Here is a 282097-nt window from a genome sequence, read left to right on the forward strand (position 1 = left end):
GGTGATGTAACACAGTGGTAAACATACCACTGTCGCAGCTTTTTTGAAACGTGTTGCAGGCGTCCATTTCAAAATGAGCAAATATTTGCACAAAACAATAAAGTTTATCAGTTTGAACATCAAATATCTTGTCTTTGTGGTTGTAATCCACGATCCAAAAATACAGCTAAGTCTAACTTCACGATGTGAACCTGAACATGGTGCAGAATTTGTCAAGGTTTGTCCCGTAAAGGATGAAACATCCTTACTCAAAACATTCTGACTCAAATTCCTGATCCACAGTCAGATGCACCCCATAGTTTGATAAAAACCTTACAATTTGTGACCCAAACTGAATGAATTTTGCCGTTTTCTAAGCAGCCTAGCTTTCTTGGAGGCAGAATGTGAAGCTGGGGATGCACATCTCCGACACACGGTCCATCAGCACCAGATCCCGCAAGGCTGCATTCTTTCTCTTCTTCTCTGCTCCCTGTACACCAACAGTTGCACCTCCAGTCACCAGTCTATGAAGCTCCTGAAGATCACGGACGATACAACCCTCATTGGACTCATCTCTGATGGACACATGTCTGCCTACAGACGGGAGATCAATCATCTGGTGTCCTGGTGCAGACAGAACAGTTTGGAGTTTAACACCCTCAAAACAGTGGAGATGGTTCTTGACTTCAGAAAGAACCCAGTCCTGGCTGTCCCATCACCCTGTGTGACTCCCTAGTCACCATTGTGGAGTCCTTCTGCTACCTGGGGATCACCATCACCCAGGACCTCAAGTGGGAGCTGAATGCTAGCTCTATCATCAAGAGATCACAACAGAGGATGTACTTCCTGTGGGCAGCTGAGGAAGTTCAACCTGCCAAAATGATGATGAACTTCTACAGCTGCATCTTATCCTCTTCCATCACCATCTGATATTCTGCTGCCGCTGCTAAGGACAGGCGCAGACTTCAGCGTATCATCCATGCTTCAGAGAAGATGATCGACTGCAGTCTACTATCCCTACAGGACCTGTATGCCTCCAGGGCCCTGAGGTGAGCAAGGAAGATTGTGGCCAATCCCTCCAAACCCAGGACACAAACATTTTGTCACCCTCTCCAGGCAGGAGGCTGAGGTCCATCAGGACTAAAACGTCAAGAGACATAAACAGCTTCTTTCCATCCACAGCTGGACTCATAAACAACACCAGAGACCCCCAGTTACTCTGCCTCCCTCCTACACTACCATAAAGCACAGACTGGTCATCCCTGCACTGAAAGGTACTGTACAGCTGTACTCCAATCACCTGTTTTGCACTGTCCCATTGCATCACATTTTATTAGATTAGATTAGCATTAGATTAGATAAACCATCATTTATTTATACACTCACATTGGCACAGACACTATACATACTGATTTCCACACATACCCATACATACTTACACATATTAAGTACACATACAGAGAAAGATTAATAGGTTAGTTAGTGGATAAGTGTAAAGTGAGAAGAGTGTCTGTGTGATAGTCTGTAGTGAGTGTTAGTGTGAGGAAAGGAGAGATAGGGAGGATGGAGGCAGCTGTTTATCCAACCTTTACAAACTGGACCAAATCTACAGTGAGGAAAATAAGTATTTGAACACCCTGCGATTTTGCAAGTTCTCCCACTTAGAAATCATGGAGGGGTCTGAAATTTTCATCTTAGGTGCATGTCCACTGTGAGAGACATAATCTAAAACAAACAAACAAACAAACAAAAAAAAAAAAACGGAAACCACAATGTATGATTTTTTTTTTTCTATGTTACTGCTGCAAATAAGTATTTGAACACCTGGGAAAATCAATGTTAATATTTGGTGCAGTAGCCTTTGTTTGCAATTACAGAGGTCAAATGTTTCCTGTCGTTCTTCACCAGGTTTGCACACACTTGCAGCAGGGATTTTCGTCTACTCCTCCATATAGATCTTCTCTAGATCTTTCAGGTTTGGGGTTTCAGCTTCCTCCAAAGATTTTCTATTGTGTTCAGGTCTGGAGACTGGCCAGGCCACTCCAGGACCTTGAAATGCTTCTTATGGAGCCCCTCCTTAGTTGCCCTGGCTGTGTGTTTGGGGTCACTGTCATGCTGGAAGACCCAGACATGACCCATCTTCAATGCTCTTACTGAGGGAAGGAGGTTGTTTGCCAAAATCTCGCAATACATGACCCCATCCATCCTCCCTTCAATACGGTGCAGTCGTCCTGTCCCCTTTGCAGAAGAGCACCCCCAGAGTATGATGTTTCCACCCCCATGCTTCACGGTTGGGATGGTTTTCTTGAGGTTGTTCTCATCCTCTAAACATTGTAAGATGAGTTGATTCCAAAAAGCTCTATTCTGGTCTCATTTGACCACATGACCTTCTCCCATGCCTCCTCAGGATCATCTAGATGGTCACTGGTGAACTTCAAACAGGCCTGGACATGTGCTGGCTTGAGCAGGGGGACCTTGCTGCCCTGCAGGATTTTAAACCATGACAGCATCATGTGTTGCTAATGTAATCTTTGTGACTGTGGTCACAGCTCTCTTCAGGTCATTGACCAGGTCCTCCTGTGTAGTTCTGAGCTTTCTCAGAATCATCCTTACCCTACAAAGTGAGATCTTGCATGGAATCCCAGAATGGGGGAGATTGACAGTCATCTTGTGTTTCTTCCACTTTCTAATAAATAATCATAACAGTTGTCTTCTACCAAGCTGCTTGCCTGTTGCCCTGCAGTCCATCCCAGCCTTGTGCAGGTCTACAGTTTTGTCCCTGGTGTCCTTAGACAGCTCTTTGGTCTTGGCTATGGTGGACAGGTTGGAGTGTGACAGACTGAGTGTGCGAACAGGTGTCTTTTATACAGGTAACAAGTTCAAACAGGTGCAGTTAATACATGTAAAGAGTGCAGAATAAGAGGGCTTCTTAAAGAAAAATTAACAGGTCTGTGGGAGCCAGAATTATTGTTGATTGGCAGGTGTTCAAATACTTATTTGCAGCAGCAACATACAAATAAATTATTAAAAAAATCATACATTGTGATTTCCGGATTTTTTTTTTTTTTTTAGATCATGTCTCTCACAGTGGACATGCACGTAAGATGAAAATTTCAGACCCCTCCATGATTTCTAAGTGGGAGAACTTGCAAAATTGCAGGGTGTTCAAATTCTTATTTTCCTCACTGTATCTTCATATGCCACTAATTTCTATGCCATGTGAGTGAATCTTCTGGAGAGGTAGTAACAAAGAAGAGGAACAGACACAAGCTGAACACCACTGAAATTATCTTGTGTTTAAATAAAAACCACTGAAGTCCCCAAATCCCCTTCATTTTGTACAGCTATTTTTATAACAGTCCCTAGTTGCACAAGCATTTCTCAATTTATGTCTCTATTACATACAGTATTTTATGGTGACAATGACATTATAACAAGTATATTATTAATGTCTTACTTTAAATTAAAATATAGTCAAAACTTTCAAGATGCACATAGAAGGGTGATTCTTAGACTACGGGCACTTATTATGTCCTTTGATCATATTTTATGAAAAACAGAAAAAAGGGGACATTTCACACATTTATAGTTATCGTTACAATGAAAGTGTGTTAAGAAATTTGTTCTACTAGTCTATGATGACTTTTTCACCTTTTTCTTCATCATTATATGCAAATATTGCCGTTTTGTACTTGTCCCACACCCAGACTTTTGATCTTCAATGATAAAAATGAATGGTAAAGAAACTTTTTTTCTAATGTTTTAAAATATCTCTGAATAAAATATCAGTAAAATAATCAAAACATAACTGGGGTATTCAATGTCATACAACTGTTGTGATTTTTTTTAAACAAAATGTAGTTGTCCCACACTATTGCCGGAATTTCCACCACAACACTAATGTCCCTTTAAACAGTTTGTATGAAAGATTGTTTGGATAGTTTCTATGGAGATAAACAGTGACATCAGAGCACATGTATATTGTAAGGCAGTGGTGTGGTGGAAATTACATTTACAAGGCCAATAGTGCCCGTAGTTAAAGAATCACCAAGAACCTTTATTATTAACATTACAGTGCTTTTCTGTTTCATGACATCTTGCCTTTTGTTCCATGCAAGTGCTATGCTGAAGATTGGCCAGCAGATGTCATATTTAATTGTATCAAATGCTTCGAAACACTGAACCATTTCAACACAATTGCTTCATATTTATTCAATGTTAAAAAACTTCGGTTTCTCCATCTCTAGGGGCCAGCGCTCCACCATCGTGGATTTTCAGGGGTTTTTTAGAACTGTAGGCTGTAACTGTCAAAATTGAAATTAAAAAATGGACTGAAACGTCTTAGTTTCTATGTAGTGGGGAGGTGATGGCCTTGTGGTTAAGCATTAGGTTTCAGACCAGAGAGTCCTTGGTTCAAAACCCAGCCAGACCAGAAAATGTATGTATGTTTATTGCCTCTGAAAACTCGTAAAAATGTACTTTTTAAAGAATCAATCTTCTCACTTCTTATGTGCTGCTAAATGTTTCAAGCAAGCCAATATCCCTTTACAAGCAAACTGATAATGGAACTTATACTCACAGACTGACCCCTCAGATATCTGTTATGTGTCGGACGCAGGACGGAGAACGGACCAGCGTTTGAAGGACCCAGTATGAAATAAGCAGAGCACGGTACAAAGGATAACTGAATTTAATAACATAACAGTGATGTGCTAATTACAAACAAATGAGTGCGCGGTCTGCGAGGTGGAGATACGGTGCACTCCTAGCAGCACAAACGGTCCGGAGCCAGAAACAGTTCGGACCCAAGGACCCCACCGACACCCCCCAGGTGGCCGCGATAAACCGAGTCTGTGAAAGAAGAAACCATCATGTGAGTCCACACTCCACACACAGAGAGACCACTCAAAGGTGTACATAAACAGCAAACACTTCCTGGCTTATGTTGTGTGGGCCACTGAAGAGGAGGTACTGCTGGCCCACCACCACCAGAGGGCGCCCTGCTTGGAGTGCGGGCTCCAAGCACGAGAGGGCGCCAGACCTAGAAGAAGTGACAGCTGTCATTCATCCCCTGCACCAGCTGTCACTTGTTCATCATCATCACCACCATAAAAGCCGGACTGCAACTCCACCTCCTTGCCGAGAAATCGACTACCATTACCAAGGTAATTTCTCTGTGAACTTAAGACTGTGTATCTGACTAAACTCTTCTTTGCAGCCGTTTTCCTGTCGGTGAGACTCGTCTGTGGAGGTGGCGTTTGAGGTGTTCAGCGACGGCTTCGCAACACCTCCCACCCAGATAAGTGCTCAAACAGGAGCTGCACGAGTGTGTGATTGGAGGTGGAGGTGCTTCCTCCCTCTCTGACTGTGGATTTACTGAGTGTGCGGACTCACACTCACTCATCATATTTCTGCTTTCTGCCAGCAGTACCAGGGTCGACAGCCGAAGACAGAGGCCACCTGGGGACTCGGGACTTGGCGGCTCCGGTGTTCTTCAGACCGTTGGTGGTGGAAGCCGTGTGGGACGCGGCTTCTCTCTCGTCGGGGGTCTTCTATCTTCGAGCCTGCCCACACGTCACCTGGTGTTAAATTGACTGTGCAGATTACAGTACGTTTCGTTGTGTATTATCACAACATTAAATTGTTACCTTTTTGGCTTATTCATTGTCCGTTCATTTGCGCCCCCTGTTGTGGGTCCGTGCTATGACACCTTCCCAACAGCTTAATCACTAATCAGCTTCCCACCCTGCAGGCATGGAACACCCAGTTCACATTCTCAACTGCAGTGGAAGCTGATTAAACGACTAACATAACAGCTCAATATAATAAGGTGTGAGGGACACCACATTTACTGACTGTACTAATGTTAGTCACAAAACCTAACGTACCTCAGGAAGTGTGCTGACGAGCGTGAGACCTCACCCCCTCCTCTTTCACAGACCATGGCATCAAAACCTGGTACGGTCTCTGCATCCATGATGATGAGATGGCTCTCGAGACGACGATCTCACCCGTCTGGTCACAAGGTCGAGTCTCTGGCCAATACACACTGTGTACTCCAGACTTCAATGCAACCATGCTCCAATCCATATAGATGCACCACAGCTGTGAGTCCTGACGAGCTGCACATGACCAGCCTCAGGTGATCAGGGTGAGGTCCTGATTGCTCAGCCACACAGCCACTCAGTCCTGAACGCAAGCCACCTGGAAGGAAAAACAACAGACAGAAAACAGAAGACAGAAACAAAAGGCAGCCAGGCCCCCCAGCCATACAACAGCACCCCACCCTCACGGGAAGCCTCCCGGCGACCACACAAACCTGGCCCAGGAGAAACACCCCCCTCCAGGGACCATGGCTGGAAACCGTATCTGCATTCATCTTCCAACAGAATCTTCATCTAACAGAACGGTTGACGTCTTCTCCTCTGACTGCATCTTTGCCCTTGTTTCTGTCAGTCAATTTGCACAGGTGTATCAGGAGTTCTTGAACCTGTGCGGTCAGCCTTTGTCCAACCATGTTTAAAGTCTGTATAGTCATAAAACAAAAAAGACAAACACAAACAACCAAACCACCCCCCCCCCTCCCCAGAGGACCGTCCCATCAAACCCCGGGAAGAGGAGAAAAGAAAAACAACCCAAACTTAAGCTTGCAAACAAAAAACACTAACAACCCCCCCCCCCCCCCCCCCGACGACATGTAGGGACCAACACCCCCCAGAGGATATCCCGCCAGCTCCAGGAGTAATAACCACAGCCGAGGTCCCTCTGGGAGCCAAAGTCACCCACGGGGACTCCCAGCGCCTCCCAGAGGACCGTTCCATCAAACCCCAGGAGACGCCCCTCCTCATGACCAACGGACCCAGCCCCGGCCGTCTATGGCTAGATGGACCCACAGCCCTTTCCCCCCCAGAGGACACCACAGTCACACCCTGAGGGCGGAAACTGGGGGGAAAAACAAAAGGAAAAAAAAAACATACAAACAAAACAACCCCAACCCCACCCCCTCGGCGCAGTGGAAACTGGAAGCACGTCCAGCGTCACCAACCATGACTATACCCCAGAAGTCAACCGGGAGGAGTGGAACAGAAGTAATGGCAGACGGCACAAAACGGCGCCACCCCTCTGACTTCCAAACCAGCCACCAGCTGCGGGTATAATCCACTGCCCCAAACCTCAGCCACGCCGATGGCAGACGGCTCAAAGGCGCACTGAATCCGGAGGTGGAACAGGGAATCAACAAAAAAAAACAACACCCCGAACCCCCCCCCCCCCCCCCCCCCCACTCCCAGGTGCAGAGGTTACTTGGGAAATGCCCAGCATAACCAAACTGCATCACTCCAGCAACGCCGACAGCCTACGGCTCACACGGCTGGAGCCAGAGGAGAAGAGAGGGCATAACAAAAACAAAAAAAAGAAAAAAGAAAAAACAACCCAATTACCCCCCCATCACCCCCCAGAGGACCGTCCCATCAAACCCTGGGAGGTGAAACCAAAAGAAATAAAAAGAAGGACTAACAGACTAACATAAAGTTAACTGGGTCCTTTTAATGCTCCAGACAGCCTGCAAGGGCACGACCCCAGAACACTAATAGTGTACAAAATCTCACCCAAAAACCAACTCAAAAAACACCCACAAAAAATGAACCAACACAAAACTAATAAGTGACGTATACCGTTAAGCTCAAACAAATGGAACACACCTGTTCCACCTTAAGAGCATTAACGGTAATGTGACTCAGTCACCAACAGGGGGAGCCAAAGTGCTAAAAATAAAAAACCCCTTTGGTAACAGAGAAAACAACTCATGCTGCTTTTCCTGCGCGCAGCTGCGTGTAACACACAACTGAAATGTGCTTCAACTAAATTACGCCGGAGCTGACACAACAGACGCAGTAGCTATCTTTACCCGGGGAAACAGGGCTACAACTGTAACAACAGGAAGCACAGCGACCCGTGCCACAGAGCTCCGCCGTGCGCGTTCACCCATTACAGACACACTCATGCAGCTCCCGTTTAACCTCTTATCCGGTCGGAGTGTGACATGAAGCCGTCGCTATTCACACTCCACAACAACCCACGGATAAGGCACAACACAGGAACACGGCTGCAAGAGAGCTCAAATCAGTATTCGATAATGGGTTCTCCAACGCGCACCATCCGGGCGGAGAGCACCCACAACTGATCCGGATAACTTCTGAACGTCTGCTGCCGCCTTCCCGGCGCGGTACCGTCTCTGCTACCGCTGGGTCCGTGATGTTTGGCCAGAGACTACTGTTATGTGTCGGATGCAGGACGGAGAACCAACCAGCGTTTGAAGGACCCAGTATGAAATAAGCAGAGCACGGTACAAAGGATAACTGAATTTAATAACATAACAGTGATGTGCTAATTACAAACAAATGAGTGCGCGGTCTGTGAGGTGGAGATACGGTGCGCTCCTAGCAGCACAAACGGTCCGGAGCCAGAAACAGTTTGGACCCAAGGACCCCGCCAACACCCCCCAGGTGGCCGCAACAAACCGAGTCTGTGAAAGAAGAAACCATCATGTGAGTCCACACTCCACACACAGAGAGACCACTCAAAGGTGTACATAAACAGCAAACACTTCCTGGCTTAATCACTAATCAGCTTCCCACCCTGCAGGCATGGAACACCCAGTTCACATTCTCAACTGCAGTGGAAGCTGATTAAACGACTAACATAACAGCTCAATATAATAAGGTGTGAGGGACACCACATTTACTGACTGTACTAATGTTAGTCACAAAACCTAACGTACCTCAGGAAGTGTGCTGACGAGCGTGAGACCTCACCCCCTCCTCTTTCACAGACCATGGCATCAAAACCTGGTACGGTCTCTGCATCCATGATGATGAGATGGCTCTCGAGACGACGATCTCACCCGTCTGGTCACAAGGTCGAGTCTCTGGCCAATACACACTGTGTACTCCAGACTTAAATGCAACCATGCTCCAATCCATATAGATGCACCACAGCTGTGAGTCCTGACGAGCTGCACATGACCAGCCTCAGGTGATCAGGGTGAGGTCCTGATTGCTCAGCCACACAGCCACTCAGTCCTGAACGCAAGCCACCTGGAAGGAAAAACAACAGACAGAAAACAGAAGACAGAAACAAAAGGCAGCCAGGCCCCCCAGCCATACAACAGATATCCATGTCATGAATGAAGGGCTAATGTTAATTATAACTCTTATGTTTGTTAGCCTTCTTGCTATGATGCTTGTTATTACTGCCTCATAATTTTCATTGAAAATACATGTCTTTTTTCCTATCTGAATGATATGTCAATGGTCTCATCATGCACTCTTCAACCTGTCTTAAAGTCTGCTGCAGAAAACACTGTGCTTTGCTTGAGGGCACTATCGCAGACACAAAACTTATGAAAAAAGCTTGTTTGTTTTTTTCCTTTTTCACATCAGTTTTGAACTCTTGGAGACTCACACTGAACAGTTCACCCCCCCCCCCACCCCCCATGTTAAACCTGCCTCAACATAATTTTTTATTGAAAATAAATATCTTTTTGTCCAATTTGAATGATCAGTCAGATTGTATACAACCCCAATTCCAATGAAGTTGGGACATTGTGTAAAATGTAAACAGAATACAATGATTTGGAAATCCTCTTCAACCTATATTCAACTGAATACACCACAAAGACAAGATATTTAATGTTCAAACTGATACTTTTTTGTTTTTGTGCAAATATTTGCTCATTTTGAAATGGATTCCTGCAACACGTTTCAAAAAAGTTGGGACAGGGCAACAAAAGACTGGTAAAGTTGATGAATGCTCAAAGAACACCTGTTCAAAACAGGTGAGTGTCATCATGACTGGGTATGAAACGTGCATCCCCAAAAGCTCAGCCATTCACAAACGAAGATGGGACGAGGATCACCACTTTGTGAACAACTGCGTGAAAAAATAGTCCAACAGTTTAAGAACAGTGTTTCTCAATGTTCAGTTGCAAGAAATTTAGGGATTCCATCATCTACAGTCCATAATATAATCAGAAGATTCAGAGAATCTGGAGAACTTTTTACATGTAAGCAGCGAGGCCAAAAACAACATTGAATGCCCGTGACCTTCGATCCCTCAGGTGGTACTGCATTAAAACCAACATCATTGTGTAAAGCAGGGGTGCTCAAGTTCGGTCCTCGAGCGCTACCTTCCTGATGCTCTTAGTTGTCTCCCTGCTCCAACACACCTGAATCCAATGAAAGGCTCATTAAAAGCCTGCTAATGAGTCTTTCATTGGATTCCCCCCCCCCCCCCTCCCCATTTTTCAATGTCATTTGATAGTTCTTCTTTGTGAATCTACATGGAGGTTTCTCATCATTTTGTGGGTGATTCTTTAACTACGGGCAGTATTGGCCTTGTAAATGTAATTTCCACCACACCATTGCCTTACAATATAAAGCGCCTTGGGGCAACTGTTTGTTGTGATTTGGCGCTATATACATGTGCTCTGATGTCACTGTTTATCTCCATAGAAACTACCCAAACAATCTTTCATACAAACTGTTTTTTAAAGGGACATTACAGTATTATGTTAGAAATTACGGCAATAGTGTGGGACAACTACATTTTGTTTAAAAAAATCACAACAGTTGTATGACATTGAATACCCCAATTATGTTTTGATTATTTTACTGATATTTTATTCAGAGATATTTTAAAACATTAGAAAAAAAAGTTTCTTTACCATTCATTTTTATCATTGAAGATCAAAAGTCTGGGTGTGAGACAAGCACAAAACGGCAATATTTGCATATAATGATGCTGAAAAAGGTGAAAAAGTCATCATAGACTACTAGAACAAATTTCTTAACACACTTTCATTGTAAAGATAACTATAAAAGTGTGAAATTTCCCCTTTTTTCTGTTTTTCATACAACATGATCAAAGGACATAAGTGCCCGTAGTCTAAGAATCACCCTTGTGTGAAAACTATATCTTTCACCTGAACTGGTCCTTTTGTTACAAGTGAACACTTTTCACTATCACTTGCTATGTCTGGCCATTGTGCAGGGTCATCTGATATCAAATCTCTTGTAGTTGTAGATCTGGTGAGGCTTCTTGAGGAGATGATGGTTTGTCCATGGACGTTGTCTGAGGTAAAATACACACAAAAGAAATGTGCACCGCTGTTAACAGAGAATGCTTATGCAGCGGCACTGCACTGTCGAACCCAGATAACTGAATACTAGCACCGGTAAAAGAAATTCCCGGAGGTCACTCTGCTGCTGTTCACGGCAGACTCACAACTGCAATCAGCACACACCCACACAGACACAAACCAATAAACAACATTCAATAACTGGGAGCCCACTCAACAACCCCATTTGCTCTCACATTATTGCAGGAAATCAAAAACAGAAATATATCTTTTTCACTTACCTCCAAATATAAACTTGACAAAATTATTCAACTTGAATTAAGTTGCAGATTTGGTCATCAAATTGGCAACCATCTGGTCAGTAGGACAATACTCTAGCAATATTCTCCCATCATTCAGAATGGAGTGCATAAAGTGGTACTCGATGTTCACATTGTCTACTGACAGGAGTTTTGGCCAAGGCAACAGTGCCTTGGTTGTCCTCATACACTTTAGGTAAGGCACATATAATCAAAGCCCTTTAAAAGTTGTGTGAGGTAGAGATATTGTGATAGACTCACAAGTAGTTAGTGCTACAGTTGGCTGATTTTTTGTTTTCCATGACACTAAGGCGCCGCCTTTGGTTAGACTTATACAATAGCCGGATGTGCTTCATCTGTCATTGACATCATCAGCCCGATCAGCATCACTATAAGCCTGTGCACCCAGGTTCTCTTCACTTTTCATCTAACACAACTTTTTGTTGCTTGTGCCTTTGCAATACCTCAGTACATGCTTAACTGTACTCATTGCTGTTCAGTAAAGTACTGTGACAAGTTGTTTACTACAAAGCTTAAATCAGGTCTAGTACAGACAGTCAAATAGATGAGGCTTCCCTCTGCCTCTCTGTATCTTCTGACATCACTCATCGGTGTTGCATCATCTGTGTAATTCAGTTTTTGTTCACACAGTGTGGATCTGGGCTTGCAATTTTCCATATTGAACCTCTCCAGGATTTTTTCCATGTACTTCTCTTGTGACATTGTTGCAGTTGTCACTCTGTTCAAAATGAATGCAGAGAAAATGTCCAATTTTGCCCGAGTCTCTCATTTTGAACCATGCTGTAAGCATGTTTTCACATACTTCATTGCATCTTGGTCACTTGCTGCAGTGATTAAGTCATCAAGCCAAATAACCACGGTCACATTATCATATTCTGTTTCCTTTGTGTCTACACAGTGGTCAGCTTGGTTCTGTACAAACGTGTTTGGGGTTAAAGAAAAATCATGTAAAACCTTGTTCCAATTCCTGCCTCATTGTTTTAATCCATATGGTGACCGCTGTAGCGTGCACACCAACTTTTCACGAGTGGGAGATTTCACCTTGTACCCCTCTGGCTGGTCCATGTAGACCTCACAGTCTATTGGTGCATTCAAGTAGGCTGTTTTTACAACATCAAATTTTCCTGTGCTGTTATTTGCATTAGCACTCTGATACTCATCAGGTTTGTTGTAGGAGAGAAAGTCTCCTCATAATCTACACCCAACGTTTGTATCCCTTGGCTACATATTGAGCCTTGTATTTCTTAGATCCATCAATATTACTTTTTCTCTGGCAAACTGGTTAGGGTGAATGTATTGTTCTCTGAAGTGAATGCATTTCCTCATCCATTGCATGGACCTGTTTCATTCACAGCTGAAACAGGAATGACACACGACTCGATAACAGTAGTCTATGTCTCTGTGTAGGCTCTCAGTTGTCCACGTGGTTTCCATAGTAGAGAAGCTCGACTGGACTGGGTTGCTTGACGCGAGGACGTTGCATGACGCGAGGACCCTCCTAATAGGAGGGTGCCAACTAGAGCACAATAGGTGGTAATTAAAGCAATTGTTTAATCACTAGCCAATAGCAGTCTGTCTCTCGGCAGGAGGCATCTGGTTAGGTTTAAAACTCCAGCTTTTGTGGCTTCTGTTTGTTCTTCTCGACAAAGGTCAGACAGAAGTCAGACTACCAGCGCAAGAATTTTAGCTGAGGAAGCTTCTGCGATTTGAAGCAAAATGTCCCCGCGTCAAGCAACCCAGTCCAGTCGAAGATTCAAGCTTCTCTACTATAGTAGTCTATGTTACTCTGGATTTGATCAGTCTCATCATCAGACACATACGAGGTCTGTGAGAAAAGTATCAGACCTTTTTATTTTTTTCAAAAACCATATGAATTTGAATCATGTGTGATTGCATCAGCCAAGCTTGAACCTTCGTGCGCATGCGTGTTTTTTCACGCCTGTCGGTTGCGTCATTCGCCTGTGAGCAGGCTTTGTGTGAGCACTGGTCCACCCCTCTTGTCGTTTTTTTTATTGCGAATAAATGTCTGAACGATTTGGAGCTTTGCTACATCAATTTTTTTCCAGAAACTGTGAGAGCCTTCATGTTGGAAATGATCTGGTTGTTTCAGCGGGGTGTGAGCCTGTCGATCAGCGCTCGGAGCGCGGCGCGGATTCAGGCTCACACTTAATCTCTATTGGCTGTGGTTGGTCAGGGCTCACTTCAGGCTTGGGGCCTATTGGGACATGATGATCTGGACGCCTGGATTTGTACTGCACAAAGTCATGTGGTGCAAAAATGGTCTGCATCTGCTGTTCTACACCAGTTTTAGCCACAAATTTTATGACTCTGTGCTTCTGCACTTTCTTGGTGTATGTATGCAGGACCATTTTTGTCATACCCAATGAAAACACACTTCTCACACCTTGGATGTAGGTTTTGTTTATTTTGTTTGCAAGCAAAATACTCGGTGTGAAGCTCACTCATGGTACAGGGAGTCCCAAACAGGAAGTGCCAAATTTTGAGTCCACAGTGAAACAGGAAATGTCAAATGTCAAACACTTCCTCGATTGACAGACGAGATCTCATGAAATCCCGTGGGAAATCAGTGGCAAGTTCACACTAAAACAGGAAGCGCCAAATTTTGAGTCCACAGTGAAACAGGAAATGTCAAATGTTGAACACTTCCTGGCATGGGCGGAGCTAGAGCAGAGTCCAGGGTTGCACTGGACTCCCCCAAAATCTGATTGGACACAGATGATTGACATGTCACAGCACCGCATGCCTGGTTGAAAAGAGCTGCATTTTTAAATCGGTGAGTCACATTGACTGCTAGGTTCCTCCAATCCAGTAGCTGGTACTGTGTACCACAAAAGTTCTAATCCACCTTCGTAGAAGAAGAAAAATGATTGCCTCAGATTTGAACTGAACACGTTTGAACTCATCCTCATCTCACTCATCTTCAACCGCTTTTCCGGGTTCGGGTCAAGGGGGCAACAGCTCCAGCAGGGGACCCCAGACTTCCCTTTCCCGTGCCACATTGACTACCTCTGACTGTGGGGATCCCGAGGCGTTCCCAGGCCAGTGTGGAGATATAATCTCTCCACCTAGTCCTGGGTCTTCCCCGGGGTCTCCTCCCAGATGGACGTGCCTGGAACACCTCCCTAGGGAGGCACCCAGGAGGCATCCTTACCAGATGCCCGAACCACCTCAGCTGGCTCCTTTCAACACAAAGGAGCAGCGACTCTACTCCAAGCTCCCCACGGATGACTGAACTTCTCACCTTATCTCTAAGGGAGACACCAGCCACCCTCCTGAGGAAGCCCATTTTGGCCGCTTGTACCCGCGATCTAGTTCTTTCGGTCATGACCCAACCCCCATGACCATAGGTGAGAGTAGGAACAAAGATTGACCAGTAGATTGAGAGCTTTGCCTTTTGGGTCAGCTCCCTTTTCGTCACAACAGTATGGTAGAGCGAATGCAACACCGCCCCTGCTGCGCCGATTCTCCGGCTGATCTCATGCTCCATCGTCCCCCCACTCATGAATAAGACATAGAGGTACTTGAACTCATTCACTTGGGGCAAGGCCGTATTCCCTACCCGGAGTAGGCAATCTATCGGTTTCCTGCTGAGAACCATGGCCTCAGATTTAGAGGTGCTGATCCTCATCCCAGCCGCTTCACACTCGGCTGTGAACCAATCCAGTGTGAGTGTTGGAGATCACCGGTCAATGAAGCCAACAGGACCACATCATCTGCAAAAAGCAGTGATGAGACCCTGAACCTACCAAACTGGAAACCCTCCTCCCCCGACTACGCTTCGATATCCTGTCCATGAATATCACAAACAGGATTGGTGACAAGGCGCAGCCCTGGCGTAGGCCAACCTCCACCGGAAATGAGGCTGGCTTACTGCCGAGCACCCGAATACAGCTCTCGCTTTGCAAGTACAGAGATTGGATGGCCCTGAGAAGGGACCCCTCACTCCATACTCCCGCAGCACCTCCCACAGTATCTCCCAGGGTACCCGATCATACGCCTTCCCCAAGTCCACAAAACACATGTAGACTGGGTGGGCATACTCCCAGGCACCCTCCAGGATCCTTGTGAGAGTAAAGAGCATTGTTTGAACCATGGATTAATAATGACACCAAAGTTATATTGGTGAGTAAACGACCATATTTTATGCTAGAAATGAGGTCCAGGTTGTTAAAAGCGGCATTTCTCCTTTAATTCAGGTTGCCTTATATATATGCATTTGTTTCCAGTAATTTTTAAACGAGCAGGCAGCTGTTGATTAAATAACTTCTTAATTTTGCTGTCTGAAGGACTTACTTGTAAATAACCTCTTAATTTTGTTCTGAGTGACACCAGGATTATGCATTTCACTTAAAAATACACATGCCACGGAGTGTTTCTTAATTGTACTCAAAAGTATTGGAACATTATTTCACACATTTTATTTTGTTTATACCATTTCAAATACAAATAAATCTAAAGTTATCTTCCTTATGCTGCGTTTACACATAATGACGACAAGTCACGGATGCCACGATGTACACATTCTTGGCTGTTGATCTCGAATGTGATGATTCGGGGCAGAGGCCTCAGGAGTCCTCCGGAACTGTTGCAAGTTATTACCACGCATTACGATTAATGGCACATTTTGCTGGCAAATTATGAGGAACCATAACGCACAGTCAAGAATAATGTTGTGTGCTGTTGCACGTAACAGCGCAGTTGCATTCTGTCATGTCGTGAATCAGGCAAATTGTCTCCACCCCCCCATATTCGTGCAACCATCAGCTGCTGAGTTGTGCAGAAAGCAGGAGGCGAAGGAGATGAAGAGAGCCAGATGTCTGGCTGCACACGGCTCTCCTCTGGCTCAGACTCGTTTTCCCGAACATTAGGCACAACAGTGGGTGAAACACCTGTAGGAGCGTGCCGAGGAGCATTGGAACGAGACTTAGCTGAGTTGGCGTCACTGTCCTTCTTCGGCATACTGCAGCAATGAAACTGAATGCGGTGCAGCAAGTTTGTGCGCACATGAAAGAAGTGATTTGTAGTGGCGCCCAGTAAAATGTGACACCACATTGCAATTCATGTCAAAACCTAACAGTTTTTGTGACAATTCATAATGATGCACAACAGTATGGGCTCCAAGAACCATCACAGGAACCATTATGAACACTGTCACGCTCTATTAAGGACCACCACTAATCAAGATGGATCAACACGCTCAGTTGCGAACTCCACGACAAAGGAGAAATGAGGGTGGTGTGTGACATTTGTGGAAGTTTTTTTGGCAGCCAAAAACATGCTGCAGGAATATCACGCACCTACACGCATTAAGAAACCTATTCAGATGCATTAAGTCACGTTAAGAATGTCAGGAATGCGACACGAATGACAGAAAAATGACATTTGTAACGCGTCCTGCCTATGTTTAAACACAGCATTAAACTCAAACGGAAAGCAAATGTCTACAACTTGATATAAATTAATTATAAATATAAAATCCAGCTTCCTGATGAAGTGGTGTAGAGGAGGATTTTCTTAAAAAGACCAGAAAATTCAGCTACAATTTGCCAGAAAGTACATCTGAGATGCAAGCCTAGATTTGATATTTTGGTGAAAGAAACTTTTGTATTCCTTCGTAATTGATGTACAGTTGTAAGCAAACGTTTGGGCACTCCTGATGATTTCCATGAGTTTCCTTTATAAATCACTGGTTGTTTGGATCAGCAATTTCAGTTAAATATATCATACAGCAGACAAACACGGTGATATTTGAGAAGTGAAATGAAGTTTATAGGATTTATAGGAAGTGTGCAATGATTCTTTAAACAAAATAAGGCAGGTGCATAAATTTGGGCACCCCAACAGGAAAAAAAAACCCATCAATATTTAGTAGATCCTCCTTTTGCAGAAATATGACCATAGAACCTTTGTGGCCAGGACGGCGGTGGGATCAAACCCCCAACTGCTCGCACTAAAGACCATTCCTCTACCAGGTCAGCCAAAGGGAAATTCCCTGTTAGCCAAGCTAGCAGGAACGTCTTTTCAATCCGGACTTCATCTTGCTACAGAAATAACAGCCTCTAAATGCTTCCTATAGCTTCCAATGAGAATCTGGATTCTGATTGAAGGTATTTTGGACCATTCTTCTTTACAAAACATCTCAGGTTTCTTGGTTTCCAAGCATGGACAGCCTGCTTAAAATCACACCACAGATTTTCAATAATATTCAGGTTTGGGGAATGAGATGGCCATTCCAGAATGTTGTACTTGTTCCTCTGCATGAATACCTTAGTAGAGTTTGAGCAGTGTTTAGGGTTGTTGTCTTGTTGAAATATCCAGCCCCGGCGCAACTTCAACTTTGTCACTAATTCATGAATGCATAAATGGAAGACGTTCAGATCCACCAGGACTCTTCCTAGAGCTGGCCGCCCGTCTAAACTGCGGATCTGTGGAGAAGGGCCTTAGTCAGGCAGATGGCCAACAACCTGATGGTCACTCTGGCAGAGCTCCAGCATTCCCCTGCCAGTAGGACAACCATCTCTGCAACAACCCACAAATCAGACCTGTATGGTAGAATGGTCAGATGGAAGCCACTCCATAGTAAAAGGCACATGGCAGCCCACCTGGAGTTTGCCAAGACACCTGAAAGACTCTGACCATGAGAAACAAAATTCTCTGGTTTAATGAGACAAAGATTGAACTCCTTGGTGTGAATGCAGACGCCATGTTTGGAGGAAACCAGGCACCATCCATACAGTGAAGCATAGTGGTGGCAGAATCATGCTGTGGGGATATTTTTCAGCGGCAGGAACTGGGAGACCAGACAGGATTGAGGGAAAGATGTATGTACAGAGACATCCTGGATGAAAACCTGTTCTAGAGCACTCTTAACCTCAGACTGGAGTGATGGTTCGTCTTTCAGCAGGACAATGAGCCTAAGCACACAGCCACAATATCAAAGGAGTGGGTTCAGGACAACTCTGTAAATGTCCTTGAGTGGCCCAGCCAGAGCTGAATCTGATTGAACATTGCTGGAGAGATCTGAAAATGACTGTGCACTGACGCTCCCCATCCAACCCGATGGAGCTTGAGAGGTGCTGCAAAGAGAAATGGGCAAAACTGCCCAAAGATAGCTGCACCAAGCTTGTGGCATCATATCCAAGATGACTTGTGGCTGTAATTGCTGCCAAAGGTGCATCAACAAAGTATTGAGGAAAGGGCGTGAATAGTTATGCACACAATTTTAGTTAATACATTTGCAAAATTAAAAAAAAAAAAAAAAAAAAATCATATCATTATGGGGTGTTGTGAGTAGAATTTTGAGGGGAAAAATGAATTTATTCCATTTTTGAATAAGGCTATAAAAAATGTGGAAAAAGTGAAGTGCTGTGAATACTTTCCAGCTGCACCGTACGGGGAAATGACACATGGTGTTATGGAATACATAAATAAAAATGTATGTTTTTGATTTTTGACATAATGTACACATAAGAAAATACAGCACAAGTTACAGTTTAAAGTAATTTAGTTCCAACTAATCTAAATCAAATTCAACTTTGGTGATCCCCCCCCCACCCAAATATCTGAATCTGTGGACTGGGACAGTGAGTGACAAACATACAGACACCGGCTGTGATGAAGATGTTATTTTATACATTAAACAGTCTACTTTAAACAATTATCAGGGATTACAAGCATATACAATAGTATCAACTTTCAAATTAGACCATTGTAAAACTGCATTGTGGCTTTATTAATTTCAACAATTTGTGATATTAAGTGGTTAACATGCTCACATGAATACCTGAAAAAAGTAATAATAATAATAATAAAAACAAAACCCCTTTGCATGCAAACACACAGAGGTGTAGATCTGCAGTGTAATAGCATACTAACTGTTCGATACTAACCCATCTGCCCCCAGCACTTGGAATAACATATTCATAATGGTAGTGGCCTCGGCGTGAAGTGTGAGAATACGAAGCTCAGAAGCAAAGCAGCCTCAAAGACAACAAAAACAGTTACAACATAAACCATCCTTACAAGCTAAAGTCAAATCTGACATCAGTTTTAAAGCATTAAGAATACATTAAGTCCATCCTCGTCCAAACTGTGAAACAACAGCTTAAGAAAGATTCTGCGCACATATATATATATACATACATACATACATATATATATATATTTTTTTAATTATTAATATATACACACAAATCATAGCCTTAAAATAAAAAATCCCAGGTGGATGCTCCATCACATCCTTTATACAGCAGAATAAAAAAAAAAGTTTTCCCGAGCTAAGGCTCAAAAGTTTACGCATTCACCTATTTTAGCAATTAGCAAACTAGTACTTACACCCTTTTGTAATTATTGGACAACATCATACAAACAAAGCTGAACTGTAAATTAATATAAATGAATAAAATTATGTCCTGTGGCAAAAACAAGCAAAACTGTCAAAAATACATTCAGTGTACGACGCCCACCTAGCTCATGTTGGATGGTTAATTTGAATATTTTCCTGGTAGGATCATAAGTGAGATTGCACGATTAAGAAAAGCAGTCAGCAGTAATTTACAAATGGTGTCACGACGACTCCGCAAAGGTCAGCCACAGCCAGCTGCTCTGTACCAGCAACATTAAATACACAGATTGAACGTTATCGCAGATTACTGGCTGTACTGTTACTCAGAGAGCGAAAAACCAATATTGTAGCTGCTATCAATGCACACATAATGGCACATTGATAGCGCATTATGGCAACTCATGTTGCTGTAACATGAAGGATTAAATTTTACTAAAGTACTGATCAGCATATTTAAATGACAAAAAACACCTTCAACATTAAACACTTAAAATAAACCCTGTGAAGTGCTCGACTCCTCTTGACAACTGTGTCATAACTGTTTCCAAAAATTGCTGATAACATGGGAATCAGCAGGGCATGCACAGTCCAGCTCTAAATTAACTCAAATTGTTTTTCTGAACTCTAAAAGTTCCACAGTGTAGTTATGAATGCATTCTTGAATTTTGCAATAACTTACAACATATGTTGTTGGTTGTCTCTAGAGACGATTGACCATGCACAATGTCAGTGGTAAAGTTGACAGAAGATAACATCTAAGACTGGTGCAGGGCTGATACCTTACCCCCCCCCCCCCCAAAAGATCAAATTTATCAGACTATGTTGTGCCACTGACGTGGATTGCTAGTGTTACACTATCTAGTTAATAATGTAAAATTCATTTCACTGTTGGAAGACAATTTTGAGAGCTTTCTCTCTCTCTCACACACACACACACACACACACACACACACACACACACACACACACACACACACACACACACACACACACACACACACACACAGCATCAAAGGTGATCACAGCACTCAGGTTTTATTACAATCCATGTTTTAATATGATGAAGACTGTAAATAAAGTAACCTATCCTTTAATCTGATATATTAAAATAAAATATTCAAATCAGGATTGGGAGGACTAGCTGTAATAGCCTACTACAACTAGCTAGCAACCAGTCAACTAATTTTCTATTCGATCAGCTATGTAATTCACATAACGTGACTTTCCTACAATTTAAGAGTTAATCATCCACCTCAATTCTATCAGAGGGACTATTTTCTGTTGCTGGCAACACTGTTGCCACGGATGGGGCACATCTGGGCCGAGATATAGTGGATGAACTTCTTTTCCTGCTTAACTATCACAAACAGAGACAGGATAACCCACAGAGATTGCTTCACCAATGACAGAGATCAAACAGGAACCAACACAGACCGACATCCACCAGCTGCCAGCAGTTACCTCACCCACGGGCTTTGAATTAATATCTTATATATAGTCAGAGCACAAACAATGTTTCCATGTAGTCCACTGTTAAGGTTATGTTTTCAACTTGTTCTATGGGGGTTTTTATTTAAAATGTGAGTCAATTAGGAGTTTCACTAATTATATTAGACCTTACTAATTTATTTTGTAGTACATGACTCACTGCTTTATGATTTTCTTCAGTCATCTCTAGTTCAAAAACACCTTGCAGTACAGTGGGAGGTATATTTGATTAAATGATAAATATCTCCACTTCTTGTTATGCCATGTTTGTTGTCACTCTCCTTCAATAAAGTCACTTTCCAAATATTTCAGTTCTGTATATTCCACAAAGTGACATTGTTGATATTCTCCAGGTCAATATAAAGAAAGAATATGGGAGGCGTGATAATGAATGCAATGACAATCTCACAAATCAATAAAATGCTATCAATAATGAAACAAATTTATGTGGGAATAGTCAGAAATTTTTACATTTTAAACCAACATAGTACACAATATACACTCCCAATTATTAAACATTGAACTTGGCCATTTTCCAGTATTACGGACACATAAATTAAATGGTGCACCATCATTCTAACAGGCACATTTGCTCTTGTTTGACTCTTCTGAGATGTCTGAGTTGTGGGGTCCGTTAGATCGGAAGGTCCCGTCAGGGATCCACGACTTGTCTCCACACCGTTCCATCCTCTTCATGATGAGGTCCAGCAAGATGTCCACAGCCTGGCTGACATTCTGTCCATTTGCAGCACTTGTCTCAAAGTAAGGAATTCTGCATGGATAGGAATGCTAGTTACATGAATACAATGAAACTCAACAATATGGTGTTGGGGAAAAAAGAGGCAATTTTAATACAAAACATGAGCATCAAAATTCTAAAATGCAAAGTGAATGCTAAATTCTGCATTCCATATTAAAACAAAATCATTCTTAATGTAATGAATCTCTGGGAGCGTGAGTTCTGCAGACAAACATTCAGCACAACAACTTAATTTATCATTTTCTCGATTGCACTTGTAATTTAAACTGAGGTGGGCCCAGTGCAGCCTAGATCAGGATATTTCTTCAATTCATGCAAATATTTACTTTTCAAGGAGAACCTCTGTGGTTGGATAGAGTCTTGTGCAAACAACTCAGCCACTGCCTTCTTGACAAATCTTTCAGGGAGAGGTTAGTGTACAGACAGATGAAAAGTGACACATACCCGTACTTCTCTGCCAGCTCACGAGCTGCTTCTTCAGTCACAGCCCTTTGATCCGACAGGTCACATTTGTTGCCACACAGAACAATATCTGGGCTTTCACAGTAAGCATGAATCTGTAACTGACCTGTGAGACACAATAAGCAATCCATCCCATATTTAGCTCACATTTATGCAAAGCGCAGCACATGATTTAAATGAAAGTGATTCTGCTGCTGTTAATAAAATGGGATTATCTAATTAAGAGACTATTTGTTGCCACAAACAAGTATTAGTCAGTGCATGGGTGTGTGTGCACCAGCGAATCCAGGAATGACGCAATTTCCAAAAGGGAAACAATCATGAGACCTAGTGGATTTTGCAAAAGAATTCACTATGTTCTTACCAAATAAAAAGAAACTTAGTTGCTGCATGTTTTTTTTTGTGTTGCAACACTGAACCATCATTAACCACACAATGTTAACAATGAAGAGAATTTTATCATGAATTAATATGTGACATTAATAACATTAATAACACATTTTAGTCTAATGGTAGCAAGAGGACAATTTTATATAAAGGCATGTCCTTATAAATTTAAGAACTCGCATATTGTTCTGAGGCATTTTTAGCAGTGTAGAGGAGTTGAAATCTGTCAGATGTCCTGTGCATTTTTACCTCTACAACAGCCAGTTTGTCTGTGATTCTTAACTGTGAGTTTAATGACTTAAACTGTACATGTACGAGTAGTGTGAAAAATTGGAGGACATACTCATCCAATGTCTGACATTAAGGAAGCTTTGTTCATTTGTGAGGTCAAACAGGAGGAGAAAACCCATTGCATCTCTGAAGAAGGCTGTTGTCAAACTCCGAAACCTGACATCAATTAGAACAGCAAGAAAAAGGAGAAGGACAAGTAGATTAAACAATTTGATTTATCGGCCAGAAAGCTACACTTTGAATTAACAAATTTTAGGTTTTGCCAGTTTCTACAAATGTAGATAGAAATTCAGAGTTAAGTTGTCACCCCATCGGCCAAGTTCGCCTGGTTAAAAATCCAGATCGACAACCACAGGAGTAGTACCATGAAGTGGTGGCATCATTAGTTTGTGGGCCGAATAGCATAGTTTGGATGCTGGGAATAAAACAAAAAAAAACAAACAAACAAAAACAAAACAAAAAAAGAGTCAGACTGGTCTAGTAAGAACCCTTGGAGGAGTAGCGACTGGGAGACTTTACCGCAGGTACCAACAGGTCATGATGGAAAAAGCTGAAATGGCCCGAAGAAAAGTTTATAAAATAAGAGGTTCTCCGAGCAAATCTGGGCATATCTGAGGCAAAATTCCAGAGCAAGAATGAAATTTTTAGGACTTTAGTGATTTTTTTTTTTATAACTGGATTATAACAATATAGGTAACTTGTTTTATTCTAATATGCCGTATCAGAATATACATACATACATATACATACAGTGCATCCAGAAAGTATTCACAGCGCTGCACTTTCTCCGCAATTTTTTATGTTACAGCCTTATTCCAAAATGGATGAAATTCTACACACACTACCCCATAATGACAATAACAAAATGTTTTGAGATTTTTGCAAGTTTACTCGTATACTTATAACCCTAAGAAATCACATACACATAAGTATGCACAGCCTTTGCCATGAAGCTCAAAATTGAGCTCAGGTGCATCCTGTTTCTACTGATCACCCTTGACATATTTCTACAGCTTAAGTGGAGTCTACCTTGGATAAATTCAGTTGACTGGACATGATATGGAAAGGCACACATCTGTCTACCTATCGACAGTGCATGTCAAACCACAAACCAAGCATGAAGTCAAAGGAATTGTCTGTAGATCTCTGAGACAGGATTGTCTCAAGGCAAAAATTTGGGGAAGGGTACAGAAACATTTCTGCTGCTTTGAAGGTTCCAATGAGCACAGTGGCCTCCATCATCCATAAATGATTGAAGTTTGTGGCATTATGGCAATGATAATACCAAAATGATCATGAACATTGTTTAAATATCATTGTTCTGTTACAGAATTGCTATTATTTAATCACAGATGGCTAACAGACATTGAATTAGGCAGTTTTTTATTTAATTACAGCTCACGTTCTCAGCGTTCATGTTTTTTAATAAATGTGCATACGTTGCTTGATCGCTCAACCAATCAGTGCTTTGGTCCGCAGTGAGAAGGAGAAACTCATGAAAAAGGTTCAATCATCTACAAGCTGTGACGAGTGGAGCTGGAGTTGGCCCCGAGACCAACCCCCCCAGAATTTTAAACCGGATTTACACTGAGCTCAAAAATGTTCCCTGGCAAGACAAAAAAAACAAAAACAAAAAAAACAAACAAACTAACAAAAAAACACGCAGGAAACTGCAGATCTGTGGGAAACTGACACTTCAGTTACCAGATTTCCACCCTGCCTACTTCCTGCCAAAATTGTACATGTAAAATTCCAGGTCTGACTGATCCAATGAGGAGCACCAACTAGAAGAAGGTGGAAATTTGGTCAAATTTCCACCTTGCCTACTTTCGGCGGAAATTGTACATGGTAGTGAGTTGAAGTTTTGACTTAATTTCCACTATTTGCACTTCCTGTGGAAAACTGTAGATAGAAATTTACAATTGCAACTCGTAAATGCGGACAGATGGACAATAACAAAGAATCAGTAATAGCATAAATTCTGCTGATCTTTGACTGGTGGAGTTAAAATAAAATGCCTTAGAAAACAAGTCAGGATTACTCACACAGATATGGCAAAATGCTATAAGACCTTATGTCACAAACCTCTCCTGTCCTGCAGTGTCCCACAGCTGCATGTGAATTTTGTGTCCTTCAGATGAAGTCCCGTCTGGATTTTTTGATACATATACCTGTTTGAGAACACAAACTAAGAGTCATCCTAAAGAAAATATGTGGATGTTCTATGCATTTGAAAGATTTTAAAGTAATTATAAACCTCTTTAAATAATTAAATAAAAGCAATCAGTATTAGGGCTGACATGAGTAAAATGGTATTTTTAACTGGCAGTTTAAGAAATTTTGGCAAATAAGTCAAGGCAGTGTAATTGTGTTGCTGTATCCTCACAACATTTGTCACCAATTTGTCAGGATAAAAAGAAAGTAAAACTTGAAAGCTGAAAACTGTAGCTTTAACGCCTTTATTTAGTTATTTTGTTGTGAAAGTGACGTGACACGGACCCACAACAGGGGGCGTTAATGAACGGACAATGGATAAGCCAAAAAGTAACAATTTAATGTTGTGAATCGCACAACAACGTACAGACAATAACAATATGGTGACTGTTAATCATACACCAGGTGACGTGTGGGCAGGCTCGACGATAGAAGACGCCTGGAGAGAGAAGAGCTGGATCCCCACACAGCTGAAGAACACCGGAGCCGCCAAGCCCTGCGCCCCAGGTGGCCGCTGTCTTCAGCAGTCAGACCCGGTACTGCTGGCAGAGAACAAAGACAGTCCAGATGAGTGTGAGTTCGCACACTCAATAATCCACAGTCTGTCTTAAGTAAAGGAGGGAAAACCTCCACCTCCAATCACACACACTCGTGCAGCTCCTGGTCAACCACTTATCCGAGTTGGGGTGTGAGGCGAAGCCGTCGCTGTCACACCAAACGCCAATCCTCCAGATAAGGAAACACTCCAGGAAAACGGCTGCAAATAGAAGTTCAGGTTAAACACACACAGTGTCAGGCAGCAGAGAAATTACCTGAATGGTAGTTGATTTCTCGGCGAGGAGGTGGAGTTGCAGTCCGGTCTTTGTAGTGGTGATGATGGGTGACAGCTTGTGTTGATTGTTGACAGCTGTCACCTCCAGCAAAGCCGACGCCCTCTCGTGCTTGAAGCCCGCACTTCAAGCAGGGCGCCATCTTGTGGTGGTGGGCCAGCAGTACCTCCTCTTCAGCGGCCCACACAACAGGACCCCCCCCTCAATGGGCGCCTCCTGGCGCCCGACCAGGCTTGTCCGGGTGCTGCCGGTAGAAGTCGGCCAGGAGGGCCGGGTCCAGGATGAAGCTCCTCTTCACCCAGGAGCGTTCTTTGGGTCCATACCCCTCCCAGTCCACCAAATACTGGAACCCCCGGCCCTTCCGACGGACATCCAGGAGCCGGCGCACGGTCCAAGCCGGCTCCCCGTCGATGATCCGGGCAGGAGGCGGCGCCGGTCCGGGGGTACAGAGGGGTGACACGTGGTGAGGTTTGATGTGGGACACATGGAAAACCGGGTGGATCCGCAGTGAAGCTGGCAGCTTCAGCTTCACTGCGGCTGGACTGAGGACCTTGAGGATGGGGAAAGGTCCGATGTATCTGTCCTTCAACTTTTGGGATTCCACTTGCAGGGGAATGTCCTTTGTGGAAAGCCAAACCTCCTGCCCAGGCTGGTACGCAGGGGCCGGGGCACGCCGGCGGTCTGCATGGTTCTTGGCCCTCGTCCGGGCTTTGAGCAGGGCAGAGCGGGCGGTACGCCACACCCGACGGCACCTTCTCAGATGGGCCTGGACCGAGGGCACCCCGACCTCTCCCTCCACTAGCGGGAACAATGGGGGCTGGTACCCCAAACACACTTCAAATGGGGAGAGGCCGGTGGCAGACGAGACTTGGCTGTTATGAGCGTACTCGATCCAGGCCAGATGGTCACTCCAGGCCGTCGGGTGCATGGAGGTCACGCAACGGAGGGCCTGCTCCAGTTCCTGGTTTGTCCGCTCTGCCTGCCCGTTCGTCTGGGGGTGGTACCCATACGAGAGACTGACGGTGGCCCCCAGTTCCCTACAGAAACTCCGCCAGACCTGGGAGGAGAACTGAGGACCACGATCCGAGACAATGTCTGATGGAATCCCATGCAGACGCACGACGTGGTGGACCAGGAGGTCTGCAGTCTCCTGGGCCGTCGGGAGCTTCGGGAGGGCCACGAAGTGGTCCGTCTTGGAGAATCGGTCCACTATCGTTAGGATGGTGGTGTTTCCCTGGGACAGCGGGAGGCCCGTGACAAAGTCCAGGCCGATATGAGACCAGGGGCGACGAGGCACTGGCAGAGGCTGGAGGAGGCCTTGGGCCTTGTGATGGTCAGCTTTGCCCCTGGCGCAGGTGGTGCAGGCCTGGACATACTCCCGGACGTCGGCTTCCATAGACGCCCACCAGAAGCGCTGCCGGACCACTGCCATGGTTCTTCGCACCCCTGGGTGACAGGAGAGCTTGGAACCGTGACAGAAGTCAAGGACCGCAGCCCTGGCCTCTGGTGGGACGTACAGTTTGTTCTTCGGACCGGTCCCCGGGTCCGGGCTCCGTGTCAGGGCCTCCCGGACGGTCTTTTCCACGTCCCAGGTAAGGGCGGTCACGACAGTGGACTCGGGGATGATGGTTTCAGGGGGGTCTGACAGCTCGGTCTTGACCTCCTCTTCGTGCACCCGGGACAGGGCATCAGATCGTTGGTTCTTTGTCCCGGGGCGGTAGGTGATCCGGAAGTCAAACCGCCGAAGAACAGCGACCAGCGGGCTTGCCTGGGGTTCAGACGCTTCGCGGTCCGGATGTACTCCAGGTTCCGATGGTCCGTGAAAACTGTAAATGGTACCGATGCTCCCTCCAACAGGTGTCTCCACTCCTCAAGAGCCTCCTTCACCGCAAGAAGTTCCCGATTGCCGACGTCATAGTTCCGTTCAGCTGGGGTCAACCTGCGGGAAAAGTAGGCACATGGATGGAAAACCTTGTCAGACTCCCCGCTCTGGGATAGCACGGCTCCTATCCCTGAGTCAGAGGCATCCACTTCAACAACAAACTGGCGCTTGGGATCGGGCTGCACCAGAACCGGTGCAGTCGAGAACCGGCGTTTCAACTCCCTAAACGCGGCTTCGCACCGATCCGACCAGGTGAAGGGGACTTTTGTGGAGGTCAGGGCTGTCAGGGGGCTAACTACCTGACTGTAGCCCTTGATGAACCTCCGGTAGAAATTTGCAAAACCGAGGAACTGTTGTAGTTTCCTACGGTTCGTTGGTTGGGGCCAATCTCTCACCGCCGCAACCTTGGCCGGATCAGGGGCGACGGAGTTGGAGGAGATTATGAACCCCAAGAAGGACAAAGAAGTGCGGTGGAACTCACACTTCTCGCCCTTCACAAACAGCCGGTTCTCCAACAACCGCTGTAGGACCTGACGTACATGCTTAACATGGGTCTCAGGATCCGGAGAAAAAAATGAGTATATCGTCTAGATATACGAAGACAAACCGATGCAGGAAGTCCCGCAAGACGTCATTAACCAATGCTTGGAACGTCGCGGGCGCATTGGTGAGGCCAAATGGCATGACCAGGTACTCAAAGTGACCTAACGGGGTGTTAAATGCCGTCTTCCACTCGTCTCCCTCCCGGATCCGAACCAGGTGATAAGCATTCCTAAGATCCAATTTTGTGAAAATTTGGGCTCCATGCAGGGGCGTGAACACTGAATCCAACAGAGGTAACGGGTATCGGTTGCAAACCGTGATCTCGTTCAGCCCTCTGTAATCAATGCATGGACGGAGTCCGCCGTCCTTCTTGCCCACAAAAAAGAATCCAGCACCCATCGGGGAGGTGGAGTTCCGGATCAACCCAGCAGCTAACGAGTCCCGGATGTAGGTCTCCATTGATTCGCGTTCCGGACATGAGAGGTTGTAGAGCCTGCTGGACGGGTACTCAGCGCCCGGTATCAAATCAATGGCACAATCGTACGGACGGTGCGGGGGCAGCGTGAGTGCCAGATCCTTGCTGAAGACGTCAGCAAGGTCGTGGTACTCGGCTGGCACCGCCGCCAGATTGGGGGGGATTAAAACCTCCTCCTTAGCTGTCACACCGGGTGGAACCGAGGATCCTAAACACTCCCGGTGGCAGGTTTCGCTCCACTGAACCACAACCCCAGACGGCCAATCAATCCGGGGATTGTGTTTTAGCACCCATGGAAAACCCAAAATCACTCGGGAGGTAGAAGGTGTTACATAAAACACAATCTCCTCCCTGTGATTCCCAGACACCACCAATGTCACTGGCTGAGTCTGGTGTGTGATTAGTGGAAGAAGGGTGCCATCTAGTGCCCGCACCGACAATGGTGACGGTAAGGCCACTAGAGGGAGCCCAACCTCCTTTGCCCATCTGCTATCCAGCAGATTTCCCTCCGACCCCGTGTCCACCAGTGCTGGGGCGTGAAGGGTTAAATCCTCACTCAGGATCGTGACTGGGATTCGTGCAGATTTACGGGGTCTCCCTGCGTGGGTATTGTGACCCACCCTTAGCCCAGTCTCTAAGGACGAGTGCTGCTGTTTTGATCGTTTGGGGCATTCTCTCTGTGTGTGCTCAGTAGAGCTGCAGAGAAAACACTCTCCACGGATCAGCCTCCTTTGTCTCTGATCTGATCGTTTTTTGGCGCTGCTCGTTTCCATAGCAACATCAGCAGGGGGAGCTGTTGTCACGTGGAGAGCCCTGGCAGTGGAGCGTGGGGAAGTCGGCTCCCTTTCAGACCCGGGAGGAAGAGGGACGGCTTGTGCCTGACCACGCCCTTCGTCTCGCTCCCGTCGGTGTTCTGTTAATCGGTTGTCTAACCATATAACCAGGTCGATAAGCCCGTCTAAATCCCGCGGCTCGTCCTTCGCCACCAGGTGCTCCTTAAGCACCAGAGACAGTCCGTTTACAAAGGCGGCGCGGAGCGCAACAGCATTCCAGCCGGCTCGCGCTGCCGCGATGCGGAAGTCGACTGCATACTTAGCTGCGCTCCGACGCCCCTGCCGTATCGACAGCAGCACACTTGAAGCGGTCTCGCCTCTATGAGGGTGATCGAACACCTGTCTGAACTCCCTCACAAAATCAGTATAAACCGTTAGGAGCCGTGAATTCTGCTCCCAAAGCGCCGTAGCCCTGGCGCGTGCCTCTCCTCGAAGCAAATTTATAACGTAAGCCACCCGGCTGGCGTCTGCCGCGTACATGACGGGACGCTGTGAAAAGACGAGCGAGCACTGCATCAAGAAGTCCGCGCACGTCTCCACACAGCCTCCGTACGGCTCCGGAGGGCTTATGTATGCTTCAGGGGAAGGTGGGGGGGTTCGTTGAACGACCAGCGGAATGTCTGTTTCTGGCACACGGTCAGTAGGAGGAGGTGCTGCAGCAGCGCCCTGAGCACGCGCTTCCACCTGGGCGGTGAGAGCCTCCATCCTGCGATTGAGAACACTGCTCTGCTCGGTAACTAAGTCCAACCGAGCGGCGAAGGCGGTTAAGATGTGCTGCAGCTCACCCAACACGCCTCCTGCCTGTGCACCTCGCTCTCCCATTGGCTGTTCAAGCGATGGTTGATGCCCCTCGGGATCCATGACGCTGGCCGAGAAATCCTGTTGTGAAAGTGACGTGACACGGACCCACAACAGGGGGCGTTAATGAACGGACAATGGATAAGCCAAAAAGTAACTATTTAATGTTGTGAATCGCACAACAACGTACAGACAATAACAATATGGTGACTGTTAATCATACACCAGGTGACGTGTGGGCAGGCTCGACGATAGAAGACGCCTGGAGAGAGAAGAGCTGGATCCCCACACAGCTTCCACCACCAACGGAGCTGAAGAACACCGGAGCCGCCAAGCCCTGCGCCCCAGGTGGCCGCTGTCTTCAGCAGTCAGACCCAGTACTGCTGGCAGAGAACAAAGACAGTCCAGATGAGTGTGAGTTCGCACACTCAGTAATCCACAGTCTGTCTTAAGTAAAGGAGGGAAAACCTCCACCTCCAATCACACACACTCGTGCAGCTCCTGGTCAACCACTTATCTGAGTTGGGGTGTGAGGCGAAGCCGTCGCTGTCACACCAAACGCCAATCCTCCAGATAAGGAAACACTCCAGGAAAACGGCTGCAAATAGAAGTTCAGGTTAAACACACACAGTGTCAGGCAGCAGAGAAATTACCTGAATGGTAGTTGATTTCTCGGCGAGGAGGTGGAGTTGCAGTCCGGTCTTTGTAGTGGTGATGATGGGTGACAGCTTGTGTTGATTGTTGACAGCTGTCACCTCCAGCAAAGCCGACGCCCTCTCGTGCTTGAAGCCCGCACTTCAAGCAGGGCGCCATCTTGTGGTGGTGGGCCAGCAGTACCTCCTCTTCAGCGGCCCACACAACATATTTATTTATTTATTTAGTTTCACATTTACCTGGAATGGCTTCAGGCAGTCTTAAGACAAAACCAAACAAGACACCAACTCAGTAGCTCAAATGAATTTGCTTGTGTGGAAGTTGACACAGTTTATTATTTAAAAAAAAAAATTTTCATATCATATCTGAGGAATTTGCACAAAATAAAGGGCACCTGCATTGCCAAATGCCTATCGCCTTTATAAACACTCTAAAAATTATAAGATAAAAAAATGTATTGCTTGCATGTGATCACCCTAATTAGATTATACATACACGTCAGCATATTTTGGCTAAGAGTAGATAGGCTATCAAAATCCCATCAAATGCTTTGTTTTGTATATCTACCATTTGTTAAAAAAAAAAAAAAAAAATTAATTAAATATTAATTAATTAAAATATGCAACTCAATGCTGGTTAATAAAGTAACGTCATGCATACTAATTTGTTTTGGGGTCTTCCCTTTTGCTCAGAATCAAATAAGTATTATTGATTTTATTTTCAAAACATCATCAATCCTCAATCAATCAACATCAGTTAAAAATTTTTTAAACCATGTGAATTGCATGTTGTTTTGTGACACCTTACCTTGGATGGTGGGTTTTTAATTTTACCTTTATTTAACCTGGTAAGTCCCACTGAGATCAAGCCCTCCTTTGCAACGGAGACCTGGACAATTATAACGCTTCCAGTTCACTGAACCTGCATGTCTTTAAATGTGGGAGGAAGCGGGAGCACCCGGAGGAAACCCACGCAAACACGGGGAGAACATGCACACTCTTTCATTGCTATGCTGATGATATACATGCTGATAACTGCTGGTAATCTCATCCACATAAAATCCTTAGAAGATTGTTTTGCATCACTGAAAAGCTGGATGTCTAGCAATTTCCTACTGTTAAACTCTGATAAGACTGAAATTATGGCTCTTGGTCCAGTGAGACATTTGCATCAATTTGAACAGCTAATGCTTAGCCCAGGCTCATGTGTCATACATCACACTGACAATGTGAGGAACCTTGGGGTAATTTTTGATCTTACGTTGTCCTTTGACCTCCACATTAGAAATATTATAAGGACTGCTTTCTTCCACCTGCAAAATATAGCAAATATTCGTCCCATCCTGTCTATGGCTGATGCTGAGACCCTGATTCATGCATCTGTCTCTTCCAAATTGGACTACTGCAATGTTCTCTTTTCTGGTTTACCACAGTCCAGCATTAGGGGTCTCCAATCGGTTATAAATGCTGCTGCCAGACCTTTTACACGAAGCATAAAGTTTGACCATATTACATCCATTTTGGCATTTCTTCACTGGCTTCCTGTCCCTGTGAGATCAGATTTTAAGATTCTGCTACTAACCTATAAAATTGTTCACGGACTGACACTTCCCTACTTAGCTGACCTAATTAAACCCTACGTACTGGCCCGGGCTCTGCGTTCTTAGGGTGTAGCACTACTTTGTATCCCTAGGGTGGGTTAAAAAGTCTGTGGGTCACAGAGCTTTCTCTTATTGTGCCCCTGTTCTGTAGAATGATCTCCCTGCATCAATAAAACAGTCAGATTCTGTACAGACTTTCAAGTCCAGACTTAAGACGCACTTATTTTCCCTTTTGTATGGCTGGCATACTGGCATAGTATGTTACTATGCTTTTTACTCTTTTAAATTAATTTTATTAGGAAACGGAGCGTGCCGCTGCCTCAACTTTATCTAAATTCTGGGTCTTTTAGTGAAGCTTAGGGCTAGTGGCCGGCGATCACCTTAGTATTTCTTCTGTTTTTCTTGTTGCTTAATGCTGACAAATTATACTTTATTTGTTGTCTTCCCGATGCCTGATTCTGTTTTTTCTCTCTGTTTGAGGTGCGGCTCCATCCAGAGATGGGTGTGGTGTCTACTTCTGCATCCTGTGCACTGGAAAAATTTCCTGTTTATTCCTTTTGTAAATTGTGTCGGTAGCGTGGCCCAAGCAGAGGGTCACCCCTTTGAGTCTGGTCTGCTTGAGGTTTCTTCCTCAAATCATCAGAGGGAGTTTTTCCTTACCACTGTCACCTGTGTGCTTGCTCTGGGGGTTGGTAAGGTTAGATCTTACTTGTGTGAAGCACCTTGTGGCAACTCTGTTGTGATATGGCGCTATATAAATGAAATAAATTGAATTGAATGGGCATTGATAATTGCATTCTGGACTCACATGCCATTCCAGCAGGGGGCGGTAAATCATCTATAGATTAAAAGCATGCATGTGTGGGATTTTATATAGTAAGTTCAGTGTAAGTACATAATGTAACTGTAAATATGGTCAAATACATGGATGACACAAGAAAGTGAAAACGGTTATTTACATTACTGTGGTTCATTTAAAAATCTAATTACAAAATAGAATAATGAAATAAAAATGATAATAGTGTGCATATGATAAGAACCTGAACAATTTCCAAATACATTAAGATGGTAAATTAACATTTAAAAAATTACATAATTAACAGGAAATAAAAGGCTTGAGTTCCTCTTCTAAAAACATTCTGAACTCCCACGCCATTCCAACTCATTATAGAAACTTTTAATTTATTGCCACCCCTGAAAAGCATCAGCTACCTATTTTATAAACACTACCCAATCTAGAGCCTGTTGATTCCCACGGGCAATGCCTTAGTTTCACTATATATGAATGCATTTTTACTTTGGCATATTCTGAGCATATAAATTGGTTCACATGTAGTTATTTCTGAACATATGATAAATATTGTACTTAAAAGCTCAGGGGTGCATGTACTGTACATTTTTCTTTTTGAAAGCCTTTCAGAGTTTTTTTTTTTTTTTTGATGATACCACAAATTTTACTATATTTAAAGTTGTGGAAACTGTAGGGGTGTACTTATAGTTTCCATGTAACAATTCTATAAACACCAAATCAGAAAAAATTGGGCTGTATGGAAAATGGGACACCCAGCAGTGATTCTTACATTCACTTTGAGTTCTACGTTATTGCAGACAGAGTGAACTCAAGGATGCTTCATGTGTAGTGTGGTCAACATTGTTTCCTTTGTTAATATCCATCCATTCCTACATTTAAGGCCTAAAACACACACACACACACACACACACACACACACACACACACACACACACACACACACACACACACACACACACACACACACACACACACACACACACACACACACACACACACTTGTGATTCTAAAGCATTTACCACTTTATAATGCAGCTATTCCTTCTCATAACACTTAAGACATTTTGGCAATGATGATCCCATGTCATGAAATGATTCAGGTGTTATTTTGTCCCATTCTGCTTGCAAACATGTCTTAAGGTGTGCAACAGTATAGGATCATCATGAGTGCATTTTTTGTTTTAAAATTCTCTACTGGTGACAGGTCAGAAATGCTAAAAGCCAAATCCAGTACCTGTATTTTCTTCTTCCTTAGCCATGCCTTTGTAACATGTGCAAAATGTGACTTTATTGTTTTGTTAAAAAATCCATAGATGTCCCGTAAAAGATGTCATCTTAAAGGCAACATATGTTGCTCTGAAATCTCAATGCACTTTTCCGCAAACAGTTTTAAAACCACAACTAACTCAGTCAGTCAGCACCAGATTCTATTCTGAGAGCTGGAGGTCAGCAGTGTTATAAAGTGAATACTGAGTAAACCTCAAGTACTGCTCAACTGTTTGCCAATGATATCAAGTGTTTATTCTTAAGGAGGGAGCTGTCTGCCACTGAATAATGATATTCGTCATTCCTTAAACTTCTGTAGTATTCATCTGCTGTCTCTTGGTGTATAAATCTTAATGGAGTGGGAAAGTAGTTAAGCTCTTAATGAGAATCCCAGAAAAAACTTTTTCAGCTCATGTAGACACAAAGGTAATGCTACAACGTAAGTGCAGAGTGGAAAATGCATGAGCACTTTTAAAAACACCACACTGTAGTTTAGCTTTAACAGCATGGGTGGGGCTGAGATATGGTGGCAGAGGGAGGCCACAACACTACCAAATGTAGAAATTACAGAAAAATATAAAAACTACATGCACCAATTCAACCAAAAGTAAGTTGCATAAAACAAATCTTGCAAATTGTGAAAATGTCTTCAAAGAGAACACACACAAGCTACAGCACATGCAAGAATTTAATATTTTTACTGGCTTCTACCATTGAATCATTGCACATATTGTGAAACTATAGGTAATTATCTTTAATAAAGTAAGTAAACTAACTTATTCAATTCTGCCAACCAGGTAGATAAAGATAATCGTGCACCACACTGCACCAAATGTTCTGTCAGTAAAAGTCCTCCGGGCAGACCTCTTTGTGCTGCTCGTATTTCCATTGTGTTATAGGCAGTTACAGCAGGTCTGTTTTTTTTTTTTTGTTTGTTTGTTTTTTTACACAGTAGACACATTACCAAATAAAAACCTAATTACTATGAAATGATCAAATTACTGCATGTGCTATGGGTTCTACTCATTTGTGTTTTGTGCTTTCAAGTGTTTTTCCAATATGTTTTTGATGCAACTACCCATTGTAGAACTGATGTAGGTGTCTGTATTTAATTTGTGTTTTCTGCATTTGCTTGTGCTGTTTTATCTTACTTTAGAAGTGTTGTGGCCTTGATTGGCTACCGTACTGAAATACCTTTTAAACATCCGCCAACATTTAAGAAGCAGCATTTTTACAAAGCATCCATCAGTGCAATATTTCCAGCAGTATAAAATTTAGAAAAGCCCAATAATTCAAATGCATAAACTCAAGAGAAATTAATTGAAACAGATGAAAACTCACCACTCTTTTTTCTCTGAAGTCTATTCCAACTGTTGTGATGAACTTGGAGTTGAATTTTCCATCTGTGTACTGATACAGGAAGCTGGTTTTTCCCACGCCAGAGTCACCGAGAGCCAAAAATTTGATGAGGTAATCGTAGTCCCCATCAGACATAGTGAGTGCTTAGTTTCTGAAACACACACACAAACCAAAGCTGTAAGGCAACAGATGATACTTCTGGAGTGTGTCATAGTGGCACAAAGCCTGCACCTTGTGCAGAGAGCAGACCGAGCCGGATGTCTGATAGGATACATACATCGCTTATCTAGTGAAGGGTTAGTGTTGGCTGCGTGTGAGCCATTAACCACAAACACAGTCATGTCGGCTATTTTAAAATCGGTTGCTTAAGTTCATCTTATTTGCCATTTTAATATAAGCTACAACTTCTAATGCACAAAAGAAATGTGTAAATCTTTGTTGAGTGATGTTGAATCACTTTATTCACATCACAAATAACACAATCTGCATTTAATTTGAATTCAAAAGAAGGGGAAGCTCTCACAGCGGTGCTGTCACACTCAGACACTGTACACTGTAGCGTAAATCTACAGTGTGTCTGCTTTAAAGACAGCGTGTACATGCAAATCTTTACTTTTTTTAAGTGAAAAGACACTTATTGCTGTATTTTTATGTAAAAACAAAACTTACATGGGTTTTCTTCAGTGGGGAAGCTCAATGTGACGGATGAGGTGTAGAATTTACCAGTCGCACTGAACACAGGTGAGCCGTTCCTGTGTTTATACAGAGATAAACTGTGACTCTTAATACTGTGATTTACTGCTTTTTATAAAGACGATGACCGTGTTTGGGATTTAGTTTTTATTTATTTATTTTTCGTGCATTTGTTTTGTGTTTGTGAATACAGCTCCGTTAATGGTTTCTAAATATTGTAGCGATCACTGGGCCAGTCGCTAAGACTGTGAATTGTTGTGCTGCAATGCATTATGAGAGTTCGGGTTTGGGTTTTTTTTTATTATTGTGGTTCATGTTGGTTTAGCAGTGTTGTTAGTGTAACAGATTTGTTGTGTTTTTGTAGTTCAAGTAGTCAGTTTTTTGAAGAGTTATGTTGTCCCCATGAGTGAAAAGTGCCTTGTGCTTGATGTCTTCTGCCAAAGTCTATATTGTTGTGTGTGAAAAGTAAATAACACCTCTTTGAGGCAGCCGTCAGGCTGCATAAAGACAAAAGCTCTGGCTTGTTCTTCCACACAACTTGCCACAATATATAATATAAACTGACTTCTTTTGATAAAGATGATGACACTGTTTGGGGTTTTATTATTTATTTTATTTATTTATTTTTCGTTTGTTCGTTTTGGGTTTGTGATTGCCTTTGAATTTACTCAGAAGTCCCTGCAGTGCTTAAACTCAAAACTGGCTTATCAGTAGCCGACAGTGTACAGAGCCAAGTTAGCGGTTAGCTGTAACTTCCGCAAATTTTTTTTTTTTTTTTTTAGAGGTTTATCGGTTTAGCATTATAAAAGTTAACTTTTCAGTTAGCGGATTGGTGGCTATCGAAGCTATCTTTTCAGTTAGCTGTGCCCACCACTGGTTATACAGAATGAAAATAGCAAAATGTCAATGCTTTTGAGCTACCTCTAAAAATTAAGTTAGACAAACAAAATTTTACACACCATGTTTTCTCATCAACTGGAACCTATTCAAGGGGTCAGAGTATTAAATTTCAAAACAAAGACCACCCTAAGTCTTACGATAATTCTGAACTTTAAAAATTTTCGCGATTGGTTGCAACTTTCTACAATGAGAACCAGTTGCACAGTTGCGTAATTCTGATGCCATTCTGCGTGACTCCAGCTATGTGTGATGGGGGTATTAATGTAAGAGGACTCCAGGAAACTTTTATTGCTTGTTTAATGAAAGTCTTAACATTGGTTAACAACAGCCTATAGTGTATCGTTAAACTCTGCTCAAAGATCATTGGAGTCAGGCAGAGAGACTTGTGTTCCCTCTGGTCTGTATTTTTCAACATAGGTATACTTCAACTGTGAGAGACAAAATGAGAAAAAAAAAATCCAGGAAATCACATTGTAGGATTTTTAAAGAATTTATTTGTAAATTATGGTGGGAAATAAGTATTTGGTCAATAACAAAAGTTCAATTCAATACTTTGTAACATAATCTTTGTTGACAGTGACAGAGGTCAAACGTCTTCACCAGGTCTGCACACACTGCAGCAGGTATTTTGGCCCATTCCTCCATGCAGATCTCCTCTAGAGCAGTGATGTTTTGGGGCTGTCACTGGGCAACATGGACTTTCAACTCCCTCAACAAATTTTCTATGGGGTTGAGTTCTGGAGACTGGCTTGGCCACTCCAGGACCTTGAAATGCTTTTTACGGAGCCACTCCTTTGTTGCCTGAGCGGTGTGTTTGGGATCATTGTCATGCTGGAAGACCCAGCCACGTTGCATCTTCAATGCTCTCACTGATGGAAGAAGGTTTTGGCTTAAAATCTCACGATACATGGCCCCGTTCATTCTTCCCTTAACACGGATTAGTTGTCCTGTCCCCTTTGCAGAAAAACAGCCCCAAAGCATGATGTTTCCACCCCCATGCTTCACAGTAGATATGGTGTTCTTGGATGCAACTCAGCATTCTTCTTCCTCCAAACACGACGAGTTGAGTTTTTACCAAAATGTTCTATTTTGGTTTCATCTGACCACATGATATTCTCCCAGTCCTCTTCTGGATCATCCATATGCTCTCTGGCAAACTTCAGACGGGCCTGGACACATACTGACTTAAGCAGGGGGACACGCCTGGCACTGCAGGATTTGAGTCCCTCTCTGCATAGTGTGTAGCCTTTGTTACTTTGGTCCCAGCTCTCTGCAGGTCATTGATCAGGTCCCTCTGTTTAGATCTGGGATTTTTGCTCACTGTTTTCATGATCATTTTGACCCCACGGGATGACATCTTGCATGGAGCCCCAGATCAAGGGAGATTATCAATGGTCTTGTATGTCTTCCATTTTCTTACAGTTGCTCCCACAGTTGAATTATTCACACCAACCTGCTTGTCTATTGTAGATTCACTCTTCCCAGCCTGGTGCAGGTCTACAAGTTTCTTCCTGGTGTCCTTCGACAGCTCTTTGCTCTTGGCCATGGTTGAGTTTGGATTCTGACTGTTTGAGGCTGTGGACAGATGTCTTTTATACAGATAACGAGTTCCAACAGATGCCATTAATACAGGTAACAGGTGGAGGACAGAAGAGCTTCTTAAAGAAGTTACAGGTTTGCGAGTGCCAGAACTCGTGGTTTGTGGGTGACCAAATACTTATTTTCCACCATAAGTTACAAATAAATTCTTTAAAAATCCTACAATGTGATTTTCTGGATTTTTTTCTCATTTTGTCTCTCATAATTGAAGTGTACCTATGTTGAAAATTACAGACCTCTCTCACCTGATCTCATCTGCCAGTGAAGCGCACACAGACAACTGTGGGCACAGAGCACACAAAGCTGTTTATTCTGCTGGCGTGCCACCACTGTGCACAGCTACACAGTAACACCGTGGATGGAAGAATAATTAAAACTCAAACAGGAGATTGCTTTTTCTTTTTAAGCAGCAGAGGTTGTGCGTAACAAAGTGCAGAGCTACAAGTGAATGTACTCCTAATCTACATTCATCAGAAGGGTCACAACAAGAAATTATTTACTAGATGACTAAATCTGACAGTGAATGAATTAAGTCAATTTCAAATCTTCATGGTGAAACTCAAATGTGACATTTATTTTAACAAATATAAGCACAAAATCACAAACACAAAAAACAGCCTTAGCATGAAGACAATACCTGCATTCATTTACTAGGCATAGACTACCCGTTTGAGCTGACTAATTCACCTGCCAAGGTTCACACTCTTTCTTCACTGAGTGAAGTGAGTGGTGGCAGCTCCAGTAGGTCCATTCTTTTAACTCTCAAGCGATCAAGCTATTTTAGCGACTAATATGGCCGAGTGGGAGTTATTTATGACCTCACTGACTTTCTATTTGAATACTTCTATATAAATGATTGTTTTAGGGTTCTTCACATTGATTACACTCTCTAATATATTTGTCCATCATCCTTTTCATTCTCACTCTGGGCATCAAGAATCAGTCTCAATGCTTGTGCAGCTGTAAATCTTGCTATTCTAGGTCTGCGTGCTTCCTTACAAAACAGTCAAACATAATGATTACAGTTGGCAAATTACAATACCATCTGAAGCTATAATGTCTAAAATCGAAATCTTCCCGGGGTCATAAGTGACGTAGCACAAGTTTGAATTATACAACCCCTGGCAAAAATTATGGAATCACCGGCCTCAGAGGATGTTCATTCAGTTGTTTAATTTTGTAGAAAAAAAGCAGATCACAGGCATGACACAAAACTAAAGTCATTTCAAATGGCAACTTTCTGGCTTTAACAAACACTATAAGAAATCAGGAAAAAAAATTGTGACAGTCAGTAACGGTTACTTTTTTAGACCAAACAGAGGGAAAAAAATATGGAATCACTCAATTCTGAGGAAAAAATTATGGAATCGTGAAAAACAAAAGAACGCCCCAACACATCACTAGTATTTTGTTGCACCACCTCTGGCTTTTATAACAGCTTGCAGTCTCTGAGGCATGGACTTAATGAGTGACAAACAGTACTCTTCATCAATCTGGCTCCAACTTTCTCTGATTGCTGTTGCCAGATCAGCTTTGCAGTTTGGAGCCTTGTCATGGACCATTTTCTTCAACTTCCACCAAAGATTTTCAATTGGATTAAGATCCGGACTATTTGCAGGCCATGACATTGACCCTATGTGTCTTTTTGCAAGGAATGTTCTCACAGTTTTTGCTCTATGGCAAGATGCATTATCATCTTGAAAAATGATTTCATCATCCCCAAACATCCTTTCAATTGATGGGGTAAGAAAAGTGTCCAAAATATCAACGTAAACTTGTGCATTTATTGATGATGTAATGACAGCCATCTCCCCAGTGCCTTTACCTGACATGCAGCCCCATATCATCAATGACTGTGGAAATTTACATGTTCTCTTCAGGCAGTCATCTTTATAAATCTCATTGGAACGGCACCAAACAAAAGTTCCAGCATCATCACCTTGCCCAATGCAGATTCGAGATTCATCACTGAATATGACTTTCATCCAGTCATCCACAGTCCACGATTGCTTTTCCTTAGCCCATTGTAACCTTGTTTTTTTCTGTTTAGGTGTTAATGATGGCTTTCGTTTAGCTTTTCTGTATGTAAATCCCATTTCCTTTAGGCGGTTTCTTACAGTGCGGTCACAGACGTTGACTCCAGTTTCCTCCCATTCGTTCCTCAGTTGTTTTGTTGTGCATTTTCGATTTTTGAGACATATTGCTTTAAGTTTTCTGTCTTGACGCTTTGATGTCTTCCTTGGTCTACCAGTATGTTTGCCTTTAACAACCTTCCCATGTTGTTTGTATTTGGTCCAGAGTTTAGACACAGCTGGCTGTGAACAACCAACATCTTTTACACCATTGCGTAATGATTTACCCTCTTAAGGGTTTGATAATCCTCTCCTTTGTTTCAATTGACATCTCTCGTGTTGGAGCCATGATTCATGTCAGTCCACTTGGTGCAACAGCTCTCCAAGGTGTGACCACTCCTTTTTAGATGCAGACTAATGAGCAGATCTGATTTGATGCAGGTGTTAGTTTTGGGGATGAAAATTTAATCAATCAATCAATTTTATTTATTTATATAGCGCCAAATCACAACAAACAGTTGCCCCAAGGCGCTTTATATTGTAAGGCAAGGCCATACAATAATTACGTAAAAACCCCAATGGTCAAAACGACCCCCTGTGAGCAAGCACTTGGCGACAGTGGGAAGGAAAAACTCCCTTTTAACAGGAAGAAACCTCCAGCAGAACCAGGCTCAGGGAGGGGCAGTCTTCTGCTGGGACTGGTTGGGGCTGAGGGAGAGAACCAGGAAAAAGACATGCTGTGGAGGGGAGCAGAGATCAATCACTAATGATTAAATGCAGAGTGGTGCATACAGAGCAAAAAGAGAAAGAAACACTCAGTGCATTATGGGAACCCCCCAGCAGTCTAAGTCTATAGCAGCATAACTAAGGGATGGTTCAGGGTCACCTGATCCAGCCCTAACTATAAGCTTTAGCAAAAAGGAAAGTTTTAAGCCTAATCTTAAAAGTAGAGAGGGTGTCTGTCTCCCTGATCCGAATTGGGAGCTGGTTCCACAGGAGAGGAGCCTGAAAGCTGAAGGCTCTGCCTCCCATTCTACTCTTACAAACCCTAGGAACTACAAGTAAGCCTGCAGTCTGAGAGCGAAGTGCTCTATTGGGGTGATATGGTACTATGAGGTCCCTAAGATAAGAAGGGACCTGATTATTCAAAACCTTATAAGTAAGAAGAAGAATTTTAAATTCTATTCTAGAATTAACAGGAAGCCAATGAAGAGAGGCCAATATGGGTGAGATATGCTCTCTCCTTCTAGTCCCCATCAGTACTCTAGCTGCAGCATTTTGAATTAACTGAAGGCTTTTCAGGGAACTTTTAGGACAACCTGATAATAATGAATTACAATAGTCCAGCCTAGAGGAAATAAATGCATGAATTAGTTTTACAGCATCACTCTGAGACAAGACCTTTCTAATTTTAGAGATATTGCGTAAATGCAAAAAAAACTGTCTTACATATTTGTTTAATATGCGCTTTGAATGACATATCCTGATCAAAAATGACTCCAAGATTTCTCACAGTATTACTAGAGGTCAGGGTAATGCCATCCAGAGTAAGGATCTGGTTAGACACCATGTTTCTAAGATTTGTGGGGCCAAGTACAATAACTTCAGTTTTATCTGAGTTTAAAAGCAGGAAATTAGAGGTCATCCATGTCCTTATGTCTGTAAGACAATCCTGCAGTTTAGCTAATTGGTGTGTGTCCTCTGGCTTCATGGATAGATAAAGCTGGGTATCATCTGCGTAACAATGAAAATTTAAGCAATGCCGTCTAATAATACTGCCTAAGGGAAGCATGTATAAAGTGAATAAAATTGGTCCTAGCACAGAACCTTATGGAACTCCATAATTAACCTTAGTCTGTGAAGAAGAGTCCCCATTTACATGAACAAATTGTAATCTATTAGATAAATATGATTCAAACCACCGCAGCACAGTGCCTTTAATACCTATGGCATGCTCTAATCTCTGTAATAACATTTTATGGTCAACAGTATCAAAAGCAGCACTGAGGTCTAACAGAACAAGCACAGAGATGAGTCCACTGTCTGAGGCCATAAGAAGATCATTTGTAACCTTCACTAATGCTGTTTCTGTACTATGATGAATTCTAAAACCTGACTGAAACTCTTCAAATAGACCATTCCTCTGCAGATGATCAGTTAGCTGTTTTACAACTACCCTTTCAAGAATTTTTGAGAGAAAAGGAAGGTTGGAGATTGGCCTATAATTAGCTAAGATAGCTGGGTCAAGTGATGGCTTTTTAAGTAATGGTTTAATTACTGCGTCCTTAAAAGCCTGTGGTACATAGCCAACTAATAAAGATAGATTGATCATATTTAAGATCGAAGCATTAAATAATGGTAGGGCTTCCTTGAGCAGCCTGGTAGGAATGGGGTCTAATAGACATGTTGATGGTTTGGATGAAGTAACTAATGAAAATAACTCAGACAGAACAATCGGAGAGAAAGAGTCTAACCAAATACCGGCGTCACTGAAAGCAGCCAAAGATAACGATACGTCTTTGGGATGGTTATGAGTAATTTTTTCTCTAATAGTTAAAATTTTATTAGCAAAAAAAGTCATGAAGTCATTACTAGTTAAAGTTAAAGGAATACTCAGCTCAATAGAGCTCTGACTCTGTCAGCCTGGCTACAGTGCTGAAAAGAAACCTGGGGTTGTTCTTATTTTCTTCAATTAGTGATGAGTAGTAAGATGTCCTAGCTTTACGGAGGGCTTTTTTATAGAGCAACAGACTCTTTTTCCAGGCTAAGTGAAGATCTTCTAAATCAGTGAGACGCCATTTCCTCTCCAACTTACGGAGCTTTAAGCTGCGAGTTTGTGAGTTATACCACGGAGTCAGGCACTTCTGATTTAAAGCTCTCTTTTTCAGAGGAGCTACAGCATCCAAAGTTGTCTTCAATGAGGATGTAAAACTATTGACGAAATACTCTATCTCACTTACAGAGTTTAGGTAGCTACTCTGCACTGTGTTGGTATATGGCATTAGGGAACATAAAGAAGGAAACATATCCTTAAACCTAGTTACAGCGCTTTCTGAAAGACTTCTAGTGTAATGAAACTTATTCCCCACTGCTGGGTAGTCCATCAGAGTAAATGTAAATGTTATTAAGAAATGATCAGACAGAAGGGAGTTTTCAGGGAATACTGTTAAGTCTTCAATTTCCATACCATAAGTCAGAACAAGATCTAAGATATGATTAAAGTGGTGGGTAGACTCATTTACATTTTGAGCAAAGCCAATTGAGTCTAATAATAGATTAAATGCAGTGTTGAGGCTGTCATTCTCAGCATCTGTGTGGATGTTAAAATCGCCCACTATAATTATCTTATCTGAGCTAAGCATTAAGTCAGACAAAAGTTCTGAAAATTCACAGAGAAATTCACAGTCACAACCAGGAGGATGATAGATAACAACAAATAAAACTGGTTTTTGGGACTTCCAATTTGGATGGACAAGACTAAGAGTCAAGCTTTCAAATGAATTAAAGCTCTGTCTGGGTTTTTGATTAATTAATAAGCTGGAATGGAAGATTGCTGCTAATCCTCCACCTCGGCCCATGCTACGAGCGTTCTGGCAGTTAGTGTGACTCGGGGGTGTTGACTCATTTAAACTAACATATTCATACTGCTGTAACCAGGTTTCTGTAAGGCAGAATAAATCAATATGTTGATCAATTATTATATCATTTACTAACAGGGACTTAGAAGAGAGAGACATAATGTTTAATAGACCACATTTAACTGTTTTAGTCTGTGGTGCAGTTGAAGGTGCTATATTATTTTTTCTTTTTGAATTTTTATGCTTAAATAGATTTTTGCTGGTTATTGGTAGTCTGGGAGCAGGCACCATCTCTACGGGGATGGGGTAATGAGGGGATGGCAGGGGGAGAGAAGCTGCAGAGAGGTGTGTAAGACTACAACTCTGCTTCCTGGTCCCAACCCTGGATAGTCACGGTTTGGAGGATTTAAGAAAATTGGCCAGATTTCTAGAAATGAGAGCTGCTCCATCCAAAGTGGGATGGATGCCGTCTCTCCTAACAAGACCAGGTTTTCCCCAGAAGCTTTGCCAATTATCTATGAAGCCCACCTCATTTTTTGGACACCACTCAGACAGCCAGCAATTCAAGGAGAACATGCGGCTAAACATGTCACTCCCAGTCCGATTGGGGAGGGGCCCAGAGAAAACTACAGAGTCCGACATTGTTTTTGCAAAGTTACACACCGATTCAATGTTAATTTTAGTGACCTCCGATTGGCGTAACCGGGTGTCATTACTGCCGACGTGAATTACAGTCTTACCAAATTTACGCTTAGCCTTAGCCAGCAGTTTCAAATTTCCCTCAATGTCGCCTGCTCTGGCCCCCGGAAGACAATTGACTATGGTTGCTGGTGTCGCTAACTTCACATTTCTCAAAACAGAGTCGCCAATAACCAGAGTTTGTTCCTTGGCGGGTGTGTCGCTGAGTGGAGAAAAACGGTTAGAAATGTGAACGGGTTGGCGGTGTACAGGGGGCTTCTGTTTAGAACTACGCTTCCTCCTCACAGTCACCCAGTCGGCCTGGTTTCCCGGCTGCTCGGGATCTGCCAGAGGGAAACTAACGGCGGCTAAGCTACCTTGGTCCGCACCGACTACAGGGGCCTGGCTAGCTGTAGAATTTTCCATGGTGCGGAGCCGAGTCTCCAATTCGCCCAGCCTGGCCTCCAAAGCTACGAATAAGCTACACTTATTACAAGTACCATTACTGCTAAAGGAGGCCGAGGAATAACTAAACATTTCACACCCAGAGCAGAAAAGTGCGGGAGAGACAGGAGAAGCCGCCATGCTAAACCGGCTAAGAGCTAGTAGCTGCGCTAAGCTAGCGGATTCCTAAAAACACGCAAAGTGAATAACGTGTAAATAATTTAGAGGTGATTCAGCAGAGGGAGTGCTTTAGTTAAGGCACGTGAAGATAACACTGTGAAACAAATCGTTATCTAGGTAACTAGATCAATCTAACTGCGCAGATTAAACAGCTAACAGATACAGCAAAACACCGCTGTGCTCCGGAACAGGAAGTGATACAATACCGCAGTGAGAGCCAACCAATTTACAGGGTGATTCCATAATTTTTTCCTTAGAATTGAGTGAGTCCATATTTTTTTTCCCTCTGCTTGGTCTAAAAAAGTAACCGTTACTGACTGCCACAATTTTTTTTCTTGATTTCTTATAGTGTTTCTTAAAGCCAGAAAGTTGCCATTTGAAATGACTTCAGTTTTGTGTCATGTCTGTGATCTGCTTTTTTTTCTACAAAATTAAACAACTGAATGAACATCCTCCGAGGCCGGTGATTCCATAATTTTTGCCAGGGGTTGTACTTGCCACATGGATTGGTTGATCCTTGCAAAATTCTATGAAGCAATGCAAGACAAATAAATTGAGAAATTCATAGTAGGAAGCTATGTTCTGATTAAAATTAGAAAAATGGTGCACAAAAATATGCGTGCACCATTTGGGTCGCTTGAGCGTTAAGGGTTAAATGAACTTAATAAATGGATTTTGGGTAGTCGACTTAAAAAAAAAAAAAAGTTGACTAGTCGGATGTGAGCTAGTCGTAGTCGATTGATATATAAGAAATTAACGGCACTACGAACACATAAGTGTCAAACAGTTGCTAAATATTCACCTGGAACATTAAACCCAGAATACACTACAATATCCATCATCATAGGTTAAACAGCAGGTTATCAGTAGTTTAGGAATGCGACTACCTCACCGGGACAATTCCCTACCCTTTACGACAAATGAAGCAGGTCCGTTAGCGAATAAAAGGTGTGTCTCCCCCTACACGGGCCTGATGGCTAAAGGTCTCCTCCAAAAAACTAGGCAACTGGAATAAAATCCCTTGCCCAAAGATAACTGGTGTGAATGGTAACAGAAAATTGTCCAACTTAAAACCTAATAAAAAGATAAATCTCTTTAAGAAAACTTACAATGCGTGATCGTGAAACATCTCTAAATAACGTCTTAAGATTAGGAACGTCATAAAAATTCACACGAATATGAGCAAAACCAACACATTCAAGCAGGACATGTTTCACTGTAAGTACGCAATTACACGGTATACAAAAAGGTGGGTCATCTGCTGCAAGTAAATATGCATGTGTCAAGTGTGAATGACCTATGTTTTTGACCTATGACAATGTTTTTCCACCACTTAGCTAGTGGTAAACGAGTAAACGAGTCAATGACTGGTTGATGTTGATGAAGTTTATTATTGGGATGTAGATCCCATAATGTTTGCCATACGTTACTAAAATAATTGTTAATCTTTGGCTTTACATCCATGTAGGGTATGTGTATTTCTGTTACATCCATAGCAAGAGCTTCTTTTGCCAACTTATCAGCTTTTTCATTTCCCTTAATGGCCGTATGACTAGGTATCCAGGCAAATATTACATGCTTACCTAATGTACCGATTGTATACAAAGTTTCCAAAAGCTGAACAATATACAGATGTGTACAAATTTTGCCCTGCATTGCCGACAAACTAGACAGAGAGTCTGTATAAACAACAAAACGTCTTTGGTGAGTGACTCGGCTGTATATATAGAAGAACTGTCTGGCAATCTAATTTGCCTTTGAAGAGGGCCACTTACACAAGCTGCACCTTGTCCTTGTCCTTTGACGCATCTGTATAGATCTCGCAATAATACCTGTATTTACGAGGTCTATTAGAAAAGTATCCTACCTTTTTATTTAAAAAAAAAAAACTATATGGATTTGATTAATATGTTTTTACGTCAACCAAGCTTGAACCTTCGTGCGCATGCATGAGTTTTTCCATGCCTGTCCGTGATGTCATTCGCCTGTGAGCATGCCTTGTGGGATGAGTGGTCCAGCCCCCTCGTCGGATTTTCATTGTCTGAGAACTTGCTGAGAGACTGGCGCTGTGCTTCATCAAAAGTTTTTCCAAAACTGTGAGGCACATCCGAGTGGATACCATTCGGCAAATTAAGCTGGTTTTTGGTGAAAATTTTAACGGCTGATGAGAGATTTTGGATTGTTTCTATCGCTGTAAGGACTTCCCACGGAGCAGGACGTCGCGTAGCGCTCCCAGGCGATGTCGTCATCCTGTTTCAAGCTGAAAACCTCCAAATGTAAGCCTCTGTTGACCCAGGACGTCGTGAGAGTACAGAGAACTTTCAGAAGAGGTTGGGATCAGCAGTTTATCCGGACATTCCACTGTTAAAGGAGATTTTTTTTAATGAAAGACGTGTGGACGGATTGGCGCGTCGGCTCGCAGCTGGCGCAGCGCGCCCGCCACAGGAAAAACATCTCCGTGTTGATAACCATTTCAGTTGAGTTGAGTGAGTATCTGAGAAATTGTTTAACAGCAGGGCATGTTCCAACTTGTCCTTAAGGCTTCCAACGGAGGTGTTTTTCCTGTGGCGGGCGTGCTGCGCCGGCTGCGAGCCGACGCGCCAATCCGTCCGCACGTCTTTCATTAAAAAAAAATCTCCTTTAACAGTGGAATGTCCGGATAAACTGCTGATCCCGACCTCTTCTGAAAGTTCTCTGTTCTCTCACGACGTCCTGGGTCAACAGAGGCTTAAATTTGGAGGTTTTCAGCTTGAAACAGGATGACGACGTCGCCTCGGAGCGCTGCACAACGTCCCGCTCCGTGGGAAGTCCTTACAGCGATAGAAACAATCCAAAATCTCTCATCAGTCGTTAAAATTTTCACCGAAAAACATCTTAATTTGTCAAATGGTGTCCACTCGGATGTGCCTCACAGTTTTGGAAAAAATTTTGATGAAGCACAGTGCCAGTCTCTCAGCAACTTCTCAGACAAAGGGATTCCGACGAGGGGGCTGGACCACTCCTCCCACAAGGCGTGCTCACAGGCGAATGACATCACCGACAGGCGTGAAAAAACTCTCGCATGCCCACGAGGGTTCAAGCTTGGCTGATGTAATCACGTGATTCAAATCCATATGGTTTTAAAAAAAAAAAAAAATAAGGTCGGATACTTTTCTAATAGACCTCGTATACCTCATTTCTCCAAATTTGTTCAAAAAGATTAAAGTACAACTCTTTTTAAATGTTCTTAGTGATAAATCAATTACTGGGTCAACGAGCTTCCAAGGGGGAATATTAGGCATGCGGAAAGAAGCTATATTAGTAGTACTGAGTATGCATAATAGAGTGTCCTTATTACGTAAACCAAAAGGTTTAATAGCTGACGGCCTACAAGTATAGAAAGTAGAATATTGTGGCATAAAGGTAAAATCATACGTCGGATTACGACAGTTATTTTGTAATTTAATTGTGTAGTGAAGAGATAACTTTTCAAATCTTAAATGTAACAGTAGTTCATTTGCCTCCACATAGACAAATTCGGAGACCTTGATTCTGAATTGGCTTCAACCTGCCAAGGTTAGACTTATGGGCAGAGCCATAAACTGCACAACCATAATCCAGTTAGGTCTAACTAGAGATCTATAGAGGCGGAGGAGTACAATGCGATCAGCACCCCAATCCATTTTTGACACAACCCTTAGCAGGGTTAAGGCTTTAAGGCATTTCTGCCTTACGTAATCAATATGTGCTTTAAAAGTAAGTTTATTATCAAAGATTAGGCCAAGATATTTAGTCTGACGAACCACAGGAATAATAGTGCCATGTAGTTTAACTTCTGAATCAGGGTGCACTGACCGTTTAGCACAAAAATTAACACACACAGTCTTGGTTTTAGAGAAGCGAAAACTATTTTCATCAGCCCAACTTCCAATTCTATTTAAATAATTTTGCAACACCGTTTCCATAAATAACATATTTGGTGACGAACAACAAATACAAAACTCATCCACAAACAAAAATCTATCAAACCCAGGATTTACAACATCAACAATGCTATTTATCTTCAATAGGAACAGGGTAACGGATAGGATGCTGCAATGCGGCACACCCATTTCCTGATCATGTAAATGGGAAAACGTTGACCCGAGACGAACTTGAAACACACAATTGGAAACAAAATTCTAAATGAAAATGGGCAGTCTGCCCCTCAACCCCAGATTGTAGAGGTCTCTCATAATACCATACTTCCATGTAGTATCATAAGCCTTTTCAAGATCAAAAAAAAAAAAAAAAAATCCACACAACATGATGACCACAAACAATACCATCATGAATGAAAGACTCAAGACGAATGAGGTGATCAAGTGTGCTTCGATTTCGACGAAAGCCACTTTGGAATTTGGATATCAATCCATTCTTCTCCAAGAACCAAACCAATCTGACATTAATCATTCTTTCTATAGTTTTACAAAGGCAATGTTGGGGAAGTGTCGTGACACGGACCCACAACAGGGGGCGTTAATGAAGGGACAATGGAACAGCCAAAAAGTAACAATTTAATGTTGTGAAGGTGCACAACGTAATACAGACAGATACAAATATGTGTATCAATCCGACAAAAAGGTGACGTGTGGCAGGCTCGAAGATAGGAGACGTCCGGTGAGAGAAAAGCCGGAACCCACACAAGCCTCACCACCAACGGACCTGAAGAACACCGGAGTCGCCAAGCCCTGCGCCCCAGGTGGCCACTGTCTTCAGCAGTCAGACCCGGTACTGCTGGCAGAAAACAGAAACAGTTCTGGATGAGTGTGAGTCCGCACACTCAGTAATCCCACAGTCTGTGTTCAGTTAAGGAGGGAGAACCTCCACCTCCAATCACACACTCGTGCAGCTCCTGAGATAACCACTTATCTGGGTGGGGTGTGAGGCGAAGCCGTCGCAGTCCACACCAAACGCCAACTCCGCAGACAGGGTATCCGTCCCAGGAAAACGGCTGCAAAAAGAGATCAGACTAATACTCGAAGTTTAAGTCAGCAGAGAAAATTACCTGTATGGTAGAAGATTTCTCGGCGAGGAGGTGGAGTTGCAGTCCGGTCTTTATAGTGGTGGTGATGGGTGACAGCTGGTGTTGATAGATGACAGCTGTCACCTCCAGCGGCTCCGACGCCCTCTCGTGCTTGGAGCCCGCACTCCAAGCAGGGCGCCATCTGGTGGTGGTGGGCCAGCAGTACCTCCTCTTCAGCAGCCCACACAACAGGCAACTTGTCAAAGAAATAGGATGATAATTCGTTGGATCAGTTGTATACTTGCCAGGTTTCGCAATAGGAATAAAGGTGGCTTCACGCCACACATCCAGAAAATCACCAGTTCTCCAGAGTTTATTCAAAATATCTACACTCAACAAAAATATAAACGCAACACTTTTGGTTTTGTTCCCATTTTGTATGAGATGAACTCAAAGATCTAAAACTTTTTCCACATACACAATATCACCATTTCCCTCAAACATTGTTCACAAACCAATCTAAATCTGTGATAGTGAGCACTTCTCCTTTGCTGAGATAATCCATCCCACCTCACAGGTGTGCCATATCAAGATGCTGATTAGACACCATGATTAGTGCACAGGTGTGCCTTAGACTGCCCACAATAAAAGGCCACGCTGAAAGGTGCAGTTTTATCACACAGCACAATGCCACAGATGTTGCAAGATTTGAGGGAGTGTGCAATTGGCATGCTGACAGCAGGAATGTCAACCAGAGCTGTTGCTCGTGTATTGAATGTTCATTTCTCTACCATAAGCTGTCTCCAAAGGCGTTTCAGAGAATTTGGCAGTACATCCAACCAGCCTCACAACCGCAGACCACGTGTAACCACACCAGCCCAGGATCTCCACATCCAGCATGTTCAACTCCAAGATCGTCTGAGACCAGCCACTCGGACAGCTGCTGAAACAATCGGTTTGCATAACCAAAGAATTTCTGCACAAACTGTCAGAAACTGTCTCAGGGAAGTAGAGAAGCTTGAATCTTCGACTGGACTGGGTTGCTTGACGTGAGGACGTTTCGCTTCAAATCACAGAAGCTTCTTCAGCTAAAATTCTTGCTCTGGTAGTCTGACTTCTGTCTTGACTCTTGTAGAGAAGAATAAACCAGAAGCCAACAAAAGCTGGAGTTTTTAACCTAACCAGACCCCTCCTACCGAGAGGCCGATTGCTATAGGCTAGTGACTAAACAATAGCTCTAATTAGCACCTATTGTGCACTCTCCTAATGATGGGATGGAAGCCTCCCCTGATGGCTTCCTTGATGACTCTCCTGATGACATGAATGACTCATTACCATGAACAAAAGACTGAAACTGCTTAGACCTGAGTACCCCATTGTAAACAGGGACAAAGCGTGTCTGAGACCCGCAACCCGGTTAAGGCTGGGTTTCAACTGTTTTACAAAGAATGCTTCCTTGACACCTCTCTCAAACCATTTCTTCTCTCTGGTTAAGATTCTAACTTCCTTGTCCTCAAACGTGTGGTTAGTGTCTTTCAGGTGGAGATGAACTGCAGACTGAGGTCCACTGGCGACCTCTCTGTGGTGCTGGTATAGCCTCTTGTTTAAAGGTTGCTTAGTCTCACCTATGTAGTCTTCATTACAGTTTTCCTGACATCTGATATAATACACTACATTGCTCTGTTTGTAACTAGGGATCCTGTCCTTAGGGTGAACTAATTTCTGTCTCAAGGTGTTAACCGGTTTAAGGTAAACTGGGATTTTGTGCTGTCTGAAGATCCTCTGTAGTTTTTCCCCTACTCCTGCTAAATAAGGGAGAGACACTCCTCTTCTTCTTGTCTCCGTCTCCTGTCTATCTGGTCTCTTTGTTTTCTGGGACTTCTGCACTTTGTCCAGGGACCATCGTGGGTACCCACATACTGTGAGAGCTTTCCGTACAAGTTGTTGTTCTTTAGTCCTTCCCTCTGCAGTTGTGGGCACCTGTAGGGCTCTGTGTTGAAGAGTCCTGATCACCCCGAGCTTGTGTTCAAGGGGGTGGTTTGAGCCAAAGAGCAGATATTGGTCAGTGTGAGTGGGTTTTCTGTAAACCTCTGTCTGGAGCTGCCTGTTCTCTCCAATCATAACATCACAGTCCAAGAAGGCTAAATGGCTGTTTCTGGCATCCTCATGTGTGAACTTGATATTGGAATCCACCGAATTGATGTGTTCTGTAAAGTCCTCGACCTCCTGTTGCTTGATTTTAACCCATGTGTCATCGACATATCTGAACCAGTGACTGGGAGAGATGCCCGTGAATGACGTCAAGGCTGTCTTCTCCACTCGCTCCATGTACAGATTGGCCACAATGGGGGATACCGGGGCACCATAGTTTCATGAAACTATGGTGTCATTTGATGTGACTTCGTTGTTCACCTGCACCCCCACCACTGAGACCATCTCAGCTGTGAGGCAGAGACTGCTGGAGGATGTGTCTCTACCTGAAAGGACCAAACTCACACCAGACCACATCTGCCAACTCTTGGAGATCTGTCTTAACACCACGTATTTCCTGTTTAGGGGGAATTACTACAGGCAGATCCATGGTTGTGCGATGGGGTCCCCGGTATCCCCCATTGTGGCCAATCTGTACATGGAGCAAGTGGAGAAGACAGCCTTGACGTCATTCACGGGCATCTCTCCCAGTCACTGGTTCAGATATGTCTGACACATGGGTTAAAATCAAGCAACAGGTCGTCGAGGACTTTACAGAACACATCAATTCGGTGGATTCCAATATCAAGTTCACACGTGAGGATGCCAGAAACAACCATTTAGCCTTCTTGGACTGTGATGTTACGATTTGAGAGAACAGGCAGCTCCAGACAGAGGTTTACAGAAAACCCACTCACACTGACCAATATCTGCTCTTTGGCTCAAACCACCCCCTTGAACACAAGCTCGGGGTGATCAGAACTCTTCAACACAGAGCCCTACAGGTGCCCACAACTGCAGAGGGAAGGGCTAAAGAACAACAACTTGTACGGAAAGCCCTCACAGTATGTGGGTACCCACGATGGTCCCTGGACAAAGTGCAGAAGTCCCAGAAAACAAAGAGACCAGATAGACAGGAGACGGAGACAAGAAGAAGAGGAGTGTCTCTCCCTTATTTAGCAGGAGTAGGGGAAAAACTACAGAGGATCTTCAGACAGCACAAAATCCCAGTTTACTTTAAACCGGTTAACACCTTGAGACAGAAATTAGTTCACCCTAAGGACAGGATCCCTAGTTACAAACAGAGCAATGTAGTGTATTATATCAGATGTCAGGAAAACTGTAATGAACACTACATAGGTGAGACTAAGCAACCTTTAAATAAGAGGCTATACCAGCACCGCAGAGAGGTCGCCAGTGGATCTCAGTCTGCAGTTCATCTCCACCTGAAAGACACTAACCACACGTTTGAGGACAAGGAAATTAAAATCTTAGTCAGAGAGAAGAAATGGTTTGAGAGAGGTGTCAAGGAAGCATTCTTTGTAAAACAGTTGAAACCCAGCCTTAACCGGGGGGGCGGGTCTCAGACACGCTTTGTCCCCTGTTTACAATGGGGTACTCAGGTCTAAGCAGTTTCAGTCTTTTGTTCATGGTAATGAGTCATTCACGTCATCAGGAGAGTCGTCAAGGGAGCCATCAGGGGAGGCTTCCATCCCATCATTAGGAGAGTGCACAACAGGTGCTAATTAGAGCTATTGTTTAGTCACTAGCCTATAGCAATCGGCCTCTCGGTAGGAGGGGTCTGGTTAGGTTAAAAACTCCAGCTTTTGTTGGCTTCTGGTTTATTCTTTTCTACAAGAGTCAAGACAGAAGTCAGACTACCAGAGCAAGAATTTTAGCTGAGGAAGCTTCTGTGATTTGAAGCGAAACGTTCTCACGTCAAGCAACCCAGTCCAGTCGAAGATTCAAGCTTCTCTACTATGGAAACCACCTGGACAACTGAGAGCCTACACAGAAACATGTCTCAGGGAAGCTCATCTGCATGCTCGTTGTTCTCATCGGGGTCTCGACCTGACTCCAGTTCGTCGTCGTAACCGACTTGAGTGGGCAAATGCTCACATTAGCTGGCGTTTGGCACGTTGGAGAGGTGTTCTCTTCACGGATGAATCCCGGTTCACACTGTTCAGGGCAGATGGCAGACAGCATGTGTGGCGTTGTGTGGGTGAGCGGTTTTCTGATGTAAATGTTGTGGATCGAGTGGCCCATGGTGGCGGTGGGGTTATGGTATGGGCAGGCGTCTGTTATGGACGAAGAACACAGGTGCATTGATGGCATTTTGAATGCACAGTGATACCGTGACGAGATCCTGAGGCCCATTGTTGTGCCATACATCCAAGAACATCACCTCATGTTGCAGCAGGATAATGCACGGCCCCATGTTGCCAGGATCTGTACACAATTCTTGGAAGCTGAAAATGTCCCAGTTCTTGCATGGCCGGCATACTCACCGGACATGTCACCCATTGAGCATGTTTGGGATGCTCTGGACCGGCGTATACGACAGCGTGTACCAGTTCCTGCCAATATCCAGCAACTTTGCACAGCCATTGAAGAGGAGTGGACCAACATTCCACAGGCCACAATTGACAACCTGATCAACTCTATGCGAAGGAGATGTGTTGCACTACATGAGGCAAATGGTGGTCACACCAGATACTGACTGGTATCCCCCCCCAATAAAACAAAACTGCACCTTTCAGAGTGGCCTTTTATTGTGGACAGTCTAAGGCAAACCTGTGCACTAATCATGGTGTCTAATCAGCATCTTGATATGGCACACCTATGAGGTGGGATGGATTATCTCAGCAAAGGAGAAGTGCTCACTATCACAGATTTAGAATGGTTTGTGAACAATATTTGAGGGAAATGGTGATACTGTGTATGTGGAAAAAGTTTTAGATCTTTGAGTTCATCTCATACAAAATGGGAGCAAAACCAAAAGTGTTGCGTTTATATTTTTGTTGAGTGTAATAAAACTAAGAGGGATGTCTCAGTTAGATGTTTCAAGAATTGATAATGGATGTCATCTGGACCAACTGCCATATCATGGCATTTACTGAGAGAAGTATTCAATTCAGTAATAGTAAATGGAATATTATAATCTTCCGCATTGGTCGATAAAAAGCTGAGTGCCACGTTCTCAACATGGGTTTTATAAATCTGAAATGTAGGAGAGTAATGATTGGATGACGAATTATGCCCAAATTCCTCAGCCAATAAATTCACAATGTCCTGTCCAGTGATGTTGGTAACGCGTTACTTAGTACGCATTAAGCTTGGTCCGTGGGCAGGGGGTCGGGGTTCGACTGCACTGCCCACTTTAAGCGAGCTGTGAGCTTTTCATCCGCAGTTTTCTGCAGCTACGACTCGTCTTCACCTCTTAAAGCGCAGTGACAACAGCACACCTGCACTGAGCTTTACAAAGACATTTTTATGCTTTTTTTCTCCTTTATTTAGAATTCTGAGCTGAGCCACTCCGTATCTGCTCGTTAAAAACAGCTGATCCTCTGCGACGCGTCAACAACTAACACTATTTTCCACTCAAATGCAGCAAAACTCTCTGAGGACCACATGAAGTGAAAACGCAATAAAACTTTCTTACCTGTAAATCTGGTCATGTTTTCTGCATAAATAAATGTTATCCATTCTTTGTGCTCAAACACCAAAGCAGGGGCGAATCCAGATGGAATGGGGGCGTGGGGGAAGGCTGTGCCCCCCCCAACAACACCCCTAGATTAAAGGTCCAGTTTTGAAGCCTTTTTTACTACAACTACTAATACTACTTATAATAATTTCGACAAGTAAAACGTTTAGAGAGAATTTAAATGTTAGAAAAATGTTTAATAGTTAATAGTTACATTTATAAACAATGTAGGTTAGAAACAGCACATTTTACTGTTACAGTGCTGTCAAGTAGTTAAATATGAGGTCAAGAAAGAGGTCTTTATTTTACTTTTTATAAAACAAGTATTTATTTTCATTGAAGTCAAGAATGGGTGACTATAAAGTGAGTTTTGGCAAAACAAGTATCATTGTCATGTTGAGGTGGCAGAGGGTTGTTGTCAACAGCTGGGGAAAGTAACTAAAAAAGTAACTAGTAATCTAACTTAGTTACTTTTACAATTGAGTAATCAGTAAAGTAACTAAGTTACTTTTTCAAGGAGTAATCAGTAATTGGATTATTTTTTCAAAGTAACTGTGGCAACACTGGTCCTGTCTTGACATACACTTAAGACCGTTTGGTTTAATTAAATATGTTACAGAAGAGCATGCATATTTCCCGCTTATTTTTCTCACCATCTCACACACTTTGGTCATGGGAGTATTAACAGTAAGCTTAGAAACATAAGTCCTCCAAGACAGTTGTTTATTTTTCTTAATTACATCCGGGCTTTTGCCCGCATCTCGCGATATAGTCGTAAATTATCCTGTGTTGGGTACTTTTTCAACTGTCAACTTGACAGCTTCATTACAGTCTGCATTAAACCAAGGATTATGTTTACGACATTCCGTACCTGATTTTGGTACCGTATTTGTAGCTATATCAAGTAATGTGCGAGTAAATAAAATCAAAGGATCCTCTGCATCCTGAAAATGTTCAACAGAAATATCGTGTGTACACTGAAGTACAAAAGCATCCCAATTTGCTTTGTGAAGTTGCCATTTTGGGACTCTCTCCTCTGGCAAAGGTTGGACAATGTCAATAAAAATAGGGAAGTGGTCACTGCCACAGTGGTCACCATGAATACTCCATTGAAAATCCAGAAAAATATTTGGAGAACAAATAGATAAATCGATAGCCATCATGGAACCAGAGGCTGGATGGAGATATGTTGGAGAGTCATCATTTAAAAGACATAAATCAAAATGAGCAAGTGTCAATTCGACAATGTTACCTAATCTATTTGAGTTTCGACAGCCCCAAAGAGAGCTGTGGGCATTAAAATCCCCTACTAACAAAAAATGGCAGCAGAAGCTGACTGACCAGTCCGCCTAATTCAACTTGTGTAAGGCCATAACGCGGCGGAATATACACCGAACAAATAGTAAATGTGCGATGAAGAGTTATCTTAACTGCGACAGCCTGGAGATTCATACGAAGGTCAAGAGCTTCACGGGGAATACCGTTCCTAATCAATATAGAGCAGGGGTGCTCATTACGTCGATTGCGATCTACTGGTCAATCACGGAGGTAGTACCGGTTGATCGTGGCGTGACATTAAAAAAATAGATGTCAGCCTATTATCCATCCTGTCACTTGACTGACATACAGGGCAACCAGTCAGATGAACTGAACTGAACTTTGACCTTTAGGTCGCCGCACATGCGTAAATAATGGTGTGAAGTGCAGCAAAACCTACAAGCTAGTCAGCAAATTACCTCCAATAAGCCCTTGCTAAAGCTCATCAAAATGAGTGAGAAAGCTGGACCAAATAAGAAGGCAAAAACATATCACTTTCATACGGAATGGGAGGTGGACTTTTTTTTCACAATGTCATTTTCGAAGTGCGTTTGCCTCATCTGCCAGTCTACCATCGCAATACCAAAGAAGGGAAATGTGGAGCGGCATTTTCGGACCCTTCATGGAAAATACGACACCGACTTCCCGCCGAAAAGCCAGCTGAGAAAGAGAAAGGTGGAGGAACTAAAATCCCAGTTGTCTGGACAGCAGTCATTTTTCACTCAACAAACTTCAAAAGCGAAAGCCGCCACCGAAGCATCGTTCCGGGTGAGTCACGTCATCGTTAAAAACAGTAAGTCCTTCCAAGACGGAGAGATGGTAAGAGGCATTCGTTGAAGCAGCTGATTCATTGTTCCGAGACTTTAAAAATAAGGCAGAGATATTATCTTCAGTCAAAGCTCTGCAGCTGTCAAGACATAGAGTTACACGGCGCTGTGAAGCCATGGCTGAGGATTTAAGACGGCAAATGTGGAAGGGCATCAGAGATTGAGTGTTTCTCACTGCAGTTGGACGAATCTACAGATTGAGTGACACAGCCCAAATGTGCATTTTCATTCGTATGGTGTTTAGTGATCTCACTGCAAAAGAGGAGCTATTAACAGTACTTCCCATGAAAGAACAGACGTGAGGAGAGGACATATTTCAGACGTTTTCTTGGCATTTTTAACCGATCTGACAAACTGGTTGAATGACCTTAATCTTGAGCTGCAAGGAAAAGACAAAAAAGTCACCGATACGATCAGCTCAGTTAACGCTTTCAAACGAAAGATGCAACATTTCTCCTCAAAGCTGCAGCGCCATGATTTGGCAAATTTCCAGAACCTGGCGTCAGAGCTGGAGACGCAAGGGAAGGCCCGTGAGCAACTTGACAGTGCACGCTACATGGAGCAGATCGACGATTGTCTGTCAGAGTTTGACAAATGCTTTCAAGACTTTTCTTTGCTTGAGCCAGTCGCTACATTCATGTGCTATCCTTTTCAGGAAGATGTTGAGGTTGATTCACTCGCATCAAAACATTGCAGCACTGTTTCATGTGAACTCTTCTGGAGTGGAAAATGAGATTTTGACTCTACAAACCGACATTGAGCTGAAGTCGAAAGCTCATGGACAGTTCTGGAACTTAATCACAGAGGAAAAGTACCCCAACATGAGGAAATGTGCTACCTCCTTGACTGCATTATTCGGCTCCACTTATTTATGTGAGTCAGCCTTTTCCTACATGAAGATCATTAAGTCCAAATACCGTTCCACCATGACTGATGAACATTTGGAAGTGTGCTTGAGGCTGGCTTGTCAGCAGCTACTGTCCGGACTACGCATCCCTGGCTGATTCAATTCAGTGCAAGTCATCAAAGTAAACTCAGGTAATTACAAAAAAATGTTAATAGTTTTATGTGTGTTGTGCAATATTGGCTCATTTGGTTATGCAAGGTACATCAACATACACTGTACATACAAAGAATCCTCAATACATTTGAAAATAATTATATGTTTTGCATTTTTGTAGTGGGGTAGATCATTTTGACTTGGTCATTTTATAAGTAGCTCGCATGCTGAAAAAGTGTGAGCACCCCTGATATAGAGGAACCCCCAATAGGTCTGCCGTCTGCCAAAGAAGCACTCGTTTTATTAAACATATCATAACCTCTAAACGAAACCTTATCTGAATCACTCAAAAAGGTTTCTTGTAAACAAATGGCATATGGATTATGATCAAGTAAAAGACAATTTCTTCAAAATTAGGCTTAAGCCCTCGACAGTTCCATTGTATAATGGCGTTTTCTTTACATTTAGGTACCATCTGATCTTGGGACAACTGGAACTTTTGAGGGAGGACGAGGAACAGGGGAAATATCCATGTCTACATCACCCTCAACTTGTAAAATATCAAATTTATTCTTGGCCAACGGTGATTCCGAAGATGCAAATTTTGATGCATGGGGTTGAGCGTTGCTGTTACCTGTAACCGACTTTTTGGTCAGGTGACTACTACCAGAAGAATACTGAACAGGCTCCTGTGTTAAACTTCGACTGCGGCGGTCATCCTTAGTCGTAGTTTTCTGTTGGGCCTGTTTCTTAGGCAGACGTTTTGGCCTATCAGTAGTAGTTGATTTAATAGTCTCATTCAATGCCGTAGCATCGCCTTTCATCCAAGTCAAATCCGTTTGGATACCCACTGTCCTTTTTGGTTGTTTCAAAGTAGATTGTTGGTTAGCTACTTTTGGGTTAGTCATGTCGGTCGCCTTAGTTGCATACGAAGTACTTTGTACATATTGGGCATCAAACAGTTTATGTGCTTCTGGGAAAGGCAAGTTACCCAAAACTTTAAGTTCTTGAATTTGTTTTTCCTCAATCCATTTTGGGCACGTTCAGGAACTGGCAGCGTGATTGCCAGATCAATTTACACATCGCACAGGACCCTGACAGTTGGTAGAATTATGGTCACACTTGCCATACTTTTCACAATGCTCAGTGCTTTGACAAGAAGATCTGAAATGGCCAAACTTCTGACAATTGAAACAACGGACAGGGTTAGGTATGAATGGACTAACCCTGACACGCAAGTATCCAACATCAATAAATTGCGGGAGGCTAGATCTGTGAAATGTTACAAACAAGGTATTCACATCGGTTTTTCAACACCATCCTGTTTGACTGTGATGAAGTATACATCAGTAACACCCTGGTCGGCCAACTCCTCGAGGATGGTTTTCTTGTGGTTGTTCTCATCCTCTAAACATGGTAAGTGGAGTTGATTCCTAATGTAATCTTTGTGACTGTGGTCCCAGCTCTCTTCAGGTCATTGACCAGGTCCTCCCTGTGTAGTTCTGAGCTCTCTCAGAATCATCCTTACCCCACAAAGTGAGATCTTGCATGGAATCCCAGACCGAGGGAGATTGACAGTCATCTTGTGTTTCTTCCACTTTCTAATAAATAATCATAAAAGTTGTTGTCTTCTACCAAGCTGCTTGCCTGTTGTCCTGAAGTCCATCCCAGCCTTGTGCAGGTCTACAGTTTTGTCTCTGGTGTCCTTAGACAGCTCTTTGGTCTTGGCTATGGTGGACAGGTTGGAGTGTGATTAATTGAGTGTGTGAACAGGTGTCTTTTATACAGGTAACAAGTTCAAACAGGTGCAATTAATACAGGTAAAGAGTACAGAATAAGAGGGCTTCTTAAAGAAAAATTAACATCTGTGAGAGCCAGAATTCTTGCTGGTTGGTAGGAGGTCAAATACTTATTTTATGCAATAAAATGCAAATTAATTATTTAAAAATCATACAATGTGATTTTCTGGATTTTTTTTTTTTTTTTTAAGATTCTGTCTCTCACAGTTGAAGTGTAACCAACGATAAAAATTACAGACCTCTCCATTCTTTGTAGGTGGGAAAACCTGCAAAACTGGCAAGGGGTCAATACTTATTTTCCCCACTGTGTACACACACACACACACACACACACACACACACACACACACACACACACACACACACACACACACACACACACACACACACACACACACACACACACACACACACACACACACACACACACACATGTCCATCATTTACCTGTATTTTGGCATGCTTGGCACCAGAAAGTTATGTTGGATCCAAAAGGATCCAAAAAGGGTAGGACCAAAAGTTATATTGGATTGGTTCCCACTGACCAATAGCGTTAGAGCTTACTGCCAACAGCTAACAATTATTTGTATAATATACAACCCCTGGCAAAAATTATGGAATCACCGGCCTCGGAGGATGTTCATTCAGTTGTTTAATTTTGTAGAAAAAAAGCGGATCACAGACATGACACAAAACTAAAGTCATTTCAAATGGCAACTTTCTGGCTTTAAGAAACACTATAAGAAAACAGGGAAAAAAAAATTGTGTCAGTCAGTAATGGTTACTTTTTTAGACCAAGCAGAGGGAAAAAAAATGGACTCACTCAATTCTGAGGAAAAAATTATGGAATCATGAAAAACAAAAGAACGCTCCAACACATCACTAGTATTTTGTTGCACCACCTCTGGCTTTTATAACAGCTTGCAGTCTCTGAGGCATGGACTTAATGAGTGACAAACAGTACTCTTCATCAATCTGGCTCCAACTTTCTCTGATTGCTGTTGCCAGATCAATCAATCAATCAATTTTTTTTTATATAGCACCAAATCACAACAAACAGTTGCCCCAAGGCGCCTTATATTGTAAGGCAAGGCCATACAATAATTATGTAAAACCCCAACGGTCAAAACGACCCCCTGTGAGCAAGCACTTGGCTACAGTGGGAAGGAAAAACTCCCTTTTAACAGGAAGAAACCTCCAGATCAGCTTTGCAGGTTGTAACCTTGTCATGGACCATTTTCTTCAACTTCCCATGTTGTTTGTATTTGGTCCAGAGTTTAGACACAGCTGACTGTGAACAACCAACATCTTTTGCAACATTGCGTGATGATTTAGCCTCTTAAGAGTTTGATAATCCTCTCCTTTGTTTCAATTGACATTTCTCGTGTTGGAGCCATGATTCATGTCAGTCCACTTGGTGCAACAGCTCTCCAAGGTGTGATCACTCCTTTTTAGATGCAGACTAACGAGCAGATCTGATTTGATGCAGGTGTTAGTTTTGGGGATGAAAATTTACACGGTGATTCCATAATTTATTCCTCAGAATTGAGTGAGTCCATATTTTTTTCCCTCTGCTTGATCTAAAAAAGTAACCGTTACTGACTGCCACAATTATTTTTCCTGATTTCTTATAGTGTTTCTTAAAGCCACAAAGTTGCCATTTGAAATGACTTTAGTTTTGTGTCATGTCTGTGATCTGCTTTTTTTCTACAAAATTAAACAATTGAATGAACATCCTCCGAGGCCGGTGATTCCATAATTATTGCCAGGGGTTGTATATATTATACAAAAAATGGATGGTAAGGAGTTCAACATAGAGAAATATTGGATGAAGAAAAGTTATATTGGACGAGGCGTAACCTTGTGGATGACTATGTTGGACGACTTGCCATCCATCAGTTGTTATGTTCTCCGCCCCCCTCCCAAATTAAGCAAACAACAGAGTCAAGTAAATTAGATCAATTTATTTTGTTGTGAACAGCATATGAATGCTTCTAAATTATCAGTAGTGTGCTTGTCTACCTTCTTAGTGTTTTTGGCATCCTTGGAGTTCAATATTTCCACCAGTTTCTCCTCTGTGAACTCAGCAAACCTCGCTGGCAGACGATTTCTGCTGTTGTTGACATGTTTGTTGCCATTTTTTCAACCAGCGTCTGTTAGCTAGTTCCTGACCTTCGTATGCCGCACTCTGATTGGCTAGCTGTTGGTAGTAAGCTCTAATGCTATTGGTCAGTGGGAACTGATCCAATATAACTTTTGGTCCTAGCCTTTTTGGATCCAACATAACCTTCTGGCATATATATAATATACGAGGTGTATTAGATAAGAAACCAACACTTTTTTTTTTAAACTACGAGGTCTATTAGACAATAAACCGACCCTTTTATCATTTTTTTTAACTATATGGATTTGAATGAAGTGCAATTTCACCAATCATGCTTGAACCCTCGTGCGCATGCGTGAGTTTTTTCACGCGTGTCGGTGACGTCATTTCCCTGTGGGCAGGCCTTGAGTGAGATGTGGTCCCGCCCTCTCGGCTGAATTCCTTTGTTTCACACGCTGCTCGAGACGGCGCGCGTTGCTTTATCAAAATTTTTTCTGGACCTGTGAGGAATATCCGAGTGGACACTATTCGAGAAATTAAGCTGGTTTTCGGTGAAAAGTTTAACGGCTGATGAGAGATTATGGGGTGTTTCTGTTGCTGTAAGGACTTCCCATGGAGCGGGACGTCGCGCAGCGCTTCCAGGCGCCGTCGTCGGCCTGTTTCGAGCTGAAAACATCCTAATTTAAGGCTTAATTCACCCAGGACGTCGTGAGAGAACAGAGAAGATTCAGAAGAGGCCGGCATGAGGACTTTATGCGGACATTCCACTGTTTAAGGACATTTTGTAATGAAAGACATGCGCGCAAATTCGCCGAGTCGTTTCCGTGACGACTCGGCAAATCTGTGTGCGCCGCGACAGGAAAAACACCTCCGTGTTGAAAACCATTTGTAAAATTCAGGCGGCTTTTGATGGCTTTCAACAAGTGAGCGACTGAGAAATTGTTTAACAGCTTGGGCATGTTCCAACTTGCCCGTTAAGGTTTCCAACGGAGGTGTTTTTCCTGTCGCGACCCCCCGCAGTCGGGTCCGGCCCGACATGTGACTCTGCCCGCACGTTCTTTCATTACAAAATGTCCGTTGACAATGGAATGTCCGAATAAACTCCTCATGCCGACTTCTTCTGAAAGTTCTCTGTTCTCTGATGACTTACTGGGTCAACAGAGCCTGAAATGTGGAAATTTTCAACTTGAAACAGCGAGATGCTGCCGCCTCGAAGCGCAGATCGCCGTCAGGCGCCGTGGGCCGTCCTTAAAGCGACACTTACACACCAAAATCTCTCATCAGCCGTTAAAATTTTTACCGAAAACCAGCTGAATTTATCGAATGGTGTCCACTCAGTTGTGCCTTACAGTTTTGAAAAAAATGTGATCAAACAAAGCAGCAGTCTGAGCCATTCCTAAACTATGAAAAAAATCGACGAGAGGGTGGGCCACTCCTCACTCAAAGACTGCCCACAGGCGAATGACGTAACCGACAGGCGTGAAAAAAACTCTCGCATGCCCACGAGGGTTCAAGCATGTCTGATGTAATCACACGTGATTCAAATCCATATGGTTTTTGAAAAAATAATAAGGTCGGATACTTTTCTAATAGACCTCATATATATATATATATATATATATATATATATATATATATATATATATATATATATTGTGTGTGGAAAAATAAACTAAGAAATCACATGTACTTAAGTATTCGCACCCTTTGCTTGTTACGTTTGGCCACTCTACCCTAGCAGTGGGCTGCAATTTGCAAAAATCTCAAACATTTTTCACATTGTCATTATGGGGTGTTGTGTGTAGAATCTTGATGAAAAAATGAATTTAATCCATTTTGGAACAAGGCTGTAACATAAAATGTGAAAAAGTGAAGTGCTGTGAATACTTTCTGGATGCACCGTAAGTGTCTTGTCTGACACATACCATGACAAACATACCATGAAGCACACAACTAGAAACAAACCACATTCTACATATTGGTAGTCCAACCCCTATCCCATGGGGCTACCTGCCCATTAATGACCTCCTTCCTCACTCAACATGGCTCCTCATTTCTAGCAGAAGCATAAACACACACACACACACACACACACACACACACACACACACACACACACACACACACACACACACACACACACACACACACACACACACACACACACACACACACACACACACACACACACACATCAACATCATGAGACCACAGTATCAAAAAGAATTCAGGCAAGTCTTACATTCCTTCACTGGACTTTTAATCTGCAGTCATAAGCAGCTTACAGATTTGTATAAAAATCAAAGACCATGAGAAATGCACTGCGTTTCCTGGAGGAGCCAGTGTGACAGAAGATCGAGCAATGACCATGAAGCAGATTACTGCTTGGTTTCACTGAATCAAAGGTAGATTTTTACCATTGCACTTCTATAGGATTTGTTCTCCACCCCGTGACTAATGATCTAATACTTTGAAGTTGGAATGCCCCTTGCAACCACTTTAAATACATACTATGACTCACACATACAAATTTTTATGACTTTCTACATAGCGACAATGAGCTACATATTTACTGTAAATTGTACTGAATTTGCATTAGGATGTAAAATCCAGCTGTTGTTGATTCTTAATAGTCTAAAAATGTTTAACTATCTTTAAAAAAGAAACATATTTAATGATCTAATAACATAACAAAATGTGATATTTGGGTGGGCGCTATTCACACTGCCATCCAGTAGATGGCAGTGTTCTATGCATTTTGACCCATATCACCCGTTGTTGAGCTGAATCACAACTAAAACAGAATTTTCATTTTTGCAAATGGCTTTTTTTTTAAACAAATTTTAAAAAATGACATTTTACAAATACACATTCATTTGTAAAAACCAACAGACACGTTACAGTAACTTGTCTGTTGATTTTTACATATAATTAATCAACAATCATTGATGAGTGGAGGCTCATTTTTCCCATAATGCCTTTTCGTATCTGTGTGTGTTCATGTTCAAACCTTCAAAATTAGTGCATTATTTTAAAATTAAAAGATGCGTTATATTTTCACTTTCACTAGTTAAACTATCTGGATTAATTTGGTTTATAAATCAAAACCATAACTCAAACCTGTTTTCCTTTTCAGGACTTCTGCCTCACATCTGGACCACTGTATGGGGTGAATGTAAATGATTCTTCAGACAGAAGCGCTGACTCATTGGTTGTGTTGGGTTTGTGATCATCTTTGATTCTAATCAGAAGTGTCGGGGGTGCTTAAACTCAAAACTGACTTGTCAGTAGCTGACAGCGTACCGAAGACAATACTGAAAGTTAGCGTTTTGCAGTTAGCTGTAGCTTCCGCTAAATTTTTTTAGTGGTTTAGCAGTTTAGTTTTATAAAAGTTAACTTTTCAGTTCGTGGATTAGCAGTTATTGAAGCTAACATTTTGGTTAGCTGTGCCCACCACTGCTCACAGGTAACTTTAGACCTTTGATCACCTTGGAGCTGATCACTGGCTGAGTCTTTGCCATTCTGGCTATTCTTTGATCCATTTGAATGGTGGTTTTCAGTTTTCTTTCATGTCCTTCTGGTCTTTGTTGCCATTTTCAAGTATTTGAGATCATTTTAGCTGAACAGTTGATCATTTTCTGCACTTCTTTATGTTTTCCCCTCTCCAATCAACTTTTTAAGCAAAGTACACCGTTATTCTGCACAATATCTAGAATGACCCATATTACTCTGATTTTCAGAAAGAAATGTACGAGGTCTATTAGAAAAGAAACTGATCATTTTATTTTTTAAAAAACTATATGAATTTGATTCATATGTTTTTACGTCAGCCAAGCTTGAACCTTCGTGCGCATGCGTGAGTTTTTCCACGCCTGTCGGTGACGTCATTCGCCTGTGAGCACGCCTTGCGGAAGGAGTGGTCCAGCCCCCTCGTGGGATTTTCATTGTCTGAGACGTTGCTGAGAGACTGGCGCTATGCTTCATCAAAATTTTTTCGAAAACTGTGAGGCACATCCGAGTGGATACCATTCGAGAAATTAAGCTGGTTTTCGGTGAAAATTTTAACGGCTGATGAGAGATTTTGGATTGTTTCTATCGCTGTAAGGACTTCCCACGGAGCGGGACATCGCGCAGCGCTCCCAGGCGATGTCGTCATCCTGTTTCAAGCTGAAAACCTCCAAATTTAAGCTTCTGTTGACCCAGGACGTCGTGAGAGAACAGAGAACTTTCAGAAGAGGTCGGAATCAGCAGTTTATCCAGACATTCCACTGTTAAAGGAGATTTTTTTTAATGAAAGACGTGCGGACGGATTGGCGCGGCGCGCCCGCCATAGGAATTACACCTCCGTGTTGATAACCATTTGTAAAATCCAGGCGGCTTTTGGTGGCTTTCAGTTGAGTGAGTATCTGAGGAATTGTTTAACAGCAGAGCATGTTCCAACTTGTCCTTAAGGCTTCCAACGGAGGTGTCTCAAAATCTCTCATCAGCCGTTAAAATTTTCACAGAAAACCAGCTTAATTTGTCGAATGGTGTCCACTCGGATGTGCCTCACAGTTTTCGAAAAAATTTTGATGAAGCACAGCGCCAGTCTCTCAGCAACTTCTCAGACAAAGGAATTCCGACGAGAGGGCTGGACCACTCCTCCCACAAGGCGTGCTCACAGGCGAATGACGTCACCGACAGGCGTGAAAAAAAACTCTCGCATGCCCACGAGAGTTCAAGCTTGGCTGATGTAATCACACGTGATTCAAATCCATATGGTTTTTAAAAAAATAATAAGGTCGGATACTTTTCTAATAGACCTCGTATGACAACCAGCATGTACAACATTTGCTGCCTTCATCCTTAAATAAGGGTCAGCTGGTATAGGTACTGCAGTGTCTGCATTTTTCTTTCTGTGACCCTAGGGTGACAGATGGCCTAATATCTTTTTTTGTTTCCATCCTATAAAAGTTATTAAATTTGATACGTGTTTCTTAATGTTTTGAATTGAAATAGAATGTGCAGTGTTTCCAGTGCATTTGCGTGTATAGAAATAAAAGCTATTTTAAGGATTGTGAGCTTTACTCATTTTTTTGAAAAAACACACTATTATCTTGAACACAAATGTATTTTTAAACCCAAACTTGCCTGCATAAAAAGTGTGTGTGTGTACACATGCGCGGGGTGGGGGTGGGGTGTCATCATATCTGCCATGGCGTATCTTGCAGGGAAGTCTTGCTGCTATGTTGATTTTTTTTCCTCCATACTTGAAGTAAAAACTTAATGCTGTGTTATGACTCCACCACCCCAGCGGGCAGCAATTCAACCTGAATTCTATCAATTTTGGACCAAAAAAAAAAAATTCACATATTTCAGTTCAGAAGGCTCCGGGTTCAAATCCCACCCCTGCCACATTTCTCCATGTAATGTGGAGTTGCGTCAGGAAGGGCATCCAGCGTAAAACCTGTGCCAATTCAACATGCAGATCCACCTTGGATTTGCTGTGGCGACCCCGAGTGCAAACAAGGGAGCAGCCGAAGGGACCTACTAGGTATCGATATTCCTCCCACCCCTACCATCTTCCACAGCCAGGTGAAACGTTTGTGTCCCCTTGGCCTTCTCAAGCCACTGTGGGCTTCAACCCTAAGCAAAAACAGAAATGCTCTCTGGTTTTTGCTTTTCTAGTAAAATTAATACTTTTATGTTTTGGAGTTAGCTCCCTCCATTATGCCAATTTCTACCACTATGTTTCAGTCGAAACCAATATAGTCCCCAGTTCATCTATATCAACTTCAGACATCTTCACCTCACTGGGTTGAAAAATAATCACACACTTTACTGACAAACTACTGATGAAAGCTTTTTTGGTTCAGAGTTTCATCTTCAGTGTAACTGGGTTTTTGCAGTGACACAGCTGATCAAAACCACAATGCGGATTATGTCAGCAAATTTCTGCAGATCATCATCAAGGTAATGAGAGATGAGCATCCTGTGCCAAGCTTGAAGAAAAATATTAAATTCTGGTGTTAAAAGTAAAGGAGTTATGTAACGGAACAAAAGCATGTCAGAGAACTGAGTGAATATTAAAAATATTTCCTTCCTTTCATCATGATGACAAGATCAGTGTATATTTGTTTTCAACAAATGTAACATTATGTCTATCTGTGTATATATGTATATATATATATATATATATATATATATATATGTATGGTTCAAATCCCACCCCTGCCACATTTCTCCATGTAATGTGGAGTTGTGTCAGGAAGGGCATCCGGCGTAAAACCTGTGCCAATTCAACATGCAGATCCACCTTGGATTTGCTGTGGTGACCTTGAGTGCAAACAAGGGAGTGCCACTGTTTTTTTGTTTAATGCCATAAAAGAATTTTTTCTTTGGCACCACTTTTAATATTATTCCTTAGCATTTAGGCTAGATAAGGGATTCATAATAGGATATTGCCAATATGATCAAAATTCATGCTGTCTAGAAACAATTTAGAATTTCAACCCCTGAGGGGGAGAAATTCAAGGAATCGGATGCTATGACCAACATCTGGTAGATTTTGAAGTGATTTACAAGAAATCTTAGGGCCCCTTCACACATAACACGATTGAAGCTGACTAGCATATGAAGGAGGAACTGCATGTCATTCGTGAAAAATCGGAGCCGCCTCTAACGCTTCATACACCTGTTGCTACAACCATTGACACACACAGAAGTGGCAGAAAGACAGCAAATGCCCTGTGAGTACCCATTTGATCCCTCCCTCGGCAGGTGTGGGCCAAATTCTAGGTGTCACACACAAACATCCAATACCACTCGCACTCTTAGGAATGTGGTGCCATTCACACAGTCAGCAAGAAAACAGAGAGCAGGTGACTACTTTTGAGCTAGCTGTCTGCTCAATAGGAGGGATTCAATAAATTGCGGTGTTTTTTTTTTTGTTTTTTTAAATGGTGTGTGGTTTTTATTTTTTCCCCCACAGCAGTAACGTTCACGGACAAAGAAGGTCACCAGTGGATCATTGCGCGCTTGACGCGCCATGCCAGCTGATGCGTTCATTACGCGAGAGCTGGCTCTTCATGAGAGGAGAGCCGGCTCATGCCATTGTGAGAGGAGTGCATCAGGCAACTCATGAAAAACATAAAAGTGAGATCAGTAATCAACGTCATTTCATTACTTCCTGTTGTACATCTATGCGGAGGCTAAATCTGCTCTTTATAACAGGAAATAAGTATTATAAATTGTGGTGTTTTATTCATTTGTGCTCCACTGCTGTGTACGTGACTTTAGTGAGCACGAACACGAGCGTGCACGAAACAGTCGCCGCGGTATCATGCATGCCTGTCTGAATGCGTGTCCCTTCCAAGAGAAGGTAGAATGTTTCATGGTTCCCCATTTCATGTTTGGTTCATAGAATTTCTTGCGGTGTCTGCGTCTTTCGTGTTATGTGCAGTGGTGGGCACAGCTAACCAAAAAGTTAGCTTCGATAACTGGTAATCAGCTAATTGAAAAGTTATCTTTTTTAACGCTAAACTGCCTAAAAACTTATCGGAAGCTACAGATAACTTGCACTTGCACTTGACAAGAAAGAATGCTGAAATTGGCAGGCATGCACGCATTATGAGAAAACAGCAAGATACAAGCAACGTGGATGAGAAATTGCAAAGTAATGATCCGTTTGAATGGTACACCTGAAGAAGTAAAAGTTGTGATGATAAGAGAACTCAGAGACTTAGAACAATATAAATAAAACTGAAATGATCACAGCTGTTTACATCATGAGTTTGCATTTTTTGGTGGAAATGTGCAAAGACTGGAGATTATGGATAAATTGTGGACAAATGTTTGGCCTTACGGCTTTAACAGACAATGAAAACGACAAATGACAAGTATGGATATGGATTATACTTTACCATTTATAAATACTGAACATGAAGATCTTTTGGTAGTTGGTAGTATGACCAACAAAAATCAGATCAAACATGGAAACAGATGATAAAACATATGACATAGATACTAATACTGATGAAAGTATATTTGATTTGACTACAATTGGTTGTGAGTATTATATGGAAAAACAGTTAAATAGTGAAAAAAAAATCACTGTAGATACTCTGTCACTTATACATATAAACATCCGAAGCTTGTACTGTAAAATGTCAAAAATAAAAGATTATTTAAACCAGTTTAAAAATAGATTTAGCATTGTTGCAATCACAGAATCTTGGCTTAAAAATGACCTTATGGCTGATGTTCAAATGGAGGGATATGAGTTATATTTTGTAAATAGAAGAGAAAAAAAGGCGGAGGCATTGCTTTGTACATAAAAACAGATCTGACATGCAAAATTGTAGAAGAAATGACAGTTATAGATGATGTTATAGAAATTTTAACAGTGGAAATGGTACAGGAAACATCTAAAAATATTCTAATCAGCTGTGTATACAGAGCACCAGATTCTTGTGTTGTGATATTTACAGATAAAATAATAGCATTATTCCATCAAATCAAAAATAAAACACTCTTTATGTGTGGAGACTTTAATGTTAATGTGGAAAGTTCCACTTGCCAAAGAGTAAGTGATTTTGTGAATTCAATGAACAGCTTGGGCTTATTCCCTTTGATAACAAAACCAACCAGAATTACATCACAAAGTGCAACTGTAATTGATAATATATTCACAAATAGAACAGATGAAATTATTAAGAATGGGATATTGATGACAGATCTCAGTGATCATTTACCAGTTTTTTCAATATTTAAATATAAAAATAGGCATAAAAAACTGATATAAACTTTAAAAGAGATAAGTCATTAAAAGCCTTAGAGGCATTAAATTATGACCTTAATAATCAAAATTGGGAAGAAGTTTATGTCGGTGATGTTAATGTAGCATATAGTTCATTTATGAAAATATTGATGAAATCATATAATAAAAATTGTAAATTAATAAAAACTAGTAAGAAAAGAGTAGATAAACCATGGCTGACCAAGGGAATAAAAAAACGCTTGTGTAAAGAAAAACTATTTATACAGGTGCTTTTTAAAAATGCAAACAAAGGAAACAGAATACAGATACAAAAAATATAAAAATAAACTATTGACAATAATTAGGAAACAAAAAAAAGATTATTATAGTGAACAATTGAATAAGAGTAAAGATAATATGGGGGCAACATGGGGAATTATAACAAGGGTGATGGAAAGTGATGGAGTGAAATCAACTTTTCCGAACTACCTTGTCAAGGAAAATAAAGAGATATATGACATAAAAGAAGTTGTAAATGAGTTTAATGATTATTTTTCGAAGCTAGGATCAAATCTGGTGGGAAATAAACCAATAGTAGAAGATAAATTAAATACTATTGTAAATACGGTCAATAGTATTTTCCTTGACAATGTGGAAAAAGATGAAATAAGGAATATTGTAAAAAACTATGTAAGCAAAAGATCAACTGACTATGAAGATTTAGACATGATGACTGTAAAAAGTATAATAGAAACTGTTATTGAATCATTCACTTACATTTGTAATCTGTCTCTGTCAACAGGAATTTTTCCAGAAGAAATGAAAATTGCCAATGTAGTCCTATTATATAAAAATATATATATAAAAGACAAACATAACGTTTCAAATTACAGGCCAGTGTCATTGCTTCCACAGTTTTCTAAAATTATGGAAAAGGTTTTTGTGACAAGGTTGGATTAATTCATTGAGAAACATCATATTTTAAAGAATTCTCAGTATGGATTTAGAACAAAATATTCGACAGCTATGGCAATTATGGAATTAACAGAGAAAATATCAATAGCAATAGATAATAAGGATTATTTTGTGTTTTTATTGATTTGAAAAAAGCTTTTGATGTTATCGATCATTCAAGATTGCTTCACAAGTTACAACAATATGGAATAAGAGGGATTGCACATCAGTGGGTAAAAAGCTACTTAGAAAATAGAGAACAGTTTGTTCAGATAAATGATACTAAATCAGAATTGTGTACTATTACACTCAACAAAAATATAAACGCAACACTTTTGGTTTTGCTCCCATTTTGTATGAGATGAACTCAACGATCTAAAACTTTTTCCACATACACAATATCACCATTTCCCTCAAATATTGTTCACAAACCAGTCTAAATCTGTGATAGTGAGCACTTCTCCTTTGCTGAGATAATCCATCCCACCTCACAGGTGTGCCATATCAAGATGCTGATTAGACACCATGATTAGTGCACAGGTGTTCCTTAGACTGTCCACAATAAAAGGCCACTCTGAAAGGTGCAGTTTTATCACACAGCACAATGCCACAGATGTTGAAAGATTTGAGGGAGCGTGCAATTGGCATGCTGACAGCAGGAATGTCAACCAGAGCTGTTGCTCATGTATTGAATGTTCATTTCTCTACCATAAGCCGTCTCCAAAGGCGTTTCAGAGAATTTGGCAGTACATCCAACCAGCCTCACAACCGCAGACCACGTGTAACCACACCAGCCCAGGACCTCCACATCCAGCATGTTCACCTCCAAGATCGTCTGAGACCAGCCACTCGGACAGCTGCTGAAACAATCAGTTTGCATAACCAAAGAATTTCTGCACAAACTGTCAGAAACCGTCTCAGGGAAGCTCATCTGCATGCTCGTCGTCCTCATTGGGTTCTCGACCTGACTCCAGTTCATCGTCGTAACCGACTTGAGTGGGCAAATGCTCACATTTGGCACATTGGAGAGGTGTTCTCTTCACAGATGAATCCCGGTTCACACTGTTCAGGGCAGATGGCAGACAGCGTGTGTGGCATTGTGTGGGTGAGCGGTTTTCTGATGTCAGTGTTGTGGATCAAGTGGCCCATGGTGGCGGTGGGGTTATGGTATGGGCAGGCGTCTGTTATGGATGAAGAACGCAGGTGCATTTTATTGATGGCATTTTGAATGCACAGAGATACCGTGACAAGATCCTGAGGCCCACTGTTGTGCCATACATCCAAGAACATCACCTCATGTTGCAGCAGGATAATGCACGGCCCCATGTTGCAAGGATCTGTACACAATTCTTGGAAGCTGAAAATGTCCCAGTTCTTGCATGGCCGGCATACTCACCGGACATGTCACCCATTGAGCATGTTTGGGATGCTCTGGACCGGCGTATACGACATCGTGTACCAGTTCCTGCCAATATCCAGCAACTTCGCACAGCCACTGAAGAGGAGTGGACCAACATTCCACAGGCCACAATTGACAACCTGATCAACTCTATGCGAAGGAGATGTGTTGCACTGCATGAGGCAAATGGTGGTCACACCAGATACTGACTGGTATCCCCCCCAATAAAACAATACTGCACCTTTCAGAGTGGCCTTTTATTGTGGACAGTCTAAGGCACACCTGTGCACTAATCATGGTGTCTAATCAGCATCTTGATATGGCACACCTGTGAGGTGGGATGGATTATCTCAGCAAAGGAGAAGTGCTCACTATCACAGATTTAGACTGGTTTGTCAACAATATTTGAGGGAAATGGTGATATTGTGTATGTGGAAAAAGTTTTAGATCTTTGAGTTCATCTCATACAAAATGGGAGCAAAACCAAAAGTGTTGCGTTTATATTTTTGTTGAGTGTATGTGTGGAGTACCACAAGGATCAGTACTTGGACCTAAACTGTTCATTTTGTATACTAATGATTTTGTGAATGTGTCAAAGGTACTTGGTAGCATTTCATTTGCTGACGATACAACATTTTACTCTGGATCAGATATACAGGAAGTAGTACAGGGGATAAATACAAAGTTGGAAAAAGTTAAATATTGGTTTGATACAAACAGATTGTCACTTAATCTTAATAAAACAAACTTCATATTGTTTAATGACAGAGTAAAAAAAATGAGGTGTCAATAAAAATAGATGGAATGGACATTCAAAGGGTAAAAGAAACGAAATTTCTAGGAGTTATGATTGATGACGATTTTGCATGGAAGTCACATATAAACTACATAAAAGGAAAGATAGCGAAAGCCATTGCTGTTCTGCATAAAGTTAAATATTCATTAAATAATTATGGATTATTAACATTGTACAATTCATTGATTGTTCCATATTTGACTTATTGTGTAGAAATCTGGGGATCAACATGTATAACTTATACACAACCTTTATTTATTTAGCAGAAAAGAGCTTTAAAAGTGATTAGCAACAGTCGATTCAGAGATCCATCTAATCCATTGTTCATTAAGTATAGGGTACTTAAATTTCATGATTTAGTTGATTTGAAATTATTACAAAAAATGTACAAAGCGAATAACAATACCTTACCAATAAACATTCAAAATATGTTTGAAAAAGAGTAAGTAGTTATAATTTGAAGGGCATAGAAGTGTTTAAGAAACCAAGATACAGAAACAAGATAAAGGAACGGAGTATTGCAGTCAATGGTGTAAAATTATGGAACAACCTCAGCAAAGAAATCAAAGAATCAAGGTCGCTTAAATTATTTTAAAAACGTATTAAACTTGATGTATTTCAAAAGTATGAAACTATGAAATAGGTCAGTGGACTGTGACAAAGCTAAAATGTAAGCTGTTAATAATGTTTAGAATGTTTGAAGTTTAAAATGTAATCTGTTAGGGGTGTAATCTTATAAATAATGGTTGAAATTAGGAAATAAGTTGGTGGCATGTGACAAAATCATAGAAATGTAATTATTCGTGCGTCGATTGATGATGCTTTGTAAGACTGTATTGTAAAAAAGGGGGCAGAGTATATAAGACTTGTTCTTCTAAACTGCTCCTTTTCATTCAGTGGTTTGTGGTGTTTTGTTGCTTCTGCTTTTCTGTTTTTTATTTTCTTTTAAATGAATGAAATAAATAACCGATAACTTTAAATTTTGCCTCCCATACGCTCTCAGCTACCAAGAAGCTGATTTTGAGTTTAAACACCACCAAAGCTTCTGATAGAACCAATGGCGATCACAAACCCAAACAGCCAATGAGCCAGCACTTGCCTTTGTGCACTCTGCCCCCTGCTGTAGGAGAACGTCATTTACCCTGACAGGATAAAGTGGTCCCGCGATGAGGCAGTCTTGAAATGGAAAGCAGGTTTGAATTATGGTTTTGCTTTAAAAATAAAATTATTCCGGATAGAATAACTACATTAATTTAAACTCTTAAAATGTACAAAGTGATATATAACAAATATCTGTTCATTTTAAAATAATGCACTAATTCTGAAGATTTGAACATTAACACACAGATCCCCAAAGGGGATTATGGGTAACTAAGCCTCCGCTTGGTTGATTAATTCATTCTATGTAAAAACCAACACAAGTGAATCAGTGTAACGCGTAGGTGTTGTGCTTTTGTAAAATATGTCATTTTTTCATTTGTATAAAAAAACAAAGAAATTTTCAAGATCCCGCTAGACAGCGCCTAAGCACACACACATCACAACTCTAGGGAGACAAGGTTTCTTTCAATAAGAACAGTCAAAAAACTTTCTTGTGTGTTGGAATTGTGTGGCAGCAGGAATCGCCTTTTGAATGCTTGAATAATGATGTCAGTCATACAACAAAATCAAATAATAGTGAAAACATGTTTGGTGGGGTGTCATAATGCATCAATCAGTCGCGCCGTGAGATGCCATAACATCAAGCCTGGTTCACATGGCAGGATAATTAGGCCGATATCGGACCCGATCTTCTCCTTCCAACAATCTTAAGGACGCCCCGACAATTGTGATGATGCTAAATTTAATCTTATCAGATATTCCTGCCATGTGTGGTTTGTAAAAATGCTCTGATCTGCTCAGAAGGACGTGAGGAGCTAAATGTGACATGCAGCCAATCAGAAAGCGAGGTGTCTGACCTGGGAATGTACGTGTGTGAGATCTGTTTGTGTGTTGTTTTTACCGTGTGGCTGACACCACACACTGTACAACTAAACCTGTCAGATCTACGATTTGTTTTTATCTCCACGTGTGGGGTCTCAGGTTTTGGAAACCTACAGATAATTTTAAAATCCTGCAGTCGACAACACTGTGATATAACCAGTCGCCAGTTGTTTTGTTTTTTGGCACTGTTGTCGTGTGTTACCTGTGCTGCTCCACAGCCTGTCCAGTGGATTTTTATTTTATTTTTTAGCACTGTTGTCGTGTGTTACCTGTGCTGCTCCACAGCCTGTTCAGTGGATTTTTACCTGTGCTGCTCCACAGCCTGTCCAGTGGATTTTGATTTTTATTTTATTTTTTTTAGCACTGTTGTCGTGTGTTACCTGTGCTGCTCCACAGCCTGTCTAGTGGATTTTTCTTTTATTTTTTACCACTGTTGTCGTGTGTTACCTGTGCTGTTCCACAGCCTGTCCAGTGGATTTTTATTTTATTTTTTACCACTGTTGTCGTGTGTTACCTGTGCTGCTCCACAGCCTGTCCAGTGGATTTTTATTTTATTTTTTAGCACTGTTGTCGTGTGTTATCTGTGCTGCTCCACAGCCTGTCCAGTGGATTTCTATTTTATTTTTTACCACTGTTGTCGTGTGTTACCTGTGCTGCTCCACAGCCTGTCCAGTGGATTTTTATTTTATTTTTTTTAGCACTGTTGTCGTGCGTTACCTGTGCTGCTCCACAGCCTGTCTAGTGGTTTTTTGTTTTGTTTTGGCACCGTTGTCGTGCGTTACCTGTGCTGCTCCACAGCCTGTCCAGTGGATTTTTATTTTATTTTTTACCACTGTTGTCGTGCGTTACCTGTGCTGCTCCACAGACTGTCTAGTGGTTTTTTGTTTTGTTTTGGCACCGTTGTCGTGCGTTACCTGTGCTGCTCCACAGCCTGTCCAGTGGATTTTGATTTTTATTTTATTTTTTTTTTTAGCACTGTTGTCGTGCGTTACCTGTGCTGCTCCACAGCCTGTCCAGTGGATTTTTATTTTTATTTTATTTTTTAGCACTGTTGTTGTGCGTTACCTGTGCTGCTCCACAGCCTGTCCAGTGGATTTTTATTTTTATTTTATTTTATTTTTTAGCACTGTTGTTGTGCGTTACCTGTGCTGCTCCACAGCCTGTCTAGTGGATTTTTATTTTATTTTAGCACTGTTGTCGTGCGTTACCTGTGCTGCTCCACAGCCTGTCTAGTGTCGGATTCCCTGTTTGGGAATCCGCTAGCTTAGCGTAGCTACTAGCTCTTAGCCGTTTTAGCATGGCGGCTTCTCCTGTCTCTCCCGTACTTTTCTGCTCTGGGTGTGAAATGTTTAGTTATTCCTCGGCCTCTTTTAGCAGTAACGGTACTTGTAATAAGTGCAGCTTATTTGTAGCTTTGGAGGCCAGGCTGGGCGAATTGGAGGCTCGGCTCCGCACCGTGGAAAATTCTACAGCTAGCCAGGCCCCTGTAGTCGGTGCGGACCAAGGTAGCTTAGCCGCCGTTAGTTCCCCCCTGGCAGACCCCGTGCAGTCGGGAAGGCAGGCTGACTGGGTGACTGTGAGGAGGAAGCGTAGCCCTAAACAGAAGCCCCGTGTACACCGTCAACCCGTTCACATCTCTAACCGTTTTTCCCCACTCGACGATACACTCGCCGAGGATCAAACTCTGGTTATTGGCGACTCTGTTTTGAGAAATGTGAAGTTACCGACACCAGCAACCATTGTCAATTGTCTTCCGGGGGCCAGAGCAGGCGACATCGAAGGACATTTGAAATTGCTGGCTAAGGCTAAGCGTAAATTTGGTAAGATTGTAATTCACGTCGGCAGTAATGACACTCGGTTACGCCAATCGGAGGTCACTAAAATTAACATTGAATCGGTGTGTAACTTTGCAAAAACAATGTCGGACTCTGTTGTTTTCTCTGGGCCCCTCCCCAATCAGACCGGGAGTGACATGTTTAGCCGCATGTTCTCCTTGAATTGCTGGCTGTCTGAGTGGTGTCCAAAAAATGAGGTGGGCTTCATTGATAATTGGCAAAGCTTCTGGGGAAAACCTGGTCTTGTTAGGAGAGACGGCATCCATCCCACTTTAGAGGGAGCAGCTCTCATTTCTAGAAATCTGGCCAATTTTTTGGGATCCTCCAAACTGTGACTGTCTAGCGTTGGGACCAGGAGGCAGAGCTGTGGTCTTATACACCTCTCTGCAGCTTCTCTCCCCCTGCCATCCCCTTATTACCCCATCCCCGTAGAGACGGTGCCTGCTCCCAGACCACCAATAACTAGCAAAAATCTATTTAAGCATAAAAATTCAAAAAGAAAAAATAATATAGCACCTTCAATTGCACCACAGACTAAAACAGTTAAATGTGGTCTATTAAACATTAGGTCTCTTTCTTCTAAGTCCCTGTTGGTAAATGATATAATAATTGATCAACGTATTGATTTATTCTGCCTAACAGAAACTTGGTTACAGCAGGATGAATATGTTAGTTTAAATGAGTCAACACCCCCGAGTCACACTAACTGTCAGAATGCTCGTAGCACGGGCCGGGGCGGAGGATTAGCAGCAATCTTCCATTCCAGCTTATTAATTAATCAAAAACCTAGACAGAGCTTTAATTCATTTGAAAGCTTGTCTCTTAGTCTTGTCCATCCAAATTGGAAGTCCCAAAAACCAGTTTTATTTGTTATTATCTATCGTCCACCTGGTCGTTACTGTGAGTTTCTCTGTGAATTTTCAGACCTTTTGTCTGACTTAGTGCTTAGCTCAGATAAGATAATTATAGTGGGCGATTTTAACATCCACACAGATGCTGAGAATGACAGCCTCAACACTGCATTTAATCTATTATTAGACTCTATCGGCTTTGCTCAAAAAGTAAATGAGTCCACCCACCACTTTAATCATATTTTAGATCTTGTTCTGACTTATGGTATGGAAATAGAAGACTTAACAGTATTCCCTGAAAACTCCCTTTTGTCTGATCATTTTTTAATAACATTTACATTTACCCTGATGGACTACCCTGCAGTGGGGAATAAGTTTCATTACACTAGAAGTCTTTCAGAAAGCGCTGTAACTAGGTTTAAGGATATGATTCCTTCTTTATGTTCTCTAATGTCATATACCAACACAGAGCAGAGTAGCTACCTAAACTCTGTAAGGGAGTTAGAGTATCTTGTCAATAGTTTTACATCCTCATTGAAGACAACTTTGGATGCTGTAGCTCCTCTGAAAAAGAGAGCTTTAAATCAGAAGTGTCTGACTCCGTGGTATAACTCACAAACTCGTAGCTTAAAGCAGATAACCCGTAAGTTGGAGAGGAAATGGCGTCTCACTAATTTAGAAGATCTTCACTTAGCCTGGAAAAAGAGTTTGTTGCTCTATAAGAAAGCCCTTCGTGAAGCTAGGACATCTTTCTACTCATCACTAATTGAAGAAAATAAGAACAACCCCAGGTTTCTTTTCAGCACTGTAGCCAGGCTGACAAAGAGTCAGAGCTCTATTGAGCTGAGTATTCCATTAACTTTAACTAGTAATGACTTCATGACTTTCTTTGCTAACAAAATTTTGACTATTAGAGAAAAAATTACTCATAACCATCCCAAAGATGTATCGTTATCTTTGGCTGCTTTCAGTGATGCCGGTATTTGGTTAGACTCTTTCTCTCCGATTGTTCTGTCTGAGTTATTTTCATTAGTTACTTCATCCAAACCATCAACATGCTTATTAGACCCCATTCCTGCCAGGCTGCTCAAGGAAGTCCTACCATTATTTAATGCTTCAATCTTAAATATGATCAATCTATCTTTGTTAGTTGGTTATGTACCACAGGCCTTTAAGGTGGCAGTAATTAAACCATTACTTAAAAAGCCATCACTTGACCCAGCTATCTAATTATAGGCCAATCTCCAACCTTCCTTTTCTCTCAAAGATTCTTGAGAGGGTAGTTGTAAAACAGCTAACTGATCACCTGCAGAGGAATGGTCTATTTGAAGAGTTTCAGTCAGGTTTTAGAATTCATCATAGTACAGAAACAGCATTAGTGAAGGTTACAAATGATCTTCTTATGGCTTCGGACAGTGGACTTATCTCTGTGCTTGTTCTGTTGGACCTCAGTGCTGCTTTTGATACTGTTGACCATAAAATTTTATTACAGAGATTAGAGCATGTCATAGGTATTAAAGGCATTGCGCTGCGGTGGTTTGAATCATATTTGTCTAATAGATTACAGTCTGTTCATGTAAATGGGGAATCTTCTTCACAGACTAAAGTTAATTATGGAGTTCCACAAGGTTCTGTGCTAGGACCAATTTTATTCACTTTATACATGCTTCCCTTGGGCAGTATTATTAGACGGTATTGCTTAAATTTTCATTGTTACGCAGATGATACCCAGCTTTATCTATCCATGAAGCCAGAGGATACACACCAATTAGCTAAACTGCAGGATTGTCTTACAGACATAAAGACATGGATGACCTCTAATTTCCTGCTTTTAAACTCAGATAAAACTGAAGTTATTGTACTTGGCCCCACAAATCTTAGAAGCATGGTGTCTAACCAGATCGTTACTCTGGATGGCATTTCCCTGATCTCTAGTAATACTGTGAGAAATCTTGGAGTTATTTTTGATCAGGATATGTCATTCAAAGCGCATATTAAACAAATATGTAGGACTGCCTTTTTGCATTTACGCAATATCTCTAAAATCAGAAAGGTCTTGTCTCAGAGTGATGCTGAAAAACTAATTCATGCATTTATTTCCTCTAGGCTGGACTATTGTAATTCATTATTATCAGGTTGTCCTAAAAGTTCCCTAAAAAGCCTTCAGTTGGTTCAGAATGCTGCAGCTAGAGTACTGACGGGGACTAGCAGGAGAGAGCATATCTCACCCGTGTTGGCCTCCCTTCATTGGCTTCCTGTTAATGCTAGAATAGAATTTAAAATTCTTCTTCTTACTTATAAGGTTTTGAATAATCAGGTCCCATCTTATCTTAGGGACCTCGTAGTACCATATTACCCCATTAGAGCGCTTCGCTCTCAGACTGCGGGCTTACTTGTAGTTCCTAGGGTTTGTAAGAGTAGAATGGGAGGCAGAGCCTTCAGCTTTCAGGCTCCTCTCCTGTGGAACCAGCTCCCAATTCAGATCAGGGAGACAGATACCCTCTCTACTTTTAAGATTAGGCTTAAAACTTTCCTTTTCGCTAAGGCTTATAGTTAGGGCTGGATCGGGTGACCCTGGACCATCCCTTGGTTATGTTGCTTTAGACGTAGACTGTGGGGGGGTTCCCATGATGCACTGTTTCTTTCTCTTTTTGCTCCGTATGCATCACTCTGCATTTAATCATTAGTGATCGATCTCTTTTTCCTGGTTCTTTCCCTCAGCCCCAACCAGTCTCAGCAGAAGACTGCCCCTCCCTGAGCCTGGTTCTGCTGGAGGTTTCTTCCTGTTAAAAGGGAGTTTTTCCTTCCCACTGTGGCCAAGTGCTTGCTCATAGGGGGTCGTTTTGACCGTTGGGGTTTTTCATAATTATTGTATGGCCTTGCCTTGCAATGTGGAGCGCCTTGGGGCAACTGTTTGTTGTGATTTGGCGCTATATAAGAAAAAAGTTGATTGATTGATTGATAGATGGCAGTGTTCTATGCATTTTGACGCCGTTATATCACATGGCCTGAATCACAATTTCAGCTTTTGGAAAAGCAATCTGGGCTTCTTCTGGCATTTTTACATAAAACAAACAATAACAACCCTCTATAAACCTAGAGAATATAGAGTAGTAATAGAGAGTATTAAGCACAATATACAAAGAGTTTAATGCTGTTGTCCGTGTGGAGCCTGATCAGAGCGTCTCAAATGCATTTCTCCTGTCGTGAACTTTTATCCACAATGCACTGCGCACACACCATGTCCACATTAAAACCTTCAAAATTAGTGCATTACTTTAAAACTAAAACATATATCTGATATTTTCACTTTATAAAACTTCAGACATTACTTTAACTTAAATAACTTGTCCAACATTAGTTTGATTAACTCGGGAGGAGCTCGGAGTCGAGCCGCTGCTCCTCCACGTCAAAAGGAGTCAGTTGAGGTGGCTCGGGCATCTTTTCCGGATGCCCCCTGGACGCCTCGCTGGAGAGGTGTTCCGGGCACGTCCCATTGGGAGGAGGCCCCGGGGAAGACCCAGGACACGCTGGAGGGACTACATCTCTTGGCTGGCTTTAAAATGCCTTGGGGTTCCCCCGGAGGAGCTGGGGGAGGTGTGTGTGGATCGGGAGGTCTGGGTGGCTTTGCTTGAGCTGCTGCCCCTGCGACCCGACTCCGGATAAAGCGGAAGAAAATGGATGGATGGAAGTTAAAACTCTGCCGCTGAATGACTTGGGTGCTATTGCCAGCGTATTAGTATGGGGTCAAAAGAAATTATTTTTTTTCTTTTCTATGACCAGTTCTCCTTTGCCTGCAGAGGATAGACCAGTTTATTCTGAAACCAGCTCTTCTCTGTTTGTAGAGGATAAGATTGCGCACAAAAACTACGTCTGCAAAAATGTTAGCGGTCTAAAAATTATCGGACCAAAACTTATCGGAAGATAACTGGTCCAATGATGGTTTTCAGAGTTATCTGAAAAGCTAATCCAACAATGAAAACATTATCTTCAATAATTAGCGGTTAGCAGATTAGAGGAACTGTGCCTACCACTGGTTATATGTGAAGGTGCCCTTAAGGATGTTAACATAAAATGGGTTACAGGTGATCTCAAAACCTCACACGCACTTCCTCCTGTAGTTAGTCTGCATGACAGCAATGAAGAAAAAGACAACATTCACTATAGAATTTCCCCACAGATAATATGTCATTTTGCAACATGTTACAAAAATAAACCTATATTATAATGTTTGGATTCCAGTAGAAACTAAATTTTCTCATTTTTGTGAAATTTGAAAGGCTATAGCGTTAAGATTTCTGCAGCCACAATTATCACAGCTGTTACACCCTCTAGGCAGCTCAAAATTTGCATGCAGGCTGTTTATGCGCTCTCATACAAAATACAAAAAGTCAGACACTTCAAACTTCACACAATTTCACAATTTTGACCCTTTCTGAGCAACAAATCCCTGAAATTTATTGACAAACAGAGCAAATAATACTTATAGGATCATTCAGCATAAAAAATGGACAGAGAGGACTTGTGACCTTGCCAGAAAGATGTGTCGGCATTGATTAATAGTCTCTGGTCCCCTCCCCTCCCGGGGTACTGATGAGGCGTTTAGCAGGCTGACATTGTTAAATAGGTGGCTGGCGCAGTTTTGTAGACAGCAAGGCTTTAGCTTTATTGATAACTGGCCTTCGTTCTGGGGCCGCTGTGGCTTGCTGATGCCGGACGGCCTCCACCCTGCTGGGGAAGGCACCGCCATCTTGTCTGCGAACATAGATAGAGCTCTACAGGGAAGGTAACATTAGGAATCTACAGCAGGCCACGGAGCAGGTGATTAGAGACCCTGCAAGGCTTATGACAAATGTGGGTGTGGAATCCATTAGCCAAGCTGGGAATTTAGTGCAGAAAATCCACTATGGTGATAGTGCAGTTTATTTGCCAGGGAGGGAATTTCAACAAGTTGAGACCGTGGCCTGCTTCCATAGTCGTGTCCATAAAAATCATAGAGGGATATGCTTTCCAAACTTAATACCCATTACTATATTGATAATGTTGAAATTGAGGATGGCCCAGTGGTTGTTCCAGCAATAGCAAAGATTTCGTGTCTGCTACCTACAACACGCGTGGAATGTCTCAAACCTAAACCTACTTCTAGGCTTTTTATATATGCTACTCTGGAACCACCCCTAAACCCAAACAGTTCAACTGTCAACCCCACTGAGGTCCTTAGACTGGGTCTCATTAACATAAGATCACTGTCCTCAAAATCATTGTTGATCAATGATATATTATTGATCATCACTTAGATATGACTGGGCTATGTGAAACCTGGCTTAAACCTACAGCTGTCCTCTCCTTAAATGAGGCCTGCCCACCAGCATATACATTTAGTCACGTCCCTCGTGATGCGAAGCAAGGCGGGGGTGTTGCTCTTATTTATAAATCTAGGTTTAGCTTATTAGCTGTTGGGGGTTACAAATATAACTCGTTTGAGCATCTGATTCTCCGCTCTGCTCAGAATATTACACATTGCCATGGTCAGAAGAATAAAAATCGGTCATATTACTTTGTCACTGTATATAGGCCTCCTGGCCCATATTCTGAATTCTTAGATGAATTTGGTGCATTCATCTTTAACTTGTCAACTAGTGTAGATAACATTCTGATCATTGGTGACTTTAACATTCATATAAATAAGCCTTCTGATACCCTCTGCAAATCATTTATGGAAATTGTGGATGCAGTAGGATTTCGGCAATGCATTCGGGATTCGACGCACATAAGTGGAAATACCCTGGATCTGGTTCTCGGATGTGGTATTGCTGTCACGAATATTGACATCATGCCTCTTACGTCAGTGGTGTCTGATCACTCTTATTAAGTTTACAGTTTCGCTGCCGTGTTTAGTGAACAACAACCTTATATATCATTACGGCGATGCATCAACTCCTCAACTAAGACTGAACTCGAAGCTAGACTGCCTGATGTCTTAGCTTCACATTTGACAAATACCCAGTCAGTAGACAGACTTGTGGATAGTTTAAAATCAGTGCTCAAAACTACACGCCACATAATTGCACCACCTGTATTAAAACCACGCTCCCCCAAATCACAGTCACCTTGGTTCAATGATTATCTGCGTGACCTCAAGCATAAAGCAAGAGGTCTAGAACGGAAATGGCATCGTTCAAAATTAGAAGTATTTCACCTTGCTATGCAGATGCTATCTTAGACTATAAGCATTCATTATTGGCTACAAAGCGGACCTACTACTCTGATTTGATTAAAAAAAACAAAAAAAAAACAAGCGTAACTCAAAGTTCTTGTTCAACATGGTGGCAACACTTATACATGGACAATCACCTGTAGTTCGCTCTCCTTTTACAGCACAAGATTTCCTGGATTACTTTGGGAAGAAAATAGAAGACATCAGGTTAAACATATCCCGGCATGCCTTAATCCAGTCACTACACCCTGCTATTGAGGTGGGCGCCACTACTGAGGTATTACCTAGATTTACAGAATTTGACAGTATCTCACTAGGCATGCTGACAAAACTCGTAATGTCAACAAAAAGCACAACCTGTTTATTTGATCCTATACCAACAAAACTGTTTAAGGACCTGTGGCCCACTCTTGGGCCGACTGTGCTGGAAATTATTAAATCTTTCTTTAACTTCTGGATCTGTTCCTAAATGTTTCAAATCTGCAGTGATTAAACCATTACTTAAGAAACCTAATCTTGACCCTAGTGTATTGACAAACTATCGGCCGATATCAAATCTATCATTTTTCTCTAAAATTCTGGAAAAAGTGGTATCACGGCACCTGGTAGACTATCTTACTGAGAATAATCTCTTTGAGCCACTGCAGTCTGCTTTTAGAAAATATTCCACAGAGATGGCTCTCACTAAAGTGGTGAATGACCTTCTGCTTACAACTGGATTCAGACACCACTACAGTTCTGTTGCTGTTAGATCTCAGTGCTGCATTTGATATAGTGGATCATCATATTCTACTTGATAGGCTGGAAAATCATTTTGGGATTACTGGGAGTGCTCAGTTATGCAGTTATACTCAGTTATACATCAATCAATCAATCAATCAATTTTTTTATATAGCGCCAAATCACAACAAACAGTTGCCCCAAGGCGCTTTATATTGTAAGGCAAGGCCATACAATAATTATGTAAAACCCCAACGGTCAAAACGACCCCCTGTGAGCAAGCACTTGGCTACAGTGGGAAGGAAAAACTCCCTTTTAACAGGAAGAAACCTCCAGCAGAACCAGGCTCAGGGAGGGGCAGTCTTCTGCTGGGACTGGTTGGGGCTGAGGGAGAGAACCAGGAAAAAGACATGCTGTGGAGGGGAGCAGAGATCGATCACTAATGATTAAATGCAGAGTGGTGCATACAGAGCAAAAAGAAAAAGAAACAGTGCATCATGGGAACCCCCCAGCAGTCTACGTCTATAGCAGCATAACTAAGGGATGGTTCAGGGTCACCTGATCCAGCCCTAACTATAAGCTTTAGCAAAAAGGAAAGTTTTAAGCCTAATCTTAAAAGTAGAGAGGGTGTCTGTCTCCCTGATCTGAATTGGGAGCTGGTTCCACAGGAGAGGAGCCTGAAAGCTGAAGGCTCTGCCTCCCATTCTACTCTTACAAACCCTAGGAACTACAAGTAAGCCTGCAGTCTGAGAGCGAAGCGCTCTATTGGGGTAATATGGTACTACGAGGTCCCTAAGATAAGATGGGACCTGATTATTCAAAACCTTATAAGTAAGAAGAAGAATTTTAAATTCTATTCTAGAATTAACAGGAAGCCAATGAAGAGAGGCCAATATGGGTGAGATATGCTCTCTCCTTCTAGTCCCCGTCAGTACTCTAGCTGCAGCATTTTGAATTAACTGAAGGCTTTTTAGGGAACTTTTAGGACAACCTGATAATAATGAATTACAATAGTCCAGCCTAGAGGAAATAAATGCATGAATTAGTTTTTCAGCATCACTCTGAGACAAGACCTTTCTGATTTTAGAGATATTGCGTAAATGCAAAAAAGCAGTCCTACATATTTGTTTAATATGCACTTTGAATGACATATCCTGATCAAAAATGACTCCAAGATTTCTCACAGTATTACTAGAGGTCAGGGTAATGCCATCCAGAGTAAGGATCTGGTTAGACACCATGTTTCTAAGATTTGTGGGGCCAAGTACAATAACTTCAGTTTTATCTGAGTTTAAAAGCAGGAAATTAGAGGTCATCCATGTCTTTATGTCTGTAAGACAATCCTGCAGTTTAGCTAATTGGTGTGTGTCCTCTGGCTTCATGGATAGATAAAGCTGGGTATCATCTGCGTAACAATGAAAATTTAAGCAATACCGTCTAATAATACTGCCTAAGGGAAGCATGTATAAAGTGAATAAAATTGGTCCTAGCACAGAACCTTGTGGAACTCCATAATTAACTTTAGTCTGTGAAGAAGATTCCCCATTTACATGAACAAATTGTAATCTATTAGACAAATATGATTCAAACCACCGCAGCGCAGTGCCTTTAATACCTATGGCATGCTCTAATCTCTGTAATAAAATTTTATGGTCAACAGTATCAAAAGCAGCACTGAGATCTAACAGAACAAGCACAGAGATGAGTCCACTGTCCGAGGCCATAAGAAGATCATTTGTAACCTTCACTAATGCTGTTTCTGTACTATGATGAATTCTAAAACCTGACTGAAACTCTTCAAATAGACCATTCCTCTGCAGATGATCAGTTAGCTGTTTTACAACTACCCTTTCAAGAATTTTTGAGAGAAAAGGAAGGTTGGAGATTGGCCTATAATTAGCTAAGATAGCTGGGTCAAGTGATGGCTTTTTAAGTAATGGTTTAATTACTGCCACCTTAAAAGCCTGTGGTACATAGCCAACTAACAAAGATAGATTGATCATATTTAAGATCGAAGCATTAAATAATGGTAGGGCTTCCTTGAGCAGCCTGGTAGGAATGGGGTCTAATAAACATGTTGATGGTTTGGATGAAGTAACTAATGAGAATAACTCAGACAGAACAATCGGAGAGAAAGAGTCTAACCAAATACCGGCATCACTGAAAGCAGCCAAAGATAACGATACGTCTTTGGGATGGTTATGAGTAATTTTTTCTCTAATAGTTAAAATTTTGTTAGCAAAGAAAGTCATGAAGTCATTACTAGTTAAAGTTAATGGAATACTCAGCTCAATAGAGCTCTGACTCTTTGTCAGCCTGGCTACAGTGCTGAAAAGAAACCTGGGGTTGTTCTTATTTTCTTCAATTAGTGATGAGTAGAAAGATGTCCTAGCTTTACGAAGGGCTTTTTTATAGAGCAACAGACTCTTTTTCCAGGCTAAGTGAAGATCTTCTAAATTAGTGAGACGCCATTTCCTCTCCAACTTACGGGTTATCTGCTTTAAGCTACGAGTTTGTGAGTTATACCACGGAGTCAGACACTTCTGATTTAAAGCTCTCTTTTTCAGAGGAGCTACAGCATCCAAAGTTGTCTTCAATGAGGATGTAAAACTATTGACGAGATACTCTATCTCCCTTACAGAGTTTAGGTAGCTACTCTGCACTGTGTTGGTATATGGCATTAGAGAACATAAAGAAGGAATCATATCCTTAAACCTAGTTACAGCGCTTTCTGAAAGACTTCTAGTGTAATGAAACTTATTCCCCACTGCTGGGTAGTCCATCAGAGTAAATGTAAATGTTATTAAGAAATGATCAGACAGAAGGGAGTTATCAGGGAATACTGTTAAGTCTTCTATTTCCATACCATAAGTCAGAACAAGATCTAAGATATGATTAAAGTGGTGGGTGGACTCATTTACTTTTTGAGCAAAGCCAATAGAGTCTAATAATAGATTAAATGCAGTGTTGAGGCTGTCATTCTCAGCATCTGTGTGGATGTTAAAATCGCCCACTATAATTATCTTATCTGAGCTAAGCACTAAGTCAGACAAAAGGTCTGAAAATTCACAGAGAAACTCACAGTAACGACCAGGTGGACGATAGATAATAACAAATAAAACTGGTTTTTGGGACTTCCAATTTGGATGGACAAGACTAAGAGACAAGCTTTCAAATGAATTAAAGCTCTGTCTGGGTTTTGGATTAATTAATAAGCTGGAATGGAAGATTGCTGCTAATCCTCCACCCCGGCCCGTGCTACGAGCATTCTGACAGTTAGTGTGACTCGGGGGTGTTGACTCATTTAAACTAACATATTCATCCTGCTGTAACCAGGTTTCTGTTAGGCAGAATAAATCAATATGTTGATCAATTATTATATCATTTACCAACAGGGACTTAGAAGAGAGAGACCTAATGTTTAATAGACCACATTTAACTGTTTTAGTCTGTGGTGCAGTTGAAGGTGCTATATTATTTTTTCTTTTTGAATTTTTATGCTTAAATAGATTTTTGCTGGTTATTGGTAGTCTGGGAGCAGGCACCGTCTCTACGGGGATGGGGTAATGAGGGGATGGCAGGGGGAGAGAAGCTGCAGAGAGGTGTGTAAGACTACAACTCTGCTTCCTGGTCCCAACCCTGGATAGTCACGGTTTGGAGGATTTAAGAAAATTGGCCAGATTTCTAGAAATGAGAGCTGCTCCATCCAAAGTGGGATGGCTGCCGTCTCTCCTAACAAGACCAGGTTTTCCCCAGAAGCTTTGCCAATTATCTATGAAGCCCACCTCATTTTTTGGACACCACTCAGACAGCCAGCAATTCAAGGAGAACATGCGGCTAAACATGTCACTCCCGGTCTGATTGGGGAGGGGCCCAGAGAAAACTACAGAGTCCGACATTGTTTTTGCAAAGTTACACACCGATTCAATGTTAATTTTAGTGACCTCCGATTGGCGTAACCGGGTGTCATTACTGCCGACGTGAATTACAATCTTACCAAATTTACGCTTAGCCTTAGCCAGCAGTTTCAAATTTCCTTCAATGTCGCCTGCTCTGGCCCCCGGAAGACAATTGACTATGGTTGCTGGTGTCGCTAACTTCACATTTCTCAAAACAGAGTCGCCAATAACCAGAGTTTGATCCTCGGCGGGTGTATCGTCGAGTGGGGAAAAACGGTTAAAGATGTGAACGGGTTGGCGGTGTACACGGGGCTTCTGTTTAGGGCTACGCTTCCTCCTCACAGTCACCCAGTCGGCCTGCTTTCCCGGCTGCTCGGGATCTGCCAGGGGGGAACTAACGGCGGCTAAGCTACCTTGGTCCGCACCGACTACAGGGGCCTTGCTAGCTGTAGAATTTTCCACGGTGCGGAGCCGAGTCTCCAATTCGCCCAGCCTGGCCTCCAAAGCTACGAATAAGCTACACTTATTACAAGTACCATTACTGCTAAAGGAGGCCGAGGAATAACTAAACATTTCACACCCAGAGCAGAAAAGTGCGGGAGAGACAGGAGAAGCCGCCATGCTAAATCGGCTAAGAGCTAGTAGCTACGCTAAGCTAGCGGATTCCTAAAAACACGCAAAGCGAATAATGTGTAAATAATTTAGAGGTGATTCAGCAGAAGGAGTGCTTTAGTTAAGGCACGTAAAGATTACACTGGGAAACAAATCGTAATCTAGATAACTAGATCAATCTAACTGCGCAGATCAAACAGCTAACAGATACAGAAAAACACCGCTGTGCTCCGGAACAAGAAGTGATACAATACCGCAGTGAGAGCCGACCACCAGTAGAGTCAAGTAAAAAAGTAAAAAAAAAAAAAAAAAAAAAAAAAAAAATAAAAATAAAAAAAAAAAAAAAAAATAAAAAGGTAAAAAAGTAAAAAAGTCTTGAAAAAGACTATTAGTTCAAAGTCCAAAGCAGCAGGTAGCAGTCTCTGTGTAAACAGTCCCAACAGAGAGCCAAAATTCTTTGAAGAGATGCAGCAGTGAGAAGTTGGATGTCTAGAAACTTCCTACTTTTAAACTCTGATAAGACTGAAATGATGGTTCTTGGTCCAGTGAGACATCGGCATCAATTTGACCAGTTAACGCTCAGCCTCGGCTCGTGTGTCATACAATCAATCAATCAATCAATTTTTTTTTTTATATAGCGCCAAATCACAACAAACAGTTGCCCCAAGGCGCTTTAATTTTTGGGGTAATTTTTGATCCTTCGTTGTCCTTTGGCCTCCACATTAGAAATATTACTAGGACTGCTTTCTCCCACCTGTGAAATATAGCGAAGATTCGTCCCATCCTGTCTATGGCTGATGCCGAGACCCTGATCCATGCATTTATCTCTTCTAGATCGGACTACTGCAATATTCTATTTTCTGGTTTACCGCAGTCTAGCATTAGGGGTCTCCAATTGGTTCAAAATGCTGCAGCCAGACTTTTGACACAAAGCAGAAAGTACAACCACATTACACCCATTTTGGCATCCCTTCACTGGCTTCCTGTCCCAGTGAGATCAGACTTTAAGGTTCTGCTACTAACCTATAAAATTACTCATGGACTGGCACCTCCCTACCTAGCTGACCTAATTAAACTTTATGTACCGGCCAGGGCTTTACATTCTCAGGGTGCAGGACTACCTTGTGTCCCTAAGGTGAATAAGAAGTCTGCGGGTCACAGAGCTTTCTCTTATCGTGCCCCTGTTCTGTGGAATGATCTCCCTGCGTCAATAAAACAGTCAGATTCTGTGGAGATTTTCAAGTCCAGACTTAAGACGCACTTATTTTCCCTTTCATATGGCTAGCATACTGGTCAGTTTCGTTTTACGCTTTTTACTCTTATTTCATTTATTAGTAATTGGAGCGGGCTGCGGCCTCAACTTTACCTAAATTCTGGGTCTTTTAATGAAGTTTAGGGCTAGTGGCCGGTGATCACCTTAGTATTTCTCTGTTTTTCTTGTTGTTTCATGCTGGCAAATTATACAGTATTTTTTGTCTTTCTGATGCCCGATTCTGTTTTTTCCTCTCTGTTTAAGGGGCAGCTCCATCCAGAGACGGGAGTTGTATTCGTGTTGGCGATCCTCCTGTTCTGTGCGCCAATAGCATTTCTTGTATATTCGTCCGTGAATTGTTCGGTGAATTGTTCTGTAATTTATGTTTGTAGCATGGCCCAAGCAGAGGGTCACCCCTTTGAGTCTGGTCTGCTTGAGGTTTCTTCCTCAGAGGGAGTTTTTACTTATCACTGTTGCTCTGGGGGTTGGTAAGGTTAGACCTTACCTGTATGAAGTGCTTTGAGGCAACTCTGTTGTGATTTGGCGCTATATAAATGAAAATAAATTTAAAAAAATAAATTGAAAAATTCACCAGGGTTTTAGCAAATAATTCTACTTACGTTTGGCAGAATTTGCATTTTTCTAGCAGATTTAAACTCAAACTGATGAATGCCGCCATCCATTATGGGAAAAAGCCTCATCGTTATGACGTGAAAGTGAGGCTGGGGTCATGTCATTTTGTTTACATTCTGCTGCACAAGGGAATTCACCAGAAACCATGTGAATCTGACAGACAACAACAACAAAGTAGATGCCACTTTTCAGTTTAGGGCTTCAGAGGAAGAAAATAAAAGAGAAACACAGGAAATCAACTATGAGGGGAGAATCAAGGATCACTACATCTGACAGACCGTTTTGAGGTAAGTTATTTGATTCTCCGTCCATAACAGAAATTTTCCTGTTGCACTACACTGATTTGACTCATTTTCAGACCATTTCTTTTGGAAAACCTAGATCATTGGCATTGTACTTCACTTCAGCAATAAGTAAACAAAAATAAACAAACACTGAAAATATGGGCCAATGGCATGGTATACTCACTACTAATAATCCAGTTATACATCATTTTCAAATGATGCAGTATTTTAAGTTGCATACAATACTCTCCCCAAATTACACACTTTACTCTCCACTTACATAACCACACAACACTGTTCCCCATCTTTTCTTTTTCATAATTTCACCCCATTTTAAATTTTATAGACCGTTTGTTGATTCAGACAAAACACATATGATCAGTGACTGAGACTTTGACACAATGACTGATGAAGTCCTGTTATTAGTTAAGAATTATAATTTTCTTTTATAGTGTTTCAGTGTAAAAACAAGTGCCCAACTTTTACATATCGCATCCTAAAATAATCTAAAATATTTTTATTACAATTACAAAATCTCCCTTCTTTCTTATTTTTTTTTAACCAATGCATTACATGATACATGTGCTTTAAGACAGAAGGAAATGTACATTAATAAGAAAATCAAAGGAAAGTTTGCAGAGTGCTAAAAGGAGGAAAATGTTATCACCTGAAGAAAAGGAAGGAAGAGCTTGTAAAGCAAAGGGAAAGAATGAAAAAGTCATTCAAAAATTGGTGAATACAAACAGGGCATCCAAGCTGAGGAAAGAAAAGGTTAATCAAAGACATGCCAGACAAACACTTGAGGACATCCTTTATGTGAAAGACAATGTCACAAAAAATATTGCATATAAAGAAACTTTAATATGATAATATTAGTTCTCCATTTTTAATAGTTATGATCAACAGTAGCATTTACGTCACATAGTGATGGGTAGTCAACACTCTAGTTTAAAGCCCTGGTCACACGACACTAACGAAGGACACCAAAGCAAAAACGAAACAAGAAATCTGGACTTACATTGACTTTCGGAGACATCGTTTAACCACGGTCCAGCTTCGTTCCTGTAGCTGGCGCTTCATCAGAATTTTCAAACTGTTGAAAAATATGAACGAATCCTGACGACAACCTCAATTTGTCCATATTCAGTTTTGCTTTGTGTTGATGGTTCCTCATTGTTTGCATAGTGCCCGTACCGTCAGCACGTTGATTGTCGTCTAACCTCCTAACCAAGTCTGACGTTTTGCTGAACGTAACTCTTACATGTGTGAGATGTAAAGCAACGTTGTCATACAGAAACAATAGCGGCAAGAACGTTTGATCAACTACTTTAACTATTTACGCATGTGGCAGCTGTCTCTGGCTGCAATGTGCATGTGCACACGCACGTTGTTGTAGTAAAGACAAACCTGCTGTCAAGACAACGCAGCTGCAGGTGGCTGTGCAGAGCACAGACTCGCTGCAGAAATGTTCAAAGTGTCAAGGTCGCCGTTCGCTTCATTTTTCTTTTGTTTCGGTCTTTTATGCCCTCTGCACTCGCAGGCTTATTGGTGATGTGAGAAGTGACGGCTCATTCGTCCACTTTTTCTCGATGATTTGTGACTTTGGGACTTCTTTTTTACTTTGTTCTGCAATTGCCGTGTGACAGGACCTTTAAAGAAATCCACACTTTCAGAATCGACATGGAGGGGAAAGGGGAATAAAGTAAAAATTCTCTTCTTAACCAAATTTTGTGTAGACAACTAGTAATCTTTTTTATAACACTGCAACAGAGCTACATAAAACCCTTGGAAATTATTTGAAACATATGCAAATCTTAACCTAAATATACAGTGAGGCAAAGAAGTATTTGTTCCACTGTCGATTTTACAAGTTTTCTCACCTACAAAGAATGGAGAGGTAATTTTTATCATGGGAACACTTCAACTGTGAGAGACAGAATCTAAAAAACAAAATTCAGAAAATGACATTGTATGATTTTTAAATAATTAATTTGAATTTTATTGCATGAAATAAGTATTTGATCATCTACCAACCAGCACGAATTCTGGCCCTCACAGGCCTGTTAGTATTTCTTTAAGAAGCCCTCCTATTCTGCACTCATTACACCTGTTTGAACTCGTTACCTGTATAAACGTCACCTGTCCACAGACTCAATCAATCACACTCCAACCTATCCACCACGACCAAGACCAAAAAGCTGTCTAAGGACACCAGGAACAAAATTGTAGAACTGCACAAGGCTGGGATGGGCTACAGGACAACAGGCAAGCAGCTTAGTGAGAAGACAACAACTGTTGGCGTAAATGTTAGAAAATGGAAGACACACAAGATGATTGTCAATCTTCCTCGGTCTGGGGCTCCATGCATGATCTCACCTCATGGGGGTAAGGATGATTCTGAGATAGTCCAGAACTACACAGGAGGACCTGGTCAATGACCTGAAGAGAGCTGGGACCACAGTCGCAAAGATTTTATTAGTAACACATGACGCCATCATGGTTTAAAATCCTGCAGAGCATGCAAGGTCCCCCTAGTCATACCAGCTCATGTCCAGGTCTGTTTGAAATTTGCCAATGACCATCTGGATGATCCAGAAGAGGCATGGGACATAGTCATTTGGTCAGATGAGACCAAAATAGAGCTTTCTGGTATTGACTCCACTTGCTGTGTTTGGAGGATGAGAACAACCCCAAGAACACCATGCCAACTGTGACGCATGGAGGTGAAAACATCATTTTTGGGGGTGCTTTTCTGCAAAGGGGACAGGACAAGTGCACTGTGTTGAAGGGAGAATGCATGGGGTCATGTGTCATGAGAGTTTGGCAAACAACCTCCTTCCCTCAGTAAGAGCATTGAAGATGGGTTGTGGCTGGGTCTTCCAGCATGGCAATGACCCGAAACACACAGCGAGGGCAACTAAGGAGTGGCTCCGTAAGAAGCATTTCAAGGTCCTGGAGTGGCCTGGCCAGTCTATAGACCTGAACTCAATAGAAAAATCTTTGGAGGGAACTGAAACTCGAAACCCGAAAGATCTGGAGAAGATCTGTATGGAGGAGTGGACCAAAATCCCTGCTGCAGTGTGCAAACTTGGTCAAGAACTACAGGAAATGTCTGACCTCTGTAACTGCAAACAAAGGTTTCTGAACCAAATATTAAAAGTCTGTATTTTTATTGTATCAAATAATTATTTCACGCAATAAAATGCAAATTAATATTTTAAAAATCAAATCAATTTTATTTATATAGCGCCAAATCACAGTTGCCCCAAGGCGCCCCATATTGCAAGCCAAAAGCCATACAATAATCACAGAAAAACCCCAACGGTCAAAACGACCCCCTATGAGCAAGCACTTGGCGACAGTGGGAAGGAAAAATTCCCTTTTAACAGGAAGAAACCTCCAGCAGAACCAGGCTCAGGGAGGGGCAGTCTTCTGCTGGGACTGGTTGGGGCTGAGGAGAGAGAATCAGGAAAAAGACATGCTGTGGAAGACAACAGAGATCAATCACTAATGATTAAATGCAGAGTGGTGCATACAGAGCAAAAAGAGAAAGAAACACTCAGTGCATCATGGGAACCCCCCAGCAGTATGTCTATAGCAGCATAACTAAGGGATGGTTCAGGGTCACCCAATCCCGCCCTAACTATAAGCTTTAGCAAAAAGGAAAGTTTTAAGCCTAATCTTAAAAGTAGAGAGGGTGTCTGTCTCCCTGATCTGAACTGGGAGCTGGTTCCACAGGAGAGGAGCCTGAAAGCTGAAGGCTCTGCCTCCCATTCTACTCTTACAAACCCTAGGAACTACAAGTAAGCCTGCAGTCTGAGAGCGAAGCGCTCTACTGGGGTGATATGGTACTATGAGGTCCCTAAGATAAGATGGGACCTGATTATTCAAAACCTTATAAGTAAGAAGAAGAATTTTAAATTCTATTCTAGAATTAACAGGAAGCCAATGAAGAGAGGCCAATATGGGTGAAATATGCTCTCTCCTTCTAGTCCCATCATACAATGGGGCTTTCTGAATTTTTTTGCCTCACTGTAAATGCATTTGAAGTAAAATTTCTGACTTGCAGAATGTAAGAATATTCAGAAAGAACAGCACGTGGAGAGTGAATGTGATTAGATGTGTTAACAGAAGACAGCAAATGACGATTATTATTAAGTGGCAAATCTGTAAGTAAATACTGTGTTCTACATGATTAAATTCTCATGAATTTGACAGTTTCTTGAGGGATTCTGGGGAAGTTTATACTCAGTGACAGTCATAGATGTGATGGTTGAATCTGTCCTCACAACCTGAAATTCATAAAAGGCAAAAGACCTACAAGTTATTGCCACATAAAGCCTTCAAAGGCCATTATCTTTGTCTGATCATTAATTTTGCATGTCAAGTGAAGCTGTGGCCAAAGTTTAAAATTATACAGGGGTCTGAAATTTTACTTAACACCTCCACTAAGGCCCATTAGCCACACCAGTTTCTCATTCTATAAGAAAACAATGATAACCACTCCCAGCTAAACACAAAGTGTCATGAAAGTTGGTTCATTAGTTTTTTTAGCAATCCTGTTAAACGGATGTGGGTGAGGATTTCCTCACTGACAGCTTTAAATACATAATGTCTGACGTGAACCTTGTGAAATACATCCTCCTGGTCTGGCTCGACTTACAGCCGACAGAGGTAGTTGAAGAGCTCAACAAATGAAAGATAAGAAAGATGGCAATTTCATGCTTCGGGAGATGATGATCAAGTGGTGGGCTTGAGACCAGAGAATTGTCAGTTCAAATCCCTGTCTGATGGGGGGGGGGGGGGGGGGGGGGACACCCTGACATCTGTGTTAATGCGAGGCATCATTGTAATGTGCTTTGAACATCTGCTTCAAATGGAAAAAGCTATATATAAATGCAGGCCATTCACCATAAATCATAAATGCAGGCCATTCACCATAAATCAATAAAGTGTGTGGGGCATAAAGAGTCGGATTGAAAGCAGACTCCCTGAGACAAATCATTATCAGCCTGCATTCACGTAGCTGTGAACAGACGTATGAAAAACAGTCACCTAAAGCGTTCCAAAGCAAGGCAGCTATTGAATTTTTGCTGTGTGCAGTAATCATAGCAAAGAAGACAAGCGTTTATATATATATATATATATATATATATATACATATACATATACACATACACACACACACACACACACACAGAGTGCATTCAGAAAGTTCTCACAGTGCTTCACTTTTGCCACATTTTGTGTTATGTTAGTCTTATTCCAAAAGAGTAAATTCATTTTTCCTTCAAAATTCTACTCAACACCCCATAATGACAACATAAATTTTTTTTTTTTGCAAATTTATTGAAACAAACAAAAATCACATGTACAAAGAATCAATATTTTGTTGATGCATCTTTGGCACCAATTACAACCTCAAGTCTTTTTGAGTATGATGCTACAAGCTTGGCGCACCTATCTTTGTGCAATTTTACCCATTCCTCTTTGCAGCACCTCTCAAGCTCCATCAGGTTGCATGGGGAGCGTTGGTGCGCAGCCATTTCCAGATCTCTCCAAAGATGTTCAATTGGATTTAGGTCTGGGCCACTCAAGGTCATTTACAGAGTTGTCCTGAAGCCACTCCTTTGATATCTTGGCTGTGTACTTTGGGTCATTGTCCTGCTGAAAGATGAACCATCACCACAGTCTGAGGTCAAGAGCACCCTGGAACAGGTTTTCATCCAGGATGTCTCTGTACATTGCTGCATTTATCTTTCCCTCAATCCTGACTAGTCTCCCAGTTGCTGCCACTGAAAAACATCCCCACAGCATGATATTGCCACCACTATCCTCCACTGTAGGGATGGTGCCTGGTTTCTGCCAAACATGATGCCTGGCATTCACACCAAAGAGTTTAATCTTTGCCTCATTAAACCACAGAATTTTGTTTCTCATGGTCTGAGAGTCCTTCAGGTGTCTTTTGGAAAACTCCAGGCGGGCTGCCATGTGCCTTTTACTAAAGAGTGGCTTCCGTCTGGCCACTCTACCATACAGACCTGATTGGTGGATTGCTGCAGAGATGGTTGTCCTTCTGGAAGGTTCTCCTCTCTTCAAGAGGTATGCTGGCGCTCTGATAGAGTGACCATTGGATTCTTGGTCACCTCCCTGACTAAGAGCCTTCTCCCCCGTTGCTCAGTTTAGACGGGCAGCATGCTCTAGGAAAAGTCCTGGTGGAGCTGAACTTTTTCCATTTACAGGTGATGGAGGCCACTGTGCTCATTGGGACCTTCAAAGCAGTAGAAATGTTTCTGTACCTGTCCCCAGATTTGTGCTTCAAGACAATCCTGTCTCTGAGGTCTACAGACAATTCCTTTGACTTCATGCTTGGTTTGTGCTCTGACATGCACTGTCAACTGTGAGACCTTATATGTAGACAGGTGTGTGCCTTTCTAAATCATGTCTAATCAACTGAATTTGGTGGACTCCAATTAATCTGTAGAAACATCAAGGATGATCAGTGGAAAGAGGATGCACCTGAGCTCAATTTTAAACTTCATGGCAAAGGCTGTGAGTATTTATGTACATGTGATTTCGTACCCATTTTATTTTTTAATGAAGTTGCAAATATATATATATATATATATATATATATATATATATATATATATATATATATAAAAACTTTTTTCACATCTCATTATGGGTTGGAGTGTGTAGAAATGTTGAGGAAAAAAATTAACATCCGTTTTGGAAAAAGGCTGTAACAAAATGTGGAAAAGGTGAATACACAGTGAATACTTTCTGGATGCACTGTATTATACATTTTTTAAAAAGCCATATAATGACAGATTAGGCACACCCTATGAGGGTTATCATACAATATAAATGATCTTGTATACAAAAAGCAAGCGTTGATTAAACTTTTCTCTACAGTACAATTCACAGGTTGGACTTCATTAAATTCATAGTTCAGTGGCATCAAAAATCTCAGTTGTTTTTCTTCCCCCCCCCTCCCTCTATGTAGTGTCTTTCAACACTGAAATTTTATGTTCAAACTACGTTAATGTTAACACAGCTGTCTCTGACACCAAAACACTGAACTGCTGCACTGTGACTGAATCTGCCAAACTATATCTCCTTCGGTCGTGTTTCCTGATTGGCACTGCCTCACCTTTAATGTAATGTGAGTTAAAACTGCAGTGGATAGTTTTGCTTCACCTCTAACTTTAAAAAAAAACAACAAAAAAAAACACAACGCCTCATCATCTTAAGAAAGACTAAAATGCCTCTTTGTGTTTAAACAAAATGAATTGTAATTTAAGACGATACTACAGTACATACTGATGGGTTAAAATGACTCCTGCAACATCACCACACAACTCAGCAGAAGAATCTCACAAATATGTTGCAACCAAAGAGGTTATAAATGAGAACTGGAGTCCGCACCCCCAATCCTGCCTACTAAATGCGAATGTCCCTTCGTGGGCAGCGATATGACACCTCCTAACCGGGCAAAATATAGACTAAGTGCCCGGATGTTAATGCATTTTCAATGCGGATTTGCGACTGAACACACTCAGAAAAACGCTTGCAAAATACGTGTTAAAATGCCATTCTGACCTGGATATCGAGCCAGTAAAATTAATTAACATTAAATTATGTAAGGAAAGTATTAAACTTACTCTGACACACATACACTCCCAAATATTAGTGTTGAAAATTACAAGGATTTGATGTGTTCCAGCTGCATTGCTGATCGAGCTGTTGCATTCAGCGCAGCTCCTAAAACCATAACAATACATACACCATGAGTTAAAGCAATAAATTTTCATCTGACTGAAATTTTTCTTGGCAAAAATCAATGCCAGCAATTCCCTAAAATGTGGCGTAGTGGGGGATCTCCCCCAGAAATTTTTTAAAAGAGCAAGTTAAATTGTGTATATTCTAGTGAATTTTAATGGGCATGAAGTCCTCTGAAACAAAGAAAACTCACTTCAGACTGTCAAGTAAAAATTCTTTGTCTTCTGTAGTATTTTGATCGGTTCCATTCCGGTAAATGCGCCAAATGGGTGCTGTGTCGCTGGTTGTACAGTCAAAATACAAAATTAGGGCCTAAAGCAACTGACAGCATTGTTCTGCTGTGCACAAAGTAACACTGTCACCTGTTTTGAAAACGCATGCGCACTGAGAAATTCAAAACTGGCTTATTCACATTTAATTGGTAAAATGCTCTCACTTGTAAAACAAACTAGGGCTGCAACTAACGATTATTTTAGTAATCGATTAATCAGTTGAGTATTTTTTCAATTGATCATTTTTTTATTTTTTTACTTACATATGAGTTTTGCCATTATTTCTTTAAGTTATTATTAAAAGGCCTTTATCACGCAACATCAACGTTTGACCTTGTAACAGTTATGATGTTATATTCTCGTCAGAAACATACCTGGAGTAGTGTTTTGTTTTATTTTGCACATACATATGGGTTAAAGCACTAAATTTTCATCTGACTGAAATTTTTTCCTGGCAAAAATCAATGCCAGCAATTCCCTAAAATGTGGCATAGTGGGGGAACACACTCGTTTTTTCCTCAATAAATACAATAAACACATTATACAGCATACAATTCTATTCTAAACAGCTTCTAAGGAGAGACAGACAAAGCATAAAAAGAATGCAAAACTTGAACATAAAGGTACATAAAAGGGGGGTGGGGTGTAGTCTTGATTCTGGGGAGTCTGGGGGTGCTCCCCCAGAACATTTTTTAAAGACCAAGTCAAATTTTGTGTATTCTGGTGAATTTTAACAGGTATGAAGCCCTCTGAAACAAATAAAACTCACTTCAAAGTGTAAAGTAAAAACACACTATTGATTATGGGGGGTCTGGGGGTGTTCCCCCAGAATTTTTTTTAAAAGAGCAGTCAAATTTTGTACATTCTGGTGAATTTTAATGGGTATGAAGCCCTCTGAAACAAAGAAAAGTCACTTCAAACTATGGGGGTCTGGGGGATCTCCCACAGAATTTTTTTTAAAGAGCAAGTCAAATTTAGTATATTGTGGTGAATTTTAATGAGTATGAAGCCCACTGAAAAAAATAAAAGTCACTTCAATCTGTGAAGTAAAAACACACTATTGATTATCAGTGATGCCAGCGTTACTCTAATCTGACCACTTTTTTTAGTAACGAGTAATCTAACGCGTTAATCTTTCCAAATCAGTAATCAGATTAAAGTTACTTCTCCATGTCACTGTGTGTTACTATTATTTTTCATTGTGGGTCGATAGCAGCATTAAACTTGGTCCGTGGGCAGGAGGTCGGGGTTCGACTGAACTGACCACTTTAAGCGAGCTGTGAGCTTTTCATCCACGTTTTTTTGCAGCTGCTCGACTCGTCGTCTCCTCTTAAAGCACGGTGATCAGCACACCTGCACTGAGCTTTACAAAGACATTTTATACTTTTTTCCTCCTTTATTTAGAGCTGAGCTGAGCCGCTCCATATCTGCACGTTAAAACAGCTGATCCTCCGCGACGTGTCAACAACTAACACTATTTTCCACTCAAATGCACCTAAACTCTCTTTCTGAGGACCACATGATGTGAAAACACAATAAAACTTTCTTACCTGTAAATCTGGTCACGTTTTCTGCATAAATAAATGTTATCCATTCTTTGTGCTCAAACGCCAAAGTAGGGGCGAATCCAGATGGAATGGGGGCGTGGGGGAGGGATGTGCCCCCCTCACAACACCCCTAGATTAAAGGTCCAGTTTTGAAGCCTTTTTTTACTACAACTACTAATACTACTTAAAATAATATTAATTTCGACAAGTAAAATATTTAGAGAGAATTTAAATGTTAGAAAAATGCTAGAATGAATTTAATAGTTACATTTATAAACAATGTAGGTTCGAAATTGCAAGTTTTACTGTTACAGTGCTGTCAACAGTTAAATATGAGGTCAAGAAAGAGGTCTTTATTTTACTTTTTATAAAACAAGTATTTATTTTCATTGAAGTCAAGAAAGGGTGACTATAAAGTGAGTTTTGGCAAAACAGGTATCATTGTCATGTTGACGTGGCAGAGGGTTGTTGTCGGCAGCTGGGAAAAGTAACTAAAAAAGTAACTAGTAATCTAACTTAGTTACTTTTACAATTGAGTAATCAGTAAAGTAACTAAGTTACTTTTTCAAGGAGTAATCAGTAATTGGATTACTTTTTCAAAGTAACTGTGGCAACACTGTTGATTATGGGGGGTCTGGGGGTGCTCCCCCCGAACTTTTTTGAAAGAGCAAGTCAAATTTTGTATATTCTGGTGAATTTTAATGGGTATGAAGCCCTCTGAAACAAAGAAAACTCACTTCAAACTGTCAAGTAAAAATTGTCTTCTGTAGTATTTTGATCTGTTCTAATCTGGTGAATACACAAAATGGGTGCTGTGTTGCTGGCTGTACAGTCAATAAAATACAAAATTAGGGCCTAAAGCAAGTGACATCATTGTTCTGCTGTGCACAAAGTAACACTGTCACCAGTTTTGAAAATGCATGCGCACTGAGAAACTCAAAACTGGCTTATTCACATTTAATCGGTAAAATGCTCTTACTCATAAAACAAACTAGGGCTGCAACTAATGATTAATTTAGTAATCGATTAAGCTTTTTTTTTGTTGTGTTTTTTTTTGTTTTACTTACATGTGAGTTTTGCCATTATTTCTTGGAGTTATTAAAAGGCCTTTATCATGCAACATCAACGTTTGAGCTTGTAATAACGTTATTATGTTATATTCTCATCAAAAACATACCCCAAGTAGTGTTTTGTTTTATTTTGCACATACATACATCAACACATCACAAAGAGATTTCCATCAGGTTTCATCTAATTATGAGCATTTTTAGATGCCTACTGCATCTATCTCAACCACTGACAACATATTACAGCAAGAGTCCACAAAAGTATTTTAAAGTCCTGACTAAAGTGTAATATGTGATCTTTAATAAGTTATTTTCATGAAATAAGACACAAATGTTCAGTTTACTGCATTTTATTTTTTTCTTGTGTAAAAACACAGCTTAGATGTGGTTTGACCGAAACAAATTGTCATTAAACTTAAAAGAGTTGTATATAATTCTCGTTTTACATTACTTAGTCCACATTTCATTTTACCTTATGTTTATATTAGTTGTGCATATACTCTGAATAATTTACCGTTAAATTTCACTATCTTTTATTTGGCTAAAAATTACTCGCACCACGGAAAGCACCTTTTTGGAGTTGCACTCAAATCTCGTAATGCAAATTACAATGACAAAGGCAATTCTGATTCTGATTCTTCTGATCATTATTAATATAGAAATAAAAAAAATTATAATTCGTAATACATTTGACTCTTACAACAACAAACGCTAAGCCATGAATTATTTATTATACAGAAAAGATGCACACAAACTGTGCTGAGATGCGAACACCTTAATGCTAACTTTAACATTGAAAATGCCATAGACATGCTAATGCGTTAGCATCGGTCCCATTTTTAAGTTATAAAATACATCTATCAACTGTTTTAGAAGACCATAACAGGTCAGTTTAATATAAAAAAGGTAAATATTACTGACAGACATATGCTCTTTGGGGTTTTAGCGGGGGAAAATTAAGATAAAAGCAAAATAATACAACAAACCATCGAAGCAGAGTCGGATCATTGCTTCATTGGTTCAAAGCAAAGCCACACCTCGCTCCACTTGGGTAGTGTCTGCCAATGTTCTAACGAAGACAGGGAGGAGAAGGACAGTGGATCATGGCAAGCAGGAAACAGAGCGGAGAGGAGTGAAAATTCACACAGTCCCTTCCTCCGCAGTCCACGCTGACATTGCTGTTGCTTTCATTAACGCAGAATGGGATGTTGCTTTGACAGTGAGAGTATAATATTTCGGCCCCAAAACACACATGACACCACGTACGCACGCGTATGTGGTTAAATTTTCCAAATGACGGAAATCCATTGTGGTGACGGAACTTTAACCCATGACATATACATCAACGACACATCACAAAGATTTCCATCAGGTTTAACCTGATTATGGGCATTTTTAGATGCCTACAGCAGCTATCTCAACCACTGACAACATATTACAGCAAGAGTCCACAAAGGTTTTTTAAAGGCCTGATGAAAGTGTAATCTGTTATCTTTAATAAGATATTTTCATGAAAAAAAAGACACAAATGTGCAATTTACTGCATTTTTTTTTCTTGTGTAAAAATACAGCTTAGGGGTGATTCTTAGACTACGGGCACTTACTATGTCCTTTGATCATATTGTATGAAAAACAGAAAAACGGGAAATTTCACACTTTTATAGTTATCTTTATAATGAAAGTGTGTTAAGAAATTTGTTTTGCTTTTTCACCTTTTTTCAGCATCATTATATGCAAATATTGCCGTTTTGTGCTTGTCCCACACCCAGACTTTTGATCTTCAATGATAAAAATGAATGGTAAAGAAACATTTTTTTTAATGTTTTAAAATATCTCTGAATAAAATATCAGTAAAATAATCAAAACATAATTGGGGTATTCAATGTCATACAACTGTTGTGATTTTTTTTTAAACAAAATGTAGTTGTCCCACACTATTGCCGTAATTTCCACCACAACACTGTAATGTCCCTTTAAACAGTTTGTATGAAAGATTGTTTGGGTAGTTTCTATGGAGAAACAGTGACATCAGAGCACATGTATATAGCGCCAAATCACAACAAACGGTTGCCCCAAGGCGCTTTATATTGTAAGGCAATGGTGTGGTGGAAATTACATTTACAAGGCCAATAGTGCCCGTAGTTAAAGAATCACCCTTAGATGTTGTTTGACCAAAACAAATTGTCATTAAACTTAAATAAAACAGGGATGAAGAGGAGGTGTAAAAGTCACTAGGAAACAGTTATTTATGTTCATTGTGAGTTGGTTTTATCTTTTCTGTTTTGTTTTATCAGGTTCTTTTTGTCTGTTTCTCTAAAATTGTATTGTGGCATTATTATTTATTATTACTATTATTGTTGTTGTTGCTGCTGCTATTATTATTAATATATAAATAAATAAAACATGTAATACATTTGACTCTTTTACAGCTTAATGCTAACTTTAACATTGAAAACGCCATAGACACGCTAACGCGTTAGTATCGGTCACGCAGTAACGCTATGCTGCGCAGACCTGCTTAAAACTGCACATTTTCTGTGTCCAGTGCTCTACGCTGAAAAAAATTAAACAGGTTTCATTTTTTCCATCCTATGTATGTAGCACTCAATATACTGCTGCGTAGGGCGAAAAAAAAAAAGTGACGTAGCGCTGCTTAAAGTGGGTGTAGAGCTACTTAACTCGGTGTAGATGGTACGCCGCAATACGCAGCTCTACGTTTGCGCCGGTGTGAAAAGGGCTTATGTGAAGCATTAACGATCAGTGTCCTCGGATGACACAGACATGGTGTAAGCAAGGTTTATGTATTATTGTAAGTTTTGAATGATACGTTACAGCACAAAATGTCCAATTTACTGGTTATTGTCAAATAGAGCTGGAGTGACCATACAAGGTAAACCTTATATTAATAATTTATTACCAATTTTACAAAAAAAGAGAAATCTTAAAATACAATTCTTAAAAGAGAAAAAAATATTAAAAAACAACTTCCAGCAGAGCCAACCAATCCAGACCCAACCAAACATCCACCAATCCGCGGACGTTTTCCCACTGTCAGCTTAGGGGCGTGTCCTTCTCTCCTCCGACGTGGCACGACGCACTCTCTCAGCCGAGGGAAGGCTCCTCCCCGGCTGTGGCACGTAACGCCCCTCATCGCTCGTCTCTCCTCCTGGCGTCTCTCTCCGTCACCTCGCCTTCCGTGCACCTACACACACATACACCCAGGCCAGCGAGCACACAACTCCGTCCCTGCGGGAAACTCCAACTTTCTGCTTAAAAAGCATCACCTCACAAACACATGAGAGCGTACTCACAGACACGGCAGGGTTCTCACCTGCCGCTGCGGATAATCCACGTTTATGGCGTTTCTCCGGCGCGAGCGTTCAGCTGGAACCAGTAACATCAACGTCAACACGACTCCCGTTATCCAGTCGCTCTTCTCACCAGCTGCTCTTCATGCCTTCCACCACCAAATCCTTTCCTCTCCGTGAAGTGAAGTGGAATGAAGTGAAGTCCTTCCCTCACACTACAAAACCCCTTTTTGTATCCACCACTTCACACTCCAGGTGAGCTGATTGCAAAAATCCAAAAGAAATCAGGTGCACCCACAGTTACCATAGCAACCATCAAGGAGCGGCACTCCAAAATCCAACCAGCAAATAAACTTCGCCAAAGGCTGGATTACATCCCCCCCCCACTTTATCATTGCCAGTCCCTGCAACGCACACAAAACTAATCAGGATAACGGGACGGTGGTCGGCCAAAGTTTACACGAGTAGAGCGGCGAAGCACGTCCTGGGGGGCATCCAACGGTCGCTGCTCATGCACAGCTGGGTAAAACCCATACCACACAGGGGTTCCACATCCCATCCCCTGAGGGGTCCATCCTTTAGTTGATAATCCAGACTCAGCCTGAGGTGTGGTGCACACCTTTAAAGCACAGTCTGCTCACGCCCCCCTTTCTCAGGACAAACCCTATATACAACCCCAGTACTCCCTACACAATCCAAGATTACATAGGGTTCAGGGTCCCACCAAGTACTTAACTTACCCTTCCCCTTGCAACGTCTATTCCGCATCCACACCCGTTCCCCAGGTACCAGAGGCAAGGCTTTAGCACTTTTATCAAACTGACATTTACGCTGGGAGGCCTCACTAGCTGCCCTCTGACGTGCAATGTTATAGGCCGACAACAGTTTGCAATGATGATCTTTTACCCACCCCGTCAACCCAAACGATAATTGCTCAGAACTCACCCCAAGACCCACATCCACAGGGAGCCGTAAATGCCTACCGAACATCAAAAACGAAGGAGCATAACCCGTCGTACTATGCACTGTATTGTTATAAGCATGAGCCAACTCAGAAATGTAGTTTGGCCAACTCCGCTGACTCTCCTCTCCCAATGAATGGAGCATATTCAGCAACGTTTGGTTAAAACGCTCCACACCACCATTACCCGCCGGATGATACGACGTTGTCCTACTTTTGCCTATCCCATACAATTCACAGAGTTGCTGCATTAAAGCAGACTCAAAATTCGGGCCACGATCAGAATGGAACCATGCGGGGCACCCAAACTGCTGTATTATATGCTTCCACAGCATTTTAACCGTCATTTGCGCAGACTGATCTAAAGTGGGAATTGCCCATGCAAAACGAGTGAACTGATCAGTTGCAACCAAAATGTTCTGATACGTATCCATTGGTCGGCCAAGGGTTAAAAAATCCAACCCAATAACCTCCAATGGATAAGTAGCACCAATCAAACCAAGCGGAGCCCTAGGCTCAACACGGCTCCTTTGGAGACTGCACATAGCACACTTCTCCTGAAATGCCCGTACCTCCCTCTCCATATCAGGCCAATAAAACCTTCGACGAAGCTGAGCAAGAGTCCTATGCACGCCAAAGTGAGCCCCAGCCTCATGAATCTTCTGCCACACCTCCTCACAGCGACAACCTGGACACACAATCTGACGATATTCCTCATGACTCTGTCCATCAACAAAGGTCCGGCATAACACACCCTCTACCACTGTCAGCTTTCTCCATTGCCGGAGCAATTTTTGGGCTCGGCTCGTGAGCACCAGATGTTGGGAGCGAGTTGGAACGCTCCCCTCAACAACATACCCCTTAACAGCCTGGATATCCAAATCCAGGCTTTGAGCCTCCGCCCATCCATCCTCAGGTATTACCCCGACACCCGCACTAACCATTAACCCCTGGTCGTGCTCCTTTGCTGACAATATAACCCCCTTTGATGGAACCAGAAACCTTGACAAGACATCAGCATTGACGTTAGTTTTACCTGAACAGTATCTCACTGTGTAATTAAAAGAAGCCAACTGTGCCACCCAGCGCTGCTCCACTGCCCCAAGATGTGCCGTCTGCAAATGAGCCAAGGGGTTGTTATCTGTATAGACGGTAAATTCTGCTCCTGTCAAAAAATCTTTAAACTTTTCCGTCACAGCCCATTTCAAGGCCAACAACTCAAGTTTGAATGAGCTATAATTCGCATCATTCTGTTCACTTGGATGGAGGCTCCGACTAGCATAAGCTACAACACGTTCCTGACCATCCTGGACCTGAGACAACACAGCCCCAAGTCCCTGGTTACTAGCGTCAGTGTACAAAATAAAAGGCTTATCATAATGAGCGTATGCCAGAACCGGAGCCTGCGTTAAAGCCTTCTTGAGGGCATCAAACGAAACTTGACACGCTGTAGTCCAATTCACCTTCTTGGACTGTGACTTCTTATCCACCCGAACACCTGTCAAAAGCCTATTCAGGGGCCGAGCTAATTTAGCAAATCCCGCAACAAATCGCCTATAATACCCAGCTAACCCCAAAGATGCCCTGACCTGCTTAATAGTACTCGGGACAGGCCAATCCAAGACAGCACGGACTTTTTCTGGATCAGGTCTCACACCCTGTCGATCCACCACATGTCCCAGGAATGCTACCTCCCGCTGCAACAACCTGTACTTATCTGGACGCAATTTCAGACCATGCCACCACAACCGCTCAAACACACAGTCAAGATGCTGAAGGTGGGAAGAAAAATTAGCAGAATATATAATGATGTCATCCAAATACACCAGTAATGATTCCGCCATCTGTCCATTTAGGCACTGCTGCATCAACCGTTGGAAGGTTGCAAGCGTATTACAAAGTCCAAAAGGCATTCGCTCAAATTCATACAAGCCCAGCGGGGTAGCAAAAGCCGTCTTTTCCCGGTCATCAGGATGCATTTCAACCTGCCAGTAACCACTGGCAAGGTCCAAAGTCGAGAACCATTCTGACTGGCAAAGGCCAGTCAGTGTTTCTTCAATGCGAGGCAAGGGAAATGCATCCTTGTGCGTAACTGCATTCAACTTCCTATAATCTACGCAGAAACGCCAACTACCATCCTTTTTCCGCATAAGAACTATAGGAGCCGCCCAAGGACTACTACTCTCCCTTATCACTCCCCTCTCAAGCATACCTGAAAGAAGAGTCTTCACTTCTTTATACAACATAGGTGGGATCGGACGGTATCTCTCTCGAATAGGGGCAGCATCTCCCGTAGGGATCCTATGCTGCACCAAATTTGTCCGCCCAAAATCTTCCTCATGACGGACAAACACCTTCCCCCATTTTCGCAGCAAAGCCTGCAATTCTCCTTGCTGTTGTTCAGACAAATCCGGACAACCCTCACCCACACCAACTGCCACAGGCAATTCCGGACCAGCCTCAGCAACTGCAGCACTCACCAACGAGACCTGGACAACACCATCCTCCACAATCGACAGGGCCACATCATCAGGACCACACACATCAGAATCCTCAATATAATAAAGCCGACCTAGTTTGTGGAAACGGCCGATCGAAACGCTATACGGATGTGGGTTACACACACAAACCGGGACCCTCCCCTTCTTAACTTCCACCAGGGCCCTTGCTACACCCACAGCCCCAGAACCAGGCATAGCCTCCATCAAGGCACCATAATCCACCCCCCTTGGTCCCATCTTAGTACGACCCCACACCATCAACTCACTCTTTGGTGGAACAGAAATGCCATATTTAGAGGCCAACCTCACGTACCCCACCAAGCCATCCTCCGCTGAGGAAACCCTAACACCCCGGCACACAGCAAACGCATCCCTCCAGACCTTCCGTCTCTTAAAGGCCGGTGGGCAGGCAGATTCCCCGGGACATTTAAACAAGGCATCCCAACAGGCTCCAATGACATTCATTCCAACAACTAAGGGGTTCGTACACTTCTCATCTTTAACAACCACCACTCCCCGACTCACGACCATGATACCCTCAACCTCTAAGTCTAGTACAGCATAACCAACACAAGGTATCTCTAACCCATTAACAGCGCTCAATCGAAACCACGTAGGAGCCTGCCCAAGCTTAATTTGTCCAAAATGCTTATTAAACAGGCTCTCTGCCATTAATGTAACTTGTGACCCTGTGTCCAAAAGACCACCCAACCGAATTCCCTCAATAGTCAATTCTATAGTAGGACATTGGCCAACAAAAGCATCAGAGGTCCTAGTCAATGGTGGCGTGGCAGCAAACCCAGCAGCTCGGACCTCAGCAGCCGGGTCTACCAGTTTAAAGCCGGTTCAGCTGTAACTACACAATACCGCGCAATATGTCCCACCTTCCCACAACGATAGCAAATGGGCCTCCCCCACTCATCCCGATCGTGGAATCGCATAGATAAATACCGCTGATTCCGCACTGAGTTAGCAACCCTAGGTTGAGGTGAAACTGACTGTCTTCGTGGTTTAAGTTCCGCCACAACATCCTGCGCCAACCCCCTGATCTGTTCCTTAACCTCTGCCAAAATTTCACCCTTTAACTTTTCCATCCAATCAGAACCCTGATGGGGTCCACCTGAACCATGCAATTTACCTACCGAAGCACAGGTTACATCCGACTGGACACCCCCATATTCTAAATCAAGCTGGAGGGCCTCCTGCTGCAACTCAGCAAAACCCAACTCGGGGTTCCGACGAGCATAGACCTTCAAGGCCCGAGCAAAAGGCCCTTCACGGAGTCCCAACAACAACTGACCTCGCAAAATGCTTTCAGAGGGGGCGTTATCAAAATCTAGATGTTGCAACTTACGGTACAATTCACACAACCTCAACATAAATGATTGTATAGGTTCATCTAGTCTCTGTGTACAACTGAAAAAACTAGACCTCAAAATAGGGGCAGGAACCCGTTCATCATATACTCAACAAAAATATAAATGCAACACTTTTGGTTTTGCTCCCATTTTGTATGAGATGAACTCAAAGATCTAAAACTTTTTCCACATACACAATATCACCATTTCCCTCAAATATTGTTCACAAACCAGTCTAAATCTGTGATAGTGAGCACTTCTCCTTTGCTGAGATAATCCATCCCACCTCACAGGTGTGCCATATCAAGATGCTGATTAGACACCATGATTAGTGCACAGGTGTGCCTTAGACTGTCCACAATAAAAGGCCACTCTGAATAGTGCAGTTTTGTTTTATTGGGGGGGGATACCAGTCAGTATCTGGTGTGACCACCATTTGCCTCATGCAGTGCAACACATCTCCTTCGCATAGAGTTGATCAGGTTGTCAATTGTGGCCTGTGGAATGTTGGTCCACTCCTCTTCAATGGCTGTGCGAAGTTGCAACGACGAACTGGAGTCAGGTTGAGACCCCGATGAGGACGACGAGCATGCAGATGAGCTTCCCTGAGACGGTTTCTGACAGTTTGTGCAGAAATTCTTTGGTTATGCAAACCGATTGTTTCAGCAGCTGTCCGAGTGGCTGGTCTCCGACGATCTTGGAAGTGAACATGCTGGATGTGGAGGTCCTGGGCTGGTGTGGTTACACGTGGTCTGCGGTTGTGAGGCTGGTTGGATGTACTGCCAAATTCTCTGAAACGCCTTTGGAGACGGCTTATGGTAGAGAAATGAACATTCAATACACGAGCAACAGCTCTGGTTGACATTCCTGCTGTCAGCATGCCAATTGCACGCTCCCTCAAATCTTGCAACATCTGTGGCATTGTGCTGTGTGAAAAAACTGCACCTTTCAGAGTGGCCTTTTATTGTGGGCAGTCTAAGGCACACCTGTGCACTAATCGTGGTGTCTAATCAGCATCTTGATATGGCACACCTGTGAGGTGGGATGGATTATCTCAGCAAAGGAGAAGTGCTCACTATCACAGATTTAGACTGGTTTGTGAACAATATTTGAGGGAAATGGTGATATTGTGTATGTGGAAAAAGTTTTAGATCTTTGAGTTCATCTCATACAAAATGGGAGCAAAACCAAAAGTGTTGCGTTTATATTTTTGTTGAGTGTATAATGAATCTAAATGAGCAAAAATGTTTGTGAGTTTACCTTTTTCATCCTCATCTAAAACTACAATTTGACGTTTAGCCTCCCCAGTCAGTGCTCCTAAGACAATACTTACTTTCCTTGCCTCTGTCAAATCCTGAAACCCCCAAAACCCCTTAATCTGTTCCTTCCAATCACAATACCTTAATTCATCACCTGGCCCCCTAAATTTAGGAAGCCAAGGCGCACCTGGATACACTGGCATCATCATATTTGCTCTTGTTTAGAAACACCAGCTCCCAAAAGTGAATCCTGTTCGTGACACCAAAATATGTAAGCAAGGTTTATGTATTATTGAAAGTTTTGAATGATAAGTTAAAGTAAAAAATGTCCAATTTACTGGTTATTGTCAAATAAAGCTGGAGTGACCAAACAAGGCAAACCTTATATTAATAATTTATTACCAATTTTACAAAAAAAGAGAAATCTTAAAATACAATTCTTAAAAGAGAAAAAAATATTTAAAAAAAACAACTTCCAGCAGAGCCAACCAATCCGGACCCAACCAAACATCCACCAATCCGCGGACGTTTTCCCACTGTCAGCTTAGGGGCGTGTCCTTCTCTCCTCCGACGTGGCACGACGCACTCTCTCAGCCGAGGGAAGGCTCCTCCCCGGCTGTGGCACGTAACGCCCCTCGTCGCTCGTCTCTCCTCCTGGCGTCTCTCTCCGTCACCTCGCCTTCCGTGCACCTACACACACACACACCCAGGCCAGCGAGCACACAACTCCGTCCCCGCGGGAAACTCCAACTTTCTGCTTAAAAAGCACCACCTCACAAACACATGAGAGCGTACTCACAGACACGGCAGGGTTCTCCCCTGCCGCTGCGGATAATCCACGTTTATGGCGTTTCTCCGGCGCGAGCGTTCAGCTGGAACCAGTAACATCAACGTCAACACGACTCTCGTTATCCAGTCGCTCTCCTCACCAGCTGCTCTTCATGCCTTCCGCCACCAAATCCTTTCCTCTCCGTGAAGTGGAGTGGAATGCAGTGAAGTCCTCCCCTCACACTACAAAACCCCTTTTTGTATCCACCACTTCACACTCCAGGTGAGCTGATTGCAAAAATCCAAAAGAAATCAGGTGCGCCCACAGTTACCATAGCAACCATCAAGGAGCGGCACTCCAAAATCCAACCAGCAAATAAACTTCCCCAAAGGCTGGATTACAATGGCAGGCAACGTACACCTGTTTATTGACCAAATGTCACGGACAAAATAACAATAACAACCAAAACCACTTATTTATGGAAGGAAATGTCTCCCTTCTTCCTGTGTTTGTAGCATTGCCAACATGTGCAGCTTTCTGGCATATTCCACCTGTTTCTTGACGAAACGAATCGAGTGTCTATACGCACTTCTCACTAAGTTGCCCGTAATTAAAATGGCGACCATGCCTCCTTGCCGGGACACGGCTGAGTGCGACTGCGGCCTCTAGTTCTCATTTATGAAACTCTTTGGTTGCAACACACTGTGCACTGCATAAAAGGAAGAAGGCCCAGGGGCAATGCAACAGGCTGTTTCCCTTTGTGGTATATATGAGTGACCTGGCAGGAGGAGGGCACAGACGCCAGCATTTCCAGAGAGTGCACCTTTGTTTTTGCTGCTGCTGGTCACATTCTGGGTCTCAGAGCATCATCCATTTTTACCTCAATTCATTACTGAACATGTATGTAACCCTTTGTCATGTGTTTTATGATGTGTCATGTGTATTATGATGAAATAGGACAGAGATTGCGTCGCAGATGTTTTGGGGATGCTTGGACTCATGAGATAAAGCTCCGTCTCACTAATACGCCTTCACACACGATCATGTCTGTCCACCCCCTGGGTCTTCAAAAGAAAACTGGGGTGTGAATACTTATGTACACGTGATTACTTCGTTTTTTTGTTTTGTTTCGGGGGGGTTTTCCCCCCCAAAAAATACTTTAGGAAAAAAATTAATGTCATTCATTTTGGAATAAGTGTGTAACACAAAATGTGGAAAAAGTGAAGCACTGTGAATACTTTCTGTATGCACTACATTATACATTAAAAAAAAAAAAAGAAAGCCATATAATGACAGATTAGGCACACCCTATGAGGGTTATTGTAAAATACGAGGTCTATTAGAAAACTAGCCGGCAGTTTTATAAAAAAAATAAATAAATAAATAAATAAACACAACACTATATGGATTTGAATCACGTGCGATTACACCAGACATGCTTGAACCCTCGTGCGCATGCGTGAGTTTTTTCACGCGTGTCGGTGACATCATTCGCCTGTGGGCAGGCTTTGAGTGAGCACTGGTCCAGCCCTCTCGGCTGAAATCCTTTGTCTGAGACGCTGCTGGAGACACCGCGCGTTGCTTTATCAAAAAATTTTTCAGGACCTGTGAGGGATATCTGAGTGGACACTATTCGAGAAATTCAGCTGGTTTTCGGTGAAAAGTTTAAAACGGCTGATGAGAGATTGTGGAGTTTCTTTCGCTTTAAGGACAGCTCACAAAGCAGATCGGCACAGCGCAGTCGGAGGTGGCGTCCGTCTGGCTGTTTCGAGCTGAAAACATCCTAATTTAAGGTTCTGTTCACCCAGGACGTCATCACAGAACAAAGACGTTTCAGAAGAAGTCGGCATGAGGAGTTTATGCGGACATTCCACTGTTAAAGGAGATTTTGTAATGAAAGAACGTGCGGGCAAATTCGCCGAGTCGGTTCCGTGACGACGACGCAAATCCGTCTGCACCGCGACAGGAAAAACACCTCCGTGTTGAAAACCATTTGTAAAATTCAGGCGGCTTTTGATGGCTTTCAACAAGTGAGTATCTGAGAAATTGTTTAACAGCTGGGCATGTTCCAACTTGTCCGTTAAGGTTTCCAATGGAGGTGTTTTTCCTGTCGCGACCCCCCGTGGTCGGGTCCGGCCCGACATGCGAATCTGCCCGCACGTTCTTTCTCCTCATGCCGACCTCTTCTGAAACTTCTCTGTTCTCTGACGACGACCTGGGTGAACAGAGCCTGAAATGTGGAAGTTTTCAGCTTGAAACAGCGAGACGACGACGCCTCGGACCGCAGATCGGCATCAGGCGCCGTGGGCCGTCCTTAAAGCGATACTAACAGACCAAAATCTCTCAGCCGTTAAAATTTTCACCGAAAACCAGCTGAATTTATCGAATGGTGTCCACTCAGTTGTGCCTTACAGTTTTTGAAAAAATTTTTATCAAACAAAGCAGCAGTCTCTGAGCCATTCCTAAACAATGAAAAAAATGACGAGAGGGTGGGCCACTCCTCACTCAAAGACTGCCCACAGGCGAATGACGTAACCGACAGGCGTGAAAAAACTCTCGCATGCCCACGAGGGTTCAAGCATGTCTGATGTAATCACACGTGATTCAAATCCATATGGTTTTTGAAAAAAATAAAAAAGGTCAGATACTTTTCTAACAGACCTCGTATAAATGGTCTTGTATACAAAAAGCCCAGATGCACTGCATTATTTCATTTCACTCCATCATGATGGTGTGCGGAACAATAATTACAAAAATTGCATCAGTGTCCAAATATTTATAACCTGCCTGAACCGCTTTAGCAATTAAACCATTACTAAAATGACTGATTATTAATTTTATACCAGCCACAGGAGCCATTCAGTTATAGTTACTCTAGAAATTAATTATGCAAACAGGAGCATTCTGGTCAGCAATGTTAGAAAATATTGTGTTGCACATGTTAACACCACAGCTTATCTGATATGCGTATGAAAAATACAGGCAGGTAGACGTTCAATTTAGGACTCTGTAGAATGTCTTTTTCCAGAGAAAGCATGCCTACACTACAGAACAATGGAGAAAAGCAGCTGCAAAATCTACCTTGATTTTCATTTCAACTGGCAGTGAAATTACAAACCCCATTTGCCATCAGGCACTATTACCCATACAGGGGAACAAAAAGCTTTCATCATCTGTCAGGGAGAAGGGGAAGACCCACCCTGTGCTGCTGGGAAAATGCAGATATGTACACAAGATAAACTCCACACAGCCACTATATGTGCATAGAAGTGTCAATGCCATGCAAAGTCACAGTTAAACAAATTAAAACATTTGTGTGTATCACCTACGCAAGACCACTGCAACACACAAAAATGGAAGAAGCATGTGCATTGTGTTTCACTGCAATAATTTGGGCACAGCTAAAGGAGATGATGCAACGTAAGAATGTGCCATAAAGATACAAACAAATGACAGAGAGCACCTCTAACCTCTGATATAGTGCTGTATATACCAAAATTACACATTGCAGAAGGCTGTCAGCTTTAATCTGATTTGACAGTTTAAAAATGAGTGGGACTTGTTGAGTACAGAAGCATGGAGGAGGTGCTACAGACAACTGAACTATCTGCCCTACTGAGATATCCCATATCTGGTGTGCAAAAACCCTTTGCACACCAGAGAGGCGCTGCAATCAAAGCACAGAGAAACCACATGATGACAACTGCAAATGACAAAACATTATACTACCAAAATGTACATTTTTATGCCTTTCATAACATTAATAAGAGACTGCATGCATGAGACCCCTGAACACTTGCTAAAACAAATAATCCAAATATTCCATGTCTGTTACCTTCAACCTGTGTGGAACTTCATAAAACGCAAACTGAATTTCAGACATCTTATATAGATTACTCTGGGACAAACAGCACAAACAGTGTTGTAAAGGAGAATAAGCAGGGCGTTAAACTTCCCATTCACCCAGAATGACATGAACAGGAAGCGATCACGGCTCACAGCAATTCCCACTGTAAATAACGGAGACATCGCTTGAGCTTCTTGCATGTTTACATAAAACAAACAATAACGTCTAAAAACCTAGATAATATATTCAAGAGAATTTTAGTCACAATATACAAAGAGTTTTACCTTGCGATGTTGATGCCACTGTCTGTGTACAGCTGTTACATTGCACCGTTATCAGAATGTCTTAATGCAATGATGTTAACATCTCACTGGGCAGACACCTCTGAGATTTTGCAAGTTTTGAAACCTGTCCCATTTCCACAGAAACTGCACATCTCCTGACAGGTGAAGGTATTGGTCCACAAGCTACTATGGCTGAGAAGGTGAAGTACAGTTTTACATAAACAGGAGGAGCCATGTGACTGTTATATCACGTTCCATACGCCATCAGAATTGGAGCGCATCAGAATTCTGATACTGAGCACGTCGGAGATTTCCAATTCATGTTGGACTGCTCCAAATCCACGACACTTTATTTCAGAGAAATTATACCTGAACATTGAAACACTTAAGAGAAAGTGATTCACAAGGTGACATCTTAGAGCCTTATTCCAATTCCAGAAATGGAAATCAGTTTCAAAAGCACCAAACCAATCGATATGATCCACCTTCCAGCACTGAGTGGAACAATTAGACTTGAAGTCTACATCCCACGTCTAAATAAATACTTGACCACTTTCCTAATGAAGAGAAAGGGATTTTTTTTTTTATGTACAAATATGAAAAGCACTTTAAAAAAAAAACTTATTTGATGAACTGGTATCTTTTAAAATCGTACAACATAACTTTTCCATTTCAATATGAAACCAAATCATGCGAAGGGAGACAGACATGCATATAAAAGTCCTATATGCTTAAAACTTTGAAAATACTAAGCAAGCACAGAGTTTAGTCCAAAATATTCCAGTAGCACTTCAGACTTTGCCCGTATGAATTTGATTGGGGAAATTGTTGCAAAGCTCTTTGTATAAATACATTTTAAATTACCACTGATGATTTGGTGCACATATGGAGCAGTACAACAGTCTGTGAGACTGAAAAGTCTGCTGTGACACAAACGCTCAAATTAAATAACACAGAGAAAATCTAATGATCCTCAGCTGGTTGTCATGTGGCTGTGCTTAGTGGATGGAACAGGAAACCTCATGAAAATCTGTTGGAAAGTTTAGTCTACATCAAATTAATCTCTTGTTTAAAGCCATTTAACCACTTCAAGTAGCTTCTTTATTATAAAGTGACAGGATGGTTCAGTTAAACATCAAAGTAATACAAGTATCGAATGAAAACCAAAGAGGGTTGTTCAGGCAATTTAAGAGACGTTAGCCTGATAGTCATAAATGTCACCTGGTACCCAACTGGTTAGTTGGCTCTATTCCCCAAACAGAACCACTGAAACCTGTTTGCAGGTGAGCACAGTTCGGCTAATTAGCAAAGCTAGCTTTTTTGTTTCCATTGTCATGTAGAGTTTGTAACTATACATGCGAACTAAACGAAAAAAATTTAATTGCACACACACTGTCGGAAAACAAATGTCCACCACTTCTGCGGTGCTGAGATTGATCAGACATATTACTAGTTGTTCAGAATTTGTGAATAAATGTATCCAACTCAGCATGACAAATTCAGTACAGCATTCACACATGACATTTTTTTTTTTGCATGAAATGCACTTCAGTAACAAATAAAATGGGCATTTTAATTTAAAGACTACACTTGTTAACACAAAAAAGCGTGAAATGACAACAAAATGTTTACAATGTCAGTATGATGGCGTGGACAATTTCAGCACGGCTACTGTCTCGGTACGGTAACACCACTGTTCAGTTACCTTGGAAAACCATTCAGGAACTAGTTAGCTTCCACTAAATTTACTTCACTTAACTAAGACAGCTAATATATATATATATATATATATATATATATATATATATATATATATATATATATATATATATATAAAAATGTAAGTAAAAAACACTTGTCACTTGTCAACCCTAAAAATCACATTTGTTCCTATGGAGGTTATACACTAATCCAAGATGCAAAATCAACACATGGTGCAAAGGCAAATGTGACGAGGAGGAGATGATGATCAGCAGGTAAAGCCAGACAATGCATTAAATGACATTATTAAAATTCTTTACATATTTTTCTATTTCTTAATATTTCTTTTCATTTAATACTTTCTTTTGTTCATTTAATTATGTCTATCTTTATCATAATCATCTCAGCATGCTAAACCTTTTTTGGGAACCTAATGTTTACGCTACAACACATTCAAATTTCAGCTCTTTACGTCCATTTGTCAAAGCTAAATTCATATACTGTAATAAAATGCGATTATCAGCAGCTCCAGTTAATTTCAGTTAGCAGATTAGTGGCTATCAAGGCTAATGTTCAGGTTAGTTGAGACCACCACTGTCTCATTGGTTACCACTGCTGAAGAAGAAGGAGGAATAAAAAAAACACATAAAACAAACCTACATTTAACCCATCTTAATTACAGTTACACACAATCCAACCACTAGAGCAGCCACAGTCCGGCACCCGGGGCCCAACTCCAAATGTAGAGTGGCTGCCTTGGTCAGGGTCAGAGAGAGGAGCAGACCCTAAATAAGCATGTTTTTGACTGTGAGAGGAAACCCACACATGAGAACTCCACACAGAAAGCAGGGCTGTGAAAATTGTGAAATCCAAGGAAAATTTGCAGGGAGTCTGCGGTGCGCAGGTCCCCTGGAGTGGGGGTCTAGGGCCCGCGGGGCCCCAGAAACCAAATTAATTTTGTATCTAATGATACATTTTCAGCATCTCCTAGAAGAAGAAAAAAAATCTCAAAAGAAGTGCATATTAAAAATGATCCTAGATTCATGGAAGTAGGACCTGGAATGATCTTCCTTTTAATTGGAAACCAAATTATGCATTAACTCAGAACAATTAAACTACATGAAATTCATGAAGACTGAAAAGATTGTTAAAGCATTTCAAAAACCACAGCTAAAGCTTGTAGATTATTTTGAAAATCATGATAAAATATCAATAACATACCTTATAGTAAAAAAGTCACATATTCTTGTGTAAAGTCCTGTAAATCCACTGAAAGTCACAATGTCTTTTTTTCCGAATGAATGAAAGTCTACATTAATTAAAAGAGACACATAATCTTGTCTGAAATCCTGTTTGAACACCACAATGTTTATATTCCAGGAAGAGAAAAATTCTTACCGTGTTTCCTGATGGCACAAGTTGCAGTTCGCTTTTCCTGTTTCTTTTATCTTTTGGATGTGATCATGAAGACGACTTTAAATTCAAGCCAGCACCAATTCCACTTATTTTGAGTCCTTATCAAACTTTTTCAAAGCGTCTTTTTCATCATCTTCCCTCTGTCCAACGTCACTCCGTGACACAAACATGCTGCAAAATTCTTCTTTCAAAAACTTGATAGCTTTAAAAGTATGTGATGTCCACATGCTACTTTTAAGCTTAAGAACAGCGTCGTGTAGGAGGCAGACGTCGCCGTAGCAACCAACCAGTCCAGCTTGATGACAACTGTCTTAACAGCCACACTTTGGCATTTTTCTCTGTGGCGTTCCACAGATACTGATCTGTATTATTACACAGATCAGTGTCTGCGGATTTATAAAACTTGGACGATGTTGTAAAAAAAAAAAAAAAAGTTTTGCGATAGGAATTTTAAAAATCAGTGATGATCACAAACAATTACAGAGTAAAACACTACCACCACCACCACCCTCCCCCCCCATGACAAAATCAGCAGATCCGCTGAGTTTTCACAGCCCTGAAAAAGGTGGGAAGCGATCCCATGACCTTCTTGCTGTGAGGCATCAGTACTAACCACTGATGCCTCACTGTACAGCTCACTCATCAGTGTTTAACAGGAGTCACCAAATCACTTTATACTTCCATTTTGATTAGTTGTTCCTGCTCTGAGCTTGAACAGGTAAAATGTATAAAAAAAAAGTGAGTGAGTTAGTACATCCCATTCAGCTTCTAGAGACAATAAAAACAAATTCTTATTTTGGAACTTGCCAAATTAAAAGAACATACAACCTGGACAAATTAGCGGTGTAATGGTTCACCACTGATTCATACGGACCCCCCCCCCCCCCCCCCACGTTTCAGAACACGTGCACTGCAGATTATCTCCAGAGTTTACATAAGTGTGATTTCATGTTTTTAAGGTGATAACTGTGATCATTTTGATGCAGTTATGGTAAAATCAGTCAGAGGAAGAAATGCAGCTGTGCCACACTCACACAGCTCATTTAAAATAAATAAATAAATAAAGCGGCCTCAGAGTCTGTACAGTCTCATGCTCCGCTACAAACATGGTCAGCGCAACAAGAACCTCTGTTCATGTTCAGAGTTTTCTTCTCTTCCCTGTACAACTGAACTCACTGAACCAAGTGTTGCACTTGAAGCGCGTGCACCACCGAGGTGGCTGAAAGTGCTCATCTCCTGAAGAAGAAAGTATTCTCGACTATTTCTGAGCATCTGCTTATGGGCAGGATGAATGTATTCATCAGGAAAGGGTGATAAATAAAATGATTATAGTTACCTTCTCAGACCATACAGACATCCTCATCTCTTGTGGGGGAGAAGTTGAAACTATAAACTTAGATCAGTTTTGCCCCAATTTTTGTACTTTTCATGATTTTGACAAAGGCTATTTTTTAAACGACAATTAAGGACCATATTTCATTGTGTAAAACATTGCACACCTTGTTTTCATTCAGGACCACAGACAAAAGTTACTTGTTTTCATTACACATTATATCTTTTTTTTTTTTGCTGATCCAAAAAAAAAAGAAGAAAAAAAAAAATGAGCCGATCCGTGGCTTGAAAAGCTGTATACAACCTGAACGATGGTGTTTGTGATCTGCGACACCCCTAGAACAAACTACTTCATTTAGTAAACTTTGATACACCAGATTAATCGTAAATTTGTTTTTACCCATGCAACATCCTATAGATATGTGTGACATGTGCTGAATGGTTAGTGGATGGTGGATAAATTATCAAAAAGTATGAACAGCTGTCACTGAATCTCACATATAGCTTGTCTTTTTCACAAATAAGATTGCATTCCAGCCAACTAATAATGTAAGACAGCAACCACAGGGAGAAACATGATGCACACTATGTGGGTAAATAAGGACAAAACTATGGAACAGTGAAGAAAAAAAAAAAAAAAAAAAAAAACAATTAAATAATGACAGAACCAGAGTTTTAATTATATAATGTTAAATCAGGGCAAAGCTCTCGATCTACTGGTCAATCTTCATTCCTACTCTCACCTATGGTCACTAGAGTTGGGTCATGACCGAAAGAAGTAGATAGCAGGTACAACCCCTGGCAAAAATTATGGAATCACCGGCCTCGGAGGATGTTCATTCAGTTGTTTAATTTTGTAGAAAAAAGCAGATCACAGACATGACACAAAACTAAAGTCATTTCAAATGGCAACTTTCTGGCTTTAAGAAACACTATAAGAAATCAGGAAAAAAAATTGTGGCAGTCAGTAACAGTTACTTTTTTAGACCAAGCAGAGGGAAAAAAATATGGAATCACTCAATTCTGAGGAAAAAATTATGGAATCATCAAAAACAAAAGAACACTCCAACACATCACTAGTATTTTGTTGCACCACCTCTGGCTTTTATAACAGCTTGCAGTCTCTGAGGCATGGACTTAATGAGTGACAAACAGTACTCTTCATCAATCTGGTTCCAACTTTCTCTGATTGCTGTTGCCAGATCAGCTTTGCAGGTTGGAGCCTTGTCATGGACCATTTTCTTCAACTTCCACCAAAGATTTTCAATTGGATTAAGATCCAGACTATTTGCAGGCCATGACATTGACCCTATGTGTCTTTTTGCAAGGAATGTTCTCACAGTTTTTGCTCTATGGCAAGACGCAATATTATCTTGAAAAATGATTGCATCATCCCCAAACATCCTTTCAATTGATGGGATAAGAAAAGTGTCCAAAATATCAACATAAACTTGTGCATTTATTGATGATGTAATGACAGCCATTTCCCCAGTGCCTGTACGTGACATGCAGCCCCATATCATCAATGACTGTGGAAATTTACATGTTCTCTTCAGGCAGTCATCTTTATAAATCTCATTGGAACGACACCAAACAAAAGTTCCAGCATCATCACCTTGCCCAATGCAGATTTGAGATTCATCACTGAATATGACTTTCATCCAGTCATCGACAGTCCACGATTGCTTTTCCTTAACCCACTGTAACCTTGTTTTTTTCTGTTTAGGTGTTAATGATGGCTTTCGTTTAGCTTTTCTGTATGTAAGTCCTATTTCCTTTAGGCGGTCTCTTACAGTTCGGTCACAGACGTTGACTCCAGTTTCCTCCCATTCGTTCCTCATTTGTTTTGTTGTGCATTTTTGAGACATATTGCTTTAAGTTTTCTGTCTTGACGCTTTGATGTCTTCCTTGGTCTACCAGTATGTTTGCCTTTAACAACCTTCCCATGTTGTTTGTATTTGGTCCAGAGTTTAGACACAGCTGACTGTGAACAACCAACATCTTTTGCAACACTGCGTGATGATTTACCCTCTTAAGAGTTTGATAATCCTCTCCTTTGTTTCAATTGACATCTCTCGTGTTGGAGCATGATTCATGTGAGTCCACTTGGTGCAACAGCTCTCCAAGGTGTGATCACTCCTTTTTAGATGCAGACTAACGAGCAGATCTGACTTGATGCAGGTGTTAGTTTTGGGGATGAAAATTTACAGGGTGATTCCATAATTTATTCCTCAGAATTGAGTGAGTCCATATTTTTTTTCCCTCTGCTTGGTCTAAAAAAGTAACCATTACTGACTGCCACAAATTTTTTTTTCCTGATTTCTAATAGTGTTTCTTAAAGCCAGAAAGTTGCCATTTGAAATGACTTTAGTTTTGTCATGTCTGTGATCTGTTTTTTTTTCCACAAAATTAAACAACTGAATGAACATCCTCCGAGGCCGGTGATTCCATAATTATTGCCAGGGGTTGTACAAGCAGCCGAAATAGGTTTCGTCATGAGGGTGGCCGGTGTCTACCTTAGAGATAAGGTGAGAAGCTTGGCCATTTGTGAGGAGCTCGGAGGAGAGTCGCTGCTCCTTCATGTTGAAAAGAACCAGCTGAGGTGGTTCAAGCATCTGGTAAGGATGTCCCATGGATGCCTCCCTAGGGAGGTGTTCCAGGCATGTTCATCTGAGGGGACCCCAGGGAAGACCCAGGACTAGGTAGAGAGACTATATCTCCACACTGGCCTGGGAACACCTCGGTATCCCCCAGTCAGAGGTGCTTAATGTGGACAAGGAAAGAGAAGTTCGAGATTCCCTGCTGGAGTTGTTGCCCCCATGACCCGATCCTAGATAAGCAGCTGAAGATGCATGTATGTATGTAAATCAGGGTTAGGGTGAGTCCTTGCCTAATATTAGTTAGCTAGTGTTATCCTTAGGAAGCCAATGTTTGTTAAACTGTAACTTCAAGCAAAAGTAAGAACTACAGCTGATCCTAGCATTCATCTGTAGATGACAATCCTAATCAGAATTTCTGAAGGTAAGAAAGCAAACTGTACTAGCTACTTAACAGCAACATTTCAGCTTGTGACATACACTATGTGACGACATGAGGCAGGCATACAAGACTTTTGCAATGTGTAAAATGGTGTTAAAACTCTTCCAGGAATAAATATGGCAAATGTATTCTGTTTACAATTACAGGTAAGGCGGATGTATAAATGTTTAGAACCCTCCAAAAACTTATTATTGCTTCTTTGGAGGAATGGAGTTCACGTCTAAATTTAAGAACATCAGGACCCCCAGCACCCCTTGGAATTTAAATCATAGATAAAGCATGCTCAGGGATGGTGACACAATTTTAGTGCAAATTAGTGGTGGCCGACTCAAAGCGTTACTCCAAAACGTAGTTTGTATCAAAAGGAAGAAATCACGTGGTGCGTTAAACGACCCATAAATAAGTTACTGCCTGCATATTGCGCCCCCTGGTGTTGAAACATAAAACAAACGAAACACGAAAGATCCCGGTGTTGCAATTTCATATTTAAAGCCTATAAGCACAGGATCGGTACTCTTGTGAAATATCTTTAGGGTTGAACAAATCCACCTGCTTTACGATAAACATCTGGGTCAGTTCTACTCGGTTGACTGAACGCAGGATTTTGTTTAAAAACTGTCAGCTAAAATGGATCTTCACTAGACAAGTCTGGACACAGAATCCACATTTCCATCCTCCGTGTGAGCCCAAACATGTCTTAAAACGTAGATTCCCCCACAGTAAAAGCTTTTAAAAAAAATGCTGGAAGCCTAAAGTGGCAGGTGTACAAAAGTTCGCCAACAGCACTACAGCTGTTTGACCATCTAAAAGTAAATTTTACGAGTTGGGTGCGAACAAACCAGCTGTTGGTGAAATATTAAAAGCCCTTGAAGAACTTTTCCCAGCTCTGCTAACTCTTAACAGATGCTACAAGTTTCTACATTTCCTGAAAACACTTACAGCGCCGCTGCCGTCGCACAGTTTCCTGGTCAAAAAGAGCTGAAAATTTCCGTCGAAGCTTCTCCGAAGACGAACTAAATTGTAATTTTACGTCCTCCGTCTCTGGGCCATCAGTCGACGTGAGACCACTTTCTTCGGGACTGAGCACTTTTGGTTGAGAAGCAGCTCCTCCTTCCTACACGTTTACTTACCGAAGAGGAAACAGCCGTTTAATAATACACGTAACGCCTCAAATAGAGGCTTTAAATACTCAAACATAACGGCTGAAAGTCCCGCACAACACCTCAGCAGATACAGAATTGTTTCAAAATCGATACTATCACAAAAGAGCATCCTTATAAAAATTATAGACAACTTCTGAACCAGATATTTAATGAAACTATCACGTACACAGGACAATCTCTAGGGGGCAGTAGAGCGCTCACAACTCTGTGGTCCCCACAGGCGGCTCTAGGATGGAAAAAAAATGGTTACATGGTGGTTCTGAAGCCCCCCCCCCCCAACAATACATTCTATAAATACGGTCCCCACAGCAAGTTTATGCCAGTCAGATGCATAAAAATAAATAAAGTGTCATTTGTTGACAGCTGTGCAGTTTTTCTATTGTCCTTTGTGTTGATTTCTCAAATTTGCATTTTCAGTCTGTCACAAGAGAGTGATTATGATTTGTGTATAATAATTGTTACTGTTGGTTCCATCTGTTGAGTGAATTAGGCCCCATTAATTAAAAAAAAAAAAAAACAGTTTATCATCCACACCCGCATGCCAAAATCAGCCCGCATCATTTTCTTTCTTTTTTTTTATTTTATTTTATTTTTATTTTGGCAAATTTCATTGACCACAGTACAGCTGCTGCAAGAACCAGTATGTCCATTAGGTGGCGAATATGTTCTGCAAATTCTGCTAATTAAACAGACAGGCACTGAACGTCATAATGGCCAAATATCTCAGCAAACTCACAGAGGTCAGTCAGAATTATGATTCCCCCCTTCCCAAAAAACTATCTTGCATGTGTTAATGTGAGCTTCAAAACACAGTGCATTTACTGCAAACACAAAAACACAGCATAGTGAGGCATGTTTCATTCAGACAGAATGTGACATTACCACACTAAAGCTCTCTGCTGGATCCTATCTATAAAAACACCAATCAAGAATGAGGTGATCAGAGATCTTCATAAGGAAACAATGTTGAAGAAATCCAAAGGAAAACCTACAGAATATTAACTAAATTAAAGCAAACATTTTGGTGCAGATCTGAATCAATAATTATGATTTAATCAACTCTTCCTTGATGCAAGGTCCATCTTTATGCAAACGGACACATGGATATGGGTGACATCATCATCTCTGAGCCTCCTAGGGAACGTCGTTCCTCTGGCTTCTGCTTGTAAAGTATTTCAAGGCAGCGATGAATTATTTCACAATGTCATCCTGGTCTGCTGGTACATCTTGTTTTTGTTTTCTTGAAATCTTTGATAATTCTTCAAAATAAGGTCTATATATATAAATACCAGCAGCAACTCCGACCAGTGATGCAAAGACCATATCTATGAAGGGTATCCTTCGTCGGAACATGATTTCACTCAGTACGGGATCTTCATCTGCACAGCTGAGATGATCCTGAAAAAAGTGCAAAAATGCATTATATGGACTTTTAAAAAATAAGGGTTCCAATATCAAAATACTACTGTTTCCATATTTTAATATATGCAGTAGCATGCAAAGGTGTAGGAACCCTTGGGCTTTTACACATTTTAATTTTTGTGTCACATCAAATTAAAATAAAAAATGGGGTTCCCTATACATATACACTCAACAAAAATATAAACGCAACACTTTTGGTTTTGCTCCCATTTTGTATGAGATGAACTCAAAGATCTAAAACTTTTTCCACATACACAATATCACCATTTCTCTCAAATATTGTTCACAAACCAGTCTGAATCTGTGATAGTGAGCACTTCTCCTTTGTTGAGATAATCCATCCCACCTCACAGGTGTGCCATATCAAGATGCTGATTAGACACCATGATTAGTGCACAGGTGTGCCTTAGACTGCCCACAATAAAAGGCCACTCTGAAAGGTGCAGTTTTATCACACAGCACAATGCCACAGATGTCGCAAGATTTGAGGGAGCGTGCAATTGGCATGCTGACAGCAGGAATGTCAACCAGAACTGTTGCTCGTGTATTGAATGTTCATTTCTCTACCATAAGCCGTCTCCAAAGGCGTTTCAGAGAATTTGGCAGTACATCCAACCAGCCTCACAACCGCAGACCATGTGTAACCACACCAGCCCAGGACCTCCACATCCAGCATGTTCACCTCCAAGATCATCTGAGACCATCCACTTGGACAGCTGCTGGAACAATCGGTTTGCATAACCAAAGAATTTCTGCACAAACTGTCAGAAACTGTCTCAGGGAAGTTCATCTGCATGCTCGTCGTCCTCATCGGGGTCTCGACCTGACTCCAGTTCGTCGTTGTAACCGATTTGAGTGGGCAAATGCTAACATTTGCTGCCGTTTGGCACGTTGGAGAGGTGTTCTCTTCACGGATGATGCGAAGGAGATGTGTTGCACTGCATGAGGCAAATGGTGGTCACACCAGATACTGACTGGTATCCCCCCCAATAAAACAAAACTGCACCTTTCAGAGTGGCCTTTTTTTGTGGGCAGTCTAAGGCACACCTGTGCACTAATCATGGTGTCTAATCAGCATCTTGATATGGCACACCTGTGAGGTGGGATGGATTATCTCAGCAAAGGAGAAGTGCTCAATATCACAGATTTAGACTGGTTTGTGCACAGTATTTGAGGGAAATGGTGATATTGTGTATGTGGAAAAAGTTTTAGATCTTTGAGTTCATCTCATACAAAATGGGAGCAAAACCAAAAGTGTTGCGTTTATATTTTTGTTGAGTATACATATGGTGAGGAAGTGTGTTGTGGGACTATAAGAAAATAGGTTGTGGTACCCTGTAATTAATGATTATTCAAATACATTTCAGATGCTACATTTAAACAGGATAGTCTCAATGTAATTACAACCCCAAACTATATATATAAAAAAAAATGAAGTTGGGACTGTACATGTTCATTCCAGACAGTATGAACCACAGACGTGTGTTTTTTTTTCTGGTCAAATTCATTTCACTTATTAAAATACATCCACTCCTACATTTAAGGCCTGCAACACTTTCTAAAAAAGTTGGGACACTAAAGAATCACTCTGTAATGTTGAAATTCCTTCTCACAACATTTAAAATACATTTGGGCATTGAGGACATCAAGTGATTAATGTTTCAGGTGTTATTTTGCCCCATTCCTCCTGCAAACACATCTTACGGTGTGTAACAGTACAGGGTCGTCGTTGCATTTTTTTTTGGTTTTGTTTCAAAGTTCTCCAGACATTCCCTATTATGGACAGGTCAGGACTGCAGGCAGACCAGTCCAGTATCTATATAGTTCTTCCACAGCCATGCCTTTGTAAGGTGCACAGTATGTGGTTTAGCATTGTATTGTTGAAAAATGCATAAACATCAAAGGATGGAATAACTGTTCAGCAAACATTCTATTTTTTATTTCATTATAAAAGGGACAGAGTATATTTCCAAGATGGCTTGGGAACACCCCGGGAGATAAAGGACTTGGCCAACGATAGAGAAGCGTGAGATAAGCTACTAGGTCTACTGCCACCATGACCTGGACCTGAATAAATGTCAGAGGTGATGGTCTAGTGGTTAAAGCATTGGACTTGAGACCAGAGGATTCTCTGTTCAAATCCCAACCTGACTGGAAACTCAGTAATGGCCCTTGAGCAAGGTCCTTAATCTCATAGTTGCTCCCAGTGTGTTGTGAGTACCTTGTATGCAGTGGTGGGCACAGTTCCGCTAATTATCGAAGATAATGTTTTCATTATCGGATTAGCTTTTCAGATAACTTTGAAAACCATCATCGGACCAACTATCTTCCAATGAGTTTTGGTCTGATACTTTTTAGACCACTAACATATTTTTGCAGACGTGGTAAACAAAGCTTAATAGTTACAAATGTTTATGAAGTCTAAAATCAGAGTACCTACCTGTTAAATGTTTTGTAGTAGATGCGCAATTCTATCTTCTGCAAACAGAGGAGAGCTGGAAGAAACCGCTCTATCCTCTGACTGTAAGCAAAGGATAACTAGTCACAGAAAAGAAAAAAGATCATTGATTTTGACCCCATACTGATACGCTGGCAATATCACCCAAGTCATCCAGAGGCATACAGTTTTAACTTATGGTTAAAATTTTAACCAAACTAATTTCGGACAAGTTATTTAAAATAACATCACGTCTGAAGTTTTATGAAGTGAAAATATCAGATATATGTTTTAGTTTTAAAGTAATGCACTAATTTTGAAGGTTTTAGTGTGGGCATGCTGTGCCCAGTGCATTATGGGTAATCTCAGTACATTCACGAGTCACGACAGAAGAAATGCATTTGAGACGCTCTGATCAGGCTCCACACGGGCAACAGCATTAAACCCTTTATATACTGTGCCTAAAACTCTCGTGAATATATTCTCTGGGTTTACAGACATTGTTATTGTGTTTGTTTTATGTAAAAATGCCAGAAGAAGCCCAAGTTGCTTCTCCATTATTTTCTATTGGAATCACTGCAATCGATTCCTGTTTACGCTTTAGAGTCCTGCTTTTTTCAAACACTGTCTGTCGTCTTTGTTCCAGAGTAATATATATAAGATGTCTGAAATTCAGTTTGCTATTATTAAATTCCACGCATCTTAAATGTAGCAGACACGGATTATCTGGAATTTTATTTTGGCAAGTTTTCACGGTCTCTACTGCCATCTACTGGCCCGTAGAGTTCATGGCAGGATTCACCCCAAGTATTGAGCGTCTGGGCACCAGTAGCTGGCAGTGTTCTATTTATTTTGACACCGGTTATATCAGACAGTTGTCTAATTACAACTTGGCTTTTTTTTTTTTTTACAAATGCCTTTTTTTTAACAAATAAAAAAATTGCATATTTTACAAAAGCACATTTATATGTAAACATCAACACACACCTCACATTAACGTGTTGGTTTTTACATAGAATGAATGAGTCAACCAATCAGTGTTAGCGAAGGCACATTTTACCCATAATCCCTTTGGCATCTGTCTGTGTTTGTTACAAAACTTCAGAATTAGTGCATTATTTAACATTAAAAGATATATGTTATATTTTAACTTTGTACATATGACAGAATTGACATTAATGGAGTTATTCTATTGGTATTAATTTTATCTATAAATCAAAACCATAAGTCAGCACTGCTTTATTTTCCAAGACCTCCGCCTCACGACGCTGTTATTGAGTAGAGAGTTGAGCTTTGCTGCTCCTCTTAACTGCTGGAAGCTCCTGTTTATTACATAGCTTCCAGCAGTTGGCAGGGCGCTCAAAGACAGAAGTGCTGACTCATTGTTTGGGTCTGTGGTCACCTTTGATGCTACCAGAAGCGATCCTGGTGTTAAAACTCAAAATCAGCTTGTTATTAGTTGCAAGTGTACCAGAGACAATACCGGAAGTTATCGGTTAGCTGTAGCTCCGGATCAATTTTTGGGTGGTTTATCGGTTTAGCTTTATAAAAGATAACTTTTCAGGTAGCTGTTTATCTGTTATCGAAGCTAACTTTTTGGTTAGCTGTGCCCACCACTGCTTGTATGGCAGCACCCTCATATCGGGGTGAATGTGAGGCATTATTTGTAAAGTGCTTTGAGCATCTGATGCAGATGGAAAAGTGCTATATAAATGCAGTCCATTTATTCATTATTCAATAACTTTGCATTTATTTCCAAACAAATTTTAAAATGTCTACTTAAAAAATAGGGGGTGCTGGTAAATCTAATGATGACTGTAGATAAAATATGCAACACAAAAGATTATATGGCTTGCAGTTATGTGACTGTATTTTTGTTTTGCACTACATCAGATAACTTAAAAATAGTGTTTTATTGATGTTACTGTTTGTATTGTTCTCATCTTTATTTTTTAAAAAGCCTCATAATGTTTTTTAATTTAATAATTTAATTTAATTTTAATTTAATTTTCTCCCTGTGTTTGTTTAAAAATGTTAGAGTATTTTCCTGGGTATGAGTATCAAGTCTGAAATTCTAGTATAATGACAACCCTAGTTTTTATTCCTTTCAGTCATGTTCTCAAAACGTTGTTGACAAACTGGAGATCCTCTGCCCTTTAGCCATTACGCACTGTGAGATCTCAACAAGCTTTTAGGGTTACTGCAAGCCACACAGTGTGGAATGTGCTAATTTAACTTAGGTAAGACTCCCAATTTCATGTGTGCAGACTGTATAAAATAACAGAATTGTGGGGAACATTCAGCATGAAACATCATCACTTCACCCTGACAACAAAGACAATAGAAGGTTTGTATTTTCCAACATGCCGCAAAATCTATCACAGTAGAGATAATAAAGCTTGTTTCTGACAGTACAGTAGATAGGCAATATGTTTCTGATGAGGGTGATTACTTTTATCAGCTGTTTAGAAACAAATTCTGTGCCTTTTTAAAATTTTCTATTTTTAAAGTTGAAGGAGGAAATACTTCTGCACTGCACCCTGCCTGCATTTTTCTGCCACAAAGAAACACTGTATGGACACATAGTGGGTACCACAAAATGACACACTGTCATTTTGTACTGCATTTCTAGATGTGGGTCACAGAATTTCAAACATTGATATTTTTCCCACGCAGTCTTTGGTCACAAGCCTGTGACAATGGGCTTCCATGAATCTGGGGCACAATGCAGTGTGAGAACATTGTTTCAGAGCCATGGACAAAGATAACACCAGATTTCTTTCACGATGCTAATCTTTCATCTGAGGATATGAGACAAACTCAGTCTGCCCTGGATAATGCTTTTGTACAAATTTAAATTTAACCATTACTTAACCAGGTTAGTCTCATTGAGATTGAGATCTCTTTTGCAAGTGAGACCTGAGCCATTATAAGTTTCCAATTCACCTAACCTGCATGTCTTTATATGTGGGAAGAAACCGGAGCACCTGGAGGAAACTCACACAAACACAGGGAGAACATGCAAACTTCACACAGAAAGGCCACCGGTGGGAATCGATCCCATGACCTTCTTGCTGTGAGGCAACAGTGCTAACCACTAAGCCACTGTGCTGTACAAAGTCATGTTTACACTCTCTTGTGGACCTCATCCATTTAAATTTTTTTTTTTTTTTTTACCTCATTACTAACCCAAAATTGCCCCTATCCCAAGTTGTTTTGGAATATGTTGCAGGTCTGAAATTTATGAATGGATGTTTATTAATAATGAAGTTGACTGGGGAAAATAATAATAATAATAATAATAATAACAACAACATGTTGGATTCATCCTGCCAGCAATGAACCCTAAAGAACATGTCAGAGTCATTGTGGGTTTTTAAAATTTTCATTAATTTTCTATACCCGCTTATTCCAATTAAGGGTCACGGGGGGGCTGGAGCCCATCCCAGCATTCATGGGATGTGAGGTCCTGTCCAGGGTGCTGGTACACTCTGGACAGGATGCCAGTCTATCTGCAATGGTTGAATACAGACTGTAATAGAAACTGCTTGTTGCTACAGTTGCTTTTATGCAGCTACAAGGCAATGAAGTTCAAAGGATGCAAATCAGGACAGACTATTGTTTTTGCACTTCCGCATTTGACAAGCAATTCCGGAAGCGCTCTGCACGCTTCCAGTGTTGGAAAGAGGCTAGAAACATAGCATAGAAAGGCTTTTCTATCATATACCTCTATAGGATAGAAACCAAAGACACTCTGGATTTTTCTGAAATACTTGAAAGGTTTAGAAATAAGAACAACACATACAGTTGTGGAGCAAAGCTTTGCGCACTTCAAGAATTCTTGTGCAGTATCAAAACTTTGATTGGTCCAATTCCATGATATTTCCGATTCACATACTGCACTCAACATCTACACTTGTGTCATCAAGTCGCATAACCTGCTGCATTTAGAGGATGGGGGTGTCAGCGGAAACCATTTTAAACCGACACATCCGCTAAGTTTACCGAGCCAGGCTCAGAACTTTGGAACTTGTCGCTTCTATTACCCAATGTGTGCAGGTTGTCTTGCAGATGGCCACAAGTTTCAGGAAAGAAGAACCAGGGTGCAGGTCTTCTGGTATTATGTAAATTTCTCAGCCAATCAGAAAGTCAGTACCCACTACATCATTCACATGATTAGCATACTATTAGCATACCATTGCGATGCATTCTGGGCAAAATGTACCGTTAAATAAATGTGTCATTCTACAGATTGCGATGCTTTATGCTACTGTTGTGGTGAACATGTTGAAGTTTCTTAGAGCTTGTTAAAATTATGTCCATAGGTGCTTTAGATGTCTAAACAACATGACACCATAAGTGAATGGAACCCACAAATGCTTAGCTTTGTCTCATTGGAATAGAGGAATGTTGGAACAATCCCAGAAATTTCTAGTTTCACTGCAAAGCAGCATTAGGAACAATTAGGCCCCATAAAAAAATTTATCATCCTTGACATCAGAAAAAAAAGTGATGAGGGAGGTTTTTTCTTAGGAACAGAGAACAAACAATACAGTAAAATTTTGAAGTTGCGAAATTCCCCTTGTAATATGAATTAACATAAGTTTATGGCACTCAGTTCATGTCATTCTCGAGAATTCACAGCCCCAGTTCTTCTTTCCTGAAACTTTTGGCCATCAGCATGTGTTGCTCCAAAACCTGGATGTACCTTTCAGCATTGATGGTGCGCTCACAGATTTGTAAGTTGCCCATGCCACGGGCACTAACACACCCCATACCATCACAGATGCTGGCTTTTGAATTTTGCGCTGGTAACACCGGCTCATTTCTTTTAAACGCCGCACTGCTCCAATCTAGCCACCGTGGTAGTAAAACAAAATTATTTTGCCTGACCTTCAAAAGAGACATTCCTGTGTTGAGTGCTACTCACCGGGGAATCGTATTCAAAGTGTCCTCAGTGATGAAACATAAGCAGGAAAATATAAAAATATAAAAACCACTGCTTAAAAGGACAGCTTCAGCTTCAGCAGCAGCAGCAGCAGCAGCAGCAACAACAACAACTTCTTCTTCTTCTTCTTCTTCTTCTTCTTCTTCTTCTTCTTCTTCTTCTACTATCGATTTTTTTTTGTCAGTTTGCAAACCGACACGGTGCATTACCGCCACCAAGTGTTTAGCTGTGAAGTCATGGAGTCTGACGTATAGAGACATAAGGGAGGGAAGGAAGAAAAAAGAAGGTTGGGGGAATTGCACTGTACTATATCCTATTCGATAATCCTGTTCCCTTTAAATATGGAATTACATGCCTCCAAGCAGGTGCGGTGGTGTAAGTGTTAAACTGCTTTGTCCTGGTGTTCTGACATCATCTAATAGAATTCTTCTCTGTCGGTTATATTCTTGGCACTCCAGTAACACGTGCTCCACAGTCTCTCTTCTGCTGCATCTCAAACACTGACCGGTTTCATGTTTTCCAGTGATGTTGAGAGTGTGATGATTACTTCTTTCCTGTGACTCCACTCTCCTGTTTCCTTGACCCAACCTGTCCCTGAATTTTATATAAAACTGAACCTTAGATTCCCTGTCCCAATTCCAGAATAAGATTGAACCCACATGAAACATACTGAAATATTCTGTTGCTGTAGTTTAAATAGGCTTTGAAGAATGTCATTGATCAGGTCTGGCCTGCAAACAGATTTGCCATTTGAGATGCTGATTAATGCTGCCATTGAAACCAAACAGATGACCTAGTGACTGAACTTCACCTCCTCTACCCACCACAGTGTCAGCACAATTGCTAGCATTTCCACAGAAAAGGCAGCCAAATGATCTGACAGTCTTTTTTATGATTGTCTTATGAAATTGGGGAATATAAACTGCTGCCCCCGTCTTTCCTGTGACTGGATCTTTAGATCCATCAGTAAACACATGAATCACATCCGTATATTTCATAGCAAGATACCGCTGAACTAGACTGGCCATCCCACCGTACTTTTTACTGTCCTTTGACAGTTTCTCCATCTTAAAATCTACTTGGGGCATAGGGAAAACCGAGGGGTAATAATAGACAATGGTACTACGCAACTATGTGTTAGATTAGACAATCTTAGTTTCTATCCCTGACAGTTTCCTACCCAACCAAAACTATTAGACTCAATCTTACCATGCTTCCAATAGGGGTTCAAAACATTTTTGGTTGGATGTGTCTGTTTGTGACACTGCAAATTCATCCAATACACCATAGATTTGTATACTTGACTGTACAGTTGTAATTTTACATAAAGCTTCTGGGAAAAAAAAATAAGGTCGCGGCCGGCGGCCGTGTCCATAACTCTCATTTGGCTATTCGCACGGCAAGACTGGTGGCAAAACTTGGAACTACTTGTATAAACAAACACTGCATTCAAGATGTCTTAAACTCCTTTAATATTTTTCGATTTTTTATTCGGTCGTGTCTATAACTCTCATTTAATGCAGTATGTTTGTGTAACCGCGACTGCGGTGGGATCGAACCCGGACGGCTCGCACTAAAGACCATTCCTCTACCAGGTCAGCCAAAGATAGCGAGCGATACCAAGCTAGCGGGAACGTCTTTTCAGTCAGGACCCGGGACCTTCGTCCTGCTACATTTATTTATACAAGTAGTTCCAAGTTTTACCACCAGAGTCTTGCCGTGCGAATAGCCAAATGAGAGTTATGGACACGGCGGCCGTGCGAATAGCCACTTGCAGAAAGGAAATGGAGACGCCTCAAAGTCAATGGTGGTAATTCTCCAACCGCTACCTGAAGAGCTGGGATTGATGACGTCTTGAAAGCTCCACAACATACACATTACCTTCTTTTTCTACAATTGTACCACGAGCTTGGAGGCATGTATTGGCATATTTGAAGGAAACAGGATTATTCACGAGAATATAATACAGTGTAATTTCCCAAACCTTTATTTATTTATTTTCCCTCTACTCCCTCCGTTATCTCCACCTCATTTTAGCACACGTTGTTCCACATCCAAACAGTTGGCGGCGGTAATGCACCACATTGGTTTGCAAAACCGCCAAAAAACTCGACAGAAGAAGAAGAGGTGGGAGGAGAAGAAGAAGAAGGAGAAGGATGACGGCGACTTTTATTGTGAAGTATGAAGACGGAAGAAGAGTCGAAAACTAATTTAATTTATTTTCATTTTGGAGTTTACAGTGCTAATTAAACAGAAAACCTGCTTTCGTAGCATATGATCTGCGTTTTTGTTTTTGTCTGTTAGTGTCATTTTAAAATGAAGCTGCTTTTGGGTGGTTTTATTGCGATAGACTGACGTTTGCTGGAGATGGCAGCAGACTGTTTAAAACCAAACAAACCTTTATTTTGATGTGTTCGTGTATGTATACTGTCTGTGCGTGTGATGGACAACCTGCGAGGACGTTTTAAATTCAACAATAAAAATGACGATGTGAAGCTAAGGAAAAGAAAGTCTCTGCTGTATGCTAAAGATGAAGGATCTCTGGACACAGGTGGGCTCTTAATCTGACATTTGGCTTTGAACGTTTAATGAATTTTATTATTTAAAAATAAATAATGAGCTCTTTTCCTGATCTCCACAGGTGTGCTGAGCGTGGCTCTGTTTTCTGGTGCTTTCAGACTCATGAACTGTTTCCTGGTTCGGAGCAGTTTTGTGCCTGATGAGTACTGGCAGTCTCTGGAGGTCTCACATCACATGGTCTTCAAATATCCTTCGATAAACCACACTCTCATCTGCAAATGTTTGCCTGAGCTGCTAATAGTCTATCTATATGTTCTGCGTGTAAATTGGAATTATTCTTGAGTTTGACCTGGATGTTATTGGAATTCTGCCCGAGCAAAAGACTTCCAGAAGTGCACTAAGATGTGGTTTAGAAGCAGAATTATTGCTCAAAGTTTTGATACATGTAAGAAACAAACCCCAATTCTTGTTTAAGATAAAACCATTTGAAACATAAGGCTCAGAGTTTTGTTCCAACACTGGAAACGTACGAGGTCTGCGAGAAAAGAAACCGACAGTTTGTTTTTTTTTTTTAAACTATATGGATTTGAGTCACGTGTGATTACATCAGCCAAGCTTGAACCCTTGTGCGCATGCGTGAGTTTTTTCACACCTGTCGGTGACGTCATTCGCCTGTGAGCACGCCTTGTGGAAGGAGTGATCCAGCCCCCTCGTTGGAATTCCTTTGTCTGAGAAGTTGCTGAGAGACTGGCGCTGTGCTTGATCAAAATTTTTTCAAAAACTGTGAGGCACATCCGAGTGGACACCATTTGAGAAATTCAGCTGATTTTCGGTGAAAATTTTAACGGCTGATGAGAGATTTTGCATTGTTTCTATCGCTGTAAGGACTTCCCACGCAGCGGGACGTCGCGCAGCACTCCGAGGCGACGTCGTCATCCTGTTTCATGCTGAAAACCTCCAAATTTAAGCCTCTGTTGACCCAGGACGTCGTGAGAGAACAGAGAACTTTCAGAAGAGGTCAGAATCAGCAGTTTATCCAGACATTCCACTGTTAAAGGAGATTTTTTTAATGAAAGACGTGCGGACGGATTGGGGTGTTGGCTCGCAGCTGGCGCGGCGTGCCCGCCACAGGGAAAATTGTTACAACTAATCTCAGGCCAGATCTGGTCTTATGGTCAACCTCGCAGAAGTCTGTTTTTATTGTGGAGCTAACTGTACCCTGGGAAGATGCAGTTGGTGAAGCATATGAGCGGAAACAACTGAAGTACTCCGACTTAACAGCAGACACCGAACAACGCGGGTGGTGTGCCCAGGTGCTTCCTGTCGAGGTTGGCTGTAGAGGGTTTGTTGCCACATCTACAACCAAGCTGCTTAAGGTAATGGGAGTGAGAGGACAAGCCTTCCAACAAGGTCAAGTCACTATTGGGAGTGGCTGAACGGAGCAGCAACTGGATCTGGATGAAAAGAAAGGACTGCAACTGGGCTGCAAGATGACCACCGAGGGGTAAAAGCAGAGGGGGGCAAATCTGGGACGCCAGATGTTGCCGTTGAGCCCTCTGGAGGTGTCGTAGGCCTTTCAACGAAACACCAAAGAAGGAGGGTGCCCACCTGAAGACCCCTGTGAAGCGTTTACCCCTCTAGCCCTAACTCCTCACCAAGTGCTGATTAGTTAAGGGATTGTACTACCTAGTCCTATAAGCTCAACAAATTAATAGTCTTTCTGTTGCTGGATGTGGACGTTTGCTTGTTATAATCAAAAGAAATGTGACTTAATGATCCCTTTTTTTTAAATAGCTTAAGGTCAGAGAAATGGGCCTCATGGTGAAATGTCATAATTGATGTTCCCTTGCAATGCAGGTGATATTCCTCATCTGAGTCTCTCTAAGTAACCATTACTTTAAGCAAAGTTGTTCTAGTAGTACCCAAGGATCCTCAGAAGAGGATCTTACCTTAGGTCACTGATTAGCATCCAAGATTTACAGCCATACCGTTAAGACAGGAAGCAAGAGGACCCTGAAAAAAAAATTGGACCTTCTTTCTCCTACATAGGTATCAGTAGCAGCAGACCCTCCTCTAATGACGTCATAAGACTCAGAGACCCAGCAACTGGTGACATGGTGGATCAGTGGTTAGGACTGATACCTCACAGCAAGACAGCAAGAAGAAGGTCATGGGATCGCTTACATGTTCTCCCCGTGTCTGCGTGGGTGTCCTCCCACAATCAAAAACATTCTTATTTAGGGTCTACTCGTTTATCTCCCCTTGAGTAAGGCAGCATCTCTACATCTGGAGTTGGTTGCCGGGCGCCGGACTGTGGCTACCCACTGCTCCTAGTGGTTGGATTGTGTCTAACTGTAATTAGGATGGGTTAAATGCAGAGAACAAATTTTGTCATATGTATGTACAAGGACAAATAAAGGAATTATTATAACTGGAAAAGACTAAGGGGAGGCAGACATTTCATCTGTCGACACCTCTTTCCAGAGGTGTGGACAGACCTGTTGTCTGCTTGGATGGTTGTCATCCAGGACCAAAAATGGCCCTGTAGTGTGGTAGATGCATTAACCTGTAGAGCTTGTGGACACACCCAGAAAGAAGAAAAATTAAGGAAGCCTGACTAAAAATCAACAGCCACATGTGTAGTGTAGCAGATGTAATTTGACCCCCATTAGATTAGGATGCATTTCTAAACAGTACAGCATCTAATAATCACTGGGAAAGGTGACTACATCAGCATGTAGATCAGGTAACTGAGTGGATAATGCAGCCTTGGGTTCAAATTATGCTACTTGCTGGTGTCTTTGGACAAGACACTTTAATCTACGTTGTCTTAGGTCACTCAGCTGTAAATGGGAACCATCCTCTGCGTTGGACTGGCATTTCATTCAGGGGGGAGTCATAGACTCTCGTCTGCTTCAATCAATCAATCAATCAATTTTTTTATATAGCGCCAAATCACAACAAACAGTTGCCCCAAGGCGCTTTATATTGTAAGGCAAGGCCATACAATAATTATGTAAAACCCCAACGGTCAAAACGACCCCCTGTGAGCAAGCACTTGGCTACAGTGGGAAGGAAAAACTCCCTTTTAACAGGAAGAAACCTCCAGCAGAACCAGGCTCAGGGAGGGACAGTCTTCTGCTGGGACTGGTTGGGGCTGAGGGAGAGAACCAGGAAAAAGACATGCTGTGGAGGGGAGCAGAGATCGATCACTAATGATTAAATGCAGAGTGGTGCATACAGAGCAAAAAGAGAAAGAAACAGTGCATCATGGGAACCCCCCAGCAGTCTACGTCTATAGCAGCATAACTAAGGGATGGTTCAGGGTCACCTGATCCAGCCCTAACTATAAGCTTTAGCAAAAAGGAAAGTTTTAAGCCTAATCTTAAAAGTAGAGAGGGTGTCTGTCTCCCTGATCTGAATTGGGAGCTGGTTCCACAGGAGAGGAGCCTGAAAGCTGAAGGCTCTGCCTCCCATTCTACTCTTACAAACCCTAGGAACTACAAGTAAGCCTGCAGTCTGAGAGCGAAGCGCTCTATTGGGGTGATATGGTACTACGAGGTCCCTAAGATAAGATGGGACCTGATTATTCAAAACCTTATAAGTAAGAAGAAGAATTTTAAATTCTATTCTAGAATTAACAGGAAGCCAATGAAGAGAGGCCAATATGGGTGAGATATGCGCTCTCCTTCTAGTCCCCGTCAGTACTCTAGCTGCAGCATTTTGAATTAACTGAAGGCTTTTTAGGGAACTTTTAGGACAACCTGATAATAATGAATTACAATAGTCCAGCCTAGAGGAAATAAATGCATGAATTAGTTTTTCAGCATCACTCTGAGACAAGACCTTTCTGATTTTAGAGATATTGCGTAAATGCAAAAAAGCAGTCCTACATATTTGTTTAATATGCGCTATGAATGACATATCCTGATCAAAAATGACTCCAAGATTTCTCACAGTATTACTAGAGGTCAGGGTAATGCCATCCAGAGTAAGGATCTGGTTAGACACCATGTTTCTAAGATTTGTGGGGCCAAGTACAATAACTTCAGTTTTATCTGAGTTTAAAAGCAGGAAATTAGAGGTCATCCATGTCTTTATGTCTGTAAGACAATCCTGCAGTTTAGCTAATTGGTGTGTGTCCTCTGGCTTCATGGATAGATAAAGCTGGGTATCATCTGCGTAACAATGAAAATTTAAGCAATACCGTCTAATAATACTGCCTAAGGGAAGCATGTATAAAGTGAATAAAATTGGTCCTAGCACAGAAGCTTGTGGAACTCCATAATTAACTTTAGTCTGTGAAGAAGATTCCCCATTTACATGAACAAATTGTAATCTATTAGACAAATATGATTCAAACCACCGCAGCGCAGTGCCTTTAATACCTATGGCATGCTCTAATCTCTGTAATAAAATTTTATGGTCAACAGTATCAAAAGCAGCACTGAGGTCTAACAGAACAAGCACAGAGATGAGTCCACTGTCCGAGGCCATAAGAAGATCATTTGTAACCTTCACTAATGCTGTTTCTGTACTATGATGAATTCTAAAACCTGACTGAAACTCTTCAAATAGACCATTCCTCTGCAGATGATCAGTTAGCTGTTTTATAACTACCCTTTCAAGAATTTTTGAGAGAAAAGGAAGGTTGGAGATTGGCCTATAATTAGCTAAGATAGCTGGGTCAAGTGATGGCTTTTTAAGTAATGGTTTAATTACTGCCACCTTAAAAGCCTGTGGTACATAGCCAACTAACAAAGATAGATTGATCATATTTAAGATCGAAGCATTAAATAATGGTAGGGCTTCCTTGAGCAGCCTGGTAGGAATGGGGTCTAATAAACATGTTGATGGTTTGGATGAAGTAACTAATGAAAATAACTCAGACAGAACAATCGGAGAGAAAGAGTCTAACCAAATACCGGCATCACTGAAAGCAGCCAAAGATAACGATACATCTTTGGGATGGTTATGAGTCATTTTTTCTCTAATAGTTAAAATTTTGTTAGCAAAGAAAGTCATGAAGTCATTACTAGTTAAAGTTAATGGAATACTCGGCTCAATAGAGCTCGGACTCTTTGTCAGCCTGGCTACAGTGCTGAAAAGAAACCTGGGGTTGTTCTTATTTTCTTCAATTAGTGATGAGTAGAAAGATGTCCTAGCTTTACGGAGGGCTTTTTTATAGAGCAACAGACTCTTTTTCCAGACTAAGTGAAGATCTTCTAAATTAGTGAGACGCCATTTCCTCTCCAACTTACGGGTTATCTGCTTTAAGCTACGAGTTTGTGAGTTATACCACGGAGTCAGACACTTCTGATTTAAAGCTCTCTTTTTCAGAGGAGCTACAGCATCCAAAGTTGTCTTCAATGAGGATGTAAAACTATTGACGAGATACTCTATCTCCCTTACAGAGTTTAGGTAGCTACTCTGCACTGTGTTGGTATATGGCATTAGAGAACATAAAGAAGGAATCATATCCTTAAACCTAGTTACAGCGCTTTCTGAAAGACTTCTAGTGTAATGAAACTTATTCCCCACTGCTGGGTAGTCCATCAGAGTAAATGTAAATGTTATTAAGAAATGATCAGACAGAAGGGAGTTTTCAGGGAATACTGTTAAGTCTTCTATTTCCATACCATAAGTCAGAACAAGATCTAAGATATGATTAAAGTGGTGGGTGAACTCATTTACTTTTTGAGCAAAGCCAATAGAATCTAATAATAGATTAAATGCAGTGTTGAGGCTGTCATTCTCAGCATCTGTGTGGATGTTAAAATCGCCCACTATAATTATCTGAGCTAAGCACTAAGTCAGACAAAAGGTCTGAAAATTCACAGAGAAACTCACAGTAACGACCAGGTGGACGATAGATAATAACAAATAAAACTGGTTTTTGGGACTTCCAATTTGGATGGACAAGACTAAGAGACAAGCTTTCAAATGAATTAAAGCTCTGTCTGGGTTTTTGATTAATTAATAAGCTGGAATGGAAGATTGCTGCTAATCCTCCGCCCCGGCCCGTGCTACGAGCATTCTGACAGTTAGTGTGACTCGGGGGTGTTGACTCATTTAAACTAACATATTCATCCTGCTGTAACCAGGTTTCTGTAAGGCAGAATAAATCAATATGTTGATCAATTATTATATCATTTACTAACAGGGACTTAGAAGAGAGAGACCTAATGTTTAACAGACCACATTTAACTGTTTTAGTCTGTGGTGCAGTTGAAGGTGCTATATTATTTTTTCTTTTTGAATTTTTATGCTTAAATAGATTTTTGCTGGTTATTGGTAGTCTGGGAGCAGGCACCGTCTCTACGGGGATGGGGTAATGAGGGGATGGCAGGGGGAGAGAAGCTGCAGAGAGGTGTGTAAGACTACAACTCTGCTTCCTGGTCCCAACCCTGGATAGTCACGGTTTGGAGGATTTAAGAAAATTGGCCAGATTTCTAGAAATGAGAGCTGCTCCATCCAAAGTGGGATGGATGCCGTCTCTCCTAACAAGACCAGGTTTTCCCCAGAAGCTTTGCCAATTATCTATGAAGCCCACCTCATTCACACTACGGAATCCGGAGATCATCACACACGCAATGGGTCTCAAAGCCTATATCAGATTTACTGTAATGTTTTAGCCATCTGTTGCCCTTTGAGGAAGTATTATGGTCCTTTTATTAGATTAAGCATTTATGATGATGATAATGTGGTTAGTGCCTTAACAGTGTGACCTATGGGTATCTGACCTGGGAATGGAAGGCAGGAATAAGAGGATTCTCATATCCACTTTTCTTTGCACTGATTTACAAGATATTGCACTACGTAAATTATGACTCTGTTCACCTTTTGGCAAGTTCACATATTTTACTTATCTATTTTCTATAAATTAAAAAACAAAATTGAGTTACAAGTACATTGTTTCATGAATTTTGGTTTGGCCTTTTCTGCAGATATGGATCCCACGAATCATTCAAGCGCTCCTCGCTGCATTCGCTGATGTTAAATTCTTCTTCCTTATCCAGTCACTGGAAAATCTTGATGTTGCAAAATGGGCAGTAAGTACTTTTGATCCACAAACATCCATTTTTATTTGTTCAGAATTCAAGTAGAGCTTTTGGAGTTGCCAAAAAATAAATAAGTAAATCTTTTTTTTTTTTTTAGATCTGACCAAAAAAAATAAAAAAATCAGCTTTAACAGAAGTTAAGGCCCCTTCACACACAGTGCGAAGTTTGGTCAAATACGGCCAAAGCCAGTTCGAATTAGCGCACCGCGAAACATCACCCTGACAGGCAGGCGTGCATGATCCCGGTGCAAGGGTTTGTGCGTGTGACAGTGTCTTTCGAGTAGGAACATAGTGCGAAGTGCACCACATCGCACTGCTGATGTGGAATAAATAAAAAATAAAAACAAGCTGGTACCTGTGGAACCACATCGCACCGCTGATATGGAATAAAAAAAAAATACTACCCACAGGATTCGTACCTGCACTTTACTGATTGCCAGCCTGAAACTTTACCACTGAGCTACTATCACTGGCCTGTAAACAGTGCAGGGAAAATGCCTGAAATCCACAAAGATATGGATGTATTTAAATAAAAAATAAAACCATACACCATACAAAAACACAGCATTTTATATCTTATCAAGCAGGCAATATAAATATCCGTCTGTTCCTCTGTAGATGACCCATGGTCACAGATATACATTCATGAAATGACATTAATGAGAAACAGTTCGCTCGTCTCATGTCGACATCTGCTGGCTCGTGTCCTGCCCGACACGCGTGTCTTGTGGACGGCGCACCAGAACTGACACCGTGTCATATGGAACAGGGCTCACGTGGGTATCATGAAAGTCAGATCACCTGCTGCATGTTCTGATCTGATGATGGAGCGCACGCACGCTCACTGCATCCCACACCATATATTGCCACAGTGATATATGTTTTTATTTATGTCCACATGATGACAGCAAACAGACACACGTGCTTCACAGTGGGCAATTGTTAGTCCATGTCTGTCCAAACACAGTACGTGTTGTCCAGCTGGGATGTCCAGATCAACGGATCTCCACAGCTGCTTCTGTCAGCGACCACACCTCCTGTCAGTTCAGCACACACACACCAAAGCCACACTGGTGGGGAACTTAGACAAATTTCACTGCCAGCACAACAGTGATTGTCTGCAGATGGTTGTCGTGCCAAGAGTGCGAATGGCCACACATTTTCTAAGTGCCAAACGAGTGGTGTTAGATGTTCATGCGTGTCAGCTGGAATTTGGCTGACACCTGCCGCGAGAGGGATCGATGGGTCTTTCAGCTGCTGGTGTGCACAAATAGTTGTAGCAACAGGTGTATGAGGAGTTTGAGGCAGGGACGATTTTACACGTTTTGCACGATTCCTGCTTCATGCGCACTTTGTGCGCATTTCGGCCAAACTTCGCACTATGTGTGAAGGGGCCCCTTAACAAGGTACATTTAGTTTGGGTGTTCTGTAATATAATTCAAGCAGTATTTTGTCTCAAGTATTTTATGCATTTATACATTTTCCTGCATTGTCAGCTTCATTGTATTCCCACATGCATATTAACTTTCTGCTTGTTTTGGTATGTAGTTTTTCTGTCAGCTGTGCTCCTGGTTTACGTGGTACTGTTGCACCAGGACTCTGACCAACAGCATGGAGACCACGCTTGCTTCTCTGGCTCTTTATTACTTTCCTCTGCAAGGCTCCAAAACACACAGCAGGTCTCAACTTGTTACACTTTGATTTTTCTCATTGTTAAATACAACCCTGTTTCCTAAAAGCTCGGGACACTGTGGGTACACAACAGCAACCCCAAAAATCAACTTGAATAACCTCTAATCTGTTAACCGAAAAGTTAACTGCGATAATGTGAAACCAATAAATTGCTAAAACATTTGAATTAAGCTACCAACTCCTTTTATAATATGAATTTAGCTGGCGCTTCTTTTAATTTTATTTTTTTGCTTCAAACCCCCTGAAAAACGGGCAAGGCAACCAGTTAATAGAGCGTTTCAGGGTGCCATGGTCCTAGTGTCGTTCCGGTGTTGCAGACCGAATGGTCCCCCCCAAAATTGGTCCGCCCTGCCTTCACTGCACATGCGTCATTTGGGACCACAGCAGCATCTCTGAGTCTGACTCTCTACACCCAAAGCGATCAAAGGGCATAATGTGATTATTAACCATCAGATGACAAAGTAAAACTTCTTAAATTATTCTAAAGGCTGTTTTAAGCAGAAACGAGGCAATACTCACCTCATTTCACTACTGATGCACCGAAATGACATAGGCACAGCAGCATGTCAGACGTCTGCCATGTAGCTGCTGTGCTCTGATCAGTCTGCCGTCTTTTATTATGAAGTAATGCTGAATTTATGTGTAAATGATTGTTGTACAAAAGCTTCAGATATCTGTCACTGATCTAGATGATGACTGGAGTGCAGTTTTAAGCAGGAACAAGGTGATAATCGGTGGATTGCAGCTGGCACTCTGAAATGACACATACGTAGTGAAGGCAGGGCGGACTGATTGTTGGGGGGACCGTTCGGTTGTCGACACCAGTTTGACTCAGGTTCTAAACAATGAAAATGGTGTCAATAAAGTTGGTGTGTGTGTGTGTATGTATGTATGTATGTATGTGTGTGTATATATATATATATATATATATATATATATATATATATATATATGTATATGTATCAAATCCAGGACAAATCACACCCAGGTTATGTGCCATTGATATTCCCATTCCAGAAGGCTCTTAATTTTCAGATAACTGTGAGCAAACAACGAATCTCTGTGCAGTGCTATGTTAGAGCGCAACTGGAGCCACTCCATGTGCAGAAAGGATCATGGGACCCTGAAATCGGAAATTTGAGGAACCAGTAGGGATGTAACACTGGCGCACAGGGGGTCGAAATACATTTTTTAACCTACTTGCACTGGTGCTAGTAACAAAAAATTTACTTGCACCAAAAAAAGTTACTTGCACAACCAAAAGTCAGTCTTATATCCAGCTTAAAACTCCTCCTCTGATGTGTCAGACTCTTCCTCTCTGGGGAGAGTTTGAGGGGAGAGCAGCAGCAGTTTTTTTTTTTTTTTTTCATGTGCACACGCGAACGAATCGTCTGTGAAGATTATTTTATTTATTAACTACACAGATGTATAATAAAACAAATGGTGACTGGTTTATAACACAATTATGACAGAGTTTCAGGGGAGAGAGAGCGAGGAACTACGGAGCCCTGGAAGTGTCATCGCAAAATGTTTTGCATGTGGAGAGAGTGCGCACGTTTTATTACATTGTGCACTCGTTTTAAGCATTGTTTGAGTAAAACAAGGGCACGATCTACTTAAACGTGGCCACAATTTGTAAAATGTGCACTCAATATTGTCTTGACACATAAATGTTGGCTATTAACCAACAAACCAGCAGACAGTGTAATACATTTCCCCATTAGAAATGGATCTGGTCAGGGTATATCATCATGGTTTGAGCGCACAAGGACATACAGAGAACTCCAGCTGCCCAGCATAGCATCATCTGGAGTTTAAGCACATTAAAAAGGATGCTGAGGGCGAAGCGTCTCCCTGTTGTGAGGATGACCATTTAGGTCATATTATGGAGTTAATTTTGAACGAAAGGAAAACGTGCGCATGTTTTATTAATACGAGGGCTCAATTAAAGGAAAACGTGTGCACGAATTATAACGGCCAGGAAAACGTGCGCACGTTTTATTAATTTGTGGGCTCAATTGAAGGAAAGCGTGCGCACAAATTATCATGGCCAGAAAAAATATCACTTTAAGTGACCTCTCCTGGGTTCCATAAAGGAACTGCAGCAGCAACGAGTTTTTTTTTTTTTTTTTTTTTTCCCACGTGCGCGCGAACACAATAAATAGAGCACAGCAACTTGCTCCGTTTGACAGTCATATAATCCAGGGAAGACGAAGACAACACACTGGAAATTGTTTTTTTCCTTATTTATTCCTTTATTGGTTCATTTTACTGGTGCCTATAGTTGATAAAACTTGGATAAAGTTACTTGCACCAGTGCTAGTGCAGTATAAAATTACGAATACTACCTGCACAAACTAGCACATGCACGTACTATTTCGAGCCCTGCTTATGTTACAACAACTGTGGGAACTTTTAGGTGTGTGTAAACTGAAAGGGAAGCCCGATCATTAAAGGTAAGAATGTAGAATAGACAGGCTTCCAGCTTAGAAACAAACAGTCATGGCCAGAATGAGTAAATTATCCAGTAATACAACATGGCATGACATCAACTCTGCAAGCTCTATTGCTCCACCAATGGTTTTCAGAGTTAGCTGAAAAGCTAATCTACTAACAAAACAGTTAGCTTTAGGTGTTAGCGGAACTGTGGCCAACAATATAATAAACTGATTATTTTGAAATCATTAAAAGTCCATAATTAATTGATAATAACACAAAGACAATATATCAAAAGTAGAAACTAAGAATTGTTATTGTTTTTGAAAAATATTAGCTCATTTTGAATTTATTTCCAGCAGCACAATTCAAAAAAGTTGCCACTGGTGTGTTTTCAGATCAGTAATGAGGTAATTTAGGTGATATAAATAAACCACGTGAGATGATCATGTTAGAATATATAAGGCCCTTCCAAACTATTTCCCATACTTTTAGGTGAAAGGATGTCTCAAAGTGCACCAATTTGCAGACAAATAATCTAAAACTTTGCAAATAATGTTCTTTGTACCAGAGGTGGGACAAAGTCACTGTCAAGTCATTCTCGAGTCATCAATCTGCAAGTCCCAAGTCAAGTCTCAAGTCAGCTTGCAAACAATTGGTGGTCATTATGACTTGGGACTTGCTGATTGTCCCACCTCTGCCTTGAACACAGATGGTCTTTGTGTTGTTAATCTTCTACAGTTATGAATATCATTAAAAGAATAGAGAAAACTGGTCAAATGTCTGTACATGAAGAACAAGTGTGCAAACTACTTCTGAATGAGCTGGAGCTCCCAGATACCATGATTCACTACATCAGAACACGCCGTGTATCTGTATCTGTGATGGATACCACTGCATACGGACAAGAGGACTTCAGTAAATCTTTCGTCGTCTTCTGGTGGATGTTGTTGGAAATTGGATTGTACTATAATTTCTAGGAATTAATTCTTTAAAGTGATGTTTGTTTGTGCTTTTTTTGCAGTATGAAGTATTTGATACTGGTTGCCTTGGCAATAATAGTTCGTCCGACAGCCATGATTGTGTGGTTGCCTCTGTTGGTGCACCATTTCTGGCAGGAAGATGATAAACTGAGACTCATCACTCATTACTACATTCCAATAGGGTTTGTACTTTCATCTTTCTTTCAGGTCCTTCATTAGTTTGTCCTTTTTTAGTGGATAATCCCTTTCATCGTCTGCAGGGCTTTGACTGTTGTGACTTCAACGGTAATTGATTGCATGTTCTATGAAAAGGTAAACAGGTAATTTGCTAAACGTACTGGCTACTGGTTAGAAGGTTAAGTGCAGATGTAGGTGTGGTCTGTTTTCCAGTGGATCCTGGTGCAATTCAACTTCCTCAAGTTTAACATCTTACAAGGTGTGGCTGATTTCTATGGCTCCCATCCCTGGCACTGGTACATCAGCCAGGGGTTTGTGGTTGTGATTGGTCCTCATCTTCCATTCTTCCTTCATGGGTGCACCATCGCTTCTAAAAGATACAAGGTTCTGCTGGTGGCAGTGATCTGGACAATCATGATTTACAGGTAAGATGTGTTTAAATTCCTGAAGCCTCCTCATGTTCTGCACTTGACTGACATGTTTGGATTCCTGATGCAGCTTGCTTCCTCACAAAGAGTTCCGATTCATTTATCCTGTGCTGCCATTTTGTATGGTCTTTTGTGGTAAGTTCCCAAAATCACAGTTATTTGTAATTATGAAGATGCAGATGTGTAATAATCATGCTTCTAACTCTGAATGGTGATCACAGGGATATCTTTGGCATCTCTGAAAGCATGGCAGCGAGCTGCTGCTTTCAGCTTGTTGGTGACCAATTTGGTTCCAGCCCTGTACACAGGTTTGGTACACCAGCGCGGCACGCTCGACGCCATGAGCCACCTTCAGAAACTGTGCAACATCAGCACTGTCGCAAACCATCCACACCCAGATGTCCTCTTCCTTATGCCCTGCCACTCAACACCCTTCTACAGGTAGGATGAGCTGGTTGTTTCCAAGTGTTAAATTGTGTTGCACAAAGCTGTTTAAAATGGGCGGTGCTCCCCCCCCAAACACATTTGCCAAAAATGTATTTAAAATTTGCACTATGAAGCTTTAAAAAGTAAATACTGCAGAAGTGCTCAGTAGAGGTAGAAGAGCATTTCCCAGTATTGAAAAAAGCTCATTTGATTTAAAAAATGATTCCCTGCACCGGTAACAGAGACTTTGCTTTAACAACAAAAATGTAGACTAGTGGGTGAGTTGGTCCATCCCAGCCAGCTTGTGTAGACATTAACTCTAGAAGTTTCTGTGTAGGCTCTCAGTTGTCCAGGTGGTTTCCATAGTAGAGAAGCTTGACTCTTCGACTGGACTGGGTTGCTTGACGTGAGGACGTTTCGCTTCAAATCACAGAAGCTTCCTCAGCTAAAATTCTTGCTCTGGTAGTCTGACTTCTGTCTTGACTCTTGTAGAGAAGAATAAAACAGAGGCCAACAAAAGCTGGAGTTTTTAACCTAACCAGACCCCTCCTACCAAGAGGCCGACTGCTACAGGCTAGTGACTAAACAATAGCTCTAATTAGCACCTATTGTGCTCTGGTTAGCACCCTCCTGATGACAGGGCAGCTGTCCCTCCTAATGATGGGACGGAAGCCTCTCCTGATGGCTCCCTTGACGACTCTCCTGATGACGTGAATAACTCATTACCATGAACAAAAGACTGAAACTGCTTTGACCTGAGTACCCCATTGTAAACAGGGGACAAAGCGTGTCTGAGACCCCCTCCCCGGTTAAGGCTGGGTTTCAACTGTTTTACAAAGAATGCTTCCTTGACACCTCTCTCAAACCATTTCTTCTCTCTGGCTAAGATTTTAACATCCTTGTCCTCAAACGTGTGGTTAGTGTCTTTCAGGTGGAGATGAACTGTAGTCTGAGGTCCACTGGTGACCTCTCTGCGGTGCTGGTATAGCCTTTTGTGTAAAGGTTGCTTAGTCTCACCTATCTAGTGTTCATTACAGTTTTCCTGACATCTGATAGAATACACTACATTGCTCTGTTTGTAACTACAACACCTGGTAAAAATTATGGAATCACCGGCCTCGGAGGATGTTCATTCAGTTGTTTAATTTTGTAGAAAAAAAGCAGATCACAGACATGACACAAAACTAAAGTCATTTCAAATGGCAACTTTCTGGCTTTAAGAAACACTATAAGAAATCAGGAAAAATAATTGTGGCAGTCAGTAACGGTTACTTTTTTAGACCAAGCAGAGGGAAAAAATTATGGAATCATGAAAAACAAAAGAACGCTCCAGCACATCACTAGTATTTTGTTGCACCACCTCTGGCTTTTAGAACAGCTTGCAGTCTCTGAGGCATGGACTTAATGAGTGACAAACAGTACTCTTCATCAATCTGGCTCCAAGACTGCTTTTCCTTAGCCGTTGTAACCTTGTTTTTTTCTGTTTAGGTGTTAATAATGGCTTTCGTTTAGCTTTTCTGTATGTAAATCCCATTTCCTTTAGGCGGTTTCTTACAGTTCGGTCACAGACGTTGACTCCAGTTTCCTCCTATTCGTTCATTTGTTTTGTTGTGCATTTTCGATTTTTGAGACATATTGCTTTAAGTTTTCTGTCTTGACTCTTTGATGTCTTCCTTGGTCTACCAGTATGTTTGCCTTTAACAACCTTCCCATGTTGTTTGTATTCGGTCCAGAGTTTAGACACAGCTGACTGTGAACAACCAACATCTTTTGCAACATTACGTGATAATTTACCCTCTTTTAAGAGTTTGATAATCCTCTCCTTTGTTTCAATTGACATCTCTCATGTTGGAGCCATGATTCATGTCAGTCCACTTGGTGCAACAGCTCTCCAAGGTGTGATTACTCCTTTTTAGATGCAGACTAACGAGCAGATCTGATTTGATGCAGGTGTTAGTTTTGGGAATGAAAATTTACAGGGTGATTCCATAATTTATTCCTCAGAATTGAGTGATTCCATATTTGTTCCCCTCTGCTTTGTCTAAAAAAAGTAACCGTTACTGACTACCACAATTATTTTTCCTGATTTCTTATAGTGTTTCTTAAAGCCAGGAAGTTGCCATTTGAAATGACTTTAGTTTTGTGTCATGTCTGTGATCTGCTTTTTTTCTACAAAATTAAACAACTGAATGAACATCCTCCGAGGCCGGTGATTCCATAATTATTGCCAGGGGTTGTAGGGATCCTGTCTTTAGGGTGAACTAATTTCTGTCTCAAGGTGTTAACCGGTTTAAAGTAAACTGGGATTTTGTGCTGTCTGAAGATCCTCTGTAGTTTTTCCCCTACTCCTGCTAAATAAGGGAGAGACACTCCTCTTCTTCTTGTCTCCGTCTCCTGTCTATCTGGTCTCTTTGTTTTCTGGGACTTCTGCACTTTGTCCAGGGACCATCCTGGTCACCCCGAGCTTGTGTTCAAGGGGGTGGTTTGAGCCAAAGAGCAGATATTGATCAGTGTGAGTGGGTTTTCTGTAAACCCCTGTCTGGAGCTGCCTGTTCTCTCCAATCGTAACATCACAGTCCAGGAAGGCTAAATGGTTGTTTCTGGCATTCTCATGTGTGAACTTGATATTGGAATCCACAGAGTTGATGTGTTCTGTAAAGTCCTCGACCTCCTGTTGCTTGATTTTAACCCATGTGTCATTGACATATCTGAACCAGTGACTGGGAGAGATGCCCGTGAAAGACGTCAAGGCTGTCTTCTCCACTTGCTCCATGTACAGATTGGCCACAATGGGGGATTCCGGAGACCCCATCACACAACCATGGATCTGCCTGTAGTAATTCCCCCTAAACAGGAAATATGTGGTGTTAAGACAGATCTCCAAGAGTTGGCAGATGTGGTCTGGTGTGAGTTTGGTCCTTTCAAGTAGAGACACATCCTCCAGCAGTCTCTGCCTCACAGCTGAGATGGCCTCAGCGGTGGGGATGCAGGTGAACAACGATGTCACATCAAATGACACCATAGTTTCATCTGCCTCCAGCTGCAGGTCCTTGATCTTGACGTCCTCACATCAAGCAACCCAGTCCAGTCGAAGATTCAAGCTTCTCTACTATTAACTCTAGAACAGCAAATGCTATGATTCTCACCAAATTAAAAAGAACACATAATGAGGATGAACTGGTCAGTTCATGGTGATCTTTGATGGACCAGTTCAGTTCTAAAAACGTTGTTTTGCCTCTGTAACATCCCAAAACCTGTCAGCTCCACACCTCACTTAAGGAGTGAAACATACCTTATACGTTGGCAAATTTGATATATCATTTTGTGAACCTGCTTTGTTCCTATTAAGGGTCAGAGGTATGAGCTGGACAACTGCCACCATCGCAGGGCCAACAAATGCAAACCAAATCACTCTCACTCACACAGACGGTCAGTTTAGAGTCACCAATTCACCAAACCTGCATGTCTTTGGAGGTGGGAGGAAGCCACAGTACCTGGAGGGAACAATGCAGACAACATGGGGGAGATGATCGTCTAGTGGTTAAGGCGTTGGGCTTGAGACCAGAAGATCCTCGGTTCAAATACCAGCCTGACTGGAAAATCACTGAGGGTCCTTGGGCAAGGTCTTTAATCCCCTATTGCTCCCGGTGTGTAGTGAGCACCTTGTATGGCAGCACTTTGACATCGGGGTGAATGTGATTTGTAAAGCGCTTTGAGCGTCTGATGCAGATGGAAAAGCGCTATATAAATGCAGTCCATTTAAAAATGAAAGAAAGGACCAGGTCATATGTGCTAACCACTAAGCCACCACGCTACCCTATATCATATCATGAATTTCATATCTAAATGCTCCGGTACAGTCAGCGCATGTATATGCATGCACTAGCACATATGTTTCTTCTTAATGTATTAATCATTACTAGCGTGAGTAATTTAATCATTACTACAACCCCTGGCAAAAATTATGGAATCACCGGCCTCGGAGGATGTTCATTCAGTTGTTTTACTGGCCTCTACTGGTGGTTGGCTCTCACTGTGGTATTGTATCACTTCCTGTTCCGGAGCACAGCGGTGTTTTGCTGTATCTGTTAGCTGTTTAATCTGCGTAGTTAGATTGATCTAGATAACTAGATAACGATTTGTTTCACAGTGTAATCTTCATGTGCCTTAACTAAAGCACTCCCTGTGCTGAATCACCTCTAAATTATTTACACATTATTCACTTGGTGTGTTTTTAGGAATCCGCTAGCTTAGCGCAGCTACTAGCTCTTAGCTGGTTTAGCATGGCGGCTTCTCCTGTCTCTCCCGCACTTCTCTGCTCTGGGTGTGAAATATTTAGTTATTCCTCGGCCTCCTTTAGCAGTAATGGTACTTGTAATAAGTGTAGCTTATTCGTAGCTTTGGAGGCCAGGCTGGGCGAATTGGAGACTCGGCTCCGCACCTTGGAAAATCCTACAGCTAGCCAGGCCCCTGTAGTCGGTACGGACCAAGGTAGCTTCGCCGCCGTTAGCTGTCCCCCAGCGGATCCCGAGCAGCCGGGAAAGCAGGCCGGCTGGGTGACTGTGAGGAGGAAGCGTAGTTCTAAACAGAAGCCCCCTGTACGCCACCAACCTGTTCACATCTCTAACCGTTTTTCCCCACTCGGCGACACACCCGCCGAGGAACAAACTCTGGTTATTGGCGACTCTGTTTTGAGAAATGTGAAGTTAGCGACACCAGCAACCATAGTCAATTGTCTTCCGGGGGGCAGAGCAGTAAGTAAGTAAGTAAGTAAATTTTATTTATATAGCACCTTTCACAGACAAGAGCCACAAGGTGCTTCACAACATAAAAGCACAGTACACCACACAAAACATCAGACAATGGCCGAGACATAAAAACATAAAACATAACATAGGATAACAGAGCAGCCCAAAAGCTAAGCAAACGCTTGAGTAAAAAAGAAAGTCTTAAGTTGGCTTTTAAAAGTATCGACAGAGTCCAGTGAGCGCAGAGAGCATGGGAGACCATTCCAAAGCCTGGGAGCAACAGCCTGAAAGGATCGTGCTCCTCTGGTTGCAAAATGGGTGCGAGGAACCATCAACAGATTTTGGTCCACAGACCTCAAAGCCCTGGCAGGGGCATAAGGCTGGATAAGGTCACAGATATAGGGAGGCGCCTGGCCATGTAGAGCTCTAAAAGTTAAAACCAAAATTTTAAAATTGATCCTGAAGGACACTGGCAGCCAATGAAGCTCCTTTAAAATTGGGGAAATATGAGTCCTTCTGTTAGCTTGTGTCAGAATTCTTGCTGCAGAGTTCTGTACCAACTGCAGTTGGTACGCAACTCCTTGTTTAGACATGAAAACAAACTGTTACAATAGTCTAAACGTGTTGACACAAAAGCATGAATAATAAGCTCTAAATCATTTCAAGACACCATTTTCCTGAGCTTAGAGATGTTTCTTAATTGAAAGAAGCAATTCCTCGTCAGCTGTTTACAATGCTGTACCAACGACATGTCTTTGTCAAAAATGACACCCAGGTTTCGAAGACATGATTTAGCAGACTGGCCCAGGTCTCCCAAGTACTGCTGAATACCTGGAATATGGGCATCAGGGGCAATAACCAATGTCTCTGTTTTGTCTGCGTTAAGCTGAAGAAAGTTATTCGTTAGCCATTGTTTAATTTCCGCCAAACAATGGAGGAGGGAATCAAGCCTCTTAATCTTAGATGGCTTAAAGGAGCAGTAAAGCTGGATGTCATCCACAATAACTGGTAAGAGACATCAGTAAATCTTTGAATGATCCTACCTAAAGGGATCAAGTACAATAAAAACAAAATGGGGCCCAATACAGAACCCTGAGGGACTCCACATAACAGGTCCGCAGACTCTGACCTTATCTGGTTAGCAAAAACGCTAAAGCTACGTCCAGACAGATATGAAAAAAACCACCGAAGAACTGACCCTGACAGTCCGACATGATCCAGGACAGGTGACATTGAAGGAAATTTGAAAGTGCTGGCTAAGGCTAAGCGTAAATTCGGTAAGATTGTAATTCACGTCGGCAGTAATGACACCCGGTTACGCCAATCGGAGGTCACTAAAATTAACATTGAATCGGTGTGTAACTTTGCAAAAACAATGTCGGACTCTGTAGTTTTCTCTGGGCCCCTCCCCAATTGGACCGGGAGTGACATGATTAGCCACATGTTCTCCTTGAATTGGGCTGTCTGAGTGGTGTCCAAAAAATGAGGTGGGCTTCATAGATAATTGGCAAAGCTTCTGGGGAAAACCTGGTCTTGTTAGGAGAGACGGCATCCATCCCACTTTGGATGGAGCAGCTCTCATTTCTAGAAATCTGGCCAATTTTCTTAAATACTCCAAACCGTGACTACCCAGGGTTGGGACCAGGAAGCAGAGTTGTAGTCTTACACACCTCTCTGCAGCTTCTCTCCCCCTGCCATCCCCCCAATACCCCATCCCCCCAATACCCCATCCCCGTAGAGACGGTGCCTGCTCCCAGACCACCAACAACCAGTAAAAATCTATTTAAGCATAAAACTTCAAAAAGAAAAAATAATATAGCACCTTCAACTGCACCACAGACTAAAACAGTTAAATGTGGTCTATTAAACATTAGGTCTCTCTCTTCTAAGTCCCTGTTAGTAAATGATATGATAATTGATCAACATATTGATTTATTCTGCCTTACAGAAACCTGGTTACAGCAGGATGAATATGTTAGTTTAAATGAGTCAACACCCCCGAGTCACACTAATTGTCAGAATGCTCGTAGCACGGGCCAAGGGGGAGGATTAGCAGCAATCTTCCACTCCAGCTTATTAATTCATCAAAAACCCAGACAGAGCTTTAATTCACTTGAAAGCTTGACTCTTAGTCTTGTGCATCCAAATTGGAAGTCCCAAAAAACTGTTTTATTTGTTGTTATCTATTGTCCACCTGGTTGTTACTGTGAGTTTCTCTGTGAATTTTCAGACCTTTTGTCTGACTTAGTGCTTAGCTCAGATAAGATAATTATAGTGGGTGATTTTAACATCCACATAGATACTGAGAATGACAGCCTCAACACTGCATTTAATCTATTATTAGACTCAATTGGCTTTGCTCAAATGTAAAAGAGTCCACCCATCACTTTAATCATACTTTAGATCTTGTTTTGACTTATGGTATGGAAATTGACTTAACAGTATTCCCTGAAAACCCCCTTCTGTCTGATCATTTCTTAATAACATTTATTTTAATGGCCTACCTAGCAGTGGGGAATAAGTTTCATTACAGTAGAAGTCTTTCAGAAAGCGCTGTAACTAGGTTTAAGGATATGATTCCTTCTTTATGTTCTCCAATGCCATATACCAACACAGTGCAGAGTAGCTACCTAAACTCTGTGAGTGAGATAGATTATCTCGGCAGTAGTTTTACATCCTCATTGAGCACAACTTTGGATGCTGTAGCTCCTCTGAAAAAGAGAGCCTTAAATCAGAAGTGCCTGACTCTGTGGTATAACTCACAAACTCGCAGCTTAAAGCAGATAACCCGTAAGTTGGAGAGGAAATGGCGTCTCACTAATTTAGAAGATCTTCAGTTAGCCTGGAAAAAGAGTCTGTTGCTCTATAAAAAAGCCCTCCGTAAAGCTGGGACATCTTACTACTCATCACTAATTGAAGAAAATAAGAACAACCCCAGGTTTCTTTTCAGCACTGTAGCCAGGCTGACAAAGAGTCAGAGCTCTGTTGAGCCGAGTATTCCTTTAACTTTAACTAGTAATGACTTCATGACTTTCTTTGCTAATAAAATTTTAACTATTAGAGAAAAAATTACTCATAACCATCCCAAAGACATATCGTTATCTTTGGCTGCTTTCAGTAATGCTGGTATTTGGTTAGACTCTTTCTCTCCGATTGTTCTGAGTTATTTTCATTAGTCACTTCCTCCAAACCATCAACATGTCTATTAGACCCCATTCCTACCAGGCTGCTCAAGGAAGCCCTACCATTAATTAATGCTTCGATCTTAAATATGATCAATCTATCTTTATTAGTTGGCTATGTACCACAGGCTTTTAAGGTGGCAGTAATTAAACCATTACTTTAAAAGCCATCACTTGACCCAGCTATCTTAGCTAATTATAGGCCAATCTCCAACCTTCCTTTTCTCTCAAAAATTCTTGAAAGGGTAGTTGTAAAACAGCTAACTGATCATCTGCAGAGGAATGGTCTATTTGAAGAGTTTCAGTGAGGTTTCAGAATTCATCATAGTACAGAAACAGCATTAGTGAAGGTTACAAATGATCTTCTTATGGCCTCAGACAGTGGACTCATCTCTGTGCTTGTCCTGTTAGACCTCAGTGCTGCTTTTGATACTGTTGACCATAAAATTTTATTACAGAGATTAGAGCATGCCATAGGTATTAAAGGCACTGCGTTGCGGTGGTTTGGATCATATTTATCTAATAGATTACAATTTGTTCATGTAAATGGGGAGTCTTCTTCACAGACTAAGGTTAATTATGGAGTTCCACAAGGTTCTGTGCTAGGACCAATTTTATTCACTTTATACATGCTTCCCTTAGGCAGTATTATTAGAAAGCATTGCTTAAATTTTCATTGTTACACAGATGATACCCAGCTTTATCTATCCATGAAGCCAGAGGACACACACCAATTAGTTAAACTGCAGGAATGTCTTACAGACATAAAGACATGGATGACCTCTAATTTCCTGCTTTTAAATTAAGATAAAACTTAAGTTATTGTACTTGGCCCCACAAATCTTAGAAACATGGTGTCTAACCAGATCCTTATTCTGGATGGCATTACCCTGACCTCTAGTAATACTGTGAGAAATCTTGGAGTCATTTTTGATCAGGATATGTCCTTCAATGCGCATATTAAGCAAATATGTAGGACTGCTTTTTTACATTTGCGCAATATCTCTAAAATTAGAAAGGTCTTGTCTGAGTGATGCTGAAAAACTAATTCATGCATTTATTTCCTCTGGGCTGGACTATTGTAATTCATTATTATCAGGTTGTCCTAAAAGTTCCCTGAAAAGCCTTCAGTTAATTCAAAATGCTGCAGCTAGAGTACTGACGGGGACTAGAAGGAGAGAGCATATTTCACCCATATTGGCCTCTCTTCATTGGCTTCCTGTTAATTCTAGAATAGAATTTAAAATTCTTCTTCTTACTTATAAGGTTTTGAATAATCAGGCCCCCTTTTATCTTAGGGACCTCTTAGTACCATATCACCCCAATAGAGCGCTTCGCTCTCAGACTGCAGGCTTACTTGTAGTTCCTAGGGTTTTTAAGAGTAGAATGGGAGGCAGAGCCTTCAGCTTTCAGGCTCCTCCTGTGGAACCAGCTCCCAATTCGGATCAGGGAGACAGACACCCGCTCTACTTTTAAGATTAGGCTTAAAACTTTCCTTTTTGATAAAGCTTATAGTTAGGGCTGGATCAGGTGACCCTGAACCATCCCTTAGTTATGCTGCTATAGACTTAGACTGCTGGGGGGTTCCCATGATGCACTGAGTGTTTCTCTTTTTGCTCTGTATGCGCCACTCTGCATTTAATCATTAGTGATTGATCTCTGCTGTCTTCCACAGCATGTCTTTTTCCTGATTCTCTCCCCTCAGCCCCAACCAGTCCTAGCAGAAGACTGTCCCTCCCTGAACCTGGTTCTGCTGGAGGTTTCTTCCTGTTAAGAGTTTTTCCTTCCCACTGTCGCCAAGTGCTTGCTCATAGGGGGTCGTTTTGACCGTTGGGGTTTTTCTGTAATTATTGTATGGCTTTTGCCTTGCAATATAAAGCGCCTTGGGGCAACTGTTGTTGTGATTTGGCGCTATATAAATAAAATTGATTTGATTTGTTTAATTTTGTAGAAGAAAAGCACATCACAGACATGACACAAAACTAAGTCATTTCAAATGGCAACTTTCTGGCTTTAGGAAACACTATAAGAAATCAGGAAAAAAATTTGTGGCAGTCAGTAACGGTTACTTTTTTAGACCAAGCAGAGTGAAAAAAATATGGACTCACTCAATTATGAGGAATAAATTATGGAATCACCCTGTAAATTTTCATCCCCAAAACTAACACCTGCATCAAATGATCTGCTCATTAGTCTGCATCTAAAAAGGAGAGATCACACCTTGCAGAGCTGTTGCACCAAGTGGACTGACATGAATCATGGCTCCAACACGAGAGATGTCAATTGAAACAAAGGAGAGGATTATCAAACTCTTAAGAGGGTAAATCATCACGCAATGTTGCAAAAGATGTTGGTTGTTCACAGTCAGCTGTGTCTAAACTCTGGACCAAATACAAACAACATGGGAAGGTTGTTAAAGGCAAACATACTGGTAGACCAAGGAAGAAATCAAAGCGTCAAGACAGAAAACTTAAAGCAATATGTCTCAAAAATCGAAAATGCACAACAAAACAAATGAGGAACGAATGGGAGGAAACTGGAGTCAACGTCTGTGACCGAACTGTAAGAAACCGCCTAAAGGAAATGGGATTTACATACAGAAAAGCTAAATGAAAGCCATCATTAACACTTAAACATAAAAAAACAAGGTTACAGTGGGCAAATGAAAAGCAATCGTGGACTGTGGATGACTGGATGAAAGTCATATTCAGTGATGAATCTCGAATCTGCAATGGGCAAGGTGATGATGCTGGAACTTTTGTTTGGTGCCGTTCCAATGAGATTTATAAAGATGACTGCCTGAGAGAACATGTAAATTTCCACAGTCATTTATGATATGGGGCTGCATGTCAGGTACAGGCACTGGGGAGATGGCTGTCATTACATCATCAATAAATGCACAAGTTTACGTTGATATTTTGGACACTTTTCTTATCCCATCAATTGAAAGGATGTTTGGTTGGGGATGATGAAATCATTTTTCAAGATGATAATGCATCTTGCCATAGAGCAAAAACTGTGAAAACATTCCTTGCAAAAAGACACATAGGGTCAATGTCATGGCCTGCAAATAGTCCGGATCTTAATCCAATTGAAAATCTTGGTGGAAGTTGAAGAAAATGGTCCATGACAAGGCTCCAACCTGCAAAGCTGATCTGGCAACAGCAATCAGAGAAAGTTGGAGCCAGATTGATGAAGAGTACTGTTTGTCACTCATTAAGTCCATGCCTCAGAGACTGCAAGCTGTTATAAAAGCCAGAGGTGGTGGTGTGGTGGAGCGTTCTTTTGTTTTTCATGATTCCATATTTTTTTTCCCTCTGCTTGGTCTAAAAAAGTAAGTTACTGACTGCCACAATTATTTTTCCTGATTTCTTATAGTGTTTCTTAAAGCCAGAAAGTTGCCATTTGAAATGACTTTAGTTTTGTGTCATGTCTGTGATCTGCTTTTTTTTTCTACAAAATTAAACAACTGAACATCTTCCGAGGCCGGTGATTCCATAATTTTTGCCAGGGGTTGTAGATTGGGTAGTTCCTAAAATTGGTATCTGACATTTTTCAAGGGTGGTAATAAATTATGCAAGTGCCTATGATTTGGAGTGGCGTGAGTGCAGAATGTAATCATCAACATCTGCTGTTAGCAAATATCTGTAGTTTCTCTAAAAATATTAGTCCTATCAACATTCAGTTTTGATGGTGTTCATGCATACCAAATGGAAAATGTCAGCTCCCCAGTTTGTTCGTGGTTGAAGGTACACACGCGCACACAAGGCCACTTGGCTTGTAATGTGTAGATAACAAATTCCATGGTGACATTTTGGTCACAGCACCCAATAACCAAGCTGATCAGCTTCTTTTTATATGTGTTGGGTGTGTTCAGTGTACAAAGCATCAAATCTTTAGACTGAACATTTCCACAAGAGGTTTCATGACTTATGTCTCCTTGTAGCCACATCCACTGCCCACTAAAGATGAGGTTCCTGGAGTGTCCTCCTGATCTTGAAGAGGCTTACACTGACGAAGCTCTGAGATTCTACAACGACCCTCTTCGCTGGCTCAGGGAATCATTCCCACCTGAGTCCTCTCTGCCATCTCACCTAGTTTTGTTTGATGTTTTAGAAAAGGTTAGTTTTGTGACAGCTGGTATTTGTGCTCACATGCAGCAGGTCCTTATATATTTGGATATTGACAAACTTTAGGTGTGACAGCATATAGGAAGGCAATGATCTTACAGGTCATGGATTTATTTGAGTGTAATTGCCTCCAAATATTGATAATACCAGAACACTGTCAGTATTATAGTACTTTTGGTGTCTGGTAACCTTTTTTATGGGAACAAAAGTAATTAAGACAGTTGATCGCTGACGATTCATGGCCGTGTGGTACTCCCATTTTAACACATTTTAGGCAAATAAAAGGTCAGCAACTGATTTGAAATGTTACATATGCCTCAGAGTTCAGTTAAGTCATGAAGAAAGTGATTATGGTACATATCAGATCTACCAACAGTCATGTGTCTCCCTAGAACGATGTGTCTGTGCACCAAGAAAATCTTTCTTCAAGGCCAAATATATATGAACCTTGCTGTAACTTATTTCTACCAATGTGTATAATGTTGCACATATTTAATCTCTTTCTTCTCTCATTTCAGGAGATTTCATGGTTTGTACATCAGAATAAGTATGTGAGGACAGCAGAGATATTTCATACTCATTTTCCTGAGGGAAGAGTTGGAGGAAGCATCTTTATTTATGAAAGGCACTGAAACAATTACAACTTTGACTCCTGATGAAGTATTATGTGATGACAAAAATTTGGTAGTGACACTGAAAGTTTGAACTCCAGCTTCCAGTTAAAACAGCTTTTAGGTGGAATGTTCCAAAATAGTATTTTCCAATGAAATCAAACAGCTACCAGATCACACACACAACTTGTAGCAGCAAATTAAACAACTGTCTGTACAATGAAGAAATTAAATGTAATCTTTTACTTTTTGTGAGACATTGCACATTGTTTTTCCATAAAACCTTTTCCTGTCAGTCTGTACATGTTACAAACACTCCTCTTCATCAGGAGCCATATTCTCAAATCACCACTAGAGGCTTCGTAAATGATACAAGCAGCTGTTGAAGCTTTTTTTTTTTTTTTTCTTTTCTACAAGAATGAAACTAATGCTGAGACAAAGCGTGGCAATGACTGTGTTGGATGATGCCATGTTTCTTTTGTAACAGAAGGCACGTATCTCAATGAAAATATTGTGATGGTGCTCATAATTAAATCTTTACATCAAAACCACGGAGTACAATTAGGTGTAGCGTGCTACCTTCAGGATCTATGGAGTATTATCTGTAACAGTGTGGTGCAAGCGGATCTTTAGAAAGAACGCAAATGGGTTATGACTACCATGTGCACAGCAACTCCTGCTGGCCTCCGTCACACATAAGTGCAAGTAGCAGGCAAACTGGACAACACAGGAACTCAAAAGTACCACAAAATACTGGAAGTGTAGCAACTGCATTGAGACTTGAATTAAAACATATTCCATCCACTGCTATGTGGGATACTGATTCTCAGTATACAAAATGTCTTCACTGTCAATCATTCCATGCGTCATGCACGTAGGTGGGACCTCGTGCAAACTGCGTTGTGAATGAAAGCACAAGTACACTGAGATGTCAGTTGCAGCACTTGCCAGTAAGATAACTGTTTCACCAAAGCTGAAAATAAAATGCTGTGGTCTGCTGCACTCTGACGCAGACAGGTGTTTGAGGCCACCACCATATTTCAACCTCACACCTAGCCTAGGCAGCTGTTAGCTTGAAGATCTTTTGTGAAAATACTGCACTAAACACAGAAAGCACAAAATATTCAGTAGCATTAAGCAGTTAAAAATTGTGCAAATGTACAAAAAGCCTGAATCCAAATACAAACAAAACAATATTTGAATCTCTAAGCCGGTGGCTCTATATTTCAATATTTTGGGTCAACGGCATAGGACCTAACTCTATTTTGACATCGGCCATGTGTCTGTCTGCACTCCTTCCTGATCTGCTCCACTTCTGTTCTTGTCGAGATCTTGCTTTCTGGTGCTTACGCTGGTGATGGTCGTGTCCTGACTCCTGTTTAGAGTCTCTGTCTGGTCTTTCAGAGGGCCTCTGAGTGATTAACCACAAAACAGATGTATTAATGTAATTTTTTTACCATATAAATGAAGCATACAACTGGCTGATGTATGATTATGGAAGAAATGGGACACTTACCTTGGACTGTAGTTTTCGAGTACGGTTTCCAAAGAAGTGCTGGTAGATGTAATCATCAAGATTTTCAATAACTTCATCGTCTAATCCATGATACTCAAGTATGTCGGACAAATAATCTCCACATTACTGACAAAGTCTGTGAACAGCATTTGGTCATGAATAAAAACACCATTGTGGAAGAAGTTATTGATGAACATTTCCAGCTCATTCCAATGATGGAAGTGGTCGACCTCTTGATGGAGGTATCTCCGAAGGATTTGGGAAAACTCGTCTGCTCTTACAGGCTTTATAGCTTTCTTGAAGAGATTCATGGACTCCTCATAAGCACAATCAAAAACACTGGAGCACTTTTTGCATGAGCCTTGTGGGGTGTTTGACTACGCTCACCATCAGCTTTGTCTCCCTGTTTCGAGTGTTGTAATTGACATGGAATGATTCATCAGTTTCCATGGGTGTTTGTGATGAGGCTTGCGGGACCCGTACTGCCATGACTCTCTGGAGTTCTTTTCATCACCTTTCCCATGGTAAAGCCGGTGGCCTTGTTAATGAAAGTCGAAGCTGAATCCTTAAGTTGCGGAACGTGATTTGACAGAATCTGAGAATTTCCTCAGGTTCTCTTTAACAGCTTCCTTGGCTTTCTTAATCTGTTCTTTGTGATGATTGGACAAACTCCTTTGTTGAGTTCTTCACAGCATAAATGTCTCTTTCACTTTCACAGCCATGCCTGCTTTTGGTTTTTTGATTTTGGACTCTGTCTCTCCTTGGCCTTTTCTTTAGTTTCCACATACAGTCCGCTCCCAAAGGTCAGAGCGCTGCAGCTCGAAGCGGAGCCGCTTCTCCAGCTCTGCCAGACTTGCCTGTAACTCTTCAGCCTCTGAACTGGCTTCCTCTTCAAATCCTGTCAAGTGTCCCCTTAACAGATTCAACTCTTTCCTCAGCTCCTCTGTAACCTGTCTTCCTTATCGAGATTCTTCCTCAGGTGTCGCTGCTTCAGCCATGATTCCTCGCTCTTGGCCACGGAAGCTTTGCAAAAGTTGCCCTCTCCTCCTCTAGCTGCTCTTTTAACCTTTGGTTTCCAACAGCAAAAAATCGACACCTTCACCCCGATCCTCTAGTTCTCTGAGTTTAGAGTGCAGTTTTCTCAGTTCCTCCTGTAAGGTGAACAGAGACTGTTGTTCACGTTCCAGGGAGCTCCTCAGTAGCTCATTTTTGAGTGTTAACTTCTGCTCCTGTGACTCGGCGTTCCTCTTCTCCTCTGCACTCTGCTTCAGTAACATTTCCAGGTCATTCATCTGAGTCTTAATAAAATGCATGTAAGAAAGGAAAGTGTTAAAGTGGTAGCTCCACTCCTTTAAAATGTTTACAATGTACATTTAAAATCTGTACATTTTCTATATGGACAATACAACCAAAATGAAAAAATCATTGCCTCAACTAGCTCTGGGAGGAGGGCCATCATGTTTTGGTCATCTGGGTCCAGGTCTCTCTGCAGTATAATGAGGGAAAAAAGAAGCTGTTATTATACACTCATGCACTGACAGCCACCACTCTGTGATGGAAAACCTCAACTAGATTTAACTAATGAGAGAGAAAAGATTGTTCTACTTTATGGCCAATTCATTTTGAAATGGGAAAACTACAGTTGGGCATGGCCCCATTGCTGTTTTGATATAGGTAAATCTGTAAATTGTTTGTTTTAGTAAGCTTTAGCACTGAGCTATGCTCACAACTAGCACTGCTAATAAACAAAGCTGTAGCTAAGAAACACAAGTGAACCGATGACATAAGTTCCTTCTTCATACCAAGTGATGATGCAGATGTTTAAACTTCACACAGAACTTGGCATTGCAGTGCAGTAGATGGGCAAAATAACTGCACTTTTGTGATAAAAGCATGAAATTTGGTACACATATAGCTAAAGCTATTACAAATAAAACTGGATATTGGGCTATCGTGAATTTTCAATGTCACACATGGCAGCCATTTTTCAAAATGAAAATTGTTAAATTATACTGGCAAATATATCATTATTTGTTTGATCATAAATCAGGAAGGGCATCCAGCACAAAACATGCCAAATGCTAATGCGGATCTGACTATATCCGCTGTGGCGACCCAGAACAAAAATGGGAGCAGCCAAAAGGACATTTGTCTGCTCATAAAGCACCAAAAAAGGGATAATACGGACTATCTATGACTGAATTCTATGGTGTGATGGGGTAAAAACAGCAGGTCAAGTTCTGTTCGTACAAGGGTCAAGAGTTCTAATTTTGGTTGTAAAAAAAGTGATAGATTATTGGCTGAGCTAATAGGTTAATACATGGAATAGTTTGACTGTGCCAATGTTTTTAGTCTCCAAGTTGATGTCAAACAAGGCTGACGTCTGTTGGATTCTATGATGTGTTATACCTTAATATGACAACTAAGCATGACGCAAACTATTCCTTTTTAAAACCCAATTCATAACATTCAGTCATAAATAACACAAATGATACCTTTCTGGAATCTTTATGATCAGACAAATAATGTATCATTTCTTTCAATATGATTGGAGCATTTTTCAATTTTCATTTGAAAAATGGCTGCCATGGGTGACACATTGAAAATTCATGATGACCTAATACACAGTTTTATTTGGAATACCTTTGGTTATATGTGTACTAAATTGTATGCTTTTATCACAAAATGTGCAATTGTTACAGAAATGTTTAGCTAAGCTGCGCCAATATTAGTGTACAGAAAAGCCAAAACTAAGAAAGTGATTTTCACAACAAATATTGTAATTCCTGACTTGCATTTAGAAACACACAAAAGAAAATCAGACAATTTTGTTTATTTACATCAAAACAAACTGGGTCATTTCCCAATTTGGGTTTCCCTCGTTTCAAAACAAAAATATATGGCTGCAAGGTACACGGACCAGAAAGAAGTTTTGTGTGTGAGTCAGAACCTAGTTTTGTAGATGATGCTGTATTAATATACAACACCAACTATTCCCTGTGTAGTGAGGAATCCTCAATGACATCATGAGACAACTCCAAAAATAAAGAATGCTCTGAAAGCACAATAACCTGACTGGCAATGCTGCTCTTTAGAATGCTGAAACATGCGCATATGGTATATGTTTATGTACACATATAAACCGCGCCATTGTTGGGTCAGTGGCTGAAGTTTCATCTCAAACACCAGCGCATCGCAGGTTTCTCTCCTTTAGACAGGGATGTTTTTGTAAGTGCTTCTTCAAGCAGAGGTGCCTGCAAGAAATAGACAGTGCCCACTCCCCATGTGTGACATACTGATTGACTTGAAGTGCCAATGAACAACTGGAACTAGGTTTATGCAAAAGAAAGCCTGCTTTTTGTGTTTTTTTTTTTTGTTTTGTTTTGTTTTTGTTTTTTTGTGAGCACTTGTGCTGCACCCTGAAAGTTATTGCCTACACCCATATCTGCCTAGACCAAAGATGTCCAGTTGTATGGTTAGAAATTTATTATTGATGCGTTAGTGACCCACAGTCTCACTGACCTTACTTGGGACTTGTGGATGTTTTAAATGTCGAAGGAAATTCTTCAAATCAAGTTCATTCACTCTCTCTTCTCCACAGTTTCTGTCTCTCTTGAATCTGGATTAAATTTTTTTTTTTTTTTTAACCTCATTACTAACCCAAAATTGCCCCTATCCCAAGTTGTTTTGGAATATGTTGCAGGTCTGAAATTTATGAATGGATGTTTATTAATAATGAAGTTGACTGGGGAAAATAATAATAATAATAATAATAATAACAACAACATGTTGGATTCATCCTGCCAGCAATGAACCCTAAAGAACATGTCAGAGTCATTGTGGGTTTTTAAAATTTTCATTAATTTTCTATACCCCTTATTCCAATTAAGGGTCACGGGGGGGCTGGAGCCCATCCCAGCATTCATGGGATGTGAGGTCCTGTCCAGGGTGCTGGTACACTCTGGACAGGATGCCAGTCTATCTGCAATGGTTGAATACAGACTGTAATAGAAACTGCTTGTTGCTACAGTTGCTTTTATGCAGCTACAAGGCAATGAAGTTCAAAGGATGCAAATCAGGACAGACTATTGTTTTTGCACTTCCGCATTTGACAAGCAATTCCGGAAGCGCTCTGCACGCTTCCAGTGTTGGAAAGAGGCTAGAAACATAGCATAGAAAGGCTTTTCTATCATATACCTCTATAGGATAGAAACCAAAGACACTCTGGATTTTTCTGAAATACTTGAAAGGTTTAGAAATAAGAACAACACATACAGTTGTGGAGCAAAGCTTTGCGCACTTCAAGAATTCTTGTGCAGTATCAAAACTTTGATTGGTCCAATTCCATGATATTTCCGATTCACATACTGCACTCAACATCTACACTTGTGTCATCAAGTCGCATAACCTGCTGCATTTAGAGGATGGGGGTGTCAGCGGAAACCATTTTAAACCGACACATCCGCTAAGTTTACCGAGCCAGGCTCAGAACTTTGGAACTTGTCGCTTCTATTACCCAATGTGTGCAGGTTGTCTTGCAGATGGCCACAAGTTTCAGGAAAGAAGAACCAGGGTGCAGGTCTTCTGGTATTATGTAAATTTCTCAGCCAATCAGAAAGTCAGTACCCACTACATCATTCACATGATTAGCATACTATTAGCATACCATTGCGATGCATTCTGGGCAAAATGTACCGTTAAATAAATGTGTCATTCTACAGATTGCGATGCTTTATGCTACTGTTGTGGTGAACATGTTGAAGTTTCTTAGAGCTTGTTAAAATTATGTCCATAGGTGCTTTAGATGTCTAAACAACATGACACCATAAGTGAATGGAACCCACAAATGCTTAGCTTTGTCTCATTGGAATAGAGGAATGTTGGAACAATCCCAGAAATTTCTAGTTTCACTGCAAAGCAGCATTAGGAACAATTAGGCCCCATAAAAAAATTTATCATCCTTGACATCAGAAAAAAAAGTGATGAGGGAGGTTTTTTCTTAGGAACAGAGAACAAACAATACAGTAAAATTTTGAAGTTGCGAAATTCCCCTTGTAATATGAATTAACATAAGTTTATGGCACTCAGTTCATGTCATTCTCGAGAATTCACAGCCCCAGTTCTTCTTTCCTGAAACTTTTGGCCATCAGCATGTGTTGCTCCAAAACCTGGATGTACCTTTCAGCATTGATGGTGCGCTCACAGATTTGTAAGTTGCCCATGCCACGGGCACTAACACACCCCATACCATCACAGATGCTGGCTTTTGAATTTTGCGCTGGTAACACCGGCTCATTTCTTTTAAACGCCGCACTGCTCCAATCTAGCCACCGTGGTAGTAAAACAAAATTATTTTGCCTGACCTTCAAAAGAGACATTCCTGTGTTGAGTGCTACTCACCGGGGAATCGTATTCAAAGTGTCCTCAGTGATGAAACATAAGCAGGAAAATATAAAAATATAAAAACCACTGCTTAAAAGGACAGCTTCAGCTTCAGCAGCAGCAGCAGCAGCAGCAGCAACAACAACTTCTTCTTCTTCTTCTTCTTCTTCTTCTTCTTCTTCTTCTTCTTCTTCTTCTTCTTCTTCTACTATCGATTTTTTTTTGTCAGTTTGCAAACCGACACGGTGCATTACCGCCACCAAGTGTTTAGCTGTGAAGTCATGGAGTCTGACGTATAGAGACATAAGGGAGGGAAGGAAGAAAAAAGAAGGTTGGGGGAATTGCACTGTACTATATCCTATTCGATAATCCTGTTCCCTTTAAATATGGAATTACATGCCTCCAAGCAGGTGCGGTGGTGTAAGTGTTAAACTGCTTTGTCCTGGTGTTCTGACATCATCTAATAGAATTCTTCTCTGTCGGTTATATTCTTGGCACTCCAGTAACACGTGCTCCACAGTCTCTCTTCTGCTGCATCTCAAACACTGACGGTTTCAGTGTTCCAGTGATGTTGAGAGTGTGATGATTACTTCTTTCCTGTGACTCCACTCTCCTGTTTCCTTGACCCAACCTGTCCCTGAATTTTAATATAAACTGAACCTTAGATTCCCTGTCCCAATTCCAGAATAAGATTGAACCCACATGAAACATACTGAAATATTCTGTTGCTGTAGTTTAAATAGGCTTTGAAGAATGTCATTGATCAGGTCTGGCCTGCAAACAGATTTGCCATTTGAGATGCTGATTAATGCTGCCATTGAAACCAAACAGATGACCTAGTGACTGAACTTCACCTCCTCTACCCACCACAGTGTCAGCACAATTGCTAGCATTTCCACAGAAAAGGCAGCCAAATGATCTGACAGTCTTTTTTATGATTGTCTTATGAAATTGGGGAATATAAACTGCTGCCCCCGTCTTTCCTGTGACTGGATCTTTAGATCCATCAGTAAACACATGAATCACATCCGTATATTTCATAGCAAGATACCGCTGAACTAGACTGGCCATCCCACCGTACTTTTTACTGTCCTTTGACAGTTTCTCCATCTTAAAATCTACTTGGGGCATAGGGAAAACCGAGGGGTAATAATAGACAATGGTACTACGCAACTATGTGTTAGATTAGACAATCTTAGTTTCTATCCCTGACTAGTTTCCTACCCAACCAAAACTATTAGACTCAATCTTACCATGCTTCCAATAGGGGTTTCAAACATTTTTGGTTGGATGTGTCTGTTTGTGACACTGCAAATTCATCCCAATACACCATAGATTTGTATACTTGACTGTACAGTTGTAATTTTACATAAAGCTTCTGGGAAAAAAAAATAAGGTCGCGGCCGGCGGCCGTGTCCCATAACTCTCATTTGGCTATTCGCACGGCAAGACTGGTGGCAAAACTTGGAACTACTTGTATAAACAAACACTGCATTCAAGATGTCTTAAACTCCTTTAATATTTTTCGATTTTTATTCGGTCGTGTCTATAACTCTCATTTAATGCAGTATGTTTGTGTAACCGCGACTGCGGTGGGATCGAACCCGGACGGCTCGCACTAAAGACCATTCCTCTACCAGGTCAGCCAAAGATAGCGAGCGATACCAAGCTAGCGGGAACGTCTTTTCAGTCAGGACCCGGGACCTTCGTCCTGCTACATTTATTTATACAAGTAGTTCCAAGTTTTACCACCAGAGTCTTGCCGTGCGAATAGCCAAATGAGAGTTATGGACACGGCGGCCGTGCGAATAGCCACTTGCAGAAAGGAAATGGAGACGCCTCAAAGTCAATGGTGGTAATTCTCCAACCGCTACCTGAAGAGCTGGGATTGATGACGTCTTGAAAGCTCCACAACATACACATTACCTTCTTTTTCTACAATTGTACCACGAGCTTGGAGGCATGTATTGGCATATTTGAATGGAAACAGGATTATTCACGAGAATATAATACAGTGTAATTTCCCAAACCTTTATTTATTTATTTCCCTCTACTCCCTCCGTTATCTCCACCTCATTTTAGCACACGTTGTTCCACATCCAACACGTTGGCGGCGGTAATGCACCACATTGGTTTGCAAAACCGCCAAAAAACTCGACAGAAGAAGAAGAGGTGGGAGGAGAAGAAGAGAAGGAGAAGGATGACGGCGACTTTATTGTGAAGTATGAAGACGGAAGAAGAGTCCGAAAACTAATTTAATTTATTTTCATTTTGGAGTTTACAGTGCTAATTAAACAGAAAACCTGCTTTCGTAGCATATGATCTGCGTTTTTGTTTTTGTCTGTTAGTGTCATTTTAAAATGAAGCTGCTTTTGGGTGGTTTTATTGCGATAGACTGACGTTTGCTGGAGATGGCAGCAGACTGTTTAAAACCAAACAAACCTTTATTTTGATGTGTTCGTGTATGTATACTGTCTGTGCGTGTGATGGACAACCTGCGAGGACGTTTTAAATTCAACAATAAAAATGACGATGTGAAGCTAAGGAAAAGAAAGTCTCTGCTGTATGCTAAAGATGAAGGATCTCTGGACACAGGTGGCTCTTAATCTGACATTTGGCTTTGACGTTTAATGAATTTTATTATTTAAAAATAAATAATGAGCTCTTTTCCTGATCTCCACAGGTGTGCTGAGCGTGGCTCTGTTTTCTGGTGCTTTCAGACTCATGAACTGTTTCCTGGTTCGGAGCAGTTTTGTGCCTGATGAGTACTGGCAGTCTCTGGAGGTCTCACATCACATGGTCTTCAAATATCCTTCGATAAACCACACTCTCATCTGCAAATGTTTGCCTGAGCTGCTAATAGTCTATCTATATGTTCTGCGTGTAAATTGGAATTATTCTTGAGTTTGACCTGGATGTTATTGGAATTCTGCCCGAGCAAAAGACTTCCAGAAGTGCACTAAGATGTGGTTTAGAAGCAGAATTATTGCTCAAAGTTTTGATACATGTAAGAAACAAACCCCAATTCTTGTTTAAGATAAAACCATTTGAAAACATAAGGCTCAGAGTTTTGTTCCAACACTGGAAACGTACGAGGTCTGCGAGAAAAGAAACCGACAGTTTGTTTTTTTTTTTTAAACTATATGGATTTGAGTCACGTGTGATTACATCAGCCAAGCTTGAACCCTTGTGCGCATGCGTGAGTTTTTTCACACCTGTCGGTGACGTCATTCGCCTGTGAGCACGCCTTGTGGAAGGAGTGATCCAGCCCCCTCGTTGGAATTCCTTTGTCTGAGAAGTTGCTGAGAGACTGGCGCTGTGCTTGATCAAAATTTTTTCAAAAACTGTGAGGCACATCCGAGTGGACACCATTTGAGAAATTCAGCTGATTTTCGGTGAAAATTTTAACGGCTGATGAGAGATTTTGCATTGTTTCTATCGCTGTAAGGACTTCCCACGCAGCGGGACGTCGCGCAGCACTCCGAGGCGACGTCGTCATCCTGTTTCATGCTGAAAACCTCCAAATTTAAGCCTCTGTTGACCCAGGACGTCGTGAGAGAACAGAGAACTTTCAGAAGAGGTCAGAATCAGCAGTTTATCCAGACATTCCACTGTTAAAGGAGATTTTTTTAATGAAAGACGTGCGGACGGATTGGGGTGTTGGCTCGCAGCTGGCGCGGCGTGCCCGCCACAGGGAAAATTGTTACAACTAATCTCAGGCCAGATCTGGTCTTATGGTCAACCTCGCAGAAGTCTGTTTTTATTGTGGAGCTAACTGTACCCTGGGAAGATGCAGTTGGTGAAGCATATGAGCGGAAACAACTGAAGTACTCCGACTTAACAGCAGACACCGAACAACGCGGGTGGTGTGCCCAGGTGCTTCCTGTCGAGGTTGGCTGTAGAGGGTTTGTTGCCACATCTACAACCAAGCTGCTTAAGGTAATGGGAGTGAGAGGACAAGCCTTCCAACAAGGTCAAGTCACTATTGGGAGTGGCTGAACGGAGCAGCAACTGGATCTGGATGAAAAGAAAGGACTGCAACTGGGCTGCAAGATGACCACCGAGGGGTAAAAGCAGAGGGGGGCAAATCTGGGACGCCAGATGTTGCCGTTGAGCCCTCTGGAGGTGTCGTAGGCCTTTCAACGAAACACCAAAGAAGGAGGGTGCCCACCTGAAGACCCCTGTGAAGCGTTTACCCCTCTAGCCCTAACTCCTCACCAAGTGCTGATTAGTTAAGGGATTGTACTACCTAGTCCTATAAGCTCAACAAATTAATAGTCTTTCTGTTGCTGGATGTGGACGTTGCTTGTTATAATCAAAAGAAATGTGACTTAATGATCCCTTTTTTTTAAATAGCTTAAGGTCAGAGAAATGGGCCTCATGGTGAAATGTCATAATTGATGTTCCCTTGCAATGCAGGTGATATTCCTCATCTGAGTCTCTCTAAGTAACCATTACTTTAAGCAAAGTTGTTCTAGTAGTACCCAAGGATCCTCAGAAGAGGATCTTACCTTAGGTCACTGATTAGCATCCAAGATTTACAGCCATACCGTTAAGACAGGAAGCAAGAGGACCCTGAAAAAAAAATTGGACCTTCTTTCTCCTACATAGGTATCAGTAGCAGCAGACCCTCCTCTAATGACGTCATAAGACTCAGAGACCCAGCAACTGGTGACATGGTGGATCAGTGGTTAGGACTGATACCTCACAGCAAGACAGCAAGAAGAAGGTCATGGGATCGCTTACATGTTCTCCCCGTGTCTGCGTGGGTGTCCTCCCACAATCAAAAACATTCTTATTTAGGGTCTACTCGTTTATCTCCCCTTGAGTAAGGCAGCATCTCTACATCTGGAGTTGGTTGCCGGGCGCCGGACTGTGGCTACCCACTGCTCCTAGTGGTTGGATTGTGTCTAACTGTAATTAGGATGGGTTAAATGCAGAGAACAAATTTTGTCATATGTATGTACAAGGACAAATAAAGGAATTATTATAACTGGAAAAGACTAAGGGGAGGCAGACATTTCATCTGTCGACACCTCTTTCCAGAGGTGTGGACAGACCTGTTGTCTGCTTGGATGGTTGTCATCCAGGACCAAAAATGGCCCTGTAGTGTGGTAGATGCATTAACCTGTAGAGCTTGTGGACACACCCAGAAAGAAGAAAAATTAAGGAAGCCTGACTAAAAATCAACAGCCACATGTGTAGTGTAGCAGATGTAATTTGACCCCCATTAGATTAGGATGCATTTCTAAACAGTACAGCATCTAATAATCACTGGGAAAGGTGACTACATCAGCATGTAGATCAGGTAACTGAGTGGATAATGCAGCCTTGGGTTCAAATTATGCTACTTGCTGGTGTCAAGACACTTTAATCAAGACACTTTGTCTTAGGTCACTCAGCTGTAAATGGGAACCATCCTCTGCGTTGGACTGGCATTTCATTCAGGGGGGAGTCATAGACTCTCGTCTGCTTCAATCAATCAATCAATCAATTTTTTTATATAGCGCCAAATCACAACAAACAGTTGCCCCAAGGCGCTTTATATTGTAAGGCAAGGCCATACAATAATTATGTAAAACCCCAACGGTCAAAACGACCCCCTGTGAGCAAGCACTTGGCTACAGTGGGAAGGAAAAACTCCCTTTAACAGGAAGAAACCTCCAGCAGAACCAGGCTCAGGGAGGGACAGTCTTCTGCTGGGACTGGTTGGGGCTGAGGGAGAGAACCAGGAAAAAGACATGCTGTGGAGGGGAGCAGAGATCGATCACTAATGATTAAATGCAGAGTGGTGCATACAGAGCAAAAAGAGAAAGAAACAGTGCATCATGGGAACCCCCCAGCAGTCTACGTCTATAGCAGCATAACTAAGGGATGGTTCAGGGTCACCTGATCCAGCCCTAACTATAAGCTTTAGCAAAAAGGAAAGTTTTAAGCCTAATCTTAAAGTAGAGAGGGTGTCTGTCTCCCTGATCTGAATTGGAGCTGGTTCCACAGGAGAGGAGCCTGAAAGCTGAAGGCTCTGCCTCCCATTCTACTCTTACAAACCCTAGGAACTACAAGTAAGCCTGCAGTCTGAGAGCGAAGCGCTCTATTGGGGTGATATGGTACTACGAGGTCCCTAAGATAAGATGGGACCTGATTATTCAAAACCTTATAAGTAAGAAGAAGAATTTAAATTCTATTCTAGAATTAACAGGAAGCCAATGAAGAGAGGCCAATATGGGTGAGATATGCGCTCTCCTTCTAGTCCCCGTCAGTACTCTAGCTGCAGCATTTTGAATTAACTGAAGGCTTTTTAGGGAACTTTTAGGACAACCTGATAATAATGAATTACAATAGTCCAGCCTAGAGGAAATAAATGCATGAATTAGTTTTTCAGCATCACTCTGAGACAAGACCTTTCTGATTTTAGAGATATTGCGTAAATGCAAAAAAGCAGTCCTACATATTTGTTTAATATGCGCTATGAATGACATATCCTGATCAAAAATGACTCCAAGATTTCTCACAGTATTACTAGAGGTCAGGGTAATGCCATCCAGAGTAAGGATCTGGTTAGACACCATGTTTCTAAGATTTGTGGGGCCAAGTACAATAACTTCAGTTTTATCTGAGTTTAAAAGCAGGACATTAGAGGTCATCCATGTCTTTATGTCTGTAAGACAATCCTGCAGTTTAGCTAATTGGTGTGTGTCCTCTGGCTTCATGGATAGATAAAGCTGGGTATCATCTGCGTAACAATGAAAATTTAAGCAATACCGTCTAATAATACTGCCTAAGGGAAGCATGTATAAAGTGAATAAAATTGGTCCTAGCACAGAAGCTTGTGGAACTCCATAAGTAACTTTAGTCTGTGAAGAAGATTCCCATTTACATGAACAAATTGTAATCTATTAGACAAATATGATTCAAACCACCGCAGCGCAGTGCCTTTAATACCTATGGCATGCTCTAATCTCTGTAATAAAATTTTATGGTCAACAGTATCAAAAGCAGCACTGAGGTCTAACAGAACAAGCACAGAGATGAGTCCACTGTCCGAGGCCATAAGAAGATCATTTGTAACCTTCACTAATGCTGTTTCTGTACTATGATGAATTCTAAAACCTGACTGAAACTCTTCAAATAGACCATTCCTCTGCAGATGATCAGTTAGCTGTTTTATAACTACCCTTTCAAGAATTTTTGAGAGAAAAGGAAGGTTGGAGATTGGCCTATAATTAGCTAAGATAGCTGGGTCAAGTGATGGCTTTTTAAGTAATGGTTTAATTACTGCCACCTTAAAAGCCTGTGGTACATAGCCAACTAACAAAGATAGATTGATCATATTTAAGATCGAAGCATTAAATAATGGTAGGGCTTCCTTGAGCAGCCTGGTAGGAATGGGGTCTAATAAACATGTTGATGGTTTGGATGAAGTAACTAATGAAAATAACTCAGACAGAACAATCGGAGAGAAAGAGTCTAACCAAATACCGGCATCACTGAAAGCAGCCAAAGATAACGATACATCTTTGGGATGGTTATGAGTCATTTTTTCTCTAATAGTTAAAATTTTGTTAGCAAAGAAAGTCATGAAGTCATTACTAGTTAAAGTTAATGGAATACTCGGCTCAATAGAGCTCGGACTCTTTGTCAGCCTGGCTACAGTGCTGAAAAGAAACCTGGGGTTGTTCTTATTTTCTTCAATTAGTGATGAGTAGAAAGATGTCCTAGCTTTACGGAGGGCTTTTTTATAGAGCAACAGACTCTTTTTCCAGACTAAGTGAAGATCTTCTAAATTAGTGAGACGCCATTTCCTCTCCAACTTACGGGTTATCTGCTTTAAGCTACGAGTTTGTGAGTTATACCACGGAGTCAGACACTTCTGATTTAAAGCTCTCTTTTTCAGAGGAGCTACAGCATCCAAAGTTGTCTTCAATGAGGATGTAAAACTATTGACGAGATACTCTATCTCCCTTACAGAGTTTAGGTAGCTACTCTGCACTGTGTTGGTATATGGCATTAGAGAACATAAAGAAGGAATCATATCCTTAAACCTAGTTACAGCGCTTTCTGAAAGACTTCTAGTGTAATGAAACTTATTCCCCACTGCTGGGTAGTCCATCAGAGTAAATGTAAATGTTATTAAGAAATGATCAGACAGAAGGGAGTTTTCAGGGAATACTGTTAAGTCTTCTATTTCCATACCATAAGTCAGAACAAGATCTAAGATATGATTAAAGTGGTGGGTGAACTCATTTACTTTTTGAGCAAAGCCAATAGAATCTAATAATAGATTAAATGCAGTGTTGAGGCTGTCATTCTCAGCATCTGTGTGGATGTTAAAATCGCCCACTATAATTATCTGAGCTAAGCACTAAGTCAGACAAAAGGTCTGAAAATTCACAGAGAAACTCACAGTAACGACCAGGTGGACGATAGATAATAACAAATAAAACTGGTTTTTGGGACTTCCAATTTGGATGGACAAGACTAAGAGACAAGCTTTCAAATGAATTAAAGCTCTGTCTGGGTTTTTGATTAATTAATAAGCTGGAATGGAAGATTGCTGCTAATCCACCGCCCCGGCCCGTGCTACGAGCATTCTGACAGTTAGTGTGACTCGGGGGTGTTGACTCATTTAAACTAACATATTCATCCTGCTGTAACCAGGTTTCTGTAAGGCAGAATAAATCAATATGTTGATCAATTATTATATCATTTACTAACAGGGACTTAGAAGAGAGAGACCTAATGTTTTAACAGACCACATTTAACTGTTTTAGTCTGTGGTGCAGTTGAAGGTGCTATATTATTTTTTCTTTTTGAATTTTTATGCTTAAATAGATTTTTGCTGGTTATTGGTAGTCTGGGAGCAGGCACCGTCTCTACGGGGATGGGGTAATGAGGGGATGGCAGGGGGAGAGAAGCTGCAGAGAGGTGTGTAAGACTACAACTCTGCTTCCTGGTCCCAACCCTGGATAGTCACGGTTTGGAGGATTTAAGAAAATTGGCCAGATTTCTAGAAATGAGAGCTGCTCCATCCAAAGTGGGATGGATGCCGTCTCTCCTAACAAGACCAGGTTTTCCCCAGAAGCTTTGCCAATTATCTATGAAGCCCACCTCATTCACACTACGGAATCCGGAGATCATCACACACGCAATGGGTCTCAAAGCCTATATCAGATTTACTGTAATGTTTTAGCCATCTGTTGCCCTTTGAGGAAGTATTATGGTCCTTTTATTAGATTAAGCATTTATGATGATGATAATGTGGTTAGTGCCTTAACAGTGTGACCTATGGGTATCTGACCTGGGAATGGAAGGCAGGAATAAGAGGATTCTCATATCCACTTTTCTTTGCACTGATTTACAAGATATTGCACTACGTAAATTATGACTCTGTTCACCTTTTGGCAAGTTCACATATTTTACTTATCTATTTTCTATAAATTAAAAAACAAAATTGAGTTACAAGTACATTGTTTCATGAATTTTGGTTTGGCCTTTTCTGCAGATATGGATCCCACGAATCATTCAAGCGCTCCTCGCTGCATTCGCTGATGTTAAATTCTTCTTCCTTATCCAGTCACTGGAAAATCTTGATGTTGCAAATGGGCAGTAAGTACTTTTGATCCACAAACATCCATTTTTATTTGTTCAGAATTCAAGTAGAGCTTTTGGAGTTGCCAAAAAATAAATAAGTAAATCTTTTTTTTTTTTTTTAGATCTGACCAAAAAAAATAAAAAAATCAGCTTTAACAGAAGTTAAGGCCCCTTCACACACAGTGCGAAGTTTGGTCAAATACGGCCAAAGCCAGTTCGAATTAGCGCACCGCGAAACATCACCCTGACAGGCAGGCGTGCATGATCCCGGTGCAAGGGTTTGTGCGTGTGACAGTGTCTTTCGAGTAGGAACATAGTGCGAAGTGCACCACATCGCACTGCTGATGTGGAATAAATAAAAAATAAAACAAGCTGGTACCTGTGGAACCCACATCGCACCGCTGATATGGAATAAAAAAAAATACTACCCACAGGATTCGTACCTGCACTTTACTGATTGCCAGCCTGAAACTTTACCACTGAGCTACTATCACTGGCCTGTAAACAGTGCAGGGAAAATGCCTGAAATCCACAAAGATATGGATGTATTTAAATAAAAAATAAACCATACACCATACAAAAACACAGCATTTTATATCTTATCAAGCAGGCAATATAAATATCCGTCTGTTCCTCTGTAGATGACCCATGGTCACAGATATACATTCATGAAATGACATTAATGAGAAACAGTTCGCTCGTCTCATGTCGACATCTGCTGGCTCGTGTCCTGCCCGACACGCGTGTCTTGTGGACGGCGCACCAGAACTGACACCGTGTCATATGGAACAGGGCTCACGTGGGTATCATGAAAGTCAGATCACCTGCTGCATGTTCTGATCTGATGATGGAGCGCACGCACGCTCACTGCATCCCACACCATATATTGCCACAGTGATATATGTTTTTATTTATGTCCACATGATGACAGCAAACAGACACACGTGCTTCACAGTGGGCAATTGTTAGTCCATGTCTGTCCAAACACAGTACGTGTTGTCCAGCTGGGATGTCCAGATCAACGGATCTCCACAGCTGCTTCTGTCAGCGACCACACCTCCTGTCAGTTCAGCACACACACACCAAAGCCACACTGGTGGGGAACTTAGACAAATTTCACTGCCAGCACAACAGTGATTGTCTGCAGATGGTTGTCGTGCCAAGAGTGCGAATGGCCACACATTTTCTAAGTGCCAAACGAGTGGTGTTAGATGTTCATGCGTGTCAGCTGGAATTTGGCTGACACCTGCCGCGAGAGGGATCGATGGGTCTTTCAGCTGCTGGTGTGCACAAATAGTTGTAGCAACAGGTGTATGAGGAGTTTGAGGCAGGGACGATTTTACACGTTTTGCACGATTCCTGCTTCATGCGCACTTTGTGCGCATTTCGGCCAAACTTCGCACTATGTGTGAAGGGGCCCCTTAACAAGGTACATTTAGTTTGGGTGTTCTGTAATATAATTCAAGCAGTATTTTGTCTCAAGTATTTTATGCATTTATACATTTTCCTGCATTGTCAGCTTCATTGTATTCCCACATGCATATTAACTTTCTGCTTGTTTTGGTATGTAGTTTTTCTGTCAGCTGTGCTCCTGGTTTACGTGGTACTGTTGCACCAGGACTCTGACCAACAGCATGGAGACCACGCTTGCTTCTCTGGCTCTTTATTACTTTCCTCTGCAAGGCTCCAAAACACACAGCAGGTCTCAACTTGTTACACTTTGATTTTTCTCATTGTTAAATACAACCCTGTTTCCTAAAAGCTCGGGACACTGTGGGTACACAACAGCAACCCCAAAAATCAATCTGTTAACCGAAAAGTTAACTGCGATAATGTGAAACCAATAAATTGCTAAAACATTTGAATTAAGCTACCAACTCCTTTTATAATATGAAATTTAGCTGGCGCTTCTTTAATTTATTTTTTTGCTTCAAACCCCCTGAAAAACGGGCAAGGCAACCAGTTAATAGAGCGTTTTCAGGGTGGACATGGTCCTAGTGTCGTTCCGGTGTTTGCAGACCGAATGGTCACCCACCAAAATTGGTCCGCCCTGCCCTTCACTGCACATGCGTCATTTGGGACCACAGCAGCATCTCTGAGTCTGACTCTCTACACCCAAACGATCAAAGGGCATAATGTGATTATTAACCATCAGATGACAAAGTTAAAACTTCTTAAATTATTCTAAAGGCTGTTTACGCAGAAACGAGGCAATACTCACCTCATTTCACTACTGATGCACCGAAATGACATAGGCACAGCAGCATGTCAGACGTCTGCCATGTAGCTGCTGTGCTCTGATCAGTCTGCCGTCTTTTATTATGAAGTAATGCTGAATTTATGTGTAAATGATTGTTGTACAAAAGCTTCAGATATCTGTCACTGATCTAGATGATGACTGGAGTGCAGTTTTAAGCAGGAACAAGGTGATAATCGGTGGATTGCAGCTGGACTCTGAAATGACACATACGTAGTGAAGGCAGGGCGGACTGATTGTTGGGGGGGACCGTTCGGTTGTCGACACCAGTTTGACTCAGGTTCTAACAATGAAAATGGTGTCAATAAAGTTGGTGTGTGTGTGTGTATGTATGTATGTATGTATGTGTGTGTATATGTGTGTGTGTGTATATATATATATATATATATATAATATATATATATATATATGTATATGTATCAAATCCAGGACAAATCACACCCAGGTTATGTGCCATTGATATTCCCATTCCAGAAGGCTCTTAATTTCAGATAACTGTGAGCAAACAACGAATCTCTGTGCAGTGCTATGTTAGAGCGCAACTGGAGCCACTCCATGTGCAGAAAGGATCATGGGACCCCTGAAATCGGAAATTTGAGGAACCAGTAGGGATGTAACACTGGCGCACAGGGGGTCGAAATACATTTTTTAACCTACTTGCACTGGTGCTAGTAACAAAAAATTTACTTGCACCAAAAAAAGTTACTTGCACAACCAAAAGTCAGTCTTATATCCAGCTTAAACTCCTCCTCTGATGTGTCAGACTCTTCCTCTCTGGGGAGAGTTTGAGGGGAGAGCAGCAGCAGCTTTTTTTTTTTTTTTTTCATGTGCACACGCGAACGAATCGTCTGTGAAGATTATTTTATTTATTAACTACACAGATGTATAATAAAACAAATGGTGACTGGTTTATAACACAATTATGACAGAGTTTCAGGGGAGAGAGAGCGAGGAACTACGGAGCCCTGGAAGTGTCATCGCAAAATGTTTTGCATGTGGAGAGAGTGCGCACGTTTTATTACATTGTGCACTCGTTTTAAGCATTGTTTGAGTAAAACAAGGCACGATCTACTTAAACGTGGCCACAATTTGTAAAATGTGCACTCAATATTGTCTTGACACATAATGTTGGCTATTAACCAACAAACCAGCAGACAGTGTAATACATTTCCCCATTAGAAATGGATCTGGTCAGGGTATATCATCATGGTTTGAGCGCACAAGGACATACAGAGAACTCCAGCTGCCCAGCATAGCATCATCTGGAGTTTAAGCACATTAAAAAGGATGCTGAGGGCGAAGCGTCTCCCTGTTGTGAGGATGACCATTTAGGTCATATTATGAGTTAATTTTGAACGAAAGGAAACGTGCGCATGTTTTATTAATACGAGGGCTCAATTAAAGGAAAACGTGTGCACGAATTATAACGGCCAGGAAAACGTGCGCACGTTTTATTAATTTGTGGGCTCAATTGAAGGAAAGCGTGCGCACAAATTATCATGGCCAGAAAAAATATCACTTTAAGTGACCTCTCCTGGGTTCCATAAAGGAACTGCAGCAGCAACGAGTTTTTTTTTTTTTTTTTTTTTTTCCCACGTGCGCGCGAACACAATAAATAGAGCACAGCAACTTGCTCCGTTTGACAGTCATATAATCCAGGGAAGACGAAGACAACACACTGGAAATTGTTTTTTTCCTTATTTATTCCTTTATTGGTTCATTTTACTGGGCCTATAGTTGATAAAACTTGGATAAAGTTACTTGCACCAGTGCTAGTGCAGTATAAAATTACGAATACTACCCTGCACAAACTAGCACATGCACGTACTATTTCGAGCCCTGCTTATGTTACAACAACTGTGGGAACTTTTAGGTGTGTGTAAACTGAAAGGGAGCCCGATCATTAAAGGTAAGAATGTAGAATAGACAGGCTTCCAGCTTAGAAACAAACAGTCATGGCCAGAATGAGTAAATTATCCAGTAATACAACATGGCATGACATCAACTCTGCAAGCTCTATTGCTCCACCAATGGTTTTCAGAGTTAGCTGAAAAGCTAATCTACTAACAAAACAGTTAGCTTTAGGTGTTAGCGGAACTGTGGCCAACAATATAATAAACTGATTATTTTGAAATCATTAAAAGTCCATAATTAATTGATAATAACACAAAGACAATATATCAAAAGTAGAAACTAAGAATTGTTATTGTTTTTGAAAAATATTAGCTCATTTTGAATTTATTTCCAGCAGCACAATTCAAAAAAGTTGCCACTGGTGTGTTTTCAGATCAGTAATGAGGTAATTTAGGTGATATAAATAAACCACGTGAGATGATCATGTTAGAATATATAAGGCCCTTCCAAACTATTTCCCATACTTTTAGGTGAAAGGATGTCTCAAAGTGCACCAATTTGCAGACAAATAATCTAAAACTTTGCAAATAATGTTCTTTGTACCAGAGGTGGGACAAAGTCACTGTCAAGTCATTCTCGAGTCATCAATCTGCAAGTCCCAAGTCAAGTCTCAAGTCAGCTTGCAAACAATTGGTGGTCATTATGACTTGGGACTTGCTGATTGTCCCACCTCTGCCTTGAACACAGATGGTCTTTGTGTTGTTAATCTTCTACAGTTATGAATATCATTAAAAGAATAGAGGAAAACTGGTCAAATGTCTGTACATGAAGAACAAGTGTGCAAACTACTTCTGAATGAGCTGGAGCTCCCAGATACCATGATTCACTACATCAGAACACGCCGTGTATCTGTATCTGTGATGGATACCACTGCATACGGACAAGAGGACTTCAGTAAATCTTTCGTCGTCTTCTGGTGGATGTGTTGGAAATTGGATTGTACTATAATTTCTAGGAATTAATTCTTTAAAGTGATGTTTGTTTGTGCTTTTTTTGCAGTATGAAGTATTTGATACTGGTTGCCTTGGCAATAATAGTTCGTCCGACAGCCATGATTGTGTGGTTGCCTCTGTTGGTGCACCATTTCTGGCAGGAAGATGATAAACTGAGACTCATCACTCATTACTACATTCCAATAGGGTTTGTACTTTCATCTTTCTTTCAGGTCCTTCATTAGTTTGTCCTTTTTTAGTGGATAATCCCTTCATCGTCTGCAGGGCTTTGACTGTTGTGACTTCAACGGTAATTGATTGCATGTTCTATGAAAAGGTAAACAGGTAATTTGCTAAACGTACTGGCTACTGGTTAGAAGGTTAAGTGCAGATGTAGGTGTGGTCTGTTTTCCAGTGGATCCTGGTGCAATTCAACTTCCTCAAGTTTAACATCTTACAAGGTGTGGCTGATTTCTATGGCTCCCATCCCTGGCACTGGTACATCAGCCAGGGGTTTGTGGTTGTGATTGGTCCTCATCTTCCATTCTTCCTTCATGGGTGCACCATCGCTTCTAAAAGATACAAGGTTCTGCTGGTGGCAGTGATCTGGACAATCATGATTTACAGGTAAGATGTGTTTAAATTCCTGAAGCCTCCTCATGTTCTGCACTTGACTGACATGTTTGGATTCCTGATGCAGCTTGCTTCCTCACAAAGAGTTCCGATTCATTTATCCTGTGCTGCCATTTTGTATGGTCTTTTGTGGTAAGTTCCCAAAATCACAGTTATTTGTAATTATGAAGATGCAGATGTGTAATAATCATGCTTCTAACTCTGAATGGTGATCACAGGGATATCTTTGGCATCTCTGAAAGCATGGCAGCGAGCTGCTGCTTTCAGCTTGTTGGTGACCAATTTGGTTCCAGCCCTGTACACAGGTTTGGTACACCAGCGCGGCACGCTCGACGCCATGAGCCACCTTCAGAAACTGTGCAACATCAGCACTGTCGCAAACCATCCACACCCAGATGTCCTCTTCCTTATGCCCTGCCACTCAACACCCTTCTACAGGTAGGATGAGCTGGTTGTTTCCAAGTGTTAAATTGTGTTGCACAAAGCTGTTTAAAATGGGCGGTGCTCCCCCCCCAAACACATTTGCCAAAAATGTATTTAAAATTTGCACTATGAAGCTTTAAAAAGTAAATACTGCAGAAGTGCTCAGTAGAGGTAGAAGAGCATTTCCCAGTATTGAAAAAAGCTCATTTGATTTAAAAAATGATTCCCTGCACCGGTAACAGAGACTTTGCTTTAACAACAAAAATGTAGACTAGTGGGTGAGTTGGTCCATCCCAGCCAGCTTGTGTAGACATTAACTCTAGAAGTTTCTGTGTAGGCTCTCAGTTGTCCAGGTGGTTTCCATAGTAGAGAAGCTTGACTCTTCGACTGGACTGGGTTGCTTGACGTGAGGACGTTTCGCTTCAAATCACAGAAGCTTCCTCAGCTAAAATTCTTGCTCTGGTAGTCTGACTTCTGTCTTGACTCTTGTAGAGAAGAATAAAACAGAGGCCAACAAAAGCTGGAGTTTTTAACCTAACCAGACCCCTCCTACCAAGAGGCCGACTGCTACAGGCTAGTGACTAAACAATAGCTCTAATTAGCACCTATTGTGCTCTGGTTAGCACCCTCCTGATGACAGGGCAGCTGTCCCTCCTAATGATGGGACGGAAGCCTCTCCTGATGGCTCCCTTGACGACTCTCCTGATGACGTGAATAACTCATTACCATGAACAAAAGACTGAAACTGCTTGACCTGAGTACCCCATTGTAAACAGGGGACAAAGCGTGTCTGACCCCCTCCCCGGTTAAGGCTGGGTTTCAACTGTTTTACAAAGAATGCTTCCTTGACACCTCTCTCAAACCATTTCTTCTCTCTGGCTAAGATTTTAACATCCTTGTCCTCAAACGTGTGGTTAGTGTCTTTCAGGTGGAGATGAACTGTAGTCTGAGGTCCACTGGTGACCTCTCTGCGGTGCTGGGTATAGCCTTTTGTGTAAAGGTTGCTTAGTCTCACCTATCTAGTGTTCATTACAGTTTTCCTGACATCTGATAGAATACACTACATTGCTCTGTTTGTAACTACAACACCTGGTAAAAATTATGGAATCACCGGCCTCGGAGGATGTTCATTCAGTTGTTTAATTTTGTAGAAAAAAAGCAGATCACAGACATGACACAAAACTAAGTCATTTCAAATGGCAACTTTCTGGCTTAAGAAACACTATAAGAAATCAGGAAAAATAATTGTGGCAGTCAGTAACGGTTACTTTTTTAGACCAAGCAGAGGGAAAAAATTATGGAATCATGAAAAACAAAAGAACGCTCCAGCACATCACTAGTATTTTGTTGCACCACCTCTGGCTTTTAGAACAGCTTGCAGTCTCTGAGGCATGGACTTAATGAGTGACAAACAGTACTCTTCATCAATCTGGCTCCAAGACTGCTTTTCCTTAGCCGTTGTAACCTTGTTTTTTCTGTTTAGGTGTTAATAATGGCTTTCGTTTAGCTTTTCTGTATGTAAATCCCATTTCCTTTAGGCGGTTTCTTACAGTTCGGTCACAGACGTTGACTCCAGTTTCCCTCCTATTCGTTCATTTGTTTTGTTGTGCATTTTCGATTTTTGAGACTATGCTTTAAGTTTTTCTGTCTTGACTCTTTGATGTCTTCCTTGGTCTACCAGTATGTTTGCCTTTAACAACCTTCCCATGTTGTTTGTATTCGGTCCAGAGTTTAGACACAGCTGACTGTGAACAACCAACATCTTTTGCAACATTACGTGATAATTACCCTCTTTTAAGAGTTTGATAATCCTCTCCTTTGTTTCAATTGACATCTCTCATGTTGGAGCCATGATTCATGTCAGTCCACTTGGTGCAACAGCTCTCCAAGGTGTGATTACTCCTTTTTAGATGCAGACTAACGAGCAGATCTGATTTGATGCAGGTGTTAGTTTTGGGAATGAAAATTTACAGGGTGATTCCATAATTTATTCCTCAGAATTGAGTGATTCCATATTTTGTTCCCCCCTCTGCTTTGTCTAAAAAAGTAACCGTTACTGACTACCACAATTATTTTTCCTGATTTCTTATAGTGTTTCTTAAAGCCAGGAAGTTGCCATTTGAAATGACTTTAGTTTTGTGTCATGTCTGTGATCTGCTTTTTTTCTACAAATTAAACAACTGAATGAACATCCTCCGAGGCCGGTGATTCCATAATTATTGCCAGGGGTTGTAGGGATCCTGTCTTTAGGGTGAACTAATTTCTGTCTCAAGGTGTTAACCGGTTTAAAGTAAACTGGGATTTTGTGCTGTCTGAAGATCCTCTGTAGTTTTTCCCCTACTCCTGCTAAATAAGGGAGAGGACACTCCTCTTCTTCTTGTCTCCGTCTCCTGTCTATCTGGTCTCTTTGTTTTCTGGGACTTCTGCACTTTGTCCAGGGACCATCCTGGTCACCCCGAGCTTGTGTTCAAGGGGGTGGTTTGAGCCAAAGAGCAGATATTGATCAGTTGTGAGTGGGTTTTCTGTAACCCCTGTCTGGAGCTGCCTGTTCTCTCCAATCGTAACATCACAGTCCAGGAAGGCTAAATGGTTGTTTCTGGCATTCTCATGTGTGAACTTGATATTGGAATCCACAGAGTTGATGTGTTCTGTAAAGTCCTCGACCTCCTGTTGCTTGATTTTAACCCATGTGTCATTGACATATCTGAACCAGTGACTGGGAGAGATGCCCGTGAAAGACGTCAAGGCTGTCTTCTCCACTTGCTCCATGTACAGATTGGCCACAATGGGGGATTCCGGAGACCCCATCACACAACCATGGATCTGCCTGTAGTAATTCCCCCTAAACAGGAAATATGTGGTGTTAAGACAGATCTCCAAGAGTTGGCAGATGTGGTCTGGTGTGAGTTTGGTCCTTTCAAGTAGAGACACATCCTCCAGCAGTCTCTGCCTCACAGCTGAGATGGCCTCAGCGGTGGGGATGCAGGTGAACAACGATGTCACATCAAATGACACCATAGTTTCATCTGCCTCCAGCTGCAGGTCCTTGATCTTGACGTCCTCACATCAAGCAACCCAGTCCAGTCGAAGATTCAAGCTTCTCTACTATTAACTCTAGAACAGCAAATGCTATGATTCTCACCAAATTAAAAAGAACACATAATGAGGATGAACTGGTCAGTTCATGGTGATCTTTGATGGACCAGTTCAGTTCTAAAAACGTTGTTTTGCCTCTGTAACATCCCAAAACCTGTCAGCTCCACACCTCACTTAAGGAGTGAAACATACCTTATACGTTGGCAAATTTGATATATCATTTTGTGAACCTGCTTTGTTCCTATTAAGGGTCAGAGGTATGAGCTGGACAACTGCCACCATCGCAGGGCCAACAAATGCAAACCAAATCACTCTCACTCACACAGACGGTCAGTTTAGAGTCACCAATTCACCAAACCTGCATGTCTTTGGAGGTGGGAGGAAGCCACAGTACCTGGAGGGAACAATGCAGACAACATGGGGGAGATGATCGTCTAGTGGTTAAGGCGTTGGGCTTGAGACCAGAAGATCCTCGGTTCAAATACCAGCCTGACTGGAAAATCACTGAGGGTCCTTGGGCAAGGTCTTTAATCCCCTATTGCTCCCGGTGTGTAGTGAGCACCTTGTATGGCAGCACTTTGACATCGGGGTGAATGTGATTTGTAAAGCGCTTTGAGCGTCTGATGCAGATGGAAAAGCGCTATATAATGCAGTCCATTTAAAAATGAAAGAAAGGACCAGGTCATATGTGCTAACCACTAAGCCACCACGCTACCCTATATCATATCATGAATTTCATATCTAAATGCTCCGGTACAGTCAGCGCATGTATATGCATGCACTAGCACATATGTTTCTTCTTAATGTATTAATCATTACTAGCGTGAGTAATTTAATCATTACTACAACCCCTGGCAAAAATTATGGAATCACCGGCCTCGGAGGATGTTCATTCAGTTGTTTTACTGGCCTCTACTGGTGGTTGGCTCTCACTGTGGTATTGTATCACTTCCTGTTCCGGAGCACAGCGGTGTTTTGCTGTATCTGTTAGCTGTTTAATCTGCGTAGTTAGATTGATCTAGATAACTAGATAACGATTTGTTTCACAGTGTAATCTTCATGTGCCTTAACTAAAGCACTCCCTGTGCTGAATCACCTCTAAATTATTTACACATTATTCACTTGGTGTGTTTTTAGGAATCCGCTAGCTTAGCGCAGCTACTAGCTCTTAGCTGGTTTAGCATGGCGGCTTCTCCTGTCTCTCCCGCACTTCTCTGCTCTGGGTGTGAAATATTTAGTTATTCCTCGGCCTCCTTTAGCAGTAATGGTACTTGTAATAAGTGTAGCTTATTCGTAGCTTTGGAGGCCAGGCTGGGCGAATTGGAGACTCGGCTCCGCACCTTGGAAAATCCTACAGCTAGCCAGGCCCCTGTAGTCGGTACGGACCAAGGTAGCTTCGCCGCCGTTAGCTGTCCCCCAGCGGATCCCGAGCAGCCGGGAAAGCAGGCCGGCTGGGTGACTGTGAGGAGGAAGCGTAGTTCTAAACAGAAGCCCCCTGTACGCCACCAACCTGTTCACATCTCTAACCGTTTTTCCCCACTCGGCGACACACCCGCCGAGGAACAAACTCTGGTTATTGGCGACTCTGTTTTGAGAAATGTGAAGTTAGCGACACCAGCAACCATAGTCAATTGTCTTCCGGGGGGCAGAGCAGTAAGTAAGTAAGTAAGTAAATTTTATTTATATAGCACCTTTCACAGACAAGAGCCACAAGGTGCTTCACAACATAAAAGCACAGTACAACCACACAAAACATCAGACAATGGCCGAGACATAAAAACATAAAACATAACATAGGATAACAGAGCAGCCCAAAAGCTAAGCAAACGCTTGAGTAAAAAAGAAAGTCTTAAGTTGGCTTTTAAAAGTATCGACAGAGTCCAGTGAGCGCAGAGAGCATGGGAGACCATTCCAAAGCCTGGGAGCAACAGCCTGAAAGGATCGTGCTCCTCTGGTTGCAAAATGGGTGCGAGGAACCATCAACAGATTTTGGTCCACAGACCTCAAAGCCCTGGCAGGGGCATAAGGCTGGATAAGGTCACAGATATAGGGAGGCGCCTGGCCATGTAGAGCTCTAAAAGTTAAAACCAAAATTTTAAAATTGATCCTGAAGGACACTGGCAGCCAATGAAGCTCCTTTAAAATTGGGGAAATATGAGTCCTTCTGTTAGCTTGTGTCAGAATTCTTGCTGCAGAGTTCTGTACCAACTGCAGTTGGTACGCAACTCCTTGTTTAGACATGAAAACAAACTGTTACAATAGTCTAAACGTGTTGACACAAAAGCATGAATAATAAGCTCTAAATCATTTCAAGACACCATTTTCCTGAGCTTAGAGATGTTTCTTAATTGAAAGAAGCAATTCCTCGTCAGCTGTTTACAATGCTGTACCAACGACATGTCTTTGTCAAAAATGACACCCAGGTTTCGAAGACATGATTTAGCAGACTGGCCCAGGTCTCCCAAGTACTGCTGAATACCTGGAATATGGGCATCAGGGGCAATAACCAATGTCTCTGTTTTGTCTGCGTTAAGCTGAAGAAAGTTATTCGTTAGCCATTGTTTAATTTCCGCCAAACAATGGAGGAGGGAATCAAGCCTCTTAATCTTAGATGGCTTAAAGGAGCAGTAAAGCTGGATGTCATCCACGAATAACTGGTAAGAGACATCAGTAAATCTTTGAATGATCCTACCTAAAGGGATCAAGTACAATAAAAACAAAATGGGGCCCAATACAGAACCCTGAGGGACTCCACATAACAGGTCCGCAGACTCTGACCTTATCTGGTTAGCAAAAACGCTAAAGCTACGTCCAGACAGATATGAAAAAAACCACCGAAGAACTGACCCTGACAGTCCGACATGATCCAGGACAGGTGACATTGAAGGAAATTTGAAAGTGCTGGCTAAGGCTAAGCGTAAATTCGGTAAGATTGTAATTCACGTCGGCAGTAATGACACCCGGTTACGCCAATCGGAGGTCACTAAAATTAACATTGAATCGGTGTGTAACTTTGCAAAAACAATGTCGGACTCTGTAGTTTTCTCTGGGCCCCTCCCCAATTGGACCGGGAGTGACATGATTAGCCACATGTTCTCCTTGAATTGGGCTGTCTGAGTGGTGTCCAAAAAATGAGGTGGGCTTCATAGATAATTGGCAAAGCTTCTGGGGAAAACCTGGTCTTGTTAGGAGAGACGGCATCCATCCCACTTTGGATGGAGCAGCTCTCATTTCTAGAAATCTGGCCAATTTTCTTAAATACTCCAAACCGTGACTACCCAGGGTTGGGACCAGGAAGCAGAGTTGTAGTCTTACACACCTCTCTGCAGCTTCTCTCCCCCTGCCATCCCCCCAATACCCCATCCCCCCAATACCCCATCCCCGTAGAGACGGTGCCTGCTCCCAGACCACCAACAACCAGTAAAAATCTATTTAAGCATAAAACTTCAAAAAGAAAAAATAATATAGCACCTTCAACTGCACCACAGACTAAAACAGTTAAATGTGGTCTATTAAACATTAGGTCTCTCTCTTCTAAGTCCCTGTTAGTAAATGATATGATAATTGATCAACATATTGATTTATTCTGCCTTACAGAAACCTGGTTACAGCAGGATGAATATGTTAGTTTAAATGAGTCAACACCCCCGAGTCACACTAATTGTCAGAATGCTCGTAGCACGGGCCAAGGGGGAGGATTAGCAGCAATCTTCCACTCCAGCTTATTAATTCATCAAAAACCCAGACAGAGCTTTAATTCACTTGAAAGCTTGACTCTTAGTCTTGTGCATCCAAATTGGAAGTCCCAAAAAACTGTTTTATTTGTTGTTATCTATTGTCCACCTGGTTGTTACTGTGAGTTTCTCTGTGAATTTTCAGACCTTTTGTCTGACTTAGTGCTTAGCTCAGATAAGATAATTATAGTGGGTGATTTTAACATCCACATAGATACTGAGAATGACAGCCTCAACACTGCATTTAATCTATTATTAGACTCAATTGGCTTTGCTCAAAATGTAAAAGAGTCCACCCATCACTTTAATCATACTTTAGATCTTGTTTTGACTTATGGTATGGAAATTGACTTAACAGTATTCCCTGAAAACCCCCTTCTGTCTGATCATTTCTTAATAACATTTATTTTAATGGCCTACCTAGCAGTGGGGAATAAGTTTCATTACAGTAGAAGTCTTTCAGAAAGCGCTGTAACTAGGTTTAAGGATATGATTCCTTCTTTATGTTCTCCAATGCCATATACCAACACAGTGCAGAGTAGCTACCTAAACTCTGTGAGTGAGATAGATTATCTCGGCAGTAGTTTTACATCCTCATTGAGCACAACTTTGGATGCTGTAGCTCCTCTGAAAAAGAGAGCCTTAAATCAGAAGTGCCTGACTCTGTGGTATAACTCACAAACTCGCAGCTTAAAGCAGATAACCCGTAAGTTGGAGAGGAAATGGCGTCTCACTAATTTAGAAGATCTTCAGTTAGCCTGGAAAAAGAGTCTGTTGCTCTATAAAAAAGCCCTCCGTAAAGCTGGGACATCTTACTACTCATCACTAATTGAAGAAAATAAGAACAACCCCAGGTTTCTTTTCAGCACTGTAGCCAGGCTGACAAAGAGTCAGAGCTCTGTTGAGCCGAGTATTCCTTTAACTTTAACTAGTAATGACTTCATGACTTTCTTTGCTAATAAAATTTTAACTATTAGAGAAAAAATTACTCATAACCATCCCAAAGACATATCGTTATCTTTGGCTGCTTTCAGTAATGCTGGTATTTGGTTAGACTCTTTCTCTCCGATTGTTCTGAGTTATTTTCATTAGTCACTTCCTCCAAACCATCAACATGTCTATTAGACCCCATTCCTACCAGGCTGCTCAAGGAAGCCCTACCATTAATTAATGCTTCGATCTTAAATATGATCAATCTATCTTTATTAGTTGGCTATGTACCACAGGCTTTTAAGGTGGCAGTAATTAAACCATTACTTTAAAAGCCATCACTTGACCCAGCTATCTTAGCTAATTATAGGCCAATCTCCAACCTTCCTTTTCTCTCAAAAATTCTTGAAAGGGTAGTTGTAAAACAGCTAACTGATCATCTGCAGAGGAATGGTCTATTTGAAGAGTTTCAGTGAGGTTTCAGAATTCATCATAGTACAGAAACAGCATTAGTGAAGGTTACAAATGATCTTCTTATGGCCTCAGACAGTGGACTCATCTCTGTGCTTGTCCTGTTAGACCTCAGTGCTGCTTTTGATACTGTTGACCATAAAATTTTATTACAGAGATTAGAGCATGCCATAGGTATTAAAGGCACTGCGTTGCGGTGGTTTGGATCATATTTATCTAATAGATTACAATTTGTTCATGTAAATGGGGAGTCTTCTTCACAGACTAAGGTTAATTATGGAGTTCCACAAGGTTCTGTGCTAGGACCAATTTTATTCACTTTATACATGCTTCCCTTAGGCAGTATTATTAGAAAGCATTGCTTAAATTTTCATTGTTACACAGATGATACCCAGCTTTATCTATCCATGAAGCCAGAGGACACACACCAATTAGTTAAACTGCAGGAATGTCTTACAGACATAAAGACATGGATGACCTCTAATTTCCTGCTTTTAAATTAAGATAAAACTTAAGTTATTGTACTTGGCCCCACAAATCTTAGAAACATGGTGTCTAACCAGATCCTTATTCTGGATGGCATTACCCTGACCTCTAGTAATACTGTGAGAAATCTTGGAGTCATTTTTGATCAGGATATGTCCTTCAATGCGCATATTAAGCAAATATGTAGGACTGCTTTTTTACATTTGCGCAATATCTCTAAAATTAGAAAGGTCTTGTCTGAGTGATGCTGAAAAACTAATTCATGCATTTATTTCCTCTGGGCTGGACTATTGTAATTCATTATTATCAGGTTGTCCTAAAAGTTCCCTGAAAAGCCTTCAGTTAATTCAAAATGCTGCAGCTAGAGTACTGACGGGGACTAGAAGGAGAGAGCATATTTCACCCATATTGGCCTCTCTTCATTGGCTTCCTGTTAATTCTAGAATAGAATTTAAAATTCTTCTTCTTACTTATAAGGTTTTGAATAATCAGGCCCCCTTTTATCTTAGGGACCTCTTAGTACCATATCACCCCAATAGAGCGCTTCGCTCTCAGACTGCAGGCTTACTTGTAGTTCCTAGGGTTTTTAAGAGTAGAATGGGAGGCAGAGCCTTCAGCTTTCAGGCTCCTCCTGTGGAACCAGCTCCCAATTCGGATCAGGGAGACAGACACCCGCTCTACTTTTAAGATTAGGCTTAAAACTTTCCTTTTTGATAAAGCTTATAGTTAGGGCTGGATCAGGTGACCCTGAACCATCCCTTAGTTATGCTGCTATAGACTTAGACTGCTGGGGGGTTCCCATGATGCACTGAGTGTTTCTCTTTTTGCTCTGTATGCGCCACTCTGCATTTAATCATTAGTGATTGATCTCTGCTGTCTTCCACAGCATGTCTTTTTCCTGATTCTCTCCCCTCAGCCCCAACCAGTCCTAGCAGAAGACTGTCCCTCCCTGAACCTGGTTCTGCTGGAGGTTTCTTCCTGTTAAGAGTTTTTCCTTCCCACTGTCGCCAAGTGCTTGCTCATAGGGGGTCGTTTTGACCGTTGGGGTTTTTCTGTAATTATTGTATGGCTTTTGCCTTGCAATATAAAGCGCCTTGGGGCAACTGTTGTTGTGATTTGGCGCTATATAAATAAAATTGATTTGATTTGTTTAATTTTGTAGAAGAAAAGCACATCACAGACATGACACAAAACTAAGTCATTTCAAATGGCAACTTTCTGGCTTTAGGAAACACTATAAGAAATCAGGAAAAAAATTTGTGGCAGTCAGTAACGGTTACTTTTTTAGACCAAGCAGAGTGAAAAAAATATGGACTCACTCAATTATGAGGAATAAATTATGGAATCACCCTGTAAATTTTCATCCCCAAAACTAACACCTGCATCAAATGATCTGCTCATTAGTCTGCATCTAAAAAGGAGAGATCACACCTTGCAGAGCTGTTGCACCAAGTGGACTGACATGAATCATGGCTCCAACACGAGAGATGTCAATTGAAACAAAGGAGAGGATTATCAAACTCTTAAGAGGGTAAATCATCACGCAATGTTGCAAAAGATGTTGGTTGTTCACAGTCAGCTGTGTCTAAACTCTGGACCAAATACAAACAACATGGGAAGGTTGTTAAAGGCAAACATACTGGTAGACCAAGGAAGAAATCAAAGCGTCAAGACAGAAAACTTAAAGCAATATGTCTCAAAAATCGAAAATGCACAACAAAACAAATGAGGAACGAATGGGAGGAAACTGGAGTCAACGTCTGTGACCGAACTGTAAGAAACCGCCTAAAGGAAATGGGATTTACATACAGAAAAGCTAAATGAAAGCCATCATTAACACTTAAACATAAAAAAACAAGGTTACAGTGGGCAAATGAAAAGCAATCGTGGACTGTGGATGACTGGATGAAAGTCATATTCAGTGATGAATCTCGAATCTGCAATGGGCAAGGTGATGATGCTGGAACTTTTGTTTGGTGCCGTTCCAATGAGATTTATAAAGATGACTGCCTGAAGAGAACATGTAAATTTCCACAGTCATTTATGATATGGGGCTGCATGTCAGGTACAGGCACTGGGGAGATGGCTGTCATTACATCATCAATAAATGCACAAGTTTACGTTGATATTTTGGACACTTTTCTTATCCCATCAATTGAAAGGATGTTTGGTTGGGGATGATGAAATCATTTTTCAAGATGATAATGCATCTTGCCATAGAGCAAAAACTGTGAAAACATTCCTTGCAAAAAGACACATAGGGTCAATGTCATGGCCTGCAAATAGTCCGGATCTTAATCCAATTGAAAATCTTTGGTGGAAGTTGAAGAAAATGGTCCATGACAAGGCTCCAACCTGCAAAGCTGATCTGGCAACAGCAATCAGAGAAAGTTGGAGCCAGATTGATGAAGAGTACTGTTTGTCACTCATTAAGTCCATGCCTCAGAGACTGCAAGCTGTTATAAAAGCCAGAGGTGGTGGTGTGGTGGAGCGTTCTTTTGTTTTTCATGATTCCATATTTTTTTTCCCTCTGCTTGGTCTAAAAAAGTAAGTTACTGACTGCCACAATTATTTTTCCTGATTTCTTATAGTGTTTCTTAAAGCCAGAAAGTTGCCATTTGAAATGACTTTAGTTTTGTGTCATGTCTGTGATCTGCTTTTTTTTTTCTACAAAATTAAACAACTGAACATCTTCCGAGGCCGGTGATTCCATAATTTTTGCCAGGGGTTGTAGATTGGGTAGTTCCTAAAATTGGTATCTGACATTTTTCAAGGGTGGTAATAAATTATGCAAGTGCCTATGATTTGGAGTGGCGTGAGTGCAGAATGTAATCATCAACATCTGCTGTTAGCAAATATCTGTAGTTTCTCTAAAAATATTAGTCCTATCAACATTCAGTTTTGATGGTGTTCATGCATACCAAATGGAAAATGTCAGCTCCCCAGTTTGTTCGTGGTTGAAGGTACACACGCGCACACAAGGCCACTTGGCTTGTAATGTGTAGATAACAAATTCCATGGTGACATTTTGGTCACAGCACCCAATAACCAAGCTGATCAGCTTCTTTTTATATGTGTTGGGTGTGTTCAGTGTACAAAGCATCAAATCTTTAGACTGAACATTTCCACAAGAGGTTTCATGACTTATGTCTCCTTGTAGCCACATCCACTGCCCACTAAAGATGAGGTTCCTGGAGTGTCCTCCTGATCTTGGAGAAGAGGCTTACACTGACGAAGCTCTGAGATTCTACAACGACCCTCTTCGCTGGCTCAGGGAATCATTCCCACCTGAGTCCTCTCTGCCATCTCACCTAGTTTTGTTTGATGTTTTAGAAAAGGTTAGTTTTGTGACAGCTGGTATTTGTGCTCACATGCAGCAGGTCCTTATATATTTGGATATTGACAAACTTTAGGTGTGACAGCATATAGGAAGGCAATGATCTTACAGGTCATGGATTTATTTGAGTGTAATTGCCTCCAAATATTGATAATACCAGAACACTGTCAGTATTATAGTACTTTTGGTGTCTGGTAACCTTTTTTTATGGGAACAAAAGTAATTAAGACAGTTGATCGCTGACGATTCATGGCCGTGTGGTACTCCCATTTTAACACATTTTAGGCAAATAAAAGGTCAGCAACTGATTTGAAATGTTACATATGCCTCAGAGTTCAGTTAAGTCATGAAGAAAGTGATTATGGTACATATCAGATCTACCAACAGTCATGTGTCTCCCTAGAACGATGTGTCTGTGCACCAAGAAAATCTTTCTTCAAGGCCAAATATATATGAACCTTGCTGTAACTTATTTCTACCAATGTGTATAATGTTGCACATATTTAATCTCTTTCTTCTCTCATTTCAGGAGATTTCATGGTTTGTACATCAGAATAAGTATGTGAGGACAGCAGAGATATTTCATACTCATTTTCCTGAGGGAAGAGTTGGAGGAAGCATCTTTATTTATGAAAGGCACTGAAACAATTACAACTTTGACTCCTGATGAAGTATTATGTGATGACAAAAATTTGGTAGTGACACTGAAAGTTTGAACTCCAGCTTCCAGTTAAAACAGCTTTTAGGTGGAATGTTCCAAAATAGTATTTTCCAATGAAATCAAACAGCTACCAGATCACACACACAACTTGTAGCAGCAAATTAAAACAACTGTCTGTACAATGAAGAAATTAAATGTAATCTTTTACTTTTTGTGAGACATTGCACATTGTTTTTCCATAAAACCTTTTCCTGTCAGTCTGTACATGTTACAAACACTCCTCTTCATCAGGAGCCATATTCTCAAATCACCACTAGAGGCTTCGTAAATGATACAAGCAGCTGTTGAAGCTTTTTTTTTTTTTTTTTTCTTTTCTACAAGAATGAAACTAATGCTGAGACAAAGCGTGGCAATGACTGTGTTGGATGATGCCATGTTTCTTTTGTAACAGAAGGCACGTATCTCAATGAAAATATTGTGATGGTGCTCATAATTAAATCTTTACATCAAAACCACGGAGTACAATTAGGTGTAGCGTGCTACCTTCAGGATCTATGGAGTATTATCTGTAACAGTGTGGTGCAAGCGGATCTTTAGAAAGAACGCAAATGGGTTATGACTACCATGTGCACAGCAACTCCTGCTGGCCTCCGTCACACATAAGTGCAAGTAGCAGGCAAACTGGACAACACAGGAACTCAAAAGTACCACAAAATACTGGAAGTGTAGCAACTGCATTGAGACTTGAATTAAAACATATTCCATCCACTGCTATGTGGGAATACTGATTCTCAGTATACAAAATGTCTTCACTGTCAATCATTCCATGCGTCATGCACGTAGGTGGGACCTCGTGCAAACTGCGTTGTGAATGAAAGCACAAGTACACTGAGATGTCAGTTGCAGCACTTGCCAGTAAGATAACTGTTTCACCAAAGCTGAAAATAAAAATGCTGTGGTCTGCTGCACTCTGACGCAGACAGTGTTTGAGGCCACCACCATATTTCAACCTCACACCTAGCCTAGGCAGCTGTTAGCTTGAAGATCTTTTGTGAAAATACTGCACTAAACACAGAAAGCACAAAATATTCAGTAGCATTAAGCAGTTAAAATTGTGCAAATGTACAAAAAGCCTGAATCCAAATACAAACAAAACAATATTTGAATCTCTAAGCCGGTGGCTCTATATTTCAATATTTTGGGTCAAACGGCATAGGACCTAACTCTATTTTGACATCGGCCATGTGTCTGTCTGCACTCCTTCCTGATCTGCTCCACTTCTGTTCTTGTCGAGATCTTGCTTTCTGGTGCTTACGCTGGTGATGTCGTGTCCGTGACTCCTGTTTAGAGTCTCTGTCTGGTCTTTCAGAGGGGCCTCTGAGTGATTAACCACAAAACATGATGTATTAATGTAATTTTTTTACCATATAAATGAAGCATACACTGGCTGATGTATGATTATGGAAGAAATGGGACACTTACCTTGGACTGTAGTTTTTCGAGTACGTGTTTCCAAAGAAGTGCTGGTAGATGTAATCATCAAGATTTTCAATAACTTCATCGTCTAATCCATGATACTCAAGTATGTCGGACAAATAATCTTCCACATTACTGACAAAGTCTGTGAACAGCATTTGGTCATGAATAAAAACACCATTGTGGAAGAAGTTATTGATGAACATTTCCAGCTCATTCCAATGATGGAAGTGGTCGACCTCTTGATGGAGGTATCTCCGAAGGATTTGGGAAAACTCGTCTGCTCTTACAGGCTTTATAGCTTTCTTGAAGAGATTCATGGACTCCTCATAAGCACAATCAAAAACACTGGAGCACTTTTTTGCATGAGCCTTGTGGGTGTTTTGACTACGCTCACCATCAGCTTTGTCTCCCTGTTTTCGAGTGTTGTAATTGACATGGAATGATTCATCAGTTTTCCATGGGTGTTTGTGATGAGGCTTGCGGGACCCGTACTGCCATGACTCTCTGGAGTTCTTTTCATCACCTTTCCCATGGTAAAAGCCGGTGGCCTTGTTAATGAAAGTCGAAGCTGAATCCTTAAAGTTGCGGAACGTTGATTTGACAGAATCTGAGAATTTCCTCAGGTTCTCTTTAACAGCTTCCTTGGCTTTCTTAATCTGTTCTTTGTGATGATGGACAAACTCCTTTGTTGAGTTCTTCACAGCATCAAATGTCTCTTTCACTTTCACAGCCATGCCTGCTTTTGGTTTTTTGATTTTGGACTCTGTCTCTCCTTTGGCCTTTTCTTTAGTTTCCACATACAGTCTCTCCCAAAGGTCAGAGCGCTGCAGCTCGAAGCTGAGCCGCTTCTCCAGCTCTGCCAGACGTGCCTGTAACTCTTCAGCCTCTGAACTGGCTTCCTCTTCAAATCCTGTCAAGTGTCCCCTTAACAGATTCAACTCTTTCCTCAGCTCCTCTGTAACCTGTCTTTCCTTATCGAGATTCTTCCTCAGTGTCTCTGCTTCAGCCATGGATTCCTCGCTCTGGCCACGGAAGCTTTGCAAAAGTTGCCTCTCCTCCTCTAGCTGCTCTTTTAACCTTTGGTTTTCCAACAGCAAAAAATCGACACCTTCACCCCGATCCTCTAGTTCTCTGAGTTTAGAGTGCATGTTTCTCAGTTCCTCCTGTAAGGTGAACAGAGACTGTTGTTCACGTTCCAGGGAGCTCCTCAGTAGCTCATTTTTGAGTGTTAACTTCTGCTCCTGTGACTCGGCGTTCCTCTTCTCCTCTGCACTCTGCTTCAGTAACATTTCCAGGTCATTCATCTGAGTCTTAATAAAATGCATGTAAGAAAGGAAAGTGTTAAAGTGGTAGCTCCACTCCTTTAAAAGATGTTTACAATGTACATTTAAAATCTGTACATTTTCTATATGGACAATACAACCAAAATGAAAAAATCATCATTGCCTCAACTAGCTCTGGGAGGAGGGCCATCATGTTTTGGTCATCTGGGTCCAGGTCATCTCTCTGCAGTATAATGAGGGAAAAAAGAAGCTGTTATTATACACTCATGCACTGACAGCCACCACTCTGTGATGGAAAACCTCAACTAGATTTAACTAATGAGAGAGAAAAGATTGTTCTACTTTATGGCCAATTCATTTTGAAATGGGAAAACTACAGTTGGGCATGGCCCCATTGCTGTTTTGATATAGGTAAATAAATCTGTAAATTGTTTGTTTTAGTAAGCTTTAGCACTGAGCTATGCTCACAACTAGCACTGCTAATAAACAAAGCTGTAGCTAAGAAACACAAGTGAACCGATGACATAAGTTCCTTCTTCATACCAAGTGATGATGCAGATGTTTAAACTTCACACAGAACTTGGCATTGCAGTGCAGTAGATGGGCAAAATAACTGCACTTTTGTGATAAAAGCATGAAATTTGGTACACATATAGCTAAAGCTATTACAAATAAAACTGGATATTGGGCTATCGTGAATTTTCAATGTCACACATGGCAGCCATTTTTCAAAATGAAAATTGTTAAATTATACTGGCAAATATATCATTATTTGTTTGATCATAAATCAGGAAGGGCATCCAGCACAAAACATGCCAAATGCTAATGCGGATCTGACTATATCCGCTGTGGCGACCCAGAACAAAAATGGGAGCAGCCAAAAGGACATTTGTCTGATCATAAAGCACCAAAAAGGGATAATACGGACTATCTATGACTGAATTCTATGGTGTGATGGGGTAAAAACAGCAGGTCAAGTTCTGTTCGTACAAGGGTCAAGAGTTCTAATTTTGGTTGTAAAAAAAGTGATAGATTATTGGCTGAGCTAATAGGATTAATACATGGAATAGTTTTGACTGTGCCAAATGTTTTAGTCTCCAAAGTTGATGTCAAACAAGGCTGACGTCTGTTGGATTCTATGATGTGTTATACCTTAATATGACAACTAAGCATGACGCAAACTATTCCTTTTTAAAACCCAATTCATAACATTCAGTCATAAATAACACAAATGATACCTTTCTGGAATCTTTATGATCAGACAAATAATGTATCATTTCTTTCAATATGATTGGAGCATTTTTCAATTTTCATTTTGAAAAATGGCTGCCATGGGTGACACATTGAAAATTCATGATGACCTAATACACAGTTTTATTTGGAATACCTTTGGTTATATGTGTACTAAATTGTATGCTTTTATCACAAAATGTGCAATTGTTACAGAAATGTTTAGCTAAGCTGCGCCAATATTATGTACAGAAAAGCAAAACTAAGAAAAGTGATTTTCACACAAATATTGTAATTCCTGACTTGCATTTAGAAACACACAAAAGAAAATCAGACAATTTTGTTTATTTACATCAAAAACAAAACTGGGGTCATTTCCCAATTTTGGTTTTCTCGTTTCAAAACAAAAATATATTGGCTGCAAGGTACACGGACCAGAAAGAAGTTTTGTGTGTGAGTCAGAACCTAGTTTTGTAGATGATGCTGTATTAATATACAACACCAACTATTCCCTGTGTAGTGAGGAATCCTCAATGACATCATGAGACAACTCCAAAAATAAACAAGAATGCTCTGAAAGCACAATAACCTGACTGGCAATGCTGCTCTTTAGAATGCTGAAACATGCGCATATGGTATATGTTTATGTACACATATAAACCGCGCCATTGTTGGGTCAGTGGCTGAAGTTTCATCTCAAACACCAGCGCATCGCAGGTTTCTCTCCTTTAGACAGGGATGTTTTTGTAAGTGCTTCTTCAAGCAGAGGTGCCTGCAAGAAATAGACAGTGCCCACTCCCCATGTGTGACATACTGATTGACTTGAAGTGCCAATGAACAACTGGAACTAGGTTTATGCAAAAGAAAGCCTGCTTTTTGTGTTTTTTTTTGTTTTGTTTTGTTTTTTGTTTTTTTGTGAGCACTTGTGCTGCACCCTGAAAGTTATTGCCTACACCCATATCTGCCTAGACCAAAGATGTCCAGTTGTATGGTTAGAAATTTATTATTGATGCGTTAGTGACCCACAGTCTCACTGACCTTACTTGGGACTTGTGGATGTTTTAAATGTCGAAGGAAATTCTTCAAATCAAGTTCATTCACTCTCATCTTCTCCACAGATTTCTGTCTCTCTTGAATCTGGATTGTTCCTTTAGGGGAGAAAAATGTATTTTAATAAAAGACAATTACTTACACAATTACAAATTGTTCTTGGGGCAAGACTACCTGTGATGGTAAAAACGAACACCAGCAATTATTCATCATAGTTGGGGAATTTATTAAAATAATAAAAGCAACATTCATGGCAAAATGAACCCCATAAATATATTCCTTTTAACACCAAAGTGCAAGATTATCGATACGAATGGATAAACAAAATGCGGGGGAAAAGCCCAGTGTAGCGATATCAGATCATTACTGTGACATTAAAGTACAGTACAGGTATAAATTAATAGCAATTTTGCATTTACTGGAAAAAGTCTCACATTTTTAAATGAACATCTTCATCTGGAATGAAATTCATTCAATGTTAACACAAGTCTACATGATATCAAATGAGACTTCAAGGTTCAAGGGACTGATAAGTTAATTTTGCTCACATGAATGAGGAAGCAGTGCCACTGAGCTGTGCATATTGTCCAGTCGTCATTAACTTTGGACAGAGTAGTAGTAAGTCCTCTATAGGTCCTGAAGCCCATTGGTGCCCAGATACTGAAGGAGATGAGAGATTATGACTTCTTCTGGATGGGACACCAGTCCATAGGTTACTTCCTCAACCAAGGCCAGTGCACAATTAAGACTGGGTGGATTTGGACCCAACTGGGGCAATGCAACGTGTCCAAGGACACAAGATATCTGGAACTGAACCACTGGACTTTAGGTCAATTTCAATTCAAATTATTTACAAACAACAGCGGCCTTAATGACCACCAGCCCCCCACCATTCACAATAAAGGTCCATAAATCACATGAAAACAAAAGGCCTACTTTATGTGTACCTTCCCACACAAGTCCAGACATGTCCCACTGTGCCAACATCCATATTTTAACTAATACATATAAGAATAACTGTAAATTATGTTAAACAATGCTAGCATGACTCAAAATATGAGGTTCACTTGTCCTCACATGCATCTGTTAGAACCCAAAATTAAAGAGCTGAATATGCATTAGTTGTTATGGACTTACTGATGTAAATTTTGCTGACTCACTGGCTGATTAACACTATTATTCCTATGCTTGCCCTGATAATCACAGAAAATACAGCTCTAAATCACAACTCAAGTCATCTCGAAGCACTATACCAAACAAGACTTCAGAATAAAACAAGACACTTTATCTGCATTGCCTCAGTACACCCAGCTGTAAAAATGAGTGCAAACTTTAGTGAGAGAAATAACCTGCGATGGACTGGCGTCCCATCCAGGGGGAGTCGTAGATTCTCATTTGCTTCATACTATGGTATTTGGGGACAAGCACTGCAGGTACAAAAGGACCTCTCCACCTGCACAGGACTTACTTCTCTCTACACTCAGGTGGAACAAAGTCACCATCAAGTCATGTCTCAAGTCATAATAACCACTAATTGTTTGCAAGCTGACTTGGGACTTGCTGATTCATGACTTGAGAATGACTTTGTCCCACCTTTGTCTACACTACAAGCACGTCTTGACTGTTTGCCTGTTTTCTTGACTGTTGCCTCTGTATGGTGTACAGAGGAAAAAATAACAAAAATTATGTCCATCGAAATACTTATTTACCTGATTTTATTTATCCATTCACTCACTACATTTTACAGGGAACATGCTTTACCAAAGCCAACGAACAAATGTGAAATGTAGTAAAAACATATGACAGACTCGGGTGACTTGATGGCTGTTCAGACACTAAAGACTCTACTCTGTTGTATGTTCTTTGGAACACCAAATATAGACATTCAGTCTGTCCAGTTTAAATAACTTATTTTCTGTAATTGTAATAATAAAAATGAAAAGCCAGCCCAGCCTCTTACCATAGAAATGGCCAAAGCCCATGCTGATGGCTATGACAAGGGCAAGCAGAATACATGTGTTGAGGATGCTGCTTCGTTGACCTTGCTCTGGCACTGGCACAGCAACATCTGTATGTTCAGGCTGCACCACCAGCTGCTTCTGTTCTTTAACTGCCATCTCCTCTTCCTTCTCCTCCTCACTTGAACCAGACTCCAGAACGTCATCTTCATGTTCAGCCACAACGCACGTTGCACTCTTCCTTAACCTTCGCCGCCTTACGGTGCTGGAGTTTCGTGCCAGAATACCTGTGCTTCCTCTTCCGTCATCCTCACTGCTGCTTGAGTTTATTACTGTAGGCTGCTGTGCTGGAAAAACTAATGCACAAAATACACAGTGTTGCAGTGGAGTGGCTATATAATAGAACAAAAACAACGGCGCAGTCCATGCAGGGTTATCAGGCTCAGGAATCATGTCAGTTATATTAATCATACAGATCACTAAAACGGCACAATGGTTCAATCTCCCAATGGGACTGGTGATAGATTTGCCACTGTAGTCTCTGTAACCACACGAAAGAGTCATGTTCACTGGAACAGCTGAGGGCATTCACACCTCAGTCTTTCATACCAATTTTAATGCATCATACTGCAGAAAAAAATACTGATATATTCCCACAGTGAACTGTTTTACTCAAAAATGCTGTGAAACTCTCAAAGATTAAAGTCTAAAATAAAAAAATAGATAAATGCAATAAAATTCTCAAAATCTGTCCAAACACAAATGAAATGAAAGCAAAACAAATCCATAAAGATTTTAAATAGACTTCATTTATATAGCACTTTTCCATCTGCAACATAAGCTCAAAGCCTCACATTCACCCCGATGTGAGGCTGCTGCCATGCAAGGTGCCCACTACACACCGGGAGCAACTAGGGGATTCAGCACCTTGCCCAAGGTCCCTTAGTGATTTTCCGGTCAGGCTGGGATTTGAACAGAGGATCCTCTGGTCTCAAGCCCAACGCTTTTCCACTAGACCATCACCTCCCCTTACTAAAACATGCAGATCCTCAGTCAGCACTTACACAGCAGTTTTAAAACTGTTTTATCTGAATTTGTCAAAGTAGTCATTTTTATATTCTAATTCGTGCACATGCAGAGAAGCAGAATTTTTTATGCTTTAAAATTATGAGAAGCCCAGCTGGTTCATTAAATGGTGTGTCTCCCTGTCAGTGGCATGTCAGGATTAGCTGTTAGCCTCATATTAGATTCACTCCATTCTCAATCAGGCCACCTGGAAGAGAACTGCTTCTGCCAAGCTGGATTCTCAGATGGTGACCTAAGTTTATGAGACTCTGTGGAAGATTCCAGTGACTGGACATCAAACCTGCTTTGGCACAGAAACATTTTGTGCAGATGTAGCATCACATTTAAGATGATCTACATGGACTCTTTAAAAAGGTGAAATCATCTTGCTAAAGGAAGCATGACTACACAACAGCGTGTGAGCAGCAATGTGTTCACTGCAGCCATACCCGTCTCTGCAGCAGTGAAGGCATACTGGCTGCTACAGGAAGTGCCCAGATAGAATTCCTCACCGGCGGCTATCTCATCTTCCACGGCTCTGTGCTCGTCTTCCTTCAAGTCTCCAAGTGTCATAATGTCTGAGAGATCACTAGAGGACAGCGGAACCAAATGTTCTTTCCCTATGGTGCTGGCTGCAGCCTGCAGAAGATACAACCAACATCGTCAACATAGGGAAGTTACACAAAGTTCATTATGTTCCCTCTTTCCTCTTCTCACCTCTGTGGTGGTGTCAGTGGTTTGCTCTCCAAAAGTATCACCACCATCCCTCTCTTCACAACTCTGGCCTGAAATAGAAACTGATGTTTATGACAACTTTTCATGTCCAAGGATTAAAAAAAAAAAAAAATTAACATCAGAGCTGCAGTGTGTAGGATTTAGTGTCATCTAGTGGTGAGGTTACAGATTTCATTATGCCATCGCTGGTCAAGATTTTGATTAACTTCATGTCTTTCATTCTTTGGTGATGGGAATGCTCCCTTGCCTTCTCTTGTGATAAACAATATGAATGATCCTCTAATTCCGCAAAAATGAGGGTTCTCAAGCTTATTAGCCTGCACTAGCAACAAATACACAGTTATATGAAAGCAACCACTGATTCCTCTTCTTCTTTTTCTTCAGTTATCCTGCCGTGCTAGAAATACAAAACACAGAGTCAGTATGTCCTTTTTAGGCGACTGCATCAATGTGGTGCTGCAAGATGGCCTCCTCCAGGAGGGGGGCCCCGTTCCCATGTGTACAACCCCTGGCAAAAATTATGGAATCACCGGCCTCGGAGAATGTTCATTCAGTTGTTTAATTTTGTAGAAAAAAAGGCAGATCACAGGCATGACACAAAACTAAAGTCATTTCAAATGGCAACTTTCTGACTTTAAGAAGCACTATAAGAAATCAGGAAAAATAATTGTGGCAGTCAGTAACGGTTACTTTTTTTAGACCAAGCAGAGGGAAAAAAATATGGACTCACTCAATTCTGAGGAATAAATTATGGAATCACCCTGTAAATTTTCATCCCCAAAACTAACACCTGCATTAAATCAGATCTGCTCATTAGTCTGCATCTAAAAAGGAGTGATCACACCTTGGAGAGCTGTTGCACCAAGTGGACTGACATGAATCATGGCTCCAACACGAGAGATGTCAATTGAAACAAAGGAGAGGATTATCAAACTCTTAAAAGAGGGTAAATCATCACGCAAACTGGAGTCAACGTCTGTGACCGAACTGTAAGAAACCGCCTAAAGGAAATGGGATTTACATACAGAAAAACTAAACGAAAGCCATCATTAACACCTAAACAGAAAAAAAACAAGGTTACAATGGGCTAAGGAAAAGCAATCGTGGACTGTGGATGACTGGATGAAAGTCATATTCAGTGATGATTCTCGAATCTGCATTGGGCAAGATGATGATGCTGGAACTTTTGTTTGGTGCCGTTCCAATGAGATTTATAAAGATGACTGCCTGAAGAGAACATGTAAATTTCCACAGTCATTGATGATATGGGGCTGCATGTCAGGTAAAGGCACTGGGGAGATGGCTGTCATTACAGCATCAATAAATGCACAAGTTTACATTGATATTTTGGACACGTTTCTTATCAAATCAATTGAAAGGATGTTTGGGGATGATGAAATCATTTTTCAAGATGATAATGCATCTTGCCATAGAGCAAAAACTGTGAAAACATTCCTTGCAAAAAGACACATAGGGTCAATGTCATGGCCTGCAAATAGTCTGGATCTTAATCCAATTGAAAATCTTTGGTGGAAGTTGAAGAAAATGGTCCATGACAAGGCTCCAACCTGCAAAGCTGATCTGGCAACAGCAATCAGAGAAAGTTGGAGCCAGATTGATGAAGAGTACTGTTTGTCACTCATTAAGTCCATGCCTCAGAGACTGCAAGCTGTTATACAAGCCAGAGGTGGTGCAACAAAATACTAGTGATGTGTTGGAGCGTTCTTTTGTTTTTCATGATTCCATAATTTTTTCCTCAGAATTGAGTGATTACATATTTTTTTCCCTCTGCTTGGTCTAAAAAAGTAACCGTTACTGACTGCCACAATTTTTTTTTCCTGATCTCTTATAGTGTTTCTTAAAGCCAGAAAGTTGCCATTTGAAATGACTTTAGTTTTGTGTCATGTCTGTGATCTGCTTTTTTTCTACAAAATTAAACAACTGAATGAACATCCTCCGAGGCCGGTGATTCCATAATTTTTGCCAGGGGTTGTATATGAAGGACTAATTCTTATTTCAATTTAATTTCAATTTATTTTCATTTATACAGCGCCAAATCACAACAAAGTTGCCTCAAGGCGCTTCACACAAGGTCTAACCTTACCAACCCCCAGAAAGAGCACACAGGTGACAGTGGTAAGGAAAAACTTCCTCTGAGGAAGAAACCTCAAGCAGACCAGACTCAAAGGGATGACCCTCTAAGCTTACAAAAACACATTTATTCATTTTTGGAAGGTAATTATACACTAATGCAGTGATTCTCAATCGATCGATTGTCAGGGGTGCCATGGGTATTTTTCATATTCGCGATTATTTTTCATATTCGCGATTACCGTGAATTATTTATTTTATCCACAAAGCATAAAACGACTCAGAATCAGACGTCATTGTGCTGCAGCCTCGCTCTCGTCTTAAGGCGGGACAATAACAAGGAGGCTGACGGCCAATTAAAACAGTGCCGTCTTCTTCAAAAGCCGTCTAAAATGCGGAGCTGTCTGTGTGTGTGTGTCCGTGCCTGTGTGTGCGCGCGCGTGGAGTTAACAGGCTGCAGACTGCGAGGGAGGGCGTTGGTGAGGGAGATTCCTGAATGCAGGCGCGACACGTTCAGTGCGCAGCGAGCGCGGAGCAGAGAGAGGATTTTAACCCGAGTGAACGTTAACAAAACGGAAACGTGAAGCTGTCTTTACTTCTCTCTGAACTTTCTCTAAAGGTGTGACTCTGCCGTTACCGTCCTGTTCACACCATGTGCAGGTCGTATGCTGAATTTATGAGATCATGAGATGAAATAAACGGTCAAATATCTTTAAAAACATATTTAAAAAATGAGAATATATGAATGAACTGAGCCACAAAAAAAAAAACAATGTTCAGACGCAGAGATCACAAAAAGCAGGTGAGAACTCTGACCTTTAACAGCTGTTATTTTCCAAAGGTACTTATTTGTTCAATCTTGAGCTTAATGCAGTGTTTAAGCACAAAACGTGACTGATGAGGAGAAACAATTTCAGAAATGCAACAGAAACAACCACAAATCAGAAAAAGTTGGGACTGTATGTAAAATGAAGATAAAAATAAAAATGTTGCACCATTCCCAGTTTCTCCACTCACAGAAGCCAAACGTTCTTCCACAGTTGTGTAATTATACTACAATAGTAGAATATAAAGAAGGGGATAAAAAGAAAAAAAAATAGACAATATATTCCTCAATCGCAATTATTTGTCTGACAATTAATCGTCTCCAGAAATTCCTAATCGTGACAGCCCTACTTGAGATCAGAGCGCAAAATGCTTGAGGATTTTCGAAATGCGGTGTTTTCTGTATCGATTTTCTATTAATAATAATAATAATAATAATGATATTTGGGTTTTGCGCAAAACCAGAGGTAATAGCATTATAATATTATTTTGGTTGGTGGTGTGCCGCAGGATTTTGTAAATATAAAAAGGGTGCCGCGTCTCAAAAAAGGTTGATAATCACTGCACTAATGAACAGATGGCCAAAGCCCATGCTGTTAACTATTTTATAAATCTTGTGTTGAATCGGTTTTAACTTTTTTGATGATGTGTTTGTACGGAAACCTCAGCATTAAAGCAAGGAAGCCACTTCACAACACTGTAAAATTGTGCAGCAAGATCTTGGGGGCCCAGCAGACCTCACTGTCTGACTTGTTTTCAAGACAGGTGAGGAGGAAGGCTCAGAGGATCTTACTTGATCTGGCCCACCTTCTCCATGGTGAATTTTGTTATTTGCCATCTGGAGCAAGGCTTAGGTTTCCTACAGTGAGGAGCAACACATATAAGAACTCCTTTGTACCTGTGGCTATCTCTGTTCTGAATGCTGACCAGAGGAGAGAAGCAGGTACTTAGGGTTGATGGTAAATCGCGTTAGGTAACAGTTCCATTTCCATCGATTCAGGTCTATACTGTGTCCCCCTTGTGTAGTGAATGTCTGGTGTGTTTTTCTTTTCTTTTCTTTTTATATTGTACTTTTCTGTATACCCACTGCTGTACAGCCTGTTGCTCCTTTGGAGACATTGAATAAATAAAGTGAAAGTCAAAGTGAAAGATGGTTATGAATGCTGTATTACATTTCTGCTAATAAATGCCCCTAAATACAACACACTGTAGTTTTAAAATGAAGTCATGTAAAGCATAACAAAGAAAAATATGAATTAAAAGCAACTAAATTCAGACTGACTATCAGATGTCAACAACAACAACACTGAATTCACTATCAAAGGAGGCAAATCAACCAGACCACACAGGCTCCGGGTACTGAGCAAAGTAGTCTCTCTAGTGCAGGGGTGGCCAAGTTCGGTCCTCGAGAGCCACATTCCTGACACTCTTAGTTGTCTCCCTGCTCCAACACACCTGAATCCAATGAAAGGCTCATTAAAAGTCTGCTAACGAGTCTTTCATTGGATTCAAGTGTGTTGGAGCAGGGAGACAACTAAGAGTGTCAGGAAGGTGGCTCTCGAGGACTGAACTTGGCCACCCCTGCTCTAGTGCATCCACCAGTTGTCTCCAAAGCTTGTGATGTCCACCAGTCTTTGTTCTTCACAGCTGTTTTAACACTGTCATTTTATCCCTTCTCCTGCACATTGTAGGTGAGTCTCTTCCTGTCGCAGAGTATGACAGGAAGAGACTTTGTCAGTGGCCAAGTCCAACTGCCGCACACCATAACTGGCAGTATATAGCTACTCAAAAACCTCCCTCTTGATCCTCTTGCTGTCTTATTTAAAAAAAAAAAAAAAAAAAAAAAAAACTGAAAAACTCCTATCGCTCATCTGAATATGACTTTTATTTGTAGCAACTCTCCACACTGAGAACCTTTTTCAATTGTTTTGTTAATTTTCTGTATTCCTGCATATACATAAAATACATAAATGCCAAAATAGTCATATTTTAATCATTATATGAATAATTCAGAATTTGAGGATTCTTACCAACAGCTGCCTGGCTGGGTGGTTTGTTCTGGTGTTCCGGTTCCACCACTGGAGGGCGCTCTAAGGGGTCAGCCACATATTCCACTGTGGCCTCTGCACCCAAAGTCTCAATATCTGAAGCCTTTCAACACAAAGGATATAAGAGCTGACTATGGTGGGAGAACGGTCCTGTTATGAATTCAGATTTACAGCTTCTGCTGTGTTCAATAACTAACAATCTACGACATGTTAAACAAATAAACAAAAAATTAAAAGCAGAGCGCTCTGAAAATGAGAGGCCATTTGTGTTGCAATTTCTGCAGTTTAAAATGCCACCAAATTCATAGTGGGTGATAGCCAATGGGGACAGACAGCATGCGCTGTCCCACTGCGACACAAGGAAAAAGTAGTTGACATGACTAAGTGATCGGCGATAAATAACAGCCACATAAACTTTAGATTATTTCTTTATGAAACAGACTAGTCTGCTTTCACTGGGGTGCTCAGCTGAGCTGAGGATGAAGATAAAAAAGGGGAGGTTTGCATTTGTGGCAGAGACATTGCGCTCCATCATGTTCTGTTTGTTTTTTAGACTTTGATGTTAAAAACAGTGTTCAGGTGGAGCCAGAACTTCTGTGGGGTGTCACAATTAGTTCAAAACAGGTGGTTTTCTGTTTTATTATTGAGCAGCTCCACACTGTGACCCCCAGACATTAAAAAAATACACTTCATGTCTTCACTTACTCATGCACACACACACACACACACACACACACACACACACACACACACACACACACACACACACACACACTGAGTTTACTGATATGTTTGAATCTGTGACAGACACGCACATTTATGGATAGATAGCCTATTGAAACTGTGGGCACAGTTTAGAAATCCGAGGGCACGGTTTAGAAATCCGAGGACACAATTTACAAGCCCATGGCCTCTGATTTCTAAACTGTGGGTACAGGACCCCCTACTCTTCAGCATTATATTATGCAAAATAAATAAATAAATAAAAATACTTGTCCCATACCCCCACCCTCCATGCACTGATTCCATCATTAAAAATGTGAAAAATATAGAAATGGGCAATAACCAAGAATCTTGTTCAGACCTCATTACTAATAATGGTCCAACCACAGGATGATTCTGTGTCACTTGATGTCGCTGACATTTCTTATGTAGGGTTCTACAGGAAAAAACAAGAAAGAAAAAAGAAGCCATGAAACACTAGAGACACTATAAATATATGAACATTGACAAAGTTATCAATCTTACCATTTACCACAGCACAGTCAACAAATGTAATTGATGCCATGTTAAAGTACACATTTTCAGCATTAATTTGAGGGCATTTACACTGAAATCGGGTCAACAGTGTAGGGCTTGCATAAGTTTTTGCATGTAGCATTCTCTTTAAAATGGACCAAAATACAATGAATAAACTGATTGTCATTCATAACACTTGGTCGCAAATCATTTGTAGTAAAGATGTTTTAACTCAGACTCAGTTATAAAAAAAAAAAAAAAAACACTGATTACCTCTGCTGGTAACAGTGTTGGGCTTGCACAGTAAAATCTGAGTGAGTGAGTCCATCTCAGCCAGCATGTGTCAGCAATAATTCAAGCACAACAAATCATCTTGCAACTCACCAAATTCATCATAATGAAGCATGCACTTGATGCACCACATTCATAAAAAAAAAAAAAAAACTCAAACCAACAATAACTTTGTTTTGCTGATGTAATATATACAGTATCATAGCCACATGTTATGATACTGTGCAGCACACACCTTCCACTGAGCTGCCACCTAACACTTTAAGTTACCCATGGAGAGAAACACCCGCTACATGGCCAAAGATGGACAACAGCACATGTGGCTCGAGATGACAACAAAAGTGTTGGTCAAAACAGTTTTGCAACGTTTCAAAACCTTTGCAACACCTGTTTTTTGGTGTTGCAATATCAGCAGGAAGGCATGCTGAACACTGGCACCTGCTGGTTGCTTCAGTAATGTGCATCCATGTTAAACTGAATTTCATTTTTAAAGGCCACAGTCAAGTATTACAGTTTTTGTTTGTGCGTGTTCTGGCACGTTGCTTGTTTTGAACTGAATAAGTTGATTTTAAGGGTGAGTCAAAGTGCGTTTAACCTCGCTTTTTAAGTTTGGGAAACAGTTTTCGGTAACGTAACCCAAACCTATATAAAGATAGTTTTAGATTTTGGTCTTGAACATCAAAATGACCTTTAGGGATTAAAGAATTACAAAAAAAAAAAAAAAAAAAGCTTGGCGCATCAAGTCCTCACCACTGCACCCTAGTGGATGTCACAGCATAACCAAACAAAACAACTTCACCTACACGGAAGCACTACAGCTGTTTAACACAATTGACACCAGCTAATGTCTGAAAGTAAACAGTTAAGTGACATAGCAAAGTAATGGTAGTTTACGCTGGCGTTAGCAAGTTAGCTGTGTCATCCTTACCGGAACATCGCGCTTTAGATAAGATGCTACGATCATATCGAAACGTTCACTACGAGCAGCATCAATTGAGAGTATTTCATGTTTAAAATCTAAAAGATAGTGTTCTGCTCACCTGGAGTTTAATGTCCAAAGATGAGCGGATGGTTGCAAAATACACTAAAACGAATGCAGTATGCCTGTCAGCCCTAGCTGCGCCCGAATAACAATTACTCTACAGTAAATGGGTATTGTAGTTTTAAGTCGGACAACAAAGAATGTGCTATGCCATCTGAGAACTACATTTCCCACAAGGTTGCTTCTGCTGGCAAGCGTGGACAGAGGTGGAGCCAACCGTCGTGGAAAGGGGAAAGAACCTTGCGCTTCAAAGCAAAACATAAACAAGGAAACGTGACGAAGCAAACTCCTCACTCAGCTTTATTTGTCGTAATTATTCGATAACATATGTTTTTTTAAGCAAACTTTATAAAATTGCTGAAATATGCATGCATGGATGTATTTATAACTCTTAAGAAATTTTGAAAAAAGTCTTTGGTGTTATTACAGTGACAGAAGCTCACCTAAAATTTATTTAAAATGCTTTAGAATGCATTCATTGTTGAACATAAAATATTCATCCCTCATCCAGGATGGCACATCAATAGGTGCCATTGATACAAGGTTTGCTGTGTCTCCCGAGGAGATTCCAGGACACAGGCAGTTCCTCTAGGAGAGCTGGACAGGGCTGTAGAAGGCCCTTAATCCATCAGCAGGACTGGCATCTGCTCCTTTGTGCAAGGAGGAAGCGGATGAGCATTGCCAGAGCTCTACGAAATGACCTACAGTAGGCACCTGGTGTGAATGTCTCTGACACCACAATGAGAAGCAAACTTCATGAGGGTGGCCTTAGGGTGTGAAGTCTTGTGTGCTCTGTGCTCACTGGCACCGTGGAACTCGACTGGCATGTGCCATAGAACAACAGCATTGGCAGGTCCACTACTGGCGCTATGTGCTTCTCACAGATGAGAGCAGGGTCAATCTGAACACATGTAACAGACGCAAAAGGGTCTGGAGATGCTTGGGAGAACATTATGCTACCTGCAAAATCATTCAGCATGACCTGTTTGGTGGTGGGTCAGTGGTGTTCTGGGGAGGCATATTCCTGGAAGGACGCACGGACCTCTACAGGCTAGACAACAACACCCTGAGTGCTGTTAGGTATTGGGATGAAATCCTTGGACCCGCTGTCAGACCTTACAATGGTGTAGTGGCTCTTGTATGCCACCTGGTGCACAACAATGCCCTGCCTCGTGGCGAGAGTATACAGGCAGCTCCTGAAGGATGAAGGAATTGATACCATTGACTGGCCCCCACATTTGGCTGACCTAAATCCAGTAGAATACCTCTGAGGCATTATGTTTCAGTCCATCCGATGCTGCCAGGTTGCACCTGACCTGACCTTGAAGCATGCATGCATACAAGCACATGAGGGCTATACAAACTACTGAATAGCATTTTGAGTTGCTGCAATGAAATTTTGCCAAAATGGACAAGTCTGCTGCATGTTTTCACTTTGATTCTAGGAGTATCTTTGAATTTTGCCCTCTGTAGGTTGACAATTTCTATGTGTTCCTTTATTTTTTTAGCTCTGTGTGTGTGTATATGTATATATATATCGTATGTATTATAATAGCCAAGTGGACTCTGTGTGCATGTATGCATGCATGCATGTGTATGCTTCGATCACGCAAAAACCGGGGAGAGCTGACATTTGCCGTTTGGTATGCTTATATATTTTGGGTCAAGGATGAACACTGTGAAAATGGAAAGTTAATGAAAATTTATAGGACAAATATCGTTGGAGAAATTACCAGTTTTAGCTAATCAGTAAACAATGGACGTTGTGCTGCAATGCACCGTGGGAGATTGGGGGTTTGGAGTTTTAAATGTTGTTATTGTGGTTGATATTATTTTAACAGTGTTGTTATTGTTATTGATTTATTGTGTTTTTGTAGTTCAGTTGGTTTAGCCAGTTTAGTTAAGTCTCATGTTGCCGTGACCATGAGTGAGTGAAGTTTCATGTTGCCGGTACCATGAGTGAAAACTGTCATGTGTTTGATGTCTAACTTCAATCACAGAGAAACTGTGGAGAGCTGACATTTGCTATTTGGTATGTTTATGTATTTTGGTCAAGGATGAATGCTGCCAAAACGGAACATTGATAGGACTAATATTTTTGGAGAAGCTACAGATATTAGCTAACAGCACTAAGCAAGTCACTAATTACTGTACATTCTGGACTCACACACCATTCCAGCAGGAGGCGATAAGTCATCTTTAGTAAGTAAGTAAGTAAATATATTACACTCATGCTTTATATTAAAGCATGAGTGATTTTATTTAGCACGTTCAATGTAAGTCCATAATATAATTGTAAATGTGTTAAAATACAGGGATGACAAAAGAAAGTGAAAACACTTATTTTCGTTGTGGTCCATTTGAAAAATGAAATAACAAAATAGAAAGGGCAGCACGGTGGATTAGTGCTTAGCATTGTTGCCTCACAGCAAGAAAGTTGTGGGATCGATTCCCACCTGTGACCTTTCTGTGTGGAGTTTGCATGTTCTCCTCGTGTTTGCGTGGGTTCCCTCTGGGTGCTCCGGCTTCCTCCCACATCTAAAGACATGCAGGTTAGGTGGATTGGAAACTTTAAATTGTCCACAGGTGTGCGTGCGGGTGTGGATGTGTTTGTTTGTCTATATGTGGCCCTGCGACAGATTAGCATCTTGATAGGCTCCAGCCCCCGTGACCTTTAATTGGACTAAGCGGTTGAAGATGAGTGAGTGAGTGACAAAATAGAAGTAAAAATAAAAAAACATAAATAAAAATATAAAACCATAATAATAATAATAATAATAATAATACTGTTGTGTGGGCCGCTGAAGAGGAGGTACTGTTGTCCCACTACCAAAGGGCGCCCTGCCTGAAGTGCGGGCTTCAGGCACGAGAGGGCGCTGCCGCCTCACAGGAGCAGCCGGGAGTGACAGCTGTCACTCATCAACTATGACAGCTGTCACCAATCACCAGGTCATCACCCACACTACAAAAGCCGGACGACATCTGCACCTCGTCGCCGAGATATCGTCTGCCTACGAGGTAAAACGCTCAGCCGTATTGTGCCGAACGCACGTAATCTGTGTTTGAAACTTTTGCAGACTTACCTGTTGATTACTCTCAGCCGGAGCTGGGGTTTGCGGATTGTGGAGGAGTCGACGCTCTTCACTCCTCACACCAAACCTGATAAGTACTTCTTCAGGCTCTGCACGTACTGTGTACTTGTTTCGAAGGTGGAGGTGTCTTTCCCACCTTAACAGAAACCATTGTTCTAAGCTGACTGTTTACTGGGTGTGTTTTCACACACTCATTATATCTGTTCCTCTGCTTCCTGCCAGCAGTACCAGATCCGACAGTCGGAGACGGTGACCACCTGGGGACTCAGGACTTGGCGGCTCCAGTATCCTTTGGGTTCGGTGGCGGTGGAAATCGTGTGGGATCCGGTTCTTCTCGGGACGGACGTCTCCTATCCTCGAGCCTGCCCACACGTCACCTTGTATATTTTGATTGTAATCCAAATTCTGTGTTTGTCTGTATTCTCATTGTGCACGTTTCACAACAGTAAAGTGTTGTATTTTGGCTCATCTATTGTCCGTTCATTTACGCCACCTGTTGTGGGTCCGTGTCATTACACTTTCCCAACAGGATATCTCGGCCAATCGTCATGGATTCCGAGGGGCGGCAACCACTGAGTGAACAACCAGTAGAAGAGCAGGGTGCACAGGCATCAGCAGGAGATGTGGTGGGTGAGTTGCAGCAAATCCTCACCGCCTTCACTGCTCGATTAGATTTCATGACCGAGCAGAATGTAATACTCAATCGCAGGATGGAGGCTCTCACCGCGCAGGTGGAAGCGCGCGCACAGGGTGCAGCTGCAGCTTCTCCTCCTGCTGTCCTGGTGCCGAATACAGACGTTCCTTTGGTCGTTCAACGAACCCCCCCACCATCCCCTGAAGCATTCATAAGCCCCCCGGAACCGTACGGGGGCTGTGTGGAGACGTGCGCGGACTTTTTAATGCAGTGTTCGCTCGTCTTTGCACAGCGTCCCGTGATGTACGCGTCAGACTCCAGTCGGGTGGCTTATGTAATTCATTTGCTTCGAGGTGAGGCACGCGCCTGGGCTACGGTGCTGTGGGAACAGAACTCACGGCTCCTATTGACGTATTCTGGGTTTGTGAGGGAGTTCAGAACAGTATTTGATCACCCAAAAAGAGGCGAGACTGCTTCAACAGCGCTGCTGTCAATGAGACAGGGGCGTCGGAGTGCAGCTGAGTATGCGGTCGACTTCCGCATCGCGGCTGCGAGGTCCGGCTGGAATACCGCTGCACTCCGCGCCGCCTTCGTAAACGGACTGTCGTCAGTCCTGAAGGAGCATCTGGTGGCTAAGGATGAGCCGCGGGATTTAGATGGGCTTATTGATCTGGTCATACGATTAGACAATCGGCTAGAGGAACGCCGTCGGGAGCGAGACGAAGGACGTGGCCGAGTACGCACCGTCCCTCTTCCTTCCGGGTCCGAAAAGGTTCCGCCCTCCCCTATGCTCCACTGCCTCAGCGCTCCGTGTGGCGACAGCTCCCCCTGCTGATGATGCTATGGACACGAGCAGGGCTAAAGTCAGAGCTACTAACAGACAAAGGAGACTGGCCCGCGGGGAGTGCTTTATCTGTGGCTCAAGCGAGCATCAGCAGAGAGACTGCCCCAAACGGTTAAACACCAACGCCCTCTCTTAGAAACTGGGCTAAGGGTGGGTCAAGAAATTCACGTGGGACAACCCGTCTTTCTGCATGACTCCCAGTTACGATCCTGAGTGGGGATCTAACCCTTCAGGCCCCTGCACTGGTGGACACGGGGTCAGAAGGGAATCTGCTGGACAGCAGATGGGCAAGGGAGGTTGGGCTCCCTCTGGTGGTGCTTCCTTCCCCATTGAAGGTGCGGGCACTAGATGGCACCCTTCTTCCCTTAATTACACACAAGACACTACCAGTTACTCTGGTGGTGTCTGGGAATCATTGGGAGGAGATTGAGTTTTATGTGACTCTTTCTACCTCCTGCGTGATTTTGGGCTTCCCATGGATGATTAAACACAATCCCCGGATTGATTGGCCGTCTGGGGTTGTGGCTCAGTGGAGCGAAATCTGTCACCGGGAATGTCTAGGATCCTCGGTTCCGCCCGGTTTGACCGCAAACGAGGAGGTTAAAGTCCCCCCCCCCCAATCTTGCGGCGGTGCCTGAGGAGTACCACGATCTCGCTGACGTCTTCAGCAAAGATCTGGCACTTACTCTTCCCCCACACCGTCCGTACGATTGCGCCATTGATCTGATCCCGGGCGTTGAGTACCCGTCCAGCTGGCTGTACAATCTCTCACGTCCGGAACGCGAATCAATGGAGACCTACATCCGGGACTCGTTAGCTGCCGGGCTGATCCGGAACTCCACCTCCCCGATGGGTGCAGGTTTCTTTTTTGTGGGCAGGAAAGACGGCGGCCTCCGTCCATGCATTGACTACAGGGGACTGAACGAGATCACGGTTCCCAACCGGTACCCTCTACCCCTGTTAGATTCGGTGTTCACGCCCCTGCATGGAGCCCAAATATTCACAAAACTTGATCTTAGGAATGCGTACCACCTGGTTCAGATCCGGAAGGGAGACGAGTGGAAGATGGCATTTAACACCCCATTAGGTCACTTTGAGTACCTGGTCATGCCGTTCGGCCTCACCAACGCCCCCGCGACGTTTCAGGCTTTGGTAAATGATGTCTTGCAGGACTTCCTGCACCGATTCGTGTTTGTATACCTAGACGATATTCTCATCTTTTCCCCGGATCCTGAGACCCATGTCCAGCATGTACGTCAGGTCCTGCAGCGGTTGTTGGAGAACTGGCTGTTTGTGAAGGGTGAGAAGTGCGAGTTCTACCGCACTTCTTTGTCTTTCCTGGGGTTCATAATCTCCTCCAACTCCGTCGCCCCTGATCCGGCCAAGGTTGCGGCGGTGAGAGATTGGCCCCAATCGACAAGCCATAGGAAGCTGCAACAGTTCCTCGGCTTTGCGAATTTCTACAGGAGGTTCATTAAGGGCTACAGTCAGGTAGTTAGCCCCCTGACAGCTCTGACCTCCTCCAAAGTACCATTTACCTGGTCGGATTGGTGCGAGGCCGCGTTTAGGGAGTTGAAATGCCGGTTTTCGACTGCACCAGTTCTGGTGCAGCCCGATCCTAGCCGCCGGTTTGTGGTAGAAGTGGATGCCTCGGACTCAGGGATAGGAGCCATGCTGTCCCAGAGCGGGGAGTCCGATCAGATTCTCCATCCTTGTGCCTATTTTTCACGCAGGTTGACCCCAGCTGAGCGGAACTATGACGTGGGCAATCAGGAACTCCTCGCGGTGAAAGAGGCTCTTGAGGAGTGGAGACATCTGTTAGAGGGAGCCGCGGTACCATTTACGGTTTTCACGGACCACCGGAACCTGGAGTATATCAGGACCGCCAAGCGGCTGAACCCCAGGCAAGCCCGCTGGTCATTGTTCTTCGGGCGTTTTGACTTCCGGATCACCTACCGCCCCGGGACCAAGAACCAAAGATCGGATGCCCTGTCCCGGGTTCACAAAGTCAAAGTCAAAACTGAGCTGTCAGATCCGCCGGAATCCATCCTACCTGAGTCCACTATCGTGGCCACCCTCACCTGGGACGTGGAGAAGACCGTCCGGGAGGCCCTGGCACGGAACCCGGACCCAGGTAACGGACCGAAGAACCGCCTCTACGTCCCACCAGAGGCCAGAGCTGCCGTCCTGGACTTCTGTCACGGTTCCAAACTCTCCTATCATCCAGGGGTGCAAAGGACCGTGGCAGTGGTCCGGCAGCGCTTCTGGTGGGTGTCCATGGAAGCCGACGTCCAGGACTATGTCCAGGCCTGTACCACCTGCGCCAGGGGTAAAGCTGACCATCAACGGGCACAGGGACTCCAGCCGTTACCTGTGCCCCATCGCCCCTGGTCCCACATCAGCCTGGACTTCGTCACGGGCCTCCCGCCGTCCTGGGACATGACTACCATCCTCACAGGGAGCTTCGTGGCCCTCCCGAAGCTCCCTACGGCCCAGGAGACAGCAGACCTCCTGGTCCACCATGTCGTGCGTCTGCATGGGATACCTGCAGACATCGAATCGGATCGAGGTCCCCAGTTCTCCTCTCAAGTCTGGTGGAGTTTCTGCAGGGAACTGGGGGCCACTGTGAGCCTCTCATCCGGGTATCACCCGCAGACCAACGGACAGGCAGAACGGGCCAACCAAGAACTGGAGCAAACCCTGCGCTGTGTGACGTCTGCGCACCCGACGGCCTGGAGTGAACATCTGGCCTAGATCGAGTACGCGCATAACAGCCAGGTGTCCTCTGCCACCGGCCTCTCCCCGTTTGAGGTGTGTCTGGGGTACCAGCCCCCATTGTTTCCCGTGGTGGAGGGAGAGGTCGGTGTGCCCTCGGTCCAGGCCCACCTGCGGAGATGCCGTCGGGTGTGGCGCACCGCCCGTTCTGCCTTGTTGACAGCCTGGATGAGGGCCAAAGCCCATGCAGATCGCCGGCGTTCCCCGGCCCCTGCATACCAGCCCGGGCAGGAGGTATGGCTTTCCACGAAAGACGTTCCTCTACAAGTGGACTCCCCGAAACTCAAAGACAGGTACATTGGACCGTTTAAGATCCTCAAAGTCATCAGTCCTGCCGCAGTGAAGCTCCAGGTCCCAGCTTCACTGTGGATCCACCCGGTTTTTCATGTCTCCAGAGTGAAACCATATCACACCTCACCCCTCTGTGCTCCCAGACCAGCACAGCCTCCTGCCTGAATCATCGATGGGGAGCCGGCTTGGACTGTGCGTCGGCTCCTGGACGTCCGCCGACGCACAGTTTCCAGTACTTGGTGGACTGGGAGGGTTATAGAACTGAAGAACGCTCCTGGGTGAAGAGGAGCTTCATCCTGGACCCGGTCCTCCTGGCCGATTTCTACCACCGCCATCCCGTCAAGCCTGGTCGGGCGCCAGGAGGCGCCCGTTGAGGGGGGGGGGTCCTGTTGTGTGGGCCGCTGAAGAGGAGGTACTACTGGCCCACTACCAAAGGGCGCCCTGCCTGAAGTGCGGGCTTCAGGCACGAGAGGGCGCTGCCGCCTCGCAGGAGCAGCCAGGAGTGACAGCTGTCACTCATCAACTACGACAACTGTCACCAATCACCAGGTCATCACCCACACTACAAAAGCCGGACGACATCTCCACCTTGTCGCCGAGATATCATCTGCCTACTAGGTAAAACTCTCAGCCGTATTGTGCCGAACGCACGTAATCTGTGTTTGAAACTTTTGCAGACTTACCTGTTGATTACTCTCAGCCAGAGCTGGGGTTTGCGGATTGTGGAGGAGTCAACGCTCTTCACTCCTCACCCCAAACCTGATAAGTACTTCTTCAGGATCTGCACGTACTGTGTACTTGTTTCGAAGGTGGAGGTGTCTTTCCCACCTTAACAGAAACCATTGTTCTAAGCTGACTGTTTACTGGGTGTGTTTTCACACACTCATTATATCTGTTCCTCTGCTTCCTGCCAGCAGTACCAGATCCGACAGTCGGAGACGGTGACCACCTGGGGACTCAGGACTTGGCGGCTCCAGTATCCTTCGGGTTCGGTGGCGGTGGAAATCGTGTGGGATCCGGTTCTTCTCGGGACAGACGTCTCCTATCCTCGAGCCTGCCGACACGTCACCTTGTATATTTTGATTGTAATCCAAATTCTGTGTTTGTCTGTATTCTCGTTGTGCACGTTTCACAACAGTAAAGTGTTGTATTTTGGCTCATCTATTGTCCGTTCATTTACGCCCCCTGTTGTGGGTCCGTGTCATTACACTTTCCCAACAAATACTGTTTATATGATAACAAGAGCCTAATACATTACATTATGCATTAAGATAGTAAATTAACATAAAAATTGATTTGCCTAACAGGAAATAAAAGGGTTGAGTTGCTCTTCTAAACATTGTTGAGGTCTAAGGTTCTAAAAACATTTTGGACTCACACACCATTCCGAATCAGAATCAGAATCGCCTATAACGTCGGCCGGAGGGTAGTAGGTCAAACAGGTGGTTGCTGGGGTGGGATGTGTCTTTGCTGATGCTGGCAGCTCTGCTGAGGTAGCGAGAGCTGGCAATGTCTTCCAGGCTGGGCAGAGAGCAACCAGTGATCCCCTGGGCCGTTTTGATCACCCTCTGCAGCGCTCTCCTGTCTGCTGCTGTGCACCCCCCGTACCACACTGTGATGCAGTACGTCAGGATGCTCTCGATGGTGGCTCTGTAGAACAACACCAGCAGCTTCTCCTCCAGATTGTTTCTCCTGAGCACCCTCAGGAAGCGGAGTCGCTGCTGGGCTTTCTTCACCACCGCTGTGGTGTTGGCAGTCCAGGAGAGGCTGTCAGAGAGCTGCACTCCCAGGAACCTGATGGAGCTGACCCTTTCCACACAGTCCCCTTGGATGTACAGTGAAGAAAATAAGTATTTGAACACCCTGTGGTTTTGCAAGTTCTCCCACTTAGAAATCATGGAGACGTCTGAAATTTCCATCTTAGGTGCATGTCCACTGTGAGAGACATAATCTAAAAAAACCCCAAAAAAATCCAGAAATCACAATGTATGATTTTTTAATAATTTATTTGTATGTTACTGCTGCAAATAAGTATTTGAACACCTACCAACCAGCAAGAATTCTGGCTCACACAGACCTGTTAATTTTTCTTTAAGAAGCACTCTTATTCTCCACTCTTTACCTGTATTAATTGCACCTGTTTGAACTTGTTACCTGTATAAAAGACACCTATTTACACACTCAATCACACTCCAACTTGTCCACCATAGCCAAGACCAAAGAGCTGTCTAAGGACACCAAGGACAAATCTGTAGACCTGCACAAGGCTGGGATGGACTACAGGACAACAGGCAAGCAGCTTGGTAGAACACAACAACTGTTATGATTATTTATTAGAAAGTGGAAGAAACACAAGATGACTATCAATCTCCCTCGGTGTGGGATTCCATGCAAGATCTCACTTTGTGGGGTAAGGATGATTCTGAGAAAGCTCAGAACTACACAGGAGGACCTGGTCAATGACCTGAAGAGAGCTGGGACCAACCATCCCAACTGTGAAGCATGGGGGTGGAAACATCATACGAGGGTAGGCTGAAAAGTTCTAAGGCTCACTATAATGCAGTTAATGCATTACTCCTTCATGGGGAGCCTTAGAACTTTTCAGCCTTCCCTCGTACTCTGGGGGTGCTCTTCTGCAAAGGGGACAGGACGACTGCACCGTATTGAAGGGGGATGGATTGGATCATGTATTGTGAGATTTGGGCAAACAACCTCCTTCCCTCAGTAAGAGCATTGAAGATGGGTCATGGCTGGGTCTTCCAGCATGACAATGACCCCAAACACACAGCCAGAGCAACTAAGGAGGGGCTCCATAAGAAGCATTTCAAGGTCCTGGAGTGGCCTGGCCAGTCTCCAGACCTGAACTCAATAGAAAATCTTTGGAGGGAGCTGAAACTGCAAACCCGAAAGATCTAGAGAAGATCTGTATGGAGGAGTGGACCAAAATCCCTGCTGCAATTTGTGCAATCCTCGTGAAAAACTACAGGAAACGTTTGACCTCTGTAATTGCAAACAACGGCTACTGTACCAAATATTAACATTGATTTTCACAGGTGTTCAAATACTTATTTGCAGCAGTAACATACAAATAAATTCTTTAAAAAAATCATACATTGTGATTTACGGATTTTTTTTTTTTTTTTTTTTTTTAGATTATGTCTCACAGTGGACATGCACCTAAGATGGAAATTTCAGACCCCTCCATGATTTCTAAGTGGGAGAACTTGCAAAATTGCAGGGTGTTCAAATACTTATTTTCCTCACTGTAGAGCGGGGCTGAGCTTTGCTTAATTTATTACCGCCCTTGAAAAATGTCAGCTACCTATTTTATAAACACTCCCCAATCTAGAGCCCGTGGATCCCCACGGGCAACACACTAGTGTATATATTGGGCAATAGGTCTTTTTTGTATTTGGGGGGAAAATACCATTTTAATAAGCTGAAATCTTAAACCTGTGATACAACTGCTGATGCTGGCGGTTGACTTTCATCTGTATTTTACTGTTGCCATAATTACCAAAGATCACGCAGAAATCTTATCGAGGATCATGTATGTGTGGCAGGAGGGTGGAAGAGAGAGAGAGAGAGCGATATAGTGCTCAGGTTGGAGACCTAATAACAGATTGACAAAGTTGCTGACAACGCCACCTAGGATAGGCCTAGGACCCTGCACAAGGCAGACACAGGTTCGTTTTTACCTTTTTGAATTAAGGGGAACAGAGACCAAAAAGAATTAACTATAAAAAGAATGCCTTTGTTTATTCCCAACCTTGATTAGTTAAAATCACCCCATTTACCAATATAGAAAAAAAACACCCTGTAAGTGAAAAAAAAGCATAAACCCAAACTCAATAAAATTACAAAACTCTCATCCACACAAAAAAAGAAAACATGCAAATAAACCAAACACCAATATATTACAGTTAAAAATCACATTAAACACGTAGGGCGATAATAAAAAAAAACGACACACTCAATAAAATACAGGTATGGGATAAATGTGGATCACAAAGCCAGCACGCAATATGTTGTTTCTCTTTTTCGCCCACCTCTGCCTTTGTAACCCCTACAATGTCCGTACAAAGTCCAAATTGTTACCAGACTGTTAATAAGATGCAGCTTGGTCAAATAGCCAGGATCCAGGAAATCAGCAGCAGGAGTTACGCAAGACGTGGCCAGCCTCTAAATTATCAAGCCGACGCAGCTGTCTCCAGCAGCCACCGCGGGAGGTGCAGCCTAGTCCCGCAGTAAGAAGACGCACCGGTCTGCTCAAGACCCCAGTGGAGCCACACTCCCAGCCTCCAGACAACGTGCGTAAGAACGCACAAAGTGCCACACCCAAATCAGACGCGGGTGGCCCAAACACGCCCGCGAACAGCAGCAGCTGTAAGCCGCAGTGGTACTCAGAGTAAAGCAGCACTCCAAGCCACTAATAAAGAGCCACCCAAAGCTCCACAGAGGAAGGAAAATGATGAACGCACGCAGTCACCACAGCATGTAAAGCCACTCCAATGCTGCCTCACGGGAGAGACCTGGAAGCAAAAGAGGAACGAAGCCACAAAACAATGCTGAATTTATAGCCCTGGCTCACATCAAACACAATCAGAACCCAGGTGCGCGCAGAAACATAATCAACCCAGGTGCGCACTACCAAAAACAGGTAGGGGAGGGCATGCACACTCCACATCTACCCCCCCACCTTTACACCGTCGTCCCGACGATAAAAGGTCAAGACCAAGGCCTAAAGATAGCAACCTGAAGATTTGAAGCTTGCTCTGGAACTCTAGCAACCTGCTCAGCGGCCTGTTTACTACCCAGAGGCTGAGGAAGCCGATGTATATTTGAATGTTGACCAGCCGTAGAACAAGTGGTTCGGCGCAAGGCCATGCTCGGCTGGTCAACATCAGCGGAAGACGATGGTTCAGATGACTGTATTAGAGCAGGTGCTCCACTCCGATTGCGATCTGTCACACACAAGGCGGGGGTTACTAAGGGAACAAGAGAAACTACAGGCCGATGGGATTCTGAAACCAAGAGCAACACTTCACCATCAGAGGAACAAGAGTCCTCAAGTGAGGCTGCCTCTGGTACAGAGGAAGGTGGAGCTTGATTACCCTCCAAAGGTCCCAAGACAGCTTTCAACATGTCACGATGCACATTCCGGACCTTATGCAAGTTCTCAACAGGAGCCACGGTGTAAACTGCACCCTCCCCAGATGGAATACTCACTACCTGATGGACCACCGAATTCCACAAATCCTGAATTTTATGACGCCCATGCGCAGTATAATCCCTCACATACACCCGCTGGCCTACCGACAGTGGTGCATACCGCACACGTTGATCATGGCGCTGATCAAGCCGCCCCCGAGCGCAACCAAAAGCAACCCTAAGTTTCTCTTGGTGCTCAGCCACCCAGCCTTGCACCTCACCTGATCTAGGTTCCTCAATCCTCCCTAAGAGAAAGTCAATAGGAAGCCTTGGCTCTTGGCCAAACATCAAATAATACGGAGATTGTCCTGTACTCTGATGTGGTGTGGTGTTATAACAAAAGAGGACTTGAGGCAAGGAAAAAGCCCAATCCTGCTTCTGCGGCAACGGCAATGTCCGCAGCAGATTATGAAGAGTGCGATTAAAGCGCTCACATTGCCCATTGCCGGCTGGATGGGTGGGCGTAGTATGAGATTTTTCCACACCGTACAGCGAGCAAAGTTGCTGAATCAAAGCACTCTCAAAACTACGTCCCTGATCAGAGTGCAGACGACCTGGAACGCCAAACTTGTAGAACCACTCAGACCAACATGTGGGCCACAGTGGAAGCCCTTTGATCATGTGTTGGAACTGCCACAGTAAATTTACTGAACACATCAGTCATGATCAAAACATTTTCATACCCATTCTGCGAGCGCTCCAGCATTGTAAAGTCTATGGCAAGGATCTCATTGGGCCGCGAGGAAAGCAGGTGACCCATGTAGCTGTGTGATGCTGAACCAGCATCCTTTGCCACTTGGCACCGCTCACATTCCTGGACCCAATCTCTTATATCCTTAAACATGCCTGGCCAATAGCACCGTTGACGGATCAACTCTGCAGTCCGTTCCATGCCCTGATGACCATGTTGCTGATGAAGAAGACTTAAGGTCTCATGCCTTAGAGAAGCTGGTAAGAGGAGCTGAAGAAATTCCTCCCCACCATCAGGACGATAAGCCTGCCGGAAAAAGACCCCATCTTGCTCCACAAACCTTTTACGCTGGCGAAGCAAGAACAAAGCACATTTCGAGAGACGCCGCCTCTCTACAGCAGAAGGTTGAATTCTCTGCCGCAAAAACACTACAACCTCTTTTAACAGAGGATCATTCTCCTGTAAAGACCTAAGCTCGGAAGCGGTATAGACTGGAAGGGCTAATACCAGAGACTGAGTGGCAGCCTCAACTGGATGTAACGGTGGACCATGCTGCAAAGCTAAAGGGGCTGCAGTACCAGGCAGTTGTTGGACCAGGGTTTCAGAGCCTGAATATTGCCAAGATAAGGCATCAGCATTTCTGTTACTTCGACCCGAACGGTACCTGATTTCGAAATCGAAGGCAGCCAGCTGAGCAGCCCATCGGTGCTGCGTAGCCCCCAGTTTTGCAGTCTGGAAATGACTCAGGGGATTATTGTCAGTGTACACTATGCACTTGTGACCCAACAAATATTCACGAAACTTCTCCGTCATGGCCCACTTGAGCGCTAAGAATTCTAACTTCATGGAGCTGTAAGTTGCCATCTTGCGCTCAGTGGACCGCAACCCCCTGCTGGCATAGGCCACCAGTCTTACTCCACTGTCCGTCTCTTGGGAGAGAACAGCCCCCAGCCCACTATAACTAGCATCCACTTCCAAAATAAATGGCTTAGAAAAATCTGCAAAAGCTAGAACGGGCGCAGATACTAGCTTGGACTTTAGTGTCTGGAACGCCTGCTCACACTGCGGAGTCCATACCGCCTCTAAAGCTTTGCCCGAACCCTTTTTGGACTTTGTACCTGCCAGTTCAGCCACCAGCTGGTGTAGAGGGCCTGCCAACCTGGCAAATCCCTCCACAAACCGGCGGTAGTAACTGGCAAAGCCCAGGAACGACCTCAGCTCTGTGGTATTGTTAGGACGCTCCCACTGAGACACAGCTTTAGTCTTTTCAGGGTCCGTCGACACCCCTGGGTGTTGAGATGACATGGCCCAAGTACCCCACCTTACGCTGGAAAAATTAGCACTTTGAGCCGCGCCTTCAGGCCTTCTGTGTTAAGCCACCCAAGCACCATCTCCAGATGTTGAAGATGTTGTTCAACAGAGGAGGAGTAGACCACAATATCATCAAGGTACAGCAAAAGAGACTGACCTTGCTGGTCACCAAACATCCTCTGCATCAGCCACTGGAAGGTGCTTGGGGCATTACACAAGCCAAAAGGCATGCGGTTAAACTCAAAAAGGCCAAAAGGAGTACAAAAGGCCGTTTTAGGACGATCTGCCTCAGTCACAGGGACCTGGTTGTAACCACTGGCTAGCTCGAGTGTAGAGAACCAGACAGCGCCTGACAATGAATCTAGTGTCTCCTCAATCCAAGGCAAGGGGAAAGCGTCCTTCCGCGTTTTACTATTAAGCAAACGGTAATCCACACAAAGGAGTAGGCCACCATCCTTCTTTCTCACCAATACAATTGGTGAAGCATACGGACTGCTGCTTTCCCAAATGACTTGAGCCTCCAGCAGCTGATTTATATGCGCCTTAACTGCCTCATATTCAGAAGGCGGGATACAGCGATAACTCTGGCGAATTGGAACATCATCCACCAGGGGTATGTCATGTGATAGAAGAGTCGTACATCCCAAGTCGTTTTCATGCTGGGCAAAGACTGACTCATAATGTTGCAACAATGACTTCACCTTCTCCTGATCCTGAACTCCTAAAGCAGGTAGTTCCAAAGATGCTATTCTATCAGGCACAGAGGGCGAAACAACCTGAGAATTTATAGACGCCAACGGGGTTCTATCCTCAGTCACCCCAGCTGGCAAGCTCACAAGCTGCGCCACACCCAGACTACCAAGTGTGGTCCGTGGGTAAAGCAAAACGGCCTTCATCCCCACATTAACCACAGGGATATATGCAGTCCCTCGAACCACTCTCACTAGGCATGGGGAAACAAGTAAACCCGTGGCTAACCCAGTCTCCGGTGGCTCTAACAAAACACTCTCTCCATGAAACTCCTCCGAACAAGTGCAAGCCACCAACTTCATGGTACCTCCAGGCACCCGCACCACTTGTCTACCCCGGACTTTTACTGTACTAGTCATCAAATCCTCAACTGAACCCGCCTCATGTCATTTCTGTAATGCAATGAGGACCGATTTAGGGGCCTCTAAAACAGCCGGTGTATCAAAAAGAGATGAGCCAAGTGCAGTAAAAAGCGAGCCATAACAACGCTTGATGACATTCATCCCCAAAACACCAGGAACTGAAGAAATGGCACCAGGGGGGACCCTAACCACTAAAATGCCACAATGCGGAATAACCTTACCACACAACTCAACATCAAGCTCTAAATAGCCAATGTAAGGAATTGCCAGCCCATTTGCTGCTCTAAGCTGAAGCCAATTACAGGAATGGAGGCGGTCCTGACCCCATGTTGCAAAATGGTTCATAAACAAACTTTCTGTAATGGTAGAAACCATAGAACCAGTGTCCACTAAACATGAGACCAAAACACCCCTGATTGACACATCTATATTTGGACATTGCGCAGTCAGTCCGCTGGCGGTATCCAACTGTGAGCCTAAGGGTTCCCCACCTGAGCCATGGCTCAAAAGCTCAGTGGGCTCTAGTTTCCCGGCAGCCAGTCTGATTGAACAGACCTAGCAGTTCCTGAACCCGGATTATCATGCCTAGGTTGATACTGATTAAAGACCCGAGAATGGGTACAGTTCCTAGCATAGTGTCCTGTTTGCTGACACCTACGACAAATTAATGGAACTGCCCCTGAGCCACTCTCTAAGGAATAAGGGGCCTGCAATGATACAACAGTTTAAGTTTATTCAACTCCTCTTGCTGCTGCTTTAATATGTCCATAAGCTCGCTTAAACCAGGCTCTGGTGGCTCACCCTGCTTACTTGACTGGACACTGCCTTGCACGCCACACTGAAGGCCAAAAGCCGAGGGAACAGAATAACTACGGCCTCTACCACCACATAGTAGGCCCTCGCGCTCCCACCTCATCGCCTCAGCCCGGAGCTCCATCAATCTAATGGATGGCTGCCTACGAACAAGTTGTTTTAGCTCGTGACGCAAGGCACTATCAAGAACGTGTTCAGTAAATTGGTCTCGAAGCAATACCTCGGCATTAGGGATCCCACCTGGTGCCTGCTGTCTAACCCGAGCCATCAAAGACATTAAAACTAGCGAAAACTCCTGAAGGCTCTCACCCTCAAGTTGGTGCCAAGCAAAAAAAATCTTGCTGCAAAGTGATGTAAGATTGATGACATCCATAAAGCTCCTTCAAAATGGCAAGAATTTTATCAGTGTCCCCACGTTCAGCAGGTGGACGGAACTTAATTTCCTGTTTGGCTTCTCCTTCCAAATGATCAAAAATAAACAAAGCATGGTCAGCAGCGGCCAGATGTCGGGCACGCATGCACGCCTCAACCTCCTCGGCCCACTCAGTTATCCCCAGCCCAGTCCTTCCATTAAACATAGGGCACCTACGGTCCCGAGGTACAACCACAAATCGCTCTGTGACAGCAGGAAGAGGGGACACTGTATTTACTGCTGAACCAGAGGGCTGAAAGGCGCCCCCATCTGGGTCCAAAGCCACCGCATGCTCCCGACGGAGTTGCTCATTATCTGCTTGAAGCTGTGAAACAAGATCTTTTAACTGCTGCAATTCCTCCTCCATGTCAACTGAAGAAAGATGCCAAAAGCCCCCCCCCAAAAAAAGAGATCCTAAAAGTTTGGGTCCTAACACCACCTCCGCTGTTCTGGATACCTTTTTTATGAAAAATCTAACACTTTGAACAACCAATACTACTAACAAAATAAAAGGTCTCTGCCCCCTTAATTTCCTGGTAATCCTGCCGACAACGCCAAAATGTGGCAGGAGGGTGGAAGAGAGAGAGAGCGATATAGCGCTCAGGTTGGAGACCTAATAACAGATTGACAAAGTTGCTGACAACGCCACCTAGGATAGGCCTAGGACCCTGCACAAGGCAGACACAAGTTCGTTTTTACCTTTTTGAATTAAGGGGAACAGAGACCAAAAAGAATTAACTATAAAAAGAATGCCTTTATTTATTCCCAACCTTGATTAGTTAAAATCACCCCATTTACCAATATATAAAAAAAACACACTGTAAGTGAAAAAAAGCATAAACCCAAACTCAATAAAATTACAAAACTCTCGTCCACACAAAAAAAGAAAACATGCAAATAAACCAAACACCAATATATTACAGTTAAAAACCACATTCCACGTAGGGTGATAATAAAAAAACGACACACAATAAAATACAGGTATGGGATAAATGTGGATCACAAAGCCAGCACGCAATATGTTGTTTCTCTTTTTTTTCGCCCACCTCTGGCTTTGTAACCCCTACAATGTCCGTACAAAGTCCAAATTGTTACCAGACTGTTAAGATGCAGCTTGGTCAAATACCCAGGATCCAGGAAATCAGCAGCAGGAGTTACGCAAGACGGCCAGTCTCTAAATTATCAAGCTGACGCAGCTGTCCCCAGCAGCCACCGTGGGAGGTGCAGCCTGGTCCCGCAGTAAGAAGACGCACCGGTCTGCTCAAGACCCCAGTGGAGCCACACTCCCAGCCTCCAGACAACGTGCGTAGGAACGCACAAAGTGCCACACCCAAATCAGACGCTGGTGGCCCAAACACGCCCGCGAACAGCAGCAGCTGTAAGCTGCAGTGGTACTCAGAGTAAAGCAGCACTCCAAGCCACTAATAAAGAGCCACCCAAAGCTCCACAGAGGAAGGAAAATGATGAACGCACGCAGTCACCACAGCATGTAAAGCCACTCCAATGCTGCCTCACGGGAGAGACCAGGAAGCAAAAGAGGAACGAAGCTACAAAACAATGCTGAATTTATATCCCTGGCTCACATCAAACACAATCAGAACCCAGGTGGGGGAGGGCATGCACACTCCACACTACCACATCTGTATATATAAAAATGTAATCTTAAATTTCTCCTGCACTTCTTTGTGTTTCATTGTCTAACTCTCTCAAAAATGTGCTTTACTACTCAGAAGGGTGATGCAGCACAATACTGCCTCTTTGTGGGTAGAACTAAGTCACCAGGTACTCTGATGACTTTGCTGAACACTTGCAGCTGATAGTGAATACGTTTACACAAACACAATAAAATGGCTCCTTACTGTAACTGATAATCAGTTACCACTATCAATGAAAACACTGACTGACTGATGACTTTGCTGTCTACGTTTGTTAATAACTTGGAAGTAAAGATTGCAAAATCCTTCCATTACTGATATAATTGTTATAATGTAGCACACTGACAAAAACAGAATTGTTGGACCAGTCAAAATGTTTCAATGAGTGATCCTCAAATACATTAGATTGATCAAAATTAACTTACACCAACTTGTTAACTTAATTTGGACAAACAATTCAAACAATTACAAATTGAATCAGTTTTCATCAGGTTTTCAGTGCATTAAATGTATAATGGTGTATATTCACAGGGTAAATAAAAACTGCTTTTGGAAAAACTCTACAGCCCTGTAATAATGTTGCTGCTCCAGAGAATCCATATATTTCACTGTTAATCAGAATTACCTAATGGGCCTCATGTATCAATGTTGCGCACTTGTGGCGTAAATTTATGGTGTAAACTTGAAATACACCAAAGTCACCGTGACATGTAAAACTGAAGTTATTGTTCTTGGCCCCACAAATCTTAGAAACATGGTGTCTAACCAGATCCTTACTCTGGATGGCATTACCCTGACCTCTAGTAATACTGTGAGAAATCTTGGAGTCATTTTTGATCAGGATATGTCATTCAAAGCGCATATTAAACAAATATGTAGGACTGCTTTTTTGCATTTACGCAATATCTCTAAAATCAGAAAGGTCTTGTCTCAGAGTGATGCTGAAAAACTAATTCATGCATTTATTTCCTCTAGGCTGGACTATTGTAATTCATTATTATCAGGTTGTCCTAAAAGTTCCCTAAAAAGCCTTCAGTTAATTCAAAATGCTGCAGCTAGAGTGCTGACGGGGACTAGAAGGAGAGAGCATATCTCACCCATATTGGCCTCTCTTCATTGGCTTCCTGTTAATTCTAGAATAGAATTTAAAATTCTTCTTCTTACTTATAAGGTTTTGAATAATCAGGTCCCATCTTATCTTAGGGACCTCATAGTACCATATCACCCCAATAGAGCGCTTCGCTCTCAGACTGCAGGCTTACTTGTAGTTCCTAGGGTTTGTAAGAGTAGAATGGGAGGCAGAGCCTTCAGCTTTCAGGCTCCTCTCCTGTGGAACCAGCTCCCAATTCAGATCAGGGAGACAGACACCCTCTCTACTTTTAAGATTAGGCTTAAAACTTTCCTTTTTGCTAAAGCTTATAGTTAGGGCTGGATCAGGTGACCCTGAACCATCCCTTAGTTATGCTGCTATAGACGTAGACTGCTGGGGGGTTCCCATGATGCACTGTTTCTTTCTCTTTTTGCTCTGTATGCACCACTCTGCATTTAATCATTAGTGATCGATCTCTGCTCCCCTCCACAGCATGTCTTTTTCCTGGTTCTCTCCCTCAGCCCCAACCAGTCCCAGCAGAAGACTGCCCCTCCCTGAGCCTGGTTCTGCTGGAGGTTTCTTCCTGTTAAAAGGGAGTTTTTCCTTCCCACTGTAGCCAAGTGCTTGCTCACAGGGGGTCGTTTTGACCGTTGGGGTTTTACATCATTATTGTATGGCCTTGCCTTACAATATAAAGCGCCTTGGGGCAACTGTTTGTTGTGATTTGGCGCTATATAAAAAAAAATTGATTGATTGATTGATTGATTGATTGACATGTATCAAGCAGTGCGCACCTGCCCATTTCTGGCGTACGCCTGACGTGATCTTGATAAATGCGGCGGGTGGAAACAATCGTAATTATAATAAACACGCCCATAAATATTCAGACTCCGCTTCAGACACACCCTCATTACGACATGGAAGTCGGGAAGACGGCAATGAAAAAGAACTCCACCAATCACGACGCGTGCCAATAGAGCGTCAAAAGCGGCCGTCGTATCAATTGTTTTGTAGTATACGAGGTCTGTCAATAAAGTATAGGTCCTTTTTATTTTTTTCAAAAACTATATGGATTTCATTCATATGTTTTTACGTCAGACATGCTTGAACCCTCGTGCGCATGCATGAGTTTTTCCATGTCCAGCTGTTAAACAATTTCTCATATACTCACTCCACTGAAAGCCATCAAAAGCCGCCGGGATTTTACAAATGGTTATCAACACGGAGGTGTTTTTCCTGTGCCACCGCACCGCGTCGGCTGCGTCCCGACACGCGGACCCGTCCGATGACTTTTGATGAAAATGATGAAAATGACTTTTGGAAAAAGTCATTTTCAAAAATTTTGGAGAATTTTTTATTGTTTATATTTTCAATAGCATCAAAGGCATAAGGTGTAGTGACACAAAGTTTACTGCACACAGCAGTGGTGTCCTGCTGATTATACTACAACACTCACTTTGGGAAAAAGTCATTTTCAAAAATTTTGGAGAATTTTTTATTGTTTATATTTTCAATAGCATCAAAGGCATAAGGTGTAGTGACACAAAATTTACTGCACACAACAGTGGTGTCCTGCTGATTATACGACAACACTCACTTTTGGAAAAAGTCATTTTAAAAAATTTTGGAGAATTTTTGATTGTTATATTTTCAATAGCATCAAAGTCATAAGGTGTACTGACACAAAATTTACTGCATACAACAGTGGTGTCCTGCTGATTATATTACAACACTCACTTTTGGAAAAAGTCATTTTCAAAAATTTTGGAGAATTTTTCATTGTTATATTTTCAATAGCATCAAAGTCATAAGGTGTAGTGACACAAAATTTACTGCACACAACAGTGGTGTTCTGCTGATTATACTACAACACTCACTTTTGGAAAAAGTCATTTTCAAAAATTTTGGAGAATTTTTGTTGTGTGGGCTGCTGAAGAGGAGGTACTGCTGGCCCACCACCAGATGGCGCCCTGCTTGAAGTGCGGGCTTCAAGCACGAGAGGGCGTCGGAGCAACCGGGAGTGACAGCTGTCACTCATCATCAGCACCAGCTGTCACTCATCCACAGTTCATCACCACCACCATAAAGGCCGGACTACAACTGGAGACGGTGGCCACCTGGGGATCCAGGACATGGCGGCTCCGGTGTTCTTCAGATCCGTTGGCGGTGAAGGCCGTGTGGGATCCGGCTCAGTTCGGGACGGACGTCTCCTATCCTCAAACCTGCCCACACGTCACTCAACATATAATTATCTGTGGTACCAAAACTGTGTTTGTCTGTATTCCGTTGTGCACTTCACAACATTAAATTGTTACTGTTTGGCTTATCCATTGTCCGTTCATTTAACGCCCCCTGTTGTGGGTCCGTGTTCCTACACCTTCACAACAGGATTTCTCGGCCAGCGTCATGGATCCCGAGGGGCGTCAACCATCGCTTGAACAGCCAATGGAAGAGCAAGGTGCACAGGCGTCAGCAGGAGGCGTGTTAGGTGAGCTGCAGCAAATCTTAACCGCTTTCACTGCTTGGCTGGACTTAGTCACCGAGCAGAGTATGATTCTCAATCGGAGGATGGAGGCTCTCACCACCAAGGTGGAAGCGCATGCTCAGGGCGCTGCTGCAGCACCTACCCCTGCTGACTGGAGGCCTGAAACAGACATTCCGCTGGTCGTTCAACGAACCCCCCCACCGTCCCCTGAAGCATACATAAGCCCTCCGGAGCCGTACGGAGGTTGTGTCGAGACGTGCGTGGACTTCTTAATGCAGTGCTCGCTCGTCTTTTTACAGCATCCCGTCATGTACGCTGTAGTTGATTCAAAATGCTGCAGCTAGAGTACTGACGGGGACTAGCAGGAGAGAGCATATCTCACCCGTGTTGGCCTCTCTTCATTGGCTTCCTGTTAATTCTAGAATAGAATTTAAAATTCTTCTTCTTACTTATAAGGTTTTGAATAATCAGGTCCCATCTTATCTTAGGGACCTCGTAGTACCATATTACCCCATTAGAGCGCTTCGCTCTCAGACTGCAGGCTTACTTGTAGTTCCTAGGGTTTGTAAGAGTAGAATGGGAGGCAGAGCCTTCAGCTTTCAGGCTCCTCTCCTGTGGAACCAGCTCCCAATTCAGATCAGGGAGACAGATACCCTCTCTACTTTTAAGATTAGGCTTAAAACTTTCCTTTTCGCTAAGGCTTATAGTTAGGGCTGGATCAGGTGAGCCTGGACTATCCCTTGGTTATGCTGCTTTAGACGTAGACTGTGGGGGGGTTCCCATGATGCACTGTTTCTTTCTCTTTTTGCTCTGTATGCATCACTCCGCATTTAATCATTAGTGATCGATCTCTGCCCCCTTCCACAGCATGTCTTTTTCCTGGTTCTTTCCCTCGGCCCCAGCCAGTCTCAGCAGAAGACTGCCCCTCCCTGAGCCTGGTTCTGCTGGAGGTTTCTTCCTGTTAAAAGGGAGTTTTTCCTTCCCACTGTAGCCAGGTGCTTGCTCACAGGGGGTCGTTTTGACCGTTGGGGTTTTTCATAATTATTGTGTGGCCTTGCCTTACAATATAAAGCGCCTTGGGGCAACTGTTTGTTGTGATTTGGCGCAATATAAAAAAAGGTTGATTGATTGATTGATTGATTGATTGATGTACGCGTCAGACGCTAGCCGGGTGGCTTACGTAATAAATCTGCTTCGAGGAGAGGCACGCGCCTGGGCTACGGCGCTCTGGGAGCAGAATTCACGGCTCCTAACGACGTATACTGGGTTTGTGAGGGAGTTCAAGCAGGTTTTTGATCACCCCCATAGAGGCGAATCTGCTTCGAACTTGCTGCTGTCAATCAGGCAGGGGTGTCGAATCGCAGCTAAGTATGCAGTCGACTTCCGCATCGCGGCAGCGCGAGCCGGCTGGAATGCTGTTGCGCTCAGCGCCGCCTTTGTAAACGGACTGTCTCTGGTCCTTAAGGAGCACCTGGTGGCGAAGGACGAGCCGCGGGATTTAGACGGACTTATCGACCTAGTTATAGGTTAGACAACCGATTAACAGAACACCGACGAGAGCGAGACGAAGGGCATGGTCAGGCACAAGCCGTCCCTCTTCCTCCCGGGTCCGAAAAGGAGCCGTCTTCCCCATGCTCCACAATTTGGCGACACCACACCTTATGACTTTGATGCTATTGAAAATTTAAACAATCAAAAATTCTCCAATTTTTTTTTTTAAATGACTTTTTCTTAAAGTTAGTGTTGTAGTATAATCAGCACAACACCACTGTTGTGGGCAGTAAATCTTGTGTCACGACACCTTATGACTTTGATACTATTGAAAATATAAACAATCAAAAATTCTCCAAATTTTTTTTAAAAATTACTTTTTCTTAAAGTTAGTGTTGTAGTATAATCAGCAGGACACCACTGTTGTGTACAGTAAATTTTGTGTCACTACACCTTATGACTTTGATGCTATTGAAAATATAATCAATGAAAAATTCTCCAAAACTTTTTTTTTTAAATGACTGTTTCCCAAACTGAGTGCTCTGGTATAATCAACAGGACACTGCTGTTGTGTGCAGTGAATTTGGCGACACCACACCTTATGACTTTGATGCTATTGAAAATTTAAACAATCAAAAATTCTCCAATTTTTTTTTTTTAAATGACTTTTCCCCAAACTGAGTGCTCTGGTATAATCAACAGGACAGGGCTGTTGTGTGCAGTGAATTTGGCGACACCACACCTTATGACTTTGATGCTATTGAAAATTTAAACAATCAAAAATTCTCCAATTTTTTTTTATTACTTTTTCTTAAAGTTAGTGTTGTAGTATAATCAGCACAACACCACTGTTGTGGGCAGTAAATCTTGTGTCACGACACCTTATGACTTTGATACTATTGAAAATATAAACAATCAAAAATTCTCCAAATTTTTTTAAAAATTACTTTTTCTTAAAGTTAGTGTTGTAGTATAATCAGCAGGACACCACTGTTGTGTACAGTAAATTTTGTGTCACTACACCTTATGACTTTGATACTATTGAAAGTATAAACAATCAAAAATTCTCCAAAATTTTTGAAAATGACTTTTTCCAAAAGTGAGTGTTGTAGTATAATTAGCAGGACACCACTGTTGTGTGCAGTAAATTTTGTGTCACTACACCTTATGACTTTGATGCTATTGAAAATTTAAACAATCAAAAATTCTCCAAATTTTTTAAAAATGACTGTTTCCCAAAGTGAGTGTTGTAGTATAATCAACAGGACACCACTGTTGTGTACAGTAAATTTTGTGTCACTACACCTTATGACTTTGATGCTATTGAAAATATAAACAATGAAAAATTCTCCAAAATTTTATAAAATGACTTTTTCCCAAAGTGAGTGTTGTAGTATAATCAGCAGGACACCACTGTTGTGTGCAGTAAATTTTGTGTCACTACACCTTATGACTTTGATGCTATTGAAAATATAATCAATGAAAAATTCTCCAAAAATTTTTTTTTAAATGACTTTTTCCCAAACTGAGTGCTCTGGTATAATCAACAGGACACGGCTGTTGTGTGCAGTGAATTTGGCGACACCACACCTTATGACTTTGATGCTATTGAAAATTTAAACAATCAAAAATTCTCCAATTTTTTTTTTAAATGACTTTTCCCCAAACTGAGTGCTCTGGTATAATCAACAGGACAGGGCTGTTGTGTGCAGTGAATTTGGCGACACCACACCTTATGACTTTGATGCTATTGAAAATTTAAACAATCAAAAATTCTCCAATTTTTTTTTTAAATTACTTTTTCTTAAAGTTAGTGTTGTAGTATAATCAGCACAACACCACTGTTGTGGGCAGTAAATCTTGTGTCACGACACCTTATGACTTTGATACTATTGAAAATATAAACAATCAAAAATTCTCCAAATTTTTTTAAAAATTACTTTTTCTTAAAGTTAGTGTTGTAGTATAATCAGCAGGACACCACTGTTGTGTACAGTAAATTTTGTGTCACTACACCTTATGACTTTGATACTATTGAAAGTATAAACAATCAAAAATTCTCCAAAATTTTTGAAAATGACTTTTTCCAAAAGTGAGTGTTGTAGTATAATTAGCAGGACACCACTGTTGTGTGCAGTAAATTTTGTGTCACTACACCTTATGACTTTGATGCTATTGAAAATTTAAACAATCAAAAATTCTCCAAATTTTTTAAAAATGACTGTTTCCCAAAGTGAGTGTTGTAGTATAATCAGCAGGACACCACTGTTGTGTGCAGTAAATTTTGTGTCACTACACCTTATGACTTTGATGCTATTGAAAATATAATCAATGAAAAATTCTCCAAATTTTTTTTTTTAAATTACTTTTTCCCAAACTGAGTGCTCTGGTATAATCAACAGGACACGGCTGTTGTGTGCAGTGAATTTGGCGACACCACACCTTATGACTTTGATGCTATTGAAAATTTAAACAATCAAAAATTCTCAAAATTTTTTTTTTAAATGACTTTTCCACAAACTGAGTGCTCTGGTATAATCAACAGGACACGGCTGTTGTGTGCAGTGAATTTGGTGACACCACACCTTATGACTTTGATGCTATTGAAAATTTAAACAATCAAAAATTCTCCAATTTTTTTTTTAAATTACTTTTTCTTAAAGTTAGTGTTGTAGTATAATCAGCACAACACCACTGTTGTGGGCAGTAAATCTTGTGTCACGACACCTTATGACTTTGATACTATTGGAAATATAAACAATCAAAAATTCTCCAATTTTTTTTTAAAATGACTTTTTCTTAAAGTTAGTGTTGTAGTATAATCAGCAGGACACCACTGTTGTGTACAGTAAATTTTGTGTCACTACACCTTATGACTTTGATACTGTTGAAAATATAAACAATCAAAAATTCTCCAAAATTTTTGAAAATGACTTTTTCCAAAAGTGAGTGTTGTAGTATAATTAGCAGGACACCACTGTTGTGTGCAGTAAATTTTGTGTCACTACACCTTATGACTTTGATGCTATTGAAAATTTAAACAATCAAAAATTCTCCAAATTTTTTTAAAAATGACTGTTTCCCAAAGTGAGTGTTGTAGTATAATCAGCAGGACACCACTGTTGTGTACAGTACATTTTGTGTCACTACACCTTATGACTTTGATGCTATTGAAAATATAAACAATGAAAAATTCTCCAAAATTTTATAAAATGACTTTTTCCCAAACTGAGTGCTCTGGTATAATCAACAGGACACAGCTGTTGTGTGCAGTGAATTTGGCGACACCACACCTTATGACTTTGATGCTATTGAAAATTTAAACAATCAAAAATTCTCCAATTTTTTTTTTTTTTAAATGACTTTTCCCCAAACTGAGTGCTCTGGTATAATCAACAGGACACGGCTGTTGTGTGCAGTGAATTTGGCGACACCACACCTTATGACTTTGATGCTATTGAAAATTTAAACAATCAAAAATTCTTAAAAAAAATTTTTTAAATGACTTTTTCTTAAAGTTAGTGTTGTAGTATAATCAGCACAACACCACTGTTGTGGGCAGTAAATCTTGTGTCACGACACCTTATTGTTGGGAAGGTGTCGTAGCACGGACCCACAACAGGGGACGCTAAAGAACGGACAATGAATAAGCCAAAAAGTAACAATTTAATGTTGTGACAACACACAACTAAACACACAAAAATTGTAAAGTCAATTAACACCAGGTGACGTGTGGGCAGGCTCGAAGATAGAAGACCCCCGACGAGAGAGAAGCCGCGTCCCACACGGCTTCCACCACCAACGGTCTGAAGAACACCGGAGCCGCCAAGTCCCGAGTCCCCAGGTGGCCTCTGTCTTCAGCTGTCGACCCTGGTACTGCTGGCAGAAAGCAAAGACAAGATGAGTGAGTGTGAGTCCGCACACTCAGTAATCCACAGTCTGCACACAGTTAGGAGGGAGCACCTCCACCTCCAATCACACACTCGTGCAGCTCCTGTTTAATCCACTTATCTGGTTTGGGGTGTGAGGCGAAGCCGTCGCTGTCACACCAAACGCCAATCCCACAGATAAGGAAAGCACCAGGAAAACGGCTGCAACAGAAGTTCAGATTATTACTCAATGTATGAGTCAGCAGAGAAAATTACCTCTTGGTAGTTGATTTCTCGGCGGGGAGGTGGAGTTGCAGTCCGGCTTATGTAGTGGTGTAGATGAGTGACAGCTGGTGCGATGAGTGACAGCTGTCACTTCTTCTGGGTCTGGCGCCCTCTTGTGCTTGGAGCCCGCACTCCAAGCAGGGCGCTCTCTGGTGATGGTGGGCCAGCAGTACCTCTTCAGCGGCCCACATAACAGGACCCCCCCCTCAACGGGCGCCTCCTGGCACCTGACCTGGCTTGTCCGGGTGTCTTTTGTAGAAATCGGCCAGGAGGGCCGGGTCCAGGATGAAGCTCCTCTTCACCCAGGAGCGTTCTTCAGGTCCATACCCCTCCCAGTCCACCAGATATTGGAACCCCCGGCCCTTACGACGGACGTCCAGGAGCCTGCGGACTGTCCAAGCAGGCTCCCCATCGATGAGCCGGGCAGGAGGCGGCGTAGGTCCAGGTGCACAGAGGGGCGAGGTGTGGTGTGGCTTGATGCGGGACACGTGGAATACAGGGTGGATCCGCAGTGAAGCTGGGAGTTGGAGCTTCACTGCGGGCGGGTTGATGATTTTGAGGATTTTAAATGGTCCAATGTATCTGTCTTTCAACTTAGGGGAGTCCACACAGAGAGGGATGTCCTTTGTTGAAAGCCACACCTCCTGCCCGGGCTGGTATGTGGGGGCCGGGGAACGCCGGCGGTCCGCATGGGTCTTGGCCCTCGCCCGGGCCATCAACAGGGCAGAGCAGGCGGTCCGCCACACCCGGCGGCACCTCCTGAGGTGGGCCTGGAGGGCACACCGACCTCTCCCTCCACCAGCGGGAACAATGGGGGCTGGTACCCCAAACATGCCTCAAAAGGGGAGAGGCTGGTAGCAGACGAGACTTGGCTGTTATGGGCATACTTGATCCAGGCCAGATGGTGACTCCAGTCTGCCGGGCGCGCAGAGGTGACGCAGCGAAGGGCCTGCTCCAACTCCTGGTTAGCCCGCTCTGCCTGGTACCCGGATGAGAGGCTCACGGTGGCCCCCAGCTCCTTACAGAAGCTCCTCCAAACTTGCAAAGAGAACTGGGGACCACGATCTGATATGATGTCCGATGGTATCCCATGCAGCCGCATGACATGGTGGACCAGGAGGTCTGCCGTCTCCTGGGCCGTCAGGAGCTTCAGGAGGGCCAAGAAGTGGGCCGCCTTGGAGAACCGGTCCACTATCGTGAGAATGATGGTGTTGCCCTGGGACGGCGGGAGGCCCGTGATGAAGTCCAGGCCGATGTGAGACCAGGGGCGGTGAGGCACCGGCAGGGGTTGGAGGAGTCCCGAGGTCCTCCGATGGTCTGCCTTGCCCCTGGCGCAGATGGTACAGGCCTGGACGTAGTCCCGAACGTCGGTTTCCAGGGACGCCCACCAGAAGCGCTGCTGGACCACTGCCACGGTCCTACGCACTCCCGGATGACAGGAGAGCTTGGATCCATGACAGAAGTCCAATACGGCAGCTCTGGCCTCTGGTGGGATGTACAGTCTGTTCTTGGGGCCGGTCCCCGGGTCCGGGCTCCTTGCCAGAGCCGCCCGGACGGTCTTCTCCACGTCCCAGGTAAGGGAGGCCACGACAGTGGACGCGGGGATGATGGTCTCGGTGGGGTTCGACAGCCCCGCCTTGGCTTCCTCTTCGTGCACCCGGGACAATGCATCCGATTTTTGGTTCTTGGTCCCGGGGCGGTACGTGATCCGGAAGTCAAAGCGCCCGAAGAACAGAGACCAGCGGGCTTGCCTGGGGTTCAGCCGCTTGGCGGTCCGGATGTACTCCAGGTTCCGATGGTCTGTGAAAACCGTGAAAGGCAACGACGCCCCCTCCAGCAGGTGTCTCCACTCTTCAAGAGCCTCCTTCACCGCGAGGAGCTCCCGATTGCCGACGTCATACTTCCGTTCAGCTGGGGTCAACCTGCGGGAAAAATAGGCACAAGGATGGAGAACCTTATCAGCCTCCACGCTCTGGGACAGCACGGCTCCTATCCCTGAGTCAGAGGCATCCACTTCCACTATGTACTGGCGATCAGGATCAGGCTGCACCAGAACTGGTGCAGTCGAGAACCGGCGTTTCAACTCCTTGAACGCGGCTTCGCACCGATCCGACCAGGTGAAGGGGACCTTGGTGGAGGTCAGGGCAGTCAGGGGGCTAACTACCTGACTGTAGCCTTTAATGAACCTCCTGTAGAAATTTGCAAAGCCGAGGAACTGCTGTAGTTTCCTGCGGCTTGTTGGTTGGGGCCAATCTCTCACCACCGCAACCTTGGCCAGATCAGGGGCGATGGAGTTGGAGGAGATGATGAACCCCAAGAAGGACAAAGAAGTGCGGTGGAACTCGCACTTCTCGCCCTTCACAAACAGCCGGTTCTTCAACAACCGCTGTAGGACCTGACGTACATGCTGGACATGGGTCTCAGGGTCCGGGGAAAAGATGAGAATATCGTCCAGATATACGAAGACGAACCGATGCAGGAAGTCCCGCAAGATGTCATTTACCAAAGCTTGGAACGTCGCGGGGGCGTTAGTGAGGCCAAACGGCATGACCAGGTACTCAAAGTGACCTAACGGGGTGTTAAATTCCGTCTTCCATTCGTCTCCCTTCCGGATCCGAACCAGGTGGTACGCGTTTCTAAGATCCAATTTAGTGAAAATTTGGGCTCCATGCAGGGGCGTGAACACTGAATCCAACAGAGGTAACGGGTATCGGTTGCAAACCGTGATCTCGTTCAGCCCTCTGTAATCAATGCATGGACGGAGTCCGCCGTCCTTTTTGCCCACAAAAAAGAAACCAGCACCCATCGGGGAGGTGGAGTTCCGGATCAGCCCGGCAGCTAAAGAGTCCCGGATGTAGGTCTCCATTGATTCACGTTCCGGATGTGAGAGGTTGTACAACCTACTGGACGGGTACTCAGCGCCCGGGACCAAATCGATGGCACAATCATACGGTCAGTGCGGGGGAAGAGTGAGCGCCAGATCTTTGCTGAAAACGTCAGCAAGATCGTGGTACTCCTTTGGCACCGCCGATAGATTGGGGGGGACTTTAACCTCCTCATTAGCCGTCGTGCCAGGAGGAACCGAGGCAGGTTTCGCTCCACTGCGCCACAACCCCGGACGGCCAATCTATCCGGGGACTGTGCTTCACCATCCATGGAAATCCCAAAATCACTCGGGAGGTAGAAGGTGTTACATGGAACACGATCTCCTCCCTGTGATTTCCAGACACAACCAAGGTCACTGGCTGTGTCTGATGTGTGATTAATGGAAGCAGGGTGCCATCTAGTGCTCGCACCTGCAATGGTGCCGGCAGAGCCACCAGGGGGAGCCCTACTTCCTTTGCCCATCTGCTATCCAGCAGATTCCCTTCCGACTCCGTGTCTACCAGTGCTGGGGCGTAAAGGGTTAAATCCCCACAAAGGATCGTTACTGGGATTCGTGCAGATTTGCGGGGTTTCCCCGCGTGCGTGTTATGGCCCACCCTTAGCCCACTTTCTAAGGACGGGCGTTTTGGGGCAGTCCTTCTGCATATGCTCACAAGAGCCGCAGACAAAACACTCCCCGCGGGCCAGCCTCCTTTGTCTGACGTTTGTTTTTATTTTGGCCCTGCTCGTGTCCATAGCCTCCTCAGCAGGGGGAGCTGTAGCCACACGGAGCTCTCTGGCAGTGAAGCGTTGGGACGACGTCACCCTTTCGGAACCGGAAGGGGGAGGGATGGCTCGTGCCCGGTCACGCCCCCCGGCCTGCTCCCGACGATGCTCATTCAAACGGCTCATTCAAGCGTATAACCAAATCGACAAGCCCGTCAAAATCCCGCGGTTCCTCCTTAGCCAGCAGGTGCTCCTTCAGGACCGGAGACAGTCCATTTACGAAGGCGGCGCGGAGCGCAACGTTATTCCAGCCGGACCTCGCTGCCGCGATGCGGAAGTCGACTGCATATTCGGCTGCGCTGCGACGCCCCTGTCTCACTGACAGCAGCACGCTCGAAGCGGTCTCGCCTCTGTTGGGATGGTCAAAAACTTGTTTGAACTCCCGTATAAACTCAGCATAAGACGTTAGGAGCCATGAATTCTGCTCCCAAAGCGCCGTAGCCCAGGCGCGTGCCTCTCCTCGAAGCAGACTAATAACATACGTCTGACTCGTACATGACAGGACGCTGTGAAAAGACGAGCGAACACTGCATGAGGAAGTCTGCGCACGTCTCAACACAGCCTCCGTACGGTTCCGGAGGGCTTATGTATGCTTCAGGGGACGGTGGGGGGGGTCGTTGAACGACCAGTGGAACGTCTGTTACAGGCCCAGGACCAGGACCCTGACACCTGCGCTCCTGGCTCTTCCATTGGCCGTTCAAGCTCGGGTTGACGCCCCTCGGAATCCATGATGATTGGCCGAGAAATCCTGTTGGGAAGGTGTCGTAGCACGGACCCACAACAGGGGACGCTAAAGAACGGACAATGAATAAGCCAAAAAGTAACAATTTAATGTTGTGACAACACACAACTAAACACACAAAAATTGTAAAGTCAATTAACACCAGGTGACGTGTGGGCAGGCTCGAAGATAGAAGACCCCCGACAAGAGAGAAGCCGCGTCCCACACGGCTTCCACCACCAACGGTCTGAAGAACACCGGAGCCGCCAAGTCCCGAGTCCCCAGGTGGCCTCTGTCTTCGGCTGTCGACCCTGGTACTGCTGGCAGAAAGCAAAGACAAGATGAGTGAGTGTGAGTCTGCACACTCAGTAATCCACAGTCTGCACACAGTTAGGAGGGAGCACCTCCACCTCCAATCACATACTCGTGCAGCTCCTGTTTAATCCACTTATCTGGTTTGGGGTGTGAGGCGAAGCCGTCGCTGTCACACCAAACGCCAATCCCACAGATAAGGAAAGCACCAGGAAAACGGCTGCAACAGAAGTTCAGATTATTACTCAACGTATGAGTCAGCAGAGAAAATTACCTCTTGGTAGTTGATTTCTCGGCGGGGAGGTGGAGTTGCAGTCCGGCTTATGTAGTGGTGTAGATGAGTGACAGCTGGTGCGATGAGTGACAGCTGTCACTTCTTCTGGGTCTGGCGCCCTCTCGTGCTTGGAGCCCGCACTCCAGGCAGGACGCCCTCTGGTGGTGGTGGGCCAGCAGTACCTCTTCAGCGGCCCACATAACACTTATGACTTTGATGCTATTGAAAATATAAACAATCAAAAATTCTCCAAATTTTTTAAAAATGACTTTTTCTTAAAGTTAGTGTTGTAGTATAATCAGCAGGACACCACTATTGTGTACAGTAAATTTTGTGTCATGACACCTTATGACTTTGATACTATTGAAAATATAAACAAGCAAAACTTCTCCAAAATTTTTGAAAATGACTTTTTCCAAAAATGAGTGTTGTAGTATAATCAGCCAGACACCACTGTTGTGTGCAGTATAATTGTGTGTCACTACACCTTATGACTTTGATGCTATTGAAAATATAATCAATGAAAAATTCTCCAAAAATTTTTTTAAAATGACTTTTTCCCAAAGTGAGTGTTGTAGTATAATCAGCAGGACACCACTGTTGTGTGCAGTATAATTGTGTGTCACTACACCTTATGACTTTGATGCAATTGAAAATATAAACAATTACAAATTCTCCAAAATTTTTGAAAATGATTTTTTCCCAAAGTGAGTGTTGTAGTATAATCAGCAGGACACCACTGTTATGTACAGTAAATGTTGTGTCACTACACCTTATGACTTTGATGCTATTGAAAATTTAAACAATCAAAATTCTCCAAATTTTTTAAAAATGACTTTTTCTTAAAGTTAGTGTTGTAGTATAATCAGCATGACACCACTGTTGTGGGCAGTAAATCTTGTGTCACTACACCTTATGACTTTGATGCTATTGAAAATATAATCAATGAAAAATTCTCCAAATTTTTTTTTAAAATGACTTTTTCCCAAAGTGAGTGTTGTAGTATAATCAGCAGGACACCACTGTTGTGTGCAGTATAATTGTGTGTCACGACACCTTATGACTTTGATGCTATTAAAAATATAAACAATCAAAAATTCTCCAAATTTTTTAAAAATGACTTTTTCCCAAAGTGAGTGTTGTAGAATAATCAGCAGGACACCACTGTTGTGTGCAGTAAATTTTGTGTCACTACACCTTATGACTTTGATGCTATTGAAAATATAAACAATTAAAAATTCTCCAAATTTTTAAAAAATGACTTTTTCCCAAAGTGAGTGTTGTAGTATAATCAACAGGATACCGCTGTTGTGTGCAGTAAATTTTGTGTCACTACACCTTATGACTTTGATGCTATTGAAAATTTAAACAATCGAAAATTCTCCAAAATTTTTGAAAATGACTTTTTCCAAAAGTGAGTGTTGTAGTATAATTAGCAGGACACCACTGTTGTGTGCAGTAAATTTTGTGTCACTACACCTTATGACTTTGATGCTATTGAAAATTTAAACAATCAAAAATTCTCCAAATTTTTTTAAAAAAAAAAAGACTTTTTCTTAAAGTTAGTGTTGTAGTATAATCAGCATGACACCACTGTTGTGGGCAGTAAATCTTGTGTCACTACACCTTATGACTTTGATGCTATTGAAAATATAATCAATGAAAAATTCTCCAAAATTTTTGAAAATGACTTTTTCCAAAAGTGAGTGTTGTAGTATAATTAGCAGGACACCACTGTTGTGTGCAGTAAATTTTGTGTCACTACACCTTATGACTTTGATGCTATTGAAAATTTAAACAATCAAAAATTCTCCAAATTTAAAAAAAAATACTTTTTCTTAAAGTTAGTGTTGTAGTATAATCAGCACGACACCACTGTTGTGGGCAGTAAATCTTGTGTCACTACACCTTATGACTCTGATGCTATTGAAAATATAATCAATGAAAAATTCTCCAAAATTTTTGAAAATTGTTTTTTCCCAAAATGACTGTTGTAGTATAATCAGCAGGACACCACTGTTGTGTGCAGTAAATTGTGTGTCACTACACCTTATGACTTTGATACTATTGAAAATATAAACAATCAAAAATTCTCCAAACTTTTTGAAAATGACTTTTTCCAAAAGTGAGTGTTGTAGTATAATTAGCAGGACACCACTGTTGTGTGCAGTAAATTTTGTGTCACTACACCTTATGACTTTGATACTATTGAAAATATAAACAATCAAAAATTCTCCAAATTTTTAAAAAATGACTTTTTGTTAAAGTTAGTGTTGTAGTATAATCAGCACGACACCACTGTTGTGGGCAGTAAATCTTGTGTCACTACACCTTATGACTTTGATGCTATTGAAAATATAATCAATGAAAAATTCTCCAAAATTTTTGAAAATTGTTTTTTCCCAAAATGAGTGTTGTAGCATAATCAGCAGGACACCACTGTTGTGTGCAGTAAATTTTGTGTCACTACACCTTATGACTTTGATACTATTGAAAATATAAACGATCAAAAATTCTCCAAACTTTTTGAAAATGACTTTTTCCAAAAGTGAGTGTTGTAGTATAATTAGCAGGACACCACTGTTGTGTGCAGTAAATTTTGTGTCACTATACCTTATGACTTTGATACTATTGAAAATATAAACAATCAAAAATTCTCCAAAATTTTTGAAAATGACTTTTTCCAAAAGTGAGTGTTGTAGTATAATTAGCATGACACCACTGTTGTGTGCAGTAAATTTTGTGTCACTACACCTTATGACTTTGATGCTATTGAAAATATAAACAATCAAAAATTCTTCAATTTTTTTTTAAATGACTTTTTCCCAAAGTGAGTGTTGTAGTATAATCAGCAGGACATCACTGTTGTGTGCAGAATAATTGTGTGTCACTACACCTTATGACTTTGATGCTATTGAAAATTTAAACAATCAAAAATTCTCCAAATTTTTTAAAAATGACTTTTTCTTAAAGTTAGTGTTGTAGTATAATCAGCACGACACCACTGTTGTGTGTAGTAAATCTTGTGTCACTACACCTTATGACTTTGATGCTATTGAAAATATAAACAATCAAAAATTCTCCAAAATTTTTTGAAAATGACTTTTTCCCAAAGTGAGTGTTGTAGTATAATCAGCAGGACATCACTGTTGTGTGCAGTATAATTGTGTGTCACTACACCTTATGACTTTGATGCTATTGAAAATTAAAAAAAAAAATTCTCCAAATTTTTTAAAAATGACTTTTTCCCAAAGTGAGTGTTGTAGAATAATCAGCAGGACACCACTGTTGTGTGCAGTAAATTTTGTGTCACTACACCTTATGACTTTGATGCTATTGAAAATATAAACAATTAAAAATTCTCCAAATTTTTTAAAAATGACTTTTTCCCAAAGTGAGTGTTGTAGTATAATCAACAGGATACCGCTGTTGTGTGCAGTAAATTTTGTGTCACTACACCTTATGACTTTGATGCTACTGAAAATATAATCAATGACAAATTCTCCAAAATTTTTGAAAATTGTCTTTTCCCAAAATGAGTGTTGTAGTATAATCAGCAGGACACCACTGTTGTGTGCAGTAAATTTTGTGTCATTACACCTTATGACTTTGATACTATTGAAAATATAAACAATCAAAAATTCTCCAAAATTTTTGAAAATGACTTTTTCCAAAAGTGAGTGTTGTAGTATAATTAGCAGGACACCACTGTTGTGTGCAGTAAATTTTGTGTCACTACACCTTATGACTTTGATTCTATTGAAAATTTAAACAATCAAAAATTCTCCAAATTTTTTAAAAAAATGAATTTTTCTTAAAGTTAGTGTTGTAGTATAATTAGCAGGACACCGCTGTTGTGTGCAGTAAATTTTGTGTCACTATACCTTATGACTTTGATACTATTGAAAATATAAACAATCAAAAATTCTCCAAAATTTTTGAAAATGACTTTTTCCAAAAGTGAGTGTTGTAGTATAATTAGCATGACACCACTGTTGTGTGCAGTAAATTTTGTGTCACTACACCTTATGACTTTGATGCTATTGAAAATATAAACAATCAAAAATTCTTCAATTTTTTTTAAAATGACTTTTTCCCAAAGTGAGTGTTGTAGTATAATCAGCAGGACATCACTGTTGTGTGCAGAATAATTGTGTGTCACTACACCTTATGACTTTGATGCTATTGAAAATTTAAACAATCAAAAATTCTCCAAATTTTTTAAAAATGACTTTTTCTTAAAGTTAGTGTTGTAGTATAATCAGCACGACACCACTGTTGTGTGTAGTAAATCTTGTGTCACTACACCTTATGACTTTGATGCTATTGAAAATATAAACAATCAAAAATTCTCCAAAATTTTTTGAAAATGACTTTTTCCCAAAGTGAGTGTTGTAGTATAATCAGCAGGACATCACTGTTGTGTGCAGTATAATTGTGTGTCACTACACCTTATGACTTTGATGCTATTGAAAATTAAAAAAAAAAAATTCTCCAAATTTTTTTTTTAAATGACTTTTTCCCAAAGTGAGTGTTGTAGAATAAGCAGCAGGACACCACTGTTGTGTGCAGTAAATTTTGTGTCACTACACCTTATGACTTTGATGCTATTGAAAATATAATCAATGAAAAATTCTCCAATTTTTTTTTTAAATGACTTTTTCCCAAAGTGAGTGTTGTAGTATAATCAGCAGGACACCACTGTTGTGTGCAGTATAATTGTGTGTCACGACACCTTATGACTTTGATGCTATTAAAAATATAAACAATCAAAAATTCTCCAAATTTTTTAAAAATGACTTTTTCCCAAAGTGAGTGTTGTAGAATAATCAGCAGGACACCACTGTTGTGTGCAGTAAATTTTGTGTCACTACACCTTATGACTTTGATGCTATTGAAAATATAAACAATTAAAAATTCTCCAAATTTTTTAAAAATGACTTTTTCCCAAAGTGAGTGTTGTAGTATAATCAACAGGATACCACTGTTGTGTGCAGTAAATTTTGTGTCACTACACCTTATGACTTTGATGCTATTGAAAATATAATCAATGAAAAATTCTCCAAAATTTTTGAAAATGACTTTTTCCAAAAGTGAGTGTTGTAGTATAATTAGCAGGACACCACTGTTGTGTGCAGTAAATTTTGTGTCACTACACCTTATGACTTTGATGCTATTGAAAATTTAAACAATCAAAAATTCTCCAAATTTAAAAAAAAAGACTTTTTCTTAAAGTTAGTGTTGTAGTATAATCAGCACGACACCACTGTTGTGGGCAGTAAATCTTGTGTCACTACACCTTATGACTCTGATGCTATTGAAAATATAATCAATGAAAAATTCTCCAAAATTTTTGAAAATTGTTTTTTCCCAAAATGACTGTTGTAGTATAATCAGCAGGACACCACTGTTGTGTGCAGTAAATTGTGTGTCACTACACCTTATGACTTTGATACTATTGAAAATATAAACAATCAAAAATTCTCCAAACTTTTTGAAAATGACTTTTTCCAAAAGTGAGTGTTGTAGTATAATTAGCAGGACACCACTGTTGTGTGCAGTAAATTTTGTGTCACTACACCTTATGACTTTGATACTATTGAAAATATAAACAATCAAAAATTCTCCAAATTTTTAAAAAAATGACTTTTTGTTAAAGTTAGTGTTGTAGTATAATCAGCACGACACCACTGTTGTGGGCAGTAAATCTTGTGTCACTACACCTTATGACTTTGATGCTATTGAAAATATAATCAATGAAAAATTCTCCAAAATTTTTGAAAATTGTTTTTTCCCAAAATGAGTGTTGTAGCATAATCAGCAGGACACCACTGTTGTGTGCAGTAAATTTTGTGTCACTACACCTTATGACTTTGATACTATTGAAAATATAAACGATCAAAAATTCTCCAAACTTTTTGAAAATGACTTTTTCCAAAAGTGAGTGTTGTAGTATAATTAGCAGGACACCACTGTTGTGTGCAGTAAATTTTGTGTCACTATACCTTATGACTTTGATACTATTGAAAATATAAACAATCAAAAATTCTCCAAAATTTTTGAAAATGACTTTTTCCAAAAGTGAGTGTTGTAGTATAATTAGCATGACACCACTGTTGTGTGCAGTAAATTTTGTGTCACTACACCTTATGACTTTGATGCTATTGAAAATATAAACAATCAAAAATTCTTCAATTTTTTTTAAAATGACTTTTTCCCAAAGTGAGTGTTGTAGTATAATCAGCAGGACATCACTGTTGTGTGCAGAATAATTGTGTGTCACTACACCTTATGACTTTGATGCTATTGAAAATTTAAACAATCAAAAATTCTCCAAATTTTTTAAAAATGACTTTTTCTTAAAGTTAGTGTTGTAGTATAATCAGCACGACACCACTGTTGTGTGTAGTAAATCTTGTGTCACTACACCTTATGACTTTGATGCTATTGAAAATATAAACAATCAAAAATTCTCCAAAATTTTTTGAAAATGACTTTTTCCCAAAGTGAGTGTTGTAGTATAATCAGCAGGACATCACTGTGGTGTGCAGTATAATTGTGTGTCACTACACCTTATGACTTTGATGCTATTGAAAATTAAAAAAAAAAAATTCTCCAAATTTTTTTTTAAATGACTTTTTCCCAAAGTGAGTGTTGTAGAATAATCAGCAGGACACCACTGTTGTGTGCAGTAAATTTTGTGTCACTACACCTTATGACTTTGATGCTATTGAAAATATAATCAATGAAAAATTCTCCAAATTTTTTTTTAAATGACTTTTTCCCAAAGTGAGTGTTGTAGTATAATCAGCAGGACACCACTGTTGTGTGCAGTATAATTGTGTGTCACGACACCTTATGACTTTGATGCTATTAAAAATATAAACAATCAAAAATTCTCCAAATTTTTTAAAAATGACTTTTTCCCAAAGTGAGTGTTGTAGAATAATCAGCAGGACACCACTGTTGTGTGCAGTAAATTTTGTGTCACTACACCTTATGACTTTGATGCTATTGAAAATATAAACAATTAAAAATTCTCCAAATTTTTTAAAAATGACTTTTTCCCAAAGTGAGTGTTGTAGTATAATCAACAGGATACCGCTGTTGTGTGCAGTAAATTTTGTGTCACTACACCTTATGACTTTGATGCTACTGAAAATATAATCAATGACAAATTCTCCAAAATTTTTGAAAATTGTCTTTTCCCAAAATGAGTGTTGTAGTATAATCAGCAGGACACCACTGTTGTGTGCAGTAAATTTTGTGTCATTACACCTTATGACTTTGATACTATTGAAAATATAAACAATCAAAAATTCTCCAAAATTTTTGAAAATGACTTTTTCCAAAAGTGAGTGTTGTAGTATAATTAGCAGGACACCACTGTTGTGTGCAGTAAATTTTGTGTCACTACACCTTATGACTTTGATGCTATTGAAAATTTAAACAATCAAAAATTCTCCAAATTTTTAAAAAAATGAATTTTTCTTAAAGTTAGTGTTGTAGTATAATTAGCAGGACACCGCTGTTGTGTGCAGTAAATTTTGTGTCACTATACCTTATGACTTTGATACTATTGAAAATATAAACAATCAAAAATTCTCCAAAATTTTTGAAAATGACTTTTTCCAAAAGTGAGTGTTGTAGTATAATTAGCATGACACCACTGTTGTGTGCAGTAAATTTTGTGTCACTACACCTTATGACTTTGATGCTATTGAAAATATAAACAATCAAAAATTCTTCAATTTTTTTTAAAATGACTTTTTCCCAAAGTGAGTGTTGTAGTATAATCAGCAGGACATCACTGTTGTGTGCAGAATAATTGTGTGTCACTACACCTTATGACTTTGATGCTATTGAAAATTTAAACAATCAAAAATTCTCCAAATTTTTTAAAAATGACTTTTTCTTAAAGTTAGTGTTGTAGTATAATCAGCACGACACCACTGTTGTGTGTAGTAAATCTTGTGTCACTACACCTTATGACTTTGATGCTATTGAAAATATAAACAATCAAAAATTCTCCAAAATTTTTTGAAAATGACTTTTTCCCAAAGTGAGTGTTGTAGTATAATCAGCAGGACATCACTGTTGTGTGCAGTATAATTGTGTGTCACTACACCTTATGACTTTGATGCTATTGAAAATTAAAAAAAAAAATTCTCCAAATTTTTTTTTTAAATGACTTTTTCCCAAAGTGAGTGTTGTAGAATAATCAGCAGGACACCACTGTTGTGTGCAGTAAATTTTATGTCACTACACCTTATGACTTTGATGCTATTGAAAATATAATCAATGAAAAATTCTCCAATTTTTTTTTTAAATGACTTTTTCCCAAAGTGAGTGTTGTAGTATAATCAGCAGGACACCACTGTTGTGTGCAGTATAATTGTGTGTCACGACACCTTATGACTTTGATGCTATTAAAAATATAAACAATCAAAAATTCTCCAAATGTTTTAAAAATGACTTTTTCCCAAAGTGAGTGTTGTAGAATAATCAGCAGGACACCACTGTTGTGTGCAGTAAATTTTGTGTCACTACACCTTATGACTTTGATGCTATTGAAAATATAAACAATTAAAAATTCTCCAAATTTTTTAAAAATGACTTTTTCCCAAAGTGAGTGTTGTAGTATAATCAACAGGATACCGCTGTTGTGTGCAGTAAATTTTGTGTCACTACACCTTATGACTTTGATGCTACTGAAAATATAATCAATGACAAATTCTCCAAAATTTTTGAAAATTGTTTTTTCCCAAAATGAGTGTTGTAGTATAATCAGCAGGACACCACTGTTGTGTGCAGTAAATTTTGTGTCATTACACCTTATGACTTTGATACTATTGAAAATATAAACAATCAAAAATTCTCCAAAATTTTTGAAAATGACTTTTTCCAAAAGTGAGTGTTGTAGTATAATTAGCAGGACACCACTGTTGTGTGCAGTAAATTTTGTGTCACTACACCTTATGACTTTGATGCTATTGAAAATTTAAACAATCAAAAATTCTCCAAAATTTTTGAAAATGACTTTTTCCAAAAGTGAGTGTTGTAGTATAATTAGCATGACACCACTGTTGTGTGCAGTAAATTTTGTGTCACTACACCTTATGACTTTGATGCTATTGAAAATTTAAACAATCACAAATTCTCCAAATTTTTTAAAAATGACTTTTTCTTAAAGTTAGTGTTGTAGTATAATCAGCACGACACCACTGTTGTGGGCAGTAAATCTTGTGTCACTACACCTTATGACTTTGATGCTATTGAAAATATAAACAATCAAAAATTCTTCAAATTTTTTTAAAATGACTTTTTCCCAAAGTGAGTGTTGTAGTATAATCAGCAGGACATCACTGTTGTGTGCAGTATAATTGTGTGTCACTACACCTTATGACTTTGATGCTATTGAAAATTTAAACAATCAAAAATTCTCCAAATTTTTTAAAAATGACTTTTTCTTAAAGTTAGTGTTGTAGTATAATCATCACAACACCACTGTTGTGTGTAGTAAATTTTGTGTCACTACACCTTATGACTTTGATGATATTGAAAATTTAAACAATCAAAAACTTTCCAAAATTTTTGAAAATGACTTTTTCCCAAAGTGAGTGTTGTAGAATAATCATCAGGACACGGCTGTTGTTTGCAGTGAATTTGGTGACACCACATCTTGTGACTTTGATGCCATTAAAAATTTAAAAAATAAAAAATTCTGCAAAGTTTTTCATAATGGCATTTTCCCAAACTGAGCTCTGTAGTATAATCAGCAGGACCCCACTGATCTGTGCAGTGAATTTGGTGATATCACTCCTTATTTCAATGATTTATTCAATAATTTTCTGGTGTCTTTTTTCCATGTATGCACTTTGTAGTCCGTCCCTAAGCTTCCTTTTCTCTGCCGGCTGCCCGTTCAGATCAGTATTATTTTATCAGATCAGAGGACGGCTCATTTGGATAAAAATAAGATTGTAGCTCGTTGTCTACCTTCCTGAGGTTAGAAACTAGTGGTGTTTGTCTTTCTACGTTTCTTTTCAGATCTATTGAGCCGTGAACTTCGAATCTGTGAATATCTTTCTAACTTTACTTAAGCGCTTGAGACCAGAGGATCCTTGGCTCAGTTTGTATCCCAGTCAGACCAGAAGACGCCTTGAGCGAGGTCCTTAATCCCCAACTTGCTCCTGTTGTCCAGTTGAGTGCCTTGCATGGCAGCATAGTGACATGCGTGTGTGAATGGTTAATATGGGTCATCATCGTCAAGCACTTTGAGCAGATGCAAAAGTGCCACAGAAATCCATTTCATTTACCATTAAAAAAAATTCTCGTTTTATATGCATAGCAAGCATGAGCACTGCTTGTATGCTCACTTATTGCACTTATTGTAATTAATAAAGTAAAAGAGACACACTGCTTTTTTTGTACTTTTATTTTAACAGAAAACCAGACTTCTTCATAATAAAACAGTCTAAATTCCTCTAACTAAATATCTTTTGGCAGAGATCAACTTACAAGTAATTTAAAGACCAACTGACAAAATCCATTAAACCATTATCAGAAAATAATTATAAAAAGGTACATTCAATTTTAAAGATTTGAAATGTGCTTCAGAGAAAAGAGGAGTAGTTGTGGGTTCCCCTGAGTTTTATTGCAAATGACCCACAGCGCTCCAACTCTGCAGCCGAAGCCGTTTCATAAACACATTACTGCAAAAGGAAGAACAAGAGCGCGTCAACTCACAGACCAGACTCATGGTTTCATCCCTTTAAATTCACAGACTTGGACAGCAACAGATTTCCAATATAATACCGAGGGAGAGAGAGGACATCCTGCGTCCCACATTTAAACTTACATCATGACCTCAATTTTATAGAAACAAGTATACAAAGATCAAACCTGAGGTAGAAATTATGTAGGTGACTAAAGGCCCAATACAGAAGCTGCATAAGTCCAGATGTAAAATGTTTTTTAAAAAGCATCAGGGGAAAAAAAAAAAAAAAAAAAAAAAATCTTTACCAAAACCACTGCCTCCAGATTCTGGATTGGACCTTTAAATACAAATTCATGATGATGACAGACATCACTCAAACATTAGCTGCACTTCTAAAACACAAGCAAAATATGTTCAAGTACAATGTGAACATGTCAAAATGAAAATTTGATACGTAAGAGCAACATATAAATAACTAATGCTCTATCAACAATCCCATTTCTCTTGTAAGTTCAATACAAATGAAGTAAAAACTGACATTTTAGAAGCTCTGTGGATTAGTTTTGTCATTGTAAAAACAAAACAAAACTGCATATTATTAACATAAATTTGTAGGTATGAGAACACAGGAAATGGACAATCACACAATAGGAGGCTTTTAAACTGATCTCTTGCCAATATGCAACGGTGACGTTAAAAAAAATCTTTGGTTTAAACTGTTTGCGTTCCAAAGCAATAAAAACTGATTGTGTCACTTTTCTCCCATCCCAACATTTCCATGATTGAATCCTTTCCGCAATCTTCTGATTGAAAACACAGACATATGTAAATGTTTGCACCCACCAACTTTTCTTCAAGCTTTGTTATAATAAACCAGAAATTAAAGTTGTAATCCTTTCATCTTGAGGGCACTTCAAAGAATAATTCATTTAGAGTGATACTATGAGCAATTCAACTCTACATTCAGTCAGTTACATTATATAGTTTACTTCATATAGTCTGTTTTGGAAGAAATCCATATGATTTTATATATATATATATTTTTTTTTTTTCTCCTTATTCTCACAGCTGGGATCAAATCAATGGGTGCAAATTTACACATGACTGCAACGTTGCAGCACAGATCATAATCTTTAGAATATATTTATCTCTTGTAATTTTCACCTACAATGTACAGATGTCTGCGTGCAACAGTCTTTGAAGAAACCTGGGTCTGGATATTTTGGATCATGTGCGTAAACTTGATTAATAATTGTCAGTCCATCAACATTTAGCACCTGTGAATTCTGCTGGTGCTTCTCTTTTTAAAGACTAAACCCGCCTCTCATGTTATCTGTTTGCGGGCCAAGGCCACTAATGTGCAAGGCTTTTTTTGGTTGAGGAACAGCCCCTCAGCTGATCTCCAAGTCCACTGTTCTGTCTTTGGTCTAATGCGTTTGATTACTTCACGCTCTGGTGTAGCCTGTCGGAGATTAGCTGAGAGACCAAAAAATAAACTCAGGCGGCAAACAAGTCTGAGTATTCAGGGTGAGTCACCGCTGCACATTGGATAATGATACAAAACTACTCGGCAGTGAAGTGCTAATCTTTACCTACATCAAAGGAAAAACTACTTGCAACAAAAATAACTACATTGTGTACTCAGTAATACACAAACTAACAAAAATATACATTTTCTTTTTAAATGTTTTATGGTGTTCATTCGATTCTTCACTTTCATTTTTAATTAAACACTTCCACTGTTTTTCCACAATCGCTCTTCATGTGTCAATGCGGCGGTTCTCCCTCAGGCAGATTAGGCTTTGGTTTCAGAACCCTGAGGGACACCGTCCACATTAAGGCCACAAAATATAAAGCTTTCTGTACCAACATGCCACCGTAAGCGCTTTTGGTGTGTATCTTTACATAATAAAAAGGAAGAAGTCGACAAACAAAGAGGCCCGTCATAAAACAGACCTGATAGGACCTGAGGAGAAAGCACAGAGGCCTTTTCCATCTGTGCACAGTGCGGCACAAACACCCGGGCTGCTGGTGCACGATGTCATGGATACATTCACATCTATTCAGCTATTACACACTACAACAGTTTAGCACGGAGAAGATACCCTGTCAGCTCACCATGTAACATTACATGGCTTTTCAAATGTACTAAACATTATTCCCTGAGTTTAGGAAAACAAAAAGATAACAAAATAATTTCTTAAATGAGGTAGTATAAAACAGGAAACGTAAGGGCAGCTGCACTTTGACAGACAAAACAAAGGTATACATTCATTACTGTTTCATACCATTACTCTATAATGGACAAAATGGAAAGTACAATCCTTATAATACTGGCTCATTGCCTCAGCATCATCTGAGGAGATTAACAACTATCGGTGAGTTTCGTCCCTCAATCCACAAAGCAGGTGGAAAGAGAGGAGAGCTTAAAGTGAAAGCTGCAGCGTCCTTACCATCCTGGCCATCAACGCATGAGAACTAAAACCTAAAAACAAAAGTCATCAGGAAGCATCAAATGTAACCTAAGCAGCCCAGCATATAATGTAGGTAGAAGTAGTTATTAAATATGGCTTGCCCAGCGGCAAACCGAGGTAGATAATCAGCAAAAAAAGGACTCGGTCTCTCTTCTTGCTCCAGTGATAAACTCTCATAAATAATGTAATTTTAACATTTTTGAAATTCTTTCAAAACATTCATGGTGGGTGGGATTTTTTTTTTCTTTTTAAAAACAAACACAAACAGAAAAAAAGAGACATTCATAGAAGGAAGACGGTCAAAGAAATCTAGTCATCGAACAGCCAACAGATCGTTGTTTGACTTCCTCTTAATTGTTTGCTGGAACAAAGAGGATGAATGAGAAAAACATCTCTTATTCTTCTTCGCCCTCATACTTTAAAGATGATTCATACCTCTATGTCAAACGCCACCTGTAGCTCTGCCACATGCTATATTAATGTGACAGAATATAACTCAAGCAGTCAACATTCTGCAGTGTCCTTAGATTTGATCTAATTGATGCACACGGCTGAGAATGGGCCTGCATGAGGACAGTCCATTACACTCCACTTATCCTTACAGTATTCTTTGTCATTTTTACTATTAAACTTTCTGAATGAATGTAGAAAGATGTGAAAGTGCTCTATGATAAGCACTTTAAATTATAATATACAGAGTAAATCCCTTTTCCCTTTGGGAATCCCTTTCCTCAAGTAAACACAGATGTAAAACCCAAGTTAAGGGAATAAAAATAAAGGAAGCATCACCTACTTTATTTAGGAATGCTATTGTCACCTAACTGAGTTTAGTTTACATGGGGAAAGTGATGCAATTTCCAACTACTTCCAAATGATAAGTTCACTGTGCAAAAACTGTGGACATGAATGTCATAGTACTACTGAGCTTTTATTGATTTCTGTGAACTGTTTTTTTTCTGGGGCAGAATGATTGATTGCACATGCACCCACTTTGATTAATGTACCAACAAAGTGGTTTGTCTGATGCCCTCATTGGACAGACCCACATCCAGACTCACAGACCACACAGTACAATGGAAAAGTCCAAAAGCAGCTCATAGAACTGATAAATAACAAAATACAACAACAACAACAACATTTGAAAGCTCCACACTGCCATGACATTCATGTCCATGATGGTGTATGTAAATATATGACCAAATCTAAAAAGTCAATGTGTTAGACTTCACAGTATGCTTTCTGGTTCTTTTTCCTCATTTAGCATCTAACTGCATTTACCACACTCTGTTCACCGTCTCTATTTGTTTTGTTGTTTTTTTAGATTACAGTAGTTTACACCGGGCAGCACAGTGGCTTTGTGGTTAACACTGGTACTTCATAGCAAAAAGGTCATGGGATCGATTCCCACCTGTGGCCTTTGTGTGTAGAGTTTGTATGTTCTCCCCGTGTTTGCATGGGTTTCCTCCAGGTGCTCTGGCGTCTTCCCACATCCAAAGACATGCAGGTTAGGTGCACTGGAAACTTCAAAACTGTTGTAGAACTGCGTGCGGGTGTGAATGTGTTTGTCTGTACTTGGCCCTGCAACAGACTGGTGTCCTGTCCAGGGTGTACCGTGCCTCACACCCTATGACTGCTGGGATAGTCTGCTGACCACCCCCCCCCCCCAATGACCCTTAACTGGAGTAAGCAGGTATGGAAAATGAATGGATGGATGGTAGTTTATATTTGCACCAGTGTTCTAGTTAACCATCAGTGATGTTGGTTTTGATGTTTTTTAGTTGGTTGCGGCAGGCAGCAACACCGCCATCTAGTGTTTGTGTTTTAAACTCTCAAACAGACACTGATTCAATAAAGCAGAGTTATGAATGTTCACGTTGGTGTTTGAGTCTACAGTGTAGCTATCAAGAGGCGTTTGTCGCAGAAGTATAAATAAGGTTTTAGTCCCACACTAACATTCAGGGCTGAAGCTGAAGCTGCTACAGGCAATAATGTCACCAGGAACAGATGATTGACTTTTACGTATTTTCACACACAAGCTCTCATTGTGTTGTTGTCTTACAAAGCTGTAAGTCTGGACAAAGTATCATATCCTGACACACACGCACAAATGCACACTTACATGCCAACACATTTAGAGAGGAAGCATGGACGGAGAACTGCTTTGGGCTTCCTGATGACAGCAGCTGCTCCCAACAGACTTCAACAGCTTGAGCTCAAGCAGACTTTGCCCGATCAGCTTGCTTGATTCTTTGGACGGACTACTGCACCCCGAGCTGTCCTCTGTTGACAGAGAGGGTGAGCGGCTGACGGGACCAGAGGACAGATTCATCACCTCAGTCTCGTCGTGAGAGTAACGGCCTGAGTCCCCGGTTGCATGGCTGCCCTCACTGTTAGAGGAGCCCTCCAAGTCACCGTGGACGTCTTGCGTGTTGGTGGTCTGGTCCGGAGAAACAGACAGCTCCTTTCCGTAAGTCAACACTGTGGTGCTGGGCTGGTAGGTGGCAGCTTCATGTCTTTTATTCTGTAACACAGATCAAGTGTTCCCTCAGTTAGGCTAAGTTGTTCTTTGTCTCAGTTGAAATTAATTACCAAAAATGTAGAAAAGGATCTTATAATTCATTTATATAATCTCAGCAAAATAGGTTTAAAAAAACTAACTTTGGACTTCCAGTGGGACAGTAGCATGGACACATAAGTCAGGAGCTCCTTTATGCCAACATAAACTGTGCTCAAACTCAAGATACACGTGACGATAAACCTTAACACTAAGAAAATTAGCAGAGGTTCAACAAAAATGAAGAATTGAAAAGAACCTAGACATTCAGGGTAAAGAAACTCACTTGACTAACAAGAGCAAGAGAACACTTGGTGTTGTTTCAAAGCAACCTGGATAGCATTAGCAAACAAATCCAACCTCTGCAGAACAAACTAAAAACGGACCTAAAAACGGTGTTAACCCCCAAAACATGAATCAGCTGCAAATCGTATCCGCAAACCATTAATTGCAAAACGTGAATACTGAAAAAAATATCTCCCAAAATGTGAACAGAGGTCTTGCAAAGCATGAATATCATTTGTAATATATATACAGTAGTGTTCAGAATAATAGTAGTGCTATGTGACTAAAAAGATTAATCCAGGTTTTGAGTATATTTCTTATTGTTACATGGGAAACAAGGTACCAGTAGCTTCAGTAGATTCTCACAAATTCAACAAGACCAAGCATTCATGATATGCACACTCTTAAGGCTATTAAATTGGGCTATTAGTTAAAAAAAAAAAAAAAAGTAGAAAAGGGGGTGTTCACAATAATAATAGTGTGGCATTAAGTCAGTGAGTTCGTCAATTTTGTGGGACAAACAGGTGTGAATCCGGTGTCCCCTATTTAAGGATGAAGCCAGCACCTGTTGAACATGCTTTTCTCTTTGAAAGCCTGAGGAAAATGGGACGTTCAAGACATTGTTCAGAAGAACAGCGTAGTTTGATTAAAAAGTTTATTGGAGGGGGGAAAACTTATACGCAGGTGCAAAAAATTATAGGTTGTTCATCTACAATGATCTCCAATGCTTTAAAATGGACAAAAAAAAACAGAGACACGTGGAAGAAAACGGAAAACAACCATCAAAATGGATAGAAGAATAACCAGAATGGCAAAGGCTCACCCACTGATCAGCTCCAGGATGATCAAAGACAGTCTGGAGTTACCTCTAAGTGCTGTGACAGAAGAGGCCTGTGTAAAGCTAATTTGTTTGCAAGAATCCCCCGCAAAGTCCCTCTGTTAAATAAAAGACGTGCAGAAGAGGTTATAATTTGCCAAGAACACATCAACTGGCCTAAAGAGAAATGGAGGAATATTTTGTGGACTGATGAGAGTAAAAGTGTTCTTTTTGGGTCCAAGGGCCGCAGACAGTTTGTGAGACGACCCCCAAACTCTGAATTCAAGCCACAGTTCACAGTGAAGCATGGTGGTGCAAGCATCATGATATGGGCATGTTTCTCCTACTATGGTGTTGGACCTATATATCGCATACCAGGTATCATGGATCAGTTTGGCTATGTCAAAATACTTGAAGAGGTCATGTTGCCTTATGCTGAAGAGGACATGCCCTTGAAATGGGTGTTTCAACAAGACAATGACCCCAAGCACACTAGCAAATGAGCAAAATCTTGGTTCCAAACCAACAAAATTAATGCCTCACAGATGTGAAGAAATCATGAAAAACTGTGGTTATACAACTAAATACTAGTTTAGTGATTCACAGGATTGCTAAAAAAAGCAGTTTGAACATAACAGTTTTGAGTTTGTAGTGTCAACAGCAGATGCTACTATTATTGTGAACACCCCCTTTTCTACTTTTTTTTTACTAATAGCCCAATTTCATAGCCTTAAGAGTGTGCATATCATGAATGCTTGGTCTTGTTGGATTTGTGAGAATCTACTGAATCTACTGGTACCTTGTTTCCCATGTAACAATAAGAAATATACTCAAAACCTGGATTAATCTTTTTAGTCACATAGCACTACTATTATTCTGAACACTACTGTATATATATATTTTCAGTTTAAGTAGTTTACGGATTGCAGTTTATGGATCAAGTACTGCAGGAAATCTTGATTGCAAACACTATCACTGCAAAAATGTTTTGGGCGTGGGGGGGCACTACAGTCGGTGAGGTGAGCCCCGAGCAGGATCTCGCTTCTGGTGTCAAGCGCCTGGTCCAGCTGGGTGTGTCCCCCTCCGGGGACAGTGACAGGTGTGGGGTTTGAAACCTTCCCTGGAGACTCTGATAAAGTTAGAAAGATATTCACAGATTTGAAGTTCACAGCTCAATAATCTTAAGAGAAACGTTGTAGAAAAACAACCAACACTAGTTTCTAACCTCAGGAAGGTAGACAATGAGCTGCAACCATATGTTTATCTACATGAGCCGTCCTCTGAGCTGGAAAAATAATACTGATCTGAACGAGCAGGCAGCTGAGAAACGAAAGCATAGGGACTGCCTCCAAAGTGCAAAAGCGAAAAGAGACCCCACAAAAATATTCAATACATGCAGGTGTGGTGTCACCAAATTCATTGATAACATCAATGGTCTCCTGCTGGTTATACTACAGCAGTCACACCTAAAATCAAAAATAAACAGATGAATGCCCAATATTCATCCGTTCATCTGATTATGCAACCACATGGACCCAGACCCCAGCAGCTGAAAAGAAGGCCATTACTAAGAACTGGCTTAAGACTGATGCTCCGAGTTACAAACAATGGTTGCTAATCACAGAGGACATACTTGTGATGGAGCACATGACAGATAAGCTTAAAATGAAGGTTTACCCAGTTTTTTTAATAACTGGGGAAAAAGGATGACGTATAAACAAAGACATAATCAATAAGGTAGCCCGACACAGACTTATTTTTATTGATTTGTATTTTCATTTTGTTTTGATGTCTTTTTTCCTTTGTGCTCCTCAGTTTTGGGGAGGTTGTTTTTGTGCATAACTGAAAAACTAAATAAAAATTGGGGGAAAAAAACCCCCAACAACTTTGACATTTCATGCAAATGTCTCATGTAAGAAATTATTTTGAGACTCCTTTTCAGGATGTCATGATTGTCATCTTTAATGCAGCTCCTAGTTGATCTTTTTATGTTCTGTGCATGTGATGTCTTTCTTGTACTATTGAAGAAACAAAGAAATAACCAGCACCGTTTCAATCGACGTCCTCTTTACCTCAGATTTTGTGGCTTCAGAGTAACATAGTAAAAGGAACTTTAAAAGAGCCCATCTATTTAGTATGTGCACTTTGTGTATCCAATAATAAGTCAATTATCAGAATATCATAAAACATTATGTCCATTACAATTGTAGAGCTGCATCTTCAATCTGTTTTCTTTCCACAAACACTCCAGTGTGCATATTCAAGATATAGCGATGGAAAAAACAGTCAATTCACAGAATGATTCCCCCAGACTAGAAGTTGCACTTTTTTACTGGTCTGACTGGTCCTGCAACATACATTTTGAAGCAACTATGTCAAAAATGTAATGCAAACATCTATAGCCACGAGATGGCACACATGACAATGTTGATCTGAATGAGGCACCTCTGATCCTCAGTCTGGAACAGAAGGTGGTGGCAATGCATCACGTTTCTACTGAGCAGTCGGATCGGTACGGCACGATACAGTACGGGTTGGAACAGTTTAGTCTGGCTTGGCTTGGTTTTCAACTGCCAGCAGTACCCCTTTGTTTGGTAGGTGGAGCATGTTGATGTCGACACGCACATAATCAAGAGCGCATATGCTGTCGTATGGGCTCGTCCTCTCCACACGGAATCCACACAATGCAATTTAACTTTTTTAAATTAAATTTTATTTTTGTCTTGGTGGATCATGGGATTTCTTTTCATCCTGTGCAGAATGCTGAAGAGACAATGTATGGCTGTGGTAAACACTGGTGTGACTAAATGATGCGCTGTAACTCCTTCAACTTTTAAAATAAGTTAATTTCCTTGTGGGACAAATGGCCAGCATCCTTTGGTTCAGGCTGAGAAATGCACCCAGAGCAGACAAACAGAGGGACTCTTTAAAAATGCTGCATTTATTCAACCACGACAAGGAACTAAAGTATTTCCAGATGTAGTTTTCCAAAATAAGGACAGTTTATGTGGATAACAAGTTTTCGCCAGGCTGCGATGATGAATCCAACTGAAACAATGTAACAGTGTTGGGAAAGTGTAGTGACACGGACCCACAACAGGGGGCGCAAATGAACGGTCAATAGATGAGCCAAAATATAACAATTTAATGTTGTGAATGTGCACAACGAACATACAGACAATCTCAGAATATCACAACAGTCAATACACAAAGGTGACGTGTGGGCAGGCTCGAGGACAGAAGACGTCTGTCCTGAGGAGAGCCGGAACCACACGATTTCCGCCACCCCAGAACCTGGTGAATACTGGAGCCGCCAAGTCCCGAATTCCCAGGAGATCACCGTCCCCGACTGTCGGATCTGGTACTGCTGGCGAAGAACAAAGACAGTCAAGTGTGGGTGTGTGTACACCCAGTAACAATAACGGTGGGAATGCCACCTCCACCTCACACTCAGCGCGTTGCAGCGGTCTCAGCTGAAAAGGAGCGCCGTCTTGCACAGCCTCCTCAAAAACGACCGGTTCTCCTGAAAACACTCACAATAAACAGATTTACAAAAGGCTGAGGATATTACCTCCAATGAAGTATGATATCTCGGCAACGAGGTGGAGATGACGTCTGGTCTTTATGGAGCGAGATGATGTTGAGTAGATGGGTGACAGCTGTCAAGAGGTAATGAGCGACAGCTGTCACCCCCGGCTGTGTCCATGGCGGCAGCGCCCTCTCGTGCCTGAAGCCCGCACTTCAGGCAGAGCGCCCACTGGTGGTGGGCCAGCAGTACCTCCTCTTCTGGCGGCCCACACACAACAAACAGGTAAGCTTAAGACTTTATATTTACTCAGTGTGCGAATGATTTTAACATTTAAAACAGTCAGAACTGTATGAATGGTAGCGTGAGGACTACAGCTTTTGCTTTAACTGCCGAGCCAATCAATGGACAGCAGTGGGTTAGCACCTTACTTTTGTAACCGGTCCATTGCTTTGGGCCCCAGCCGGAGGGTGCACCAAAAATGGTATGGTATGGGTCGGTTATTTTCTTACCTGTTCCTAAATCTGGATGCAAAAATGTACAAATAGTGTGCCATACCAACCCAGACCACTCAGTAGAAATGAGGGCTGAAGCTGGATGTCAACTGCCATAAAACAAGAAGATCTGAATAAGGTCATGCTAGGTCTTAAAAGAACAAGCAAAATTTATTAATCATGCTCTCAAACTGAAAGACAACACTCCTGAATAAAGACAGAGAATAACCTTTATACTACTCAGCAGTCTACTTATTTGCATTTTGTGGGAAAGCCCGAAACCACGATGAGGACAACAGCTAGGCCAAGGCAACACTAAATATAATGCTTTAAAAATGCATAACTGTTTTAAAAGTTAACATTTCGTGAGGTAAACGTGCACATTTTGTTCCACTTTGACATTTCATCTGTTCAGTGACAGTAAGAAGCAGTTTATTCTTGACTTCGTGTCTCGTACAATTACATTAATTAGGCCATTAGCTTCTCCTTGCTAACGCAGGTTTACGTTATAAATAAATAATCCTATGATTAAATTAATTTTGCTTCTTGTTGCATGAAGCAGTAGTACCATGTTTGCCTCACAGCAAGAAGGTCCTGGGATCGCTTCCCACCTGGCCCTTTCTGTATGGAGTTTATATGTTCTTCTGTTTGCATGGGTTCCCTCCAGCTTCCTCCCACTCCCAAAGACATGTAGGTTAGGTGAATTGGAAACTCCAAATTAACAGTATGTGTGAATAAGTTTGTCTGTCTATATGTGGCCCTGCTGAAACTGGGACATGCTCCAGGCCCTTATGACCCTTGATTGGCATAAGCGAGCATAGAAAAGTAACGATTGTTAAGCGTCAGAGGGTTAGAGATGAGTCTTGAAAAGGCATGATTTTGCTACGCTGCCCTTCTTTCAGACAAAATGTTTTCTGTAATCAACAATCATCAGGGAAAAGAAGCATTTTGATGTTTTACTTTTGGAAATTCAACAAACAGGACTCATTCTCTGACTTACCTGTCCATCTTTATGGTTCATTTTTTCATTGTTGCTGAAGGAAAACCATCTATTTTTCTTCTCTGCAGTGGAATGAACAGGTCCAAAAGAATTGATAATGAGATTTGTTCCACCCTACAAAATGTTTTTAGGACATAATGAAATGGTACATTACTCAATCCTGACCAAAGTTTTGCAAAGGTTGAACAATATTCAATAAATTTCTCAAACTGTTAACTGTTACAAGTTGTGAGGAGTATTAAATACCTTGGCATCAATGAAATGATTCTGACTTATCATGGGGAGAGTCACATCAGTGTTCTCGGCTTGCCCCTCAGAGCCCCTGTGTCCTGTAGATGAAGACATGCTTGCTTCTTGTCTGGACAGTTTAACTGCTGAAAATTTCCTGCAGGAAACAAGTGTGTGTTGACTGGAATGAAGCATAAATCACTTCTTTTGCAGCATGTCCAGAAACTGTCTGTACCTGTTTTTACTTTTGCAGACAATGATGAAAGCACAGATGATGATGCAGAGGAGAGCGATGCAGACTCCCACTGTGATCCCCGTCATGGACTTCTGATCCAGATGATAGAAACCATCAGAAAAAACTGCAACATAACAGCAACAACGTCAAACTTACTCCAAACTGCCATACAATCTGAAAAGCAATTTCTTAAATTTGTCTAAGGGCACTGGGACATCCCAGTGAATCCTATAATTTGAGCTTGTGCCAACTCTGCAGTAGTAGATATTCAAATATATGCACGAGGTGAAATTTTAATTACAGTAGTGTTAACAGAAGATTTAATGAGATATAAAATATTAGATTTCTTAAAAAGAAATTAAGTGAGCATAATTGTCGACAAGGGAGACTTTTTTCCTCCCTTGTCTTTCACCGCGTCCCATTTGTTCCTGTTTGCCGCAGAGTAGCATGTCTAAAAACTAAACAGACCCATGCGAGACGCTGCCGGAAATATCACTGACCTGTGGAGTGTGTGGAGCCACGGGAGTGCCGTGGAACACTGCCAGACGATAAACCATCCGTTTGTGCTGTAAGCTCCACTGTATGAGAGAATGGTCCGTCCCCCATGTTGTTGGATGCAGAAACCTTCACAAAGTAAATGTGGCCAGGTCTCAGGTTCTCCAGTAGTGCCATGGTGATACTCCCTGTCAGTGAGATTTATAGTTGCTGTCAAAAACAAGTTTGAACACAGCAACAAAACAGTCTTTCAACTTTACATATGAAATGGAAAATTTCTCTAAATTAAAAGTTATGAATTGTCCGTTCTAATTCAGTAGGACTGGGTAAGTTGGTGCTATGCCCCTCCACCCAAAAAAAAAGAAAAAGAAAAAAAAAAGAAAAAATCAGATATCAGTCAATTGGCTGGAGTCACATTGCGCAGTCAATAATTATGTATCCAAAACTTACACATCTGAAACAAAATCAAATTAATGAGCACAGTTGAAGTTAGAAAAAAAAAATATGATTACTAATTAACATATTCCATGGGTCCATTTCTTCAAATACAGAACGCTCAGGTGTAGTTTGCACAATGACACAGAGTAGGGTTAAACTTAAAGAGGAAAAATGAAAGTCACAGTAATTCACATCTTATATCTTGGAGTTGGAGATATTCCTGCCATTTAAGAATATGACATATTAAATCATACAATAAAGTTAAATTATTGCACAGAGTGGTAACACCCAGTGTGGCACAAAAATGCTAGGCAAGAATTTTATATTAAAAAAGCAAAATGCTGCAAAAATAATACCATCTTAAATATCAAATATTTTTATGATAAAACTGTTACACATTAAAGACTAAAACTAAATATTTTGTGTGGCGGCCCTTTACCTTTAAAACTGAATTATTTGGGTGAACTATCTCATGGTTTTACCAGAACATCATGTTGATGAATTAATTACTCATTAGTTGTCTTTGTGTAACCACAGATTAAGCTGTAAACATACAAAATAAACATGTGTTCTTAACACTATGACTAATCTTGCAGTTTACAGATGCTAATCCTGGATACTGGCCGTATAGAAGATGTGCATTTCCTGCATAACATTTTCACATACCTAAGGCTAGAATTTCCTCCCCTGATGCAGTAGTTCTGAGGTGTAACGGTTTGCATCCTGGACTTTAAATCAAGTGACCTGGGTTAAATTTTTGGTCGAAGCTGTCATCTTTTGATGTTTACTGCAAATTATACAAGCAATTAGCTTTTTCCTGGAGATGACATATTTTGGCTTTTTTCCCCCCTGAAATGCCAATCTGTTACACTGTAGAAAAAAACATTTCCTTTGTTCAATTTTGCAAGGCAGACAATAATCTGCAACAAAATGACTCTAATGGAAAGAAATATTAACGTCAGTTACCAAAGCATCATGCTCACATTTAGGATAGGGATTGGGTAGCAGTTAGGCAACATTTAAGCTATGGTGATAGTTATCTTCAATGCCCATGAAATGTTTGAAGGAACACTAGTTCTAATTTCATATGAATAGCTCCATCTGAACTCATATAATTTATCAAGACTTCTTAATTTATTGCTTTCTTTAATAAAACTGACAGTATAACAAACTTGATTTCCTTTTTAAAAAAATAATACTTTTTTATTCTAATTTCTTATTTATTGACATTTTAATAAAGGGGGAAACATCAAAAACCCATTCATACAGAAATACTCGGTTGTTTTCACTGCTGCACAGTAGAGTTTTTGAAGAAAAATGGCACACATGCACACATGATTGTGAAGAACAGGACTTTGTGATGCAGTGAAAAGTAAACATAACAATCCTCGTGGGTTTGAGGTGATATGTGAGAGCAGGGGGTCAGGGATCAGGGCTACACATTCCCTTATCCAGTACCTCCCCGTTGCCACACTATTGCTGCTGCCCCAGAGTAAGCAAAGGGGGAATGTGTGCTCAGTTTGAGGAGACAGGGGGGGCTGGGTAGACTGAGGGGCTTTGTGAAAAAGCTTCACTTTTGACCCCTTCACCAGTGGCAAAGGGGGAATGGTGAGTCTTGTGTTTCCTGGGATCATTTACTCTTCAAACAACTATGCTGCCCACAAACCAGATATAAGCAACAGTTCTTTTTATTTAGTGGTTGCTACTCAGTGAAGAATGCTTTCCTTAAACGGGTTTTTTCCTTTATTACTTTTTCATTTTTGATATGCATTTTTTATTTCTTTTTAAATTGCACCAATAATTTAATGTGATAGTTCTCATCACTGCAGCTCTGGACCTGTCAGATTAAGACTCATTTCAAGTTTAATGCTGATCACAGACAATTTTAGCCCATTCCAAATACAAGGTAACTGGGGAAAGAGCACATGCTAGCAACAAATTGTAAACCTTTGCCAAAGCGTATTTGTGTTGTACAGATCACTTTACGGAACACTTTGATTCTTGTTGGAGAGCTGTAATGTTGTAATAAAATCCATAATAAAAGCACAGATTTACAAATTTCATTCAGATTGTCTCTATAACAACGGCACACTGTGCACAGTTATCAAACATTTTTACATGAAGGTAAATATTTAAAAGGGTCTTACTTATTTCTGGGGTTATATACTGGCAAAGACCTCAAGATACAACACACAAGCCACGATACGCTCGTATCCATATTGAGATATGTTGTACTAATACAGTACATCACACACATCTGAAAGCAACATTTGAGGAAAATATTTTCTTATAGTGTGGCAGTTTCTACAAGCACAAGCACAGAATTGTGGGAATTTAAATGTGTTTAACATGAAATTCCAACCAAATTGAATTGGTACCTTAAAAATTATTTTGCACAATATTACTCCTTTAACCACATCTAATAAGCAAAGTCGCAATCTCAGCAGGAGCATGCGCATTATGGCTAAAGGTCCTGCTAGGTCTTCTGGTTAAAAGGTTAATTGGGAATACAACGCTGCTAGTCTAATGTGTATACACATTGACAATGTTTTACAGGCTTCAAATCTGTTGCATATTAAAATGTCATCATGAAAATATCAAAGGTTGGGTGTCTGTGCTTCCATCTGTAGCAAATTTAGCGTGAACTAGTTGTAGAATTACTGAAAGCAGACCTTATTAGCGCACATAGAGATAGCCATTTCTGGGAAAGACGGACGCTGGCGTTTGTTTATGTTTGTGACAAGGATCAAAACCACCTGTTATATCACTGTTTTTTTTTTGTTTTGTTTTTTTTTTACTAATTTCATGTATTGTTTCATGAAATGAACCGGTAAAATATTATAGAGGCTTATTAGAACTGTTTTCTTGAAGTTGCTATTGTTGATTTTTGCGGGAACAGGCCCACTGCCAGCAGGAGGACTGCTGGATGACCCCTGTCTGTGGCATAACCGCCTGCATGGACTTCTCATCAAATAGATATTCTTTTGTTATTATGTCATGCTGTTTTGAATTCCTGTTCTTTTTGTTTCTTCACGTTTGTAAAGCTTTGTAAAAATCTTGTAACTGTTAGAATGGCCTAAGCAGTAAGTCACCCCTCTGAGTCTGCTCTGCTTGAGGTTTCCTCCCCAGTATCATCTGATGGAGTTTTTCCTTACCACTGTCACCTGTGTACTTGCTCTAGGGGTTGGTAAGGTTAGACCTTACTTGTGTGAAGCACTTTGAGGCAGTTTTGTTGTGATTTGGTGCTATATAAACAAAATGTATTTAATTGAAATTGACTGATGCAAATATGACATTTGAATGAACTGTGATACAGCTGTTTACAGGAAACATGAATGCCCATTTAACCTTTATCTCGATCTCAGTCCCACTGAGATCGAGATCTCTTTTACAAGGAAGACCTGGACAATTTTAAAAGTTTCCAATCCACCTAAACCTGTATGTCTTTGGATGTGGGAGGAAGCCGGAGCACCCGGAGGGAATCTACACAAACACGGGCCAACATGCAAACTCCACACAGAAAGCATGTGGCAGTATTGCGGCTCACCACATACACCACACTAGAGATCTGCTTTGAGCCCTGGATGACAACCACCCAGGCAGACAACTGCACTATCCCCACCTCTTGAAAGTAGCCAAGCATGGGCTTTCCTTTCCCATTTCCCAGAGGCACCTGTGTGCTGGATCATGCCCAGAGAAAGGTACCACATGGCCAAAATGTTGCAGCTGGCGTTCCCTCACAATGCAAGTGATACTCCTCATTTGTGTATATATATATATATATATATATATATATATATATATATATATATATATATATATATATATGAACTTAGGGGGTGGTGGCCAAGTGGTTATTGCGCTTGGTACTTTGAATCCGCTGTGGTGACCCCGAGTGAAAACAAGGGAGCAGCTGAAGGGACTTACTACATTTCCTGCCTCTCCCTGCTCTGCCACAAGCTGATTAGTTCATTCAGGTGTCTGTTAATACTTCATTAGCTGCACATCTGAATGACTAGGTGGTACTTCGGGACTGGTCTGAGAGCCACTGATGTAGTGAATGCAGTAAACAGAAAACATGTCAAAACTAAAAACTGTATTGTGCTTCCATTTCATGTATTGTTATGGCTGTAATAATAGAGTCTGCACATAATGATGTCCGATACAGAATATAAGGTTAACAAAATGATGTACTCACAACATGCTTGAGCTGGACATGGGTATCCTACGCATACTGTCTTCATATGTGGCATATGAACACAGTAAGTGTGTTGTGGCAGGCCTCAATGTCATGTTATCAGCCCTGCAGTTCAGTAATTACTCTTTGTGCATGTCTGAATTTTAAACAAGTGCTATGACAGATACTGGACTGTGTTAATGTAAGTATTGGTGTCAAAATGCATTCCTGCAATCAAAGTGAATAAAAATGTAAATCCAGCCCTTCGCTGTAATAATAACTAAACCTCTAGACGGAGCTGTAATCAGGAAGACAAAGAGAGTGTGCTCGACACATCCTGCACCAATCAGGCATCACAGAGAAAAGATATGGATTGGAGCTATTGATTTCCAATGTCCCATTTGTGAGGGACAGTGGGGTAGACTTTGTGTGTCCCTGCCCCCCACTTCACACACAAGCACCTGCACTACAGTTACTTCATCTGCATTCCCACTTGCCTTCTTTCTGTAGAACCTGCCACTCCCCGGCTACCCAGGCGCTTCTGGATGCATACAGGATGGTGTAATGTGTCACAGATACGCTGGGTTCATCTGGAGGCTTCCATGATACCAGCACGGTGTCCTCTTCAATAAAAGACACTTTCACGTTGGTAGGGGGCTTTTTGGGGGCTACGGGAGAATTGGGAGAAAATACATAGCTTTTGAATAACTGCAGATGTTACATGAAAAATTGTGAACTGACCTTAGAGATTCTTTCCACCCAACAGTAACATGCAGAGCCACTGCCTGAGTTCCCAAAGGATAGTGTGTGTGTGTGTGTTGTGTGTATATATATATACATATGTATAGTCACACACAGGTTTTATCCTTGTGCTTCCACTTCCTATCTTGTGTCCACAAGATTGACATGTTGTGCACCTTACTTTTTGTGTACAGGTTGTCCACTTCATGTGGACATAGCGTTCTCAAAACCTAAAAGTCTTTTTATCCCCCCCATATGCAGAAGTGGACTATATTTCCTCAACAGATACTGATAACAAATCAAAACTCCAGTTGTACATGGAGAAACATGCTCACAGCTCCAGGTGTTCTCAAGCTGTCTCCCAACCGAGTACGAATCAGGACATGCTCCGCTTCACTTCTGAAATCTGATGTGATCACATGCATAGAACGACACGGCTGAGCTGAAACACTGAATGTCAAAAACTCATTTCTTTTGGGTTCTCCCATTATGGTGTCTCATCACATTAGATATGGTATGAATGCCCGTGTTGATTTAGCATGTTTTACAACGTGAGCCCTTCCTGATGTACACGGAGGCATGCGGTATGGATGGCCTTGAGCCAAGGACCTTCTGTTCTGTGCTAACCCCTTGCACTGCCATGCTGAACATGTGTAATAAATTAATTTAAAACTGTGTGATGGGTTTGTGCACACCCTCAGGGAAAGTGTTCTGGTAGATGACAGGACTCCAGGGGCTGGAAAGCTGGTCAATGTGCAGCCGAATGGCAAATTCATATTTTGTGTTTGGGTCCAGATCGCGTACCAGAATGCTCTGCTCACTCCTGCAGAAGAAAGAAGCAACAGAGACTTAAAAATACAGTTCGGTCATAAACTGTTCTGCTTGATCTGGAAAATGATCATTTGATGCAGAGAAAGTCTGCTTTGCAGATATATGGATGCACAAGTCAAAAAAATGAGTGATATGGCATTTAGCTTATTGTGATTAAAATAATAAATAAAAGACAGTTGAGGAGTTTAACAAATACTGATACATGATTACTCAACATCATCCGCCAACCTAAAGATGTGCTAATTGTGTTTTGGGGTGAACTGGTCCTGAAAAAAAAAATAATGTCAGGTGTACATTCTTCAACAAAAATTAAAGTATTTCTATATGTTGCACAAAACAATTATTTTATTTTAATGATCATTATACTCTTACACATCAAAATAACTGCAAATTTCTCATCTTTGGCAGTCTGATATGAATTAACACTGAATTACAAAATAAAATAAACATGTTGCTAGTCGACAGTTTAGAAGCTGACGAGACAAAGTTTGTCACCTCTCGTTTATGAATTACTTAAACCAATTAAATCAGAACATACAAACTATTATTCTGCTGAGAGGTGAATTCATTAATTAGCTAGTCCTTTTTTGTGTTGTTCAGTATAAAATGTTAAACAACTATCCTGGTGATGCTTGTGAGTAACATGAGCTCTGAGACAACTGAATGGTGGCTTTGCAATCAAACAGATGAATTTTAATGAAATAAGAAGAAAATCTCACGTCTGCAGGTAGAGCACGAACGAAGCATTCTGCAGGCCTACTGGATTGCAGCGGATGGTGTAGTTGACCGCATGGCTTGAGGTGAAAGCTGGTCTTCCCCAGTAGAGATACACAGATGTGGAACTGTTGGTCTGAGCGTACACGTTGTGTGGAGGTGGTGGAGGGGGCACTAAACGATCTCGAACAGCTTGAAAATACATTGAGAGCTATTTTCAGTAAATAAAAAGTGAAAAAAAAATCCTGTGATGCACATTTGAAAAAGACTAAAAAACAAACAAACAAAAAACCCCTAGGTTTTTCTTCCAGTGTTTTGCCGAACTTACAGACACATCCAGGGGTGCTGACAGTCTGGTCTGCATGGTAGCCATCACCAATAAAATTATAAGCCAATATCTTCATGTGGTACTTCTTCCTTGGATCTGTGGTCAGAAAATGAGAGAAACCAAATTGACCAGTTCAGTGTGAAATCTCAGCTAACATCATCCCTGATCATTTATTTTTGTCACAGTTTACACACACACACACACACACACACACACACACACACACACACACACACACACACACACACACACACACACACACACACACACACACACATATATATATTTTGTTGGAATGCTGTGTTCTTTTTCTGCCATGCATACCGCCCCTTGTTATGTCCAAATAACTCAATTTTAGTATCATCAGTCCACAGCACCTTATTCCAAAATGAAGCTGGCTTGTCCAAATGTACTTTAGCATACCTCAAGCGACTCTGTTTATGGCGTGTATGCAGAAAAGGCTTCCTTTGCATTACAGCATCATACAGCATCTCTCTGTGCAATGTGCGCTGTATAGTTGAATGATGCACAGAGACACTATCTGCAGCAAGATCATATTGTAGATCTTTGGAGCAGGTCTGTGGGCTGACTATGACTGTTCTCACCATCCTTCACTTCAGCTTATGAGATTTTTCTTGGCCTGCCACTTCCTGACACTCAGTACTGTCCCTGCGGTCTTCCATTTCCTCACTATGTTCCTCACAGTGGAAACTGACAGCTGAAATCTCTGAGATAGCTTTTTGCATCCTTCCCCTAAACCATGATGTTGAACAATCTTTGTTTTCAGGTCATTTCAGCGGTGTTTAGAGGCTCCCATGTTGCCACTCATTAGAAGAGATGCAAAGGGGGAAACATTTGCAAAGGGCCACCTTAAATACCCCTTCTCATGATTAGATTCACCTGTGTAAGGAGGTCAAGGGTAAATGAGCTTACCAAGCCAATTTTGTGTTCCAATAATTAGTGCTAAATTTATCCAAATTAATAAAATGAGAAGGGTGCCCAAATTTATGCACCTGCCTAGTTTTGTTTAAATAATTATTGCACTTTGTGTAAATACTAGAACCTTAATTTCACTTCTCAAATATCAGTGTGTTTGTCTGCTACATGATATATTTAACTGAAATTTCTGATACAGACAGCAAATGATTTATGAAGGAAAATCATGAAAATTACCAGAGGTGCCCAAACATTTGCCTACAACTATATATATATACACACACATATATATATATATATACACATATATATATACACATATATACATATATATATATATATATACACATACACATATATACACATATATATATATATATACACATATATATATATATACATGCACATATATATATATATACATACACATATATATATATACATACACATACATACACACACACAAGGTCTGTTAGAAAAGTATCCGACCTTTTTATTTTTTTCCATGGATTTGAATCACGTGTGCTTGCATGAGCCAACCTTGAACCTTTGTGCGCATGCGTGATTTTTTCACGCCTGTCGGTTGCATCATCTGCTTCTTGTAAGCAGCCTTTGTGTGAGGATGGGTGTAGTCTCTCATCGTTTTTTCTCTGCAAGGAAAAGGTGGAACGACTGGAGCAGTGCGACTGCATCAAATTTTGCCACAAACTGGGCAATAGCCAGGTGGAAACCATTCGGATTATTCAGACGGCTTTCTGTGATGATCCTCTGGGCATCACACAGATTAAGATGTGGTACAACCGGTTTAAAGACGTCTGCACAATGGTGGAGGGCGTGCCGTGCTCCGATCGGCATCAACACGCTGAAACGACTGGATCATTTCCAAAGTGAACGCTGTGATGATGTGGGACCGTCTTGTGATTATCCGAGAATTTGCGGAAGAGGTGGACATCAGCACTTTTTCGGCACATTCCACTGTGAAAGAAGATTTTGCCATGAAAAGAGTGGCGGTGAAATTCATCGGCACGAAGCTGATGGCACAGCAACAGCGCCTCCGTGTTGAAGCCTCACAGGACATGTTGTAACATGCCCAGCTCGTCAACC

General features: G+C 41.7%; 6 protein-coding genes and 1 pseudogene across 8 annotated transcripts in view; 2 read left to right on the forward strand and 5 right to left on the reverse strand.

The window, feature by feature from the left end:
* Positions 1–18873: 18873 nt before the first annotated feature.
* rab27a (RAB27A, member RAS oncogene family) lies at positions 18874–128181 on the reverse strand. Its single transcript, XM_034189727.1, has 6 exons — positions 127861–128181; positions 36437–36605; positions 25275–25360; positions 23242–23345; positions 22494–22617; positions 18874–22061 (listed from the first exon to the last, which is right to left on the reverse strand). The coding sequence occupies exons 2-6, from the start codon at positions 36587–36589 to the stop codon at positions 21866–21868; spliced, it is 663 nt and encodes a 220-aa protein (XP_034045618.1). The 5' UTR covers positions 36590–36605; positions 127861–128181; the 3' UTR covers positions 18874–21865.
* Positions 128182–128653: 472 nt separating this feature from the next.
* On the reverse strand, positions 128654–137018 carry LOC117527406 (protein PIGBOS1). Its single transcript, XM_034189739.1, has 2 exons — positions 136874–137018; positions 128654–129482 (listed from the first exon to the last, which is right to left on the reverse strand). The coding sequence occupies exon 2, from the start codon at positions 129435–129437 to the stop codon at positions 129276–129278; it is 162 nt and encodes a 53-aa protein (XP_034045630.1). The 5' UTR covers positions 129438–129482; positions 136874–137018; the 3' UTR covers positions 128654–129275.
* A 2021-nt stretch (positions 137019–139039) lies between these two features.
* Positions 139040–165688, forward strand: pigb (phosphatidylinositol glycan anchor biosynthesis, class B). Its single transcript, XM_034189776.1, has 12 exons — positions 139040–139442; positions 139533–139656; positions 146140–146257; positions 146359–146463; positions 148021–148151; positions 151625–151765; positions 151844–151895; positions 151974–152185; positions 152259–152323; positions 152410–152629; positions 164491–164665; positions 165193–165688. Exons 1-12 carry the CDS (start codon positions 139334–139336, stop codon positions 165304–165306), a joined length of 1566 nt encoding a protein of 521 aa, XP_034045667.1. The 5' UTR covers positions 139040–139333; the 3' UTR covers positions 165307–165688.
* Positions 165689–166310: 622 nt separating this feature from the next.
* Positions 166311–170329, reverse strand: LOC117527443 (annotated as a pseudogene).
* Positions 170330–174457: 4128 nt separating this feature from the next.
* On the forward strand, positions 174458–201009 carry LOC117527449 (GPI mannosyltransferase 3-like). Its single transcript, XM_034189800.1, is given in 12 exon segments — positions 174458–174778; positions 174867–174990; positions 181467–181584; positions 181686–181793; positions 183346–183476; positions 186945–187085; positions 187163–187214; positions 187293–187504; positions 187578–187642; positions 187729–187948; positions 199811–199988; positions 200517–201009. Coding segments are annotated over 12 exon segments (1572 nt in total). The 5' UTR covers positions 174458–174669; the 3' UTR covers positions 200631–201009.
* On the reverse strand, positions 200591–217105 carry LOC117527416 (cell cycle progression protein 1-like). Of its 3 annotated transcripts, XM_034189748.1 has the most exons (11): positions 216983–217105; positions 215497–215571; positions 214395–214515; positions 209431–209498; positions 209163–209352; positions 208922–209014; positions 207651–208004; positions 205679–205788; positions 203574–203633; positions 202131–203437; positions 200591–202025 (listed from the first exon to the last, which is right to left on the reverse strand). In XM_034189748.1, exons 2-11 carry the CDS (start codon positions 215554–215556, stop codon positions 201839–201841), a joined length of 2550 nt encoding a protein of 849 aa, XP_034045639.1. In that variant the 5' UTR covers positions 215557–215571; positions 216983–217105; the 3' UTR covers positions 200591–201838. The 3 variants fall into 3 exon arrangements, with proteins under 3 accessions (XP_034045639.1, XP_034045659.1, XP_034045648.1); XM_034189768.1 differs by lacking the exon at positions 208922–209014 and having other exon boundaries at positions 209226–209352; XM_034189757.1 differs by lacking the exon at positions 208922–209014.
* A 47944-nt stretch (positions 217106–265049) lies between these two features.
* Positions 265050–282097, reverse strand: part of prtga (protogenin homolog a (Gallus gallus)) — an 83800-nt gene continuing 66752 nt past the window's right edge. The window contains exons 11-19 of the mRNA XM_034189812.1: positions 280058–280153; positions 279735–279921; positions 278880–279007; positions 277941–278111; positions 272834–273016; positions 272334–272457; positions 272117–272255; positions 271871–271984; positions 265050–265715 (exon numbers count right to left, since the gene is read on the reverse strand). Of these exons, the coding sequence (XP_034045703.1) occupies positions 265326–265715; positions 271871–271984; positions 272117–272255; positions 272334–272457; positions 272834–273016; positions 277941–278111; positions 278880–279007; positions 279735–279921; positions 280058–280153 (1532 nt within the window). The 3' untranslated portion in view covers positions 265050–265325. The remainder of the gene's footprint in view (positions 265716–271870; positions 271985–272116; positions 272256–272333; positions 272458–272833; positions 273017–277940; positions 278112–278879; positions 279008–279734; positions 279922–280057; positions 280154–282097) is intronic.

Source organism: Thalassophryne amazonica, chromosome 2, assembly GCF_902500255.1.
Source record: "Thalassophryne amazonica chromosome 2, fThaAma1.1, whole genome shotgun sequence".
NCBI lineage: Eukaryota > Metazoa > Chordata > Actinopteri > Batrachoidiformes > Batrachoididae > Thalassophryne > Thalassophryne amazonica.

Coding starts and splice junctions, on each gene's coding strand:
- LOC117527416 (XM_034189748.1), bottom strand. CDS start 215,556: ATGTCAGCGACATCAAGTGACACAGAATCATCCTGTGGTTGGACCATT. Junction 214,516..215,496: donor GGACCATTATTAGTAATGAG/GTCTGAACAAGA, acceptor TTGTGTTGAAAG/GCTTCAGATATTGAGACTTT. Junction 209,499..214,394: donor ACCCAGCCAGGCAGCTGTTG/GTAAGAATCCTC, acceptor TTTCTATTTCAG/GCCAGAGTTGTGAAGAGAGG.
- rab27a (XM_034189727.1), bottom strand. CDS start 36,589: ATGTCTGATGGGGACTACGATTACCTCATCAAATTTTTGGCTCTCGGT. Junction 25,361..36,436: donor ACTTCAGAGAAAAAAGAGTG/GTGAGTTTTCAT, acceptor GTTCTCAAACAG/GTATATGTATCAAAAAATCC. Junction 22,062..22,493: donor GAGCTGGCAGAGAAGTACGG/GTATGTGTCACT, acceptor CTATCCATGCAG/AATTCCTTACTTTGAGACAA.
- pigb (XM_034189776.1), top strand. CDS start 139,334: ATGGACAACCTGCGAGGACGTTTTAAATTCAACAATAAAAATGACGAT. Junction 146,464..148,020: donor TTGATGTTGCAAAATGGGCA/GTAAGTACTTTT, acceptor TTTGGTATGTAG/TTTTTCTGTCAGCTGTGCTC. Junction 152,324..152,409: donor ATTTTGTATGGTCTTTTGTG/GTAAGTTCCCAA, acceptor TGGTGATCACAG/GGATATCTTTGGCATCTCTG.
- LOC117527406 (XM_034189739.1), bottom strand. CDS start 129,437: ATGTTCCGACGAAGGATACCCTTCATAGATATGGTCTTTGCATCACTG.